Here is a 288358-nt window from a genome sequence, read left to right on the forward strand (position 1 = left end):
AGTGATCCCAAAAGTTCCACCAGAGAACTACTAAAGCTGATAAATAACTTCAGCAAAGTGGCTGGGTATAAAATTAACTCAAATAAATCAGTTGCCTTCCTCTATACAAAAGAGAAACAAGCCGAGAAAGAAATTAGGGAAACGACACCCTTCATAATAGACCCAAATAATATAAAGTACCTCGGTGTGACTTTAACCAAGCAAGTAAAAGATCTGTACAATAAGAACTTCAAGACACTGAGGAAAGAAATTGAAGAAGACCTCAGAAGATGGAAAGATCTCCCATGCTCATGGATTGGCAGGATTAATATAGTAAAAATGGCCATTTTACCAAAAGCAATCTACAGATTCAATGCAATCCCCATCAAAATACCAATCCAATTCTTCAAAGAGTTAGACAGAACAATTTGCAAATTCATCTGGAATAACAAAAAACCCAGGATAGCTAAAGCTATCCTCAACAATAAAAGGACTTCCGGGGGAATCACTATCCCTGAACTCAAGCAGTATTACAGAGCAATAGTGATAAAAACTGCATGGTATTGGTACAGAGACAGACAGATAGACCAATGGAACAGAATTGAAGACCCAGAAATGAACCCACACACCTATGGTCACTTGATTTTTGACAAAGGAGCCAAAACCATCCAATGGAAAAAAGATAGCATTTTCAGCAAATGGTGCTGGTTCAACTGGAGGTCAACATGTAGAAGAATGCAGATCGATCCATGCTTATCACCCTGTACAAAGCTTAAGTCCAAGTGGATCAAGGACCTCCACATCAAACCAGACACACTCAAACTAATAGAAGAAAAACTAGGGAAGCATCTGGAACACATGGGCACTGGAAAAAATTTCCTGAACAAAACACCAATGGCTTATGCTCTAAGATCAAGAATCGACAAATGGGATCTCATAAAACTGCAAAGCTTCTGTAAGGCAAAGGACACGGTGGTTAGGACAAAACGGCAACCAACAGATTGGGAAAAGATCTTTACCAATCCTACAACAGATAGAGGCCTTATATCCAAAATATACAAAGAACTCAAGAAGTTAGACCGCAGGGAAACAAATAACCCTATTAAAAAATGGGGTTCAGAGCTAAACAAAGAATTCACAGCTGAGGAATGCCAAATGGCTGAGAAACACCTAAAGAAATGTTCAACATCTTTAGTCATAAGGGAAATGCAAATCAAAACAACCCTGAGATTTCACCTCACACCAGTGAGAATGGCTATGATCAAAAACTCAGGTGACAGCAGATGCTGGCAAGGATGTGGAGAAAGAGGAACACTCCTCCATTGTTGGTGGGATTGCAGACTGGTACAACCATTCTGGAAATCAGTCTGGAGGTTCCTCAGAAAACTGGACATTGAACTGCCTGAGGATCCAGCTATACCTCTCTTGGGCATATACCCAAAAGATGTCTCAACATATAAAAGAGACACGTGCTCCACTATGTTCATCGCAGCCTTATTTATAATAGCCAGAAGCTGGAAAGAACCCAGATGCCCTTCAACAGAGGAATGGATACAGAAAATGTGGTACATCTACACAATGGAATATTACTCAGCTATCAAAAACAACGAGTTTATGAAATTCGTAGGCAAATGGTTGGAACTGGAAAATATCATCCTGAGTGAGCTAACCCAATCACAGAAAGACATACATGGTATGCACTCGTTGATAAGTGGCTTTTAGCCCAAATGCTTGAATTACCCTAGATCCCTAGAACAAACGAAACTCAAGACGGATGATCAAAATGTGAATGCTTCACTCCTTCTTTAAATGAGGAAAAAGAATACCCTTGGCTGGGAAGGGAGAGGCAAAGATTAAAACAGAGACTGAAGGAACACCCATTCGGAGCCTGCCCCACATGTGGCCCATACATATACAGCCACCCAATTAGACAAGATGGATGAAGCAAAGAAGTGCAGACCGACAGGAGCCGGATGTAGATCGCTCCTGAGAGACACAGCCAGAATACAGCAAATACAGAGGCGAATGCCAGCAGCAAACCAGTGAACTGAGAATAGGTCCCCCGTTGAAGGAATCAGAGAAAGAACTGGAAGAGCTTGAAGGGGCTCGAGACCCCATATGAACAACAATGCCAAGCAACCAGAGCTTCCAGGGACTAAGCCACTACCTAAAGACTATACATGGACTGACCCTGGACTCTGACCCCATAGGTAGCAATGAATATCCTAGTAAGAGCACCAGTGGAAGGGGAAGCCCTGGGTCCTGCTAAGACTGAACCCCCAGTGAACTAGACTATGGGGGGAGGGCGGCAATGTGGGGAGGGTTGGGAGGGGAACACCCATAAGGAAGGGGAGGGGGGAGGGGGATGTTTGCCCGGAAACCGGGAAAGGGAATAACACTTGAAATGTATATAAGAAATACTCAAGTTAATAAAAAAAAAAAGATGCAAAATAGCTATACACAAAGAGATCTATGCGGGCCGGAAAAGTCAGTGAGGAGCAGTAAAGACAAAGCGGAATATTTTTCTCTCATATTCATAATAAAGAATGTTATTCATGTTCAAGGCTCCTGAAAACTGAACTGAAAAGAATAAATTACATATTATATAATGATGCTTTTAAAAGGCATTTGGAGCTTTACAAAAAAAAATAAAAATGAAAACAAACTACTGTTTTGGCATGACCTTTTCTTTGTGGAGGGATGAGTGTTTGTGTGGGTACAGGTGTGGGGGTGCACGTACATGTGTAGACCAGAGCCTCAACCTTGGGCTATTCTTCAAGAGCCATCTGCCTCCCCTACACTGTACTGATTTAACTAGTTGGGGGTGGTGCTTGCAAGCCACAGTGCAAGTCTGGAGGACAGGTCAACCCACGAAGCCCATTCTCTTCTTCCAACATGTAGTTTTAGAACTTGAGCTCTGGTCACCAGGCTTGTGGGACACTATCTACCAAGCCATCTTGCAGCCCCCAACCTTGTTCCATAAGACAGTCTCTGCCTCCTCCAGTCTGGGATTGCAAACTCAGTACCTGAGTGATTTTACTTGGGTTCTAGGGATGTTTTCATGCTTGTATGACAGGCACTTTACCAAACGAACCATTTCCCCAGCCCTGCCATGACATTTTGCTTGTTTTGTTTTGTTTTGAAGATAGGGTTTCTGTTTCAAGACAGGTAGCCCTGGCTATCCTGAAACTTCCTCTGTAGGCCAGGCTGGCCTCCAACTCACAGAGCACACCTGGCTTTCTTTTTCCTTCTTGACACTGGCTTGTTAAAAACCTTACAGGCCCCCAAGGTACTGTCTTAAATGACCACCTTCTCCAAAGATGCCTGTAGTATTTCTTATCTCTACTACTTGTTTGGCACTTAATAATAATAGTTAGCACTTAGCTATTCTATGTCAAATTCCGAACTAATTCTTTAAGGACAATTACTTAAGTAAACGCAACAATTCTTAAATTAGCACTATCATGCCAAATTACATTGAAGGAAGAGGAGAAAGAGGAGGGGGGGAGAGGAGGAGGAGGAAGAAAAGGAGGAGGAGGAAGAAAAGGAGGAGGAGGAAGAGGAGGAAGATTTAAAATCAATAATGCCAGTCTCTTATCAATCACAGCTAACTTTTCAACTCCAGCTAACTAGCATCTCCTGTCCCAGTAAAACAAAGAAAGCATCACACGAACAGCCCCGATAGTTTTACTTTTCTCTAAAATTTCATAAACCAGGCTTCTATCTTTGACATTTATCTTAGCATTCTTTCAAGTTCCCACAACAGCTCCTCAAGCAATGGGCATTCAGTGGATTTTCTAGCCCAAAGCTCCAAAATCGTCTGCCTTCCTCCCATAAAACAGTTTAAAGCTTAAAAGCTACATGGTGAGGCCCATCACTGAAACATGCAACTCTCTGGTACCAATTTCTGTCCTAGTTTGCTTTCTGTTGCTGTGAGAAACACCATGACCAAAAGAAACTTGGGAAGGAAACGGTTCATTTCATTTTATACATTTTCAGTTCCTCATGAAGGGAAGACAGGGCAAGAGCTAAAGCAGAGAGAATAGAGGAATGGCACTTACTGGCTTACTTCCAGGTCACATTCAGCTACCTTTTTTATCACCCAGGACCATCTATCTGTCCAGTGGTGGCACCATTTATGGTGGGATAAATTCTCCTCTGTAGCTAGTCTTTGTTTCTTTGATGGTTTTTCTTTTCCTACCTTTTATCCCCCATTTTCACCTATCGCTAGCTGCCTCCATTAGTTAGCAATCAGGAGAATGCTGCACACAGGCCCATTGGCCAGTCTCATAGAGGCAACTCCTCAAATGACATTCCTTCTTCCCAGGTGCCTATAACTTGTGTGGAATAGGCCTGTAACCCAACACTCAGGGCATTGAGGCAGGAGGATCAGGAGTTCAGGATGATTCTTAGGTATTAGTCCTCTAGAGTAACAAAATTTATAGAATAAACCTCTCTATATAGAAAGGGGATTTATAAGAATGGCGTACAGGCTATGGTCCAGCTAGTCCAATAATGACTGTCTACTAACAAAAGGTCCAAGAATCCAGTAGTTGTTCAGTGCATGAGGGTGAGTGTGTCAGTCAGTCTTCAGTATATGTCAGAACCCTAAAGAAGTAGGCTCTGATGCCGGTGAAGGAATGGACTTGCCAGCAAGAGAGGAAGCAGGCAAAGAGCAAGCTTCCTTCTTCCATGTCCTTCCTATAGGCTGCCAGCAGAAAGCATGGCCCAGATTTAAGGTGGGTCTTCCTACCTCAAATATCATGATTAGAAGTGGATCTTCCCATCTCAAATTAAGCAAAAACCCCTCACAGGTGTGCCCCTCCATTTTCTGGGTTTTAGTTAATTACAGGTCTAGTTGAGTTGATAAACAAGAATTGCCTTCACAGGTATGTACTAAGTTCAAAGGCTAGCCTGGGAGACATGAGGCCTTGTCTTAAAACAACAGAAACAGTAACTAGAACCTTCTACGCACAACCCACTGGTAGAACAAGCACTTAGTCTGTACAAGGCTCCAGCCCCAAGACAGACAGACAGACAAATGAATTTTCTGTTATTAAGATTACCCTTGGATCAGGGGTTGGGGATTTAGCTCAGTGGTAGAGCGCTTGCCTAGGAAGCGCAAGGCCCTGGGTTCGGTCCCCAGCTCTGAAAAAAGAAAAAAAAGAACCAAAAGAAGATTACCCTTGGATCAAGGAGCAGTGGAGCCAAGTCCCAGTTGATACATCTAGCAAACACTCCTATACAGGAAACATTGAGAAAGAAGGGGCAGAAAGAGTGTAAGGGCCAGAGGGGATCACCAAGTCTGCTGTAACAGTATGTCTCCTAGTAATAGTAGAAGCTCCACTCATAATGTCTCCCCAATATGACTGCAAATGTGAGCTGAACAAAGATGACGCTAATGAATGCCCCAAACTGGATAGGGAAAAGTCCATAAGACCTCAATCCCATACATACTACAGAGTACTATAGGCATCCCAGTAAAGCTGCGGATGAGAGAGGAGGCTGTAGTCAGAGTTTGGGTTTCTTTAAAAACACAGTTATGTTCTGTGAATATGTTTTTCTTTTAATCCCAGCTGTGGGATAAGAGGCTGATTCACAGCAGATGATTAAGATTTGCCTGGTGCACTAGCAGGGCATGATTTTTGTCAGCTGCAGAGAGTTTAATTCTGGGGACTCTGGAGGGGACAGAAGTGGGAGACCACTGAGAGGGCCTGTGGTGATTGCTGCTGCTGGGTCCTGCTGCACTGCTATTTCTGGGTTGCTAGATAGCCTAACTATGAAGACTGGACTTCCCCTAGGAACCTGACAGTTCTAATCAGCAGCAAGTAGTCTAAAGAGGTCTATGCCCCCAATGCCCTCTAACCTTCTCTCTCCCATCTAGTTTTGGGGAGTTGATTAGGGTAGAATAAGGATTGGAAGGGTGGTAGTTATAAGAACTCAATAAAATACCTAAACAAATACGCCAACAGGGGCCTTTCTCTGGGGAAGAAAAAACATCAATTGGCTGTCAAGTGCCAAATGGTCAGCCCTGAAAATATAAAACAAGTAATATTATATGAGCGGAACAGGTTATAGTTAGGAATGTATGTGTATGTACATATATGCAATTAGTGAAAAAGAGGCCATGAATTTGAAGTAGAGTGTGGAGGGGTATATGGAGGGGTTTAGAGGGAGGAAAGGGAAGGGGGAAATGTTGTAGTTAATATAAGCTCAAAAAAATTAAATTTGAAATTGTTTTGGATGGCCAACTAATATTTGTCTGAAAGTCCTGCAGACAGGGCCACCACACAGGTTAGCTGCATGTGGTTTACATATACGATGTTATTTGTTTTTAATGAAGAACCCAATTTTGCTCAGTCGGTGGAGGCCTGGGTACAACTGTGTAGTGGTTAATATTCCAAGCCACACAGCTTCTAAGAGAATTAAGGCACTCTTTGGTAAGTCAATAAATGTATGCTTTTTGCCAATACTCATTCAGATGACAGACTCTAACAGGTATCCAGAAAATTCCTCTAATCAAGGTGCTTTGTGTGTCCTTCTTTCTTCTCAAATACACACTGTTCCTTCTGAGACCGTGTCTTCCTCCCTAGAGTCCGACACTATGCTGGGCACACAGTAGGTGGTGGGTTTCTGCTGTGTGCATGGAATGTTCTAAAGCTGTAACAGTCCGGCACTGCAAGGCATGGCATTGGGAAGAGGTTGGGGCCAGTTCTCTAGTTTGCACTGTTTTTGCTCTTGGAGTGTCTGTATCCTGTGTTATGGTTCTGTTCTTTGTGGGGCTGGGGTTCTGCCAAATATGATTGACAAAGTGACATTGAAAGAGGAGATGATTTGGGCTAGCAATACAGTGCAGTGGGTAAAGGTGCTTGCTGCCAAGCCTAATGACCTGAGTTTGATCTTAGAAACCCACTTGGTGTAAGGAGAGAAGCCAGCCCTGGAACTTACCTTCTGATTTCTCCATTTTCAAGTGTGTGCATGCATGTGAGTGTCCATGCTCATCAGATTTAAGATGGCTCTCATAACACTGGTAAGAGAGCAAAAAGAACTGAGGCCAAGGTGGTGGCCGCTTTCCTGTCTTCACAGAAATTCTAATAGGTGACAGTGCTCATCCCCCTGCCCCAAATGTGGCAGTACATGCCTGTAACCCTAGCACTGGGGAAGCAGAGATAGGAAGATGCAATGGCCACACAGTCTTATTGAATCAGTGAACTCCAGGTTCAGTGTGAAACTCTGTCTGAAAAACCATGATGAAGGATGGAGGAAGACACTTGATGTGCATCTAAATGTCAGTGCCATGAAAGGTTAAAAATGTTCTCTCTCTCTCTCTCTCTCTCTCTCTCTCTCTCTCTCTCTCTCTCTCTCTCTCTCTGTCTGTCTCTCTGTCTCTCTCTCTCTCTCTCTCTCATGAGTGCACTGTCACTGTCTTCAGACACACCAGAAGAGAGCATCAGATCCCATTACAGATGGTTGTGAGCCACCATGTGGTTGCTGGGAATTGACCTCAGAACCTCTGGAAAAGAAGTCAGTGCTCTTAATGGCCAAGCCATCTCTCTTACCCCCCCCCCCCCGTGCCTTTAATTCTTTTTTTTTTTTTTGGTTCTTTTTTTTTGGAGCTGGGGACCGAACCCAGGGCCTTGCGCTTCCTAGGCAAGCGCTCTACCACTGAACTAAATCCCCAACCCCCGTGCCTTTAATTCTTAAAAAGGTTGGGGAGAGTCTCTCTCACTTGAGAGAAGCCACTTTATGTCCTGGACCTTCTACACACTCACACAGGAGCACATACCTTCTCTCCACTTGTGCTCTGCCAGGCCTCCTCTTGTAGTCAGTGCTCTTAACCACTGAGCCATTTCACCAGCCCAAGTTCTTTCTTTTGAAAAGAAAGTACACGGGAGGCAGAGGCAGGCTGATCTCAGTGAGTTGGAGGCCAGCCTGGTCTACATCATGACTTCCAGGATAGGTCAGCTAGAGCTGCATAGTAAAACCTTGTCTCAAAAAAGAGAAAAGAATAGGGAAACAAAGGAAAGAAAAAAAAAGAAAAAATGGCACTTCCAAGGTTAAATGGCAGATGAGAAATTTTCTCTGAATGGTTCTGCATATAGCAGGAGTCAAGATAACAAAGATCAGACTATATTCCAAGGTTGAGAGAGAGCATCTCCAGTCAGACACGAAAGGGAAGTTTACCAGAAAAAGATAATTCACTAAGAAGCAGGGAGAGGTCCTCAACCCACTTCCCTGAGAGTACTGGAGCTGAAGGGCACAGCACCACCTAAACCTGGAGAGTGCGGATAGCCCTAAGGACACGAGTTATCAAGGACAATGCCACAAACAGCTAAGAGTAAGGTATGTTCTTTCCTGAAAATGTCTAGTGCCAAGAGAAACCCATGGCTCTCAAACCTTAAAGTAGGGATTTGCTGTAATACTTAGCAATTGAGAATCCCATCACACAGCTCCTCGTGAGCACTCTATCCAGGCACCATCCTGAGACGGAGCTTCTTTGGAGACCTGAAAACAAGGACTAGCCAGTCCCAAGTCAAGAGCCTGGGCATTCCTTGTGTGGTGACTAATACTGTCAGTTTGATAGGATCTGGAATGGCCTAGGGCTCCAGCTTCTGGGCTTGCTCTCAGGGATTATCTAGATTAGGTTAAAGGAGGAGGGAAGATCCTCTTCAAACATAGGTGGTACTGCTAGTATTCCAATACTGGATAAAAAGAAGCAAGCTAATCTGGCAGTGGTGGTGCAAGTCTATAATTCAAGCACTCTGGAGTCAGAGGTACGTAGATCTCTGAGTTTGAGACCAGTCTGGTCTATAGAGTGAGTTACGGGACAGTTAGAGCTAACCAGAGAAACTTTCTCAATAACAAAAACAATCAACAAGAACAACCATTAAAAAGGGGGGGAGGGGTTGGGGATTTAGCTCAGTGGTAGAGCGCTTGCCTAGCAAGCGCAAGGCCCTGGGTTCGGTCCTCAGCTCCGAAAAAAAAATTAAAAATAAGGGAGGGAGGGGGAGGGGGGGAAGAGGAGGAAGTCAGCTTCCACTCTCTGCTTCCTGACTGTGAATACAGTGTGACCAACTTCCTCAAGCTCCTGATGTCAGGGCTTCCCTAAGGTGGACTACAATTTACATGAACTGAAATAGAACCTTCTTCCTTTCCATTTGTAAATTAATTAAAGTGCCCTGTGATGGTGTCTGAGAGAGGCACGGGCGGGCGGGCAGTCACAGGAGAGGGAGGGTCAGACTTGGACCAGCTGAGAAGTTCCAGCACTAGGGAGATGGGGGGCAGTGATAAGAAGACTCCACATCTGTGGTGAAGACAGAGCCCCATTGTGGATGACCGGGGGAATGAGCCATGCAGCCTGTGGTTGTCTCCCTGTCGCAATGTGCGGTAGGTAAGGGCTGAGTAGCAAAACGAAGGCAGGCTGAGTTCCCAGCTTCTCCCCTTCAGGTAGAAGTCCATGCTCTGTTTGATCTCCCCACCCTGGTTTTCTGTTGCTGTCCAGGCAGGCAGCTTTCTCCTCTAAATGGTATGAGGTGTTGCATCCTCAAGAGACAGCTGCTCACAAGATCTTTGCACGAAAGGAGAGAGATCCATTCTAATAGTGGCACAACGGTCATCAGAGACACAAGAAAAAAAGCCATACGACACCTCCAAATGTTTGCAATCTTCCAGGTACTAAATCTAAAGATATCAGACTGGATGAAATGCTGGATGGGTTGTTCTGAAGGCTAGAAAGAAATGGCTTAATTCAGTCACATATGACCTACCACAGCAAACTGAGAGCCTATAAAAATACCTAGTTAGGCTGGGTGGTGGTGCCACGCATCTTTAATCCCAGCACTCTGAAGGCAGAGACAGGTGGATCTCTGAGTTAAGAGGCCAGCCTGGTCTACAGATTGAGTTCTAGGACAGCCAGGGATGATACACAGAGAAATCCTGTCTCAAGCAAAACAAAACAAAGCCAAAAAACATCAAACACAAAAAATAGCAAAAATCAACCTAGTAAGATCAATAATGAACAGAGATTGAAGCGATGATGACCAGTGACCATGATAACCGATGACCATGATGACCGATGACCGATGAGCATGATGACCGATGAGCATGATGACTGATGACCAGTGACCGATGACTGATGACCATGACGATGATGATGATGACGACGACGACGACGACGACAACGATGACCACAGCAGGCTACTGTCAAGGAAAAGCCTCATACCTGATAGATTCACTGAGTAACAGTGTTTCCAGGGGTTGGAAGTGCAGGTGAATTGCTTAGCATGCAGGATACCCTGGGTTCCATCCCCAGCACTTGGGAAGTAGAGGCAGGAGGATCAGAACTTCCAGCTCATTCACTACTACATAAATGAATTTGACAGCCTGGACTGCATGAGACCTTGTTTATAATAAGACAAGACAAAACAACAACAGAATGCTTCCAAAAGAAATAAAGGGTATGGAGTGGGAATGGAGTCAGTGAAAGGATTTCCACTTTCAAATGATGTAATCTATTGATATTGGTGTTGGTTGTAGGTATAGCCAGAGAGAGAGAGAGAGAATCTCACCAAAATGCTAGCCTCAGTTTCCAAAGGAGCAGAATGGTTCAGCCTTCGTGGGAAAGACTGACACCTAACTAAATCACTCCAACATTCAAACATTATACAAGGTTAATTGGGGCTGGGAAAGGTTCCAGATACCAAAGTTATCTTGCCATTGCTGCCAGTTAGAACAGAAAACCACACAAATCCATCCATTTTGACCATGGCTAGCCACAATCAAAAGTAAGAAAGAACTCCAGGTTTGCCAGGATTGTTTTGGGACCAAGATTAGTGCACCCGCAAGCTCTCATGTAGCACCAAGTGCAGATTCTCTAAAAGAGACATTTCTTCCAGGTTCAAACAGTCTCAAAACAATTTCTCAGCCTTGACTGATTCTCCCATACATAGCAAAGGCTTTGCTGAAACATTTCATTTAAAGCCAGATACAAAGGCTTTACTATACTTTTCACTACACTTATCGATTTTTATTATTTTATTTTTAATTATTCGTTTTCTTCATTCATTTCTTTTATGTGTATAATTGTTCTGCCTGCTAGTATGTCTCTGAACATGCCTGGTATCAGTGGAAGCCAAAAGACAGTTGTGAGCTGCCATGTGGGTGCTGTGAATTGAATCCAGGACCTCTGGAAGAGCGGCCACTGCTCTTAACCACTGAGCTATCTCTCTAGCCCCAATTTCTTTCACTTTTTATGTGTCTTTAAAAACTCCTTAACGAGCTGGAGAGGTGGCTAAGTGGTTAAGAGCACCGACTGCTCTTCTGAGGGTCCTGGCTGCTCTTCCAGAAGACCTGGGTTAAATTTCCAGCACCCACATGGCAGCTCACAGTTGTCTGTAGCTCTACTTCCAGGGGATCTGATATCCTCACACACACAGACAGGCAGGCAAAACACTAATGTACATAAAATAAGAATAAATAGGTCATTTAAATATATTAAAAATAAAAATGGAATAAAAGAAAGGGAGAAAGAAAGAAAGAAAGAAAGAAAGAAAGAAAGAAGGAAAGAAAGAAAATAATGACCAGCTAGCCATCACTGGAAGACATGTTAGAGGGAGTCCTTTGTGCAGAAAGAAATGTGAATCTATATAAAGAAAAACATAGAAATAGCCCCTAAGTATGTATGAGTGGCATAGTCTGTTAGGACTGCTATATAGTATATGTTCACCATAGGCTTATGTTTTTGGGGACTTGGCTGCCAGTGCATGGGCTTCTTCTCAGGATGGGATCGAAGGACTCTTGCCTGTCCATTGGATTCATCTATTCATAGATTCATCGAATGATGATGGCACTATTGGGAGGTACTGAAAAGTAGGAGGCGGGGTCTAATCAGAAGTAGGGAGTCGTCAGGGATGTGATATGGAAGAATTGTTGTTACTGCCAGGGATGGAACCTAGGACCTTGACCATGCCACACAAGCACTCTGCCACTGAGCTGCACCCCAGTCCCACAAAGATGATGTAACTTGTCTCTCTTGTCCCTGCCTCTTCTCTCTTTGCTTTCTGACCTGCCATGAGGCATAGTGGTTTGCCCTACTACATACTCTCTGCTATGATGTTCTGTCTAAATATTTTTTTTTAGTCTTTAAATGTCCTTAAAATACTAGCAAGATAAATATATAAAGTGTAAACAACTAGAATAACAACTATAGTCCATAGGGTGGTGGGTGGGTAGGGGTGGGAATCTCATAGGGTAGGTGTGTTGGTATATGCCTGCAATCCTAGGATGTGAGAGACTCAAGTAGGCAATGACCAGTTTAAGACCAGCCTAGACTACATAGCAAGTTCTAGGCCAGCCTGAAACAGACCAAACAGAACAGAATGGCTGGCAAGATGGCTCAGCAGGGAAGGATGCTTGCCGCCAAGTCTGACAACCTCAATTCAATTCCTAGAATCGAAATGGTTGAAAGGGAACTGACTCTACACATTGTCCTCTGACCTCCACATACATTTGGTGCTGCATGGGCATCTATTTCTAAGCCCCTCTACCCTCCCCACAAAAGTAGTAGACATCAAAAGTTTATAAAACAAGACAAAAATAACACAAAACAATAACCAGTGAGTTTTGGCAGGGGTCAACTGACTGTTGCTTTCAGGTAGTTGTTTGTTCTCCAACACTAACTACAGTGGGGATTGACGTCAAAGCATGGAATTACACAACCTGACTGAGAGAGTAATTCTTCTACACTGAGTGACACGGGGTCCCAGTGGAGATGGAAAGGGTCCAGGTAACCAGAAACACCAATAGAACCATTTGCCTGTGGGCTATGGCAGCTCTGAGCATCAGGAATCAGAATATCACCAAGTGTGTCATTGCCGTCCCCAAGGATACTCTGTGTGTGTGTGTGTGTGTGTGTGTGTGTGTGTGTGTGTGTGTGTGTGTGTGTGCTTTTAATGCAGTTGATAAGGTCAGTTCTACTACATGGTATCAGGCCAGGCTCCAGATGTACTAGAACAACAGAAAGGTTGACCGGAAGGTGGTAATTTCCCTAGCAGCCAGTTCAAGCACAAGGGCCAGCAGGAGGGAAATGCTGTGTGGTCCTCAGAGAGCTCCTTTGGGAATCAGCACTTGGGGGTCAAAAGCATCAAGAAGGGAGGTGGGACAGAAAGTACCACAGAGTACATCTTCACACAGTGCCCCAGGGGGTTTTCTGGGCCCTTCCCACGGACAATGACTTCACTCTGCTGGCAGGGTAGCATGTTCACTATTGCAGAGGCTCAGGAGTGAGGAAGCACAGTCTAATGCATCTCAAAAGAAAAACCAACCTTTCCCCCAAAAGAAAAACCCCAGATAGAGGAAGCTTGTTCCATGAAAAGTGACCTGATCTGTAGTGAATTTGTGCACATTGCTAGAGTATGATCTGAAAGGGCATTATATGTTTAAAAAAATGCTGAACTCCATGTGACCAAGGATGGTAGCTCAAGGACAAAAGAGGGGGCTGGAGAGATGGCTCAGTGGTTAGGAGCACTAACTGCTGCTCTACAGGTCCTGAGTTCAAATCCCAGCAACCACATGGTGGCTCACAAATGTCTGCAATTCCAGTTCCAGGGAATCAACTATCAATGCACATAAAATAAAAATAAATAAATTACTTAAGAAAAAAAGAGCAAGGGGCTGGGGATTTAGCTCAGTGGTAGAGCGCTTACCTAGGAAGCGCAAGGCCCTGGGTTTGGTCCCCAGCTCCGAAAAAAAGAACCAAAAAAAAAAAAAAAAAGAGCAAAATTGGGGAAAAATTCTCAAGGAAAAATTGTTTTGTTTTGTTTTTCGAGACACAATTTCTTTTTTTTTTAATTTATATATTTTTTTCTTTTTTTCAGAGCTGGGGACCGAACCCAGGGCCTTGTGCTTCCTAGGCAAGCGCTCTACCACTGAGCTAAATCCCCAACCCCGAGACACAATTTCTTTATGTATCCTCATCTGTCATGGAACTCACTCGGTAGACCAGGTTAGCTTTGAACTCACAGAGATCTACCTGTCTCTGCCCCCTGGGAGTGCCAGGATTAAAGGCATGGGCCACTTCCAGTCAACTCAAAAGATATTTTTTATAAAGTTACAATTCATACACACTCTATTATAAAAACTAGTCTGTGGTAGCATATTTAAAAACAAAAACAATCAAAATCTTCACTGATGGTGTGAATTTATTGAGCAAGTGTGAAATATGGCAGCTATAATATACTCTGAAAAGGGAGTATATTTTTTTATTAGTTTGTCTCACCAAACTGTAGCCAGGAGAATTGAAGAAATTACAAAATCTATCAAGAGAAATCTGGAAAACAGTCATTAATATTCCACCTTATGCTTTACTAACAGACGCTCCTGCTGATGAATATGTCATTGGAGAAATCACTTCCTCAAAGCTGGCATAATGGCTCAATGGGCGACCTGAGATTCATCCCCAGGATCCCCTTAGAGAAAGGAAGAACAGACTTTCACAAGTGGTCCTCTCACTCCACATACACACCCTGGCTTACCCGTGTGTGTGTGTGTGTGTGTGTGTGTGTGTGTGTGTGCGCGCGCGTGTGTGTTTCCTCCACCCTATACCATAAATAAATTATAAACGTGTTAAAAATGGTTTCTGAAAAAAAAATGGCTTCTGTGGTGCTTTGAATGAGAATGGCCCCATAGGCTCATATACTTGAATGGTTGGTCCCCAGTCCGTGGAACTGTTTGATGGATTTGGAGATGTGGGCTTGTTGAAGGAGGTGTGTCATTGGGAGGGGGGGCTTGGAGGTTTTTAAGTTATTTGCTTATGTGTGTTGACATTTTGTCTGCATGTATATTTATATGAGGGTATCGGATCCTCTGCAGCTGGAGTTACAGACAGTTGTGCATGCTGGGAATTGGATCGAGGTCCTCTGGAAGAGCAGCCACTGCTCATAGCCTTTGAGCCATCTGTCTAGCCCCAGGCCTTGAGGTTTAAAAGCATATGCAAGGCTACTCAGCCTGCCCCACCTCTCACTCTGCTGCTTGTGGATCAAGATGTAAGCTCTCAACTACAACTCTAGCACCATGTCTGCTGTCATGCTCCCTGTCACGGTATTTATGGACTATTCCTCTTAAACTGTAAGCAAGCCCCAGGTATATGCTTTCTTTAATAAGACACCTTGGTCATGGTGTTTTTCCCAGCAGTAGAAAAGTAACTAAGACGACAACTTTAACCCAGGCATGGTGCTACATACCGTGAATCCCAACACTTAGGAAGCAGAGTTAGGTCTCTGAGTCTGAGGGTAGCTTGTTCTACATAGCAAGTTCCAAGACAGGCAGGACAAGATAGAGAGAACTTGTCTCAAACACAAAACAATCAGACAGGATTTCTTTAGTGCCATTAAAAGGCATAACTAAATCAAGAGATTTATACAAGGCTATAAAGTTAAAGTGATGTTTTTTGCCCTTTGGCCACATATCTGGTACAAGGAGTGATGGTGCCCCAGTGATAAAATAGACTGTAACTGACACCAAGATCCATGTGTAATGTAGTATCAGAGTCTTTAAGAAATTTCAAAAGCATTAAAAAGTACCCTGTCTTGAAAAAAAAAGTCTGAGAACTGCAAGGATAAATGAATGCTTGTAATTCATTCTGTTTTCATTCTCTCGACTTAATTAATAGAGCAAGTTGACAGAAAATCAGCACAGCCATAGGACACTTCAACAACATAATCAATACGTTTGACCCTTAGATAATTATAAAACATTCCAGGGGTTGGGGATTTAGCTCAGTGGTAAAGCGCTTGCCTAGGAAGCGCAAGGCCCTGGGTTCGGTCCCCAGCTCCGAAAAAAAAAAAAAAAAACCATAAAACATTCCATCCAAAAATAGCAAAATAGAGAACATTTGCCAAGTTAGCCATATTATGTGTCATAAAAATCAGTTTCAATAAATACAAGCTGGACACTAAAACCTGCAAAGCATCGCTGAGATAAATGGAGGTCAATTCAGTAGCCAATGATCTTAGACACTGAGCCCCTATACACTATTTAGACATTTCAAATTACATTTATTAATTTGTTTATTTGGTGTGTACATATATGTGCATGCCTCTGTGTGTGTCAAATTGAGGTCTATGGCATATATGTGTAAGACATAGGACAAGTTTCTGGACTGGATTCTCTCTGTCCACCATATGAGATATGGGGATTAAAATCAGGTTATAAGGCTTGGTGGCAAGTGCCTTGACCTACTGACCCATTTCAACAGCCTTATATATTATTAAACATGGCACATTTGTCTTTTTTGTTGTTACTCTTTTTGTTTTTGAGGGATACATTAAAATTAAACACTTAATGTAATTGTGTGTGTGTGTGTGTGCGCGCACGCGTGCGTGTCTGTGCACACGCACACGCTAATGCATGCCATAGTGCACTGTGGGGGTCTGGAATACTTTCGGGAGTCAGTTCTCTCCTTCCATGATGTGATTCCCACGGATCAAAATCAAGTCATCAGGCTTGGCAGCAAGAACTGTTACCTACAAAGCCATTCCAACCACCTCTAATCTCTATAATAAAAAATCCCAGCAAGCTTTTCCATAGAAACAGACAAAGTCATTGTGCATCTTAAACAGAAGTGTGAAGGACTTAAAATAGCCAAAACAGCTTTGGAAAATAAAAACAAAAACGACTAAAACTACCTGATTTCAAACTCTATAAAGCTACAGTTACTAAGACGATATAAGATAGATGTCAAAATATACCATTAGATGGGTGTAATAGATTACAGGCTAGGAACAGACCTATACATATAAGAACACATGTTTTTTTTTTTTTACAAAGATACAAGATAAATGAGTGGAAAAAAGATAATCTTTCAAAAAATTGTGTTTGCAAAAACAATTATCTGGGTTCATTCCTCACACAACTAATAAAAATAGAACCAAAATCCTTTAGGCCTAAATATACTAGCTATTCACCTTCCATAAGAAAAGATGAGACAAGAATGTATGGGTTCTGAGTTAGGCACTTATTACCTAGAAATGACACCAACAGCTCTATCAAAATAGCAGAAGAAAAAAAATTAATAGGTTGTGGGTTTTTTCCTAATAGGATCGACAACTTAAATTCCATCCTACTTAAAACCTCTTCTTGGACTAGTCAAAGAGAAGCATTCCTATAATCCTAGAGGCACTCTAGAGGCAGAGGCAGGAGGATCTCTGTGAGTTCAAAACCAGCCTGATCTCCACATCGAGTTCCAGGCCAGCAGAACTACACAGTGAGACCTACCTCATCTCAAAGAAAAAAATCCTTTCAAATGACACTGTTTTCCTGGTAAAAAATGAAGATCTACAGACTTGGAACAAATACTGGCAGCTGGAGTCACAGGCAGTTGTGAGCTGCCTGACAGGTGCTGGGACTGAACTTGGCCCTTCCACAAGAACAGAAGCACTTTTAACTGCAGAACCATCTCTTTAGGCCCTTTAGGAGAATATTTTTAAAAGTCTCATAACTCAAGAATAAGAAAACAACCCAGCAAATAACATACAGAAATGAACTTAAATGGGATTCCATACCTGAACTGTTAGGAAGACGCATAGGAGAAAAAACCTGTTTCAGTGACAGACAAACAGTTCTTAGACACAATACTAACACTAGTACCCGCGATGGGCATGATGGCGTACAACTCTAATTCCTATACTTGGGAGGCAGGCACAGGTGGGTTCCTGTGAGTTGAAGGCTGGCCTGTTAGTGAGTCAGTGAGTTCCAGAACAATGACCATAGGGAAACATTTGTCTCAAAAGAAAAACAAATAGAGCACATGTGCGTGAGCGTGAGCGTGCGCGTGCGCGCGCGCGCGCACACGCGCACACACACACACACACACACACACACACATCCATAAATCAGGTGGAGTAGCACGTGACTGTAATTCCAGAGTTTGGGAGTCTGAGGCAAGAAAATTTCCAGGAGTTCAGACTAGCCTGAACTACAGAATAACCTATCATATACATAAATGTAAGTATTCTTGACTAAAAGCAGGACTTGTATCTATGGTATATAAAGAATATTCTAAACTAAAATATAAAAAGTTTTAAAAGATACTGTATGTTTCCTGTGGTCTAATGTGATGGCTAACGTGTTTTAAGTCTAAATTACTATGATTAAGAATCTATAAAACAAAAACCTCTCTAACCTATAAGCCCCGCTTGCCCAAAGACAGATAACTCTAGAATGTTGGGGGCTGTCGATGTACAAGCTTGGCTGCCCAACTGCATAGGATGTGTGGTTGATTACACAGAGTCAGGATTTACATAGGCCAGAAGGAAGTCAAAATGTATGATAGCCTCTGATTATACAGAGACTGGAAGGATTTAAGTTTTGCCTTTACAAGTCCCTGACTAATATAATTTGTCTGATGCTCTGAATAAAGTGTAAGGATGTTGTGTATTGGGGTTACAAACAGTTGTCAGTTGCTATGTGAGGGCTGGATATTGAACTCAGGTCCTCTGGAAGAGCAAATAGTGTTCTTAACCACTGAGCCATTTCTCTAGTCCCCTTATTAGCTTTTGAAACAGCAGTGTGTATATGTGTGTTCATGTACGGAGGTCAGGTCAAGACACTTGAGTGTTGACAAGCTATCTGGCTCTTACATTTCTGGGAGATCTTTTTCTGCCTTCCATCTGGACACAGATATGCTGGGACTCCAGACATGCCTCCACTGCATCCAGCTTGTATTGGGTTCTGGAGCGCGAAATTTTAGCCATTATGCTTGCACAGTAGGCTTGTGTGGCGAGCACTTTTACACACTGAGCTATCCTCTCAGCCCAAGTTCATTAACTCTTAGAGAACCTTTGTACCCAGGTATGAGGATGCATTTCCTTTGTCTACCTTGTGAGGAAATCGACTTTAAGTTCTCCCTCCTGAAAGCATATATTACAGTAACAGGTGTCGTTATCTCACGTCACCCTGAACCTCCAAGCATCTTCATCTGAAGGATTTAAATCTTTAGCTATCATAAAACCAGAGCAACAGCTCCTATCTGCCTGTTAATCTCCTTTCTCTCCCATTCCTGCATGAAATATATTCCCAGATTTTGTAATATAACTTAATTTTCATCAGCACTGTGAAGAACTGGCTGGAGAGATCGCCCAGCAATTAAAGGATAGGCTCACAAGCAGAAGTACAGAATTGTAAAGGACAAATGAGCCAGGTAAGAATTCCTTCCTTTGGGTTGGGGATTTAGCTCAGTGGTAGAGCGCTTACCTAGGAAGCGCAAGGCCCTGGGTTCGATTCCCCAGATCCGAAAAAAAGAACCAAAAAAAAAAAAAAAAAAAGAATTCCTTCCTTTTGTTTGTTCAAGCCCTGACCATTCCTAATAGCTTCTGTTGCCTGGTGCACCAATGCAGCTCAACAAAAAGGACACACACACACACACACACACACACACACACACACACACACACACAACCCTGTCATACTCCTAAGTTGAGTCAGCTGACATCTTCTCTTTGGTTTCCCATTTTAACATTCAAGTTATTCAACTGCAGCTTTCTTAGACAAGCTCCTACTCAGAGGGATTTGCATTTCCTTTAAAATGTTTATGATTTCTTTATTTACTACTTCACGTGTATGTGTGGGTTAGGAGTGTACCATGGCACATGTATGAAGGACAGCTTTTAGAAACTGGTTCTCTTCTCCCACCATGTGGATCCTCGGGCTTGGCAGCAAGCACCTTTACTCACTGTGGCATCTTCTCAACGCTGTTAGCTTTCTTTTTTTTTTTTTAAAGATTTATTTATTATTTATTATATATGAGTACACTGTAGCTGTCTTCAGATACACCAGAAGAGGGCATCGGATCTCTTTACAGATGGTTGTGAACCACCATGTGGTTGCTGGGAATTGAACTCAGGACCTCTGGAAGAGCAGTCGGGTGCTCTTAACCACTGAGCCATCTCTCCAGCCCAGCTTTCTTTTATAAATAGGATTTATCTGTACAACAAAACTAATGCTGTTTTATCCCTCTGCAGTACAAATGTAAAAGCCAGGAGTAGTGGCACATGCCTTTGAATTCCAGCACTTGGGAAGCAGAGGCAAGTGGATCTCTGTGAGTCCAAGATCAGGCTGGCCAGTCAGGGTTACACAGTGAGATTCTGTCTCAAATTTAAAAAGACAAAGAGAAGCTGGGGTGAAGCTCAGTGATAACAGTATCTGGCTAGCAAGTACAAGGTCCTAGAGGTCATCTCCAGCAAAACACACACACACACACACACACACACACACACACACCCATGTCACCCATGCCTGTGCTGGCGCTGTGACTCAGTGGGTAAAGGTGCTTTTGATGAAAGCCTGACAACCAGAGCTCAACCCCCACGATGAACATAAAAATGGAAGGAGAGAGCTGACTCCATAAAGTTGTCCTTTGACTTCCATACATGTACTATGATGCAATCCTCCTCTACCCCACAACAATAATAGGTAGAATATTTCAAAAAAAAAAAAGAACACACTCAGTGAGAGAGAGAGAGAGAGAGAGAGAGAGAGAGAGAGAGAGAGAGAGAGAGAGGCAAACATCAGGAGTTATGCTACCCACAGTGTCACTGTTGATGTAGAAAGGTACTCAGGGCAGCAGTAGCACATTGTGGACCCAGGACGACAGCAACTGCACACTGACAAAAAGCATAGAAAGCTGAATAAGAGCAGGAACCACGGTTGTAAGGACTCCAACAGGCCAGTGGTAATGTTCCATGAAGAAGCATCTTCTTGTATGGGGTCATTCAGCTAAAGCATGTTTTGGGGATAAAGGCCTACACTGAACAGAATTGTTCGCTAATCTGGACTGAATGGGACCATGACAATAGAGACAAACAGATCCAGGGTAACTAGGGTAAGGAAACAGTCTGGGCCTCTTGGAATCAAACAGAACCCTTGCTTGCTGGGCTACCAGCATCTACTAGGCATTTACTGAAACGGGCTCACAACTGAAATATGTACCTTTCATAGCTCTGAAGCCTTTTGCAAGGACATGAGAGACATCAAAAGAAGACCTAGGTCATCTGTAAGCCTGAGTGGAAGAACAGGATCCAGCTTTGATCTTTGCAAGCCAATAAACGGCTTGCCCAGTCTCCTTTGTACTCAGCAGTCTCTTCTACTTTTTATATCTGATTCTGAGTTTCCATGCTTTCTTAGTTACTTGCCTTCCGTTGTCTTTGAAAATGTTGCTGCTCATACAGCTGAGTGGTACATTATCACTTTCGTAATAGCTCGGCTGTAGATAACATCTCTGACATGTGAGTCAGGATGATAATGGTTGCCTAGGTTACTCTTTGGAGACTTGAAGGCTGGCTTTATTTTATCTTTGGTTATTGTTTTCCCCATGAAAACCTGTGGACTCTTCTTTTGGGTCTGAACAGGTGTCTGATGGGTGACCTTTTGACATCAGGAGGCTGAAACCTCCATCCTCCGTGCATGGTGTCGCGGCTATCTTCTGAGCACACATTCTATGGAGAGCCAAAGAGACTGAGTACATGTACAGGCCACTGATCCCTTCACCTCCAACCACCCTCCTTCATACCTTCAACTACCCTGCTCCTTTGCCCTGTCACTGGGAGGAAGATTTGAGGCTTGAGTCGCCCATGTTTACTTGGCAACCTCGCAGATGCGTTCTTTGTCTTTTGCAAACTCGTTGTTTCTATAACTGCACGCCTCCAACAAACAGAGCCTGATTTGGTACCAAGAAAATAAGCCACCATATTTTAGGAGAGTTCACAGCAACAGGAGACACTTTCCAGCCATGAAGTTTGAAAATTCATTCCTATGTTCTAAATCATAGACATTTTAAACTTATTTGACAATGGGAAGTACATCAGAACAAAGGACAAAAGCCACATGTCCATTTCTTGTTCCCTTTTCCCCCCTCATAAAATGGTTATTCAGAATTTACTCTGCAATACAATGGTGACAAATTAAAATCTTAAGAAGCTGCCACGCGGGGTTGGGGATTTAGCTCAGTGGTAGAGCGCTTGCCTAGCAAGCACAAGGCCCTGGGTTCGGTCCCCAGCTCTGAAAAAAAAGAAAAAAGAAAAAAAAAAAAGAAGCTGCCACGCCTTAACATTCTGTTGTGTATTATATGCAGCACTGACCCATGGAAAGGCACAGCTTTATCTCCGACTAGCAGAGTTCAAATCTCTCCATTCTCCTTCATGAGCATGGGATCAGCACTGCTCAGGCAGTCCAGAGGAATAAAGACTTGTACTTTCATATGAACACAAGACCAAGGGCGCCGGTTATATTGTCATACATTCACAGCATATAAGAAAATACACATGCAGGGAAGTGAAGGGTTAACAAGAATCTATTCATGAGTCATAGGAACACATGTACAAAACAAGGCTAAGCAAATGAAAGGGGACACAAACCAGCTTTTTCTTTGGAGCTTTTAACTGTACCCTGTGCACATATATTGAGGGGACAAAGGACCACCAACATGCACCAAGACAGGATAGAAATCCTGCATTGTATTCATTTCTTTTGTTTCTCAAGCCAAGGTTTTCCCTGTATAGCCTTGGCTGTCTCAGAACTTGCTCTGTAGGTTAGGCTGGCCTGAAACTCAAGAGATCCAGCTGCTTCTGCCTCCCAGTGCTTGAATTAAAGGTGTGGCCACCATACCCAACTGTATTCATTTTTTAGACATATTTAAGATGAGGCTTTGAGCTGGGCATCCCTTTAATCCTAGCACTTGGGAGGTAGAAGTAGGTGAGTCTCTGTGAATTTGAGACCAGTTACAAAGTGGGACCCTGTCTCAAAACAAATCATATGTTGAACAAAGAGGGGAAGCTTAGAAGTAACACATTGAGTGAGAACAAACATTAAAATGCAGTGCTAGTGAGATGGTTTGGTGGGTAAAGACACTGACCCCAAGCCTGATGACCTGAGCTCCATCCCTCTGACCCACATGATGGAAGGCAAGAAACAGCCTCTTGAAGTTGTCCTCTGGTCGTCATACGATTGCTGTAGCATGCACACCCTCAGCCCCCACACTAAATTTATGTTAAAAAATAAGGTATGATCATTTGAATGGCTCCTATAGGCTCATAGATTTGAATGCTTACTTACCAGGGAGTGGCACTGTTTGAAAGGATTAGGATGTGTGGCCTTGTTGGATGTAGTGTGTCACTGGGAATAGGCTTTGAGATTCCAAAGGCCTATGCCAGGCCCAATCTCTTGGCAGGCAGATTAGGATGCAGAACTCTCAGCTAGTAAGCCAGCTCCTATTAAATGCTTCCTCTTACAAGAGTTGCCTTGGTCATGGTGTCTCTTCATAGCAATAGAACAGTGACTAAGATATAGAGGGTTGGAGGAATTGCTCAGTTGTTAAGAGCACATTCTGCTCTTAAAGAGAGGAAAGAAATGTCAAGCCCAACCCCATGTCAAACAGGCAGATCTCTGTGAGGTTGAGGCTACCTGGTCTATATAGAGTTATAGGACAGCCAGGGCTAGTACTGAAACCCTGTCTGAAAAAAATAAAGAAAAAATTAAATCACTAGTAGCACTTGGTCATATCAATAGATAAATGAAAACATATAACACTCATGTTTATATATATATATATGTATATATATAATTTATGTGTTTATATTAATTTGTTTTTAAGGTTTTCTTTTTTTTGTTTTGAGAGAGGGTCTTTACAATTTATTTTTTTTATTTGTTTTTTTAAAACATGTGTTTACTAAGATTCTGGCAATAGCTTTATGTAACAAGATACAGCATACCAGGCCTGCCACTCAACTTGTTTGTGGTAAGTCTCAGCTTCAATATGAAGCCGTTAAAAACAAAGACCAAAAGTCCTGCTTTTTACATGCTAAATATCTTGAAAGTGTGCCATTAAACAGTTATGAACTTAAGACAGCAAGAGTTAGTTAAAAGCTAAACACTGCAGCCTAAACAAAGTTTATACAAAACATGAAGTGTCTATCACTGGCTACGTAGAAATCCCGACTGGTTAAAACTTGTGTAACACATGCGCTTTACAACTGTCAGCTGTCCAGCTCAGAAAGTACCAGTGTCTAGTAAACCATCCCTCTCCAAAGCCAAAGTGTAGTCAAAATGAATTCAAATGTCGCAACACTAAAAACATTCAGTTATTACTGATGTGGAGGCAATTCCAGAGCTTTGGGGGCTTTCTCAGGCTGCAAAGGGCCGGGTACGTCTGGTTCATTCCAAGCAGCATATGACAAAGTCTAAGGATGTCATTAACCTCAGTCAGGGCAGGACCGATGGTGCCCAGCTCTGCCCTCCCAGGAAGCATGGCTACTGTGTCAGTAGGATGTGTGAGATCAAAGGCACGCTGTTCTGGTAGCTAAAGAGATAGCAAACCACCCCCTCTTTAAAAGCTCCTTCCCCAAGCAAATCAAAGCATACGTGGGGAAAAATTAAAATATACTTATCCACAGAGTAAGGATTTTGAAATATTAATGTAATCCCTACTTTGAAAATTTTTACTAGAGTCATCTCATTATTTCTGGTTACATCTTAAAATATGGATCCAGATTCAGTTCCTGTTGAATTATTCTTAAGTACTTCTAGTAAAAAACATTAGCTTTTATTCCAAGTATCTTAGCCACTAGTATGACTGCAAAGTACTATCTCCCAGAGTCACCAAGCACTGGAAGAGGGAAAGGTGTTCAAGCAGCAGGCAACATCCATGGCCCTTCACACAGCGGAATCCAAGTGGTTACTGACTAGTCCAAGACAAGTCTAAAAACAAGGGGATTCATGCACGTTACTAAGTAAGTCATAATCTTCACAGTTGAGAGCTCCTTCGACATCGCACTCTGTGAGGACCCTGGTCTTCTGGATGCTACGGCGAGTCTGAGCTTGCACTGGCAGCCTTCTTTTTCTTCTTCTTGCTGTGTTTCTTATGCTTCCTTCTCTTTTTAGCTTTGTCTGTTGTTCTCTCTCGCTCTTCACCGCTTTTCTTCTTTTTCGCTTGCACCTCTGCACAGTCTGACTCTGACAATGAGTCAGACAATAAAGGCTTATCCTCATACATCTTTCTCTTTTTGCTGACTCGCTTTTCTCTTTCAGTTACATCCCTTGACTTCTTTTTTGAACCATCCTTGCTGTCTGAGTCTGAATCCGACGCGGAGGTCTCGCGAGACTTATGGCAATGGCTCTTCTTTTTCTTCCTTCTTTTTGTTTGCTTTTTATCCTCATCCTCAGAATCTGAAGAACTGCTGGACGAATCAGAGCTCGATGAAGAAGAAGATGAATACCTACCAGATTTCTTCTTTTCTTTTTTCTTTTTCTGTCGTTTTTTGGATGAGCTCTCATTTCCACTTAATACTTTTTCTCTATGTTTTTCTAGTTCTTTCTTCCAATTCTCATTCATTTTCTCTTCAAACTCAGCCAAAGCCTTGGAGCCCTTCTTTTTCTTTTCCAGCTGCTCCTTCACTTCCTCCCAGGTAGGCCTTGGTCGATTCAGATAATCCTGGATTGTTGGTCCTGAAGACTGGATTGGACCCCTTGACCGAGCCATTGCTATTGGATTCATGTAGGCCACGCGATTGTCTCGCTTCCTCATGGTAGCCGGCCGAAGGCGCGAAGGCGCGTGAGGCCACAGAGAGAGCAGGCCGGAGAAGGAGCCGAAGCGCCGCCGCCCCCCGCCCCCTCCCCCGCCGTAAATCCGGGTCTTTACAATTTCAAAGCCTTCCTCTTGTGACGCACTTTCTCCAATAAGGCCACACCTCCTAAACCTCCCAAACACCATCACTTGGGGACCAGGTGTTCAAACATCTGAGCCTATGGAGGATAATTCTCATTCAAACCCCACAAACCAGACAAACCCTGTATGTCTGTAAATGTATGGAACAAGTGTGCCAGTGCCCAAGGAGGAGGATGCTGGATCCCCTGGCACTAGAGTTACCCATTAATTGTGAGCTATGGGTGCTGTTGATCCCGAAAGAGTGGGAAGCATTCAGTAAACTGCTTACCTTGCAGTGCTCATGGACCTGAATACAATCCTCAGAACCCATATTTAAAAAACCCTGGGTGTGGCGAGACATGATGGGGCACACCTTTAATCCTAGCACTGAAGAGGCAGCGATCTTGAGCCAGTCTGGTCTATATAGCAAGTTCCAGGCCAGCTGGGCTAGCTACATGGTGAGACCCTATTGTAACAAAACAAAACTCTATAAAAGCAGGCCATGGTGGCTCATGCTTGTAATTCCAATGTTGGGGAGGAAGAACCAGACAAATCCCTGGGCTCATTGCCAGACACTCTCCTTATAAAGACGCAGGCTGGAGAGATGCAGCCAGGGAAAAGGTACTTGTCGCCAAGTCTGATGACCTGAGTTTAATCCCCAGGGCCTATGTGTTAGAAAGAGAAAACCAACTTCTTGAGGTTGTCTTCTGACCTCCACATATGTCCTGTGACATGAGTGATCTCCCTACCCCCTCATGCATTTTAAGTAAAAATGTTTAAAGAGCTAGCAGTCATCGGAGTAGGTGTCACCCTATTCCACTACGATTTTATCTTAACTGAATGACATCTATAAAAACCTATTTCCAACTGTGGTGGACATATTTTGAGGAGACAACATATGATTTTCTACTGCTGTACAAAAAAAATCACCACAGACTCAGCAAGTAAAACGATGATTAGGCTCCAGTTTACTAGGTCACAAGTCCAGACAGGCTCAGACGATTTCTCTGCTTCGGATTTTACAAGGCTGAAATCTATTTGCCAGTAAATGTTAGCTCTAGTCTAGTTGCTATGAGTCAGTCTCAGAGACTGTTTGGGCTAAGTGAGACATTGTCTGGGAAAAAAACAGGCTAAAAACAAATGACCAGGAAAAAAGGGCTAGAGAGATGGCTCCTCCAGAAAACCTGGGTTTAATTCCCAGCACGCACATGGCATCTCATAACTGGTTGCAACTCTAGTTATCGGGTATCCTGTTTTGAGTTACATGGGATGATCAAAGAAAGCAGGTCATTCCAAGATGAGATGTGGCCTTGAAGACAGCAGGGAGGTCCAGCCTCTGATGGACTGAACCTCAAACTATAATATAGAAACATATTTATTGATTCCTACCCAACGTTGTTTTGGAGGTAAAGCAAGTTTCTCACAGCAAAGCCCCTGACCTAATCTATATGTTTCTTGAAGGAGCACATCACAATCTCTGTCCTTATTGTGCACTGTTTGCAGTACTTGTGAGTAAAACATGCAAAAACTGGAAAGTGCCCTCAGAAAAACAACTCTGTAAATCACAGAAAAATAATCACTATTTTCTACAACCATTTCTTCAAGGTCTACGAACTTCTAGAAACAACTTCATTCTGATGTTCACCTAAGATATAATGACTCTACTAATTATTTTCCCTGTACAACATCCAATGCTCTCTTCTGGTCTCTGAGGGCCTTAGGCATGCACATGGTACACACACACACACACACACACACACACACACACACACACACACACACAGGCACACAGGCACACAGGCACACACACAAACGACCCACCTAAGAGGCACTAGGTTAAAGCAGTTTTAAAACCCAGCTGAGAAACTCCTTTAGGTATTGAGACTTGGTAATAAAGTCCCGTAGCTCCCAGTTTTGCCCTTAGGCCTTCCGGCTCATCCCTTTGAGTCATCCTTTTTTCCCCCCTGAAAAGTAGAAAAGTATTTACATCCTGAGTAATTTCATTGTGTGTGTGTGTGTGTGTGTGTGTGTGTGTGTGTGTGTGTGTTGTGTGTGTGTACCTGAGATCAACCTTAGGACGGCCACCCACGTTGTCTTATAAGATAGGATTTTTTCACTGGACTGACGTTTACCACATAGGGATCCTTCTGTCTTGGCTTTCCCAACACTGAGTTTATAAGAGTGTACCACCCATCTGGCATTTTTACATGGGATATGGAGATCAAACTCAGGTATTCATGCTCAAAGACAAGCATTTTACTGAGCTATCTCCCCAGACCTACAGTCATTTCTCCTAAATTTTCATGTAACTTGTTTGAAATCTGAATTGAAATTGTGTCCTTCAATCCTCATAACAAATGCACAGACCTTAACATACCTCCAATCCCACTTCCAATTCTACATATTAGTATTTTCATTTCATTTTTTTAAATGTGTAGCCCAGGCCAGCCTCGAACTCGTGATCCTCTTGCCCCTGCCTCCTTCAGCAAATCCTACCAGTGTGTGCCACCACGACTGGCTTCATTTCATCTTTAATGTACTCCAATTAATCATTGTTGTATTTGTCTTTTGAGAGATTCTCTCTCTACTTAGCCCAGGTTAGCCTCAAATTCAAAATCCTCCTGCCTTATCCTCCCCAGTCCTGCAATCACAGGTATGCACCATGGGAATTTGGTTCATTTCTATAGTTACAGGAAATCAAGATCATATTTAAATGTTTTTTGTTAGATTTATTTATTATAGATGAGTACACTATAGCTGTCTTCATGCACACCAGAAGTGGGCATCAGATCCCATTACAGATGGTTGTGAGCCACCGTGTGGTTGCTGGGATTTGAACTCAGGACCTCTGGAAGAACAGTCAGTACTCTTAACCACTGAGCCAGCTCTCCAGCCCCAAGTTTAAATTTTTAAATAAATAATGCCAATAGATTTATCTTCATATTTGTTGATTTTTAAGTTTATTTTATGTGGGTGGTATGTTTGTGTGCATGTACACAAGTACACACTCGTGTGTGCATGTAGAAGTCAGAGGCTATGGTGGTTTGAATAGGAAAGGTCCTGACCTCATAGATACAGATTTGAAGGCTTGGTAACCAGGGAGTGGCATTACTTGAGAGGGATGAGGTGTGGCCTCTTTGGTGTATGCATGGCCTTGTTGGAGGAAGTGCGTCACTGGGGGTGGGCTTTACAGTTTCAAATCTTAAGCCAGGCCCAGTGTCTCTCTCTTTCTACTGCCTTCAGATCTGGATGTAGAACTCTCAGCTAACATGCTTCTTTGTGTGCTACACTATTCCCTACATTGTAGACTATGGACTAAGCCTCTGAACCTGTAAACCAGCCCCAAACAAATGTTGTCCTTATAAGAGTTGCCTTGGTCAAGGTTTCTCTTCACAGCAATAGAGCACGGACTAAGAGAGCAGCCAACTTGCTGGAACGGGTTCTCTCCTTCTACCATGCAGGTTCTGGTGATCGCACTGAGTACGTCAAGCTGCTGAGGCAGCTGCTGGCCCCACACTTATCGAATTCTTTCCCAAATGTTCCCTAGCTTCTTTTCGTCCCACTGCTGCTTCCATCCTATCCTGTCCTTCTGAAAATATTTCTTTTTGAAGCAAATCCTTAAGAGGTCCTCAGGTGACACAGAAAGCCATGCTACATCTACAAAGTGTCAGTACCAGGCTGCTGGTTCAAAGCCAAAGAGATGGTTAGATGTACAAGGAAATTTATTTGACGTAGAAGACACATGAGTGATAAGCTCACTTAGCCTTTGTCTGAAAATGTCTTCATTCCTTTCTTTTCAGTACAAAATTTAGTCTCATGATGTGGCAGCTACGGAAATACGCCACTCTAATCTCTTGTTCCGAGGAACATAAGTAACAGATGGCCTCAGCCTGCTGTCTGAATCTACCACGGCATCAGTGCAGGCACACACAGTCCCTCACAAAGGCTGCCGGTAGCAAGCAGCCAGTGACTAAGTATGGCATGTACATCAATGCAGATCCATTTCTGCAGGATGTGTGTGTTCTGATGGGTATTTTGGGCCTGAGGCTGCTTCATCAGCCTGTCAAACCTTTCCCAGAACTGCACTGCAGCGTTAAGAATCTCTGGAACAGCCTACCTTCCCCAGGCACCAGAACTGCATTGTCTGAAGGCTCCTCCCTTCTCGCTCTTATAGACATCTCCCTGATCAGTAGTCAGTGGCCAACCCCATCCTGGCTTCTGCTTCTAAGAGAGGCCAGCCCAATGCACCACTTTGATAAGTGAAACCAATAGAAAATGCATACAATTAAAGTCCCAGTCCCATTCCTGTCTACATCACCCCCCCCCCACACACAGCAAATGCATTGCGTTTAATTTCATTATTTGTCTGTCATTGTGATTGGCGATGGAAATATAATAAATATGAGCACACTGTTTTTAATTTTTATTTGAGATTCAATCTTTGCTTCCAATTGTGTCACAAGTACTGGAATTTCAGGTACCCCAAAACCATACCCCACTTTCTTTTCCTTTCTTACATACAAGGGATCATACTATAAACAGTTCTCTTAACATTACTGTTATTGTTGTTGCTGCTGCTACTACTACTACTACTACTATTATTATCATTATCATTACTACTACTATTATTATTATCATTAATTTGTGAGTTTTGAGACAGGATTTCTCTGTGTAGCCCTGGCTGTCCTGAAACTTACTCTGCAGACCAGGCTGGCCTTGAACTCAGAGATCTACCTACCTCTGTCTCCTGAGTGCTGGGATTAAAGGCATGTGCCACTACAACCCGGCTTCTCTTAGGTTCGTATATTTAATCTTCTAAGCCTCAAATGTGTTTATATGTTTCAATTTTGTGTTACTCCATGTCACAGCATTCAGAGAAACTGCCTTAATCTATTTCAGTGTATTTACTTCTTTTCAGCTATATCTAATCTCCTTTGCAATATATCCACTGACTTACTTTTCAGCTCCTGCATTTTAAAACATATTTTTACATTAATTTAGTTTATGTCTATGAGTGTTTTATCTAGTTATCTGTATACCATGTGCATACAAGGTACTTGTAGAGGTCAGAAGATGGCAAAAAATTCTCCTGGAACTGCTGCTGTTGGGTATAAGCTACCATGTGGGTGTGGGAATCCAACTAAGGCCCTCTGTAAGAGCAACACACGTTCTTTTTTTTTTTTTTATTAACTTGAGTATTTCTTATATACATTTTGAGTGTTATTCCCTTTCCCGGTATCCAGGCAAACATCCCCCTCCCCCCTCCCCTTCCTTATGGGTGTTCCCCTCCCAACCCTCCCCCCATTGCCGCCCTCCCCCCACCAGTCTAGTTCACTGGGGGTTCAGTCTTAGCAGGACCCAGGGCTTCTCCTTCCCCTGGTGCTCTTACTAGGATATTCATTGCTACCTATGAGGTCAGAGTCCAGGGTCAGTCCATGTATAGTCTTTAGGTAGTGGCTTAGTCCCTGGAAGCTCTGGTTGCTTGGCATTGTTGTGCCTATGGGGTCTCGAGCCCCTTCAAGCTCTTCCAGTTCTTTCTCTGATTCCTTCAACGGGGGTCCTATTCTCAGTTCAGTGGTTTGCTGCTGGCATTCGCCTCTGTATTTGCTGTATTCTGGCTGTGTCTCTCAGGAGCGATCTACATCCGGCTCCTGTCGGTCTGCACTTCTTTGCTTCATCCATCTTGTCTAATTGGGTGGCTGTATATGTATGGGCCACATATGGGGCAGGCTCTGAATGGGTGTTCCTTCAGTCTCTGTTTTAATCTTTGCCTCTCTCTTCCCTGCCAAGGGTATTCTTGTTCCCCTTTTAAAGAAGGAGTGAAGCATTCACATTTTGATCATCCGTCTTGAGTTTCATTTGTTCTAGGTATCTAGGGTAATTCAAGCATTTGGGCTAATAGCCACTTATCAATGAGTGCATACCATGTATGTCTTTCTGTGATTGGGTTAGCTCACTCAGGATGATATTTTCCAGTTCCAACCATTTGCCTACGAATTTCATAAAGTCGTTGTTTTTGATAGCTGAGTAATATTCCATTGTGTAGATGTACCACATTTTCTGTATCCATTCCTCTGTTGAAGGGCATCTGGGTTCTTTCCATTTTCTGGCTATTATAAATAAGGCTGCAATGAACATAGTGGAGCACGTGTCTTTTTTATATGTTGGAGCATCTTTTGGGTATATGCCCAAGAGAGGTATAGCTGGATCCTCAGGCAGTTCAATGTCCAATTTTCTGAGGATCCTCCAGACTGATTTCCAGAATGGTTGTACCAGTTTGCAATCCCACCAACAATGGAGGAGTGTTCCTCTTTCTCCACATCCTCGCCAGCATCTGTTGTCCCCTGAGTTTTTGATCATAGCCATTCTCACTGGTGTGAGGTGAAATCTCAGGGTTGTTTTGATTTGCATTTCCCTTATGACTAACGATGTTGAACATTTCTTTAGGTGTTTCTCAGCCATTTGGCATTCCTCAGCTGTGAATTCTTTGTTTAGCTCTGAACCCCATTTTTTAATAGGGTTATTTGTTTCCCTGCGGTCTAACTTCTTGAGTTCTTTGTATATTTTGGATATAAGGCCTCTATCTGTTGTAGGATTGGTAAAGATCTTTTCCCAATCTGTTGGCAACACACGTTCTTAAAGGCTTAGCTGAAGTGGAAACTTAAAGGTTCTTTGCAGTCGGTTGTGTTGGATGGTGTTTTGCTGGTGCAAACAAGTAAAGGAGTGTTTTTCTGAAGTGGACACAGGTTTTTAAAAGGCTAAAGCAGACTTGTGAAGGAATGTTTGGCTGAAGCAGACACAGGTAAAAGGGATGTCCTTCTAAAGTGAGCATGTGAAAGGACTTGTGATAAGGGATTCTTTGCTAAATACACACATGTATTGGTCCCCCTTCATTGCGTAGCTGAGCTCCATTTGTCTGGACTCCATAGACAGAAATGCACCAAAACCCTTCTGGTGGTGTGCTGCACTTCCTTGCTGCTTCCACGGACTCAGGCTGATTGGCAGAGTGATGTCAGCTGCGTCAGATGAACATGCTGGGGCAAGATGGGTGCTAACACAAGATCTGTGGAGGACATGTGATGTTTGGAGAGAGTATAAATAGGACTTAATGAACAGTGATGGGGGCTGATCTTGGCTTGCTTATAGAGCTAGCTGTGCAAAACTTGTTGGTCTCGCATCTTCACTGATATTTGCTTACCTGAGAGAGGCTGGCACTCCTGCTGGTCCCTCCTGCTGAGTCCTGGCTGTCACTGCTAGGTAGCTGCGCAGCTAGCTCTATAAGCAAGCCAAGCTCAGCCGTGTGTGTCCATGGAGTCCTCTTCATACTCCCTCCAAACATCGGTGTTCTCCATGTGGCTTGCCTCGCCACTTGTCTTGCCTCAGCACGTGCATGTCTCAGCTGACATCATTCTACCTATCAGCCTGAGTCCTAGGAAGCAGCAAGAAAGAAACGGCAGCACACCACCAGAAGGGTTTTGGGGTGTTTCTCTCGATGGAGTCCTGGCAAATGCAGCTCAACTATGCAATGTAAGAAGGACCAATACATGTGTGTTGTTAGTGAAGACTCCTTCATCACGTGTCCTCTCACTTGTTTGCCTTAGCAGAACATCCTCTCTCCTGTGTCTGCTTCAGCCAAACATTCCTTCACGAGTCTGCCTTAGCCTTTTACCTGTGTCCACTTCAGGAAAACACTTCTTTCACCTCTTTGCTCCAGCAAAACACCATCTGATACAACTGACTCTGCAAAGAACCTTTAAGTTTCCACTTCACTTAGCCATCTCTCCTGCACCCATTTTTAAAACCTGTACATTTGTGGCGTTTTTCCCAATCTAGTTTTTATTTTTAAAATATTATTATTTAAAAATAACATAAATGTTTGTGGGTAAGTGCACATGTATGCTGGTGCCCATAGAGGCCAGAAGAAGGTATCTGGCCCAGTGGAGCTGAAGTTATAGGTGGTGGTGAGCAGCATGGCATGGATGCTTAGATCCCAACATGATCCTCTCTGTAATGTTTTATATTAGTGTGTGTGTACGTGTGTGTGAGTGTGTGTGTGTGAGAGAGAGTATGAGTGTGTGTGAGTGTGTGTGTGTTAGATTTTGGAAGCAAGCATCTTTATCCATGGAACTATTTCTCCAGCACATGCTTTGTGTTGGGGTAAGGGGTGTCCTTATTCTTCTTTTAGGTTTTACAGTTGTCCAAACTGAACTTATTTTACACTCTTTTGATTCTTAGCTCACTGTCTCTATTGTAGCAGTGGATGTGGGCTTATATCCTTTTTCTGCCTGTTATAGCTGCAAATTTGTGCTAGTGGTGGATTGGTTTTCTGACAGCTTTTGAAATATTTATGTTTGTCAGTGGCAGGATGTCATTTTTCAAAGGGGAATTTAATCCAACCTGGATTCTTTGCATTTAGTTTTGTCACGTGTATCAATTAGGGTGCAATAAGGAGACAGAAACCATACCAGTAATTTGAGCACAGTTCACGTAAAGAATTACGAAGTAAAGATGTTCACTGAAGGGATGGAGAGTTAGGGAGATGGCTCAGTTAGTAAGATATTTGCTTGAAAGTGTAAGGACCTGAGTTCAGATCCCAGAACCTCTGTCAAAGCCAATGGTGATGCCATTTCCTTGTAATTCCCATAAGGATGAGATAAGAGGTTGAGACAGGCTGACCCCATGCACCTACTGGCAAGGTGGCCTTGCCTACTTGGAGAAGCTCCAGTCCTATGAGAAATCTTATCTCAAAATAATTAAAATGGTAGGAGACTCCTGGCATCCAAATGTATTTTCTGACTTATTAGCATACATGAACACACCTGCGTGCAACCCCCAGACACACACACCCCCCAAAGGATGACTGACAGAAGACTGGAAAGAATGGAAGAATAGCATTTCAAGAAGCAGCTATCTCTCAGTGGTAGAGCGCTTGCCTAGCAATCGCAAGGCCCTGGGTTCGGTCCCCAGCTCCGAAAAATAGAAAAAAAAAAAAAAAAGAAGCAGCTATCTCTAGAGTTGAAGGGATGGACCCAAGGTAGGCCAACACATGGCACTGTCTTGCCCTGTAGAGACTAACATTCACACTGTTTGACAGTAGAAAAGCAGCAAGGTAAAAGTGAGCAAGGCTAGGGACAAGGGAGCTGCTTGCCATGGCGCTGTGGGTGAGCTGCTGCCACCAAATAGCCTATACATTGCTAAAAGGGTGCTACCCACCGGGATGCTGGCAATTGCTGAATGGTGGGTTCTACATCTTCTATACACCACTGTGACCATAGATGCCAGGAAAAGGAAACAAGCCAAACTAGAAAGACAAGTTCCTGATGTTCTCTGGCTTTGTACTGTTTCTCCAGCACCCTCACCTGATCAAGCTTGACATTGTGAGACCTAGTAACCACTTACAATGCCAATATTACAAACCAGGCCCCTGAAGAAATAAAGTTTCATAGTTTCATAGATATGAGAGACAAAGTTATAAAAACAAGGTTTTGAGAAATACATCTGGCATCAGGTTGCCTAATGCTATGACAATGTTTTGGCGATCAAGATATTGAGTCAGAAGACCAGGCTATTCTGACCCAGGTAAAGTTAAAACAAAACAAAAACAACTGTTCTCTGAAAGACCCCCTACCCCTCCCTGTGGAGAATCCCGAGAACAACCACAAGATGTCATCCTGATTCTGCCCACCCACCCCCCAAGGGACGTGACAACTTAGCCCTTTCCCAGTGATTCTCCAAGGCCAGGTGTAGGGCTGGATGAGGAAAGTGACCAACTGAGCCAAGAACAGCCCCTTGAGCAGGCCAGCCAATACCTGACCAGATCCTTTGTCCTGTGTACCACCAATGAGAATGGGCCAGATAACCCTGTTCCTGAAGTCTGCCCTCTGTAACGAATAAAAGTTGTGTGCTTTTTGGGTTCGGGGTTGCCTCTCCCTGCGTGGATGAGCAACCCCATGTACATGGATTAAAAACCTTACACCCTCTTGCTATTGCAGCAGTCACTTTGTCAATCTGTGCTCTGTGGGTAGCGCTCCTGATGTAGGGCCACTTTGGGGTCTCACAACACCCCACAAAGGGCATAGGGTGTAGCAACTAGGAACTGTGAGGCCAGAAACTTATAAATGGTATAACTTGTTCTAGAGTGGGAGTTACTTGGATGGGTGAACTTTTAATATGGACTTTACAGATTGGGATGATCAAATGGTATGGGTAGTATAAATTAGAAGAGGAAGTTTTGGAGATTTTGAATACTGACCAGCATGGTTTAAATATATTTGGCCCAGGGAGTGGCACTATTTGGAGGTGTGTCCCTGTTGGAATAGGAGTGTCACTGTGGTTGTGAGCTTTAATACCACCATCCTAGCTGCCTGGAAGCCAGTCTTCCACTAGCAGCCTTCAGATGACATGTAAAACTCTCAGCTCCTCCTGCACCACGCCTGTCCAGACACTGCCATGCTCCCACCTTGATGTTGTCCTTTATGGGAGTTGCCTTGGACCTTTTGGTGCTGTGTCTGCAGCCATGTGTATGCTCAGGGACAGAAGAGGCTTGCCTATAGTGTCCTTCACTGTGGTAAAAAGAAGGTCTGGTTGGACCCCAATGAGACCAAAGACATTGCCAATGACAACTTCCGTCAGCAGATCAGGAAGCTGAGCAAAGATGGGGTGATTACCCGGAGTCTATGACTGGCCATTCCTGGGCTTGCTGCTGGAAAAACACCTTGGCCCGATGGAAGGGCAGGCATATGGACACAGGGAAGAGGAAGGGCACTGCCAACGCTCAGATGCCCAAGAAGGTCACCTGGATGAGAAGGATGAGGATTCTGCACCAGCTTCTCAGGAGATACCAGGAATCTAAGAAGACTGACTGACATGTGTATCACAGCCTGGACCTGAAGGTCAAAGGGAATGTATTCAAAAACAGGCAGATTCTCATGGAGCATATCCACAAACTGAAGGCAGACAAGAATCGCAAGAAGCTACTGGCAACCAGGCTGAGGCTCGCAGGTCTAAGACCAAGGAAACATGAAAGCGCCGGGAGGAACGCCTCTAGGCCATGAAGGAAAAGATCATCAAGACTCTGTCCAAGGAGGAAGAAACCAAGAAATAAAACTTCCCTCAAGTCTCTACACAGTGGCCTGGCTGTGGCCTGGCTGTGTAGCCTCACATAGATCAGTCATTAAAATAAAACAAGCCTTTGTCCTAAAAAAAAAAAAAAAAAAAAAAAAAAGACTTGCCTTGGTCATGATGTATGTTCACAGCAATAAAACTCTATCTAAGACACTGATGTTTTAGGGCAGATTCTATTACCCTAAAGCTTACTATATAACAATGTCTGCTTGTAAAGGACTCCCCAACTTTATGTGGCACCATTACATATATATTATGGATGTAAAACAACTTACATTTTGGAGCTGGGGATATGCCTCAATTGGTACAGTGCTTGCCTAGCATGCATGAAGCTCTGGGTTCTGTTCCCAGCACTGGACATTGGTGGTACATGCCTGTAAAAGGTATAGTCACTTAAAAGGTAGTCAGGAGGACCACAATTAACAAGGTCATTCTTTTTTTTTTTTCTCTTTTCTTTTTTTCGGAGCTGGGGCCCGAACCCAGGGCCTTGCGCTTGCTAGGCAAGCACTCTACCACTGAGCTAAATCCCCAACCCCAACAAGGTCATTCTTAGCTACATAGTGAGTTGAAGAAGCCAGGAAAAAAAAAACCCTTCCATTTTGGTACTGAAATATCTATTCTGCAGATTAATTCAGCTGACAGAAACCTACCTTGAATCTCTCATTGCTAAAACACTGACTTCCTTCTGTGGAAGAAAAATTCACAGACCAAATAACAGTATTTTGGGTCGTGTTACATGGCTCAGTGGATACTGATGCTTTATGCATAAACCTAGTAACCTGAGTTCCATCCCTAAAACTCATACACAGGAAGGAGGAAAAAAAAACAATTCATAAAAGTTGTCCTCTGACCAGATCTCCACAGGCATGCCCCTGCCCCCTGACAATAATATAACATAATTTAAAAAAAAAACAGAGTATAAAACATTCTCCTGCCACCTTTATCTCCACCTTCATCAGACCTGTGAATCCTGAACCATACAGGTAAGCTTCCCTCCGCCCTGCTTGATATCCCCTCTGGGCCAAACCAAGCTGCCCTGAGCAGCCTGCTATCCCAGGGGGACCTTCATTCTCCTGCCACCTCTCTTCCCACCTTCATCAGGCCTGTGACTCCTGAACCACATAGGTTAGCTTCCCTTTCCCCAACCATCTTCACTGCTTTCTGAGTCCTCTGGGCCAAGCCAAACTGCCCTGAGCAGTCTGCTATCCCAAGGGGACCTCCATTCTCCTGCCAGCTCTCCATCTACCTTCATTGGACATGCCACTCCTGAGTCATACAGACCTGCAGATCTGGAACCATATAAGCCAAGGATACCCATCAGAGACCTGCCACACCAGGACCACCCTCCTGCCAATACCTATTACAAGAACATCGGGACCAAAACCATCCAGATGGTTAAAGGCCCTTAAAAGAACACAAGCAACAAAAAAGCCAGGGCCATATGACACCTTCAAAGCACATCTACCTCACTACGAAAAGCCCTGGATATCCTAACACAACCAAAGTACAAGAAAAATGACTGTAAATCCAATCTTATAAAAATGATAGAAGCCTTTAAAGAGGAAATGGATAAATCCTTTGAAGAAACACAGGAAAATACAAACAGACAGAGGTCTTTAAGGAGGAAACAAATGAATCCCTTAAAGATATACAGGGAAATACAGTTAAACAGATTAAGGAAATAAAACTGTGCAAGACCTGAAAGTGGAAATAGAAGCAATAAAGAAAATAAAAACTGAGGGAGTCCTGGAGATGGAAAACCTAGGGAGGAGAACAGTAACAACAGAAGCAAGCATCACCAACAGAATACAGGAGGTGGAAGAAAGAATCTCAGGCATAGAAGATACCATAGAAGAAATTGATACATCAGTCAAAGAAAATGTTAAATCTAAAAACTTCCTGACACAAAACATCCAGAAGTCTGGAATAACATGACAAGACCTAACATAAGAATAATAGGAATAGAAGAAGGTGAAGATTCCCAGATCCAAGGCTAAGAAAATATTCTCAAAAAAATCATACAAGAAACTTTCTCAACCTAAAGAAAGAGAAACCTATAAATATACATGAAGTATATAGAACACCAATCAGATTGCAACAGAAAAGAAAATCCTCCCACCATATACTAATCAAATACAAAATCTACAGAACAAAGAATATTAAAAGTGGCAAGGGAAAAAGGCCAGGTAACATACAAATTACACATGAATTCTCAACAGAGACTCTAAAAGCTAGAAAGGTCTGGACAGACAGATATCTTATAACCTCTATAAAAAACCATAGGTGCCAACCTAGACTACTGTACCTAGCAAAACTCTCAATCACCATAGATGAGAACACAAGATATTTCAAGACGAATCCAAATTCAAACAATATCCACAAATCCAGCCTTACAAAAAATACTAGAAGGAAAACTCGAACACATGGAAAATTACTACATCCATGACAACACAGGAAATAAGTAATTCTATATCAGGAAGAACAAGGAAAGTGTACTTGTGCACGCACACACACGAACACCACCAACATCAAAATAACAGGTAATAAAAATCACTGGTTGCCTTAGTTAGGGTTTTACTGCTATGAACAGACACCATGACCAAGGCAATTCTTTTTTTTTTTTCTTTTTTTTTTTTGGAGCTGGGGACCGAACCCAGGGCCTTGCGCTTGCTAGGCAAGCGCTCTACCACTGAGCTAAATCCCCAACCCCGACCAAGGCAATTCTTATAAGGACAACATTGAATTGGGGCTGGCTTACAGGTTCAGAGGTTCAGTCCATTATCATCAAGGTGGGAGCATGGCAACATCCAGGCAGGCATGGTGCAGGAGAAGCTGAGAGTTCTACATCTTCATCTGAAGGATGATAGCAGAATTCTGACTTGCAGGTAAGTAGGGTGAGGGTCTTAAAGCCCACTTCCACAGTGACATACCTACTCCAACAGGGCCATACCTCCTAAAATGCCACTCCCTGGGCCAAACATATTCAAACCACCACACTGGTCATTATATCTCTCAGCACCAATAGACTCAATTCACCAATAAAAAGACACAAGCTAACAGAAGGGATACAAAAACAGGATCCATTATTCTGCACCATATAAGAAACACACCTCAACAATAAAGATAGACATTACCTCAGAGTAAAGGGCTAGAAAAAAGTTTTCTAAGCAAACCGACCCAAGAAGCAAGCTTCAGTTAGGGGAAGGACTAAAGGAGCTGAAGGGGATGGCAACTCCATAGGAAGTACAACAATATCAAGTAACTGGACCCTTCAAAGCTCTTAAGGACTAAGCTACCAACCAAAGTGCATACATGGGCTGGTATGTGGCCCCCACTACATATGTAGCGGAGGTCTGCCTTGTCTGGCCTCAGTGGGAAGGGATGTGCTAGATTCTGTGGAAGCTTGATGTTAGAGGGAGAAGGGGGCAGGGGGAAAAGTACCCTCTTAGAGGTAGAGAGAAGGGGGATAGGGTGGGAGGGCTCATGGAAGGGGGACTGGTGGTAATGGGGATAACATTTGAAATGTAAATAAAACAATTAATAGAGAAATGAAGAAAGATAACTTCAGACCAATTTCTCATATGAACATTGATGCAAAGATATTCAATAAAATACTTGCAAACCGATATAAGATTATATCAAAAACATCATCTATCATGATCAAGTAGGCTTCATGCCAGGGATGCAGGGATGGTTCAATATACAAAAATCAATTTACATAATCCACCATATAACCAAACTCAAAGAAAGAAATCACATGCTCCTCTCAGATACCAACAAAGCTTTTGACAAAATCTAACACTCCATTATGTTAATGGTATTAAGGAAGTCAGGGATACAGGGCACATACCTAAACATAATCAAAGCAATATACGGCAAGCCAATAGCCAACATCAACCTAAATGGAGAGAAACGTGAAGCAATCCCATTAAAATCAGGGACATGACAAGGCTGCCCACTCTCTTCTGATCTATTTAATATAGTACTTGAAGTTCTAGCCAGAGCAATTAGACAACAAAAGGAGATCAAGGGGGTATGAATTTGAAAGGAAGACATCAAGATTTTGATATTTGTAGATGATATGATAGTATACATAAGCGATCTCAAAAATTCTTCCAGAGAACTCCTACAGCTGATAAACATCTTCAGCAAAGTGGCTGGATACAAAATTAACTCAAAGAAATTAGTAGCCCCTCTTTATACAAATGATAAACAGGCTGAGAATGAAACTAGGGAAACAACCTTTATAATAGCCATGAATAATATAAAATAACTTGGTGTAATTCTAAGTAAGCAAGTGAAAGATATGTACAATAAGAACTTCAAGTCTCTGAAGAAAGCAATTTTAGAAGATATCAGAAAATGGAAAGATCTTCCATGCTCATGGATCGGTAGGATTAACATAGTGAAAATTGGCCATTTTACCAATCTACAGATTCAATGCAAATCGCATCAAAATTCCAACATAATTATTTACAGAGATAGAAAGAACAATTCTCAATTTATGGAAAAACAAAAATCCCAGTATAGCAAAAACAAATCTGAAAAATAAAAGAACTTCGGGAAGAATCACCATCCCTGACCTCAAGCTGTATTACAGAAGTATAGTGATAAAAATGGCAAGGTATTGGTATAGAAACAGACAGGCTTCTCAATGGAATAGAATTGAAGACTGAGAAATAAACCCACATACCTATGGACACTTGATTTTTTTATAAAGAATACAAAAGCATACGGCTGAAAAAAGAAAGGAAGAAAGCATCTTTAACAAATGGTGCTGGTCTAACTGGATATCTACATGTAGAAGAATGCACATAGATCCATATTCATCACCCCGCAAAAAGTGCAAGTCCAAGTGGATCAAGGACCTCAACATAAAACCAGATACACTAAATGTTATAGAAGAGAATATGGGAAATACTCTTGAATGTATTGCTACAGGAGACAATTTCTTGAAGAGAACACCAATGGCTCAGGTTCTAATATCAACAATTGATAAATGGGATCTCATGAAACTGCAAAGCTTCTGTAAGGCAAAGGATACTGTCAATAAAACAAAACATCAGCCTACAGATTGAGAAAGGATCTTACCAACTCCATAGGGGGCTAATATATAAAAGTTACAAAGAACTCAAGAAGTTAGACAGTGTGGTGGTCTAAATATGCTTGACCCATGGGGTGGCAGTATTAGGAGGTGTAGCCTTGTTGAAGGAAATGCGTCATTGTGGGAGCAGGCTTCAAGACTCTTGTTCCAGCTGCCTGGAAGCGGTTCTTCTCCTAGCAGTCTTCAGATAAAGACACAGAACTCTCAGCTCCTCTTGAATCATGCCTTCCCAGACACTGCCATGCTCCCATCTCAATGACAGTGGACTGAACCTGTAAACCAGCCCCAATTAAATGTTGTCCTTATAAGAGTTGCCTTGGTCATGGTGTCTCTTCACAGCAGTAAAAGCCTAATTAAGACAGACACCAACCACACAAATAACTCAATTACAAAATGGGGTACAGAGCTCAACAGAGAATTCTCAACAGAGGAGTCTCAAATGGCTGAGAAGCACTTAAAGAAATGCTGAAAGTCCTTAGTCATCAGGGAAATATAAATCAAAACAACTTTGAGGTTCCATTTTACGCCCATCAGAATGCCTAAGGTCAAGAATTTAAGAGATAGCACATGCTTGTGAGGATGTGGAACAAGGTGAAGACTCCTTCATTGGTGGCTGGAGTATAACTTGTACAACCACTTTGGAAATCAACTTGGCAGTTTCTCAGAAAAATGGGACTAGTTAGTTCTACTTCAAGACTTAATTATACCACTCTTGGGCATATATACCCAAAAGATGCTTTAACATCCCACAAAGACACGTACTCAACTATGTTCCTAGCAGCTTTATTTGTAATAGCCAGAAACTGGAAACAAGCTAGATGCCCCTCAACTGAAGAATGGATAAAGAAAATGTGGTCCATTTACAAATGGAATATTATTCATCTATCAAAAACAAAGCCATCTTGAATTCTGCAGGCAAATGGATGGAACTTGAGAATATAACCCTGAGTGAGGTAATTCAGAGTCAGAAGTCATCAATTGTATGTACTCACATATAAGTGGGTATTAGCCATCAAATACAGGTACCAATGCTACACTCCACAGACCCAAAGAAGCTAAACAAGAAGGAAGGCCCAAGAAAGAAAGCTTGAATCTCACTTAGAAGGGGGATAAAATAGTCCTAGGAGGCAGATGGATGGAATGAACTTGGAGGGAGCAGGGATGGGAAGGGACAGGAGAGATGAGAATGAATGGAAATCTGCAACTGACTGGGATGGGGAGGTTGGGGGCATCTCTAGGAAGAAACAGAGATCTGGGATAAGGGAGGTGCCCAAGAATTAGTCAGGGTGATCTTAACCATGACTTACAACACTGGGATATAGAAGAAGAGACCATCTCCTGTAGTCAGGCAGGAACCCCAGTGGAGTGATAAGGACACCAACCGACTCACAAAACTTTTGACCCAAAATGTATCATGTCTACAAGAAATGCAGGGATGGGGGATGGAGCAGAGGCTGAGGGAATGACCAAGCAATAACAGGTCCAACTTAAGGCCCATTCCATCGGCAAGCACCAATCCCTGGCACTGTTAATGATATTCGGTTATGTTTGGAGATAGGAGACTAACATAACTGTCCTCTGAGAGGCTCCACCCAACAGCTGACTCAGACAGATGCAGACACCCACAGACAAACAGTAGATGGAGCTTGGGGGAATCTTACAGAAGAATAGGAGGAAGGATTTCAGGCTCCAAGGGGGACAGGAACTTTACAGGAAGACAAACAGAGTCAACTAACCTGGACATTTGAGGCTCTCAGACTCTGAAATACAAACCAAAGAACATACTCAGGTTGTACCTGGGCTTCCCAACACATTTATAGCAGAAGTGCAGCTTGGTCTTCATGTGGATCCTGAACTACTGAAGCTGGAGCTATCCCAAAAGCTGTTGTCTGTCTGTGGGATATGTTCTTCTATCTGAGCTGCTTTGTTTGGCCTCAGTGGGAGAGGAAGCGCATAGCCTTGCAGAGACTTGAAGTGCCAGGATTGTGGGGAACTTGGGGGGACATCCATCTGCTCAAAGGAGAAGGGAGATGGGAGAAGGATTGTGGGAGGGGTGACTGGGAGGGGGTAGTGAGTAGGATATAAAGTGAATAAAAAGTTAAAAAAGAACAGAGTATCTTAAAGAAAAAAAAACAAACAAAAACAAAACACCAAGCATACAACTAAGAGTAATTGAGAATGATCATTAGCACACAGGTTGTCAGGAGTACCAGGCCAGCCTGGGCTACATAGTGAGTTCCAGGTCAGCCTGGGGTACCGAGTAAGACATCTGAAAAGAAACTAAACAATAAAAATAAATGCATGTTGGTTGTTTTGAATACTTAGAGGTCTCTTATATCCAGGATACCCCACTGGCCAGGGGTCTCAGAGCAGCTGCATGTCCCCCAGCCACTCTAGGATCTGCTCTCCTGCTGGCACCAGCGCAGTAGAGGGTGGCACTCTGAAGCTGATGGCATAGACATCGAGGCTCTGAGAGGAGGAAAGATGTGTGAGCATCAGGAATATACCCTGTCAGTCTTCAGAGACCCCACTGATTCTCAGGGACCCTGTTGTTGTGCCTCGGCTGTGAGCTAGCCTGTACTGTTTTGTAGAGGGAGGGAGGGTATCCACAGTGGGGATGTGTCACTCTTGGCTGAGGGTCACAATTCCTGTTCTCTCTGTGTGCTGTGGTGCCAACTGTCACAGGTCAGAGGGGACAGAGGGATATTGCCAGTCTCAGAGGCTGTGGACCCTTAGTCTAAAAGTCTGAACTCTAAATTGTTCTCTGATCTCCACATGGCTGCTGTGGCAGGTACACACTGCCTTACACATGACAAACAAATAAGTTTATAAAATTAAGGAGAGGGGGTTGGGGATTTAGCTCAATGGTAGAGCGCTTGCCTAGCAAGGCCCTGGGTTCGGTCCCCAGCTCCGGAAAAAAAAAAGAAAAAGAAAAAGAAAGAAAGAAAAAAAATTAAGGAGAGAGCCAGGCATGATATCCTGGGTTTGATCCCTAGGACCTAAAATCTAATATCGCTAGGGTTGGATGCAGAATTAGAGATCTGAGTCAATACTGCTGTAGTCTCATGAAAGAGAAAGAAAGTAACAGGAAGGATGAGCTTGCCCTGTAGCAGTACTGCCTGTACTCATGGGCTGTGACAGAAGCCCAGCTGAAAACATCACTTCTAAGGACCATTTAAGATTGTTTTGGAAGGAGGGTTGGGGATTTAGCTCAGCGGTAGAGCGCTTGCCTAGCAAGCGCAAGGCCCTGGTTCAACCCCAGCTCCGAAAAAAAAAAAGATTGTTTTGGAAAAGGGTCACTGGAGAAACAAAAGTAGGCCTTTACTGAGCTGTACTAGCTACTTTTCTTGTCTGTAATCTCAGCATTCCAGAAGTAGTAGATGGACTGGCAGAAGGACCAGTCCAAAATCATCAGCTACATAGCAAATTCAAGGCCAGCCTGAGTTTCCAAGTCTGTCTCAAAAATTTAATTAAAAAATAAAGTAGTGTTTTCCTCAGGCTGGGCTTCACTTATTTTTGTTTTTGTGAAGTCAGAGCCCACGGTGTTACAGACTAAGATACAATCTGGTATTTGGCTGAGGTCAGCCTGGGACTGGGCAAGTCTATAAATGAGATGTTACAACTACATACCAGGGACAGGTGGGCTAAAGTTCAGTTCCATGACTCATCAAAACAGGATTGTGAATAGTCTCTTCAACCTATTTATTGTTTGTTCTATCTGTAAGCATGCTCTCTTGTAAAGATTTAATGCTGTGACATTAAACCATGACCTGCAGTGTCAGACTAATAGAATGCAACATCCATAAAGGCTTTGACTCACATTCAGCAGGACAGACTGGTACCTTTTGCTAAATATAAGGTAATTTTGTCTAACTTTTCTGGAGTTAAGTGGAGATTCTAAGGGCTAATTAAAGGTTGGACCCAGTGTTAGGATTCAAGGTACAGTTTCATTCTCTTGTACTTGGATATCTTGGTGGCACACTGCTTTAATAATCTTTTGACAATATTCAGAGGAAATCATTTATTTAGCCCTCATAAATAGCAAAACACAATTCAAGTATACAAGAGCAGTATGGAGTTTATATCTATAATCTCAGGCCTTGGGATGCAGATGCAGATGCAGATGCAGAAGTAAAACAAATGCAAGGCCAACTTGGGTCACACAATTAAATTTCAGTTCAATCTGGACCACGGAGTGAGAACCCTCTCAAATCCCAACCCTCAACAAAGCAACTATAAAACTCAGGTTATAATTTTGATTTTCTGGGTTTAGCCACCAGCAAGTCCCAGATGCCAGAAAAGCAAGAGGCTCCCAGGACCCAATAGGGATGAGATCAGCTGAAACTCTCAACAAAGGAGAGGGAGAAACTGTAGATTCCATATCCAGAGATTAGGCAGGGCCCCTGGTTGAGGGATGGGGCCACCCACCCTTGTCAAAATTTTTAACCCAGAATGGCTCCTGTCTAAAGGGAATATGGGAACAAAGAGTGGAGCAGAGACTGAAGGAAAGGCCACCCAGAGACTGCCACACCTAGGGATCCATACCATCTGCAGCCACCAAATTCAGTCACTATTCCTGATGCCAAGAAGTGCATGCTGACAGGAGCCTGATATAGCTGTCTCCTGAGAGGCTCTGCCAGAGTCTTACTGATACAGATGAGGATGCTTTGCAGCCAACCATCAGACTGAGCACAGGGACCCCAATGGAGGAGTTAGAGAAAGGACTGAATGAATTGAGGGGATTTACAACTCCATAGGAAGAACAACAATATCAACCAACCAGACCACTCCCCAAGAGCTCCCAGGGACTAAACCACCAACCAAAGTGTATACATGGAGGGACCTGTGGCTCCAGCTACATATGTAGTAGAGAATGGCACTGTCTGGCATCAATAGGAGGAGAAGCCCTTGGTCCTGTGGAGGCTGGATTCTCCAGGGTAGGGGAATGCCAGGGTGGTGAGACCCATTCACCACTAGGTGGGTGGAAGGGGGAGCACCCTTATAGAAGTGTGTGTGGGGGAATGGGATAGGGGATTTCCAGAGGGGAAATCAGGAAAGGGGATGACATTTGAAATGTAAATAAATAAAATAGCCAATAAAAACATAAAAATAAATATATTCATAATATTCTTCAGAAAAAATAATTTTTATCTTCTTCTGAAATAGTGCTTCTCTCTAAGCTTTATTTAGTTTGGAATTTAGTTTCTCTTTTGATTCATTCCATCTTCTTTAAAACTGTAGGAAATAAAAGAGTTTAAGTTTGGCGGTTTTAGTTGGGAGTGCCAGAATCAAGGTTTCAGGTTTGTTCTTTGTAGAGCTCAGGAAATCCATAACTGCCTTGGGCAGTTCAGACCTGACAGGAGCTCTTTGTCCTCAGCCTTGCTTTGAACCTAGCACAAAAGTGACTCATTTAACGTCACTGGCTTCCCAACTTTACCCTAAGTTTCAAAGTCATTCTTTCCTTCCCTCCATCTGGCAGCCTAAGGCATTATTCCTACTGTCCCACTGTGCTGTCTGCATTTCGGTATACCACCAGTGTGCTCATGGAGGCTAGAAAAGGATGTTGTATTCCCTGGAGCTAAAGTAACTGACAGTTGGGAGGCCCTAACCAGGGTCCCGGGGACTAAACTTCAGTGCTATGAAGGAGCAGCCAAAAGCTCTTAACCACAGTGGTTTCTTCAGAACTATTCCCACAGGCTTTCCTCTGAAAGATACCATTTCAATAGGTACTTTAGAAAAACAAGTTTCTCAATCAGCTTGGGAGCAGGAGTCACCCAAAGGTGCTGGCTCTTTCGGTACTTTCTAGCTGTAGTGATCCCTTGGGAGAGAGGTTATTTTCTGTTACCAATCAGTTGGCTTTTTCTGGGTATCATTCCAGCTTAATGAAAGGCTGGGCAAATTTGTACTTTCTCACTCTGAGCTGACTTATTTCCCTTTTGGCCAAGAGCCATGAAATTCGGCCCCCACAACATTATTTTGTGAAATCTAGAAGTGTCTTACTGAAATCCAGTCAGTGGAAGGCCATGTAGACAGTTGGAGTGAAGTCAAGCTTTCTTGTTCCTGGCCTTGTGAGAGGAACTGTTAATTTATGTAACAATGACTGAACAGTGGCATTTATGAGTTAAGATAACACACTTGAACTCTGCAACAGACAAATGTAACATGTTTTGTAAGCTTTGTAGTGAGTGCACTTTGAAAAGGAGTCAAGTGCATCTAAACTAAACTCAAACCGGCTATCTTCTCTATTCTGTTCTGAGGAGTCCAGAGGCAGACACCTTATGGGAGTAGTAGGTATATCAGCCTAGTTTTCTAAGAGATTTCCTTATTCCCTATAGAGTACTTGGTGGTGCCATCACCCAGGAAGCTACTTGGTAAACTGGCTGGCCTATCACAAAATGTCTAGACTAAAGGAGTTGGATAGACAGTGAATACAAACTCAATGGTTGCTTTTCCTTTTCTCTCCTGAGACAGAGTTTCTCTGTCTAGCCCTGGGTGTTCTGGAACTCTCTATATAGACCAGGCTACCCTCCAGCTTGCAGAGATTCACCTGCCTCTGTCTCTCAAGTACTAGGATTAAAAGTGCATTCTACCGCCACTGGGCTAAGTTGCTTTTTTACTTTTCAGACAAATCACAAACAAATTGCAGTCAGGTGTATTGTTAGACCCAAGAAGCAATTAAAGCTGCAAAGTACAATATTAAAACTATGGGCACACATATTATCGTAGTTGTTTTACATATTCTCACTGTGAGCCCTGGCTGGCCTATAATCCGCTAGGTAGCCCAAGCTATCTTAGAACTCACAAAGATCTGACTGCCTTTCTCCCTAGTGCTGGGATTAAAGGCGTGTACTACATGCCTGGTTACAGTTTTGAAGATCTCAGCAATTTAATCCTTATGTGGCAAAAAGGAATCATTTCTAGTGTTATGAGTGGATGAAATTTGGCCACATCTGGCTGTGACTCAGTCATCCTGTGCTTTAGGGACATCATATAAAGGGACACTTTGAGATACTTGGCTCTAAGGAGCAATAACATGGAATATTAGTCTTGTGTTAGGTTAACAGTACCGGCCAATGATCTTCTCCTTATACCTTGCAAGATGTTTTCCTATAATTTTTCCTCCAGAGGACAAAGTGTCTGGCTTTCAATTATAAAGAGGTTTCTTGTCCTCAGCACCACTGACCAAAAATTCTCTGCTATAGGAGGACTGTCCTAAGCACTATAGGAGCTTCCCAGTGCCCTTTGCTTCTACCAGCCCCACACCCCCACACCTGAGAATGGAAAGTGCTTCCAGGTTGTGCCCTGGTCCTCAGATAGTGGAGGAGCTGCTGCAACTGCCCCTGTTCAGAGGATGTACTGAAAAGTATCCTTGGGCCTGTGAAGAGCAGAAGTGATTTGGGCAGTCAAGAGTTGGGTTAAACGTAATCTCTTTTCTTTTCCCTTTCTTTTTAAAAATCAAGGTAAGGTCTGCCTTTGTAGGTTTGTAGGCCTGGTTGGCCCGGAACTGTATTTAGATCAGGGTAGCCTCCTCCTTGCAGGGATTTACCTATTCTGGGATTAAATGGCTGTATTACCGCCATGCCTTATTTCTTGAGACAAGGTCTCCCTTTATAGCCCAGTCTAGCCTTAAATATACACATACTGGAAGACAAACTACAACTTGTTATTCTCCCGTCTCCATTTCCCGAGGACTGAGATTACAGCTACGCATACCATGCCCGACGACTGATAGGGGCTGAAGATAGGCAAAAACTCTACCAACTGGACTCCGTGCCCAGACCAAGATGTGCAATCCTCAAAAATAGTTAGCTGCAGTTATAGCGAAGCATCACTATTATTGGGAAGAAAAGTCAACATTTTTCAAGCGAAAAGTATTAGCAGGTTTTTCTGCTACTGTTATAGTTGTATATTTATTTTTCAAGTTTTGTTGCTGCTCAGAACAAATACAGAATGGACAGACACATTTATATGTTATAGTTGGGGGCAGCTAAATAAAAATCAGAAGGGAGGTGACAGGCTTTGATTCCGGTTTCTAGTTCATTTTTACAGTTTGGACAGATTCATAATAGAGGTGGGAAGGGCATCTTTCGACTTTCCCTACCAGTGCTGGTTTTATAAATTTGTGAATTTGCTGAGTGTGGTGGTACACACACACCTTCAGTCTGGGCGTTCAGAAGGCTGAGGCAGGAAGATCTCTGTAAGCTGGAGGCAGCCTGGTTGCCATAGTGAGTTTTAGGCTTTAACAACAATGAAACAAAATAACAAAGAACAAATCAAGAAGCTATTTAATTTCTTTGGGCCTTGATGATGTGACAGACCAACTCCTGTCAGCACCAGTGGGACAGAAACAAGTGGGAGCCTCTCTTAGGGTAAAACACAATGCTTTTACAAGGACAGAAAAAGTTCTGGGGAGTACGAACATGTCACAAACAATGGGGACAGTGACAAGTTTCCAGGCTTCTTTCCTTTTACAAAACATTTACTTACCTTCATTGCCACAGCCCTCCCCACCACTGCGGGGGTGCCAAAAGAGTACAAGGGATGTCCTAGAGCTTAAGTTACTCGCAGCTGTCAGCCACTTCATGGGCACGTGCTGGGAATTGAACCCTTCTTGGTCTTTAGAAACACAGCAGGCCCTCTTAACTACTTAGTCATCTCTCCTGCCTCCAGCCCTTCTTGATTTTTATCTTTTAGCAGTCTAGCATTACCTTTCATTGACAAGGATACTGAAACCTGAAAGGGAAGCAAATTTGTAGACAACTACGTAGCAATGTATGTGCTATTAGGAGCACATTTACTTTCACTTGAAGGTCCACAATCGCTGACAAGTATTCAAGCTATTTAATTTATATACAAGTGACCTAGGAAGACTGAACTTGTTTGATTGGTTACTCTCACAAATTTTCCTCCTAGTCCCTCCCCACTAAACCTTGGGGCATACAGAATCCTTACAATAGTTTTGAGTTCAAAGATGAAAAGGCTGAAGCAAATCAAACTAGTGTTTCTATTTAAGTAGTATGCCTTCCTATTTGTTTGTTTGTTTAAGACTGTGTTTCTATGTGTAGCCCTGGTTGTTCTGGAACTTGATCTGTAGAATAGGCTGGCCTAGAACTCAGAGATCTGCCTGTCTCTGTCTCTGTGTAATCCTTGGAGGCTGAAGCAGGGGGATCATTATGAGTTCAAGGCCATCTGAGTAGAGGTGCAAGATGTTGGGTAAAGGAAGACAGTGGTTGCTACTGTCTTAGTTTGGGTTTTATTGATGTGAAGAGACAACATGACCACTGCAATTCTTATAAAGGCAAACATTTAATTGGGGCTGGCTTACAGTTTTAGAGGTTTGTCCATTATCATCATAGCAGGAAGCATGGCAGTGTGCAGGCTGCCATGGTACTGGAGAAGGAGCCAAGAGTTCTACATCTTGATCCACAGGCAGCAAAAGGAGACTGTGTGTCACACTTGAGCACAGAAGACCTCAAAGCTCATCCTCACAGTGTCACACTTCCTCAAACAAGGCCTCAAACAGTGCCACTTCCAATGGCTAAGTATTTAAACACATGAGTCTATGGGGGCCGTATCTATTCAAACTACTACACTGACTTAGAATAAAAAGACTATGTGACCTTGGAGATAGTAATAACCCAGTTACCTAAGAAAGACATATTTAGTTCCTAGCAGGTATAAGTTGGGGGTGTAGGTGCAGCATTTAATGTTTTCTTCATCTCCTAGATATAGAACTGTAGTATCACAAAACATCTTGTTTACCTGTGTTTGGTAGCACTTAACGTTATCAATGGGAGCCTGCTACTGATCCTCATCCTCTCCCATGAAAGAAGAAATGTTCACAGTGGCATGGCTGGATCCAAAATACTTTGTGATACTGGGAAGGCAGGATAGCACAGCCATTCAGCTGGGATAGTTTCCATGGGACTATGACAAAAGCAGAAGTGTGAGCAGGTGCTTCTCACCTGAGCTACTTCCTCATCTGTGCACCGAGACAGCCTCATCTCAACAAGATTGAGAAGGATTAAGGCCTGGAGTTGCTGGGGATGTAGTTCAGGTGGTAGAGTGCTTGTCTAGCAACTACAAAGCCCTGGATCCCATCCACAGCAATTCATAAAAATCAGTACTTGTATGATGGTGCAGGCCTGCACTGGGAAGTAGAAGGAGAATGATCAAATAGATGTTGAAGTTCATGTATTCTAGGCAACATATGGAGTTTGAGGCCACCCTGAGCTATTGGAGAACCTATCTTAAAACAAACAAAACAAAATAAAATTGAAACCAAACCAAAAGTGAAATTAAAGCCACCAGAACAAAGGGAACAACATAGTGGAGACCCTGGTCCTGGGGCTCTCAGTTGTGGCTCAACTCATTTTGTATAGTGGCTCTATGACAATGAGCCCATCCATGAGACTTAAGGGCACTGGAACTTGGCCATCACCTATGATGCTGATGATGGCTCTGCTGTTTACTGTGCTGAGATTTATTTGAACCCTTCCTGGAGAGAGGCCCTGTAATCTTTCCAAGCTTCCCGGGTCTGGTAAATTTCACTAGTGTCTTGTAAATCCTTAGCTTTCTGAGTCTGAGGAACCTATTACATTTCTTCAGAACTCAGAACTGAATGTTTCAATTCAGAGGAAATAAATTGAAACAGAACCACAGGTGGGCTACTCCTTAACAAAGAAACAAAGAGGCATGGGAAAAATTCATCTCCTAAGGAAGAATAATTAGATTCTGTCTTGATTCTTTTTTGTTGTTGTTTTTGTTTTTTGAGCCGGGGTTTCTTTGTGTAGGCCTGGCTATCCTGGAACTGGATAATCAACTGGCTGGCTTCTAACTCAGAGATCTGCCTGCTTCTGCCTCCTGAATACTGGGGTTAAAGGCCTGCACCACTCTACTTGGCTAATAATTAGATTCTAAATGGGGACTTCCTTTCCTTCTAAAGTGCCTTTCTTTTTCTTGTTTGCTCACTAGCAACCATTCATTTATAGGATATTAAATTTTGGATAGCTAGAAAAAATTAATGTTCTAAGCCTAGGATTTTCTTTTGAGATAAGACCTCACTGTATATCCCCAACACATAGAAATCCCTATGCAGACCAGGCTGGCCCTGAACTTACAGAGCTCTGCCTATCTACATGTCTCAGCCTGATAGTCTCCTTTACCCACAACTTGGCAAGACTCTCTCTAGGTAGAACCTTACTGCCTAATAAAATACAAAAAGACAAGGTTTGTGACTATGTTTATACAAGGAAACACAACTGAAATCCTTTCAACATCATACAGAACTACAAAGTGTTAGAGAAGGCTCATTAAATCATCTTATACAACCATCTTTGGTATGTGACAGCCAGAATGTCTTAACTGAAGTCAATAGTGTTTTCAAAAGAGAGAAAAAACTTTCAATAAGACAATGTCCAAAAGAAATGTCTGATTCTAGTTGACATGAATGTTGTCTGTTCCCCATGGAAATTAAAAAGAATATGACCTTACATCAGTGTGATGAGTATTCCAGGTTGTCAACTTGACTATATCTAGAATGAACACAGTCCAGAACCTGTGATCCAGACCTTGAGGCTGGAAGACACAGGCTTCTGAACCAGATCTTGACATGGGGCAACACATGCTTTTGATCCAGAATTTGAGGCATAGTGACCATGAAAAGTTAGGCCCAGACAAGGTAGTACATAGCTTTTATTCTAGGCAACTGAGGCAAGCAGATCTCTAAGTTCAAGGCCAGCCTTAGAGAAAGCAAGTTCTAAAACCAGGCGGGGTGGCCACACCTTCGGCTGGAGGACTACGTAAGGAAAAAGGAGGAAGGCTTTGCCTGCTTTCGCTTGCTTGCCAGCACAGCTGTTGGAACCTACGTCTTCAGGATTCCAGCTTACACAGAAGAGCAGCTGAAGCCCCTAGCCTCGTGGGACTGAGCAATTAGGAAATTCTTGAACTTCCCACTTACAGTTGCCCATTGTTGAGTTAGTTGTACTGCAGACTATAAGTCATTCCAATAAATCCTCTTTATAAAGACATTCCATAAGCTCTGTGACTCTAGAGAACCCTGACTAATACAATCTTCTACAATGGTCATGAACAAAAAGGATGCAAATGGTAAAGATGGTGAGCCAAGAGAACCATTGTCTACTGTTGATGAGAAATCAAAATTCCTACAGCCATTTTGGAAAACAGCACGAAAGACCTAAATCTACTAAAGAGATTACCAAATGACCCAATAATTTAATTTTCTGGGTATACGTTAAAAGGAAACGAAATTACTATGCCACAGAGATATTCACACTACTATCTCTGTTTTGTTTTTGGGACAGGGTTCTCTTTAAGTTGTCCTGGAACTCACTCTGTAGATCAGGCTGACCGTGAACCCAAAGAGATCTACCTGCCTTTGCCTCTTGAATGCTAGGATTAAAGGCATGTGCCTCCCCAGTTTGGGATCAAAGGAATTTGCCACACCCACCAGGCTAATACTTTTTATTTTTGAAACGGGGTCTCCTACATTGGCCTTGAACTTGTTAGTGCTTTGAGAACATCTTTAATTCCTGGTCTTCCTGGCTCTAATTCCAAAGTGTTTCAATTACAGCAGTCCACTGGACAAATACGGCATCATCCACAATAGCCAAGACACAGAAATAACCTTCGTTATCAATGGAGAGAAATCAAATGGCTAGAGAAGATGTAGCTGAGATGCAGAGGCTATCAAGGTCCTGTGGTTGGTCCCAGCATAGCCACAAAAATGTGTCTGTCTCATGCACAGTCTTCTAGCATTCAGGAGTGAGGCAGGAGGAATTTAGCTTAAAATCAGTCTGAGTTACTGTGAGACTTTGGACATGTGGACTGTATATCATACACACAATGAAATGTCACCTGCAACAACATGGATGGACCATGAGGACATTATATAGTCAAATAAGACAGGCACACAAAGCCAGTATCTCTTCTCACTTTAAGTGGAATCTTAACAAGTTTGATTCATTGAAGCAACAGTAAATAATTTTTATCAGAGGCTGAGGGCAAAGAAAAGGGAAATGTTACTCAAAAGATAAAAAATGTTTCAGTTAGGCAGCAATGTGTTATGCATTAATAATAGTTAATATTAGTTAATATTAATATTAGTTAATATCTCTGACACAGAATAACAGCTCCTATAGATAAGAGTGGATTTTAGTTCCATATAGGTTGCACACCTATAATCCCAGCCACTTGGGAGATTGAGGCAGGGGATCACAAGTTAATCAGTCTAATGTATGTAGCAAGTCCCAGGTAAGCCTGTCAGTTAAGGAAAACCCAACTCAACAAGAAATAGCCGGGGATATAATGGCAGAAAGTTTGCCTGCTATAGGCAAGGATTTGGTTGGGTTCAATACTTGGTCCTGCCAAAAGGCAGGGGTGCAGCAGGGGGTGGTGGTATATTAGCTGTCACCACAAAGAATAAAGTATGAGGGGTGATCAAAATTAATGAGTCTGATTTGTTCATTCGGGAGTGTATTCTTGTACGGTAGCCCATAAATATATGCAATTTAACACTGTATCCCATTAATACATGATTTACCAATCTGAAAAATGGATGAGGTGTAGTGCAGGAGCTTGTGATCCCAAATACTTTGAGTTCAAGAGCCAAAAAAGGCCAGCCCTGACAACACAGTGAGACCAAGAATCAACAGCACTGCAATTGTACAAGTGGAGAACAAAGAGAATTGTCTAACCTTAGGTTCAGCATGAGCATCTGCGAGAGATGAAGCTGCAAAACGATGTTTAGGTAGGGTCACAAAAATAGACGCTTTTAACAGTGAATTTCTTCGTGAGTTGTGCGTGAGAATCGCTAGGTTACTAAACAAAAAGCAAAAATAAACACACGCAGAGAACCTTTCGAAGCCCAGACATCACGAAAGACCAATTGCTCCTGAATCTATGGAAGTGGATGGAACCCGTAGATATTTTTAAAGGCTTGCAGTTGATTTCAAACAGAAGCCAAGCTTAGAAAACAGACAAATCGTGGATTTTTGGAGAAAGAGGCGGTAGGGAAAGATGAAAACCCAGGCAGGATAGGGCGGCTACTGCAAGGGCAGGGACAAAAGCCAAGAGTACCAGCAAAGGATTTAAGGACATGTGTTTCAATGATGGGTTTTGGGTGACAGCACAAGCGCGGCACACAGAAGGCGGCGTTCAAATGACGTTATTGTGCTGTTGCTCCTGTCCCAATTGACAAAAAAAAAAATATTGTAACGTTTTCTCCAAAGCGTCGCGCCAGAGTCGCCTACGGGCAGAGCGCACGTTGGACAGTAACAGCGCGCCGTCACTGCAGGCCGCGTTTTGGGGCCCCAAGAGGGGAGACAGGCGGCTTCTCTGCCAACCCTCTTCTGTTCACCTTCCCACTGCGCGGTTGCCCAGGCGGGGTAAAGGGGCACTTGGGGACTACTGACGTTACTGTGACGAGGCTGCTGGACTGGCGGCCCGGCTTCCGGTGCCGTGCGCACCCCCTTCCGCTTTCCCGCCCACGCGCCGCTCTGCCCCGCCCCGCTCCCACGCACCCTCTCAATCCCCCCTCAACCCCTCCCCCCGCGCCTCAGAACTGCACAGCGCGGGGAACCGTTGCGGGTTGCCTTAGGAAAGGGCCTCCCGCGGGTTCTCCTTCCGTTCTGTCTGGCGACTTCCGCTCTCGGCCCAGCAACATGGACGCTGTAACCTGCCGGCCCAGCGGCCGTTGAGAAGTCGCGGAAGCTTCCCTCATTGAGTGACTGCCCACCCGCCTGCCTCTCTGCCCTCCCGCCCCGCGCTCGCCTCCCTGTGGCCAGCCGGCCGGGCCCTACATGGGGGCGGGCCTCCGCAGCCTGAACTCCGCTTCCTGTTCAGAGGCGGCCTGGCACTAGGCGGCGGCCACTCTGCCTGCGCCCGCTTCTGTGCGGTCACCGAGCCCGGGAGGAGGCTCCAGGGCCGCATCTCAGGCGGCTGCCCCGAGCCGGGCTGTGCGCCGCCATGGCCCCAGTGCAGCTGGAGAACCACCAGCTGATCCCTCCTGGCGGCGGAGGTGGCAGCGGTGGCGGTGGAGGCAGCAGCAGCGGCTCTGCGTCTGTCCCGGCTCCCCCGCCTCCTGGAGCCGCTGTGGCGGCGGCAGCTGCGGCTGCTGCTAGCCCTGGATACCGGCTTAGCACGCTCATCGAATTTCTGCTGCACCGGGCCTACTCCGAGCTTATGGTGTTGACGGACTTGTAAGTACTGCGAACCCATGCCTGCTTCCCGGCGCCTCACTTGCCCTTCCCGCCTTCAATAGAGCCTTATACCTGCCTTTTACTGAGCTAGGCTGCTGAGCGTAGAATTTTGAAATTCATGGGGTTTAGGTTCTGGGGACTGGGAAGAGGTAGCTATTGGGGATCTGGCTGACGATGAAAGCGCGGAGACTGGTTAGTTTCGCGTGTTAACACTTGCGCTGAAGATCGTCTTTGGGATTTTCTGTTGGGATTGAGTTCCCAACAGAACGGTATTGATTTCTATGTGGAATCTTTTTAAAAACCTGAGAGGAAGAGTAAGCGTTGAGGACTACGTAGAATTCGAACTCAACGGGATTTTCAAAGGAGGGAACTGTTTTACAGCCTTTTGACAATATGTTTTAAATGAAGGTTGCAATCTTTGGATGCTGGAGGAAGATTCTGTGTAAAACAATTTACGTTATGAATTCTGAGTCTTTCTGCAATATTTGAAAGCGTGCTAAGTCTTTATGAATGTAGGGAAAGTAGAATACTTCTTTCTAATGAGCCTCCGAATTTCAATCATATAGTTACCTATGAAATGCCTTGGGGCGTGATTAGGGAGTTTAATGCTTACAAGCAGACTACACTGACGGTTCAGTGTGCGAATAAAAGGTATTAGGAAATTTTGGAACTCTTTTGCATCTTCTAGATGAGGTTCATAAAGTTTTCACCTTTTTACCTATTGTTAGGCTCAGTCAGGTTTCCAGGGAAATACATTAGTATGCAGACGCTAGAATCTATCTTGTGATACTTGGCTACTGGAGAATTTGTTTGTACATGACTGAAAGAATTAGAGACGGCTTCGGTTACTCTTGTAAAACACTCTTTTTCAGTTTTGATGTACTATATTTTGTGGAATGAGACAAAAGCTTAACCTTGTCAAAAGAGGTGGTATTATTATTACTATTGAGACGGGGTCTTCCTGTGTAGTCAGGCTGGCCTCAAACCTTCAGTCCTGCTCAGCCTCTTTAGTGTTGGGATTACAAGAATGGGCCACTGACACCTGGCTGAAATTTTTTTAAACGCAGAATTCCCGGATCTACTAAAATCTGGATTACAGGTTGTGTGTGTGTGTGTGTGTGTGTGTGTGTGTGTGTGTCCGTCCCCACCCCCAACAGCTTCTAAATGAGAGACATAAATTTCAGGCTTAGGAGTTCTTGTAGTATATTGCATGTGTTCATAAGAATTCACAAGAAAGTTTAATATATGTCCTGTGCATAGCTGTGATAAAAAGACTGTGATCGTGGATCATGTGATTGGTTTTCTGTAAAGAATTTGTAGAAATTTATTGTATTCTATTTTTAATTTTAGGACTTAGTTTATGGAGAGGGATCTGTTTTTATTGATGTAGAATAATATAGCTTTAGTCCCCCACCATTTGTATGACTCCTAAACATATCTCAAGCACAGACCTCAGCTGAATTCCAAATTCTGTGTCCAGATCCATTCAACTCAATATCTAACCCAGGAGCTGTGTTCAGTGAGATGGCTTCAGTGTTTGGGAAGCTAAAAGAGGATCACAAGCTTTAGGCCAGAATCAAACTACAAAGTGAGACTCTATTTCAAAAAGGATTCCACAGCCAAACATGGTGGTGCATGGCTTTAATTCCTGCAGAGGCCCCAAGTACATGCCAGTCTTAAGTTTGAGGCTAACCTGGTCTATATATAGCGAATTCTAGGACATTGAGGGCTACACAGTAAGAGCCTGTCTCACCCCAACCACCACCACCCCAGTCCAGAAAAAAAAAAAAGACCAGGCACACAAACTTACAATAAAATACACAGAAAAAAAGTTTTTAGAATCACTTCTCTATTAGAACATAAAATTTGTGGTCTAAACCAGGATACCTTTGAACATAGGAAAAAATGTTATAAATATATACCCCCGTAGTCCTAGCACTTTAGAAGTCACAGCAGGAGCCTTAGAAGTGAAAGAACAGCCTACAGCCTAAGGCCACACCAGGAAGTTTGATGTCTGCTTGGGCTGCCTTGGTATTATGTTTCAGTAGTAGTAGTAGTAGTAGTAGTAGTAGTAGTTTCAGTTGTAGTAGTAGTAGTAATAATGATAATAATAATAATTATTCTACACATTGGGTACAGAATGTAGCCTTGGTATTGTTTCAGTAGTAGTAGTAGCAGTAGCAGTAGCAGTAGCAGTAGTAGTAGTAGTAGTAGTAGTAGTAATGATAATAATAATAATAATAATACACATTGGGTACAGAATGAAGCCTAGTGGTAGAGCACTTGCTAGGGTCCTGGCTCCAGCTCTCCAGCACCCACATTTTTTTAAAAAATAGAACAAGCAGCCTACCCCTGGGTCTATGCTATATCAACCAGGACATGGCTATTTCCCTTTTACCTTTAAGGCCTTGAGAACTGTGCCTTACCTACTTTACCTCTTTAATTCATGTGCTAATAGTATCATTCTGTTCCGTCTACGTACCCTAACCTTGATAGTTCTTCACAAAATTTATAATTGGATAATGTCTTTGTTCTTTTTTCCAGAAATACATGTGGTTTTCCTTCTCTTTTCCTTTAGGTCTTAGCTCGCATATAACTTCGATCAAAGACTTTGTCCAAGTGCTCATCCTCCTTTGGTGTTTTTTCCCCCCACAATGCTTACTGCTTGAGACATCATTAATATATTGTGCCTTCCCCATGGAATAGGAAATCCAGGAGAACAAGAATTTTGATTTGTTTTGCTTTTCCACATGGCAAGATCAATGTCTGGCATAACGAATGAATTTTCAGCTATATCTTTAAGCCACTGATAATTATAGGAAAAGCAAGTGTTATTCTTGATACTTAAAACAACAAAAACAACAAAACCTTTTGTAACTCAGATTGGCATAGAACTTTGAATCCTTTTCTGCCAGCATATTTAGGTGATTTGGTTTGAGCCCCAAATTTCTAGATTTTTTTTTCTTATGCCTGTTCACCTCTGATATATACTGATACTTTTTGCCTTAATGTTTTAGGGGTTCATATTCTATTCTTTGCTTTTTAACCTCTTTTTTGTGGTTTGGTTGGTTGGTTTTATTTTTGTTATTGTTGTTGTTGTTGTTGTTTTGAGACAGGGTTTCTCTGTGTAACCCTCCCTGGCTGTCCTGGATTCATTTGTCTACCAGGCCAACCTCCCAACTCCCAGAGATCCCGTCTGCCACTGGCCCTCCAAGGGCTGGGATTAAAGGTGTGAGCCACCCCCTACCCCCTACTGCCTTTTAACCTCTTACGTTTGGAAAATTAACATAAACTTTTACTAAAATTGTGGCATAAATATGTATGCTTTGTGCCTTTTTTCTTTCATCATTTGCATCTAAGCTTTTTCTCCATGTGGTGGATTTTCATAAAGGAATTTAAAATAGAAGTGGGAGCATTGGGAGAAAAGGGAGGCAGGCAGCAAGTTTTGTCCTTTGTCTTAGAAATCAGGCTTTCTGGTGGGAGCTGATCCTTTAGTGTGTGTGTTGGGGGGGCAGGTAGGGGCTGGAAGAATAGTTTCTGTCTTCCTAATCGATCCCTAAACTCTACTGTACTCCCATCCCCCAATCCTCACTTTCTCTCTTGAGAACCAGGCTTCTCTGGGAGTACTGTGAGGTGCTTTTTTTTCATGTAGAGGAACTTTCTAGGGGCTGCTTTTATTTGCACTCTTTGAGACAGGGTCTTACTTCCCACCTTAGGCTGGCCTTGTGGCAGTCCTCTATCTCATCCTCCCAAAGTGCTTGTGATCACAGGTATATGAGGTACCATAACTGGTAGTTATTTGTAGCCTTTATAATAGGCCCTTAACTTCTGCTTGACTTCGTAATATCCTAGCCTTTCCAGCCTCTAACTTAGTTTAAACCTTCCCCTAAAGCCTACCTGTCTCCTAGGAATTGAACCCTGGAATGAGCTGTGCAGGTGCTTTACCACTGACCTAGATCCTCTGTCACTCTGATCATACCTGTAGCTTTCATCCATCCCAATGTCTTCCCTGAGAATAAGACAGCTCACTTTAGTAGTTTCCCCTTCTTGTACCCTTTCCTGTTTGCCGCACGTGGTGTGTGTGTAAGAACATGAAGCAGCTGGGTTTATTTTTTTCAGGATCTGATGATTGCTGGGCAGGTTTGACACGTATTCAGGCAATTGAGTCTTGGACTGAGAGCTAGAGGATACTGGAATGTGGGGGTTCAGGAAGCTGATTAGGACCTTTCAAGGCATTAATAGAGTAATATAATTTATCAAGGAGAAAGTTGACATAGGTTACTAGCAACCAGTACTGGAGAAGGAGCAAAAAGAAATAAACACAACTGGAGCTACTTAAAAGCAGTATAAATCCTTCATCTAACCACCATGCAAAGTCATTACTACTATAAAACCTTGATTGCACCCTTAACTTCCAGATTTACCTACAGTAACACAGCATGATGGGATTACTGCTAAGAATCCAAGTGTTCACAGGTTCACAGATGCTGACAGCGAGGTACTATTCCTACAGCTGTAGCCGTTTTGGTCTTAAAAGATACTTTCTCTGCCTCTGATATTTATTTATTGGAGACAGGGTCTCTATATAGTCCTGATTGTCTTGGGACTCACTACGTAGATCAGGCTGGCTTTAAACTGAGATAGATTGTCTTGCCTCTGACTCCTGAGTGCAGGGGTCAAAATGTATGCACTACCGTATCCCCCAGGACTTGAGCTTTTAAACTGTTTAAGGTTTACACAGTATCTTCCGAAGCATTTTGAATGGGAAGAAGTGTTGCTTTTTCAGTTTTTCTTTTCTTTTCTTTTCTTTTCTTTTTTTTTTTTTTGGTTCTTTTTTTCGGAGCTGGGGACCGAACCCAGGGCCTTGCGCCCACTTCCTAGGTAAGCGCTCTACCACTGAGCTAAATCCCCAGCCCCTTCAGTTTTTCTTTATAGCAATATTGTTAAGAACTTATCAGTGCAGAGAGTTAGCAGCCACTTGAGCCTGTGGTTACTTTTTGCTCAATTTTTCTGAAACATGAAGATAGCAAATACAGTCAGAATAAAGCCCATTATCATATTTTGAGAAGGCATGCATATATTTAAACAAGTTTTTTTCTTCTTTTTAGATTGCCAAGAAAATCGGATGTGGAAAGGTGAGTATGATAAAAGTTAAATCTGTCTCCTCATTGGTTTTTTTCCACTGGGAGCATGAGTGGTGCTATTTATTGGTGCTGTAGGAACATAGGTCCAAAGCAACTTAGGACTGTATATTTTGTTGGGAGCACCAGGGAATGCAGTTTTTGTCTTCTTGGTACTTAAACGTAGAACCTTTCTTTTTTAAACCTTTATTGATGGCTTTATTGATGGCTGACCAAGGCAAGTCCTTGGGAGGGGGAATAAGAAAATGTAATGGAGGTTGAGTTGTCTGGCTTTGGGCAGCTGGCTGTTAATATAGCAGTTGTTGTAATGATGCTGTTAGATCCTTTTAGCACTTTAGTCTCCTGCTATCGCTATTTTATAATGGAAATTTTTTTGATTCAATTTAAACTTGGGGCTTAAAATTTAACACTCTTATGTTTCCATAGGCCAAAGGAACAAAATTTAGAGAGATCATGTTATTGGGATTTAAATTGAAACTATAAGGCTAAGTTGATAATATCTTTGATCCTACCTATGGTCCTTGGTTTTGGTTTTTCATACCAGGTCACTAGGGGGAGGTTTGTAGTATTCATTAATAGTTACCTCTCCATTACCAGCACCAAATGCCATATTTGTAGACTTAGACAGGAATCAAAAAGAGCCTGGAAGACACAATTGAAACTTAACCTGGTTTGTGACTTGACTGGTCAGTTTTCAAAGAAGGAAAGAAGCTAGGTTTGTTCTGCCTGGTGTGGAGTTAGGAATGAACACTGGGTTTTTGAAGGACTGACTCATGATGCACGAGCACACTAACAGTTGAGAAAGTGTGGTGTCAGAAAACTACATTAGAGTAGTTTACAGAGAAGGGCAGCTTTCTGATAGAGGAGCATATTTAGGGAAAAACATCAGACAAGTCTTGTGCTTGTGGTAAGGGAGGGACAGCACTGGCATTCCAAGCCTTGAGGTCAGTGGTGTCTAGGTGGTTGTATATTTGTGTGTGGTGCCTTAACATTCTTGAGCTACAACCCCAGCCCTGTCAGATCTTAATGCACTTTTAACACTTGTGTCTCATTCTTGCTTGCTTTCTTAACTTGACAGAGACTGACAAAGATCCATAAGTGTGCCCTTGGCTTTTTTCCTTTTGTTTCCATGGTATAATCATAGTGTTGACTGTTCTTTTTTTTTTTTTTTTTTTTGTTCTTTTTTTTTTTTCGGAGCTGGGGACCGAACCCAGGGCCTTGTGTTGACTGTTCTTAAGGAAGCCTTTTAGGTTGTATGCGATCTTAACACACTCTCAATAGCTACTTGACTTTAATGTATTCAGTCAGCAATAGACTTCAGCAAAAACTTATGTGGGTGCATTGCATCCTGGTGGGTGCATTGCATATTGGCAAGATGGAGAGATGTTGGTTGGATGTGTAGGTCATTGAAAAGTCACATTAAATTAATACATAGCTTCGACTGCACCTAGAGGTTGGTTAGTATTCTTAGAGGTAGGTTAGTATTCTTCTGGGTCTTGTTAGTAATTAGTCCTGGAATGTTGAATTTTTTTTTCAGTGTCTTAAACCACGAGAGGTATGATTGTCAGTTGTAGTGGTCCTGAAGTAAGAGGTCTAGCTAATATATAGAAGGTAGAGAATTTTTTAATGATACTCTTAAAGCTTTATGAGATGATAAATATTGGTGATTGCTGGGTAAAAAAAGCATAGAAATGAATACAGTAGAATAATAGATATGGACAGATCTACCCAAAATCAGCATACTATTTTTAATTTGGGTAAGGTAATGGATTCAACTTTGTCATTGAAATTCATTGGAGTTTTGTTTGTTTGTAATGCTATTGTAAGTTGGGAAATAACCCTATACAAAGGACACAATTTCAAGCTTTGGTAAAAAATATATTTCAACTCCTCTAACCAAAATGGTAACTAATTACCAGTAACTTCAGGTTTATACTTTATAGCTTCTAACTTCCACTATCATATATCCATAGATTTAGTATATTTTAGGAATCATTTATTATAATAAAAAACAATTTCAAATTATAATTCATTATGGAAAAACTATTGGATTTATTGCTCTGTGGTAAAGGTATGAGGACAGAAATGAGATGAAATTAATATTTATGTAAATATTTTAGGTTAATTTTGTTATGCTTATAAACATGCTTTTTTATTCAGATAAAGCAAATTGTGAAAAATAATGTGCTGATTCAGATGAGAATTGTTTTATTTTTATAGGAAAATAGAAATTGTACAGTTTGCTAGCCGGACACGTCAACTCTTCGTTCGATTATTAGCTTTAGTAAAATGGGCCAATGATGCTGGCAAAGTAGAAAAGTGTGCGGTGAGTTAAACTTTTGGTTTTATTTTGTATAGAATAACTTCGAGAGCTGGACATGGTAACATATGCCTGTGATCTTAGCACCCAGGAGTCTATGTAGTGGTGGTCAGGAGGTCTAGGTTAGAAACAAAATGTCTGTCTCAAAAAATGCCTTTAAATGTTATATGTATAATTTAGAGATTTAACTTTGACATCCGTTGATTTCAATGTTCTTACCGATGTCAATAATCATGTTCTTTTATGATAATACATAAATGTGTATCTGTGGAAGGCTAGTATTTGTATATGGGCTCTTGACCAAAAAGAGGAGGAGATATGTGAAAGATATTATACTAGGAGACTTTAGATATAACACTGGAGAAACTAAAAGGGAGGGAAGAAATAGTTAGCTTCAAAATTGTATGATTCTTTACAGCAGTGGTTCTTGACTTGTGAGTAGAGAAAAAGTTCTATCTCCAAAATTATTTATATTATAATTCATAACAGCAAAATTACAGTTGTGAATTACAAAATTACAGTAAAATAATTTTAGGGTTGGGGATCACCACAACATGAGGAATGGTATTAAAGGGTCTCAGCATTAGGAAGGTTGAAAAGTCCTGCTTTGAGGTTAAGGAGATTCTCTTTTTTAAAAGATTTATTTATTAAATATATATGAATACACTGTAGCTGTCTTCAGATACACCAGAAGAGGGCATCAGATCCCATTACAGATGGTTGTGAGCCACCATGTAGTTGTTGGGATTTGAACTCAGGACCTCTGAGAGAGCAGTTGGTGCACTTAACTATGGAGCCATCTCTACAGCCCAGGAAGATTCTCTTGAAGTTTTTTTTTTAATTGATTTTTGATGTCCTTGTGAGAATGGCAGAGTCTGTATTTTCTGTTTTACAGATTAGATGAATAAATTTCTAGAAAATATGTGGCTTCCTCAAGGTCACAGAACTGATGACAGCATGTATCAGTTCAGTTGTTTTTCATTTACTCAAATTCCAAAAGTACTGAGCATGGGCTGTAAGGGATAGCAGGGAAAGACTTGAGTAAAGCACACTTCCTGCTTTCCAGGAGACTCAGTCTTTTGACTGTTGACTTACTCTTAATTCAGAGAAGTGACTTCATTGAGTGAAGTGTAACAAAGATTAAATCTACCCCCTAAAATGTTTTAGGGAGCTGGGGATGTAGTTCAATTGGTAGAGGGCTTGTACAGCATGTAGGAAGCCCTGGATTCCATTGATTTCCAGCACTGCATAAACCAGGCATAGTAATGTTTGCCCGGTAATTTCAGTACTTGGGAGGTGGAGGCAGGAGGATCACAAGTTTAAGATCATCCTCTGCTACTAGTCAGTTGAAGCCATCCTGGGCAACAGATTCTTTTCCACGCAACAACAGTAACACAAACCAAGTTCAACCTAAGAATGTTAAGAGGATCTCCTAGGGGCCTTGAGTGAGTTCACTGTGAGAACTTGGGGAGGATGATATGGTGTTCACAGATGAGGAACACTGGCTCTTGCTTTACTTACTTCAATCACTCCTAAAGAGGTCATTCTGGAAAGGGCATTAGTGAATGAAGTCCTGAAATGAAGACAGCACTTCTCCACTTTCATTGAGCTTCTCTTTTTAAGCACAGCTCTACAAGACCAACTATATGTCTAGCTGCTCTCAATTAAATTTGTGAATGGAAAGGAAGTACAGAGATCACTAGCTTGGCAATGATTCTCACATTCCTTTTTTGTTTTTATTCTATTATGTAATGACATGTTTAAAAGGTTTCTAGTTTTCATAGATTAAAGCAGATTAACAAATTGGACCTGGCTAGATTAAATTTGAGAGCTTCAGAAGTTCTCTGTAGTTTTTTAAGCTTCTTACAGAAAAATCAGCAGGGTGGTGATGTTGGTGCACATCTTTAATCCCAGCACTTGGGAAGCAGAGGCAGGTGGATCTCTGTGAGTTCCAGGCCAGGTTGGTCCATAGACTGAGTTCCAGGACAGTCAGTCTACACAGAAAAACCCTATCTTGAATAACCAAAGAAAAGAAAAAAAAAGAACAGCTGCCAGGCATGAGATATACATACATATACACATACATACATATACACATACATACATACACACATACATACATACATATATATACACATATACATACACACATATACATACACACTCTGGTAAACTGGTAAATTGAAACTGGAGAACTTTCTATTTGTAAGCTAGTGAGGATTCTTAGTCCACAAAAGTCCTACTCTGCAAAGAAATCTGCAGCACAGCTGTATTTTTGAATGATTTCTGACATTTCACCTCAGTTTAAGCCTGCTTTAGTCTTTGCTTAGCCTGATTTACTAGACTGCCTTATTATTATAACCAAAACTTAGGTGAAAGTTGCCAAACTGAAAGAAGGGATAAGATCATAAAGTTGGACTTTGGAAAATTCTAGAATATAGGTTTGCTTTTTGAAGCATATCCTGTTAGTTTCTATTGTAAGTTTGACACAAACTAGAGTATCCTGGGAAGAGAAAACTCACTCTCCCCAGTTGAATAACTGCCTTGATCAGCTAGGCTTCTGGTCATATATTTGGAGTATTTTCTTGGTTGCTAATTGATATGGGAAGCCCAGTCCACTGAGGGTAATCTTCCCTGCTTAGTATACAAAAGTCTTGGACGATGTAAGGGACACCCCCCCCCCCCAAAAAAAAAGGCTGGAGAGGTGGCTCAGGGGTTAAGGATACTGACTGCTCTTCTAGAGGTCCTGAGTTCAATTCCCAGCAACCACATGGTGGCTCATAACCATCTGTAATGGGATCTGATGCCCTCTTCTGGTGTGCATGAAGACAGCTACAGTGCACTCATATACATGAAATAAATGAAAAAGAAAGCCAGCTGAATATAAACTAGTGAGTGAGCCAGCAAGCATCATGTCTTTGTGTTTTCTGCTTGTGTTCCTGTCCTGACCTCCTTTAATGATGAATTAAGATATGGAAGTGTGAGTTGTACAAATCCTTTACTCTAAGTTGCTTTTGATCATAGGGTTTTGTCACAGCTGCAAAAAGCAAACTAGAACACGGGGAAATAATTTTTATTGACATTAGTGCATAGTTCTAGTTCTGGCAGCTTAGCCCATGACAGCAGTAGACCAGTTTTGTCAGATATGCTTTTCTGTCGCTGAGTAAGCCAATAAAACCTTACAGAATTATATAGAATATTGATCAGAAGCATATTTGGCCTAGGTTGGCCTTAAACTATCAGTCCTCTTGTCTTAGTTTCTTGAGTGCTGATCTTACAGAAGTGTACCATCACCATACTCAGTTTTTGAGGTAGAGTGTTTTGTATTATATGTTAAATTTTCCTTAAGGTGTGAGGTTGTGCTGGATAGATGGCCCAGTGGTTAAGAGCATTAACTGCTCTTCCGGAGGACCCAGTTTGATTCCCAGCACACACATGGCAGCTCATAGCTATCTCTAACTCCAATTCCAGGGAATCTAATGCACTCTTCTGTTTTCTGAAATTGGGCACCAGGTATATACATGCTACATAGACATACATGCAGACAAAACAGCCATGCACAAATAAATACATAATTAAGATTTTAGAAAGAAATTCCTTAAGGGAGAAAAGTGTCCATTGTCTGTGTATGTGATTTGCAAACTTTTGTATGCTAAGCAATATTCAGTGTACTAAGGTTAGCGTATTTTGAATGTGTGTTTCATTACACAGATGGAGTAGTGCAGGCTGGATAAACTGATACCTCAGTTTATCTCCCATCATCCCAGAACGAGGTCTCTGATTTTATTTTCCCTTTACTTGGTCTCAAGAATATTTTCACCTGAGTGGCAAGATTCATAAAATGGCCTAAATCAGAGTTAAAACCAGTTCAACAGTTGAGACTGTTTTAGTAGTTTCATGGCTACGAATAAGAAGTTAGAGTTGGTGACATTGATAGAACATTGTATCAGGTAACATTTCAACATATGCACTGGGTCTAAAACTAAGAGAAGAAAACCCATTTTCTGCTTCTAGCTTCTCTAATTATTAAGCCATATTGAATATGTGAATCAATTTTCTCATCTCTAGGGTGATAGTAATCATCTGGTTCTGTTTTCTAGAGTTGTAGAAATTACACAATAAAACTGGAACTATAAAAAAGATCACTGTCTATGTATGATGCCCTCTTATATTAAGTCTGGTTTGAAGGACATGAAAGAAAGGGAAGTTAGATATTGATATAAAACAGAACTAAAGGTTTGAAGGAGATGGTTTTCAGCCCTGTGATGGCTCTACTACTGAAATGACTAGAAAAATGATAGAATTTCTGTATTGGGCAGATAGTTGTCCTGGATCTCATACTGGGCAATATGTACTGTTTCCTGTGTTCTAGGCACTGTTCTTATCCTCAGAACAAATTCATTAGGTTGGGAATAATTACCTCCATTTTACTGTTGAAAACCTGAGTCATCTATGGGCAGTGGTGGCACATGCCTTTAATTCCAGCATTTGGGAGGCAGAGAGGCAGAGGCAGGCAGATCTTCTGAGGTTGAGGTCAGCCTGGTCTACCGAGTTCCAGAACAGTCAGGGCTGCACAGAGAAACTCTGTCTCAAGAAGAAAACCTTAGGCATATTTGCCCAAGTAGACAGAGCTAGTAATTACAGAGTTAAAATTTAGATCAAGGCAGTCTGGGAGTCTATGGTTTTAACCACTTCATTGCTATCCAACACTTAAAATCTGTCAGAATAATTTTTACTCTTACTATTTGATATTATGAATGTGTGATGTCAAAAGTAGAGAATGAGAGAAAACTATTTTTAATATCAAATATAAATAGATATTTCATTGAATTAATAAAAAACCACCTATATTAATTTCTTTTTAAGTTTGCTTTGGAGTTTAGAGTAAATGATATATTTACCCTTTGCTTTAAAGATGATCTCGAGCTTTTTAGACCAGCAAGCCATCTTATTTGTGGATACTGCTGACCGCTTGGCCTCCTTAGCTAGAGATGCCCTGGTCCATGCACGCCTGCCTAGTTTTGCTATCCCATATGCCATTGATGTACTGACTACTGGTTCTTATCCACGACTTCCAACCTGCATCAGAGTAAGTGCTTTCCCCCTGTACTCAGAAAAGTTAAAGGCTTTTTTGGTTTGCATTGCCAGAAACTGTTTTTTAAAAACAAGTAATTAGTTTCATGTTTTTTTTCTACAAGTAAAAGTGTGGTAGTTTGAAATAAATAAATTGTGGTAGTTTGAACTGGGAAGGCTTTTTTCCCCTCCTTTCTTTTTCCTTTTTTTCTCCCATTTCCTTCCCCTACCCTGTCCTTGTTGGGAGTGAGTAGATGTGCAAATATAATTTAGTGTGTATTTCAGCTGTGAACATGATTCCACAGCAGTGGTATTTTGGAAGTGCCTAAGATGTATTATGGTAATTGAATGAGTTGTTGCTATTGTATTCTTTTTTTTTTAAATATTTATTTATTTATTTTATGTGTAAGTACACTATAACTGTCTTCAGACACACCAGAAGAGGGCATCAGATCTCATTACAGATGGTTGTGAGCCACCATGTGGTTGCTGGGATTTGAGCTCAGGACCTTTGGAAGAGCAGTCAGTGCTCTCAACCGCTGAGCCATCTCTCCAGCCCCGTTGCTATTGTATTCTGTTCACTTGAGAAGTAGAAGTCATCTAGTGATATTAACTCCGTGTATTAATGGAGCATGATGAAGAACATGATTTTAGCAAGGTGACTGAAAAGTATTCACTCAAATGTATAGTCACTATTGGATGTAGACAACAGAAATGAGTGTTATGATTGTCTTGAGTATAGTAAGAAGTACTCAAGAAGTTCAGTCAGGTACAGGTAAACATTTACATCTTTTGTATATTTAAAAAATTTTTTTCTTTTTTTTTGTAGGACAAAATTATTCCTCCAGACCCAATTACCAAAATTGAGAAACAAGCCACACTTCATCAGCTTAATCAGATTCTTAGACATAGGCTTGTAACGACAGATCTTCCTCCACAGCTAGCAAATCTTACAGTGGGTATGTACCTGAGATTGTTTTTGGAATATTTTCTAAGTGACCGTTTGGATTTTTTTCAAAGAACAAGTAAATGAAATTTTGGTTTTTGTGGTGGTTGAACCTATGATTTGCCAGCCATAACTGTTCTCTTTTTGATACCTAAAAATAATATGTTGGTCTTTGCACTGGGGAGAAATGAGTGGGATTACCTGAAACTGGAAGAGAAAAGAGGTTCCGAAGTTGAGCCTGGAGGACATACTCTGGTGTTTATTCATAATGTGGGAAGAGTTGCCTTTGGTTTCTTAATGACCTGGGCATTGTGCTTTCTCTGACCCCCTGACTTGTTTCAACACTTAGGACCAAAGTTAAGTCTATTTAAAATGTCTTATAAATGAGACTGAAACTTGGAGATTAGCTAGAAGCTTATTGTTTTAAAGCAATATATACCTTTTCCTCTTCTAAAAGCAAATGGCCGTGTGAAGTTTCGAGTTGAAGGAGAATTTGAAGCAACCTTGACGGTGATGGGTGATGACCCAGAAGTCCCATGGCGTCTTCTCAAGCTAGAAATTCTAGTTGAGGATAAGGAAACAGGAGGTAAATCATCATAGTAATGGTTTTGACATTCTTATATTATTGAAGTATTCCTGTGGAAAAATATGTATAGCAGTTCTATAATTTGAAACAAAATTTTGATAAGCATAGGTACTAATGGAAGAATTTTCAATGTATAATCTATAGTTTTCTCAAAATAATCTGTTACTCTTTTTATAAATTTAAATTTATTTTTAGTGTACACTTGTCTCAGTTAATGCTCTAATGCTGACTTTTCTAATTAACTCCCTTCCTTTCTTCTGCCCATGGAAGATGGGCGAGCTTTGGTTCATAGCATGCAAATTGACTTTATCCATCAGCTGGTCCAGTCTAGGCTCTTTGCTGATGAGAAACCTCTTCAGGACATGTACAACTGCCTACGTATCCTTCTGCTATTTGAGACATGGACTGTAAGGATTTTATGTCTCCCTCTTTCTTCTACACTTTCTGTTTATCCTTTGTGTAGTAGTCTAGCCTCTCCTTCCCATATCCTCCCTTTTTTGGGTATAAATGGGCATAGTGAGTCAGCCATTCTGTGAACATTAATGATACATCTGTAAGATATATTTCAAATCTTACCACTGCTTTGCAGGCAACTCCTAGAAGTGATTGCTTAGAAGTAGCACTGCTTGCTCAGCAAGGTGGTAGGTGCCTGTGATCCCAGCCCCTGAGAGGAGAGGCTGCAGGGGGACTTAGAGACCATCCTTGGCCAAGTGGTTAGTTCAAAGTCAGTCTGTTTTACATAATGAGAACCTGTCTCAAGAAAAGGTGCCATTTTGATCTGAAAATGTATTATTTGCTCAATTTGTATTTTCTAAACAATAATCAGTTAAGGGGCAAACCTAGACCTTAGTTTTGTTTATTTAGGCCAAAATTATTATCCTCTTTTCTAAAATTATGCCACATATTCTACTACTACTTAGAGTCATTTGAGAATGTAATTCAGAAAACCACAAATTGTCATATTTAGGATGAGTTATTATATAAAAATGATTCTAGAAAATTTCTCCATAGCCAGCTTTTTTGGAATAGATTCCTTGTTAGATGAAGTTTACCTGTGCTTATTAGCTGCTTGAATAACGTGTTGTATTTTGCTTAACAAGATAAATCAGATTGTTTCTGCTTATCACTTCAATTAGAAGTCTTACATTCCCAGACACTAATGTTAATCCGAGAGAGGTGGGGAGACCTTGTACAGGTGGAAAGATACCATGCTGGAAAGTGCCTCTCCCTCTCAGTTTGGAAGTAAGTAATATTGGTTCTGGTAGTCATTGTAAGTAAATCCTGTCTGTTTGGTTTCTTTCCCTTGTACGACTGATATATTACACGTGAATAGCCATGTGTGCCCGTGGAAATGTGCTTTAATTTAGTAAAGTCTCAGTATCATGTAGATCACATGAGGCACTATTACCTTACTGTGGGCACATGCCATATTGAAAAACTAGGAGAAAATTAGGTTTTGGGTGATGGTGATAATCAATCTGGCCTTACTCATGCAAAGTCAGCACTCTGCCAATGGAGCTATATAGATCCCCAGTCTCCAAAGGTTAGAGCGTTGAGTGTCACCTTGTAAACCATACTTGCTTATCACAGTTTCCCATTTTAAACTGTAACTTTGAAACCTGATTGGAGAAAATTACTATGAAGCTATTTGTTGTCTTTAATTCCTGTTTGAAATAGACTATGTTCTGATTTTCTGTGGATAAGTCAGAGGCAAATACTTATAAGACAGTTTCTGTTTCCAGATTTTCTTTTTCTGTGAGTGCATGTATTTTATTTTTAAATTCAGTGTCTATTTCTAAAGTGCAATAGAGCAAATGCTGAATTGGATTATGGGAGGTCTTCTCAGTATTAATTTATTCCCTGCACAAACACTGAGGGCCTGCTATGTTCAAGGTTCTGACTCAGTAGCATAATGCATGTTTCTATTTGACTATAAACGATACAAAGCTGTGTTTATGTTATTCTCCCCCTACCCCCTTTCAGTCAACAGGTTCTAGGGAGAAAAACAGGCACAGCATCTGTTCACAAAGTTACAATTAAAATCGATGAGAATGATGTCTCCAAGCCTTTACAGATTTTTCATGATCCTCCTTTGCCAGCTTCTGATTCTAAATTAGTAGAAAGAGCCATGAAGGTAAAGGGTTCTCAGTGTATTTTAATATTGATTTGATTAAATAAATATAATCTAGCACATATAAAACTTTTAGCACAAATTCTTCAAGATATGTAATCATTTCTAAAACCCTGTGTGAAACTTGTTTTAGGTCAGTGTTATACTTCTGTATTTGTTTTTGGTCTTTTAAACATCTGATACTATCTGTATAAGATTAATTTTAATATCTTCTTTCAGTTTTAGTTTATAGGAGAATGCTATGGGTTGCATCTAAGCATACATTTTTTATGAATTATGCTGAATTATGCCCCTAGCCTAGTTTAAATTAGACTATTTTGTTTTTAAGGTCTGACATCTGAGAACTGTGACTATAACTATATGTAAACTCTAGATTTACACTTATCAAAATACTTTTTTGTTGTTTTGAGGCAGTGTCTCACAGTGTAGCCATGGCTTGCCTGGAACTTGCTGTGTAGACCAGAATGGCCTCAACTCATATAGATGGAGCTGCCAGCCTCTGCCTCCCAAGTATAAGGAAGGATCTCTCATGTCACCCAGCTGGCCTCAGTGCTGTTATGTATCTGAGAATGACCTTGAATTTCTGATCCCCCTGCATGTATCTGCGGAGGGCTGGGATGATAGTCATGGCCCCCACACACAGTTTTCAATTTGCTGGGAATCAAATCCATAGCTTCTTGCATGCTGAGCACTCAACCAACAGGACTTCTCCACTCTCCTATACTTAGCAAAAAAAAAAGATTAATTTTAGTTTGGAAGCTTCCAATATAATTAAAATAATTAAATATAGCTAAATATAATTAAAAGAATTAAAAGCTCAAAATCATTAAGTTATATTTTTACTTTACCTAAATTTGCTTATACTGGATAATCTCCAATACTGAAAGGAAGTATCTTAAGGCATAGCTGTGTCCATTCACATACTTATAGTGAAAACATGTTAATTGTATGTTGGGTTTTATTGTTGCTGTTTATGCAGATTGACCACTTATCAATAGAAAAGCTCCTGATTGACAGTGTACACGCTAGAGCCCACCAGAAGCTGCAGGAACTGAAGGCCATTCTTAGAAGCTTCAATGCCAACGAAAACTGTAGGTGTTTTCAGTTGATACTCTTTATTTTTCTTTTATTTAAGGATTTTCCTCATATGACTTTTCTCTGATGTACAGTTATGTTGAGGATGCTGGACATTTGTTGCATTTAACCTGAAATCCACCAAATTTGTCCTAATTTTCTCTTTCTCTTACTTAGCTTGTCTTCATTTTTGAACTGTTTGCATGCTGCCTTTTCCTCAAAAATTTATACTTGCTGAAATAGAAACATTTTAACGTGGCTCGTAATTTAATGCTTTTGACAAAGCAGTACTGCAGATGCTTTTATAATGTATTTATAAAATATGGCTGAGTAAAGCAGAATTCCCCCCATTTTCAGTTTTAGAAAAATGCGTAGATACATTGTATCAGTGTTAGTAAGAAATGCACATGTATAGAGTAAGTATTATAAGTCATAGAAGACATTGAGTCTTCCTGGTTTAATTACCTATCTAGTCTATTATGAGCTCTAGAAAGCAAATTCTGTTTCACCTGCTTCTCTATTTACTATTCTTACTTCCACCCCATCCACTTTTTTCCCTGGATACGGGATATCACTGTATAACCCAGGCTGGCTTCAAACTTGTAGTCTTGCTACTTCAGTTCCTCATTGGCTAAGATAACAGGCATGGGGCAAGAACTCCGGCTTCTTCAAATGGTTTTAATCATAATTACCTTGTGTTCAAAGTTCATGTGTAATGACAGTAGAAATTAGTAGTAGGGAAGGAAAGAGCCTAGATCACTCCATTACACTTAACAGAAAAGGGACTTCTTAGGTAGCTTCTAGTAATTATAGATTAAGGTCATTCTGATAGAAAGATAAAACCGCCTTTAGCAAAGATAATTTTGAGAAATGGACAGTACATATTTATCCAAGAACGTTGAATAGTAGGCATACTAACTAATAACAATGTACTATGTATTTTAAAATAGCTACAAATGAAATTTTTGGTTCTCATCACATAAATATTTAAGGAGATGAATATACTAATTACTGACTTGATTATGGCACAACTTATATTATTATAATATGACATAATCTATAAATGTATGTAATTTTATCAGGAAAAATTCATTCAATGAAAAATTAAAGAATAGATGTAAAAAGTAGGACTGATAAGCCAGAGTATTAATGGATGAATATATATTAAAATTTTTCTTTAAATTACTATGCAAAATAATAGGTCTCTTTCTTTTCATCATTACTTTTTCTTTAGACTTATTTATTTTTACTTTATGTGTATGGGTGTTTTGCTTGCATGTATGCCTGATGCCCTGAGAGCCAGAAGAGAGTGCTGAACTAGAGCCCAGAACTAGAGTTACAGACTATGGTTAACTGCTGTGTCGGTACTGGGAATTGAACGAAGGTCTGCTGGACGAATAGTCAGTGTTCTTAACAGCTGAGCCATCTTTCCAGCTCCTTCTTTCTCTTCCTTCACTAGCTTTGTAGACCAGACTGGTCGTGAACTTGCAGCAATCCTGGATCAGTGCTTCCTCTCCTCAAGTGCTATGACAACATACATTAACCCTTCAAACCAGTATGATTTCATTGGGACATTTTCAAATGTGTATGTTGTGCTTTGCTCAGATTCATCCCCACTATTACTACCTCTTGTTCTCTTTTCCCCTCTCTGATGGCTTCCGTTCTCCCCTCAAATATCCCCCATTCTGCTTTCATGTCTTCTGTATATTGTTAAATATCTCTTTTCATACATTCTCTATATTAAATTTTGGTTCTTCATATCAAAGAAAACATACTTATGTCTTTCTGAGTCTGGCTTATTATGGTTAACATGATATTCTCTAGTTGTATTGATTTTCTGAAAATGCCATAGTTTTGTTGTTTTTGTAGCTGAATGAAAATTCCATTGCATATATATTTCACATATTAAAAGACACTCATCTCATGATGGGCGTCTAGGTTGATTTTTCAGTCTTGGCTATAGTGAATAGTGCTGTAGTGAACATGCCTGTATATGTGTGTTTGTGGCAAGCTGACTTAGGCTCCTACCCAGGACTGATGTAGTTGTGTTATAAAATACTCGCAGTTTTTTAAGGAAGTTAAATTCTGCATACTGATCTCCCCAGTAAATGTACTAATTTACAGTCCTGTCATTGCCAACATGTTTTGTTTGATTTCTTTGTAGTAGCCATTCTAATTAAATTGAAATAGAATCTCAGTGTATTTGCATTTTTTTTCTTTTCAAAATTTATCATTTTTTTGGCTCTTGTTGGGAGATGTAATTTATTTATTTTATCTCCATCTTTATTAAATTGGGTACTTCTTATTGACATTTCAATTGTTATTCTCTTTCCCAGTTTCCAGGCCAACATCCCCCTAACCCCTCCCCCAGCCCTTTCTGTGTGGGTGTTCCCCTCTCCATCCTCCCCCCACTACCGCCCTCACCACAACAATCATGTTCACTTGGCAGGACCAAGGGCTTCCCCATCCACTGGTGCTCTTACTAGGCTATTCATTGCTACCTATGAGGTTGGAGCCCAAGGTCAGTCCATGTGTAGTCTTTGGGTAGTGGCTTAGTCCCTGGAAGCTCTGGTTGGTTGGCATTGTTGATCATATGGGGTCTCGAGCCCCTTCAAGCTCTTCAGTCCTTTCTCTGATTCCTTCAACGGGGGTCCTGTTCTCAGTTCAGTGGTTTGCTGCTGGCATTTGCCTCTGTATTTGCTGTATTCTGGCTGTGTCTCTCAGAGAGATCTACATCTGGTTCCTGTCAGCCTACACTTCTTTGCTTCATCCATCTTGTCTAATTGGGTCGCTGTATATGTATGGGCCACATGTGGGGCAGGCTCTGAATGGGTGTTCCTTCTGTCTCTGTTTTAATCTTTGCCTCCCTATTCCCTGCCAAGGGTATTCTTGTTCCCCTTTTAAAGAAGGAGTGAAGCATTCACATTTTGATCATCCATCTTGAGTTTCATTTGTTCTAGGCATCTAGGGCAATTCAAGCATATGGGCTAATATCCACTTATCAATGAGTGCATACCATGTGTGTTTTTCTGTGATTGGGTTACCTCACTCAGGATGATATTTTCCAGTTCCCTCCATTTGCCTATGAATTTCATAAAGTCATTGTTTCTGATGGCTGAGTAATATTCAATTGTGTAGATGGAATTCTGTATTTTCTGTATCCATTCCTCTGATGAAGGGCATCTGGGTTCTTTCCAGCTTCTGGCTATTATAAATAAGGCTGCGATGAACATAGTGGAGCACGTGTCTCTTTTATATGTTGAGACATCTTTTGGGTATATGCCCAAGAGAGGTATAGCTGGGTCCTCAGGTAGTTCAATGTCCAATTTTCTAAGGAACCTTCAGAATGATTTCCAGAATGGTTGTACCAGTCTGCAATCCCACCAACAATGGAGGAGTGTTCCTCTTTCTACACATCCTCGCCAGCATCTGCTGTCACCTGAGTTTTTGATCTTAGCCATTCTCACTGGTGTGAGGTGAAATCTCAGGGTTGTTTTGATTTGCATTTCTCTTATGACTAAAGATGTTTAACATTTCTTTAGGTGCTTCTCAGCCATTCGGCATTCCTCAGCTGTGAATTCTTTGTTTAGCTCTGAATCCCATTTTTCTATAGGGTTATTTGTCTCCCTGCAGTCTAACTTCTTGAGTTCTTTGTATATTTTGGATATGAGCCCTCTATCAGTTATAGGATTGGTAAAGATCTTTCCCCAATCTGTTGGATGCCGTTTTGTCCTAACAACAGTGTCCTTTGCCTTACAGAAGCTTTGTAGTTTTATGAGATCCCATTTGTCGATTCTTGATCTTAGAATCGGTGTTTTGTTCAGGAAGTTTTCTCCAGTGCCCATGTGTTCGAGATTCTTCCCTAGTTTTTCTTCTATTAGTTTGGGTGTATCTGGTTTGATGAGGAGGTCCTTGATCCACTTGGACTTAAGCTTTGTACAGGGTGATAAGAGTGGATCCATCTGCATTCTTCTACATGCTGACCTCCAGTTGAACAAGCACCATTTGCTGAAAATGCTATCTTTTTTCCATTGGATGGTTTTGGCTCCTTTGTCAAAAATCAAGTGCCCATAGGTGTGTGGGTTCATTTCTGGGTCTTCAATTCTGTTCCATTGGTCTATCTGTCTGTCTCTGTACCAATACCATGCAGTTTTTATCACTATTGCTCTGTAATATTGCTTGAGTTCAGGGATAGTGATTCCCCCGGAAGTCCTTTTATTGTTGAGGATAGCTTTAGCTATCCTGGGTTTTTTGTTATTCCAGATGAATTTGGATAATTGTGCTGTCTAACTCTATGAAGAATTGGATTGGAATTTTGATGGAGATTGCATAGAATCTGTAGATTGGTTTTGGTAAAATGGCCATTTTTACTATATTAATCCTGCCAATCCATGAGCATGGGAGATCTTTCCATCTTCTGAGATCTTCAATTTCTTTCTTCAGAGGCTTGAAGTTCTTACCATATAGATCTTTCACCTGCTTGGTTAAAGTCACACCGAGGCATTTTATATTATTTGGGACTATTATGAAGGGTGTCATTTCCCTAGTTTCTTTTTTTTTTTGGTTCTTTTTTTTTCGGAGCTGGGGACCGAACCCAGGGCCTTGCGCTTCCTAGGTAAGCGCTCTACCACTGAGCTAAATCCCCAGCCCCTCGATTTCCCTAGTTTCTTTCTCGGCTTGTTTCTCTTTTGTGTAGAGGTAGGCTACTGATTTATTTGAGTTAATTTTATACCCAGCCACTTTGCTGAAGGTGTTTATCAGTTTTAGTAGTTCTCTGGTGGAACTTTTGGGATCACTTAAATATACTATCATGTCATCTGCAAATAGTGATATTTTGACCTCTTCTTTTCCGATCTGTATCCCTTTGATCTCCTTTTGTTGTCTGATTGCTCTGGCTAGAACTTCAAGAACTATATTGAATAAGTAGGGAGAGAGTGGGCAGCCTTGTCTAGCCCCTGAATTTAGTGGTTTTGCTTCAAGTTTCTCTCCATTTAGTTTAATGTTAGCTACTGGTTTGCTGTATATGGCTTTTACTATGTTTAGGTATTGGCCTTGAATTCCTGTTCTTTCCAGGAGTTTTATCATGAAGGGGTGTTGAATTTTGTCAAATGCTTTCTCAGCATCTAATGAAATGATCATGTGGTTTTTATCTTTCAGTTTGTTTATATAATGGATTACGTTGATGGTTATCTGTATATTAAACCATCCCTGCATACCTGGGATGAAGCCTACTTGATCATGATGGATGATTGTTTTGATGTGCTCTTGGATTTGGTTTGCAAGAATTTTATTGAGTATCTTTGTGTCAATATTCATAAGGGAAATTGGTCTGAAGTTCTCTTTCTTTGTGTGGTTTAGGTATAAGAGTAATTGTGGCTTCATAGAAGGAATTCGGTAGTGCTCCGTCTGTTTCAATTTTGTGGAATAGTTTGGATAGTATTGGTATGAGGTCTTCTATGAAGGTCTGATAGAAGTGTATTTGCATTTATTAAGAGCTAAGGATGTTGAACATTCACATTCATTGGCCGTCGTCTCTTTTGAGCCAGTTCATTTGCTCATTTATGATTTGGATGATTTTTGTGTACTTAAAGTTTTAAGTTTTTTATGGATTCTAGACACTAATATCCTTTCCATCAATCCATCCATCCATCTATACATACATACATACATATATGTACATATGGCAATGATTTTTTTCTTTTACTTTTTTTATGGTCCACCTGTTACTCCTTCCCAGTGTCTAAGAGGATGTCCCTACCCCGCCAGGCCTCCCCAATTCTTTGGGCCTCAAGTCTCTCTAGGGTTAGGTGCATTTTTTCTCACTGAGGCCAGACCAGGCAGTCCTCTGCTGTCTGTGTTGAGGTGCTCAGAACAGTTAGTGTAGGCTGCACGGTTGGTGGCTCAGTGCCTGAAAGATTTTATTCTATAGTCTCATCTCTTTTCGCTGGTAATTGTTTACTGTGTGTAACAGCCTTTTTTTTTTTTTTTTTTTTTTTGGAGCTGGGGACCAAACACCCAGGACCTTGTGCTTCCTAGGCAAGCGCTCTACCACTGAGCTAAATCCCCAACCCGTGTAACAGCCTTTTAATCCCACATAATCCTCTTTGTCAATTCTTGCTATTATTTCCTAATCTACTGGAATCCATTGCATAATAAAATATTCTTCCTGTGTTTTATTTTAGCAGTTTCAAGTCTTTTAAATTTTAGGTTTTAAAACATTTTGAACTGAAGTCTTAGAGACCTGATAAGGAGATCTAGTTTCATTCCTCTATAGACAGATGTTAAAATTTTCTAGGGGTTGGGGATTTGGCTCAGTGGTAGAGCGCTTACCTAGGAAGCGCATGGTCCTGGGTTCGGTCCCCAGCCCCAGAAAAAAAAATTTTCTAGCACCATTGTGTTGAAGTTCCCCCCACCTACCCCCAGTGTGTGTTTTTGACACCTACATTAAAAATCAGGTGTGTGTAGTTTAATGTTTTTTTTTTCCTTGGGGTTTATATTTTATTCCATTGGTCTGCAGATCTGTTTTGTGACAGTACCATGCTATTTTTATTTTACTACAGAATTACTACAGTTTAGTTGTATAGTTTGAAATCAGGCATTATGATGCCACCACTCTTAATGTGTGTCAGCGAGTGCAGGCCATGGGACAGTATGGCTCTTATTCTTTAGGAATGATGTTTTACCATAGGGTTCGTTTCAATTTTCTGTTCATTTAGTTTGATGTTAGCTACTGGCTTGCTGTACATTGCTTTTACTATATTTAGGTATGGGCCTTGTATTCCTGATCTTTCCAAGACTTTTAACATGAAAGGGTGTTGAATTTTGTCCAATGCTTTCTCAGCATCTATTGAGATGGTCATGTGGTTGTTTTCTTTGAGTTTGTTTATATAGTGGATTACGATAATGGATTTCTGTGTATTGAATCATCCCTGCATACCTGGGATGAAGCTCACTTGGTCATGATGGATGATCATTTGGATGTGTTCTTGGATTCAGTCTGTAAGAATTTATTGAATAATTTTGTGTTGATATTCATAAGGGAAATTGGTCTGAAGTTCTCTTTCTTTGTTGGGTCTTTGTGTGGCTTAGGTATAAGAGTAATTGTGGCTTCATAGAAGGAATTTGGTACCGCTCTATCTGCTTGTATTTTGTGGAATAGTTTGGACAGTATTGGTATGAGGTCTTTTATGAAGGTCTGGTAGAATTCTGCACTAAACCCATCTTGTCAGACCCTTACCTTTTAACTGACCTCATGTGTCTTGCAAGAAGTAGCTGTATTTGGGTCAGGTCATCTCTCTTGGCTCCAACCACTGCCTGGGGTTTCACCACTGCCTGGCTTGGAATATATTCTTTTTTTGAATTAAATTTATTTACTTATTTAGTTTACAACCCCATATCAGCCCTTCTTCTCCTCCTAGTACCCTTTCATGTAAATTTCACCCCCTCAAGTCCCATGCCCCCATCACAGAACACACACACACACACACACACACACACACACACACACACACACACACACACACACACACACGGGGAGTCAAGAAAGCAAAGCACTGACATCTGTCCTGGAAGACTATGTATCTCAGTGCTTTGAGTACAGCATATGTATATATATATGTGTGTGTGTATGCGATATTTGTTTTTTATTCATGTGCACAGCATATTTGTAGAAGTCAGTTTTCTTCTACCCTGTGAGTCCTACAGATTGAACTCAAGTCCTTAAGCTTTGTCGTGAGTGCCTTTACCTGCAGTCATCTCACTAGCTCTGTGAGAACATTTCAATGTGCATTTCTTGTTTCATGTTTTTGATCATATTGGAATTCGGTATTTACAGTTGTCTTATCCTGTGAGAATGTTAGGTAAAACAAATTCTAGTGCTTTTCTCGTGTTCAGAGTAGGTTGACTTGCAACATTGACATGTATTTGGAACTGCAAAGAAAGGTATAGTACAGTAGGGATTTAAAGTTTACAAAGGAGACAGAGCCTCGAAGTGCTTTTAAAACTCAGTCATCTTTCTCCTTCATTCCATGGATTCTTAATTTGGCTTTTTGTCATGCTGGTCTGATCTATTTTCTTTGATGTCTGATAGACATCCTTGTCTTCTATCTCTGGTATTGTTTTCTGCTTGATTTAGTCTATTGTTTTATTTAATTATGTATGAATGTTTTGTGTTCATGTTTACCGTGTGTGTGTGTGTGTGTGTGTGTGTGTGTGTGTGTGTGTGTGTGTGTGTCTGCCTGATACTTGCAGATGTCAGATGAAGGCATTGGATCCTATGGAACTGGAGTTAAAGACTAGTTATAAGCCACCTTGTGGGTTTTAGCCATTGAACTGGTTCTTCTACAAGAAGCAACAAGTGCCCTTAACTACTGGATCTTCTCTAGCTTCTTAACTTTAGTGTACTGGTGAAACTTTCCACTGTGCTTTTCATTCCAAGCATTTCTGTTCCCTTCCCCCACTCTCAAAGTCTCTTTTTGGTGAACTTAACAGTGATGCTAATTTCATGTCTATATTTCAGGCCTTTGAAATCTGGATCCATAATTGACTTTCTTACTTAATTCATCTGTTTGTTATTTTCTGACAATATTTCTCCTGCAGAAATCCTTTCTCCAGTATTGGAGCTACCTTAGTATCTTTGGATTTGTTGATTGAGGAATTAGGATCTTTTGTATATGCTATGTTGCCTTGTTTATGCACCTGTCTGAATGGGATCTCTCTTCCACTTTTTTTTTTTTTTGGTTCTTTTTTTTTTCGGAGCTGGGGACCGAACCCAGGGCCTTGCGCTTCCTAGGCAAGCGCTCTACCACTGAGCTAAATCCCCAACTCTCTTCCACTTTTAATGGGGGATTTCTTACTGAGAAACTTTTTCTTGGATCAGTCTCCACTATCATTCAGAGAGGAGAAAAATGAGGTGCTATAACACTAAATCAAACCTGATATGGGAATATACTGAAAATCAGTTAATGCTAACTTGCATAACTTCTATGGCCACAGAACAGAAAATAGCTAAAAAGGGGCAGAATAAGTTGTTACCTTAAATTTTATTTAGAATAAAAGTAAAAATGATTAAATGAATAAAGTAAAGGTCAAAAGAAAGCAGAAAGAAAAAGAAAGAAAAAATAGGATTAAAGTATTGGACATTAAAGAGAAATGCATAAACACCATTAGATAAATGTAAGAAGAATGAAAAATTGAAACAAAAGTTTTACGTGGGGGGAAAAGCTACCATTATATAGCCTTTTATATCTGGACTATGGCTATATTTTTGTGATTATTTTTCTGTAATGAGAGCAACTAAAATTCACCAAATATTTACCTGTTTTTTCTGGTTTGTTTTATTAAAAAGTCTCAGTATGATAGTTCACACTTAGAATGCCAGCACTTAAGAGGATGAGGCTGGCAGATCTGGAGTTCAAGACCAGCCTGGACTACATAGTAAGCTCAAGGTCATCTGACCTAACATAGCAAAACGCCGTTCAAGCCCCTCCTCCCTGTACATAAAGTAAAAAATAATACTGAAATTATAATAAAATGACTACCGGTTGGTAGTCAAGAGGGAAAAAAAACTAAATAAGTGTCAGTATTTTTTCTGTGTACTTAGAGTCTTCCACATAGGAAGGGTACGCAATTGAAGTTGGAGTTTCTTTTTTTTCCTATTAGGAGGGCGCTGAGCCTGGACCAGTTAAGTGTCAGATGTCCAACAGAGCTGTCTTCATTTTAGGAGCTTCCCTTCTTTGCATACCAGAAACCTCTTAGATTTGCAGCCTGTGGTCTATGCAGGTTGTCCCATACTCCAGAGACTCCCCAGTTGATTGCATTGGGGAGTCAAAGCAAAGCACTGACATCTGTCCTGGAAGACTATGTATCTCAGTGCTTTGAGTACAGCATTAAACACCCTTTGGGAGGGAGGAGGCTGCAAAAATTGAGAGAACTCCACTGGACCTGAGCTTCAGAGTTCAGTCCCAGCAGCAGAGAACCGTGCAGCTGACAGGTGGCTCCAGAGGTTGGGCTGCCTGCTGATCTTGGGCTCAGGGGCTGTAAGATGAATGGGGTCTATTCTTATCATGGACCACCAGACCCTTCAACGCCCAAGCTTCCTGTTGCCTGAACTCAGCATGGCCACATCTGGCTTTCCTCCAGGGGCTCTAGCATGTTGCTTCCCCAGGTCCCTTGACTTGTGATTGTTCCAGAATAGTTTGTGCTTTATATAGTAGGCCTTTTCTCAGAGTGGCACCCAGTCACAGCCCTTCTAGACATGAGTGAGAAAACGGATCTCGTCTCCACTTCTGACTCATCAACACAGATGGAGTCATTCTCTTACCAAATCCCCAGCGGAGAATGTAGAGTCTCCAGTCATTATCAGGACTTCCTGGCCTACCTTTTGGATGAGGCTTCAGTTTTTGGGTCTTGTCCCTCCCAGACCCTCCTCACCAGGGAGTCCTAATATCTCCCAGAACTAGGAAAAGGGAAGCTTAGCAAAAAATGCAAATGCAGGCCTTAGGGAAGAAAGATGGGCAGTCAAGAACTGCGGTGCATGTATTGGTTGATTTTCTTTCTCCAAGTGTGTGTTAATTGTCAGTGTTCACTAATAGTAATTATAAGAAGCTAACCCCTTTCATCTGTCAAAATAAAAGTGGATTAGAAGGTATAATTGAAACTCATAGGAACTAGAAAGGGCAATAATCCCCCAGGTTTTTCTTAGCAATATTGTTGAAATATTCATGTACACTTAATGGGACTTTTAGTAAATTTGACAGTTCAATTTTAGAATATTTCAGTCATCCTCCAAAGAAACAGTTATACCCACTAGTGGTCATTCTCTATTTACCTCTCTCTAGCTCCTTACAGCTACTCATCTGCTATATATATATTTATCTGTATAAACATTTCATATACATGAATCATGTAATGAGTGTTCTTTTGTGTATTGTTTTTGAGGTCTATCCATGTTATAGCATGTTTTTAATAATTTTGTTATCTATACCATTCTCTGTGGTTATTTTTAATTTTCGACTATTGTGAATATAGCTGTGAACATTTGTCCACATTTTCATGTGGATGTACACTTGTATATATGCCTTTGAGCGATCTGGCCACTCTGTTTAACCTTTTTTCATACTGAGCACTGCACATCCTCACCAGCAGTGTGTAAGGGTTCTGCTGTCTCCATATTCTTAACTTGTCTGTTCTATATTGGGCATCTTTTCATTTATCTTTGGCAAAAACTGTCTGTTCAGATCCTTGGTCTATTTTATAATTTCATTTATTTTTTCTTATTAATGAATTGTAAGAGTTTCTTTTTATATTTTGTATGTAAGTCCCTTTTCATACATTATGATTTGCAAGAATTTTTTTCCACCCTTGGTAACTTTATTAATGGTATTTCTGCTACTGATTTCTTCCTGGCCTCCCTCCATTAGGGTGTCATGTGGTTTAGGTTGGCCTCAAACTTGCTATGTAGTTGAAAATGGCTCAAACTCTTGCTTCTTCTACTTCCATTTTCCAAAGTTTTCAACTGCTAGGACTAAAGGTGTATAGCACCATGCCTGACTTCTTTTTGAGATAGGCTCTCCCAATGTGCCCCGGTTGACCTGTTACTTTGTGTCCATCAGGCAGGCCTCGGACTTGAGGCAGCCCTTCTGCCTTTACCATCCCAGTTCTGAGATTATAAGTGTATACCACTATGCTCAGCTTTATTTTACTTTAAATGGCACTCAGTGTAAACTTTTATGTTTATACTTCTTGTGTTGAACTTAAGAATCCGGGCTGGAGAAATGGCTCAGTGGTTAAGAGCACTGACTGCTCTTCCAGAGGTCCTGAGTTCAAATCCCAGCAACCACATGGTGGCTCACAACCATCTGTAATGAGATCTGGTGCCCTCTTCTGGTGTGTCTGAAGACAGCTATAGTGTATTCCTTTATAATAAATAAAGAAATAAATCTTTAAAATAAAAAAAAAGGGTTGGGGATTTAGCTCAGTGGTAGAGCGCTTGCCTAGCAATCGCAAGGCCCTGGGTTCGGTCCCCAGCTCCGGGAAAAAAAAAAAAAAAAGAATCCATGTGTTAAAATCCTGAGATCCTGAAAACATACACTACTGTCTTTAAACGTTAATATTTAGCTCTGAATCATTATGAGTTAATTTTTGTGTATAGAATCAGGTGTTGAAGAAGATAGGCAAGTTGTACCAGTAATAGTTCTTCTCAAGGAAAACTCTAAGCATTCTACAATCTTTTTTCCCTCCACGGAATCAGGGGTTTGCAATGTAGCTCTGGCTGTCCTGGATTTCACTTTGTAGACCAGGTTGGCCTGGACAGAGATCTGCTTGCCTTGGCCTCGTGAGTGCTGAGATTAAAGGCCTGTGTCACTCACTACACCTGGCCAAGCATTTTGCAATCTATTTCTTATTTCTAATTTTACAAAATGGGAAGATTCTAAAATTCTGTTGTCAGAGCTGCAGAAAATGAAGATTTGTGGTGTTTTGATAGGCTTTTGTTTACTCTGGTTTATATTATCAGTAAACAAAGCTTAGTAAAAACTGTCAGAATGATTGCCCAGAGGATGTTATTTTCAAAGCGGTCTCTAGGGCCAACTATGCAGCTCAGTTGGTAAAGTGGTTGCCTAGCATCCATAAAAACTGAGTTCAACCTCATTACCACATAGCATACGTTACATTGGCCTGTAATGTTAGCACTGGTAGGTAGAGACTTAGAAGTAGAGGGTAGTGGGTTAGGAATTCAAGATTATCTTCAAGTACACTGGTTAGCTTATGTGAAACCAAATGTGAGCTCTTATATTTGAAATCAGGGTCTCCTTAAGTAGACCTGGTTGGCTTGGAAATCACTGTGTAGTAATTTATGTAGTAATTTGAGGATACCCTCAAACAGAGCTCTGTCCACCTCTGCTTCCAGTTTAAAAGTGTATACCACCACACCTGGTTAGGGGTAAAGTGTAACTGGTAGTGGTAGTTTGGTGCACCGATTTAAGTTCTCAGAATTTCTCTTACATGTATATTGTAGTCGTGTCTCTACCTGAACCAGAAGGCCTTGAATTCAGGTGCATACTCTCAAACAGATATGTGCTTTTAGCTCCACTCTCCAACTGTAATTGGAAGCCGTTGTTAGCATATGTTCTTTCTAGATCTCTAGTTCCAGTTGGAACATGTGCTACCTCAGTTGCTTTAAGCAGTTGTTCCTAATGTCCTAGGTGTTTGAAATAGTGTTATAGGGACTATGATTTGGAAATGAGGAAGGAGCTTCCTTTTGCGATTGGTCCCTCAAGTATCAGTGCTTTTCTACAAGGGAGAAGGGTCTGCTAGTCTACTTTGTTAGGGTATAAGTCGTTCTTGGTTTGGTTTGAGAAAGTCTCACTATTTAGCCATGGCTACCATGGAACTCAGAGATCATCTTGGCTCTGCCTCCAAGTCAGCACTGGGATTAAAGGTGTTATGTGCCTGGCCTATAGAACTGGAGCCCATTCTTTGAATCTGTTAGTGCTGTTGCTCTCAAGCTGTTGAATTTATCCAAATTTCTAACTGGAATGGCCTGAAGTGAGTGATTTAGAGATTAGAATATTTCAAGAAAGGCCTAGGGGATGGACGGCATAGCTGCCGGGATTTGAAGCACGTAGTTTCCCCAGAGTAGTTACCTCAAGGGCAGCCAGGTGTAGAGAAGACTAAATAGTGCAAGGTGGAGAGATGTGATATGGCCAGTTCTCAGTGGTGTCTGAGTCTGGGAGTCTCCACCCACTAGGCCTGGTTTGGCATTGTCAGGTGGAAGCAATCTACTACAAATAACCTTTTCATCATGCTTAATTTCTTATTTCTCTTCATTTTCTCAAAAAACAAAACCAACTAACCAAACAAACCTGCCAAAAGTAGATGTTGGTGGCTATAGGATATATTCAAATATATGTATAGACATTATTTTCTTTTGGATATATATCTTGTGATGCATGTTTATATGAGATCATTCAGGTTTTTTTTCTTTTTCTTTTTTTCAGAACTGGGGACCGAACCCAGAGCCTTGCGCTTGCTAGGCAAGTGCTCTACCACTGAGCTAAATCCCCAACCTCAAGAGATCATTCAGTTTTGATAATTATAATTGTTATCCCAATTGACAGTTGTACTTTATTGTTTAAAAATGATTTTGATTTAAAGAATGCATTGTTTTGTACCCCATTACAAATTATAACTGTATAGAAATGTTTTAAAAATTAGTAACCCCTATCAGGTGATGGGACTCAGTAATTGAGTATGGGCTTAGCATGTTTAAGGCTCCAAAGCCACATAAACGCAGAGTCAGCAACCCTGCTTCAAAATTGTAAATACTTTCTATTCTACTGCATAATGTACTGTTTTCAAGACACTATTAGTTTAATCTCATTTGTTGCACTGGTGTTGAATTATAAAATACTGTATCAAAAATTTTTAGTCTCGAGGTTGGGGATTTAGCTCAGTGGTAGAGCGCTTGCCTAGCAAGCACAAGGCCCTGGGTTCGGTCCCCAGCTCCAAAAAAAAAAAAAAATTTTTTTTAGTCTCCTTCAGTTTTTTACCTTAAAAATTTACATTACATTTTGTTTGCATAGATAGTACCTATGGCATTTTAAATATTGTAAATTTATAAGAGGTAATGGACCAATTCTGTGATTCACAAATGGTGACTTGTAAAAGTATCTTTTATTCACTGTCTCAATCTGCTAACTTATGGCCTAGTCCTGGAAGCTTCTAGCCTCCATACAATCTAATCCAGGCCTAGAATGTTTTCAGCCACTGAGACTCATTGCTGAATAAAGTCATCCTCTCTAGCTCTTTCTGAACTCTGGCTAGCTGGTTCAATTCAGCTGTTCTGATTCAAAACTCCTCTCCAAGCTGACTGACTCAAACTTAGCTTCTTTCTGCTTCTTACTGAATTGCTCTGCTTAGCCTAAAACTAACTCTAGCAATCTTTTCTAATCTTCTGGCTCCTTTTCATTGTTTGGCTCATTCTATCTTTAACTGTTGTTCTGCTTGCAAACCTGTGTCTGTAAAGCTTTCCACCTTTGAATTCCACAAACTGAACAGGACTGACTAGAAAGAACTAAGATCTGCATGCCTGTCTCCTGAGTATTGGGATTAAAGATGTGTACATGCCTGGACCTAAGCTTTTCTTTACCTGAAGCTTACTCTATACCATGCTGGTCTTGAACTCAGAGATGTTTGACTCTGTCTTCTCAGATTAAGACATGTCTATACTTCAGCCAGATTACACAGACAAGAAGGTTTTTGGGTGTGATCTCTTGCCAGAGCAGCCATGTTCTGAATTAAAATTAAAATTCCTCTACAGTGGTTCATGCTTCTAATACCTTCACTTGGGAAGCTGAAGCAGGAGGATTGCTGAGATGGAGGCCAGCCAGGCTTCCATAGTGAGTGGCTACACAGTTAGAGCCTGTCTTAAAACAAATGTGAATGCAATAATGTGTTTTTCCCACCATGCCATAAGCAGGCCTGGCCCTGCCCGGTCTGCAAGATGACACTGGGGCGTGTTCAAAGTTGTGTGGGCACAGATGACATTTTTTATTTGTTTGAGGCCAGAGGACTTTCCTTTTGTAGGCCTCACCACTCTGAGCCCTGGCGTGGTTTTTAGTGCTTTGAGTTTGCCTATTTGAAGTATTAAAGGACGAGTCGGTGGGGCCTGGTGCAAGTACCACCACACTCTTAGATTGATTATCAGCTTTAGAGGTTTGACTGTAGCAGTTTGCTTCGTTCTTACCTCAGCTAGGACTTAAAAATTAAAAGAAAAAGTCCCATGTAATAGTACAAAAGAGTTCTTAAGTGCTTCTTAAAAACCATGAGCTCTTGATGTCAGGAAAAAAAAAACACCTGTTGTTTTTAAAATAAAAATTGGATTGAAAATCTTTTTGGGATATAAATTTGTGTTCTAAAATATGTTTTTCCTGATATTTTTCAGCTAATTAAGAAAATCTCAGGTGGGCAGTGGGGACTCACTCCTTTCATGTTTGGGAGCAGAGTCTTGGGAAATGGAGACAGGTGGATCTGTGTGAGTTCAAGGCTTGCCAGGCTACAGAGTAAAACCCTGTCTCAAACTAAAACCAAACCAAAAAAGGGTGGTGGGTGGAAAAAATTTATAAACATTGACTTAAACCTGACCTACTGAATGGAAGGAACTCAGTTAACTCCTGGGATTGGACTTTTACTAGATAAAGTAACTCCTTTTTAATGGAATTTCAGGTTTTTTTCCTGTCTTTTTTATCCTTTCTATATATGTGTGTGTGTTTTGTGTATCAACTAGAAAATGCCATTCTTCCTTTCAGCTGCTAGTAATTGACATTGTGATCCAGTTCCAAACTTTATAAAATTCTGTCTTTTACATTCAGACTTCCTCGTGTTTCTACTATTGAAAAATAATTTTGAGCACATATTCATATAGAAAAATAATTTTTAATTCTTAACTGTTCAGCTTCCATAGAGACTGCACTTCCAGCTCTTATTGTGCCCATCTTGGAGCCCTGTGGTAATTCGGAGTGCCTACACATTTTTGTAGATTTGCATTCTGGAATGTTCCAATTGATGCTTTATGGACTTGGTAAGTTACTAAATGTCGTCATTCAATGTAAGTATTTGTGTGTGTGTGTGTGTGTGTGTGTGTGTGCGCGCGCGCGCGCACACGCACGCATACTGCTTGCATATATGCATGCACACCACATGAGTGTTTAGTGCCATTAGCACTAAGGTCAGAAGAGGACACCAGATCTCCTGGACTGGAACTGGAATTACAGATGGCTGTGACTCACCTTGTTGGTCCTGGGAATTGAACCTGTATTCTCTGCAATAGCAGCAACTGCTCTTAACCCCTAATCCATCTCTGGCCCAAGGAAAATTTTGTAAGAAAAGCAAAATAAAAATAATGTGTAGAAAGAGGTGGCGAGTGCAGCACTGAGTAAGTATGAAAGGAGTGATGAACTGTCTGACGTCTCTTTCCTCTGACCTCGTTTTTTTTAAAGTCTGATTTGAAATTTTTTTTTTTTTTGGTATCAGAAGTTAAACTTTTTTATTATGTAAAAATAACAGTAATGTCTTGTTTTTAGATTATCTGTTTAGGAGTTCAGTTTTTTCATCACTAATAAATTGACATAGAAATGACTACTAGGAATTGCTAGTATCCTTTGTGACTAGAGACCATATTTATGACAAGTCTTTATAATGACTTGAAATATGGAGCCCTAGAGGGATTTTCTCTGGACTCAACTCAGTGGAAATGAAAGTTTGATTTCTAGTCAAGTATATGAACTGAACTATATTCCCAGCCCTAAAATTGGATTTCTTTCGAGGCCAGCCTGGTCTACAGAGACATCCAAGGCTACACACAGAAACCCTATCTCAAAAAAAAGTTTGATTTCTAACTTGGTTCTTTATTGTGTGGCTATTCTCAAATGATACATATTTACTAGGAACAAAAATGTTTTCTATGACTGCTCAAAGAATATTCCTGAATATGGTTTACATAGTCTATTTGAAGTTAGTATTAAACAACAGAAACTGATTAAGGAATTTTTTATTCTATTATGCAGCTATAGAGGTAAGTTAAATTTTATTATTAAAATTGTTTTTGAGACAGGGTATGTAGCTTTGGCTGGCCTGGAACTTGCTATGTAGTCCAGGCAGGCCTTGAATTCAAAGAACTATCCCTATCTATGCTCTGGGCTGGGATTAAAGGCATATACCTACTTGGCTAGAAAGGTAGAATTTTGAAACATATTAGCAGCTCATGGAAAATAGGACTTTGAATTACATTTATGATAGGTAAATGGCATGTGACAGTGGTTTGTTTTTAAACTGCCCACATCATTTAAAATGGAAATATCACTTATTTGTTGCTCAAGTATACAACAGATAGTTCTATATAACAGCAGACAATCCCAAGGAAATACGGAAACTCCATCATCTGGTTACTACTCACCCTTTCCTCATCATTATTTGCTCTCTAGGGTAGCCATGTCTTCACAGGCTTCAGAAAACTTTCCTTTCTCCATCTCTTCCCTGATATACCAGTTGACAAGGGTAAATTTGGCATCTGTCAGGTCAGACATGATTGATCCAAGTAAGCCTGGGCCTCAGCAGTGACTGTGATTTTGTTCGGACATCCATAGCTCATTGCATGTTGGCTAGGTCCACAAGCTACCTTAGTAGCGGCTGCTAAGGATGCTAATCTTGAAGCTAGTGAATAACCCAGCCAAACTGGATAGTACAGTTTTGAGGCAGCAATGACTGCTTTAACATTTTTGGGAACCATGTCACTGTGATGTAACAAGTTAATACTGTTATAACTGTTAATGCTGTTAATACTGTGCATTTATCATGCCATGGCTGACCATCTCGTTGGCTGAAGTAGCAAGATGATGGGCATTTTGGGACAGAGGAAAGCCAATATGGGATAGGGCACCATGAAATGTCTCCCAAAGGAAGGCAGTGATTGGAGGCATGGATGGCCAGTAAGGTGGTTAAGGTTGGTTGGTATAGTACTCAATCTCAAGGTTTTTGTAATGGATGGTATAGAGGCCCTGGTTTTTCATTATGAAGGCATACAGTGCTCCAAGTCGGTATGGGCAATAACTGGAGAGCTAGGTAAGTAGACTTCTAGCTTAGACTTCTTGCTGTGATCAGTCTGGACATTCCATCAGGGCAGTGACAAATACAGCTAGCCAGTTCCACCATCAAAGCTACTGAAAATCCTCAAGTTCTGTGTATTAGTCAACATATTGGGTACAAATTCCTAGCTGTTGATGAGCTGCCAGAGTGTAAGTTCATAAATAAGCTGGGTTATTCAAACACAACTTTGGATTCATGCCTGCCACTCCCAATGCTCCTACTCGGGACCCACTGAAAAAGGATTACCATAGTGATCCTTTCTCTTGTACTTGACCACCTACCGAATACTGTATTCTGTTTAGTAGAGCAGGCAATCATAATTAATCTGGAAACTAGCCTAGCCAGTTTGGATGGATATGCTCACATGTGTATCACATGTTTAACATACATAACTTTTAGGTTTCTATTCCACAAGTCAGGAGAGAAGTGGACTACAAGGAACCTCCACTGAGATACTTCCAAAGAGTCTGAGGGAGTAGAGTGAAAGGTCAGCTGGCTCTGAGGGTTCAGTATATGGCACACATCCCCAGCTGGGAGGTTGGGCTTATGGTCCCTGCTCCAGCTCCAGCTCCTCCACCCCTGTATCCCTGTATGTCTTTTGTTTCCCAAAGCCTTTTCTTTATCTATTTTCTCTAATTCATACTACACACTCAGATAAGCACATAAAAATTGAAAAGGATCGACAGTAGGATTTTCTGCATGGAAGTCAAGATGGTCTAACAAGATGCAGTAGAAATGTATTTCCTCACTGTTATGGGGGCTGCAGAATAATAAGCTAATGTTAATGGGGTTCTTTTTTTATTCAAAGGAGCAGGCATTTAGTGTTTCCTTTTAATGAAAATGCTAGTAATGAAAGTAGAAATGTCTTCTGAATTGGAGGCTTCATGCAATCTTGTACTTCCCACTCATGACGTGTAAAATCATCCTATAATATGGAAGGACCACAGGCATTACTATGCTGGGGCATTGGGAAGCAATACCTACCTTTATTGGCTAGAATTTTCTGGCTAAAAGCATATTCCAATGCCTTGTGATCATGAAACAGATACTACACAGAAGAGAATAAAGAAATACTAATCCAACAGCTACTATTAGAGAACATTAGAGTTTTTAAAGTTACATGACGAATGGGGTTCATTTTAGTGTGGGCTTCACTCCTGAGTCCTAGGCTTTCTGCCCATGTCCTTACAAGGGGTACACACTCTCCTTTCCATTCCTGTAGAGTAGTGGTTCTCAACCTTCATGCTGTGACTCTTTAATGCATTTCCTCAGGTTGTGATTATCCCCACTTTAAATTATTTTCATTGCTACTTCATAAACTGATTTTGTTACTGTGATGAATTGTAATGTAGATATGTGATATGTAGGGTATCTGATATGCGATCCCTGTGAAGGGGTCGTTCACACCCCCCTATAGGGATCACCACTCATAGGTTGAGAACCACTGCTGTAGAGGTGCTCTTTTCTTTAGAACCCTTCTGAACTTAGCTACCTCACAAAGTCTGCCTTTGGACCGCATTGCAGTGGAGATGAGGACCTAATGTGAGTTGTGGGAGATAGAACTGCAATGGCTTTTTTTTTTTTTAGATTCTAGTTAGTTAAAAACATTTTGTGCCCTCCGTTTTTTCCCTTCTTTTCTTTTTGCTAGATTTTGATCTAGTTAGTTAAAAACATTTTGTGCCTTTCTTTTTTTCCTTAGTGTATTTCTTACTAATATTTTCTACCACCATTAAAAATTTGGACTGGCATTTAATAAGTCAGTCATTTTTGGACAACGTATCTTGTTTATGCTTGAGAATATTTGTGTGCTGTTAAAAGCAACTTTTTAATAGGCGGTGATTTTTTTTTTTACTTTAGTTAAGATTCTAAGTCTAGTAGTTTTCTGAATTTTAAGTACTTTATAAGTTGGAAATGCTATTTAATTTATCAAACACAGGCAAAGAACTATTTATGCATTTGATACTTGTTCTTGCCAGTGAAATGGAAAGGAGGAAAAGCAAGTTGATTGATGGTTCCTGTTGGATTTATTTTATTCTATCACTCACAACATGCTTTTCTGCCTAAAAAAAGTTTAAAGTTTGGCTACATAGATAAAGATTTTGTTTGTCTTTAAGCAGTGAGTGAATGAATTCTTTATTCTGTAGATCAGGCCACTCTGGAGGACATGGAAAAGTCTTTGAATGATGACATGAAGCGGATCATCCCTTGGATTCAGCAACTTAAGTAAGCTTACTTAATTTAGCTCAAGACTGGAAAGGGAAACTTAGCTTGACAGTATTTATTTTCTTCTCCATCATTAGTCTTAAGCAGTCACTGTCCTTAAAGTTTGTGACATGAAACCTGAGGACCTTTGTTGCCTTGGAACACATCCAAGATGGCTGTCCTCATATCAGATTCCCCTCTAGATCCAATGTTGGTCAAAAGGACATGACACTAAACTTTCCTTCCTCAGCATATTTTCTCCAGAACAGGCACTTCACAAACTCTTAGTGAGTATTTGTACCATGTCCTCTACTAGAATCCTATTTGTTCTAGTTCAGAAGCTTTGTGGTATTGGTCTCTCAGCAGATACTGTTCTTTTTTCCTCTAACATTGTCATTTAGTCTGTTTCAAAATTACCCTTGGAACAGGACCAGAGACAATTGTCTGGGCTTTCATTACCATTCTGGCTCCACTGAGGTAGCACTAAGGCAACTGCTGGCAAACTCTTACTCGTTTATTTCTGTTTGTGACAGGGTCTCACAACAGAAGCGAACCTCAGAATTTCTATGTAACTGAGACAAGTTTTGATCTCTTGATCCTCCTTCCTCATGGAATTATATACACGTGCTACCGTGCCCAACTCAGAATCTTTAAAGTACTTTCTAGGATTTATTAATTTGTAGGAATTTTACCACGTTTGACAGCTGTCTCAACAGTCTAGTTGTACAACATTTTTTTTAGTACCTTTCTATTGCCCATGTACAGTTAATCATCATTGCTAGCCTGAGGTAATCACAAATCTATTTCTCTAAATTTGTTTTTTTTTAATAATTTTTCATACAAACAGAAGCATAAGCTGTATGATCTGATGGGCTTCTTCCACTTGTATTTTTAAGAGTTATATTGTAGCATATATCAGTATTTTTTCCTTATGCTTTAATCATATTTTACTGAATGGATAGACCACATTTTCTTTTTTCTATAATAAATGGGTTTACAGTAAGTGGAGGTGTTACCGCTTCTTGGCTGTTGTGTGAACTTAAATTTTCATTTTCTGTGGCCAAAACTTGTCCATGGAATTGTTGACATAGAGAGTAAAAATTATGCTAGACTTTTGAAAGAAATCCCCAAACTTCTTTCCAAGGTACCTGTCACTTTGCCATTCAGTCAACATATGAGAGTTTCAGTTTTTGCATGAATGCTCAATATTGTCTTTAGTATAAGGAGGTATCTCAGGGCAATCTTGGAATACTTCGCCCTAATGGCTAATGCTATTGAGCATCTGGTTTACAGGGTATTTTTGTATTATGGAACAAAAACAGATTCTATTTAAAGAAACAGCTGGGCATGGTGGCACATGCCTCTGATTCCACTCCTTAGCAGAGGTAGGAAGATGACTGAGTTCAGCCTGGTCTCCATAGTGACTGTTAGGTCAGCCAGAGGTATATAGTTGGGGGTCCTAATCCCCAAAATTACCAAGCCAAACTAAACAAACCCCCCAAATACTCATAGATAAAATATAAACCCCAACTTCGTTAGTCAACAGACATGAAGTTATATGTACTCCAATAAAGAAAATCAGACAAACATACCCTAGGAAAATAATTATGGAAGCCGCACAGTTTTCATTCAGAATGTTTATGGGAAGTTAGTGTAAAGTACACATAGACATTTATTTTTGTCCAGAATTAAAGAGTCAAGGGTGAGATATTAAGGTGGGCATGTGGGTACAAGGCTCTTGTCCTAGCCCTCGAGTGGGTGAGATAGGGATGCAGATGGACTACAGAGTAAGACTTTGTCCCAGGGACAAAAAGAAAAGAGAAAAGGCATATTTCCACATAGACTTTAAAGTGCTACTGTATATATTGATATTTATTTGGTTTTGCAAGACAGGGTTTCTCTGCTTAGCCCTGGCTGTCTTGGAACTTGCTTTGTGGACTTGGCCGGTCTCAGATTTAGGATTTTCAATATAACGGTGAACTTGATCTTATCTTATACCTTATGTAGGTGGTCTGATTTAACTTAGGATTATGTGTATGTTAATTGTTTATGTGTTTTCTTTTAATGACATTAGTACACATAACAGTCTCAAAAAGATTTTGGTTGGTATGAACATTTATTTGCAACACTTGCCACAAATGAAGCAAAGGATACATTTTTAAAGTTTACCTTTAGTTTTTCTAGTTGATTCTTTAAAGTCATGATTAACGATAGGTTTTAATGATTAAAAAACAAAAGCTTTCTAGGACTCGAGGGAGAGATGGCTGGATTTGTGAGTTTGAGGCCAGCCTGATCTATATAGTGAGTTGCAGGCCCAATAGGCTGCATGGTTAGAGCATGTCTCATAAAAACTGAACAAACCCCAAGGACTCCCCCCACTTCCTATTTCACTTTTGGGGAAGCTGGCCCACTACTTTTAAGATGTAATATATTCTGGCACAGTTTCAATGCACATGGCTAGCATACCATTTGTAGCACATGTTGTGTGCGCTAGAGTACGGCTTTCCAAACTGACCTACAGTTTGATAAATGGAGCAAGTATCTCTCAGTATTTGGCCACTTTGGCACTGCTACATTGGCGTGAAAGTCCCTTAGCTCATTGGGCATCAGTGAGTCTGAATGGGTGCTTATCTCTTTCTCTTTAGTTACCTACATTTCATCCTAGTCACAAGGATGGTCACATATAAGCACTGGGATGAGTACTACAGCAAACTCATCAAAGTAAAATCCTGTGTCTGACCTAAAAAGGAGGGAAGAGGGCAGTTAATGCTTTATACATACTTTTTATAAAAAGTGGGGCTGCCATCTATAGTGATGACAGAAATAAAGTGTTTTGTGCTTGCTTGTTCAGTTGTATGAACACTTTAGATTATTTTTTATTTTATTTTTGAGACTATACTGTAAGTCCCTCCAAACCCTCCCATTTACCCATCCCTGCTCTTCAAATTCTGGCCTCCTTTTTCACTAATTGTTATTGTATGTACAGATGTCTATGTATATACATTCATATTCCTAAATATGGCCAGTTGAGTCCATATACTGTTCCATGTATGTATGTTTTTCAGTGCTGACCTTTCAGCACTGGACAGTTGGTGTGCTTTTCCCAGTTTACATAGTCTTTTTGTTTATTTGTTTTGCTTTTAGTTTTCATTTTAGTTTTCCTCGTGTGGTCAAAGTTACTGTGGAACTTAACTCTGTAGACTAGGCTGGCTAGAACTCATAGAGATTCCTCTGCCTCTGCCTCCTGAGTGCTGGGAGCCACCACTGTCTGGCTTTTCCAGTTATTCTTTAGTGCTCTCTAATTTATTTGTAAATCAGTGGCATATAGTTAACCAGAGAAGTTGTGATTTTACGATGTGCATTGTCTTTTAAGGTTTTGGCTGGGACAACAGCGTTGCAAACAATCTATAAAACATCTGCCTACCATAACCACTGAAACGTTGCAGCTTGCCAACTATGCAACACATCCCATTGGAAGCCTGTCTAAGAATAAGCTGTTTATTAAACTTACTCGCCTTCCACAGTACTACATTGTAAGTATGCGAAGCATGAGTGGTGGGTGTATACAGAAAGCTCTCTTGTCTAATTTCACCTGCCTATGAATTTTACTTGGTGCCTGACTTTCATAGAGGAATTTTCAACCCGGGGTGTATGATTGAAGGAATAAAAGAGGTCAAGTGAGTCTCGCTGGGGAATGTAAGGTAGCCGCCATCTCTTACCCTAGTGCCTCTGCCACAGTGAGAACTTGCTTGTTGGTGAGGATTTGTTTATATTAAGCAAGGAGGAAGGCTTAGTTTCTGATTGGAATTAATCTTATCTTTAGCTGGAAACAAAAAAATTGAGTGAAACTAACTATAACTATTATGAAGATTTGGAGATGTTTGGTATCAAGACAAACTTGCTTGGTTTTATTTGAACAAGAATTTGCAAAAAATATAGGATGACCAAAGTACCTTTATTTTCTCCTTTATTGAAGGCATACTCTATTTTGCAGATGGCATTCTTTTAGTGCACAATGACATTTTTCCTTTTCATATTTCCATTCTTCCTAGATTTTGAGATTTGACTTTTAATATCTTTATTTTTCAGTTTGGTTTTTGTTTTGAGATCTTTGAATTGGTTAGAATTAATTTTAAGAATTTAGTATAAATATATTTTCACACTTAAAGAAGTTTCTATTGACAACAAATATTTTTCGATGAACTCTATGGTGCTCATAAGTTTTAATTCAAGGTTTTTGGTTGAAAGGAATAGGAATGAACTTTTAAGATTTTCAGTTGTACCTTTTCATCATACTATCTTAAAGTAATACCAGGTACCGGGTGATCTATTGAGTTAATAGGATCCTGAGTCTATTGGTGACACGAATTTTATCGAAATTCATAAAACACCACGTGTAGAAGTAGATTTGAGTGCGGTGAAGAGCCGTGATTTCAGTTCTCAGTGAGGTGCCTGAGCTACATGTAAAGGATCAACCTGTGAGTATGCGCAGAACTCTGTGCTAAGTCACACCAAGAGTAAAACTGAAGGAAGTGCATACTGTTACGTTTCCAGCTTGATTTAGTGTCAGTGAATAGTGTCAGTGTCCTGGTAATAAAACAAAAATTTGTTTCAGTGGTTTAGTTCAAACCTGAGTGTAGGTTCTTCTCCTTCCCTTAGATTTGTCTCTACATTCATAAACAGAAAAGGAACCACAACCATAGCCATTAACAGTATAGGAGCCAGGGGGTGCAGGCATAGCCTTTAATCCCAGCACATGTAGGACAGAGGCAAGCAGGTCTCTGGGATCTCTGAAGTGGAGGCCAACCTGATCTACATAGCAAATTTCAGGATATACAGGGCTATACTCAGAAACTCTGTCTAGGAAAAAAGAAACAAAACAATACAAAAAAAGGAAAAGAAAGTATTGGTATCTAATTGATTGCCTCAGAGTTTCATTGTCCTTTATATTTTGTCACTCACCTCTGTGTTATAATTAGATACTGTGACAATCTGGGTTTTTCAGTTTCTGACATTTATTATTTGGGTGATACAAGAGATTGATTCCATGATATAACACATGCTGGGTGAGCAATTTATTACTGGGCCCTTGTTTTTTATGTTTTAAGACAAGGTTTCATTAACTTGCTGAGTTAGCTTGGGACAGAGCTCTCTAGCAAGGCAGGCATTGAACTTTTGTGTTTGTTTTAGTGTTGGTGGTTTCTTTCATGTATGTTTGTGCTCCATGTGTGTATCGAAGCCCAAAGAGAAGATCTGATTCCCTGGAATTGGAGTTAATGTATAGTTGCGAGCTGCCTGTGGGTGCTGTGAATTTAACTGAGGTCATCTGGAAGAGCAACCAGTGCTCTTAACCTCTTGAGTCCTTTTAGCATTCCCCAGACCTTAAACTTGTAATGTTCGTGCCCTGTCCTAAATACCTGGGATTAGAGGCCTGACCCACCAGGCGTACATCAAACATTTTTATTTTTGTACAGTATACATTTTGGTAAGTGAATACTGTTATAACTTCTATCTCTGTAAGGATATAGATTTATCATGACACTAAGTGTGCTCACGTTCTGGTTTCTGACTACATGTTGACATTTGTGAGATGCCATAGTGAATAACAGCAGCTTAGCCTCTTGGAAAAAAAAAAGAAAGAAACTGACACAGGGCACTAAACTAAAGACAAATTGTGGCCCCTTGATGGCACTCTCAGCAGGCACGAGCAGCCCTGGTGTCCTCAGCTCTGTTTCAGTGCTGCTGCTTTCTTGTGTTGTGCTCACAGCGACTCAGGGTTCAGCTGCATGTGTTGGCACCAGAGGTTTATTCCCAGTCCATGGGTGGTAGAGGCAGGAGGAAATGTCTGTTCCCTTGTTTCCCAGTGACAGTCACGTCAGTACTCTAATCCCACTTGTTTTTTCCTTAGTTACAATAATTGAGGTTTTAGGGTGTATTCACAGGAAAGGGAGGTAAAAGGGCAATTTAAAATTAAAGGATAATAAAAATTAAAATATATAACTATAGAAGACCTGGTTGGCTTAAAACAGGAACTATCAATATCAAGATAAGGAATGGCAATAATTTAATTATCTCATTTCTTGTGTTTACTGTGTATAAACTGCACTTGATGTAAGATGTACAATGGTTCTTATTCTTCTGGGTCTCACCTCTTTCTGATTTGGGTCATTTTAGGTTGTGGAAATGCTTGAGGTTCCTAATAAGCCCACACAGCTATCGTACAAGTATTACTTTATGTCTGTGAGTACTGCAGATCGTGACGACAGCCCTGCCATGGCACTGCTGCTGCAGCAATTCAAGGACAACATCCAGGACTTGATGTCCTGTACAAACACTGGGAAACAGACAAGAACTGGTACCAAGCACAAGGTATGCTCACATAGAAATCAGCACAGAATTGATCAGTGTTGATGTTTTTGCAAACCCCTTCCCATTTATTATGACTATTTTGGCTTTTCTTTTTTTAAAAGATTTATTCATTTATTATATATAGGTACACTGTAGCTGTCTTCAGACACACCAGAAGAGGGCATCAGGTCTCATTACAGATGGTTGTGAGCCACCATGTGGTTGCTGGGATTTGAACTCAGGACCTCTGGAAGAGCAGTCAGTGCTCTTAACCGCTGAGCCATCTCTCCAGCCTTATTTTGGCTTTTCAAGACAGGGTTTTTCTATTTAGCTCCAGCTGTCCTAGAGAACTGGCTCTATGACCAGGCCGGCCTTAAACTCATAGATCCTTCTGCCTCTGCCTCCCAAGTGCTGGTTTTACAGGTATACGTTAACCATGCCTGGTTTCATTCTTTTTAAATGGAAAAGAGGTAACTGGTTTTTAAGGTACACAGCAATGAAACAGTTCTGCACATTTTCCTTAAAAGACTTCTTCCTCTTTTGAGAGTAAGGAGTGTTGATAGAAGTGGAACCCAGGGCCTTGTGCTTCTGTAGGCGAGCATGCTACCATGAGTAATTCCCAGCCCTTTTGTATGTTTTTGAGAGAGATTTCGAACCTTTGTTTGTCATGTTACCTTTTCTTTGTAGTCCTGGCTAGCCTGGAGCATATAACATCCTTTTGTTTTTTACTCCCTGTGTGCTAGAATTGCAGATGTGTACTTTCACATTTGACCAAATGCTTTTGTTTTAATTAATAATAATATATCATTTGCCACAAAGGAACTTGCTAAACACAAAGTATTTGCTACTTAGTTAATTGTGTCTGTGTTTTTTTTTTTTAACACATTTAAAAAAAAATTATTTTCTAGTTGTCTGATGACTCGTGCCCGGTAGAATGTAAGAAAGCCAAACGATCAGGAGAAACGTGTGCCTTCAATAAAGTTCTAGCTCACTTTGTCGCTATGTGTGATACCAACATGCCATTTGTAGGACTTCGATTGGAGGTGAGTTAGGACTTTTCAGATGCTAACTGAAATATCATGGCTCCAGCATGAGAAGCAGTCTCTTGGCCACACAAGCTCTTTTGTCTCTGATACCATCACCTCATAATCTTCTCCTTAGATTAATGGAAATTAAATTCTTACCAGTTAAAGAAAGTAGACAACTTTTAAGAATTAATGTCTTCTACCTCATACATTGTTTAGGTCTTATTAGAGATGACTCTTGGGGAAGTAATGTGTGTTGTTTGAGCACTATTTAATACTGGGCTCCTGAGAAGTAAATCAGAAAAATCTTAAATAAATGTTACTTTGATATTGTGGAAGAACATCAGGTTGCTGATGCAGAATCCGTGTCTTTCATGAATATGGTGTTGTAGGGCTGAAAAGATGACTCCGACATCAGGGGCATTGGCTGGTCTTTCAGAGAACCCAGGTTCAGTACCCAGCACCAACTTGGCAGCTCAACACTGTCTATAACTCCAGCCCCAGAGGATCTGACATCTTCATATAGACATACATGCAGACAAAATAACAATGCATATAAAATAAAAATATGTCATTAAAAGAATATTGTGTTATGTCTACCACGGTCATTAACTATGAACGCAAAGTGAAGTGACAGTTCTGTTGGATTTTGTTTTTTGGAAAAGGGTCTTAATGTTTAAGACCTAGGCTGGCCTTGAACTTGCTATGTAGCTAAGTTTAACTTAAATTATTATGTTTTTGTTTCTACTTTCCTACCCTAAGATTATAGTAATATGCCATCATGCCTGCTGCAACTTTCCATTTTTCCTCATCATTATTAGTCTTTTTTATGTGCATTGGTGTTTTACCTACAGGTATGTCTGTGTGAGGGTCCCTAATCCACACTCTTTCTCTCTTGGATCTTATTTCAATTGATTATAGGAGTGTCACTGACTTATTGCTTTGGTGGTGGGAAGAGAATAAGTACATGATTTGGGAGCGGTACAATGCATTCCTATCCTCCTCACTGTGCACTGGGGAGAATTGAAAGAAATGTATGGTTTTACAGGTGCCACATGGCTTTGAAACCTGTACACGATGTCTTTGTCTTTTTCTTCTGTGATCCATGCATGCTGTGCACATGGGAACTTCATGACAGTACTTTCTTGAATCTGTTCAAGCTCTTAAAAACTTAATTACAGTCTCTCTTTGAATTGATAGATAATGTTAAAACACCAGCTCATTTTCTGCTTATAATGAATGATGTACCCTGAGTTGTGAATAACTACATTTAATCTTAATGGCAGTGTTTTTTCTCTTTATGATAACAAGTCATTTTTTGAACTATTCTAGACTTACTTCTTTTGAGTGTGAACTTGTATTGTCTATTTGGTCATCAGCTAGCTTTCTAAACTTCTTTTCTTCCTGACCCTCCAAGTCAGGCTAGACAAATTTGTGGAAGAGGGTGTGTAAGAATTCAGTCATAGAAGATCTGTCATTGGTTACTGAGGGCAAGCCTTGCTTCACTCCATCAGAGGATCTTCTAGCATGCATGACTTTCAGCCCGCCCTACATTTGCTTGACTTGGAGTTTCATTTTGATCGAACAGTAGAATCACACATAAAACCACTCTTCATTTTTAGTTGCTTCATTTGGAACCGCTGGAACTGATTCTGGATTACTTTTAGCTTGTAGCAAAAAATGGGTTTGTTTCCTGAATTTTGAAGATTCCTGTACTGTGGAGATTTTCTTTTTAAGCTAAGGGATGAGTACCTTCGACTTGCCCTTGCTTTACTATAGTTTCCAAGGAAGTCTAATAACAGGAAGACTGCTCACACTGATAGAGTGTCACTTTGACAAAGACTGCCTGTAGAAGAGATTGTGTCAAAAATAGATAGCATGCAGAGAGAAGCTGATTTCCTGTGTGAACTCAACAGTTTAACCCCCGTGCCTTTTCTCGTTTCAGTTGTCCAATTTGGAGATACCACATCAGGGAGTGCAAGTGGAAGGTGATGGCTTCAGCCATGCAATTCGCTTATTAAAGTAAGCGTGTGTTCTGGGTCTTACTTGGCACCACACGTTACAGTCACTCTGGAGAACAGTTTCTCTACTATGAAACAGCATAAAGCAGCTCTCACAGTCTGTGTATGTCATGGATTTCTGTGTAGAATTGCAGAAGTCCAAGGGAGGTTCTTCTTTGCTTATTTGGTGGCAATCCAGCACCATCTGGCATTTTAGAGTATCATTTGTTAAACATATTATCTAGTTACTGTAACTGTTTCAGGCTTGATATTTTTAAGGCCCTCCAGGATGCTTTGGCTTTACATAGCAGGAAAATGTGGACTAGTTCAAAGTCAAGGTGGGAATTCCCAAGAAAGTGTCCTTTGTACTCAGACTGAAAGAGTCATGAGAATTAGCCGGAGGAAAGCCAGATGGAGTTAGAGTAAAAGCTTCTAACCAGAAGAGGTAATCGCTAATATGAAGGGCTGCAGGTAAGAGAATGCTCAGCATGCTGGACTTGATAGTTGAGCAAGGCAGGAGATAAAAGATGCACACAAATGTGTAAGCCTCACAGTTACCTTCACAATTATTCAGGAGCCTGACGCCAGAGGACTAAAACCAGTGTAGACATTACAGTGAGATTCCCATTTTAAGGAACAAAAACAACACAAAAGGAAGCCAGTAGGTGATTTAAAGTACAAGCTGCCATTACTAGACAAGTTTTCTGGAAATTGAACCTTAGCTCAATATGCAGAGTAAAGGAGAGTAGGATTGAAGCAGCAACACTGTTGCTGAAGTGCTTCATGTTACAGTTGCTGTTGGTTCCTATAAGGACTTAGGAGACAAAATAGTCAAGGGTTGGGGGCTGCATAGATTTCAGACGTACAGGGATGACAGCAAGGGCACATATTAATTTTTCTAAGTTTTCTACAAATCTATTGAGCAGACATAACTGTCTCAAGCTCAGGGCAACAGATTTGGATAGGTGACAAAGTCACCATCCCAGTTGTTAGTAACTGAGCTGAGGTAGCAAATTAAATGAATAGGAATGTGCAAACAAATGGAGTTGGGTGCTGGTGCTACACATCGTATTTCTAGCACTTAGGATCTGGAGGCAGGAGGATTGTCATGAGTTCACTTTCAGTCCAAGCTTGGTAGTGAGATCCTATGTTAACCACCCGATCTGCACACATACACAGAAGGGGAAATCAAAGATGGGCACAGGGCCTAGTTTTAAACGGACAGAGGCTAACGACCCAAAGAATCCTGGGAAGGATAGGTAGTTGGGAACGGTGAGTATGAGAAACAGATAAAGATAGGGAAATGTCACATGAACCTTCGTATTTTGCACATAAAAAATTGATACTTGGAAAAGGGGAGCTGCTGATCTATTTCACTTGATAGCATATTTTCTTGATATACAGGAGGCCCTGTATTGATCTTCAGCAACTCATAAACCAGATTTAATCCATGCCTATAATCTCAGTACTCAGAAGGTAGAAAAGAGAAGATCAGTTCAAGGTTTGAATTGCTTTGCATAAAATATAGATACAAAATCAGGGCTGGGGATTTAGCTCAGTGGTAGAGCGCTTACCTAGGAAGCGCGAGGCCCTGGGTTCGGTCCCCAGCTCCGAAAAAAAAAAAAAAAAAAAGAACCAAAAAAAAAATATAGATACAAAATCAACAAGTTTTATTTGGCCATCACAGATAAGTAGATGAAAATAGCATTAGTGTTTTATTCTTTTTAGTTTTCCCAATCTTTAGAAGCATCTTGTCAACATTTTTCCGAGTGCTTTCACATTTTGTCTCTGATGGAGCCCCAGGGCTTCGGACGTGTCAGATGAGCTACATCCTAGTACCCATTCTACTTGAACTCAAGCAAACTCAGAAGTGTCCTGCCTAGAACACATGCATTTTTCTTTTCTTTTTTAACTTCCTTTCGTAACATTTAAGGAAAAGTTTTTAATTCTTCCTTTCCCCTCTATATTTACAATGTCAAGGGAAAATAAAAAAAAAAGATAGATTTAAAGATATCGTTTTTCAGTAAATTCCATTATCATGGTAGGGTGTTTAAAGGGAAGAAGGCAAAAATAAATAATTAAATTTATGATTTATTAAATTAAAATTTTATACTGGTTATTATAAGTAAAATGCATTTGATTTTAAGAAACTCTTCTTTTAAACATTTAGTCCTAGATGAATTAATAGCAAAAAAGAGAATGAGTCAAACTTTTTAAGCTCTAAGTTTGGGCGCCTTTTCTTCTCTTTGCTGAAAATATGTTCTGTTCTTATTCCAACTTATTTATTTCAAAGCATTAAGCTTTGAAAGCCTGTTGAATGGGCATCTGAAATGAAAGTATCAGTTATGACACAGTAACTTTCTTCAGATGCTCTGGTTCACTCACCTGGTACCTTTGCTAACTCAGAACCTTGATCCTTTAGCACAGATGACATGGGACTCATCTGAGAGAGTTCGCTCATGCTGCTTATCTTTTGAGCCCCAAGGTAAACTTCAGTTTTCACCTGAACTCAACACGGTCTCAGCCATGGCTAGTTTTTCTTTGCTTTTTGTAGTCAAGGCCTGGCAGATAGGGATGATTCTTCTTTCCAAGTCCTCAGACCTCTATTCTGAGTGTATGTGCATGCATAACCTTCCTCCTTTATTTTCCTGCCACATTTGGATATTGATTTTACTCTTCACTCCTTCAGTAACCTTTCTGCTTGTCACCATAAGGCTATAATATATAGTTTGTGATGTTTGTGAACCTTGCTCAGGACAGAGCTGACATACATTACATGTCCCCTATAGGAGTTTAGTTTAATTTCTCAGGTTGTTCAGTGCTACAGAAACATCACCCAGGAGTACTATTTAAGTTAAACTTTTTAAAGTTTTTTTTGAAGTTTTCAAATCATGTTAACCCTCTTTGTTCATGAAATAGTTTCCATAGTTCTTATTTTTTTGTGTTGATTTTTTTTGCATATGGTTATTTCATCTGCATGAATGTCTGTGCACTCTGTGTGTGTGTGTGTGTGTGTGTGTGTGTGTGTGTGTGTGTGTGTGTGTGTGTGTGTACATGAAAGGCGTGCGCAGTACCCTTGAAGGTCAAGGAAAAGCAGTCAACTGGAATTATAGGCAATTGTGAATTGCCCTGTGGGTACTGGGAATTGAACTCAAGCTCTCTGGGAGAGGAACCAGTGCTCTTCACTGCTGAGCCGTGTCTCTTGATCTCTCAGTTCTTCATTCTTGTGTATTTTACAGTAATAGTTTTTATCACATTCCTTTAGAGGGATTTGGTTTTATTTTCTCTACTAGTATAATCATACTAGAATTATCAAAGTTAATCCTGTTTCAAAAGCTTAACACTAGCAACAAAAACTAAAAATGCCAAGGGTGCCCTTTCAGAGGTCTACTGTAATTGAGAACTTGAATGGAGTCTTTATTTCCTTTAGTCCTCACTTCGGATATATGTAGGTTCTGTGCTTTCATTTTTTTGTTCAGATGGATGTGATGAAAATCTTCCCAAGGTGAACCGAGTACATGTCTGCATTTATATTCTCAAACACAAGGTGAAATGTCCAACTGAATTAGCTGCTATAGAGCTTTCCCAAGAATGACTGTGTTGTGAGGTCTAAGGGTAAGCAAGTTGAAAATCACTTATCCAACATAGGCGTGGTAGTTTGAAAATGGTTAGCTCATAGAGAGTGGCATGTTGGGTTCCCTTCAGATGAAGATGTAGAACTCTCAGCTCCTCTAGCACCATGCCTGCCTGGATGCTGTCATTTTTCTTGCCGTGATGATAATGGACTGGACCTCTGAACCAGAAAGCCAGCCCCAATTAAATGCTGTCCTTTGGTCATGGTATCTCTTCACAGCAATGGAAACCCTAAATAAGAGTTGCGCTGTCAGTTAACTTATACATTGAAGCAACATAAAGTTGAGTGGATTAAGTGGAAGTCAGCTTTTAGAGTTACCTTTAAACAACCAGCTCTATCTAGTTCCCTTACTCTGTGCCAGGCAAACGCTATAGCTAATGTTTCAAAATAATCAATAAAGGGGGACAAAGCACTTATATTCAAAATATTTTTGGAGAGTTCCAAGAAAACTGGTTAATACAAATAGAGATTGAGCTATCTATAACATGGCATATTCAATTTCAGTCTCAGGTTTTGCTATGCAGTCGTTATTAGTATTAATGCCAACACAAAGCACAGTTTGTTAAATGAATCACACTGTTGTCCTTCTCCCTTGGTGTGCATGTGCACCTGTTTGTGTGTGTGTGTGTGTGTGTGTGTGTGTGTGTGTGTGTGTGTGTGAGTGTGTGTGTATGTGTGTGTGAGTGTGTGTGTGAGTGTGTATGTGAGTGTGTGTGAGTGTATGTGAGTGTGTGTGTGTGAGAGTGTGTGTATGTGTGTGTGAGTGTGTATGTGTATCCCCCTATCCACCTTTGCATATCAAAATGTAAATATACATCTACATAGAAAGAGAGGCTTTTCTAGGAGTAATTTACGGAAGTAGTCTGGGATATGCCAGATGGTATAAATCTCTCCACAACAAGTTGCTAAACCAAACTTAAGAGATGGCTTGTTGGATAAAGGTATTTGCTGCCAATCTTGTCTCTCTTAATTTAATCCCTAGGGTCCCTATCATGGAAGGAGAGAACTGAGTTGTGCAAGTTGTCCTCCGACACACCAAGGCACATTATATATACTTTTACTTCCAAAATAAATGAATTTTTAAAAAGAAAATATTTTAAAGTGTCATCTAATTCTATGATAGTTACCTGTTCTTACAACAATACAGTAATTGGGCAAAAACAATAACTGCATTCTGATTTGGCACCCACATTACCCTCTATTTAAGCAGTCGGGCATGAGAAACCAGTGCTAGAGTAAAGATTTTTCGAAATGGCTTGTTTAAATACTGCATGGTGAAATCCCCCATGTACTATGATTGTCTGGCTCTGACTGACCAATTGATTATATCTGCTCTTCACGTGGCTCCTACACCATCCCTGACTTTTAATATGGATGGAGAGACCACTGTGGAACATAATATTTGTCTGTCTACCAAAGCTGTGGGTGAAAGACACATTTCCAAACATTGCGATCTCGGTATGTTTTTGGACTTTGATCATAAAAGCCACACATATCTGAGTCATTTGTCTGTTTTACAAGTGCCTTTCAATATTGCCATGCATTCTGGGATTTTTGCCCATTTTTTTGAGACTGTTTTATGTAGCTTAGTCTAGTCTTGACTGAAATAGCAAGTTGATCTTGCTTCTGGTCCCTAGTGTAGGAATCGAATTGCCTTCCTAGTGGAGGCGGTATCAGCATGTTATTGAGCCCTACTTTTGTAATGCATTTTGGATGGAACTGTTTCCTTTCGATGTATTTTCCGTACAACTGTGCTATATCCGCAGGGTCTATGTGAGTTCTAGTTGCTCAAGATGGGCTTGAGTTAGAGATCCCTCTGCCTTCATCTTAAGTAGCTGGGATTACATACACACTTGGGCTACCATATGCACTTATTAGAGGAGTCATGTTCTTTAGGGAATAATTGCCTGTCTACACTAGTGCCTATCAATAGCTAGATATCTTGAATACTTTCATTTCTTTTTTCGCCAAATTCTAGAGTTTTATAAGATATGGAATTGGCCCTATACATCTCCACAGATTCTAGAAAGATTATGCACATTTGATTATTGTATTCTAAACTCCTGGCCTTTTCATAATCTGTGTACTAGGTAGTGTTTCGGCATTCACCATCTTTCTGCTGCATGGCCCATGCGTTTTTCTTGGTAGTTAAGCAGTTTTTTTTATGACAGTGTTTATTGCTCTTTCTGGGTGTTTTTTACTGGTCCTGGAGGCCTCATTCCTTCTTCAGGCCTGTGACCTTCTACTTCTTTCCACCTACTTTCTCACCTGCCCTCCTCTCTTGAAGCTACCTATCTCTGTCCCTGCCCTCAGCTAAAAACTACCAGTGGGAGCTCAAGGAGTCTGGTGCCTGGTCCAAACCCTTCCACTGCTGGCAGTCCACTTCTGAGGCTGCCCTGGAGGCCCCAGTGGGCACCTGACCAGTGTTGCCCAAACTCTGCCTTTGGAAGCCAGTAAAGATGTCCGCCAAGGGCCACATGCTCACATTTCCTGTGTACCCTCTGGTTCATGCTGCCTGCCAGCCCCATGGGCCTCACCAGTGCACTCATCTTTCTGACATTTTTCTATTGGGCTAACTTTATCTGGTGATGATTTGGTTTCTGTCAATAATTTCAAAACTCAGTCAGCTTAGGCATGAGGATTGCTGCAAGTTTCAGGCCTGCCTGGACTCTAGAAAAATAAAACAACAAAGCAAAAATCTGCATGTTGAAGAGAAGATGTTTTGAAAGCTTCAATTGAGAACATTGCGGTACTATATTTTAATGCAGTATATTTCACTCGCTCTACCGCTCTACCTATATATTTATTTTTTTGCCATATGCAAAAACAATAAAAACCCAAATCTGTCTCTTACTGTTTTTCAATTCCAGGTCAGTGTTTTCAACTTGGAGGTGGGCCATTTTTACCCTTCAAGGAACATTAAGGGCAATGTCTAAAAATAATTATCATTACTTGAGAAATAGGGGTCAAGTGCTATTGGCATGTAGTAGATTGAGGCCATGAAGGCCCAACACACCCCCCTCTCCCCCTCAATAAAGAATTGTCCAGTCAAAATTAGTAATATTGCCAAGACCGAGGAGTCCTATCCTGGGTATTCTGAAGAAGAAAACTAAAACAAGTTTCTGTATTTCTTGTTACATACATTTTAGTGTTTTTGCCTTCATAGGAGTAACTATAAAATCTGAGTTCCAATCTATGAGTTGAGAGATACTATATAACACCTATTATTTCATCACTACTGAAATGCCAGCTAAAATATATTGTCTCATAGCATTGTATGATGTAATTATATAGTCTTCAGTGCCATAGAAGGAAACTAGAAACCCTGTCTCTGATGGGGGGGTAGTTGAGGAGGAGTTAAGATGAAAATTCTAATATAGGTTGATGTGAACTGATGTGGCTTAAATATTACCAATTGCTGGAAACTGTTGCTTTGTAGAGGGGATCCAGAAACCATGTTGAACCTAAAGCTCTGTCGTTATACCCTGTGTGCCATGTTTACTCTGTGCATAACATACATTTCATATGCTGTCTTTCATCACCAGAATTCCTCCCTGTAAAGGAATCAGTGAGGAAACACAAAAGGCCCTGGACCGTTCTCTTCTTGATTGCACTTTCCGATTACAAGGTAGAAATAACCGCACATGGGTGGCAGAGTTAGTGTTTGCAAATTGTCCGCTTAATGGCACTTCTACCAGGGAGCAAGGTGAGATCTTTACACACTGTTTTTGCTTATGTGTGTAGTTTTAAAGCATTGATTACTATTAGTCTTCTCTTTTGAATCCTTTAGGACCATCCCGACATGTTTACCTGACATATGAAAATCTGTTGTCTGAACCTGTTGGCGGTAGAAAAGTAGTTGAAATGTTTCTTAATGACTGGAGTAGCATTGCCCGATTATATGAGTGTGTGTTGGAATTTGCACGTTCTCTACCAGGTACATGTAATAGTCTTCCTTTTAAATTAAAAGTACCTTCTTCATGTAAGAGAAAAGGTAAAACCTATATATTGTTTAAAAAAGAATATAGTCCAAAGTGTATCTGAGGAAAATTATCTCCTTTACCTCGGTGTGCCTGCTGTCTTTTCTCCAATGAAAATAGCTGGTTTCTTTTATTTCTAGAAATTTGGGCACATAGACTTATGAGTAATACACTTTTGCGTTATAATACGGTACTCATCTACTGTGCACGTGCAGTCTAATAAACATTGTGCTGTGTCAGCTTGACACCACTCTAGAGGACCTGAGAGGATGGAGGCAGTAAATGAGGCAGACGAAAGTCTCATGCGTTAGCCAACTTCATTCAGGACATCATGTAATTTATGCTGCGAGGGTCAGCACTCCTATGTGCTACACCTAGGAAGGGAACAAAAGCACTTTCCAAGAATGATTCTGTGTTTTTGAAGAAATTGAGGCCATAGGATACTTGTCTTGTTTTGGGGGGTGTTTTCTCATAAATGCTCAAAATTATCCCACGGCTCAATTCTTGGGCTGGGACTAGCACCAGCATATTTAAATTGAACAGCTTCTTAGGAAATAGGTAATCCCCTGTGTTACAGATGACAAAAACGTTATAGAGACTTAAAAGCTTGGCCGAAAGTCGTAGAGCTGGTATGTGTAAGAGCATAAATCGGTAGCAGAGGAGGCAGAGAAAGTGCTTTGCTGTATTAGCCACTGCACTAGACATTTTCCGTGTCTCTCCTCCTCTGTCCTGCCTTTCCATGCTTCTTTTACTACTGTCTTTTTAAAACAACGAACAGCAAACAAACAAACAGGCATGGCAGTGTGGGCCTGTACAGGCCCTTGACAGGTAAAGTCAGCAATATCCAGGAGTATATCCATCATCCTTAGTACAGAGAGACTCTAAGGGAAAATCTGGGGTTCAAGGAGATCTTATCACACCAAATTAGGCATTGAATTTGCCAAAATGCCCTCCTTTTCATACCTGCTTTTTAAAAATGTGCATGTCCTATCAATTCATTTTATTTGTTTCTGCTTAGAAATACCTGCTCATCTGAATATTTTCTCAGAAGTTCGTGTTTATAATTATCGCAAACTTATCTTGTGTTATGGAACCACCAAAGGAAGTTCAGTAAGTATATGAATTAAAACAGGGAAGCTCTGGGGAGGCTTGAGAGATGGCTTAGTAGTTATGAGCAAGCACTGTCAGTATTTCCAGAGGACCCGATTCAGTTCCCAGCCCTCACACAGAAGCTCACAAGACATACATGCAAGCAAAACACCAATGCATGTGAAATAAAATAAATATAATAAAAATGGAAGTTCCTTTCTTATGTATCTTTTTTTTAGTAGAGAATAGAGTTTATTCAGGGCATGGGGAGGGGAGTTAAGAGGGTATTAGGGGCAGAGAGAGAGAATAGAGAGAGAGAAGTAGAAGATTATGGAGAGAAGGGGGAAGGTAATGGGGAGAGAGGGGACAAAGGGGTAAGATGGTGAGAGCAAGAGAGGAGCAAGAGTTCTTATGTACCTTTTAAAAATAAAAACCTTAAATGACAGTTGCCAGGCATTGTGGCTTGGAAAAGAAACAAAGAAAAGAAAATTGCCTTAAATAAAGGCTCAAGTAACATCATAAATTCTAAATGCTTTGCTGAAATAAAAGTATGATATATGCTTAATTCTTTAAAACTGTAAAATAAATTATAGTGTCTTTAGAGCATATGATCTTGATTATAAAACAAGCACTTTGACTTTTTTTTCCTTCACTGACTTCAAATCAATTGAGATTCATGTCTGTCTGTATATGAATGGCTGTGAGAAATACAATTTATCTTTGGTTTGAATTATATGAATATATTCATTCTTTGTTCATGTCTTAATCCTAAATAATACTCCCTGTAATCTATACTTATTTACTTCTTTTCCTTAAAAATCTAATCAGTTGGGAACTAAAGAGAGGACTCAGTGATTGAGATGTTGTACTTGTCTCATAGAGGATCCTGCTCTGGGTTCCCAGCAGCCATCTGTAAATCCACTCCCAAGGTTCCTTGCACACCAGCTATGTACATGGTGCACAGAGACTTATAGAAAACGTATACTCTTTCTCTTTAGACATTCCTAACTAGTGATGTCTGAAGGCACTAGTCATTGAATGAGCATGCATCTAAAGTAGCTTCCTCTTCCATTGTAACAGTGCTTCTTAGCTGGTGGCATTGAGAATATGACTCTGCAGTTGAATAGAAAAGGGAGGCCTGAGAATTAAAGATATTTTTTTCTAGTTTATATAGAAAAGGGGAGCTGATATACATGCTCATAGGCTCTGTTCATCTATTTGAATATCATATTTGGAGTTTGGGACCAAATTTTGCATTACTCATTTTTACAAAAAGATCTCATGTCAGTGTTTGCTTACTTGTCTTTTATCATGTTTTCATTTCAAATCTGTAACTTTGCAATTTGTTCAGCAAGTGCTCTCTTTGATCTAGATTAGTATCCAGTGGAATTCCATTCATCAGAAATTTCACATTTCTTTGGGAACAGTTGGCCCAAACTCAGGTTGCAGTAACTGTCACAATACCATTCTCCATCAGCTTCAAGAAATGTTCAACAAAACACCAAATGTGGTTCAGTTATTACAGGTAATTACATTCACTTCTCTGTCTTAAGATCTATTAGTGTGTTATTACAAAAGAACTCAAAAATTATCTGCATTTGTCTTTAATGACTAAGATGAATGTCTTTGTCTTTCATGTTTGAAGCACTTCCTTGAAGAACTTAATTAAAGTGATCTAGTCTACGTCAAGAGAAAGTTTTTTAGAATGTCCCAGAATGCTCATTTGGGACAGTGAGACATCAGAAGTTTTCTGCAGTTGTCAGGCAACTGAGTGATCTCTCCTGTTTCTTCTAGGTTTTGTTCGATACTCAAGCACCATTAAATGCCATCAACAAACTCCCTACTGTCCCAATGTTGGGCTTGACTCAGAGAACTAACACCGCCTACCAGTGTTTCTCCATATTACCACAATCATCCACCCACATCAGACTGGCCTTCAGGAACATGTACTGCATTGACATATACTGCCGTAGTCGAGGTGTCGTGGCGATACGGGACGGTGCCTATAGTCTTTTTGATAACAGCAAGTTAGTTGAAGGCTTCTATCCTGCACCAGGATTAAAGGTACACACTTCCTTGTTAGAGAATAAATGAACATATCCTTGAAAACAGTCCTCTGAGGGAGAAACGTGGTCCCATTAGGATGTAGTAAGCAGTAAAGTTGGTGTATCTCTCTGCAACCTCATTTTGGAGGAGCTAGGCTTTGCATGAAGTTCTGTGTCTTTGTACATGAAATGCTTGGAGCCCCTTGTTTCCTATTCTCTGGTAAGTAAGATGGAGCCGTGCATTTGCTAATTGGGACCTTAAAGGAAGACTTTATTGCTGGAGATCCTCATGAAAGGTATTTGTGGGGTCAAATAGTTCTAAAGGCTGGTTTTGAAAACTTCCTCCCTTACCCCACTTCTGCTGTGTTCCTGCTCCTTGGATAAACCTGTTTTCACTTGTCAGGTAGCTCTTTATGTTTATATAGCCATGTCTCTGAGTACCAAGGAACACTGTCCTTTGTTGAGTAATTTTCATCCTGAAAAAGGAGGATTCACACCTTTGAAAACTTGGTTTTATATCCTCTTTCCTCCTTCCAGTACATAAATAAATACATTGGCCTTTCTCCTGATTTTACAATAAGATTAAGTAGCAATTGTGATTCCATAGTCTTTTTCTTTTTAATATTCTTGTTGTTCTTGAAGATACATGATGTCCTTTTGGGCCTCCATATTCAACTACACACAATGCGCTCCCACAGGTCTACATGCAAAGGAACAAAAATCCCTAGTCAAAACAAGGTTGCGGGGATAGGTGTGGCTCATGGTATGGCATGGCGGCAGGAGCTTGAGCTGTGTTGCTCTGTTGTGCTCCTGGTCAGGAAGCAAGAGCAGGTTGCTTTCTCCTTTATTTAGTTCAGTACCCCAGACCCTGAGCCTAGGAAAGATGTTACCCACGTTCAGGATGTGTCATCTCAAGTCTCTTAAACCTCTCTGGAACCACTGTAGGACCTATGAAGGATTAGCTTACCCTGTCTTGGCAGAGCTTATTTAACAGTTGATGATCCTGTGTCTGTTCATTTTTTTGGACAGCATTTTGTCTGCATATGGAGTCAGGGCATTTCTTGCCCAGTGAGTGGCTAGCCTGCCACAACTGAAGCAATGCCACATGGAGGCATTGATGCTCAACATTTTCTTTGAAGTGGAATGGGGAGACCGTCAGGAACAGACATGTCTCGTAGTAAAACGATCTTTTAAAAATGAAATAATATTGAATGTCAGATTCTGTGGTTCTCTGACGCTTTTGAAGACCATCTATCTATATATAGCATAACTGAATTGTTAAACATTATTTTTAGCTATTTACTCTTTGATTGAAAATGAGAACATTTTATTGTAATTAACTAAATTAGAATCTAATACAACCATGAGTTTACTATCTGACCCTTAACTTGTATTAATCACCCTAAACAGTTTGTAATAGCAGCTTTTAAAAGGACTGAGTCTAAGCCTTGTATTCTCAAATCAGTTGCATAGGCGCAATTCCTGTCTAAGAGTAACAATAGCAATTTTAGATTTTGTATCTTCAAAGCTTTATACTAATGAAAACCTTAAATCTGTATTGATAATGAAATTCTCTATCAATGTAATGACAAAATATAGCCTCAATTTTGCAACAAAACATGAAGATCTCTACCATTGTAAGATTATGGCTATAAAATGCTTTTATTTAAGAGTAGATATAATAATCTATCCTTAGTCACCTAATTTCTTAGGACATTTCTATATGCCCCTATTTCTTACCAATCTTCTTCCCTTTACCTGAAAAAGAAAGGATAGAGAAGGAAAGCTAGAAATTCCTAAGTGTAAGCCCCCTATCTTATTTCTTCTGTGTCCATGACCATAATTATTTGTAAATTATCCCTTAAAGTAACAACGTTTATAATTCATAAAAACCAAAACCATCTACTCCAACTTAAGGTACTAGGACGACAGTATTCTTTTAATTGCTTCCTTCTGAATTGGGGAAAGGAAGTTGAAAAAGAGGTTAAGTCAAAATAAAGCTAGCTAACATTTGTTGTCTAGTCTTCATGTGTTGAGAAAGTTCAGAGCTTTTACTGAAGTTCTGACTGGAACTGTCTGAAAGGCTGGATGAACTGAGATCATTGTGGATTAGCAGCCTTTCCTCAAGCTGTTCTGGAAACAAGTCTCTGGAAACAGCATCAGTTGAAGCAGGATCAGGCAGGGAGCCCGAGCAACAGATCATTTCAGCATCCCAAGGGTGAATCTTGTCAGGCCTGCCCTCTTGGTGGTTCATTCTGTAATATATGAATCTTATAAACAATATTTAGTTCTATAAAAATATTTGTATGGAATATGCAAGGTACACAGATCAGTTAAGGATACATTTTTGCTCCTTGTTTGAGCAGGTGAAAGACAATAGTCTTTTTTATGAATTAGTTTGGTCAATAATCAATTGTAATAAATGTTCATTCATGCCACATGAAAAGATGGCATGATGAATTTTGAAAATTCTGTATCCAACAAGATTCATAAGCTATGTATAGCTGAAGCTGTGGCTAGACCATTTTTATGTCTCAGCCAGTTTCAGGGTTGTTCCTATATAGCGGGATCAACAAATCACGTTACCTGTCCTGTTTAGTCTTCTTGATTTCTTTTTCCTTCCTGTCTGCAATGAAGGTCTTCAGGGGGTCTTCCTCCATCAAATCTGACCCTTATTACTTTGAGCCTTTTTTTCTTTCCTATTAACACAGATATAGAGCCCCCTCTCCCCAAATAGCATGTCCTTAGTCTAGCAACCCAAAGTCATAAAAATATAGATTAATTCAGTTTATCAGCCTTAAGAGTTTGGTCTACATATATGTCTGTGCACCATTTATGTGTCTGCTTCCCCAGAACTAGAGTTACAGACGTTTGTGAGCTGTCATGTGGGTGCGTAGAATTGAACTGGTGTCCCTCTGGAAGAGCAGCCAGAGCTCTTAACTGCCAAGGTAACTGGCATTGCTACTTCCAAAGTGTCTCGAGAATCTGGATGGAAATAGCTTTGCTTCTTGGCTTTCCCGGTGGCTTGCCTTAGATTATGAGTCTTCTCATTGTGTAGTTCAGCCATCCGCTCTAGCAGCTTCCAACAGCTTCAAGAGTTATCACTATTTTTTCCTTCTCTCATTTGAAAGACCATGTTCCTTTAATAATGCTCTATGATTTTAAGGAAATAATGACATGCTTATTTGAAGATGGTAAGGGGGTATTAAGTGGAGAATCAGGGACTAGAAAGGAGGCTCGTGGGATAAGAGCACTTGCTCTGAAAGAAAGAGAATCTGAGTTCAAATTCCTAGTACCCATATATAAAAAGGACAGGCCACGCCTGGCTGTGTGTAACTATACATCCATTGTTGAATGAAGACAGCTGGTTTCCTGGAATTTACTGGCCAGCAAGCTTAACCTAAATGGAGAGCTTCGGGTTCTTTGAGATACTATGTCTCAAAAAAATAAGAATATGACACCCAGTGTCCTCCACTGACCTATACCTGAACATGGAATCTATGCACATACTGAGAGACACACACAGAAGGCATTGCTTGGGACATAAACTCTAGTAGTTTTGCTTAAGTTTTTGATAACATGTCGTATTTGAAAAGACTGTCTCACTCCAGATGGTTCAGGATTAAAATTATGAAATCTAAAGCACCAATAGTTAACTTTGTGTGTGCAAGTGTATGAGTGGGGTACATGCTTGTATTGTAGGAATGCGTGTGTAGGTGTGGAAGCCAGAGGTTGATGTTCAACTATTTTGATTCTTTATTTTACTTTTTGAGATGGAGCCTTTCCGTGGTCTTGGAGTTCACTGATTCACATGACTAGTTAGCTTACAAATCCCAGAGATCCTTCTAGCTGCAGCTTCCCAGTGCTGGGATTATACCTGTGCAGTGCCACACCTGGCGTTGTATCAGAAACCCTCTTATGTAGAAACACTTTACCAACGGAACCATCTCCCTTGTGTAGATCATATCTTTTTAAAAATAGAGTTTTGTTTTTTTGTTCAGCCTGGGCTCTGTTCCAACAGTCCTCTTACTCTTGCCTTCTACATGTCATGGTTATTGGCATGTGTTACCGTGCTAAGATCATTCACTTAATTCTTACTCATTTTTCTAAATTTTATTGTCTAGATTAAGGTGTGAGACCTTGTGCCTGTCATTGTGGCAAATGCTTCTAATTGTAGCAAATCAAGGTAGATAGATGTCTGTATTCAATGCCAGTCTGGTCTTTATATATAGTGAGTCCCCAGGTCAGCCAGGACTAGATAGTGAGATCCTGCCTCAACATCCCCCCCCCAAAACAAACAAACAAAGGAAAAAGGAACCTTTTACTGATGAGTAATTCCATGCTTATGTAGACGGCCTTCATTTCTGCGTCAGAGAATGCCATGTGGTTAGTGCTCTTAGGGTATTCTTAGTCTACTTAACTATTTTTCATTGCTTATAGTTTACCTCAATTGGCTATCTCCCTCCAGAACTCATAGTGTCTCATAAGGTTGTCACAATATCATTTTCAGGGATATACGTAATATATGTATTATACGTATACGTAATACGCTTGTGTTATAGTATTCTCATAGATTATACATTTTTTTACTTAGCTTGTGAGATGTCTCAGCAGGTAAAGGCACTTGTCGTCATGCCTGACAACCCAAGACTTGGCCATGGAAGCCACTTGGTAGTAGGAGAGAACTTACTCTTGCAAGAGGTTTTTTGGCCTCAACCAATATGCCATTGCAGATACATACACATGCACACACAAGCATACACACATATACAAACAAATGGGTACATGGGGAAAAACTTGGAAGATATTTTGCTACCGTAAATGTGTGTTTCTATCTGTAGACTTTCCTGAACATGTTTGTGGATAGCAATCAAGATGCTCGGAGAAGATCTGTCAATGAGGATGATAACCCTCCTTCTCCTATAGGAGGTGACATGATGGACTCTTTAATATCACAGCTCCAGCCACCTCAGCAACAGGTAAATGTCTCCCTGAAATTCTCCTTTCCCATCTGTGGAATAGCTTCTATAGGTGTTAGCATTTCTTTGTTAAAAGACAGGATGTCTTTGGAAGGCCTAAGAAGCCCAGGAAACCCCTATCTGTCAGAGACAGAGACAACAAGGAGACCTCTATCAGTAGGGAATGAGCACCTCCGGTCAAAGCCTTTTCCATTACTACACAATTCATTTTCTTTTTTTCTTTAAATATTTATTTTTATGTATGTGAGTACACTGTAGCTGTCTTCAGACACACCAGAAGAGGGCGCCAGATCTCGTTTCAGATGGTTGTCACCATGTGGATGCTGGGATTTGAACTCAGGACCTCTGGAAGAGTAGTCAGTGCTCTTAACCACTGAGCCATCTCTCCAGCTCTAGTATTCATTTCCAATTGGGAAAAAAGTCACCTGCTGGATGCAGGGCAACCTTTTATACAGCAGCCTTGCTCTGTCTTTCAAAGGCAGTTGTTGTAAGTTTGCTGTTGTTCACTAAGGAATCTGCAGAGCCAGCTAGACCATAGTTTCAAGGGTTCAGTAAGCCAGCCGATCACAGCTCCAAAGCTTTCAGCTCAGCTCTCTTCTGACTCCTTCCCATGTCTAGTTGGAACAGTCCTCAAGCCAGCCTTTGTTTCCACCTTGTCTCTCATGAAATAGAAAGTAGTCTGTCGTTAACCTTGTACTCCTCACCCAGTGCCTTTTGACTCCCGAGCATGGAAGAAGACTCTTGTGTGTCATAGCACATACTGCCTCTTGGCTGGAGCCTTTAGCAGTTGATGTTAGTTGTATGTGAATATACAACCTGTTGGCAAGGTTCCAAGGAACAGCCTTCAGAGGCACTTTATGAAGTAACTGACTGCTCCTCATCCAGAATCTTTTTCAACTAGCACAGTACTATAAATGCCCTTGGGCTGCCTTGCTTCTGGCCTGGTTACTTAGTAAGTCCAATTTACTGGTGCTTGTGTCTTTAATAGAGTACTAGCCTCTTAACAGCAGGAGAGTTTGTATATTATTCCTGACAGCTATTTAGTTTTCTTTCCTCCCCTGTATTTGGTTTTCTAACTGACATTCATAAACAGGGCAGCCCAGTAAGACCCAATATGAATGCCTCTGTAGCCAGAGTGGGGCTGTGACTGATTTTGAATTAGATGAAGATGGTAGACCATCATAATGGAGGAGGACTTTGTCCAGCAGTGCCAGAGGAGGGCTATTGCTGCTGCTGCTGCTGCTGCTGCTGCTGCTGCTGCTGCTGCTGCTGCTCCTCCTCCTCTTCCTCTTCTTCTTCCTCCTCCTCCTCCTCTTCTCCTCCTCCTCTTCCTTTACTCAGTAGCTTTTGAAACAGTCTGTGTTTGCTAAGAGTTTTATGTACCAGTAACTTTCATACTGGATATGAGATTTCCAAGTGGGAGGATACTGAGGCTCTGGCAGAAGGATTAGCGGTGGGTAGGTTAAGGAAGTTAGCGTGTTCTGCTGATATTCGGAAGATTCACCACTTTGTTACAACTCCAGAGATTCTTTGTTTCAGTTTTCTTTTTCTTGTTTCTTTGTTTATTTCTAAATCAAATGTCTGACAATGACACTCACAATACTTTGGGGTAAAAAAAAAAAACAGCAGGGGAAAAAAAAACATTACCACCAACAACAAAAATTGTGTTTTCAGACATAGTCTCACTAAGTAGTCTTGGCTCTCTTGGGAACTCCCTGTGTAGACCAGGCTGGCCTCAATTTCACAGAGATCTGACTGCCTAGTCTTCCAAGGTCTGGATTAGAGGTGTGCACCACCACACCTGCTACTTAACTTTTTGAAACATTCATCAAATGATGCATTGAAGATTTCTTTATTTTTGCCTTCTCTTTTTCTTCTTGTGGGGCTGGTACTTAGAGGTACCCAGAATGGTCCAATGATAAATATACTGTTGTGGGCTTTCCTACGATGCAGCCTCTGACAAAACTGGGCTGTCTCGAACCTCTGGCAGTACAGTCGTTTGTTCATACCGAGAATGCTGCTAAGGCACCAAAATCTGCATGTTGTGCATGCTCAGGCTGACTTCAAGAGGTTCGTTTGTGCTGCGAGGTTAAAGTTCTTATGAGATTATCTAACACAAAGAAGCTCATCAACAGGGCCTTTGCTGGTTCCATGTGGGCAGTGTCTGTGAGAGGATACAACATGCTTTTCTCATTGATGACTGAAAATCATGAAAGGGTTGAAGGCACAAACACAGAGTCAAGCAACATGAAGTAATTGAAGTGCTTTTAAGTAATTGAAATGCTGTTCTATATTTTACTATATGTGATCAGTACCTTAACTTTAAAAAACATGCTTGGAGGGGAAATGTAAAATATGCCATTCACGTGTGTACACTTGTACACATGTGTGAGTAACAGTATCACTGGAAAATGGATCAGGAGAAAGTGCACTGCTATGGAACTATGCTTACCACTTTTTATTTACTGCAAAAAAAGGTCCTAGTTAAAGGAATGGGCATTAAAAGATTCACCCTGATTTTACAGAGGTTAACATCAAGGATAGAAAATAAAACTGGCAGGAAAATGGGAGGCAGAAATGGTTATATTGAAGCAGGTAAGAAATGAGGGGTTTGGTGGTTTTCAAACAGCTGCAAGCCACCATTCTTCCAGACTTCATAGTTTGCATGGTCAACGCGTATTAGGAATAGATCTGTATCTAAATGGTTTCCTATATGCCAACCAGTGAAGCAGCAAATCCTGATATTGGTCTATGAGGAAAAACTACACATTAATTCTCTGGTTGACCAGCATGCCAACATTAATTTATCTCTTTTTTCCCCCAGCCATTTCCAAAGCAGCCAGGGACATCAGGCGCTTACCCTCTTACTTCACCCCCTGCATCCTATCACAGCACAGTTAATCAGTCCCCCTCTATGATGCACACACAGTCTCCAGGTAAGAAATGTGTTATTCTCTCTTCCTGTCCACCTTGAGAGGGAGCACTGCACAGGTGACCTCAAGTGTCACACAGGCTTTTCCCTGTTCTCTGTCCCAATAATTGCCTGCATTCATTGGAGTAGTGCTGCGACATCCACATTCGCAGTGCTTTAGGAGCATTTCAAGATGGTTTTACATGCCTAGAGCCAGACGTGTGGCACTCTTTCCAAGATTGCTAGTAATTTCATGGTCTGCATTAGAGGTTGACAGTCTTAGGCCTAGGGCCAAATCTTGACTACTCTGTTCTTAAGTAAACAAAGAAATGGAACAAAGCCATGTGAGCTTATATGTTATCCATGCCTGCTCCTTTTCTCTCTCTCCATACATATACATACATATACATATACATATACATATATATATATATATATATATATATATATATATATATATATATATATATATATATATATATATATGTTGAGACTGGGTCTAATATTGCCTAGGCTGGCCTTAAACTCAATATGTAGTCAAAGTCACAAGGTGATGAGGACGCTTCTCTGCCTTTTCCTCCCTAGTACTGGGATTAGAAGAGTACACCACCATGCCTGACTCCTTCGGGAACGTCTTTCTACTCCTGCTCCATTTGTGCAGCTTTGGGAGATAGAGTGATTTGTTCTCCAGCTCCCAGAGTCGGGCACATCACATATTATTTCTCCTGACAAAATGGCTTTGCTCAGCAGTCCTATGCACTGTCAGATGGGGGTGGCATGGGAAATTTTTACTTTTGATGAAATAGTTCTGTGGAATCTCTTCAGCCTGAGGTTCAATAGGAAGCTGGGTCCCAGCCCTGGGCTCTCATTTACCATCTAACAATGACAGGCATCAGATTGCTTAAGGAAAATAACCTCTCACCTTGCAGTTCCCATATTCGAATTAATATGATAAAAAGTTAAAACTGTTTTATCACAGAAGATGTATTAGTTAAAATTACATGTAAAATAGAAGACATTAAATAAATTTTCCAGGCATGGTGATGTAAATCTGTAATCCCAGGTACTTGGGAGGTTGGGGCAACAGTTTAAGGATCAAAAGTTTAATATCACAAAAAAAAACAGAAAAAAACAGAAAAGTCTGGGGTACAATTCAGTGGTTGAGTGGTTGCTTAGCATACATACATGAGGCCCTGTGTTCAATTTTTAGTAGTAAAAGAAGAAAAAAATTTAAAAATTACATAGTATCAATGAACTAATGGATGTTTTTATCATTTGAAGATGCTCAGCTTATTAGCTAGGGGTGTGTGTGTGTGTGTGTGTGTGTGTGTGTGTGTGTGTGTGTGTGACTAAGGATGGGACTCAAGGTCTCACATATGCTAAACAGATGCTTTACCAGTGACATTTCCAAACCCTAAGAGTTTTCATATTATAAAGCACAATTGCTATTAATATATTTTTCTTTTTTCTTTATACTTTTCTTTTTACTTTTCCAAAATTCCTTAATACAGATATGTATGTATATGTGTACATACATATAAGAAATGTGCATGTACCTGCAGAATATGCTAATCTGAAAGATAAAGAGGTCTGGCTTGTTTAACCCACTCACTCTGTTATTATAAATAAGACTAGCATAAAGCACTGGCTATTCCAGCTACCACTTTTCCTCCGGTTTCATGGCAGCTTCCTATTCTGCTGCATGCTTCTCACAGCCACTCAGATTGCTCAAGGTATTAAAGGTTTTTGTTGTTGATTTTTAACGTCAGGTCCTGGGGGAAGTAAACAAGCAGCCAGATCTTTATTTTTTAGAAAAGTCTTTAAATTTCTTACTTTTCGGAGGCTCTATGTATATGTATGGTTCCTTCGTGTAGACACGTGTTACACCTTGCTAAGGAGCCATTCAGACTTTTGAAAGACTTGTTTGGTAGAGGACTGACCATTTCTGCCCTGGAGATGCTTCTTTGCTTGCCTCCTTCACCTTGACACAGCTCAAGATGAGACCTAATGGATGCCTTGGAGAAGGCCAGATGCAAGGACATAGACTAGGTGGGTGGGTATCCTAGACACACCCATACCGTGTGTGGGGGGCCTGTGCTCCCAGAGTACACTGTCTTGAATGGCCAGAATATGGGTATGCTGGACTCTTTTGAAGAGTTCGGTCTTTACTGGATCACCCTTCCATATTTAGACTTTACTAGAATAACAAAGGGGTTCTTTATTATTATACGAGAGAGGAGCTGATTTCAGAGCTACAGAGTTCTCTCAAAGTTCTCCTGGAGATTTTCAAGTGTAAGTGTGCTGTAGACATGTGGCTCTATGGAGGCCTGTGGCTTATCAGAGCTTCTTGGACCATAGGTTGAACATTTGGAACTTGTCACCCCCAGGGTCATTAAAGGCTGAGTGGGTGGGAGAGCTTAGCCCTTGTGAATACTAGAGGTGATCACAGCCGGGGAGGATGGAGGCAGAGAGGTGCTCCGAAGTCCCGGGGTGTGTCTAGGAATAGCAGAGACTACTGTTTAGGAGGAAGGGGAGACTGCATTTTAAGAGATTATAATAGGAGACAGTTATGCTTGCTATGAATATGCCAAGCCTGATTCTAAGCGCTTTACTCATTTAATCCTCACAGCAAACTTATGGCATAGGTCCCATTATTATTTCCATTTTATGGAGAAAAACCGAGGCATGGAGAAGTTAAGTCACTTGTCAGATCATACAGCTAAATAGGTAAATATAACGCATGAAGGTTAATCAACATGGTTGACATATTTATTGAGTACACGATATCGCCTAAGTACTTTAGACCATAAAAGTGAAATTATCCTAGATTATAGTGAAGAGTTTGAAACCTGCTAGTACTGAATAAATAAATAATAAAGCAAGAATTTATATGTTGAGTTTATTTTTTAAGTTTTGATAGTCATAGTTCCCCTTTTGAAATCCTTTAAAGTTAAAAATCACTCACATGGCTTTAAGTGCCATCTCTAGGTGCCTATCTCCCAGCTTTTGTATGTATTTTAGATCTCACTTTGCAACTCCAGCCTCTTGTTTTCTAATTATCTATTCAGTACTTCCACTTAATGGCTTGCCAAAACTCACCAGGGCTGAAACTAAATTTCTGATTTCCCAGTCCTGTGTCCTGATTCTTGCATAGACATACAAATTTAGAAAGGGGCAGTTCCTTCTTTAATAGTCCCTGAGCACATTCTGCTTGTATCAGAGATATGTAGAATATGTTTTGCTTTTATACCCATGTTGAGTTATTTTCCAAATACTTTTGACCCTGTCTTTTATGTTTAAACCCAAATCGAAGCCCTTTGCAATACCCCAGCCAGCCTTCAGTCACCCTAACATCTTGTACTGGCTACTAGAGTGATCCTTTCTAGACCAATATTTGTTAATGCCTTCCATCCCAGACTCTAATGGCCACCCAACACGTGGTCTCACCTCTAAACTCTGTTATCTCCTCTCAGGCCACCCTTATTCACTCTTTTCCAGCACTCTGGCCCCCTTCCTATCACACAAACTGTATCTTTCAGGCCTTTGAATTGACTCTCCTGTCTGCCTGGATTATCGCTCCCTGTGTTGTGCCCTGCAGTTTTCTGCCTGTCTGGTTCACTTGTCAATTTAGAGTCCTTACCTCTGCCACCAAAAGAAATTGTTCTTTTCCTTTGCACTGGTTTTTTCCCCAGCACTTGCTCATTTTACTAGACTACATGCTCCGAGAGGGCAGAAATGGTCTCTGATGTTAACTATGTCCTCTGTGCCTAGAACAGTGCTTGGCAAGAAGATGGAACTCTCACCTACTAATGAAGTACATAACTAAAGTTCACTGGGTATATTTCTTTGCAGTTAGTATAAGAGTTACAATGTGGATCCATGGATTTGAACTTCTGGCCAATAGAGAGGTCTTTCCAATTTTCCTTCCTACTATTTATGGGACCTATTCAGTCTCTTTAGTTTCTAGGGAGTTTTTCTTTTTAACTTGTGCTCCTTGGTCAGGACATACTGTGTCCTGCGAGATCATCTGTCATTATTTTCCTTTATTAGGAAATCTGCATGCTGCCAGCTCCCCCAGTGGGGCTTTGAGAGCCCCATCACCAGCGTCATTTGTTCCAACTCCTCCCCCGTCCTCGCATGGAATCTCAATAGGACCAGGGGCCAGTTTTGCTAGTCCACATGGTGAGTCCATACATGGAAATCGCTATAGTATTTAGAGCTTAATGGGAATTCATTTTTACTAAATAAAATTTCTTATTGAAATATTAGTATTTATTTATTGAGAAGTAACAAAAATATGACTTGAGCAAAAAGACAAGACATTTTTTCATAGTTTTCTCACACAGAGGCTCTGACTGGTTGGTCTGTGGCTGTCTTCCTCTGCTTCTCCTTTTTTGTTGCCTGCTCCTTGCTCGTTGGCCTGCCTGTATCTCTGTGTTTGCTTTCAGCTATTGGCCTATCTCCTCCTCAGGTACCTCCACCTAACCTGGGCAGGTACCTTCCCAAATGAATTGATTTGAAACTTGAATTTTCTATCTAAAAAAGATTCTGAGTGGATTCAAATAAACATTAGGAGGAGGTGGTCAGTGAGATGTCCCTTTGTTTTGTCTTTATTGAGATAAGATCTCAGTGAATAGCCAGGCTGGCCTCTAAGTTGAAACAGTCCTTTGCCCCATGTGCTGAAATTATAAGCAGGACACAGGACACCTGGCTCAGATGTTTCCTTTCATGTCACGAGCCAGGCACCTTACTTCTCTGTTGTTGTACTGGTTTCTGATAGCTTCTTTTTTAGTTTATGTGTGTGAGTGTTTTGTCATGTGTGTATGTGGATCATGTGCATTCCTGCGGCCCCTGCCTGGAGATCAGAAAAGGGCATCAGAATCCCTGCAGTTGGAATTACAAGTGGTTGTGAGCCACCCTGTGCGTGTTGGAAATCAAACCCTGGTAGATCCATTGTACAAGTGATCTTAATCACTGAGCCATTTCCCCCTCCCCAGGTTGCTGATACATTCTTGCAGATCTGTTACACACACACACACACACACACACACGCACGCACGCACGCACGCACGCATATACATACCCCTACCTCTCTCCTCCCCACCCCACATGGCAGCATATGAACTTCCTCAGTGTTTCAGCTGTGTCCAGCTATGACTTTACTGTTTATTAATACTGTTGTTTTTTATATTTGTTAGTGAACACTCTTCGCTGCCATTCTGCAGAGCTTTATAATTATATAGCATTTTGAATGTTTCCCTTTTTCACAATTAAAAATGCTGCCATATGGGGCTGGGGATTTAGCTCAGTGGTAGAGCGCTTACCTAGGAAGCGCAAGGCCCTGGGTTCGGTCCCCAGCTCCGAAAAAAAGAACCAAAAAAAAAAAAAAAGGTTGCCATATGTACTCATATCCATGATGATATCCTTACATAAGTTCCTAGAAATGTCATTGAGGTCACACAACGTTTGAGAAATTTGCAACATTGGGCACATTTCTTACCTGAAGGGCTGTACCAATTTCTTGTAGCATTTGGGGAGAATGTCTGTTGTCCTGCAACGTAGCCAACATAGGATATTAAGGAGCTTCTAAAAGTAACCAGGCCACTTTTCTAGGTTAAAAAAAATGACATTTTAATATTGTATATCTTTCTCTTTATTAGTAGTGAAATTTTACTTACTAAATTCAAACTTTTTTTTTTCAAATGCCCATTTGTTTCTAGTATCTCTTTAATTTCCACCAATTCACCTTGCCTACTTTCCCGGGCTGTCTTTTCCTTACTTATTTGTAAGACTTTTTTTTAAAAATAAGACCATTTATTCACTAAAACAGTAGAAATACTTTGTCAGTGTTTCATTTGGTGGTAAAGGGATGTAAACAATATATCAAAGGTGTCTTTGTGGTGAAATTTAAAATATCAAGTTATTTACAAAGCCAGTGCTTTCAAAACTTGATTCTCAGTTCTATTTCTTGGTCAGTGTGGCCTTCAGTAAGTAAAGAAAAAACAGTCTCCCTCCCTCGTCCTTCCCTCAGAAGAATGGAAACATCATTTGTCAGAGCTGGTTTTCCTTTCAGCAGAGCTTGGTGTTTTCTTTAAATGTGTGGAACTTTGTCTGAAGGTGAATTCATCCTTCCTCAGTCTTTTCACTTCTCTTAACTCTGTGACCCTGCTTGAAAGTACAGAAACCCTAGTAGGCCATGGTGGTGCACACCTTTCATTCCAGCACTATGGAAGCAGAGGCAGGTGGATTTCTATGAGTTCAAGGCCAGCCTGGTCTACATGGTAAGTTCTAGGATAGCCAGGGTTATGCAAAAAGACCCTTTGTTAAAAAACAACCAAACAGAAAGTCCACAAAGTCCATGAAATAGAGACTTAGACGTAATGTGGAAGAGAAAACGAAATGGCTCCCTCTCTACGGCTATGGATGTCTGCACAGACACGAGGATGCTTTGAGGATCATCTGTTTTATTTTTTTTTCTAGGAGCCCTTGACCCTAGTTCTCCATACACTATGGTGTCACCAAGTGGACGAGCAGGAAACTGGCCTGGGTCTCCTCAAGTGTCGGGACCCTCACCAGCAACCCGTTTGCCCGGAATGTCACCAGCTAACCCATCTCTGCATTCTCCTGTTCCAGATGTTTCTCATTCCCCTCGAGCAGGCACAAGTGAGTGTGGTCGGCACTGTTTCTCCAGACCATCACTGGTGCATGATTCCACCTTCACATTGGAAAGCCAGTGTATTTTTCAAGGGAGACTTTCCAAACCTTAAACTTTTTTCCTTTGTAAATCAGTTTGGAACATTAATTAGCAATGTCATGGAAAATATAGTAAGAAAAGGGTTGTATTTTTTAGACATCTTAAGCAACTAAGTGTCTCACCTCTGTCAATGACCGCTAACTTATGTCTGCAATATTGAACCATAAAAGATACCTTAAGTTAGCCACCAAAGGCATAGAAGTAATATAACAGATTTGTACAAGTGTATCTGTTTGCTTTTGCTTCATAACTTTTAGTTCAGTGCTATGTTAGTTCATAATTCTGTGCTTTGACAGACTCTATTGAGCTAGCTCACTCGTGTGTCTTCGGTAGATGGCCTAACCACAGCCTCAGCTGGCATGGGTTCTCTCTGCTCTGTGTGGTCTCTCACTCCATCGTGACTTGTTTGCACAGTGGGTAGGTAGAGCACGTGAAAGAGCACATGGAAGTCTTGTAAACTCTCTCAGTGTCCCTTCCAAAAGCAGGTCACAGGACCAAGCCGACTTTAGGTTGAGAAGCAGAACTGACTCCTTTGAAGGAGTCCCTACAGGATCACATTGTAGGATACCTGGATACAATCAGAAGATTCAGGGTAGCTGATTTTGCTATCTGACAACTGACATAAGATTCCTTGGTAACAAGGAATAATTGCAAGTATACAGTTAGCTGACAACCCTTTGAAGACAAAGCAGGCAGTATTGAGATAGTATGCATTTACATTTGAAGTTACCTGTTTTCCTTCCCAAAAGGTTCCCAGACAATGCCAACCAACATGCCTCCACCTCGAAAACTACCTCAGCGCTCCTGGGCAGCATCCATACCCACCATTCTCACTCATAGTGCCTTGAACATCTTACTGCTACCCTCTCCAACGCCAGGCCTTGTGCCTGGCCTGGCAGGTAGTTACCTTTGTTCCCCACTCGAGAGATTCCTTGGCTCTGTCATCATGAGACGACACCTTCAAAGAATTATCCAACAGGAAACGGTATGAGTATTCTGCGACTTTCTAAGTGCTCATTGTCAAAGGCAGAAGAATTTTGTGAGGGATACTCTGTCACCTTAATCATCTTGTTAGAATTAGGCTTCAAGTCTTTACCTAGCATTAAAGATGGACCCCATTGTTTTCTGTCCTTAGATTAGAGGGGTTGTACAGTTTACTGTGCTAGATAATGTGATTAACCAGGACCTAGGAATGGATTACCACACAACACAGTAACAGTGAACATAGGGTTCACTGTTTGCACATACAAGTGAATATTTGCTCTCTGATATGCTTTTGTAGACAGACAGACTTTGAAGTTGAGTCTTCATCAAAATCAAAATGTTGGTCATAGGCATTCTGGCTTGCTTTTTAAAAAAATCGTGAGTAATTAGATTTGCTTAAAATGTTGTAGGAAAAGGCATCTCGCCAATCTTAACGGTGGTAACCTGCTTTATTCCTACTTACCACCATTACCAGTAGCTGTACGTGTCAGTGAAGTTGCCAAACTGTTTATTGTTTGTTACATACACTGTACACTTGCCTGAAAGTTAATTCACAGTCTTTATAATCAGATATTTTAAAAAGAATGTAAAAAGTATTTTAATTTGGATTGTATAAAACTGGGTTTTCTTTTCTTTTCTTTAATGTTAATTGTATTAATTCATTAATCATTAATTACTGGTTAATTAATGAAATTGCTTAATAAGTTTTAATTGTTTATTAATAAATGAGAGTGTTGCCTTCATTTCTGTGGACAACTTGCACACAGTGCACATGGGGGCCAGAAAAAGCCATCAAATCTTGGAATTGGAATTAGAGTCATGAGTCACCATGTGGGTGCTGGGTGTCGAACCTAGGTCCTCTGGAAGAGCAGCTCCTACTTCAGGGTTTTTCATATGTGGACATAAGATACTTTTTCATACTCTCTCCAATTGCCTTCTCTTCATTCTACCTCTACCCAGCATTAAGATATGTTAAGTAAGTTATCATTCAGATAGGAGCTCTGTTAGCCTTAGTTCTGCTACTCATGACCAGCCCCTGTAGAACTATGCTTTGGGACTCTCATCAGCCTTACCTGGATCAACATGTTTTCTATTGAGACAATTCTGCCAGCATTGTTTGTGTCTTTCCCCGTTTATTTGCTGCATCCTTGTTTTGTAGTTGCAGCTGATCAATTCCAATGAACCTGGTGTAATCATGTTCAAGACAGATGCCCTGAAGTGCAGAGTAGCCCTTAGTCCCAAAACCAACCAGACCCTTCAGCTAAAAGTGACACCTGAAAATGCAGGACAATGGAAACCTGATGAGCTTCAAGTTTTGGAGAAATTCTTCGAAACAAGAGTATGTGTCTCCCAATGCATGCTTGTGCTTTATTCAGTGACTCAGAGAAGTCAAAGTAGAACAAAGAGTAAGGTGATCTCTCTCCCCCGACTCCTATAGGTTGCAGGACCACCGTTTAAAGCCAACACACTTATAGCCTTCACCAAGCTGTTGGGAGCACCGACACACATTCTCCGGGACTGTGTACATATCATGAAGTTGGAGCTGGTGAGTGAGGAACAAAAGCTTTTCTGCTGAGGTCTGTCAGAGGAGGCTGTACCCAGAGCTAACGGTCCAGCGCACTTACTTTGTCTCTTGCTCCATCTCTCCTAAATCTCTTTTCAACTATAACTAGTCACAATTGATTTAGTTTGAAAACATTAATAGGAACTTACTGTGTAGCCCTGGCTATCCTCCAATTTATGTGTGCGCCTCTAGTCCCTAAGCGTGGAGTTAAAGGCTTCAATTTAAGAGGTATATTCTTAATTTTGACCTAAAATGTGTCCTTGACCTAAAAGATGTAACCTCTCTCCAGCCATTCTCTGTTAGCAGAGTTCCTAGCAGCTAACTTCTCTTTGCAGAGATGGTCTGATGGGAAGAGCAAAGATCTCTCTTTTACTGGTATCTATTTTCATTATAAAACACTATTTCTTTCTTTATTTATTTATTTATGTATTTATTTATGTATTTATTTATTTATGTATTTACTTATTTATTTATTTCTAATCTGACTCCCCGCCTTTGTTGGTCATAGACTTTGTGTCCCCTTAATAGCCGTGAAGTCTCAAGTGTTGAGTCACACAGAGCAGATGCCAAAAGGGCAGCAGCCATCTTTAGTGCTCTAGGTATCTGTTGTTGCTTTTCTTTGAGCCTTCTCAGGATTGCTGCTGTTTTCTGTACAGCTTGGTTTTCACTTGTATTGGGTTTCTAGAGCCAGTAAAAGAATTGGCTACTGGCAGAGTGGTTTAAAACAATAGCTCTGGAGAGAAGTCCTAAACCAAGGTATCATGAAGGACATGCTCTGTAAAGGCTCCCCAGGAGGAATATGTTTCTTGTCTCTCCCCTAGTAAGACAGCCTTTGCTTATCCACCCACCGCTCTGGCCTATGCATCCCAGTGTGTGCTTCTACCTATCTTTTTCCCTCTTATGAAGGATAGCAACCATGAGGGCTCAACCTGGTGACCTCTTCTTAACTGGGTTATGCCTGCAAAGACCTCATTTTCAAGTGAGGTCATACTGAACTGGTGGTCCTGAGAATAAGGACTTATCTTCTTCTAGCACTCAATTCAACCAATAACAACCCCCAGTATTTGCTAGTGCTTGTGAGAGAGACCATCTTTAGGACGTCCAGCTTGAGCTCTTGCCAGAAATGGAAGTACATCACATTTGTCCAGAGTAAATTTTGGAGTACTTTCCTCATTTTAGAGCATAAAATGTTTCCCATTTTCAACAAAGCTATTGTTCTTTTAAATAAATGAAGTAAGGTGGCTAAATAACTGCTCCTCCCTAACCTTCATTCCTATCCTGGAATCGAACCCAGGACCTCATGTGCTCCATCATTTTGCTACATCCCCTGCCCCACAGTGTTCTCCGATGATTATTTTGTTGGATTCTCACACATCAGCATTACAAAAGGACACAACAAAGTACTTCTCAAATAGAGGTGTTGGTTTATCTGTAGTGTCATTTTCTAGGAAGAATTGATGAATCAAAGGATATGGAGATGTCATTAGGCAAATTATTCTCTGTTGAGATTACCCCAGTTTCTGTTCCCACCCCCAGCTCAGTTACCAATCTTTTTTTTTTTTTCATTTTATTCCGTTGGTAGTTTTAGCTATTATAAAACCATTGGTATAAATAGCTATTTTTATTATTATTATTTTTTTATTAACTTGAGTATTATATACATTTCAAGTGTTATTCCCTTTCCCGGTTTCCGGGCAAACATCCCCCTCCCCCCTCCCCTTCCTTATGGGTGTCCCCCTCCCAACCCTCCCCCCATTGCCGCCCTCCCCCCATAGACTAGTTCACTGGGGGTTCAGTCTTAGCAGGACCCAGGGCTTCCCCTTCCACTGGTGCTCTTACTAGGATATTCATTGCTACCTATGAGGTCAGAGTCCAGGGTCAGTCCATGTATAGTCTTTAGGTAGTGGCTTAGTCCCTGGAAGCTCTGGTTGCTTGACATTGTTGTACTTTTGGGGTCTCGAGCCCCTTCAAGCTCTTCCAGTTCTTTCTCTGATTCCTTCAACGGGGGACCTATTCTCAGTTCAGTGGTTTGCTGCTGGCATTCGCCTCTGTATTTGCTGTATTCTGGCTGTGTCTCTCAGGAGCGATCTACATCCGGCTCCTGTCGGTCTGCACTTCTTTGCTTCATCCATCTTGTCTAATTGGGTGGCTGTATATGTATGGGCCACATGTGGGGCAGGCTCTGAATGGGTGTTCCTTCAGTCTCTGTTTTAATCTTTGCCTCTCCCTTCCCAGCCAAGGGTATTCTTTTTCCTCATTTAAAGAAGGAGTGAAGCATTCACATTTTGATCATGCGTCTTGAGTTTCGTTTGTTCTAGGGATCTAGGGTAATTCAAGCATTTGGGCTAATAGCCACTTATCAATGAGTGCATACCATGTATGTCTTTCTGTGATTGGGTTAGCTCACTCAGGATGATATTTTCCAGTTCCAACCATTTGCCTACGAATTTCATAAACTCGTTGTTTTTGATAGCTGAGTAATATTCCATTGTGTAGATGTACCACATTTTCTGTATCCATTCCTCTGTTGAAGGGCATCTGGGTTCTTTCCATTTTCTGGCTATTATAAATAAGGCTGCGATGAACATAGTGGAGCACGTGTCTCTTTTATATGTTGAGGCATCTTTTGGGTATATGCCCAAGAGAGGTATAGCTGGATCCTCAGGCAGTTCAATGTCCAATTTTCTGAGGAACCTCCAGACTGATTTCCAAAATGGTTTTACCAGTCTGCAATCCCACCAACAATGGAGGAGTGTTCCTCTTTCTCCACATCCTCGCCAGCATCTGCTGTCACCTGAGTTTTTGATCTTAGCCATTCTCACTGGTGTGAGGTGAAATCTCAGGGTTGTTTTGATTTGCATTTCCCTTATGACTAAAGATGTTGAACATTTCTTTAGGTGTTTCTCAGCCATTCGGCATTCCTCAGCTGTGAATTCTTTGTTTAGCTCTGAACCCCATTTTTTAATAGGGTTATTTGTTTCCCTGCGGTCTAACTTCTTGAGTTCTTTGTATATTTTGGATATAAGGCCTCTATCTGTTGTAGGATTGGTAAAGATCTTTTCCCAATCTGTTGGTTGCCGTTTTGTCCTAACCACAGTGTCCTTTGCCTTGCAGAAGCTTTGCAGTTTTATGAGATCCCATTTGTCGATTCTTGATCTTAGAGCATAAGCCATTGGTGTTTTGTTCAGGAAATTTTTTCCAGTGCCCATGTGTTCCAGATGCTTCCCTAGTTTTTCTTCTATTAGTTTGAGTGTGTCTGGTTTGATGTGGAGGTCCTTGATCCACTTGGACTTAAGCTTTGTACAGGGTGATAAGGATGGATCGATCTGCATTCTTCTACATGTTGCCCTCCAGTTGAACCAGCACCATTTGCTGAAAATGCTATCTTTTTTCCATTGGATGGTTTTGGCTCCTTTGTCAAAAATCAAGTGCCCATAGGTGTGTGGGTTCATTTCTGGGACTTCAATTCTATTCCATTGGTCTATCTGTCTGTCTCTGTACCAATACCATGCAGTTTTTATCACTATTGTTCTGTAATACTGCTTGAGTTCAGGGATAGTGATTCCCCCTGAAGTCCTTTTATTGTTGAGGATAGCTTTAGCTATCCTGGGTTTTTTGTTATTCCAGATGAATTTGCAAATTGTTCTGTCTAACTCTTTGAAGAATTGGATTGGTATTTTGATGGGGATTGCATTGAATCTGTAGATTGCTTTTGGTAAAATGGCCATTTTTACTAAATTAATCCTGCCAATCCATGAGCATGGGAGATCTTTCCATCTTCTGAGGTCTTCTTCAATTTCTTTCCTCAGTGTCTTGAAGTTCTTATTGTACAGATCTTTTACTTGCTTGGTTAAAGTCACACCGAGGTACTTTATATTATTTGGGTCTATTATGAAGGGTGTCGTTTCCCTAATTTCTTTCTCGGCTTGTTTCTCTTTTGTATAGAGGAAGGCAACTGATCTATTTGAGTTAATTTTATACCCAGCCACTTTGCTGAAGTTGTTTATCAGCTTTAGTAGTTCTCTGGTGGAACTTTTGGGATCACTTAAATATACTATCATATCATCTGCAAATAGTGATATTTTGACCTCTTCTTTTCCGATCTGTATCCCCTTGATCTCCTTTTGTTGTCTGATTGCTCTGGCTAGAACTTCAAGAACTATATTGAATAAGTAGGGAGAGAGTGGGCAGCCTTGTCTAGTCCCTGATTTTAGTGGGATTGCTTCAAGTTTCTCTCCATTTAGTTTAATGTTAGCAACTGGTTTGCTGTATATGGCTTTTACTATGTTTAGGTATGGGCCTTGAATTCCTATTCTTTCCAGGACTTTTATCATGAAGGGGTGTTGAATTTTGTCAAATGCTTTCTCAGCATCTAATGAAATGATCACGTGGTTCTGTTCTTTCAGTTTGTTTATATAATGGATCACGTTGATGGTTTTCCGTATATTAAACCATCCCTGCATGCCTGGGATGAAGCCTACTTGATCATGGTGGATGATTGTTTTGATGTGCTCTTGAATTCGGTTTGCCAGAATTTTATTGAGTATTTTTGCATCGATATTCATAAGGGAAATTGGTCTGAAGTTCTCTTTCTTTGTTGTGTCTTTGTGTGGTTTAGGTATAAGAGTAATTGTGGCTTCGTAGAAGTAATTCGGTAGTGCTCCATCTGTTTCAATTTTGTGGAATAGTTTGGATAATATTGGTATGAGGTCTTCTATGAAGGTTTGATAGAATTCTGCACTAAACCCGTCTGGACCTGGGCTCTTTTTGGTTGGGAGACCTTTAATGACTGCTTCTATTTCCTTAGGAGTTATGGGGTTGTTTAACTGGTTTATCTGTTCCTGATTTAACTTCGATACCTGGTATCTGTCTAGGAAATTGTCCATTTCCTGAAGATTTTCAAGTTTTGTTGAATATAGGTTTTTATAGTAAGATCTGATGATTTTTTGAATTTCCTCTGAATCTGTAGTTATGTCTCCCTTTTCATTTCTGATTTTATTAATTTGGACGCATTCTCTGTGTCCTCTCCTTAGTCTGGCTAAGGGTTTATCTATCTTGTTGATTTTCTCAAAGAACCAACTTTTGGTTCTGTTGATTCTTTCTATGGTCCTTTTTGTTTCTACTTGGTTGATTTCAGCTCTGAGTTTGATTATTTCCTGCCTTCTACTCCTCCTGGGTGTATTTGCTTCTTTTTGTTCTAGAGCTTTTAGGTGTGCTGTCAAGCTGCTGACATATGCTCTTTCCTGTTTCTTTCTGCAAGCAGTCAGCGCTATGAGTTTTGCTCTTAGCACAGCTTTCATTGTGTCCCATAAGTTTGGGTATGTTGTATCTTCATTTTCATTAAATTCTAAAAAGTTTTTAATTTCTTTCTTTATTTCTTCCTTGACCAGGTTATCATTGAGTAGAGCATTGTTCAATTTCCACGTATATGTGGGCATTCTTCCCTTATTGTTATTGAAGACCAGTTTTAGGCCGTGGTGGTCCGATAGAACACATGGGATTATTTCTATCTTTCTGTACCTGTTGAGGCCCGTTTTTTGACCAATTATATGGTCAATTTTGGAGAAAGTACCATGAGGAGCTGAGAAGAAGGTATATCCTTTTGCTTTAGGATAGAATGTTCTATAAATATCCGTTAAGTCCATTTGGCTCATGACTTCTCTTAGTCTGTCGACATCACTGTTTAATTTCTGTTTCCATGATCTGTCCATTGATGAGAGTGGTGTGTTGAAATCTCCCACTATTATTGTGTGAGGTGCAATGTGTGCTTTGAGCTTTAGTAAGATTTCTTTTACGTATGTAGGTGCCCTTGTATTTGGGGCATAGATAGTTAGGATTGAGAGTTCATCTTGGTGGATTTTTCCTTTGATGAATATGAAGTGTCCTTCCTTATCTTTTTTGATGACTTTTAGTTGGAAATTGATTTTATTTGATATTAGAATGGCTACTCCAGCTTGCTTCTTCTGACCATTTGCTTGGAAAGTTGTTTTCCAGCCTTTCACTCTGAGGTAGTATCTGTCTTTGTCTGTGAGGTGTGTTTCCTGTAGGCAGCAGAATGCAGGGTCCTCATTGCGTATCCAGTTTGTTAATCTATGTCTTTTTATTGGGGAGTTGAGGCCATTGATATTGAGAGATATTAAGGAATAGTGATTATTGCTTCCCGTTATATTCATATTTGGATGTGAGGTTATGTTTGTGTGCTTTCATTCTCTTTGTTTTGTTGCCAAGACGATTAGTTTCTTGCTTCTTCTAGGGTATAGCTTGCCTCCTTATGTTGGGCTTTACCATTTATTATCCTTTGTAGTGCTGGATTTGTGGAAAGATATTGTGTAAATTTGGTTTTGTCATGGAATATCTTGGTTTCTCCATCAATGTTAATTGAGAGTTTTGCTGGATACAGTAACCTGGGCTGGCATTTGTGTTCTCTTAGGGTCTGTATAACATCAGTCCAGGATCTTCTGGCCTTCATAGTTTCTGGCGAGAAGTCTGGTGTGATTCTGATAGGTCTCCCTTTATATGTTACTTGACCTTTTTCCCTTACTGCTTTTAATATTCTTTCTTTATTTTGTGCGTTTGGTGTTTTGACAATTATGTGACGGGAGGTGTTTCTTTTCTGGTCCAATCTATTTGGAGTTCTGTAGGCTTCTTGTATGTCTATGGGTATCTCTTTTTTTAGGTTAGGGAAGTTTTCTTCTATGATTTTGTTGAAGATATTTACTGGTCCTTTGAGTTGGGAGTCTTCACTCTCTTCTATACCTATTATCCTTAGGTTTGATCTTCTCATTGAGTCCTGGATTTCCTGTATGTTTTGGACCAGTAGCTTTTTCCGCTTTACATTATCTTTGACAGTTGAGTCAATGATTTCTATGGAATCTTCTGCTCCTGAGATTCTCTCTTCCATCTCTTGTATTCTGTTGGTGAAACTTGTATCTACAGCTCCTTGTCTCTTCTTTTGGTTTTCTATATCCAGGGTTGTTTCCATGTGTTCTTTCTTGATTGCTTCTATTTCCATTTTTAATTCCTTCAACTGTTTGATTGTGTTTTCCTGGAATTCTTTCAGGGATTTTTGTGTCTCCTCTCTATGGGCTTCTACTTGTTTATTTATGTTTTCCTGGAATTCTTTCAGGGATTTTTGCGATTCTTTCAGGCATTTTTGCGATTCCTCTCTGTAGGCTTCTACTTGTTCTCTAAGGGAGTTCTTCACGTCTTTCTTGAAGTCCTCCAGCATCATGATCAAAAATGATTTTGAAACTAGATCTTGCTTTTCTGGTGTGTTTGGATATTCCATGTTTGTTTTGGTGGGAGAATTGGGCTCCGATGGTGCCATGTAGTCTTGGTTTCTGTTGCTTGGGTTCCTGCGCTTGCCTCTCGCCATCAGATTATCTGTAGTGTTACTTTGTTCTGCTATTTCTGACAGTGGCTAGACTGTCCTATAAGCCTGTGTGTCAGGAGTGCTGTAGACCTGTTTTCCTCTCTTTCAGTCAGTTATGGGGACAGAGTGTTCTGCTTTCGGGCGTGTGGTTTTTCTTCTCTACAGGTCTTCAGCTGTTCCTGTGCGCCTGTGTCTTGAGTTCACCAGGCAGCTTTCTTGCAGCAGAAAAGTTGGTCTTACCTGTGGTCCCAAGGCTCAAGTTCGCTCGTGGGGTGCTACCCACGGGCTCTCTGCAGCGGCAGCAACCAGGAAGACCTGTGCCGCCGTTTCCGGGAGCTTCAGTGCACCAGGGTTCCAGATGGTCTTTGGCTTTTTCCTCTGGCGTCCGAGATGTGTGTGCAGAGAGCAGTCTCTTCTGGTTTCCCAGGCTTGTCTGCCTCTCTGATGGTTCAGCTCTCCCTCCCACGGGATTTGGGTGCAGAGAACTGTTTATCCGGTCTGTTTCTTTCAGGTTCCGGCGGTGTCTCAGGCAGGTGTCCTGCTGCTCCTGGGCCCTCCCCCACGGGAGCCCAGAGGCCTTATACAGTTTCCTCTTGGGCCAGGGATGTGGGCAGGGGTGAGCAGTGTTGGTGGTCTCTTCTGCTCTGCAGCCTCAGGAGTGCCCACCTGACCAGGCGGTTGGGTCTCTCTCTCACAGGGTCTCTAAATAGCTATTTTAAACTTTTGGTAAGTTTAGCTATTTCTTTCTTTTCATTATTATTTACTTTCTCTTGTTCTTTCAAAATTACTTATTATTATGGAATATTTGCCTGTACCTTTGTCTGTGCACTGTATGTGTGCCCGGTACCATAGGAGGACAGAGAGCTGTCAGATTCTCTTGGACTAGTGTTATAGATAGATGATTGTGAGCCAAAGCCGGATCCTCTGAAAGAGGAGTCAGTGCTTTGAATCAGTGAGTCATCTTCAAGTCCTCTGTGTGTTTGTGTGTGTATCCTTTGGAATTGGTTATGAGTTGTGACATGGGTTCTGGGAAACAAACCCAGGTCCTCTGTAAGAGTAACAAGCTCCCTTAACCTCTCAGCCATCTCTCCAGCCCAAGATTTATGTTCATTTTACTTTGCGCGCACGCGGGCACGCACACACACACACACACACACACACACACACACACACGTATCTGTGTATATGCCATATGTGACTGAGCACACTGGCATAGGCCAAAAGAGTGGGCACCAGACGCCTTTCAGCTGGACTAAAAGTTAGTTGTGAGCTACCCCACATAGGTGTTAGGAACCAAACCTGCTGACCCATCTGTCCAGCCCCATGTTTTAGGTATTTCTTAAAACTATATAGTTTGAGTCTTGGTGATAGCAGATTGCATTTAATCTTCTAGTCTTTTGATTTTAATATTTACTTCTGGTGTCGATTTGATTAACCTAATCATAACCCCCTCCTTCATTTTGCTTCCATTTTAGTATCAGGTTTGGGGAGGCAAGGGGGTTTTTTTCTCCTTTTTCTTTTTGGTTTAATTGTTTGGATTTCCATCTGATAGGCTATATCAGACATTATATGTCAGAAAGATCTGCGAGATTTGGAAGGAGTGACTGTCTTATCTATAAAACTCCTGTGATTTACTCTTCTACACTATCACCATGGCTTCCCTAGTTTATTTAGGGAAGCAGTTAGAAGCAGGAATTAGAAACCAAAATTGACCTCAGTCAGCAAGAACCTTAAGTGACATGTGTTGGTCCTTATCGTAGGAGGGAACAGCATATGTCAGAGTGTGACACTGAGCGTTCGTGAGCATGAATAAAGCCTCACTTAAGATGTGGCTCTAAGAATAGGTGTAAGTGTGTACCTGTAGTGGAAGAAGGCACTGGTTGGGGTGCGGGAGGAAGCAGTGAAGCCCTGAGCTTTGTCGGTCCAGGAAAACAGTGAGGCAAGAGTCGTTGTTAGAGACACTGCAGCTGCTGGCCTTTGGCCGAATGAATGAGAACATAGTTTTTAGTTATTTTGTGGATTTTTTTTTGAAGTAAAAGTGCATGGTGTGTGAATGAACAAATGTAAGATGAAGTTTTAACTCCTCAGACTCCGTAGCAGATGTGATTCTTCAATGTTTACAGGCTTTTGTTATTATTTTTCTCCCTTTAAAACAGTTCCCAGACCAAGCAACGCAGCTAAAGTGGAATGTTCAATTTTGCCTCACCATCCCTCCCAGCGCGCCACCCATTGCACCTCCTGGGACACCAGCTGTGGTCCTGAAATCCAAAATGCTCTTTTTTGTAAGTATCACCTGGCATCATCTGAGCGTGCTGAGTTTCTGAGGAAAAAGTCACGTGAGCATTAGAGAGTATCTTTTGAGTGAGCTCTTCCTACTGACTATGTGCCTAGAGTTCTCCACTGTTGACTGTCGGGTTCTTAGCTCCCTTAGTAACAACAGAGATTTAGCCAACGTAGCAACTGGGAGAGAGTCATGACACTCGGGTGGGTCTCACTTTTTTTTATCATATTTAATTTTCTTGTACTTGCTGTGTCTTAATCGGAAAGTAAATGATAGTACCTCTCACAAATCGAGACAAATATTTGATTTTCTGTTTTTATTCTCTTTGTGTATCTACAGCTTCAACTAACTCAGAAAACATCAGTCCCTCCCCAAGAACCTGTTAGTATAATAGTTCCAATTATTTATGATATGGCTTCAGGTACCACTCAGCAGGCAGACATTCCCAGACAGCAGAACTCTTCTGTTGCTGCGCCAATGATGGTCAGCAACATTCTGAAGAGGTTTGCAGAGATGAACCCTCCACGACAAGGTACATGAGCACTAGACGGTATTTTGTTGCATATATGTTATAACACTTCCTTTGAGAGAGACCTCCCCCGTTCCCTCTCTTATCCCCCCTTCCCCACTCTGCATCCCAATTCTAGTACTAGTACTCTGTTGCCATGGCCCTCTTAGTGTCTGCCTGTCGCTTTCTTTCTTTCTCACTGGTTCTTCAGTTTTGTCCATTTCTCTGCTGCCTGGACTTCATTTTTGTTAGCAAATTACTATTGGGACTGAGCCAGTTGCCAATGCCAGAAACTTGTATTTATAGCACACATTGCCACAAAGCCCTAGGTTAGGATGATAGAATTTTCCATGGCTGTGAATCCCTGCCTTGCCATCAGTTCCTGCCACTCTGTACATCACAAAGTTGGAATGCATGTTGGGTTTTCATACTCCATGGTTCAATCATGAATAGAATACTATTATCAAAAGTTGTGTATCTTCTAAATGTTTTGTGAAGAATAAAAGCTGATACAAATGGCATCACTGCTTTTTGGGCTTCTTATGTAAGTGTCAGGCGGGTGCAAGTGAGCCTTTTTCCTGAGTGCACAGTGAAGCTCTGAGACTGGACATTTCCGAGGAAAGCAAACAGCCCACGCTTAACATGTATGTGACTCCTGGCAATGCCAAATTTGGGGTTCGAAAACATGAAGCTCAGCAAAGAGAACTTTTCAATTTTGCTCATTTCTAATATTTAGAAAATTTAAGCGAATGTTCACTCGTGCCTGATGCTCAGGAAGTCCTCTTTATATCCTTAGAATGGCTCGCAAATACAATTACGGTAAATGAGGAAAAAGTTGTTGTCTGAAACATTTTAAAATATCACAGTGTCAAAAATTTTAGAAATTCTGAGGAAAGGGGGAGTCTTTAAAATCTGTTTCCCCATCCCTTACCTAGGTAAGTTCTTGCTTCAGTTTCTAAGGACTACACTGGACAGTAGAGACCAGTACACTTCATTTGTTAGAGTACTTCTGATCTTATTTCATTCTTTAACCTTTCTCTTCAGCTGAGGATAGGACCTCAGGAATCAAACTCTCAAGCTACCACAATTCTCAAGTTAGCAGTTCAGTAGAACTAAGATGGTAAACGTAATTCCTTCATATAGATAACTTTTTAAATTAAAAGGGCAATTGTTTGATCGTACTACGATCAAGCAAATTTTCTACCTATGACTAAAAGTGTCAAAGAAGTGTGTATGTGTATCCCTGTGTGCACAGGTGTGCATGCATACACTTGTGCGCGCAGGCACGCACGCACGCACGCACGCACGCACACCTCAGTTCCTTAAGAAATTAGTAAGGTATTGTGGCGGTGCTTTGTTGTTTTCCTTTGTTCCTCCTTTGCCTGGACAAACCTTTGGATTTCCTTTGTCCTTTTGTTCTGTACCTTCATTTTCCAGTGCTTGGTGCCAAGGCTGGCAGTGACTTGCACTGGAACACAGTGTCCTGCAAGACAGAAGGCCATAATTCATATGAGGGCTTCAGTTCACCCCCTATCAGCCATAAGGAGTGTCAAAACATGTTCTTGCAGCAAGGATCCAGTTTTGCTTTATACTTGAGGGGGAATTGTAAGGGAGAGGTGTGAGTCGTACCTCCACAAATCACGTTTTTAGATCCTTGCTATGATATACTTCAGCTTCCTCACCCTTTTCCCACATTGCAAAAGTTTTGAAGGAAAATACTAGTTTGGTTCAGTGATGTTATATGGTAATCTCCACCCATGGAAGCTGTGGCAGGAAAATTGTGAGTTCTAAGCCAGTCTGGGTTACATAGTGAGACCATCCATTGTCTCATAACAACTAAAACGAAAGAAAGGGGGTAAAAATAACTTTAAGCTTAAATAAACCTTTTCTCCTTTAAAAACAAAACCCCCTTTATTTTTGTATTTAAGTGACCTCAGTCTTAATGTTCAAGTTGAGATGTCAAATATTTCCTTGAAGCCAACAATCTCCAAAAGCTGTCATAGACCTTCATTGTCCAATAAATATAACTGTCACTAGCTAAATTAAAAATTTTACATAAATACAATATAAAATAAAAATGTTGAATTTTTTTAGCGAAAGTAGTGCTTTGTAGAGCACTCACATTTCCTTCGCAGCCAAACATTCTGTCGGACAGTAGTATTCCAATAATGTAGTGGAAGCATTCTTATCTGGCCTTAAAAGCAGCATTAACAGAAAGGATGTCACTGAAGTCATGACCAATGCACAAATATAAATGAGAACTAGCCTTAGATCTAAAACGCATTAAGTATTCTACAGTGTTCAGTTCTTAAGCCAGACTGTTAAATGCGGCACTGAAAAGCATCTCTCTCCTTCTCTGCTTAAACTTGACATGCTCTCCAGGTTTCTTCCTGAGATAAAAACAAAGCCCAACCCAAATATAATAAGTTATAGCACACCAGTTTCCAGTGCCTAAAAATCTGAATAGTTTAAAATACTTAAGTCTTTTATTTCAAATTCTTGGCTAATTTTAATCATCCCTTCCCTCACTGGTGTGTTAACGTCTCTCCTGTACTACGAATAGCTAATGACCATTTTTCTCTGTTGCAGGTGAATGCACAATATTTGCAGCTGTTCGTGATTTAATGGCTAATCTTACACTGCCCCCTGGTGGGCGTCCATAGACACTATTGTTTTTAAACCAGGAAGGCTGACAAATGAAACAAAACAACACACACACACAAAAAGGCTGAATTCAGCCATCAGTTTTAAAAAGGAAAAGGACTTTTTTTTAACCTTAAGAGCTAAATATTCTAAACTGGCAACATTTTCAGGGTGCACTTCATCAAAAAGACCATCAATTTTTTTTTTTTTGTATAGTGATCTTGTATAGTGTGTTTAAATGCGACACATTTCAAACTAGGTAACAGATCAGTGTCCACGTGCCAGTAATAGATTTAATATTCTGTTTTAACCTATAAAGTAATGAAAATGCCAAACATGTTTATTTAATTGTTTTCTTATGTTTTGGGTGTAATGGTCCTTTTTGATTTTTGTTTTGTTTTTTTAAGGCAGGTCTGTCAGTTTTAAATACTGTAAAACTGTGACAAACTTTATATTGAAGCTGTATTTTAATATGACCGTTTTGAATCCTGACTCAGAAATGGTTTTGGGAGCTGTTAGACATATCCCAGAAAAGCAATATTTAATAAAACAAGGATATAAAAGAAACACTCACTTGTGTGTGTGTATAAGCTCTTTAGAGTTGTTAGGGCCTCCCTTCATCGTTAACCTAGTGGGGCCAGTCAGTTTTTAATTATGTATGTCTGAAATTTGACCAAAAACACTTTGTTTTAATGTTAGTTTCTTCAGACATTCCTAACATGACTGGTGATAACACTTAGCTCCTCATTGTTTCTCAATCTAGGATTTGGATTAAATTGGAAGAGCTTTGTCTTTGAAAAGAGACAGTGATTTATAATGATCAAGGGTCCCAAATAATGCAATTCTCCTGTGTGAGAAAATGGGAACCATTTTACTAGGAAAATGTCATTTTTAAGGTATACTTCTGCATACAGCATTAACTAGGAAGCAAAGAACGTGAATGCTCAAGTTTGGATGAAGTTTTGGTGACATTTCTTTATTTTATTTAACTTTTTACCTTCCCCATCTGGGGTTGTTCTAAACAATCTGAATTTAATCCGTTGTCAGCAAAACAATAGGACGTCAACCTAGTCCAGTCATTTGGAAAGTCCACAGTGCAGGGCGTGTCCCGTGTCCAGTGGGGTTTCTGGCACTGGCACATGTCAATAGTTCTTTTTAGAGTACCGTACTGTCTCTTGCAGCCAGTCAGAGACTTTTTAAACTTTGATAAATATGGTCTAATCAAAATGTCTTGATGTTATTCGGATCAGATTTTCTTTTTGTTTTGTGTGTTTTTTTTTAATGATAATATGCTGAGTTATCTAGACAATGTATTATGATCCTTGGTGAAATTTTAGATGTTTGTCTGATTATATTTTAAGATGATTGAGCTTCTACAACGATAACCATGGGATTCTAGTTTGTTTTTTTTTTTTAAGTATCCTACTGCAACTGTATCATGTATGTTCTCAACTTCGCTTGAGTCTCCCTTTGCAGTCAGAGTTGAGGCCTTCTTTGTCTTCTCTGTCTCTTTTCTGCCCTCATCTCCTGCTTTTCACCCAACTCTGCCACTGTTCCAGAGTAGGTGACTAAACTTTTATTCTTCCTTTAGCTTAACCTTTTTCTCCTTCTGTTTTCAGTTCTCTTCGCAGTACTAATCACGTGGGTTTGGCAATCTAAGATGTCTTGATCAGGAGTCAATCCTTTTCTATCTGGAGCTGAATCCTATCTTTCATGTAGAAATCTACATGTATATACAAGAAATGTATTTTTATCTGCAGGATGATATTGTTTCAAATAATTTTATTAATAGAATTAACTTTTCAGGTATTTTCTCTTTTAAGTGTGGTTTTGAAATGTTAAATGCGTTTTTATACATGATGCAGTCAATGGCTACTTTTTCCTAATTGAAACTCACCTTTGAGTGCATCATGTAAATCAAGTGAGATAGGATTCAATGAACAGAATTTGATTTGGATGCTTATTAAGAGTAAACCAATGAATTTGAATTTTGATATCATGCTTGGTACTTGGAATTGGTATATACTTTATTAAAGCTTGGAAATACTTAGCATTTGAATCGTACCTTTCATCACGAACCATGTCTTCTGCCTCTTTTGTTAACCAGATTCAATCAAAGAAACTGGATACCATAGTGACTTTTCTCTAGTAGGTGGTTTGGAACTTGATTTTGAGGTGTTTTCAATGTGATTTTAGTATTTGCGGTAATAAATAAAATTTATACAAGTTTCAGAGAACTACCAACTCTCTTTGGTGAAGATGTTTTGGGTTGTAATCTTGGCTTAGTATCAGTTTAACCCTGGAAAAGACATCAGTCCTGAATCACTCTTTTCCCTTTTACATCTGCAGAAATTTCATTTCCAAATGTATAAAAGGACTTTTAGAGTTAAGAGAAAAGGGAGAACATCATCAAAAGTATGGCCACTTAATAATTACAGGAACTGAACATTGTTTGAAAATTAACTGACTTAAGGGTAGCCATACATGGCTTTCTTGCCATGCCTTTTCCCTCCAAAATAAATACCAATTAAGTTTCCTTTTCTTTCTTTTTAAAAACAAGACAGGGTCTTTCCCTGTTGGCCCAGACTGGCCTTGAACCCAAGTATCAGGAAGCAGGAATGCCCCCTCTCCTGGCCCCCACTCTCAGTTGTTCTTGATACAAAATTCATACTTACAGAAAAGTTTTCAGAGAACTTATGATGGCAAATAAAAAGGAAGATCCTAATGTAGATTTCATTGGTTTTTTCTTATTTTTTTTTTATTTGGTTCGATGGGAATAGGGTATTTGGATTTGCTTTGAATGGGTCTAATGTTGAGGTTACTAAGACAAACTTAAGAGCCTGCCTGCAGTGTAATTTAAGTCTCCAGATTGTCGCATCTGGTCTTATTTTTTATAAATTGTCCCCACTTCTGACTGGCCAGTGGTTTGATAAAATGTCCAATGATGTAAATGGTGGATGAAAGGGCATATGTGGGTCTTTCATTCTAAGTGTTCCCATGTGTATAAATGCTCCTCACCATACTGTGAGGTAAGTATTAATAACCTCCTCTTACAAATGATAAACAGGTGCAAAGAAGTAAATAATGTCTTAGATTAAAATTAGGATCAGCCAAAATCAAACCACAGACACTTGACAGTTTGAACCCAGAGCTAGTAATCCTTAACATTGCCTGTGCTGTGTGAACCATACAGTCTTGGCAAGGTTTCTCTGTTTACAGTGTTCCTTCAGGGTCGTTCGATTACATACCACTTCGACATGTTTTTCAAGTTCAAAAAACTCACAAAAGGCATATAAAACATGCCGTTTTCTCCCTTGACGTTGACAATCAAATTCATTCTGATCTCTGTAGCATATGACTGCCCTGTGCTGCTGAAATAACTTTTCTGAAGGCTTCAGCTTCTGGCTGTACAGTCCTCCCTCCAAATCCAGGAAATACGTTCTCCTTGCTTCTGCCAGGTGGTCCAATTCCAGTGTTTCTGGCCCTACTGTCACTTTAGCATATGTAGCTGGCACACAACACAATGAACCCACGCTGCAGGTGGAGGGCACGCATGTTATTGATGTCCTGAATTTGCTATTCTATATTCCTAAACTTTGTTTAGGAACGAGTTGATTTTGTAGAATTGGCACAATGCAAGGAACATAAATAATTAAAGAAACATGCCTTGAGTATTCCTCCATCTTTACAATAAAAAAGGTCAACACATTAGGAGGGAATCAGGTTGGTTAGACGGTTGACAGGGTATTTGGGGAATGAAAATGAAAGCTTAAAGGACTAGTCTCCATGGCCACAAACCAAGATGGTTCCTTTAAGCGAGGGTGGAGTTGTGGCTTCCTGGAGCGGAAACCAATGCTAACCTCTTGCTTCTGAAGTGTACGCCGCCGCCCCAGTGATGCTAAACGCTGGACGTTTGCTGGGTTGGGCTACGCCTGCGCTGTACAGGAGCATCCCAGGGTGCTATGCGCCCTTACCACAGGCCCCGCCTTCAGGAGTAAGACATGGTGCTGTCGGAGCTAGCAGCGCGCCTCAATTGCGCCGAATACAAAAACTGGGTGAAGGCAGGACAGTGCCTTCTGTTGCTACGCAGCTGTCTGCAGGGTTTTGTAAACCGCGAAGTGCTCTCCTTTCATCGTGGACTGCTGATCGCAGTCCCTGGCCTTGGTCCCCAGGCCACCTGCCGCGGCGGTTCACGGTGCAGCCCGCGCGCTCGCCAGGTGAGCTGCTTGCCCTTGACTTGAGCACACATCCACAGCTTGGCTCCGTGTGCTTGCTGTGTTTTTCCTTTGCGGGGGGCTGCTTACCACTCCCAGGAGGGTGTTCCTTTTTGCTGCCCTGCCCATCCCGGCCCCTCCTCACCTCTGCCCCCTGTAGTTTCAGCCTCATTGTCAGGTATGCACAGATTGGAAACGCGAGATCTTGCGGCATCACATCAACAGAAATGGAGACGTGCACTGGGGAAATTGCAGGCCTGGCCTCTGGCCAGTGGACCCTTGGGAGGTAGCCAAGGTAAGCACTTGTAGCCTGGAGGAAAGCAGATGAAGTTTTTTTCTGGTGTCCCAGGGAGGAGGGTGGGTTTTGAGTGCAAGCTGGGACTTCAGAAAGTACAGGTATGAGAGGGTTGGTTCTCTGGGGTCTAGTGTCATAGTGGTTAGGGGATATTAGAGTGGACCCATCAAAGCTCAGAAAAATAGAAGTCAATGTTTTTTCGCTTTCTGCAGGCACTTGAGCTTTGCTTCTTCTCAGAAATTATACTAAAGATTCCAATAAGAGATGCTGGGGGAAATGTAGCATGAAGCCAAGTGCAGTGACTCGTGTATTTAAATAATACCACCACTGGAGAGACTGAGGCAGGTTCGCTGCGTGTTTGGGGAAATCCTGGGCTATAAATTGTAGCACCCTGTATTAAAGTAAGGGGAAAAACAATACAGACCTAGGGACAAGGGAGAACAGTTAAGGTGTGCTTTACAGCGAGCTTACTAAAAGGCTTATTTTTGCTGTGAAGTACCAAGAGGATGCCTAGCTAAGGTACAATTTTTTAGAAAGCGGAAATACAAGTTATGAGGTAGGGGTCATTAGGCCTGTGTTTAGATTTTGTTACTGTAACTTAATGCCTAGTCTGATCGGGAATTTGTTTTGATTTCTTCTTGATGTTTCCTGGAAGCCATTTAGTGAGTGGAGGGAGGGGTCGGAAGTAGCTTCCTAATCCAAATTGCCTTTGGAGTTACTTTATGGGCAAGCCCAACGATTGGGAGGTAGAGGGAGCACTTCTTGGACTCTATGTTCCGTCTACCTCTGCCCGCCTCCTCTTCCTCCTCTTCATTTTTGTTTTTTAGATTAAAAAGTGTCAGGCTTAGCTTGGTGATGGCTTCCTGTCATCCAAGCACTTGTGTTAATGTGTGACTGTATGCCACCTGTATTCTGGTGCACACAAAGGCCAGAAGAGGAAGGTGAATGCACTGGAGCTACAGTGACAGGTGCTTGTGGGTCTCCCAGCATGAGAAACTGAACTCGGAAGAACAGGAAATCCTCTTAACCTGTGAAGCCACATCTTCAGCCTCGTCCACTCCCACCACTAATACTGGTTTTTACTGCCACTATTGTGCTGCCAATTTCTTTTACCTAGAGCATATGGGGGAAGACACCCGGAAGAAACAAAACTCCCCTTTTGTGGCTGTCTCTGCTACAGCATTCATAGCTTTGGAGCCCTTCTGAGGCCTGTGCCACCTACTCTTGCCAGCCTTTCACTTTGTTGCTGACCACCTGCAGACCACTTGGTTGAACCTTGTGTATGTATTTTGGCTCTAACTCCATTGTCTCAGTTCCTGGCCTCCCTGGCTTAGCATCCTTGGTGTATTCTACCTCTGCATAGTGATGTGTGCCCAAACCCTGTCTCTGTCCACACACTCTTCCCCAAACACTTGACCCTGCTCCCTGCTTTCACTGCTTCTCAATCCTGGTTAGTCTCCTCCCTTCTGCTTGGCTTTGCAATCATCTTCACTGTTTTCTTTCTCTGAACCTGCTTGGCCCAACTCAGGCACACACAACACCATATGCTTCTACTTGAGCAAAGTAGCTCAGAAGGGAACTCACTGGTTTCACTTCGTTCTTGTTGCTGAGCCCTAATACCTCTCTGTGGGTTTCCGTTCCTGGAGTTTATCTGTTCCTGCCTTGCTTCCCCAAGCTCTTCTTCCCATTTCCCCTCCTTCATCCCAGCTGCTAGCATTACTCATGCTTCATGGAGTTGATGGATGCCCCAAACACAGACTTCCATGTCTTTGTGTTGAACCTATAATTCAACATGTGTGTGTATTACTTCTTTCTGCTACAAACTACCTTCCCACTTGCCCTGTCCTTCCACTTATGTATTGGCTCTCATCCTTTAAATCGTTGTCTGCTTCCTGGATTAATCTCATCACCATACAAATAGCTTTACTATTGTCTTACTTTGTGCTAGCTAGTTGGATGTCAACTTGACATAAGTAAAACCATCTGGAGAGGAGGGAACCCAAATAAAGTAGATGCCTCCACAAGGTCAGACTGGAGGCAAGCCAGTAGGGCATTTCCTTAGTGACTGATATGAGAGGGCCCAGCCTACTGTGGGTGGTGCTGTCCCTGGGCTGGTGGTCCTGAGTTCTATAAGAAGGCAGACTGAGCAAGCCATGAGGAGCAAGCCAGTAAGTAACATCCCTCCATGGCCTCTGCATCAGCTCCTTCCTCTAGGTTCCTGCCCACAGTGATAGTCACTTAAAACTATCTGACTCAAAACCTCTGACTTACATACTTCCAGGGTATATCATAGCTCAGTAGAGCTATATTTATAATCTCTTGAAAAATACTTAGAAAATAAAATTGGGGGGAGAGGTTTTCTCTAAATCCATTCCTTCCTACTGTCTCACCATTTATCTATTAGCCGTCTGTACAGCTACTTAACAGAACTTCAAGAAGACTGGATGCCTGTTAGTCCTTAGTTTCCATGTGTTGTTCTTCAACTCATGCAACCCTGGCTTCTGCCCCTGCATCTGTGACCTCTGTTCTCCAGCCTTCTTCCTTCCAAGGCTGGCAGTGTAACCCAAGACCTTACACATGCTAGGAAAGCACTCTAACACTGAGCTATACCCCCAACCCTGGGTTTATTGAGTCTCTATGTAGCCCAGGTTGGGGGCTCGCGCTCACTCGCGCTCTCTGCCCCCCCCTACTTCTCAACCATTAGGTTTGCAAGTGTGCACTGTAGCTTCACTGTTCTTACCTATCAGGCACGCACCACTCACCACTGGCCACTTGGGTTCAGACACTCCCTGCCTTTGTGGCATCTCCTCCTCCTCCTCTAGCCTTTCTAGCAATGACCTTAGCCTTGCCCTTGTAATTCAGAGCTACTGATGTGCATGGCCAGGTGTTTCCATGCCCCCTTTGCTGCATCTCCTCAGCACTTGGCATTTGTTCTACAGTGGGATTTAGCCACCTGATTCCCAATCAAAGAATATTCTCCTTTTCATGTGCCTGTGTGTGGTTTTGCCACACTGAGGAAGAGAATCCATGATGTTATGTGTGCAGTATAAGTACTCTACCATAGGGGTACATCTCCAGCCTCTCCCTAGAATCATTCTAGTTTCATCTTGCTGCCCTCCGGAATCCTGCCCAGGATTTTTGGGGTGCTTCTCCTATCGACCACTGCAACACATCTTTTCATCTTCTGCCTAGATTCTGGCTGCAGCCACCCATCTGGCCTGCTGCACTGTTTGTGGCTCCTCTGGATAACTATACACACTGAGATGGGTAGACTTTCACATAGGACTTTGATGGCTTTGTTTCCCTGGAGAATATTTGGGGGCTGTTTCTTGGTGTCCGTCTAGTAAACCCTATACTTACTGCAGAGCCAGTGAGGCCCAGCCTGGCCTGCCTGGGTTCAATGCTCCAGCTCCTCAGTGAGGAGATAGTGGGAGGCAAGGGGCTTTCCTAGGTGTTTCTCTGTTATGGTCACTGAGTCAAACATGTTGGTGTGCAGTACTATGAGGAGGCAGCAGAGGCTTCCTGTTAGCTTCTGCTTCTGAAGGAAAGGGAATAATTACAAAAATAGAACTAATATGGCAAAGACAAGTTGTTTGTATTAGCAAGAAGATGTTGGATAGAATCTACTATACACCGGGAAAGTAAAGCTAGGCCAATTCAGAGGCATTGATGGACCGGCTGAGTTTTCCCTTCAACAGCAGCTGAATTGGACTGCTGGTTTTCTTTAATCTCCTTATATCACTTAGCTTCTGTGGCATTCGTAATAGACAAAGGAAGATTGTGACAAACCTGTGTTAGGCTGAGTACACAAAATTCTTTTGACTTATGGGAGGCTCAAGCATGGTGTTCTCCTGCTAAGAGAGCTCAGTCACCTTGACAGTGTCTCCCTGTGCTTACTGCCAGCCTTCGGAGTATCATTATGAGCAGTCCTGGAGAAAGTGTCGGAGCTACTTCTGACTGGCCTGTGTTTGCTTTCAAATAGACCTTTAAGTTAGAGTTTAGGGAGTTTGGAGCCATGTGGGCCTACATATTGAGCTCCAGGATAGCCGGGACAGTAGAGAGAGAGCATGCCTCAAAAAAAAATCAAAACAAAAGGGCAAGAAGGACAGTTTATCAACCCTGTGTAATATTGCAGAGGGATAGTGCCGCCCTGCTTAGCTGTGATAGGACTTTCCTCACTTACACTTCAGAGAATAAGAGAACATTAGTCATCAGTTAGGAAATGGGGAAAGAATTTACCTCTGCAGCACTCAGAGTCTGGGGACACTCAGGTGACCTAGTATCTCCCTTTACTGTAGGCCTTCATGCCCCGAGGACTGGCAGACAAACGAGGGCCTGAGGAATGTGATGCGGTTGCTCTTTTAAGTCTCATCAATTCCTGTGATCACTTTGTGGTTGACCGGAAGAAGGTCACAGAGGTAAGAGCTGTCAGATTCAGAGCTGGCCACACACGCAGTCTGTCTGATCAACACTAGGAAGACTATAACAACCTCCTCTGATAATAAGCCAGCCACGCAGGTAGAGCTTAGCAGCAATCAAACACTCGATCCCAAAGTCGGCATCACTAAGCAGCTCATGGACCTCATTTCATGTGTACCCTGTATGTCCAAGAATCTGAATGTGACTTTGATCAAGCAATAACCCTACACTTCTAGAATTACTTTCCTGACAGTGTGTTACTATGCTGTCTTATTCACTATTCATTGCTGTGAAGAGACACCATGACCAAGGCAACTCTTAGAAAGGACAACATTTAACTGGGGCTGGCTTACAGTTCTGAGGATTAGTCCATTATCATCATGGCAGGAAGGAAGCATGGCAGGGTGCAGGCAGGCATGGTGATGCAGAAGGAACTGTGAGTTCTGCATCTGGATTGGCAGGCAGCAAGAAGAGAGAAACTTTGGGCTTAGAATGGACTTTTAGAAACATCAAAGCCCACTCCAGTGACCCACTTCCTCCAAGACCATACCTAACACCACACCCTATGAGCCTATAGGGAGGGGGCATTCTTATTCCAAACTGTTGGCCATTCGAGTAGATGGAACTCAGATTTATCTTTTCTGCCATAAACAAAAGTAAAGAAATTTTCTGGATAAAATAGGTCTGAGGTCTTAGGGAGATGGATTAGGCAGTAAAGTGGTTGCTAAGCAAGCATGAAGATCTAATTTCAGTTCCCGAGTACCCATGTAAATGCTGGGTGTGGAAATGTATGTCTAACCCCAGTACTGGGCCAGGAACAGAGGCAATAGTATCTTGGGGCCTTCCCGGGCAGCTAGTCCTTAAAATTAGAACACTCCCAAGTTCACTGAGAGACCCTGTCTCAGAGTAAAGGTGAAAAGGTATGGGGTGTGTGTGTGTGTGTGTGTGTGTGTGTGCGTGCGCGCGCGCGCGCGTGCATGCATGTGTGCGTGTTTTAAAAGGACCTGGAGAGGAAAGGCTCTATTCAGCTTACATTTTTTCCAGCATGGTCCATTGTTAAACAAAGTCAGGGCAGGAACGTAGGAGCACTGTTTCTCATGCCTTGCTCACCCTGCTGTTTATACAGTGCAGGATGATAGAGCTTTTCCTCATTGAACCACCTCACCAGGTCTTGCCTACTTACTTCAAAACAATTTCCAAATTTCTAGTCATTTAATCTGAATTTCCATCTTCTTTGGGAAAAAACGAAGAAGACCTGGCGGCACTGGGTTCATAAAGCTCCTACAGCAAAAGCAATGAGCTGCTGCTTTAGATGGGACACACATTCTCCAGTTCATGCCGGTCCCTTCTGCCTTCATCTTTCTACCTGCATAGAAACCAGATTCACGAGGGCTATCATCCGAGCCTTTCAGTTTGGGATCCACAGGGACTTCATGGCGTGGCAGGTGCGCTCTGAGCAGGCAGAAAATAAGTCACGGTCTGACGTACAGGCTAGCCAGTTTCATTTTCCTCTATGCTGTTTTAAGTACAAGCCAGGTCATGCAGTGGTCTCATGAAAGATCTGGATACCAGACCACACTGGTCACTTTTGTAATTTAGTAAAGTATTTCTGTCCAGAAATACATGGTCCTAGTTTACCCTATTCACTTACAAGGCTTTTAAAAAATGTTGATTATGTCCAGTTTGTTATTACTTTTTCTTACATTATACACCCGTGGAGGTCAGAGAACAAGTTGAAGGAGTTGGTTTTCTTCTTCTGTATGGGTTACTTTTCTATTGCTATAGTCAAGGCAACATATGAAGGGAAGGTGTAATTGGGCTTCCAGTTTCAGAGGGAAAGTCTGCCGTGGTAGAGCAAAGGCTTGGCAGCAGGACAGCTGAGTGAGTACATGTGCTGCACGCAGGAGGAAGAGAGCACACTCGGGATGGCATGGGTCCTTTGAAAAACTAAGGCCTGACCCCTGTGAAGCACCTCCTCCAACAATGCCGCACGCTCCTATTTTTTCCAAACAAGTCTGGATTCGGAAGGCTCTTGTCTTTGTTTTTTCTGTAGGTAATTAAATGTCGAAACGAGATAATGCACTCTTCAGAGATGAAAGTTTCATCTACTTGGCTTCGAGATTTTCAGATAAAGATCCAAAATTTTCTCTACGAATTCAAGAATATTCCAGAGATTGTTGCAGTATATTCCAGAATAGAACAGGTAAAAACTTCATAGATTTATTTGGGTTTTCTTGAGACAAGATCTTACTGTTAGCCCTGCCTTCCCTGTAACTCTGTATGTAGACCACACTGTCCACAAATGTGTCTGCAGCAGTCCGCCTCTATGTAACTAACGAGTACTGGGGTCATAGGCATACACCATCCTGCCCATCCGAAACTGTAGTTAACAGTTCTAGTATACAAAACTTGATTCAAAAACGTCCATAGTCATTCATTTAGAATTTGATGTTAGTGGTACATGTAAATCCCAGCACTTGGGAGGTTGGGGCAGCCTATATTATGTACTGAATTCAAAGCCAGCCTCTACGGTATATTAAATTCCTAGGAAGCCTGGGCTACATCCTGAGACCCTTTCTCAAACAGAAGAAACCCAAATTTGATGCTTATTTTAACCAAAATGCATTTCTGTATTAACTGATGTGATGCCGATGATAGCACACACACTGGTCCTCTTGAATGATAGGCAAGTGCTCTACACTCCTAGTCTATTCTATTACGAGTCGGAGGGCCTTCTTGGGGAAGAACCTAGGGCTGGGCCTCACTGAACTATAGCCCCAGCTCCAAGCTAAGTTTTATAATGCGAACAAAGGGAAAAAAACTGATAGACAATCAGAAAGTAAAAACTTTCTAATGGTATTTTGCTATAAATTCTTTGAGTAATGCAGTAGAATTTCTTTTCTGCTAAAGTAGTTCATTTATGTTATGTGTATGTAGGTATGCCCATGTGGGCACCAGTACACGCGCACACACACACACACACACACACACACACACACACACACACAGAGAGAGAGAGAGAGAGAGCGCGAGAGAGCGCGCGAGAGAGCGCGCGCGCGCGAGAGAGATATGTGTGCATTTCACAGTGTACATGTGGAGACTAGAGGACAACTCTTCAGAGTCTGTTCTTTTACCTTATGAGATCTTATGAGATGCAGGAGTGGAACGCGGGTCCTCAGGCCTGCACTCAAATCCAAGCCTTCTGCTAATAGAGTGCAAGTGGCTGGGGGTGTTGCTGGGTTGTACATTAGTTATCATAATTTAGTGTCTGAGTTCCGTTACCAACACTGCAAACAGTGACATATCTAGGGAATGACGTTTTAATGTACAGGTGACTCCAGAAGAAGTCATGAGGAGTAAAGTGACTATAACCAAAGTACATTGTGTGTATATGAAACTCTCAAGGAATTGATTAAAAAAATAGTTTAAAACATGAACTTTAAAACGTAGTTTGTTGATGGATTTGTGTGGTTACCCCACAGCTGTTGACATCTGACTGGGCTGTTCACATCCCTGAGGAAGATGAACGAGATGGGTGTGAATTTGAAACAGAAAGTTACTTGAGTGTGAGCCAAATCCATGAAATCGAAATAGAACTGCTGAAGGAAAAACTGCAAGAGATGTATCTTCAAGCAGCAGCAGAAGAGGTGTTGTCAGAAGAGGTACGAGAATGAAGTGTGGGAAGGAAAGAGGTGGTGGTGGCAGCTTGATGTGACACTTTCTATAGCTGTGATAAACACAACTTGGGGAGGCAAGGGTTGACTTCAGCTTACAACATAGGTTACTCCATCTCTGAGGGAAATCAAGGAAGGAACTTGGAGGCAAGGACTGATACAGAAGCCATAGAAGGGTGCTGTACTGCCTTGCTCCTCATAGCTTGTTCCGCATGCTTTCTAATACAACTCGGGCCCACATGGAGTTCCCCCATCCATCCTTAGTTAAGAAAATGCCCCACAGGCTCGCCCACTGACCAATCTGGTGAGAACATTTTCTTAATTGTGTTTCTGTCTTCCAAAATGACTCTAGCGTGGGTTGACATAAAATTCTAGCCTGGACAGACACCAAGAGCAAGGTTTCTGATTAAATCAAGTGTTGTCTAGAAGTATGTATTATTTTAATACTTAACTGGTCATACATTTTAATGAGTATGTTCACTTAGCAAATAAATGCTTGAGGACCTAATAGGTGCTGGCATAAGAGCTCCAGCAGAATTTGGATCTGGAATTTGTATCATCTGCCATAAGGGGAACCCTCCCCACAAAAACAGAAAAGAAGCTATAACTCAAGGATTTAGTGAGAACTCAGTGGTTGGCCTGGATCGAAGGATGCTCTCAACAAAGGTGTAAAGTGCTAGTTAGTTTGTGCTCACCAGTGACCGGCAATGAAGATGTTCTGGGATAAGACCAGTGCAGATACTCTCATACTTACCACTCTGAGTTTCCTCGTACTGGCTAAAATATTGAAAAGGATGTTGTTGGGAGACTTAAATCAGTAGAACTGCTGTACATAGCATTTCTGGCTAACTACTAAAATTAAGACAGATTTCACTCAATCAGAGTTAAAGTTGCTTTCTATTCTATAAACAGAAATGTCATTCATATGGGCCGTGTGTGTGTGTGTGTGTGTGTGTGTGTGTGTGTGTGTGTGTGTGTGTGTGTGTGTGTGTGTGTGTGTTGGGACATGGTTACTTGTCCCAACAAAAGGTTCAGAATGTATTGAAAATGGACTTCCGTAATTGGAGTATTATTCAGCCATTTAAAATCAAGCTTATGGGACTAGAAAGGTGACTTGATACTGGCTGCTGTTGAGAGAACCCAGGTTTGGTTCCCAGCACTCACATGATGGCTTATGGCCATTTACATCTCCAGTTTCAGGGGGATCTGATGTCCTCTTCTGGTCTCTGCAGGCGTCTCACTCACTTTCTCTCTCACACACACACATAAGATAATGAGACTTGAGGCAAGAGAATCCTATGTTAAAGGCACGTCTGAAGGAAATAACAGGAGCTTCACTTTCTTTTTTTAACTGGTTGGTGGTGGTACAAGCCTTTAATCCCAGCACTCAGGAGGCAGAGACAGGTAATATCTGAGTTCAAGGCCAGGTGGTCTACAGAGTGAGTTCCAGGATAGCAAAGACTACACAGAGAAACCCTGTATTGAATATACATGTGTAAAAGGTCTTGACCTCTTTGCTAGTAGTAAATTCAGAGGGGCGGGGAGGAAAGGGAGAGGAAGTGGGTGCCTGTAGTTAATGTAACCCCTGGTGATCTTAGTAAGCTCCTGTGGATAGCCCCAATCAGGCAGTCATACAGATGGCCCTGATTAAACTCAGTGGGTTCCAGAATAAAGCCAGAAGTCCTGAATCTAGGAAAGGGACAGTTAGGGAGGAGTGAGAGGACAAGAGGGGTAAAGACTGGTAGGGAGAAAGCAGAACACTTTGTACATACACTCTGTGATTTAAAAAATGTGTACACACAAACACATGGCATATTTTTAGAAGAAATTGGATCATTTGTTATGCTCACATTTAAAGGAGAGAATGGAATAACTAGGGTCAGATCTAAAAGACTTTTTAACCTCATACCCTGTTGACTTGGAATTTTGGTATATGTACTGTTTTATAGATTTATCTTCTATCAGTAATATTTATATAGTCACAAACTCTCAAAAATACAAGATGAACACTTCCCATATAAATTCTAGTTTTGAAGCAAACAAACAACCCCTTATGTGGCTGCTGTTTCTGTGATCATATTTGGTTTGAGGGAGAGTGCTTTTTTATTTTGTCTTATTTATTTTTTGGTGCAGGCTTACAATTTGTGGACGTCTTCATCCCTCAGCTTTCCAAGTGCTGTCTTTAACAGGCATGAAAACCATGCCTGACTAAGTGTACTTTTTGTGTGTATGTGTGTGTGCAGTAGGTTTTGTTTGTTTGTTTTGAAACAAGATTTCTGGCTGGCCTGCAGCTCACTATGGGGATGAAGATGGACAGAAAATTTCAGAGATTCACCTGCCTCTGCATTCCCAGTGCTGGGACAAGGGTTTGGGCCACACACACATGGGATGAGTGTGCCTTGTTTTAAAGAATTTGTTTGCTTTTTTTTTAAAGGACTGTTTTATGTATGTGAGTACACTGTTCCCTGTCTTCAGACACACCAGGAAAGGGCATCGGATCCCATTACAGATGGTTGTGAGCCACCATGTAGTTGCTGGGAATTGAACTCAAGACCTCTGAAGAGCAGCCAGTGCTCTTAACCACTGAGCCATCTCTCCAGTCTGAATTTGTTTGCTTTTAATTTGCAAACCTAACCTATGTGTTACTGGATACTTGGGTGTAGTCAGGGTTTCTGTCTTGTGGTAAATGTATAGATGGAGCAGGTGTTTTAGGGGATGAGCGAAGCTGGACGCCAATACCTTGCACGTGCCAAGTGTGCTCCTACTGCTGAGCTATACCTGCAGTCCTGGAACCAACCTTGAAATTACTGTTTCATTTGAACTGAATTTTGTTCTGATAATTATCCTAAGCAGCATTTTGTACACTTTGTTCTTACAGATCTCAAATCAACTGGATGTAGTGAAAGGGTTTCTGCAAAGCAACACAGATCTTAGAAATGCCCTTACAGAAGTCTTGCAGAAACTAGACAGCCTCCATCTACAGCATCAAAAACAAATTTCAAAGGATGCAGGGAGTCAGACACCTGAAAGGAAGACTTGAGGTGAGTGAAGGTCCTGAATGTTAAAGAGGGACACAGTACCTCATCCCTTTGATGTCTGACTTCTAAGATGAACCAGCAGTCTCATCTGCTCTTCCCCAAGCCCTTACTATTAGAAAAGAGGGTTAGGTATGGAGGTACATACCTTTAATCTTGGCATCTGGGATGCAGAGACAGGTTGATCTCTGTGAATTCAAGGCCAGTCTGGTCTACAAAGTGAGATCCAGGCTAGCCAAGACTATACATAAACAAACATACAGACCTTTTCAAAAGAAGGCCAGGTGCCCGTTCTGTCATTAATGGCTCACAGACCTGTGAAACCTCAATATTCTATAGCAAGGTCAGCCACATATCCCTGAAATCAGGGTCTGGTATTAGGTGGTCAAAAAGATTCCATTTTCAAACGATGCCAGGGATGCCCAGATTTTACTGTAGCATTAATTGTGCTTGGCTAGTATTAATTAGAAAGCTGATTAACATAGATCTATTTTGTTTTTCTCCCAAATAATAAAAATGAAAATATTCTCTTTTATTTTACATTGTCCTTCGACAACATTCAGGCATGTTTTGTGAAAGTTGTTCTGGCTTCCAGATCAGGCATCCATCCTTCTCTGTGCAAAAATGAAACATTTCCAAAGCACAGGAGGTTGTCCTGGCCTTTCAGTAATGTAGCAGAGATACTTTTTCATATTCATCAACTTGGAATTATGTATTCAGTCAAAAATACTAGTCTTGTGCCGGATTTTGTTATCACCCAGGGACTTTTTGCTATTTCTAAGGAGAGTCTTTTTCTGGTTCTAAACTACAGCTGTTTACATGGTGAGGACTAGATCTGTGAGGGAGTATTCTGCCCCTGGCAGAGGTGTACTGTACCCCCTGCCTCTGCCTGGAAATTTTACTTTGATTGTGCCAAAGAATAGTCTGGGATGTAAGTGTCCAAATAAAAGTTTTAAAATTTGATTTTGCTTGTGAGGCAAAAGGAAAGTGATTGTTTTTTTACCATTTCCTCTGAGTGTGGAACTATTACTATGGGCTAACGTAGCCAGAAACCGTAGGGAAGGAATTACCAGGCTGCTTAGTGGCAGACTAGAAAACAGCTTGACTGAGCTTTGCAGGGGAGGGCTCAGGCCACTGTCCCAGAAGGAGTGTCTGTAAAGGTCAGTTGTTCCTTTGCTGTGGACAAGGCATGAATGAGAAGTAAACCCCAGCAAGGTGAGAAGGCTTGTGCCTGTAACCTCAAGTACTTATAAGACTGAGTAGGAGGAGCCCAAGTTCTAGGCCAGCCAGGGCAACTTGGGCAACTCCTATTTCAAAAATCATAAAGAGGTGGAGGTGTGGCACGGTTGTAGAACATTTTCTTCCTACATCAGGTCCTGGAGTCAGTCCTCAGCTCCCTATCCCCAAAGACCAAGTAAACTGTGAATGCTTCCATCATTCTTAGCAGTAGTCAAACAGCGTACTCTTTCAACGTACTCATAGATTCATTCCCAACTCCTCTTTCTTTTCTGTATTCCTGAACTGTATGGAAGCCTTGTACTGTTGGATGCAGTGTTCTATGGGAGTCAGATTCACTTCCACCTCTCCGTCCATCTGCTCATTCCCAAGGTCTGTGACATCAGACTGCCTCATGTCACCTCTGGACAGAATGTTGCTGTGTTCCCAGAACTACCCAGAAGAAACGCTTCATACCAAGGCTCAGGAAAGATGAATTCACTGTCTCAGCTGACTAGCTGACTGCCCAGCAGGGACCGTCCAGAGAGTGGGTAGCAGTAGAGACTAGATTGGCATGTATTCTGACTTTCTAATCCACATGGATGCAAATGTGCTTACAGCTTGCTGTGTAGTTTTCAGTCTTCCGTTTTCTTTTTTTTTTTTTTTAAGATTTATTTATTTTATTCTATATGTACACTGTAGCTGTCTTCAGACACACCAGCAGAGGCCATCAGATCTCTTTACAGATGGTCGTGAGCCACCATGTGGTTGCTGGGAATTGAACTCAGGACCTCTGGAAGAGCAGTCAGTGCTCTTAACCGCTGAGCCATCTCTCCAGCCCCAGTCTTCCGTTTTCTTCCTCCCTTCATTTGTGAAGGTCCTCGAGAAGACGTCAAGAGTAAAGCAAGATTTTGCATTTTTTTTTGCAAGTTTGTCAAAGAAAATCAATTCCCTTCCCTACAAAGACCTGTTTTCTAACTGTAGGAAGTTTAAGATCTAGACCTTTCCTTTTACACCTGTGTCTAGTTAGTTTGTCCTTATCAATTCAGCACATACCAAGTCTCAGCCCTGTGCCAGACACTGATTAGATACCAGTGTAAGGAGTAGATGTGGTGTATACAGAGGTCTCAGCCTGTCAGCATCTCTGCCGCGGAACTGTGCATCTAGGTGAGGGCATGTCCGGATGGATGATTACCACAGCATTGACACCCAGCCACCAGTAGAGGACCTACTAAGTAAGGGCAAACCATCTGTACTCTGCCCCATAATTATGATCCCATACTGAAATGCAGTCATGTGAACTACCTATAAAGCATCTAAAGTAAAGAAATGGTTTGAGAGGGTGGAGTGAAGCTCAGTGGTGGGGTACTTGCTTGCCCAGCGTGTACAGTGCCACTGCCAAAGCAAGTAAATAGAAAAGCAAAGTGTTTAATAATACCTAGCACGCTGTAGTGGTGTTTGTGGTCTATAATAACCGAGGTCTGCAAAGGTATGGTTTGTTTTCCAAGTCATTCTTCTGTGTTATATCTCTGAGAAGAATTGTGGCTATGGGGAGTAGTCAGAAGGAATTTAGCTTTTCTGTTTTGTATAGTCTCTTTTAAAATAAGCATGCATCCATGTATATTGAAAATGTATTACTGTTTTTAATTTCAAAACAAAATACATGAGCAATATATACCAAATTGTATGCCTTTTGTGTCAAATTTCATGGATTTTGCTGTGGCCTCCATTTTGTAGCTCCACCTTGAGGGCTCCTTTTGAATCCTAGCACCAGGGGAGGAAACCCTTCTACTAAGGCTGCCTTCATCTCCCTGTGGAGTGCTTTCTCTTCATCCAGAAGTGTGGTTTATACTCAGTCTCTCCCTGGGACACAGGCTTGATAATTTGAAAGAATTTATAGAGAAGAATGGCTAAATCCTAGTTGCAAAGATAAGGAAATTATCAGAGATGCCCTCCTTTTCCTTTAGTAGGTTACTTAGAAACTTACCTGCTCTGGGAAGCATTCACTCAGCAGTGGCCTTTATTAAAATATATTCAAATTATAAAATAACTTTGAGACAGCCTAAATATTAATTTATACTCATGTGATACTCAGTGAAGTGAAAAAACCCTTTAATGTTTTAATAAAAATCTTAATATAGTTCACTTGGCTGAGCACTTTATGCTAGCTCTTTGCAAGGTGAGTCTCTCTTACTTTATTCTGGCTGTCAGAGAAGCAGGGCGGTTTATATTTCAGAGCCTTGTGGGGCAGGCCAGCCTCCACAGGTGATCCCTAGTGATCCTTGCCTTCTGGCATTCCACCGTCATCCAGCATCAGGATTACTGTGTGAACACTGCAAAAATAATGACACATCACTTTATGATTAAGCTTCAGCACAGTAAGACGTTCATCTTCCATCCAGTGCAATCACCATGATGGGGGGGAGCCATGCTGTCTCTTTTGGAGACTGCTACAGGAAAACATGGGGCTGAAGCCTCCCAGAAACACCCATGAACCTGGAAATAGATCTTCCAGCCAGAGACCACACAAACTATGAAAGTGTTTGTTGTTCTAAGCTGTTAAGTTATGGGGCGGCTGGTTATATTGTGGCAGGCAGCTAATATACTGTCCTATAATTTGTGCCCTGCTCTCCACCCTCTTATTCAGAATGTGAAAGGGACTTCCCACAAATAAAACTAATGCCTGGATGCTGCAGAAGGTGAGCCAAGAGCAGACAGCTTCAGAACCTTTCAGAAGGGATTTTAAGACCTTTGCATTCATAAACTTGATCAGAAGCAGGTTCAGCACTTCTAAATATGTGTATTGGGTCCCCAAGAAACCGCATGGGCTTTCAGCAGAATTCTAGGCAAGGCACCCCCAGATGTCAACTTGTCCTAGCTATAATCTTACCTCATAATTTCAGTCTTCCCTTCTTACAAGTTCTCTGGTTTATTACATCATTGGCACCCAGAGAATTCCTAGAGGATACTCTGAGCCACTGCTGCTGACCGGTGACCCTCACCCCCCCACCCCATCCCTAGCTAGTTATCACCCCTGGGGCAGGGCTTAGCAACTGCACAAACTCCTGTAATTTTCCACTTTAAAGAGTAAAGGGAAAGCATTATAATTTGGGCATGTTTACCTAGAACTTTCTGAATTGACAGCAACCATTCTGAGCCCAGAAACCATTTTGAGTCCTTTATCCCATCTCCGTGGCAACTTCCATTATTGTTCTAGGTAACCAAGAGACAGTAAACTCTTATTGTAAACTGGAATTTCACTACATTTATTTAAACCCACTTCTACACATTTCCCTCTACAGAAACAGTCCCCAACCCGACCCTCTTTGATGTAGGGATTTGTCACTACCAAATTTTAAGTCACCTGTGACACCAAACACCCTGGGCACCCAAAAGCCTATTCCCTAGAGAGGTTTTTTGGTTGGTTGGGTTTTGTTTTTGTTTTTTAAGCAAAGCTATGAGTAAATAGTTTGATTTTCCTCCTGTTTTCCTCCCACATCTAACCCTGAAGTCTTTTGAAGAGGGAGACCCACCAATCTGCCCTCTCTCTTACCTAGGAAACCTTTCCCCTCCCAGTTCACAAAACAGGCAACACTCAGTATCAATTTGATGCCTTTTTTTTTTTTAATTAACCAAACTGCAGGTTTAAATCGGGTTTGCAAACCAAAGTTTTCCTTGGCTTTTCTTTAGGAGGAGCAGAGTCCAGTGCTTGCAGGCTGCCAAGTCTGGTTCAGGCTCCCCCTCTCACCCCCAAGTCATGAAGCTTATTTGGCTGGAGGTTTGGTGGCTTTGGCCGTGGCTCCGCCACCATAGCGGTGGTTCAGGTAACGGCTCGCCTGGATGCTCTGCGCCAGCACGTTGGTGAAATGGCACGCCATCAGCAGGTAGTTTCGAGGCTGGACTCGGTAGGCAAAGCGCATGAAAGCCATGGAGTAGAAGATGAGGGCGGTCGTCATGCGGCCGCTGATGATGTCCGGAGGCGCCTTCATATCCTTAAAGGCGGCCAGCGGAAGGCCCCAGTTGGCCACAGGGCCCCAGAAGTGGGTGCTGGTTATATAATCCCGAAACTCCTTGGTCTTAATATAATCTCGTGTTTTCCGCATTAGCGCTACTACTGCCGCCATGGTTGCCTCAGTCGGAGAAGTGCCAATGGCCAAGCCACCAACCAACAGTGGAGCGCGGAATGATGACCTCACAGAAGTTCCTGACGCAACAATGGCCAGCAGCTTTATGCTTTTGCGCCTCTGCCATAAAGCACACCAGTTCACGTGCTATTGACGTGAGGCTTTTGGCAAGGAAAGAAGTGGCTTACGGCTGTAGCACATAGGGCTTGTGCACCTGCGCCCCTCTGTATTATCCCTGTGGGAGGAGGGCCTGTATGGAGCCTGTTCCTCTTCCTATACCCAGACCCATGCGCAGTAATGACGCAGCCTGCTGCTTCTCTTCAGTTAATTTATTTCATCCAGCCTTTAGCTCCATTTCTCAGATTATTAATTTGAAGTCAGTGTGCCACTTTACCCCTAAATATTTTAGTATCTGTTTCTTAGGAACAATAGCCACAATACCTTCAGACACACATAAATATTCAGGTCTATTACAGCACTGTTAGCTGATATCCAATATATAGTTGAATGTTAGATGACTATCTTTGTGTTTTCTTCTATCTCATTCTTATAGGACAGACTCACAATCCAGTCGAAACTCATATTTGATTTATTCCTGGAGTTAATCTTTAATCTAGGATAGTTTCCCAGACCCCTCTTTCTGTTGTTTTTCTGTTTGTTTGGTTTGGTTTCTGTTTGTATTTTCTGGCTTGGTGGGGTTGTTTTGGGTTTGTTTATTTGTCTTCTGTATCAATATTATTGAAGAGTCCAGCCCTTAATTTAGATTTGTGGATTTTTTAATAACTCAGTTAGGAAAAAAATATATTTGTAAAACAAGAGAAGCAATACCAAGTTATAGTGTGTCTTTAATGCATCACCAGGGAGATGCTTGGTGTCGCTTTGTTCCATTATTGGTGGTAAGCCGGATACTTGGTTAAGGAGTTGTCTGACAATTTCTCCATTGTAAAGGTTTTTTTTCCTCTTCGTGAATTGAATAATCTCAGACATTTTGATAGTATATGGGCACCCTATTCTCCAACAGCTTTCTATAACAATTTTTTTCTGACATAGTATTTTTATTGATTATTAGGGAATTTCACACAATGCACCTCATGACACTTGTTTCCCATTCCTCCCAGATCCACCTTCCCACCTTTGTGCCTTCTGCCCAAAAATGAAAAAAAAATATGCCTGCCACCCAAAAATAAAAAAAAAATTCACCAAGTCCAATTTGTGTTACCCATATATACTCACTGGAGCATGGTCAAACTCCCAGGGCCCAGCTCCTTCTCTACCCCTAACCCTATCTCCAGCCACCAGAAACTATCACAATTTTTAAGGATCCTCTTCAGTGGCTTCCTTCTAGACTTTTTTTTTGTGAGGGGAGGGTGGAGAGGTGTCACAGAATAGTTTTATGCCTCTCATTCTCAACTATGAGTCTACAGTTATTGTTACCACTGCAAAAGAAGCTTCCTTGTCCTAGGTTAGGGTTAGGGTTAGGGTTAGGGTTAGGGTTAGGGTTAGGGTTAGGACAGCCAGCAGCAACAGGGACCATGGACACCAACATGGCCTCCAGTGACAGTATGGACCACAGACTCTAGCTTGGCTCCTGGCTGTAGCGTGGACCACATACACCAACATGGCGTTCAGCAGCAGCACAGACCATGCATGTCTTTCTAGGAGATCACCACCCTGTCAGCCCTACTTGCAACAATGTGTTCTTGTGTTGCTGCTGCTGCTGCTGCTGCTGCTGCTGCTGCTGCTGCTGCTGCTGCTGCTCTCCCAGATCCATATCTCTTGACTATACACATCTCAGCCATCTTTTCTTCCAATTTCATGAGTGCAGTTTGTAAAAGCATCTTCCCACAAGACCCATCTTTTTTAGTTGTTCCAGTTATACTGTGGGCTCTTCAGACTCCACCTCAGCCTCCAGTCACCCTAGGAGCTTCTGTGGGTCTCTCTGGTTCCCCAGAGCTGTTCTGCAGTCCCTCCAGTACCAGTGGCCATCACCACGTTGAATCAAATCTCCATTACAATTTTTTGATATCTGTTAATGAAAATTCTTTTCTCCGAAGACTTATTTCATGCATGTGTGTGTATATGTGTACACGTGTGCCTGTTGTGTACTGGATCTACAGAGACCAGAGAAGGGTGTCTGATCACCTGGAGTTTGATTTATGGGTTATTGTCAACCAATAGACATGGGTATTTGGGAATTAAACTCAGGACCTCTGGAAGAGTGACAAGCACTTTTAACCACTGAGCCACCTCTCCAGTCCCACTGAAAATGACAAACTTAGAGCTTATTTTCCCAGTGATTTTACTTTAATAAAAATAGCAGTTGCAGGGCTAGAGAGATGCTCAGGGTTCAGGAGCCCTTGCTGTTGCAGAGACTAGGGTTTAATTCCTCACATCTCATAGCTGCTTACAACCATCTGTCACTTTAGTCCCAAGGAATCTGAAGCCCTCTCGTGACCTTCAATGACAAGGCGTAAATATTTTACACACACACACACACACACACACACACACACACACACACACACATATGCAAGAAAAACCAGGAATATTAGGCACCCAGGATTGTCCTTTCAAAGGGAAGGAAATATAAGTTGTTTTCCAGAAGGCTGGGAATCAGAGATGATTACTAGTCTGATGATCTGCATTATCTGTTGGGCCAGGACATACCAAATTCCTACAGTCAGGACCAGAGGTCGCTAATAATCTAAATGGCCCTTCCATATTACCTGTATAATCAAGGGACACCCCAAACTCACAGCCAGGACCAGAGGTTGCGAATAGTCCAGATGACCTCTATGCTATCTTTATGACAGAGACCTGGCCAGATCTTGCCTTCAGCTAGTACAAGTAGCCTATTTCTAGAACCCATCTTGGAAAAAATGGCATGTATTTTGAGTTGAGTTTCAATGTAATTATGCTCCTTTATACACTGCAGATTGTATTACACCAGGAAATCCCAAATTATATTGTGTTCAAATATGCTGGCAATAAACTGTCTGGCATCAAACTCTCTAGGAGTCTCACAAGTCAGCCTGAACCGAGCTTTGCTCCTCCCATTCTCTTTGTGGTTCATTTGCCTGCCTACCGTGACACTGGAAGGGACCCCCTCAGTGTAGCTCTCAGCTGGTTCGTAGATGCAGCTTAAATACATAGCACAGCTAACAGTGAGACGTCCCTGCGCTTGAAAAGCTTCAGTGTACTAGGGTTCTAAACAAACAGAATTGATATGAATATGTAAAAAGGGGACTTATTAGGCTGGCTTACAAGGTGTGATCCAAGTAGTCCCAATATTGGTTATCGCATGATCTGTTGAGAATCTGGTAGTTCTTCGGTCCACAGGGCCGAGTATCTCCTCCTGGAGGATTCCTAAAGAACTGTTGCTCTTTACTCTACATTGGAATCCTCAAGAAATTGGACTTAAACCTGCAGCAACAGGATAGACAAGAATGCCGGTGAGAGTGAGGGCAAACAACATGTTTCCTTCTTCTGTGTCCTTTTCTGTCGGCTCCCACCAGAAGGTGGCCTGTCATGTGACTCAACCAAGCACCAACATGCACGTGACATGTAAGCTCACTATCACCCTTCAAGAGACAAGCAAACACAAAGACCCCTAGCTTAGGTCTGAGGAATGTACCATCATATTCTCAAGTTCTTGCTTACACAGCCTGTAGACTTTTACTTGACATGAATGACCACAAGCCAACACAATTTTCTGGTGAGTCGCAGTACATTCAACTGTTTTTTTTTTTTTCTTACAGGAAACCTGGACTACTCTTGCAGGAAACCTGGACTATTCCTTACATTCTCAAGAAAGCAAACGACACCCCCCTATTTCCCACATATACCCTTTACTTAGATTCACACCAACCTCCATCCCCGCAGAACACACTATGTGACTGAGGATGACCTTGAACTGCTGATCCTTCTGCTTGCACCTCTTGAGAGGTGATATTACATGCCTGGCTCTAAGAGTATTTCTTTTAAACTTTTTGTAGATTCCTTATGAATTTCACATCATGTACCCCAATCCTACTTATCTTCCCTTCCCTTTGTATCTACCATGCACCCTTGCGACCTCTGCCCAACAAAATAAAAAACTAAAATTAAAAAAAAAAAAACATTAAGAAAACCTTGTCATGGAAGCTTTCGTGTGCCACAGTGTGCTCCACAGTTCACTCTTGTCCACATGTGACTTTACTCACAAATGTTCATTGCAGTGAGTCACTGGTCTGGTTTAAGGCCTCTGGCTTCTGCTCTACTATCCATATTGGATCCTCACAGGGCCTCCTCCCATATACCCTGTTGTTGCCCTGTGTCATGGAGATCCTGCAGCTTTGGATCAGCAAGACCTGACCTTTCATGCACTCTAGCAGTTCATCTATAGGGTAGATGTTGTGGTGGGCCAACTCAAGGTCCCGGATCTGGGCCTGGCTGGTAGCTGAATTGGTCTATTAATTGTGATCTTGAAAGTTCAATTGAAGCCTGCGGTTTAATGGAATGTCCCTCTGCTTTCTCGATGCCTACCTCTATGATATGAAAATGTTCATATTGAAAAGTCCGTGCCTGGAGTTGGACATGGTGGCACACATCGTTAATCCCAGCACTTGAGAGGTAGTGACAGATGAAGCTGTGTGAGTTGAGACCTTGGGAGACTGTCTCTAAACTTCATACCTTGGAACTTAACTCCCAAGGTGACAGTTACACGTTGGGCCACTAGGCCTGGTGGTATAATCTAGCCCTTGGGAGGTAGAGGTGGGAAGATGGGGGTATTTAAAGATCATCCTCAGATATTACATTAATCAGGCTTCCCTGAAGCAGTCCCATTCCAGGTCTGGAGGTTATCTGGAGAGTTGCTGGTCTTCATGTTAGAAGGCTGAAATAGCTGGCTTCTGCTATCACTGACAGATGGTGGCAGTGTGACAGTGGTGTCAGCAGCAGCCCTCAAAAAAAAAAAAAAGCATGCAGGCAAAAAGCCAAAGATTTTCTCTCAGAGCTCTTTATGTCTGGGCCACTGGAAGGTGCTGCCCGCATTCAGGGTGGGTCTTTTCCACTTCAGTTAACCTAATCAAAATCACTCCCAGGCCTGCCAGAGGCATGTCTCATGGGTGATTCTTAGAAGCAAAGAAACCCATCCAATGCTGAATTGCCCAAATGCTGAAATTTTGGACCTCCCAGCTTCCAGAACTACGTGGACTATATTTCTGTTATTTATAAGTTACTCAGTCCAAGTCATGCAGTATAGATCTCGAACTGACAGCTATCTTGAAGGCACTCGTTTTGGACAAGCACAATGGAAGAGATGTTGTACCTCTCCAGTATTGTATTAGGAAGCACGTGGTCTCTGTGTGGCTCTTTATGATGCTACAGTTGCTCCCTCCCCTCTAAAGTCAGGGTTCCATCCTTTGCAGTTAACAAGTAATTTGTGGGACGATACTTTGAGACCATGTAAATGTCTCCTCATTAAGTATTTGAACCTTGACTGTTAACATCCACTGATGATTCTTACCAAGAATTAATGATAACAACATTTTACTTTTTAAGAGTTTCTGTCTCCTAATTTAAAACACTAAACACCAAAAAATGTGTTTCATTACATTTGCCCTGGAATACTGGCCAGTGTTGTTGCTGTGTTTGTTTTTAATGTAGCTGGGGCATTTAGGAGTTGAGTAATTTAGGAAGCATTTCTTTTTTGCTATCTCTGGTGCTGATTTCCTTGGACTATTTGCTCATCATTTCTACCAAAGGGAATAAATAACGCTGGGCCTCATGAGGCTGGATGAATAAAACAATAGGCCGTTATATTGGCTCTGCTATTTTCAGTCACTGCTGAAAGCAATTTTCGAGCCATCTGTGGCCCTGATGCTAATCTCTCTCATTCTTTACTGGTTCTCTCATGTGTGTGCAGTGACCGAAGGTCAGGTGCCACTCTCAAATATACCAGGAGCTACAGAGACGATGTTAGTTTGACATGCTGTGCCTCAGTTTACCCAGTGGCCCACTGTATGCTCATTTAGTCAGGGTCTCTCAGTGCAATGAAATGGCAGAAGGGAGTCAGTTGGGCTTGGCCCCTGTGGAGCCCAATATTTCCCACATACAGCAACTTGGCCCTTCTGTCAACCATGAGCCCAGCAGAAGGTGCAGTTTTCCTCCACACACCCTCTCTGCTTAGGGCCCACTTTGGAGGATCCTATTGCAGGGATGGCAGAATTTTCTACTCACCAAATAGGGTCCCAGCTGGACCTGAGACTAAAGTTGACATGAGAGATTAGCAGGAGAAAGGCATACAAATTTAATAAGTGAGTTCCATGACCTACAAGGAGTTGGCAGGACCATTATGCTTTTGTATTAGGTTGAACAAAGACAGGTAATTGTAGAAAAGTCAATCAGCGGGAAGACAAAGGAAGGTGATAGTTATTTTAACAAGGTTGTGTGCACAGGGTTCTCTCCACTAAAAATTGTTTCTCTTGCTACACAAACGGCATCTTTATGTGGGAGAGTTCACCTGTATTCTGAAAAAATTAATCTGCTGTGTGTCAGGTACCTTTAAGCGAAAATAATCCCTTGGCCTAAGTGGCACATTTTGGGATGGCATGTTGACTGCCACAGCAGTTGGTTAGTGCTTGCTCCTACTGCCCACTCTTTGCACCAGAAATAAACACTTAACCTTTCGGCGAGACAATCAACTACTATTTTACATCTCAGAAAGATGTATGTATAAATCAGGATTTGGGGACTGGAGAGATGGCTCAGCGGTTAAAACACTAGCTGCTCTTCCAGAGGTCCTGAGTTCAATTCCCAGCAACCACATGATTGATGGCTCCCAACCATCTGTAATGAGATCCGATGCCCTCTTCTGGTGTGTCTGAAGACAGCGACAGTGTGCTCATAAATAAATATATCTTAAAAATTTTTTTGACTTTAAAAAACTTTGTGTGGGTATTGAGGATGGAACCAAAGCCTAAACAAACACTCTTAGCACTAAAAACTTTTTATCTAAAAAAGATTCTGTGCTTATTGGCTGGGAAAATAGCCCAGTTAATGAAGTATTTGGCTTGCAAACAAGGAAACCAGAGTTACAGTCCCAGAACCCACATTAAAAAGTCACGTGTGCCCGGAAACCGGGAAAGGGAATAACACTCGAAATGTAAATAAGAAATACTCAAGTTAATAAAAACAAAAAGTCACGTGTGGCAGTGCACTCCCAGTGTTCTCCAGCTGGTATGGTGGTGCACACCCCCAATCCCAGCACTCAGGAAGGAGAAGCAGGTGGATCTCTGTAAGTTCAAGGCCAGCCTGATCAGCATAGTGAGTACAGCAAGGGCTATGTAGGAATACATTTTCTCAAAAGAAAGAAAAATAAGAAATCATACTACTCTTGAAAAGTACCAGAGTTCAATTATTGCCAGCCATATCAAACACATTAAAATGGCCTTGACTCCAGCTCCTGGGTGCCCCAATGCCTGTGGATTCTACGGGCATCAGCAGTCGGGTGCACACAGACACCCATACACATAACATATTTGTAATTCTGTTGGGGAGGGAAGCAAAAAGCAGCAGTTAGCTGGTACATCTTGACTTACCAGTTTCTGGAACAGGTTTGGGCAATTTTTAGGGGACTTTCCCTAGGGAAGTCTTGAGAGTTGTCAGCTCTGGATCAGACATAAGAGCTATGACAAAGACAACATGGAGGAAACTTGGCCCTGTCACATACTCTGGACTCTGAGACAGGAGGATTCTGACTTTAAAGCCAACCTGGGCTATATAGTGATACGCTATCTCAAAAGAGTACAGAGGAGTTCTGATATACTCTTGGTTCAGACACCAGTGTCAGCTTGTATCAGGGAATAAATGACCAAGGACTCAAGTCCTGGCACAGATTATATGGGACAGAGTTGAAGGAGCTAGAGAAGAGATTATGTCTGAAAGGCAGTTTGGAAGATTACAGGAAGCACCAGACAGCCTGAGAAGTCAAAGCAGAACCTAAGGAAGAAAGCTTAATCACTGTTTTAATATGATGAGACACCAGGATCATGGCAACTCTTATAAAGTATTGGGGGGGGGCTTTAATGAGTATTTAATTAGTTCATTATCATAGCAGGCATGGAACCCGAGAAGTAACTTGAAAAGTATATCCTGATCTGTAGTCCAAGAGAGAGACTGGGTCTGCCATGGGCTTTTAAATCTTTTTTTATTGGATATTTTTTCTTTAAATTTCAAATGTTATTCCCTTTCCCGGTTTCCCATCTATAAACCTCCTATCCCCTCCCCCTCCCCCTTCTTCTATGAGGGTGTTCCCCCACCCACCCACCCCTTCCTACCTCCGTGCCCTGACATTCCCCTACACTGGAGGGTTCAGTCTTGGCAGGACCAAGGGCTTCTCCCATTGGTGCCCAAAAAGGCCATCCTCTGCTACACATGCAGCTGGAGCCATGAGTCTGTCCATGAGTACTCTTTGGATGGTGGTTTAGTCCCTGGGAGCTCTGGTTGGTTGGTATTGTTGATCTTATGGGGATGCAAGCTCCTTCAGCTCCTTCAGTCCTTTCGCTAATTCCTCCAATGGGGACCCCATTCTCAGCTCAATGGTTGACTGCTAGCATCCACCTCTGTATTTGTCATGCTCTGGCAGAGCCTCTCAGGAGACAGCTATATCAGGCTCCTGTCAGCATGTACTGCTTGGCATCAGCAATATTGTCTAGGTTTGGTGGCTGTATGTGTATGGGCTGGATCCCCAGGTGGGGCAGGCTCTGAATGGCCATTCCTTCAGTCTCTTCTCTACACATTGTCTCTGTATTTTCTCCTATAAATATTTCTGTTCCCCCTTCTAAGAAGGACTGAAGCAATGAATTTCATAAACTCGTTGTTTTTGATAGCTGACTAATATTCCACTGTGTAGATGTACCACATTTTCTGTATCCATTCCTCTGTTGAAGGGCATCTGGGTTCTTTCCAGCTTCTGGCTATTATAAATAAGGCTGCGATGAACATAGTAGAGCACGTGTCTCTTTTATATGTTGAGGCATCTTTTGGGTATATGCCCAAGAGGGATATAGCTGAGTCCTCAGGTAGTTCAATGTCCAATTTTCTGAGGAACCTCCAGACTGATTTCCAGAATGGTTGTACCAGTCTGCAATCCCAACAACAATGGAGGAATGTTCCTCTTTCTCCGCATCCTCACCAGCATCTGCTGTCACCTGAGTTTTTGATCTTAGCCATTCTCACTGGTGTGAGGTGGAATCTCAGGGTTGTTTTGATTTGCATTTCCCTTATGACTAAAGATGTTGAACATTTCTTTAGGTGTTTCTCAGCCATTCGGCATTCCTCAGCTGTGAATCCTTTGTTTAGCTCTGAATCCCATTTTTTAATAGGGTTGTTTAATTCTCTGGAGTTGAACTTCTTGAATTTGTTGTATATATTTTATGTTAGCCCTCTATCTGTTGTAGGATTGGTAAAGATCTTTTCCCAATCTGTTGGTTGCCCTTTTGTCCTAACCACAGTGTCCTTTGCCTTACAGAAGCTTTGCAGTTTTATGAGATCCCATTTGTCGATTCTTGATCTTAGAGCATAAGCCATTGGTGTTTTGTTCAGGAAATTTTTTCCAGTGCCCATGTGTTCGAGACTCTTCTCCACTTTTTCTTCTATTAGTTTGAGTGTGTCTGGTTTGATGTGGAGGTCCTTGATCCACTTGGACTTAAGCTTTGTACAGGGTGATAAGCATGGATCGATCTGGATTCTTCTACATGGTGACCTCCAGTTGAACCAGCACCATTTGTTGAAAATGCAGAGTTTCCCACTGGGTTGTTTTAGCTCCTTTATCAAAGATCAGGTGACCATAGGTGTGTGGGTTCATTTCTGGGCCTTCAATTCTGTTCCATTGGTCTATCTGTCTGTCTCTGGACCAATACCATGCAGTTTTTATCACTATTGCTCTGTAATACTGCTTGAGGTCAGGGATAGTGATTCCCCCTGAAGTCCTTTTATTGTTGAGGATAGTTTTAGCTAGCCTGGGTTTTTTTTGTTATTCCAGATGAATTTGCAAATTGTTCTGTCTAACTCTTTGAAGAAGTGGATTGGTATTTTGATGGGGATTGCAGTAGATTGCTTTTGGCAAGATGGCCATTTTTACAATATTAAGCCTGACAATACAGGAGCATGGAAGATCGTTCCATCTTCTGAGATCTTCTTCAATTTCTTTCTTCAGAGACTTGAAGATTTTGCCATACAGATCTTTCACTTGCTTGGTTAGAGTCACACCAAGGTATTTTATATTATTTGTGACTATTGTGAAGGGTGTCATTTCCCTAATTTCTTTCTCAGCCTGTTTATCCTTTGAGTAGAGGAAGGCTACTGATTTGTTTGAGTTAATTTTATACCCAGTCACTTCGTTGAAGTTGATTATCAGGTTTAGTAGTTCTCTGGTGGAACTTTTGGGATCACTTAAATATACTATCATGTCACCTGCATTTAGTGATATTTTGACTTCTTCCTTTCCAATCTGTATCGCTTTGATCTCCTTTTGTTGTCTGATTGCTCTGGCTAGGACTTCGAGAACTATATTGAATAAGTAGGGAGAGAGTGGGCAGCCTTGTCTAGTCCCTGATTTTAGTGGGATTGCTTCAAGTTTCTCTCCATTTAGTTTAATGTTAGCTACTGGTTTTCTGTATATGCTTTTACTATGTTTAGGTATTGGCCTTGAATTCCTGATCTTTCCAAGACTTTTAACATGAAAGGGTGTTGAATTTTGTCAAATGTGTTCTCAGCATCTAATGAAATGATCATGTGGTGTTTTTCTTTGAGTTTGTTTATATAGTGGATTACACTGATGGTTTTCCATATATTAAACCATCCCTGCATCCCTGGGATGAAGGCTACTTGATCATGATGGATGATGGTTTTGATGTGTTCTTGGATTCGGTTTGCAAGAATTTTACTGAATAATTTTGCGTCAATATTCATAAGGGAAATTGGTCTGAAGTTCTCTGTCTTTATAGGGTCTTTGTGTGGTTTAGGTATAAGCATAATTGTGGCTTCATAGAAGGAATGGGTAGTGCTCCGTCTGTTTCAATTTTTGTGGAATAGTTTGGATAGTACTGGTATGAGGTCTTCTATGAAGGTTTGATAGAATTCTGCACTAAACCCGTCTGGACCTGGGCTCTTTTTGTTTGGGAGACCTTTAATGACTGCTTCTATTTCTTTAGTAGTTATGGGGTTGTTTAACTGTTTTATCTGTTTCTGATTTAACTTTGGTACCTGGTATCTGTCTAGGAAATTGTCCATTTCCTCTAGATTTTGCAGTCTTGTTGTAGAAGGATCTGATGATCTTTTGAATTTCCCCTGATTCTGTTATTCTGTTGTCGTCTCCCTTTTCATTTCTGATTTTGTTCATTTAGATTCTCTCTCTCTCTCTCTCTCTCTCTCTCTCTCTCTCTCTCTCCCTCCCTCCCTCCCTCCCTCCCTCCCCCCCCCCCTCTCTCTGTCTTCTCCCCTTCTCTCTCTCTGTCCTCTGGTTAGTCTGGCTAAGGGTTTATTTGTCTTGTTGATTTTCTCAAAGAACCAGCCTGGCTTTGGTGATTCTTTATATAGTTCTTTTTATTTCTACTTGGTTAATTTCAGCCGTGAGTTTGACTATTTCCTGCTGTCTACTCCTCTTGCGTGAATTTACTTCTTTTGTTCTAGATCTTTTAGGTGTGCTATCAAGCTGTTGATGTATGCTCTTTCCGATTTCTTTTTTGAGGTACTCAGAGCTATGAATTTTCCTCTTAGCACAGCTTTCATTGTGTCCCATAAGTTTCGGCATGTTGTGCCTTCATTTTCATTAAATTCTAAAAAGTCTTTAATTTCTTTCTTTATTTTTTCCTTGACCAAGTTTTCATTGATTAAAACGTTGTTCAACTTGCATGTATATGTGGGCTTTCTGTCATTTTTGTTGTTATTGGAGACCAGTCTTAGTCCATGGTGATCTGATACTCTAATAGTTTCTCTGTGTCTCTGTTTATTTTCTGTTTCTATGATCTGTCCATTGATGAGAGTGCAGTGTTGAAGTCTCCCACTATTATTGTGTGAGGTGCAATGTGTGCTTTGAGCTTTAGTAAAGTTTCTTTTATGAATATTAGAATGGCTACTCCAGCTTGTTTCTTGGGGCCATTTGCTTGGAAAATTGTTTTCCAGCCTTTTACTCTGAGGTAATGTCTGTCTTTGTCACTGAGGTGTGTTTCCTATGTGCAGCAAAATGCTGGGTCCTATTTACGTATCCAGTTTCTTAGTCTATGTATTTTTATTGGGGAATTGAGTCCATTGATGTTGCGAGATATTAGGGAACTGTCATTTTTGTTGTTATAGGTGGAATTATGTTTGTGTGGCTATCTTTTTGGGGGGTTAGTTGAAATTAGATTACTTTCTTGCTTTCTTGGGTGTAGTTTCCCTCCTTGTGTTGGAGTTTTCCATCTATTATCCTTAGTAGGGCTGTATTTGTGGAAAGATATTGTGTAATTTTAGTTTTATCATGGAATATCTTGGTTTCTCCATCTATATTCATTGAGAGTTTTGCTAGATATAGTAGCCTAAACTGACATTTGTTTTCTCTTAGGGTCTGTATGACATCTGCCCAGGATCCTCTTGTATGTTTATGGGTATCTCTTTCTTTAAGTTAGGGAAGTTTTCTTCTATAATTTTGTGGAAGATATTTACTGGGCCTTTATGTTGGGAATCTTTGTTCTCTTCTATTATCTTCTATTATCCTTAGGTTTGATCTTATTGTGTCTTTGATTTCATGGATGTTTTGGGTTAGGGGCTTTTTGTGTTTTGCATTTTCTTTGACAGTTGTGTCAATGTTTTCTATGGTATCCTCTGCCCCTAGATTTCCTCTTCTATCTCTTGTATTCTGTTGGTGAAGTTTGCATCTAGGACTCCTGATCTCTTTCCTAGTTTTCCTATCTCCAGGGTTGTCTCCCTTTGGGATTTCTTCATTGTTCCTATTTCCATTTTTAGATCCTGGATAGTTTTGTTTTTCCTCTTTAAGGGCTGTTACCTGTTTACCTGTGTTGTCCTGTGTTTCTTTAAGGAAGTTATTTATTTCCTTTTTTAAAAAAAAAAGATTGATTGATTGATTGATTGATTTATTATAAGTATAGACACACAAGAAGGCATTAGATCCCATTATGGATGGATGGTTGTGAGCCACCATGTGGTTGCTGGGATTTGAACTCAGGACCTCTGGAACAGTGCTCTTAGCCAATAAGCAATCTTTCCAGCCCTTATTTATGTCCTTCTTAAAGAACTCTAAAATCATGAATTGTGATTTTAAATCAAAATCTTGCTTTTCTGGTGTGTTGGGGTATCCAGGGCTTGTTGTGGTCGGGGAACTGGGCTCTGATGATACCAAGTAGTCTTGGTTTCTTTTGTTTAGGTTCTTGCCTTTGCCTCTTGCTATCTGGTTATCTCTGGTGTTAGCTGGTCTTCCTCTCTCTGACAGTGGATTGACCCTCCTGTAAGCCTGTGTGTCAGTACTACTTGGGAGACCAACTCTCTCCCAGGGGAATCTGGGTACAGAGAACTGTGGCACGGGGTCAGCTCCAGGGCTCAGGCAGAAGCAAGAAGGATCCTGTCCCAGAGTGCTAATCAATTCCTGTGTCCTGAGGGTTCCAGGCGGGTTCCTCTTGGGCCAGAATTGTGAGCAGAAATGGTGGTCTTACCTGTGCTCTCGGATGTGTCAGTACTTCTGAGAATCCAGCTCTCTCCCAGTGGGATCTGGATACATAGCGCTGTGGTACAGGGTCAGCTCCAGGGGCAGGCAGAAACCGGAAGTGAGCTTTTAAATCTTAAAACTAACCCTCAGTGACACACTTTCTTCAACAAGGCCACACCTCCTAATTCTAATCCTTCTCAAGTATTACCACTCCCTAATGACTAAGCACTCAAATATATGAGCCTATGACGGCCATTCTTATTCAAACCACCAGAGAGGGCATGGAAGACTAGGACAGTGTTGGCTAGAAAGAGTCACAATCAGGAAGAAGTGCTGGACATGGGGTGAAGAATGCAAACAAACCAGAACCTGCCTCACCCTTGCCTGTATCTTCTGTTGTCTATATGGCTACTGTAACTGACCTGGCAGAAAGAACTATAAAGGGACACTTTGGCTTTCAGACTATTAAAACACTGGGACCCAAGAAATTGGAATTTCCACCAGGAGTCTCACAATCAGGTAAGAATTGTCTGGGCTAGCCATGTCGCGCCCACCTCGACCGGCAAGGAAGACGCAACACCGTTGGATCCTTCTCAATCAGCCTTTATTGCAGGAACACCTAGTTGATGATACGGGGACCCCAAGGAACAAAGGCACTTGCCTTATATACAAGACAGGCTGTGGCTGTAAATTTGTCCACTGGGGATTGGTGGAGCATGAAATACCTATTTAGCATGAATATCACCCTGGCCTTGTAGGTGCTGGGGGTCTGCCAACACATGCGCTGTAGGTGTTTACCACAAAAGACCACCGGATGTCGGCGCCATCTTTAGCCGCTCCCTACATAGCCAGAGAGATGTGACTCCCTGGTAGAGAGATTTGGAGCCTCGCAGAGACAATGATGGGTCAGTGGTGGCTAGTACCTCATCTTGACTAGTAATGGCTGTATATGTGTATCCAGACCCTGGCTCTCTATTAAATTTTAATCTCACTTTGAGACCCCCCAAAATGGACTGGAGAGGATCAGCAGATCTCTTGGTTCTCTTCACATCATAGCCATGTTGAATAAATTTCCCTTCTCTGCCTTTTCCTATTAATTTGACTTCTTGAGGATGAGGGGCCAAACCTGGCTTATCAAGGTTCAGACTGTATGTGACTAATTGGTTCACTAAAGATGGGTAGCCAAACTTGCCTTCTTAAGCTCAGAGTGTGCTCCCAAGTTTGTTAGACCTACTTTCTTCCAGCGTTACAAATCTTTCACAGTGATCTCTACAAACATGAGATTCTAAGAAACATCTTGAGGTTACCTAAATCAGTCTAGATCAAACCATTGCAATTCATTTCAGCAGATTGCTTTACTCTCTTCATGATGCCTGTGTGTACATGTAACTATATATACACAATATACACATGCATCAGTGTGTGTGTGTGTGTGTGTGTGTGTGTGTGTGTGTGTGTGTGTTCCATGACTACATTATTATTCTCTCTGAGTCTTTGGAAGTAGGGTCCTTCTGCTTGCCTTCTTAGGTCTTCCATCTAGTATAGCCATTATCCCATTATCCTCTTTAGGAAGTATAACATGGATACGATCTCTAGCATTGGCCAGCTGCCCCAGTAATATCCTTTAAGGCATTTATTTCTTCAGTACACAATCTAGTCGTGTGTCAGGCAGAGAGTTTAGCCTCCTGAATGGAGAACAGTTCCTTGGCTTTGTTTTGTAATTTCATGCCATTAAGTATTTTGTGTTTTTCTTTTGTTTGTTTTTGAGATGCCATTTCTCTGGGTAACAGAGCCTTGGCTGTCATGGAACTTAGTTTGTAGGCCAGGATGGCTTCAAACTCACAAAGATTCATCTGACTCTGCCTCCAGCGTGTGGGATTAAAGGCAGCAACACCCCCAGCAGTCATTGGTGCTTTTGAAGAATACAGTTGCCTCACAAAATGTTTCTTGGTTGGGTGTTATCTGTTGTTTCATCAATATTACATTAACATTGTATGGTTCCATTCAAAACACTGTTCCCAGAGCACTGGGTCCCCCGTGTCCCCAGAGCACCACATATAGAAAGAAGCACAGCTTGTCTCTCCTCCAGGATGTACCTTTTCAAAACTATAGTTACTTATTTCATGGAGGAGCGCAGGCCACAGTCAGATGACAACTTACAAAGGAGTCAGTTCATTCTTTCTACAGCATGGTTCCGGGGATCAAATTGCAACAAGTGCCTTCACCCACCAAACCATCTCAGCACCCCCAGAAGGCGCCTTTTGATCACCCAGTCAGGAACTGTCCAGAAGGTAGATACTGTCAACCTGGAAGCATTCTGCTCCTTACCATAGGATTAGCATTTGTCAGTGACTTTGTCCAATCAATGCTCTCATGAACTACTTTTCAACTCGTCCAGCACCACCATGTACAAAGCAGCCAGCATTTATTTAGCTGTAAGAGAGACTCTGCCTTCTCTCCCTATTTGGTTACCTATCTATCATCAATATAGAATCAGAGAGTCTCACTTTACCCACTGGGTTATGATCTTGGACTAGTCTCCTAATATTAATGCACAAACTGGTCCAGTGTTGGACAGTATGTCCCCCTGAGGTCATCTACTCTCAAAGTGAAATTCGTCCCCTTATTTACTCTATTCTGTCCGATTTCACACCTTGTAGGAACTAACTCAGGCATTTGAGTTAGTTCTGTTTTCTGCTTTTTACTTCCTGGTTTGTTTGGGGTTTTTTGCTCTTTTACACCCCTTTCCCCAACACACACACCTTTTTTTGTACTAAACCTCATAGGGCATGCCTTTAATCCCAGCACCAGGGAAACAGAGCTATGTGGAGCTCTGTGAATTAGAGGCTAGGCTAGTCTACATTGCGAGTTCTAGACCAGTCAGGGCTGCAGACTAAAATTCTGTTTCAAGGGGTTGGGGATTTAGCTCAGTGGTAGAGTGCTTGCCTAGGAAGCGCAAGGCCCTGGGTTCGGTCCCCAGCTCCGAAAAAAAGAACCAAAAAAAAATTCTGTTTCAAAAGAAGAAGAGGAGGGGGAGAGGGATGGGGAGTAGAGGAGGAGGAAGAGGAAGAGGAGGAGGAGGAAGAAGAGGAGGAAGAGGAAGAGGAGGAGGAGGAAGAGGAGGAGGAAGAGGAGGAGGTGGAGGAGGAGGAGGAAGAAGAAGAGGAGGAAGAGGAAGAGGAGGAGGAGGAAGAGGAAGAGGAAGAGGAGGAGGAGGAGGAAAGGTGGTGCATCTTTAATCCCAGCACTTGAGAGGCAGAAGCAGGTACATCTCTGAGTTTGAGGGCAGCCTGATCTATGGAGCGAGTGACCTCTAGGACAGCTAGGGCTATATAGGAAAAACAATTTCTCAGAACAAACAAACAAACAAGAGAGTGGGGATTGGACCTGGCATGTCTTTTGAAACCTTAGAGCCCACTCCTAGTAACCCACCATCTCCAACAATGGCAAACCTACTCCAGCTGGGCCACGCCTCCTAATCATTTCAGTTTATCAACTAGAGACTAAGCCTATGCGGGCCATTCTCCTTGAAACTGCCACAGAGACAGTCATATGTAGCCCAAACTGACCTCAAACTCTTTGAATTAGTTTCTTTTCTGATGCTGTTATAAACACAATGACCAAAGTGACTTATAGAAGGAAACGTGTATTTGGGCTCATAGTTTCAAATGGATAAGAGTCCATCATTGTGGGAAGGTATGGCAGCAGGTAGGCGTGGCAGCCAGAGCAAGAAACCAAGAAATTGCATCCTCGACTCAAAGCATGAAGCAGAGTTAGTGACCTAGATGTGGGGTGAGGCCATGTAAATCTCAAAGTCTGCCCAAAGGAATGTACTTCCTCTAGCAAGGCCATACCACCCAAACCTCCCCCAAACAGTGCCACTAACTGAGGACCAAGTATTAAAATGCCTGAGCCTATGCAGTATCTCATTCAAACATGACATTGTACTCCTTGGAGCATATAGGTTTGCCACATAATGAGGTAAAATGCACTTAGTCTAACTTCAAAAGTCCCCATAGTCTTTCACAGTCTCAATACTGTTTAAAAGTCCAAGGTCTCTTTGGGACCTCAAGGTATCTCTTAACTATAGCAAATTACATACTTCTAACATAAATGGTGGAGAAGATATTGTTCCAAAAGAGAGGAACTGGTGGATGGCATTGTGAGGAAATACTGGACCAAAATAAGACTGGAACCCAGCAAGGCAAACACCAAATCCTGTAGCCCCATGTCAAGTAGAAAGGGCTTAGATGACGTGACCCCTCCTGCTTTGTTGCCTACAGAATACATTTCTCTATTGAGCTGGTCCCATTCCCTATATGCAGCTTTCCTTGGTAGAGGTTTCATGGCTCTGGCTTCTCCAGCATCTTAGGTCTCTATTACAACCTAGTAGTAGGCATAATTTTTTACAGCCTACTTTAATAAGGGTTCAACCTCCCTCTAGCCCACCACCCACCAGAGGTAGTGGAAAAGAAAGGTTATTAGGATATAAGGGGATCTGTTATTAGGATATAAGGGGATCTGTTATTAGGATATAAGGGGATCTGTTATTAGGATATAAGGGGATCTGTTATTAGGATATAAGGGGATCTGTTATTAGGATATAAGGGGATCTGTTATTAGGATATAAGGGGATCTGTTATTAGGATATAAGGGGATCTGTTATTAGGATATAAGGGGATCTGTTTAGAAATGGTTCTTTGGGGTGACTCCAATCTTTGTTCTTCTCAGTCCCGTCCAGAAGCAAACATGAAACACAAATCAGCAGTGGCATCCCGGTGTACTCAGCAGACACCAGATGCGAACGAGCAAGGGTAGTCAATGTAGAAGAAACCAAGAGGCTTATCAACTGGCACATCTGGGGAAGCACAAGAAGCCACAGGAACACAGGAGAAGGTCTTTGGCAAGTGTCTAGAAGTCAGCAGAAGTGCAGCTCAGCAGTGTAATGTAAAGCAAAGCAATACATGAACGTCATCGGCGAAGACTAGCGAGGGGAAGCAAGCAAACCAATGCTTGAGCCACCACTGTCTGTGGGGTCATATTTATATTCTTCATAAATATCATACATCTTTTACATATTTGCTATCGCAAACACCCTTTCACCTGTGTCTGCTTCAGGAAAACATCCTTTCATGTGTCAGCTTTGGCAAAACGTCATCTGACATAACTGACTTTCCAAAGAAACCAGCTTTCCTCTTCACCCATATTTCACTTTCATAGCTTCATACAGTGCTCTCTCAGGGCCTCCCCACCAATGGTGTCAATGACCTCTGAAACCAAAGAGGAAGAACACACAGTTCCTACACTCTTGCATTCTTCATGACTCCAAAGACAATAGTTTAGGATGGACTCCGATCTCCCGGAATCACATTAGCAGCACCCCTCTCCTTTTTCTTTTTTCTTTTCTTTTTTCTTTTTTTTCGGAGCTGGGGACCGAACCCAGGGCCTTGCGCTTGCTAGGCAAGCGCTCTACCACTGAGCTAAATCCCCAACTCCCATTTTTTTTTATTCTGTTGGCTTTCACAAGGTGGATGCTTAGCTGGGTGAGGTATTGCCCTGAGGGCACTCTACCCTCCCCCTTTCCAGTGTGAAGCTGGCACATCTCTTTTACTGTGCCGATCCCCTTAACATTTACAGCCCTTTCTTCCAGCACTTGCTTTGGTTCTAACATTAAGTTTCCTAGTGTTTTTCTCTCTCCAATGTATACATTTTGCATTTCTTTCTGCCCTACTTGTTCTTTCTCATTGTAGACCAGCATAAGTGTTATCAATAAGAACCGCACCACAGATTCAATGTTACGATGTCTTGAAATTTTCTCCACCAAAGAAATGAGTCCATTAGCCTTAGGCAGGTTTTAAAGATAAGGGCAGAGGTAGCTAGATTATGTGCTGAAGTATCTCTAGCCTAGTAGCCGTTAAAGTACTTACTTGGACTGACTTCCAGGTTCTCAGCTGTATGCATAGTGATTATTTTTCTGAAAATATCTCTTGTCTTTTGAGATTGAACTTTTTCAGACCTTGCAGCTAAGTTAATAATATGCCTTGAGATCATTTAAAACTACGTACTCAACCTGCTATCCTTCTGTGTACTTAGCCTGTTTAAGTGTAGCCTGCCTTTAAGAACGATGTGACCAACCTGACTATGCCTTGGATTTCCAATGCAATCAGCTTTTACAACCTAAGTCAAATGCATAGCTTTCATCTTAAATGATGTATTTTTATACACTGTTTCTGTGTGCTTGTATGTTGTAGCAATTGTTTGCTGAAAGCAACCTTAAACAAAAACAATATTCTCTATAAATTTTGGAAGCAATGTATGGAAATAGGTTAATTACATGTATGTGTTTTGGCATGTTATTCTGGGTCAGAGGCAGTCAGTAAAGTGATACCTTCCATTGTAAAGCCGTTACAGATATCTGCACAGAATCCCTCATTCCTTTCCCAAATCGTGTTTTTCCACACTGTCAAAAATACAGAGCAAAACCCTATGTGAAAGACACACACAGGGCTGGAGAGATGGCTCAGCGGTTAAGAGCACTGACTGCTCTCCCAGAGGTCCTGAGTTCAATTCCCAGCAACCACATGGTGGCTCACAACCATCTGTAGTGGGATCCGATGCCCTCTTCTGGTGTGTCTGAAGACAGAAACAGTACGCACATAAAAAAAAGTTGAAAGACACACACAGGCTCAACAGACATGTAGACACAACACCTAGATCAGACAGGCAACAGGGACAGACAGATCAAGACATACACAATAGACAGACTACAGACAGGCCAGTTACCACCTACTACAGACAGACAAAAGACACAGAGAGAAATAGAAGATTCAAATTTGGGGTCACTCTAGGTTTAAGCAGATGAAGAGGAAGTTACCCTTTTAAAAAAATTCTTTAATGTGACATTGACACATTTTGATGTCCCTTCTGGGACTTCTTTAATACATTAACAAAAGCAAGGATGGCCCTTTAAGTTCTGCTTATAGCCTTCAACTGTTTTTAGAGACCAGAGTTCCAAAGTCTTCCATGTAAAAGCATCCTGAAGAAAACAGACATATTTTCATGCATTTGTGGGTCTCGTGTCCCTCGGAAAGGTATGTCCAGTGTAACTTCTATTGGCATCGGGTCACTATGGTGTAATTCACCAAGATAAAGTCATTCTGAAGTAGGATAAAACTGAAATTCAATGGCAGTTGTTCTCTTACAGAAGTCTGCTCTAAGCACATAATATAGAAATGCTGCCCGACTCTCCAGCATTCTTCCCTGTTTTGGTAATCCATGCAAGAACTATAAAGTCTTCAAAAATGTGTGAGCATGGAGAATTTTGAGTTTTAGAGACTTTTTTCCATATTCTCAAGACTGTACTATGTATGTATGTATGTATGTATGTATGTATGTATGTATGTATTTTTATTTTATTTGCAGGGCTGTGGCTCAGACCCATAGTCTTTAACATACTTTAACTCTACCACCAAGCCACATCTCTTCATTTTAAGAATGTTCAGTTCAGGGGTTTAGAATACTTGCTGCTCTTGATTACCAGCATCCAGGTAGCAGTTCATAATCATTTCCAAGGGGGAATTAGTAATAATAATAATAATAATAATAATAATAATAATAATAATAATAAACCTCAAGAACGAACATTTCCATTGAAATCATTTTCATACACAATAGCTAGGCTAGTTAGAAAATTCTTGGCTTGCCTTTTTCCTTGTGTCTCTTGATAATACTGTTCCACTCTTCCAATCTTCCAGGGATTGAACTGAAGTCACAAGGTTTCCCCACTGAGCCATCTTGTCAGCCCTACTGCTTTTCTTCCTGAAGTAGCATAACAACAAATGGGTTTCACCTCCCTGATTCGCTTCCCTTCTGTGAACAGCTTCTAGTTCAGTACACTGTGCTTTCTTCTCCTCGGGGAGATAGACTTCATATGAGATGAGGTGACTGGAGAACAGGACAGGCTAGGGATCAACTGGGACAATCTCTGGGAAAGGACCAGGATTTTTTAATTAAAATTGTGTTTTTTGTATATGGGTGATTTGCCTGCATATATGTCTGTAGATCACATGTGTGCCCAGTGCCGATGGAGGTCAGAAGAGCCATCTCTCCTAACTGCTGAGCCATCTCTCTGGCCTCAAAGACCAAAGTTATATTTTTTAACTTCAAATCTAAGGTGCACCAATATTTTAGTAAAATACAATAAAATTGATTACTTTGCTGAAATCTTTAAAATGGCATCAAACATAAGGTCAGTTATGTTCTTAAACTTAAAGAGATACCATTGTATTGTAACTAAATGTAGTTAGGAGAAACAAAAACTCGTAGCTTTGAAAGGGAATAAAGGTGATTGAAAGATGACCAGTGGGGCTGGGGAGACAGCATGAGGGTCTGAGTTGGAGCCACAGAACCCACATAAAGCCAGACGTCACACTCAGAGACAGGTGGATCTCTGGAGCTTGTTAGTCGGCTAGCCTAGCTCAGTTGCGAGCTCCACACCAAGGAGAGACCCTGTCTCAAAAAACCAAGATGGAGGACACTAGATTTCAGGACCTCACACACAGGTGTACACACACACACACACACACACACACACACACACACACACACACACACTATCCATAACTTTTTTACCCTACACATACAACTAAATAGGAATCAAAGTAGTTTCACCATATTAAATGCCTGTATGCTTTTTACTTATTTATTGTATGTAAGTACACTCTAGCTTATATATAAGACACACCAGAAGAGGACATCAGATCTTATTACAGATGGTTGTGAACCACCATGAGGTTGATGGGATTTGAACTCAGGACCTCAGTGCTCTTAACTGCTGAGCCATCTCTCCAGCCCAGGACTAAACTTTTTATAGTGTCAATTATTAAATTTGTTGATCTTTAAAGAGTTGAATTGTTAACAGTTGTACATGTAGATGGTGATGCGTATCATAAATATTCTATGTTTTGTCTCAATTATTTACTTTTTCAGACAGGCCTTGCTATGTGTTCCTGGTTGACTTGCTACCCACTGTATATTCCAGGCTGGTCTCAAACTCCCAGTACTCCTGCCTTACCCTCCCAAGTGCTGGGATTACATATGAGCACAACCACTCCCAGCTGTAACTAGTTTTACAGCTACCAGCAATGAAAAAAAGATATTTATGTAATCCATCTTGCTGAGTATACTCATTTGAAATATACATAATACAATTTCTTTCCTGCGTCTTCTAATATATACCCACCAATTTATGATGTTGATGTTGGAGTTAAAAAACAAATTGGGATATAGCTCATCTCCAATGTCTTAAGATTGCTGTGAAGAGACACCATGACCAAGGCAGCTTTCATAAAGGACAACATTTAATTGGGGCTGGCCTAGAGAGGTTCAGTCCATTATCATCATGGCAGGAAACATGGCAGCATCCAGGCAGGCATGGTGCAGGAGGAGGAAGAGTTCTACATTTTCATTTGAAGGCAGCAGGAGATTTTTTTGCATATTGGGTGGAACTTGAGCACTTTGGAGTCCTTAAAGTCCACCTACACAGTGACTCACTTCCTCCAACAAGGCCATGCCTATTCCAACAAGGCCACACCTCCTAATAGTGCCACTTCCATGGGCCAAGCATATGGAAACACATGAGTCTATGGGGGTCAAACCTATTCAAACTACCCCACCCCATAAAACACATAGTCATATGTTCTTGAACGTATATAAGCATTCTTTATCTCTTTCTCTCTCTGTCCCCGTGTTGCTGTAGCATACAAATATAATCCTAGCATTCAGAAGATGATGGTGGAAGGGTCATAGATTTGATACTAGCCTGGGCTATAAGGTGAATTTCAGGACAGCCTAGACTATATACAGACCCTAACTCCAAGGGTGTAAATGGTACACGCCTTTAATCCCAGCACTCAGGAGGCAGAGGTAGAAGGAACAATCTCTGAGTCCAAGGCCAGCCTGATCTACAAAGCAAGTTCCATAACAGCAAGGACCACATAGAGAGACCCAGTCTGAAAACAAAACAAAAGTTAGAGTTAAATAGAGATGTCATGTAACTGTGGTAATAGTTGGCAAACCGCCTTTAACTTAACTCACTTGCCTTTATGACATGGTTTCCTTGTGTGTGACTTAGGTTATATAAGGTCAATGTGTATATGAATCACTGTGCAAGCTTTATGACAACCAAACTCGTTCAACAAGTTTTATGATCACTTGGCAATCATAGAATGTCAAAATGCCAAACTCTCACAGCACATGCCCGAAATCCTGGCATGACACAGGAAACCAAACAGTTTGAAGACAGCCTAGATTACATAGCAAGTTTCAGACCAGCATGGGCTACATCATGAGGCCCCATCTCAAACAAACGCCTCCCATCTGAGTACTCACTAGGCTCAACCCTGCTTAGCTTCACAGAGCAGAGATCAGGGATATTCAGGTTAGTATGTCAGTACACGACTTCTCAACACTAATTCCATTGTTGTTTTGAACTTACCCGCTGTGCCGGTCCATTTTGAGTAGGCTCCTAGTCTAGAAGTTGCTTTCTGTCTTCAGGGATAGAAAAGTGTCAGTGATAAGAGAACTAGCTGAAGTGCCAGTTGAGTTTAAAAAGACATGGAGTTGTGGACAAAAAAAAAAAAAAGCCGTAAAATGGAAATATGACCTTGTCTCTTTAAGATTTATTTATTTATTTATTTATTATATATAAGTACACTGTAGCTATCTTCAGATACACCAGAAGAGGGCATCAGATCTCATTACAGATGGTTGTGAGCCACCCTGTGGTTGCTGGGAGTTGAACTCAGGACCTTGGGAAGAGCAGTCAGTTCTCTTAACCACTGAGCCACCTCTCCAGTCCCCATGATCTTGTCTCTTAAAGCAACAAACACAAATATGCCTCCCTCCCATTTTGTGTGTAAGGTTCATTTTCAACTTTTGCTTTTTTTAGCCCCTTCATGCCCCCCCCCAAGTCTTTCTCCCCAACATGTGCCTATGGTCAACTTGAAAATCCAGTCCATACCCTTCCCCTGCAGCCAAAAACTCACACTGGGAAGAAGACAGCATCTTCAACAAATGCTGCTTCCAACTGGATGTCTGCATGAAGAAGAATGCAAATAGATCCATACTTATCTCCCTGCGCAAAGCTCAAGTACAAATGGATCAAAGGCCTTAACATACATCCAGGTACACTGAACCTGCTAGAAGAGAAACGGGGACTGGCCTTGAACTCACTGGTACAGGAGTCAGCTTCCTGAACAGAACACTGATAGTGCAGGCCCTGAGACCAACAACTAACAAACGGGTCCTCATGAAACTGAAAAGCTTCTGTATGGTAAAGAATACCATCATCAGACAAGCTGGGAGGATACAGAATGGGAAAAGATCTCTACTAATTATACAGTCCGTAGAGGGTTGGTGTCAAAAACATAGAAACAAACTGGACATCAAGAACACAGTAACCCAGTTAAATAGTGGGGTACAGACTTAAGCAATGGGTTTTCAAAAGAGGCAACTCAACTGGCTGAGAAACAAAGAAATATTTAGCATCCTTAGCCATCAGGGAACTGCAAATCAATACAGCTTTGAGATTCTATCGTATACCTGTCAGAATGGCCACAGCTCATGCTTGGGAATATGGAGTAAGGGGACACTCATCCACTGCTGGTAGGAACGCAGACTTGTACAGCCTCTAGAAGATGGTGGTTCCTCACGAAGATGGGAGTTGATCTACCTCAATATCTAGTTATACCACAGTTGGGCATATGCCGAGACTCTAGATCCTACTAGAGCGAGCCACTTGCTTATCCGTGTTCATCGCTGCCCTACTCCTAATAGCCACAAACTGGAAACATCCTAGATGTCCATGAATAATATAGAAAAATGGCCATTTTTATAAATGGATAATGAAAATGTGGTGCATTTACACAATGGAATACTAATCAGCTATTTTAAAAAATATTGAAAATCTCAGGTAAATCTCAGGTCTTAGGGTTTTGTTTTTTGTTTTTTTGTTTTTTTTTTCAGAGCTGGGGACCGAACCCAGGGCCTTGCGCTCGCTAGGCAAGCGCTCTACCACTGAGCTAAATCCCCAACCCCAGGTCTTAGGGTTTTTATTCCTGCATAAACATCATGACCAAGAAGCAAGTTGGGGAGGAAAGGGTTCATTCAGCTTACACTTCCACATTGCTGTTCATTACCAAAGGAAGTCAGGACTGGAACTCACGCGGGTCAGGAAGCAGGAGCTGATGCAGAGGCCATGGAGGGATGTTTCTTACTGGCTTGCTTCCCCTGGCTTGCTCAGCTTGCTCTCTTATAGAACCCAGAACCACCAGCCCAGGGACGGCACCACCCACTATGGGCTGGGCTCTCCCCCACTGATCACTAATTGAGAAAATGCTTTACAGCTGAGTCTAGTGGAGGCATTTCCTCAAGGGAGGCTCCCTTCTCTGTGAAAACTCTAGCTTGTGTCAAGTTGAAACACAAAACCAGCCAGTACGTAGGTAGAACTAGAAAAACCTGTCTTGAGTAAGGTAACCTAGACCCAAAAGAGACAATTACTATGTTTTCCTTTATATGTGGATGTTAGCTCTTACACTTTCAGAAGGCATGCTACAATCCATGTAACCACTGAGGTTAGATACAGAGCAAGGGACTGGGAGAGTAAGGGACTGGGGGAGTAAGGGACTGGGGGAGGTGGGATCTCCCAGAGTGGGAAAGAGAATATATAGTTATTCAGAGATGGGGGAGACTAGCATGGGAGATATGAGACAAAAAGTCTACACAAATACCATTGTTTGTGTTGTGTTGACCATCTACTGATAAGCATGGGGCCTACCCTTAAGTGTGGTTAATATATCCAGTATTTTATGATGTTATGGTTTTTTTTTATTTTATTTATTATATATATAAGTACACTGTAGCTGTCTTCAGATACACCAGAAGGGGGCATCAGATCTCTTTACAGATGGTTGTGAGCCACCATGTGGTTGCTGGGAATTGAACTCATGACCTCTGGAAGAGCAGTCGGGTGCTCTTAACCACTGAGCCATCTCTCCAGCCCCGATGTTATGGTTTTTATGGGCTTTGCTTTCGGGTATGTGTGTATGTGCTATGTTGTGTGTGGTGTTAGGTATGGTGTGGTGCGTGTGTGTATATATGTGTGTGTGTTGGTTTTAAATTCTGAGGTTTTTTTGCCTGTTTCTTTTCCAAAGAGGGGAAACTATGATTAGAATACAGTATATGAAAAAAATTTCTTTCAATAAAATTTCAGTCCACAAAATATGTAGTACCAGAAAGTAAAATGCTTAAAATATGATGGGCAGAAGGACACATGAACCATAGGAGGGGCCCTGCTGGTCTATAATCTTAGACAAATAACAAAATAAGTGTCGGTAATGAGTCCAATGAAGAGACCAAAACAGGTTTCCTGAGACCATACCAATATGAAGACTGAAATTAGCTAATGGAGAAGGGAAAGTTCTTTTTTATACAATTAAAATTAATATATGGAAACTTGGCAAACATCATAGAAGTGTTAGGCAAAAATCAGTGATGGATACTGATGTCCCAGTGAGTAGCCGAAGGTATGGTTTTTAAAACCAGATCCTGCACAGCACTGTCCTCTGAGCCAAACAGCCACCACCTTCATAAGACCAACTATGTCTGCCTGCAAAGGACCCTCACACCTGGGGTGCTGGCTGCTGATACTCACTCATAGAAAGAGATGGAGCAGTTCATGTCACTGTCACTTGAGTATCCAGCCACCTTAAACCCCTACCCCACCTGTCAGTTATATGCAATTCTTTCTAATTGCATGTGGGCTTGGGGATTCACCAGGGTTCATAGACTGAGGAAGACTAGGTGAAGGGGGGCTCCATGTAAGCAGCTTTGGGGAAGCCATCTTCCACCTCCATGCTGGCTGAAGACTTTTCCAATGGGACTACTTTGGGGTCAACCATGCTCTTGGAGGTAATCCCTGGACGGTTGTTTTTTTTTTTTTTTAATAAATCCAATAGACTCGTTGATTCTCAAGGGTGAACTTTGGTGGAATCAAACTTGGCTTTGTTATTGGGACCTCATGACAGGGATGTACACTGTTCACACCACCCCCAAACAGGGAGAAAATTCTTGAACTGGGAAAGGAAGCTAAATATTAGTCTTTTTTTTTTCTTACACTGAATAAAAAGCAGTTTCAATCGGCCTTTGGAGCCCTGTACCTGTAGCTAGGAGCCTAGGTCAGCTGGAGAAGCTGCCTGGGGGCGGAGCGTCTACAGGAGCTGATCTTTTCTTTTTTTTTTTTCCAGGAGCTGGGGACCGAACCCAGGGCCTTGTGCTTGCTAGGCAAGTGCTCTACCACTGAGCTAAATCCCCAACCCCTTTTGTTTTTGTTTTTGTTTTTTTTTTGTTTTGTTTTGTTTTTTGTTTTTTTTTTGTTTTTTTTTGTTTTTTTTTTTTACAGGAGCTGATCTTAAAGGCGCCAGCAGCTCCTCAGCTTCTGTGGTGCGGGAGCTGATGGTTGTTTCTCTTAGAAAAATCCCTGACTTATTATTAGACTTAGCAGGTGACAAGGTGCTTCTCTTAAAATCATAGCTAGAAAAGTAAAAATGGTGTTTGGTCTAAATATTAAAGAATAAAGCTACAGGAGTCTCTCTCTTCCTCTCCCGGCTTGACACGAATAACCTGTGTGTGAGTGTTTCTTTAATCCCGCAGGCTTTCGCCCGATTCTCGGTACTGTGTCGGTGCCGGCGCCTACATTACATTCTTTAAAATTTGTGTATAGATGAGGGAGGGTATGCAAGCCATGGCACATGACTGGCAGTCAGATGTTGAGGTTTGGTTTTGCTGTCTATTGTAATGCTATGTATGGGCCCCCAAGACTTGGAATCTGCACATAGCCCTGTGACCCTGCCCCCAAGTTATTTCTGAATGTAAAGATGCCAACAGCCAAAAGCTTGGCAGAAGAGACATAGTTGGGGTGTAGGTTTCCTGGGCTTTGGGGTCAGAGGAGAACCCCAAGGAGAAGAAGGTGAAAGAGGAGGAAGAGAAGCCGCCATGGGTTAGGTGAGCCATAAAAACGTAGCCCTGAGGGCTGGTCAATTGCAGTTAAGAGCAGCCCAGATGAAACATAATCATAACTTGGGATTATCAATAAAAACATGGATTCTAATAGCATAGAGGGTAGGTATCTGCCCAGCTCTTGTGCTGTTTAAGGCTTATTGTAAACATAAAACTTGTGTGTATCTTTTATCCAGGAACTAAATGGTCAAAAGCAGGGTAGAAACCCCCCAGGGTTGAGATTAAGTAATTTCTACAACAGTTAGAGGACAACCTATAGGAGTCAGTTCTCACCTATCACAATATGGATCGCATGGACTCTCAGGGGACAGGCTTGGCAGCAAGCACCTTTCCCATTTCTCCAGCCCCATGACTTCCAATTAACCATGAGCAAACATCAAACCCAAACTGAAAGCACTCTATAAAATAACTTGCCAGTTTTCAAAAGCAGTCATGTGTCCCAGATTAAAGATGACTAAGTAAACATGACAACTAAATAGGACATGTGCTCCTGGACTGGACCCCAATTTAGTAGGAGGATATTAGGACAAGCAACAAAGCCGAAGGGTAGTTTGTACCTCTGCTTACAAGCACGACATCATCAGTGGCCCAGTGGGGAGCCAGAGTTCCTGGGACTCACTGCTGTTAGTTTGTTTATATTTATTAAGCACTCACACATCTTATAATGTGCTCCCTGCCTACTGCCAGTTCCCACAAACCTGGGGTCTAGCTAGATTAAAAACTGATTCTGAGACTCTGGGATTTGCTCCAAATTGGTCAGCTAGTAAGTGAAGCCACAAATTACATCTATGTGACTGCAATACGTTTCACCATGGTACTGCCAACAGCCTACCCGAATTACAGTTCTCAAAAGAAACCAACCCAGGTCCCATTCTGTCAATAAAGGGCTGGACAAATAACTTAGCAAACTGTAAGGCTAGAGAAGGCCTGTTGCCAGAACATAGGCATTTGGCAGCGGGAATTGCAGGGGGTTTTGTTGTTGTTTTGTTTCTGGCTTTTTGACAGCGATACTTGCTATGTAACCCTGCCGGATTCAAACCTGTGATTCTCATGCCACAGCTCCCTGAGCATTGGGTGTAGGTGAGTGGGGGAAAAAACAGGAAACAGCCACCCAGGCTGGTCAGCATCTTAAGTGAGGGCAATGTTACCACACATCTCCTGTAACTCTTTCCTCCCACCCCGCCTTCATCATTCTAGCCCCTTTAGCCTTGCTCCCCAGTATTTTAAAATGCCCAGTCAGAATGTAGGCTATTCTATATGAGAGACAAAGAATTCAACATTATATAAAAACTCTACTCCACTGTATTGGGGTGGTCTTTAAGGGGGGGCACCCAGGAGTCTGAGCTAACATATAATAAACTGCTTTCTGCAAAAGAGCCTTTTTCTTTTTTCTTTTTTATTTTTTTTATTAACTTGAGTATTTCTTATATACATTTCGAGTGTTATTCCCTTTCCCGGTTTCCGGGCAAACATCCCCCTCCCCCCCTTCTTTATGGGTGTTCCCCTCCCAACCCTCCCCCCATTGCCGCCCTCCCCCCAACAATCTAGTTCACTGGGGGTTCAGTCTTAGCAGGACCTAGGGCTTCCCCTTCCACTGGTGCTCTTACTAGAATATTCATTGCTACCTATGAGGTCAGAGTCCAGGGTCAGTCCATGTATAGTCTTTAGGTAGTGGCTTAGTCCCTGGAAGCTCTGGTTGCTTGGCATTGTTGTACATATGGGGTCTCGAGCCCCTTCAAGCTCTTCCAGTTCTTTCTCTGATTCCTTCAACGGGCCTTTTTCTTATACCACTACCACTAGACATAGTCCATGAAATTGCTCATTTAATAACCCATTAGAAAGTTTATAGACTGGAGATAAAGCATGTCAGACCCTCACACAATAATAGTGGGAGACTTCAACACCCCACGCTCGCCAATGGACAGATCATTGAAACACAAACTAAACAGAGATAGTGAAAGCAACAGAAGTTATGAACCAAATGGATTTAACAGATATTTATAGAACATTTCACCCTAAAACAAAAGAATATACCTTCTTCTCAGCACCTCATGGTACCGTCTCCAAAATTGACCATATAATCCGTCACAAAACAGGCCTCAACAGATACAGGAAGACAGAAATCAGAGCACCATGGAGTAAGACTAGACTTCAATAACAACAAAAACAACAGAAAGCCCACATATACATGGAAACTAAATAACTCTCTCCTCAATGATAACTTGGTCAAGGAAGAAATAAAGAAAGAAATTAAAGACTTCCTGGAATTCAATGAAAATGTTGACACATCATACCCAAACTTATGGGACACAATGAAAGCTGTGCTAAGATGAAAACTCATAGCACTAAGTGCCCTTGTAAAGAAATTGGAGAGATCCTACATTAGCAACTTAACAGCACACCTCAAAGTCAAACTAACTAGAGGGCACAGAGACAGTATCTGAATTTAAAAAATTAGGAATGAGGGGTTGGGGATTTAGCTCAGTGGTAGAGCGCTTGCCTAGGAAGCGCAAGGCCCTGGGTTCGGTCCCCAGCTCCGAAAAAAAGAACCAAAAAAAAAAAAAAAAATTAGGAATGAAATGGAAGACATAACAGAAACTGAGGAAATTCTTAAAATCATCAGATCCTACTACAAAAACCTATATTCTACAAAACTGGAAAATCTAGATGAAACTAGACAGATAACATGTACCGGAGTTAAATCAGGAGCAGGTACACTATCTAAACAGGCCCATATCCCCTAAGGACAAATAGAAGTCATAAAAAACCTCCCAACCAAATAAAAGCCCAGAGCCATGGCTTCCGTGAGGAATTCTATCAAGCATTCAAAGAAGAGCTAATACCGATACTCCTCAAACTGTTCCATAAAACAGAAACAAAGAATACTGCTAATTCATTCTATGAAGCCACAATTACTCTAACATCTAAACCACACAGGACCCAACCAAAAAAAAAAAAAAAAAACAAAACAAACTTCAGACCTATTTCCCTTATGAATATTGATGCAAAAGTACTCAATAAAGTTCTAGCAAACCAATTGAATCCAAGAACACATCAAAACCATCATTTACCACAATCAAGTAGGCTTCATTCCAGGGACTCAGGGTTGGGTCAATATATATAAACAAACTCAGAGAAAAATCACATGATCATCTCATTAAATGCTGAAAAAGCATTTGCCAAAATACAACCACCCCTTCATGTTAAAAATATTGGAGAGATCAGGAATTCAAGGCCCATTTCGAAACATAATAAAAAGAATATACAGCAAACCAACAGCCAATATCAAATTCAATGGAGAGAAACTTGAAGCAATCCCACTAAAATCAGGGACTAGACAAGGCTGCCCACTCTCGTATCTATTCAACATAGTACTCAAAGTCCTAGCCAGAGCAGTAAGACAACAAAAGGAGATCAAGGGGATTCAAATTGGCAAAGAAGTCAAGATATCACTATTTGTAGATGACATGACAGTCAGTATAAAAGCAACCCCCAAAATTCTACCAGAGAACTTCTACAGCTGATAACAACTTCAGCAAAGTGGCTGAATATAAAATTAACTCAAGCAAATCAGTACCCTTCCTTTATATAAGTGATAAAAGAGCTGAGAGAGGGGGTTGGGGATTTGGCTCAGTGGTAGAGCGCTTACCTAGGAAGCGCAAGGTCATGGGTTCGGTCCCCAGCCCCATAAAAAAAAAAAAGGAGCTGAGAGAGAAACTAGGGAAACAACACCCTTCACAATAGTCACGAATAATATAAAATATCTTGGGGGTAACTAATCAAACAAGTGAAAGATCTGTATGGTAAGAACTTAGGGGCTGCAGAGATGGCTCAGTGGTTAAGAGCATTGACTGCTCTTCCAGAGGTCCTGAGTTCAATTCCCAGCAACCACATGGTGGCTCACAACCATCTGTAATGGGATCTGATGCCCTCTTCTGGTGTGTCTGAAGACAGCTACAGTGTACTCATATACTTTAAGTAAATAAATCTTAAAAAAAAAAAGAACTTAGTCTCTCAAGAAGAAATTGAAGGAGAGCTCAAAAAATGGAGAGATCTCCCATGCTTATGGATTGGTAGGATTTATATAGTAAAAAGGCCATCCTATCAAAAGCAATGTACAGGGGCTGGGGATTTAGCTCAGTGGTAGAGCGCTTGCCTAGCAAGCGCAAGGCCCTGGGTTCGGTCCCCAGCTCCGAAAAAAAAAAAAAAGAAAAAAGAAAAAAAAGAAAAAAGCAATGTACAGATTCAATGCAATCTCTATCAGAATCCCAACTCAATTCTTCATAGAGTTAGAAAGAGCAACTTGCAAATTCAAATGGTAAAACAAAAAAATCCAGGATAGCAAAAACAATTCTTTTTTATTTTATTATATATACTGCATGTATGCCTGCAGGCCAGAAAAGGGAATCAGATCCCATTACAGATGGTTATAAGTCACCATGTGGTTGCTGGGAATTGAACTCAGGACCTCTTGAAGAGCAGCCAGTGCTCTTAACCTCTGAGACATGTCTCCAGCCCCTTGAAAACAGCTCTTAACAATAAAAGAACTTCTCTGGGGGGAATCAACATCCCTGACATCAAGCTATATCCAAAAGATGCCCCTCCATACCAAAGGGGCACGTGCTCCACTATGTTCAGAGTAGCCTTATCTATAATAGCCAGAAGCTGGAAAGAACCAAGATGTACCACAGCAGAAGAATGGATACAGAAAATGTGGCACATCTACACAATGGAGTACTGCTAAGCTAAAAAGAACCAAGACATCATGAGTTTTGTAGACAAATGGATGGAACTAGAAAATGTCATCCTGAATGAGGTAACTCAGACCCAAAAAGACATGCCTGGTATGTACTCACTAATAAGTGGGTATTGGTCAAAAAAAGTACAGAATGCAGAAATCAAGAAGGTTAACTAGCAGGAGGGTCCAAGTGAGGATGCCTCAATACTACTTGGGAGGGAGAAGAAAGCAATTATGGGAGAAGGGAGGGAGGTATCTGAGTGGGAGAAGGGAGTGGGAAAAGGGGAACATGATCAGGTATTGGGGTGGGGGAACTGTAGAAGTCTTGATGCCCAGCAGAATGAATGGAAATATGCAACCTCAGGGAGTGGGAGGTGGGGGACCCTCTTGAATGTAACAGACCTGGGAGGTGAGAGACTCTCAGACTCAAAGGGAGGGACCTTAGACGAAATGCACAACAGTGGGGAGAAGGAACTTATAAAATCCACCACCAGCAGAAAAGACAAGGCATCAAGAGGAGGGATGGGGTTGCCGTCCCAGTCAAAAATACTGACCCAGAATTGTTCCTGTCTAAAAGAACTGGAGGGACAAAAATGGAGAAGAGACTGAGGGAAAGGAGGTCCAGTGCCTGGACCAACTTTGGATCCAGCTCAAGAGGAGGCTCCAAGGCCTGACACTATTACTGATGCTATGGTATGCTTACAGACAGGCGCCTAGTATGGTTGTCCTCTGAGAGGCCCAACAGGCAGCTGACTGAGACAGATGCAGATACTTACACCAAACAATGGAAGTCGGGGACCCCTGTAGTTGAATTAGGGAAAAGCTGGAAGAAGCTGAGGAGGAGGGCAACCCCATAGAAAGACCAGCAGTCTCAACTAAGCTGGACCCCCAAGATCTCTCAGACACTGATCCACCAACCAGGCAACCACACCAGCTGATAAGAGGCTCCCACATACAGCAGAGACTGCTGGGTCTGGCCTCAGTGAGAGAAGATGCACCTAACCCTCCAGAGACTTGAGACCCCAGGGATTGGGGAGGCCTGGCGGGGTTTGGGGGTGGGAGTGTTGGGGACATTTTCTTGGGGACAGAGGGAGGAGGAAAGGGATGAGGAACTATGGGAGGGTGTACTGGGAGGGGGAAATGACTGGACTATAAAAAAATAAAAATAAAAAAATGCCAGCACTTGAGAGCTAGAGGCAGGAACATGAGTTCAAGGTTAACCCCTCTATGAACTGGCCATGGTGGTAGCACTCACCTGTAACCCCAGCACTCAGGAGGCTAAGGCAGGAGGAGCAACCTGGATCACATAACCTAGCCGATATTACATAATGAGAACATGTCTCGGAAAAGCAGTTTATGGCTTCTGGTCAACTGAGGGGGATGTGAAAGGAAAAGACATGACCAGAAAAAATAAAAATAGATTCTGTTAGTCCTTGGGGTTGGGCCAACAATATTAACCCACATAGAAGCTCAAACATTTTATGAAGGTGGGGTACTTCATCAACTGTAGAAGTGACCCAACAGCCCGCCACAAGTCCGCCTTGGCTCTCACACAATCTCCACACTGTGACTTATGTTCCTGAACAAATTAGACTTCATCTCGGAGCAAATGGACAGCAACAGGTATAATAATCCTGGCAGAACATTTATTTTAATTAATTGCTCTCTGCCTAGTATAGACCGAGGGATGCCAGCACCATTTACCCTATACAGGATAGTGTTGTCTTGGGGCTCATTCTGCTTCCCTAGAACTTACTTCCCTCAGTTTGCAATTCCAAAGATCCTGGTTGACTTTGTATTTAATCATAACAGTCTAAGTTCCATGGCAAAGGTTGTGTCAGATACTTGTGAGGAAAAATGAACTCTAAACTTGGTGAGGGGTAAGCGTGTAGGACACTTGTGTGGTTTTAGGACAGTGTTCACTTTCTCTCCAGGAAGCCATTGCCTTTACTCTGGCTTAACTCCAATAAGAGGCAAAAAGAAAGATTTCCTCCACTGAGTAGAGATTTAACATCTGTCAAAAGCAAACGACTGCCCCCTTTCAAAGCTGCCATGCTCCATGTTGTCTCGAAGCGAGCTGATGAGTGTTTCTGAAGAGGTAGACACAGCTACAAGTAAACTGAGGACCATTCTGAGGAGGGTGCTGTGCCATATAAGAAGGGAAATGGAAATTTCAAATACGTGTGTTTTAAGAAATAAAATTGTAACCATAATTCCTTACCTTACAAAGCCCTTTATTTTCTAACCAAGTGTTTGTTCATCTTTTAAAGGGCTATGGGAAAATTTAAACCTCTCCTACATAGGAGAAAATTTATCATGTATGCTGCACAAGTTCAGTCAGGAATGGCAATTAAAATACCTTCTTTACATTGATACAAAATCTCAGGAGGCAATGGGAAAAAGCGAATGTAGAAAACAGTATGAAGTCACCCTTTGTATAATGAAACAGCCAGTCCTGGTGAAATAACAGCCTGTTTAATTAGGTTTTTATAATACAAATTCAGAATTGCAGTGACACAGATTTTGAATCATTAACTTTATTTGTCACTCTATACAGATATTGGTCCATTTCCACATGAACAGTAGCAATCATCCACTTCCACTTAATAGTCTACAGATTGAAGCCATATCGCACACAAACCAGAGTAACTTCACAGGGGGAAAGTTACGGAAATAAAAATACTTTATATTCATGCTTCAAGATATCCCCCCACAGATTTGATTTTATATATCTAATTACAAGCATTTATTCCACAAAGCTAGTCTCTTCTGAAATCAACATAGTATTCTTAATATTTTTAATATCTCTACTAAACCACACGGATCACCAAACTTGCAGAACAGATTAAAAACAGCTAGCTTGCCAGTCATAGACACTTCCAGAGCTAAGCGATTGTATAAGCATATGCAGTATTTTTGGGCTGCTCTTAGTTAACATATTTCCTCCTGTCTCAGAGATATTTACATCAGTTCAAGACATTTACAAATGGTTCCTAGTGAGTAAGAGCTGGACTAGGTAGCCTGTGCAAGGAACTCAAGCATTTGAAAGCTTCTTTAAGAAACCCAGTGCATTCTCTGACACAAATAACACAACTATTCTAAGTGGTTTACATATCTTTCAGTGCATATTTCCACATGTATTAAATGGAATGAAATTACATTATTAAATGGCTATGTCAATGATATTTGAGCATATTATGGAATCTATATCACAAGTCAACTTATCGACACTATAAAATCACTCTAAAGAAACAATAGGGCACACACAAAATAGAGAACAAAATCTATGGTTTCATTTTAATAAATTTAAGGTATACTGTCTACTTTAAACAACACTAAAAGATACATTTTATCAAAACAGCCAATTAACAAACCTGTTGTCTAAGTAAGTCTAGCATAAGGAAAATCAATCCATTCGAATCTTCTGGTTTGTCATCCTATAAATGATGCTATCATATCCAGGATCCATATTCCAAATGTTGTAAGAGGTGATTATCACAGCCAAGGCCAAGCCAGTCATAATCCACAGTACCAAGTTGAAAACCACCGAATACTCCAAATTATACTTATACGCAAGGTTGTAGGGACTTTGGGTGTTCTACAATGAAGAAAGGAAAACACATCGATAGGAAAGAACTTAAAGCTTTGAAGATCACTCAGATTAAATGCCTATGATTTTAAGTGTCTACGATTTGCTACCTAACAGACACTCGGGATTTCCTGAGTGGAGTAATAGCTGCCTATCTACTTGCGGAGGAGCTAGGAACAGGCAGCTTCCTGGAGAAGACACTGGTACTGGTACTAAAAGAAGAAAGTCCAACTTGGTGAGAATTTTCTGTGGTAACCAATGCAACTGAAGGTTTGCAGATCCCGTGATCCATAAGCCCAGCCTGAACAGAACCATCTCTATGTGAACCAAAAGACACCCACGAAAATATCTCTAACAATGGACAACTGGGGCCTGTTCAGACAGTAGAGCACCGAGCAGGAAGATGACTCAGCACCACTGTTACTTGTGTGTTTGGGGTTTTGAGACAGGGTTTCTCTATTTGTCCCCTGGCTGTGCCGGAACTCGCTCTGTAGACCAGGCTGTAGATCAGGCCTGCCTCTGCCTCAAGTGGTGGATTAAAGATGTGCACCACAACTGCCTGGCTTCCAGTGATGAGTTTTAAAAACAACATTGAACAAAGAACATCTAAGCATACATGCAGTGTGGTTCCATTTGTACCGAATTCAAACCTGGGAAACACGAACCACTGCTTAAGACTTTATAGGCCCAGCATGGTAGTATACATCTTTAACCCAAGCCCTCAGGAGGCAGAGGCAGGAGGATCTCTATGAGTTTGAGGCCAGCCTGGTCTATAATAGTGAGTTCCAGGACAGCCAGAGCTACATAGAGGGGGGGGGGATGAGAATATATATAAATACACACATGATTCAATTATAAAGGAAGGAAGGAAGGAAGGAAGGAAGGAAGGAAGGAAGGAAGGAAGGAAGGAAGGAAGGAAGGCAGGCAGGCAGGAAGGCAGGAAGGCAGGAAGGAAGGAAAGGAGGAAGGAAGGAAGGAAGGAAGGAAAGAAGGAAGGAAGGAAGGAAGGGAGGAAGGAAGGGAGGAAGGAAGGAAATGCTTCACAGGTAGATATCGGGGACAGCGGGGTAAGGGGTAGCTCAGTGCTAGACGGTTGCCTGCAAGGCCAGAATGTCTGGTTTCATCGCCAGCATCATTTTTTTAAAAAGGGTCAAACACAAGAGAAAAAAAATCCCCTCTATACAAGAGAGGGCAGAGGGCTAAGGGGACATGCCAAGGACAAGCATTCTCTCGATACAGTATTATATTTACCCTTCAATTAGATTAAAGATTAGCTACTTAGAGTGGAAAATGTGATGTTGTAGCTGTCTTTTGCTAAAGTGGTACACATCAGGGCCAGTTGGAACACAGAGGGACAAGGTGGGAGACACGAGGACAAGGGCTGTCTGGCAGTTCCTACTGTACACCAGCACCTGCACTCTGCATACCCAGCAGTCAGGCCTGTAATTGTAAGATGCTGCTGCTGCTGTCTTAATCTTCCTGTGCTAAGCAACAAAGCAGAGAAATCCAGAACCCATGTACACTTGGCAGGTGTTCCACAGATCTAAAGTCTTTTTTTTTATTTTTTGACTTATTGAGATGGTTGACTTGCTATTTAGGCCTGCCAGCCTGGATTTAACAATCCTCCTGCCTCCACCTCCAGAATTATGGATTGCAGATGTGTGTTCTCACGCATAGCTTAATTCCTTAAACTCTCACCACAGCTTAAAGTAACAGAAGAGAGAAGAAACAATGGGCCCACCAATATGTGCACTTCCCTGTGGGGAGCTCACAGCTGACACAAAGGACTTCACATCATTACACTCCTCTTTCTTGGATTTATGTACATCTGCTGAGTCAATTCCACTTCATGTGCATTTCGACTGTATATGTATTTATTGCACACTACAATCTAATCCAAGACCATCACGTACTTAAAGCTCACACGGGAGCCTCTTGTTCTGTGAAGCAGAATGCACTAGTAGAGTGACAGTGCTGAAAGCGGGTGCCCAATCACACTGAAATGATGTTCCAGGGAATGTTTCAGACCCAAGTATATACAGTCTTGCTAATCAATTCTGTCTAATCTGTTATGTCCATATGTTATTTGATGTTCTGGGGACCTAATTTTGATGTTTTTGGTCAATTAGCCCTGCCAATGTTTTATACTTTTTGAGTCTGTACTTGGAGGACTAGCTGTAGGAGGCTCACTGCACTGTGCACTGACGGCAAGGACTAGCAGGGGTTTGACATTTACTCTAGCTCGGCACCAGAGAGCTGCCATTGATCTGGGAGCAGATTTTCTGTTAACTTCTCAATTGGAGGCTTCCTAGGAAATATAAATTTAACCCTCAAATCCATATTAAGAAAGCTCTGTGATTAACAAGGCCCCAGGGAATAAGCCCTGCTCCTAGTGCATACATAGGCAGACCACTGAATGTCTTTCTGTTTCCTTTTCCTGCTAGGCAAACAATTCGTGGTAGTTTGCATGTGCTGGGCCCATAGGAAGTGATACAGTTGGATGTGGCCTTGTAGAACACCTGTACCAAGGGTGGGCTTTGAAGCTCCGCCCGATGTGCAAGAGTCACTTTGCTCCTGGCTGCAGTCAGCTCAACATTTAGAACTCTCAGCTCCTCCTACACCACAACTGCCTGGACACTGCCATGTCCCTGCCTTGATGACAATGGACTGAACCTCTGAACTGTAAGCCAGCTCCAATTAAATGTTGTCCTCATGGGGTTGGGGATTTAGCTCAGTGGTAGAGCACTTGCCTAGCAAGCACAAGGCCCTGGGTTCGGTCCCCAGCTCCGGAAAAAAGAAGAAAGAAAAAAAAATGTTGTCCTCATAAGAGCTGCCTTGGTCATGGTGTCTCTTCACAGAAGTAAAACCTTAAACAGGACACTATCACTATCCCCCTTACTGCAGGTGCAGCTGTTTCTGCCACCCTAGCTTTATAAGGAAGCGTTAGTTCAATCTCACAGAGAGCTGATCCATGTCTTGGCACACCCAACTGGCAGAGTGCGAACTACAGGTTCTTTCTCTTTACTTTGTAGGGATGCCTTATTTGAGAGCTGCGCTATGCATTTGAAACTTTATTTTTTTTATCTAGAATTTCTAGAAATTTAGTAGTGGGAATTGAGGTGGAGGAGGACGAGGAGGAAGAGGAGGAGGAGGAAGAAAGAGCTCCAGGTCTTAGCTGTGGTTTTATTTTTTGGTGGTGGAGGGGTAACACAGTCTTGCTATGTAGCCAAACCTGGCCTTCAATTGACACCAAATATTCTGGTGGTTTGAATATGCTTACCCCAGGGAGTAGTACTATTATTTGGTATAGCCTTGTTGAAGGACGTGTGTCCCTCCTCCTAACCACATGGGAGCCAGTCTTCTCCTGTCTGCCTTTGGGTGAAATCATAGAACCCTCAGCTCCTCCAGCCTTATATCTGCCTGGATGCTGCCATGTTCCTGCCTTGATGATAATGGACTGACGCTCTGAACCTGTAAGCCAGCCCCAATTAAATGTTGTCCTTTTTTTATTATTCTTTTTTCGGAGCTGGGGACCGAACCCAGGGGCTTGCGCTTGCTAGGCAAGTGCTCTACCACTGAGCTAAATCCCCAACCCCTAAATGTTGTCCTTGGGGGCTGGAGAGATGGCTCAGCGGTTAAGAGCACTGACTGCTCTTTCAGAGGTCCTGAGTTCAATTCCCAGCAACCACATGGTGGCTCACAACCATCTGTAATGAGATCTGATGCCCTCTTCTGGTGTGTCTGAAGACAGCTACAGTGTACTTATATATAATAAATAAATAAATCTTTAAAAAAAAAATAAGAATTGCCTTGGTCATGGTGTCTGTTCACAGCAGTGGAACCTAAGACAGGAGTTGGTACCAGGGACTGGGGTATTGCGGTGATAGGTCTGATCATGTACTCATTAGAGGAATGTGGATTTTGGGACTTTGGATTTGGAAAGCAGTGGAATGCTTTAAGTGGGCTTAATGGACTATTCTAACAGAATATGAAAAACTTTGTTGCTGATGGTGATTTGAACTGTAGAATCCATGCTCGAGCTGTTTCAGAGGAAAGGAATTTTAATATGTGGCCAAGACACTATTCTTGTGATATTTTGCCAAAGACTGTGGCTGCTTTTTGCCCTTATCTGAAAAGTCTAACTGAGGCTAATTTAAAGAGATTTATAGTAATTGCATTGACAAAGGAAGTCTCAAAAAAGCCCATCAGAGACTTTGTTCTCTGGGTAAGTCTCCTGAAGAGCACTTGGAACAAGCGTAGCAAGCTTAGAAAGGAAACATAAAATTTACGGTTCAAGTAATAATGAGGCACCAGGAAGTGAAATGGAACTGAATCCTTTGTTCCAGGAGAGAAACAGATTGAGGGAGTGGTGACTGTGGCAAGATCACACCCAGAGAGCAGGAGAAGTGACTGAAGCCCTTTGGAGGAGCCCAGATCATGTGTGGATCCTAGACACTGGAACAAAAAGCACTGAAATTGAAGGAGACCCCAAAATGTTCAAGATGCCAGAGCCGTGGGACCCTGTCAAGGAAAGCTGCTAACAGGGAGTGGAAGCAGCCAATGCATGGTAAGGGAGCTTGTTCCACTCAACAAAGATGAAAACCGGGTTAGAGGTCAGCTTTGACATCAGCCATGGAGATGCAGAGTTTGGAGTTTGCCCAGCTGCTTTCCTGTCTTGCTTTGGGGATTACAGTTAAGTGATTGGGTGAATCTCAGAAGAGACTTTGAACATTGTTGAGACTGCTATAGATTATGGGGACTTTGGAAGTTGGACTAAATGTATATTTTATCATGCTATGGCTAGGCATGGCTAATCCTGGGCTGTCAATTGCAACTGAAGCTCCCCTGTCACCAATGGCCTTCCCTGGTCTCAGTGCCCAGTCTCAGCTGCTGTCCACCACCCTTTTATGCCTTCAAAACCAGTACCACCTGGGAGACTCTTACACATTACCAAGTCCAGCTGCAGCCCAGGTACAGCCTTGGCTCTCTGGAGCACGGCTTCTTTGTGCTTTCAGAAAACACTTCCCAGGAGATTTCACCTCACTGATGCTGGTCTCTTAATTACCACTAATTTCTTAGCTCCTGCTAACCAGCATCAATTTTCCCAGTAGTCCCTTCTATTCTGGACTCTAAAGACTGAGCCACATGGCTGAAGCTGTTGAGTTCTGCTGCTTGCTGGGGCTGGAACATGGCCCCCTTGTTCTATTACATTATCACCAGCTTTCTGTTTTCCAACTCCTTTACTGCCTAAGTTTGGCTGTCCTAGAACTTGTTCTGTACACTCAGAGATCTGCCTGCCTGTCTGTCTCCTAAGCACTGGGATTAAAGGTGTGGTCCACCAAGCCTGGATTTAAGGTCTTCTTCACCTAGAACTTGCTCTGTTCTAGGCTGGCCTTGAACTCAGAGTTTTGCTTGTCTTTCCCTGGGATTAAAGATTTTTACTAAATTGCCTGGAGCTAAACTTAGCTGGGTGGGATCTTGCCCCAAGGTTATTATTCTCTTAACTCATAGAATTCAGCTCCATTTCACTTCCTGATGCCCCTTTAATACTGGAATCATTTATTCTGTAGTTTTCCTTTTTCAACTTGCTCCTTTTCATTAAAACACTCTTCATAAGAGTGAACTTTAGAGTGCTTGCCTAGCAAGCGCAAGGCAAGGCCAGGTTCAGTCCTCTGCTCTTGGGGGTGGGGGTTTGGGGGAAGGGGGAGTGAACTTTAGTAACCACACAATAGAATTTACACCAGGCTGTTTTGAAACTTCCTTTTTTAAAGCAATTACTCTAAATCACATCACCTTAGTCTTAGGCAGACTCTTAAGCATGGACAGGCCTATTGCAGCAATACCCCAGTCCCTGGTACCAACTTCTGTCTTAGGGTTTTACTCCTGTGAACAGACACCATGACCAAGGCAACTCTTATAAGGACAACATTTAACTGGGACTGGCTTACAGGTTCAGAGGTTCAGTCCATTGTCATCAAGGCGGGAGCATGGCAGTGTCCAGGCAGGAGGGGCTGAGTGAAGGCTGATCTGAAGGCTGCTAGTGGAAGACTGACTTCTAGACAGCTAGGGTGAGGGTCTTATAGCCCATACTCACAGTGACACACCTACCCTAACAAGGCCACACCTTCTAATAGTGCCACTCTGTAGGCCAAGCATTTAAAACCATCACACATCTGGAAGGCAACAATCGCCACCCGGTCATCTCTAGACTGTCTTAAACCGGTACTGGCTATATATACTCCAACTCTCACACTAATCCTTAAGACTGAGCATGGAGGACCCTGGAAATGGGCCCAAAGGAGCTGGCATACAAACTACTATGATCTGATGACAGCAAGTGATGTGACCAACCAGAAGTAATGTTTGTTTTTCTTAGACAAAGTCTCATGTAGCCCGGCCCAGGTTAGCTACTAACCTATCCTGTAGGTGAGGACGGCCTAGTCCTTGATCTTCCTGCTTCGACCTCACAAATGTTGGGATTACAGGTGTGAACTGTCAGGCCAGTCTAGTAACATCGGTAGTAGTTTCTTTCCCATTACCGTCAAGTGTGCCGAGGCTTTGTGTGAGACCATGTACCTGACACACATTTTACCATGGGCAGCAAGCTTCTTTCTGACCCTCTATATGAATGGATCTCAAACCTCCCTAATGCTAGAACCCTTTCATACCATTCCTTGTGTTATGGAGGTACTGTACTGTGCTCCTGTTGTGAAGTATAATGCAGATACCTGCGTTTTTCCATGGTCTTAGGCCCCTGTGAAAGAGTCATTCAACAGCCAAAGGGGTCGTGACCCACAGGTTGAGAACTACTGACTGGCTGCTCATTCGACCTTCAAGCAAAGCAAGATGAATCCTGAAATACTGATAAACTCAATTAAAATTATACAGAGGTGTATGCAGAGGGTCCCAGAAACTGAGGAACTAGGTCACAAAATGTGTTTCTAGAAAAGCAGAATCCACAGACTGAGAGAGACGTACCACACACTACCACTAACTTCTGATGGTTCCTTAACATTAACTATCTGAAACAGCACTGAGAGATGTACTTTCCCTCCCAGCTGAACATTTTCTGGGTTTCTTCTGTGTGGGGGCGGGGTTATTGAGACAGGGTCTCATACAGGCCAGGATGACCTCAAGGTCATTATGCAGTCAATTCCTGGGCCTCCTGTCTTTACCTCCTACACCAATCATCCTGAGCTTCAAGATTTCTAATTTCTTAATTCCATTCTATTTATTTTGTGTGTATGTATGTGTGTGGGTCTGGAGGTCTAAGGACAACTTTCAAGAGTCCTTTTGTCTCCTTCTACCACGCAAGTCCTGAGAATCCAACTGAGATTGCCAGGTCTATGGCCCAGATATTTACTCCCTGAGCCATTTTGCTAGAAGCACCAGCTTTTACCCTTTAAAGTAAGCCAATTTCATGCTTTAAAGCAGGATCACCTCTTTAAAGCTTGCTCACCTCTTGTTTCGTCTCAAGGATGGTCCTTGACTTCCTCACCAGGGATGTGTCGAATGATTTGACAGTCACCAACTCTACCACTGCATTCCCACCATAGAGACTGTACATGTCATCTGCAAACTGAAAGTCACTTATTAACATTATGACCAGTGGTGAAATACATACTTTTTTTTACATGTGTATCTTTGGTTAACAAAAATTTTATAAAACTGTCCCTTGGGGAACTGGTTCTAGAACTTTCTACAGACTCTGAACTATATACTCTTTCATGAAATGGCATAGTATTTGCATAGAATCTATGTGCAGCATCCTGTATATCCTAAATCATCTCTAGAATATATATATCACTTAACATTACTGAAATGCTATGTGGCTAGTTGTTATACTATATTGATTAGGGAATCAAAGATAAGAATTATAGATATAAATGTCATATACATGGTATTATTAGCAAATTAACACATAAACTATCTTACATACTGATCATTTTTGTGTCTGGACAAATACATACTTGTTAAAATTATTTGTAGCTTTACAAGAAATTACATATTATGCAATATTAATACACATTAGTATCAATATGTTTAAGCTTTAATATACATTATCTTAGATAGGAAAAAGCCTTACAGGCTTGCTTATGTTAAAGTATTCAGTACAATGTTAAGCCCTAACAGACATTCACACATTTAAGTAGAATTAGGGAGTGAACTTGATGCTGGGGTGATGGCTTTGCACAAAGTATAAATATACTTAACACCTCTGAGGCAGATTTAAAAATGGCTCAAATAGGGTTGGGGATTTGGCTCAGTGGTAGAGCGCTTGCCTAGCAAGCGCAAGGCCCTGGGTTCGGTCCCCAGCTTGTGAAAAAAAAAATGGCTCAAATAGTATGTTTTAGGTTCTACACATTGTCAGACTCTACAATGTGCAGTGCCACCACTGCCAGCACTGGAAAAAAGATTCAAACACACTTGTTTTAAAATTGAGGGCTAGTTGATGTTGGTCTTTTGAGGTGTAGCTCTTACCATGTAGCCCAGATATGTCTCAAACTTGTGATCCTTCTGCCTTCACCTCCAAGTGCTGGGATTAGAGACATATGTCGCCATACCTCCCCACATCCACCTCTGACCCTACACATTCTTTACTTGTTATGGTGGTGTTACTGGGATTTGAACTTAGGAGGGCCTCACGCATGCTAGGTAAGCACTTGGACACTGAGCTGTATTCCCACCCCCGCCCCCACCCTGTTCTTAGACATCAGAGTTAGTGAACGTTCAAAGAATCGAGTAATCTTTCAGTTGGACTGAGGGTGAGGCTCAGTGGTGGAGTGGCTGCTTGATTAGATGTGAGAGACCTAGACTTCCATGTTTGCACAGAGGAAAAGAGAAAACAACCAGCAGCATTCCTCAGAAGACCTCTCCATCAAGAAACTACAACGGGAGGTTGGGGATTTAGCTCAGTGGTAGAGCGCTTGCCTAGCAAGTGCAAGGCCCTGGGTTCGGTCCCCAGCTCCAAAAAAAAAAAAAAAAAAAAAAAAAAAGAAAAGAAAAGAAACAATGGTTACCCTCTCTTACCAGCAGCGCTGGCATTTACCTTTTGGAGAGCATCAACAAGGATCCGAGAAGCATCCCGGAATTGTTCAGAGTCTTCTCCATAACGCTTCCCAAGCTCATCCAAACCTGCCAGCTCCAGTGAATACAAGTCGGGAGAATGATCCTTGGCGAGATGCTTATGACGAGACAACTTCGAACAAATGAACAAATGAACAAATGAGATGTCAAATGAGATGTCAACTACAACTAAGTGAAGTATTACACCTGAATATGTTATGCAGCCACAGAACCACCCCAGTGTACTGCAAGGAATTCCTGAACCATCTGTCTTCCTCCTGCAGCCCCTCCCAGACCACCGCACTGGTCCCCAGCACTAAGCTCCTTCAACCAGGCCCTGACATAAAGGTTTGGCAAAGAACTTCAGAAGCCAGCAAACAAGTAAGAAGATCGATTTCAGTCGTGAGAATGGTTTTAAAAACCACTTACTTGCAGATAATTTTTTTTTCCTTTTTAACTTGGTTAATGCTATGAGTCACCCATAGCAATCTTCCTATTTTTGATGCTCAGCTATGGATAATGGAATTAAGTCCTAATGTCTGACAAGAAATACATGGCCAAATTGCAACTACAGCCAGGGTAGTTTCATTCCCAGGCCTACCTTCTCTGAGGATTTACAGCCTCTCCCAAGGGAAGAAATGCAGAAGAAACAGCTACTAACACTAGACAGACGTCAGTGTTCCCCCACCACCAATAGTTTCTCAGTGTTCGTGCGATCATGAGGCCGGGGCATACTTAAGCTTTTCGACTGGCCTCATTTTCACTTAAAGATTTTTCTAGGAACCAAAACAGACAGGACTTGAAAGTCTGAGAAGTCTACTTACCAAACTTGAAATATCATGCAGCACTTGCAGTTCAGAAAGAAATAGCAGGTCAACCTTCAGAGACCAAAGAATGGACATTGCTTTAAATACACATCAGAGACCTGTTCTTCCATTTGGTGAGTACAACATAGTACCAATACTACTCAAGTAACGTATACTATTTCCCTCCTCTGTAGGCTCACTGTAATTGAAGTGAGGACAGTCACGGGTAGAGAAATGCCTACTGTGTGTAAGGCCCTGGGCTCAAGGCCCAGTATCAGGGAAGCATACACACAGAACAGTATTTCCTACCAAAAAAGGTGGTGGTCACTCTCTAGCATTAGTCTAGTGACCACCACTTGATAACTCTACTTCGAACGAAACCATGACTGAGCATGGAGCCCACTGTGGTTTTCCCTCGGGGGACCGAGGGATCCACATATACTCTTAAGATCCTACCAGTGGACCAGATTACTCACTTGCCTTGAACACTTTCCAAAGCAGAGAATTAAGAATAGTGGTTCTTATAACCTCAATAGCTATAAAGGATAAGAGACAAATGCAGGGATGGCTGGCAGGCATGGTGGTCCATGTCTTTAACCCCAGTACCCAAGGAGAGGCAGGCACATCTTTGTGAATCTGACGTCAGCCCCATCTACACAGTTAGTTCCAGGCCAGCTGGTGCTAAATAGTTAAGTACAAAGAAAAACCCAAACAAACAAAGCGGGAGTATCTCTCTAGTGCAGCATCCTGCATACACACAAAAACTGGGAGCCCATATTAGCAACAGCTGTGAACAATGACATCGAGTCACCAGGTCTTCACAGCTCAACCAAACTCCAAGAAGATTGGTTTGGGGCCTGTCTGGATCAACTGGCAACTCTGGTAGGAGAATGTAAGAGTATTTACTGAATGGCAATTCAGAAAAGGTGTGTTTACTCATGAACACAGTGCCAACAAAAGGAAGAATGTACTCCAGCAGTAATGAGCCCAGTTCTTCATTCTCTACAACTCTGTCTTGCTAAGGTTTCAAGTAGCATATGGAACTGGAACTCAAAAATGACATTTATTTCACTCACTCGACAACTGAACCACTTACTTCATTATTCCTACTCAGAGAATTGAGGGGGAGCGAGTTGAGAACAGAGTTTTCTTGAAACAGGCGATTACGGAGCTGACGCAATGTGACTGAAAGGTCTTCAAATACAGAGTTTGCTTTCCCCACCATATACACTCTCTACAAGAAAAATCCAGAATGCTAGGTTAGCTAGCTGCCTTCTATGGCTTCATTCCAACACACAAACACAGAACATAGCATTTTCATACAATCACTTTTAAAATGTCAATAAATAACACTTCTCTATAAGGATCTTAAAGAAAAACTTAGTTACTTACTTCCTCACTGGGGGCCAACTGCAAAACTACAGGAGTCTCCTCCGAAAATAAGGAGTGAATGGAATTGGCCACACTGTCAAGACTAAAGGGAACTGCCTGAAAAACAAGAGTAAAACTGCAATTATTTTCTGAAACAAAGTGGAAAGAGAAATGATCCAGCTAGTATAAGCAAGCAGCCTCAGGAAGGCTCGCTCACAGGAGGAACAGAGTTTTCTATTATTAGTCTTGATATGTGTGAATTGTGCACATTAAAGGGTTCACCGTGATGTCCAGGCTCCCATGTGTGCTCTGAACACGAGGGTCTTGTCCCCCATCCTTCACTCTCCTGTCGCCCCTCCTTCCCAGGCTCTTTCTTCCCTACTCCCTCTATTATTTTTCAGTTGTCTTTTTTCTTTTTGAATTCTGGTTTCTACAGGAGAGAAAAATGTGTCATACTGACTTTCAGATTCTGGGTTTTTTTTCGCCTAACATTACTGCTTCTTGATCCATTCATTTTTTTCCCCTGCAAATGACATGATTTTTCATGTCTTTATGGTTCCACATAACATTGACCAGGATTTTTTGTGGTAGTTTTTTCATACAATATCCTACCCAACTTTATCTGTTTTGTTTCTCTTTCACAAAAGAACAAAAACAAAAAAACAAAAAACAGAAAAACTCCACACAAACCAAAAATCACACCAGCACTTTGGATGAAAACTTTGAAGGCTCAAATCTTTTCCAAACACAAGAATCTCTTTGAAGGCACAGGAAATTCAAGAGCCTTAGTGGCCTAAGTCTATCTCCCAGTACTTAAATGAAAAATAATTTGCAAATATAAAAGATAGGACACTATTAAACACAAACTAGTTTGGTGATACACACACACACACACACACACACACACACACATATTTTTTTTTATTTTTATTTTTTGCTTTGTTGAGACATGGCCTCCTATAGCCTGAATTGATCTTGAACTCAGTTCGTAGCTGAGACTGATCTTGAACTTCTGATCCTCTTACCTCCCGCTGCAAGTGCTGGGATCACAAGTATGTACCAGTATGCTCAGCTTTGTGTATTTTACAGAACAATATATTTGGGTTGTAAATTTATCTGTCTGCATTGAAAGAGATAGTTTGAGGAAACCTGAGATACTGAATTTCACCAAAAGAGAAGCAGGCCTCATATAATCTTCTAACAATATTTACTGGTCATCTTTAGACAGAGGTAAGTCCCTTAGATAAGGTATGACGTATACTCCATCTCTGTGTGTCTGTATACCATTTGTGTGCCTGGTTCTGGAGGCCAGGAGAGGGTGTTGGGTCTAGATTACAGAATGGTTGTGAGCTGGCTACCATGTAGGTACTAGGAATCAAAGCCAGGTCCTTTGCAGAAGCAGTCAATGCTTTTAATTACCGAGCCATTTCTCTAGCCCCTTGAATTTATTAAACTGTGACCTGCGTACAACACAGTACACAAACCCTGCAGTTAGGAAATTCAACTGTATTTACAAATGGGTGCCCTTTCCTAACACAACTAGATTAAGACAAGAACACCAGCAGTGCCCTCAAAGCTGTCCACTTCTACCCTCAGTGGTGACAAACTTTGGACTTCTATGCTATGCTGGGTTGTTTTGTTCTACATTATTTTAAAAATAATAGATTACAAAAAATTTTGCTCTCAAAAAATATTATAGTTCTGATATTACAGTATTAAAATAACAAGAGGCTAGAACAAAAGCCCTGTCTGCTCTTTCATTTTTTTCCGGAGCTGGGGACCGAACCCAGGGCCTTGCGCTTCCTAGGCAAGCGCTCTACCGCTGAGCTAAATCCCCAGCCCCTCTGTCTACTCTTTCAAACAGAAGACTCAGGTTTGGTTCCCAGAATCCACATGATGGCTTAAAACCTTCTATAATTCAAGTTCTAGAGGATCTGATGCCCTCCTTTGGCCTCCACAGGCCCCAGGCATGCACATACTTGCAGACGATATGCTCAAACACAAAGGGTTTTGTTTGTGTGTTTTTGTTTTTCGAGACAGTTTCTCTGTGTAACAATTGGGGCTGTCCTGAAACTCACTCTGTAGACTGGGTTGTCCCTGAACCACAGGATCTGCTGGCCTCTGCCTCCTGAGTGCTGGGATTAAAGGGTGCATTACCATCGCCTAGTTACAAAAGATTTTTTTTTTGGTTCTTTTTTTTCCAGAGCTGGGGACCGAACCCAGGGCCTTGCGCTTCCTAGGCAAGCACTCTGCCACTGAGCTAAATCCCCAACCCCTACAAAAGATTTTTTTAAGCAGTAGTTTGGTTGTTTATTTTTTTCAAATAAGCAGTAGCTCAAACTGGCATCAAACTTTTTATGCAGCTTCATTACATAGCCTCAAACTTGTGAACCCCCTGCCTCCACTTCACAAGTGTCTGAATTACACTGTACCCGGTGTGTTTCTGCTTTACTGGAGAAACTCTCCAGTACTTCCATTGCTACGTAAAGGCTACTGTGTACAAGCAGCAAATGAATGCCGATGTGGTACAGGCAGAAGTGAATTAAGCAGAGAAACTCTACTGACAAAATACCAGTGTCCAAATGAAGCTGACCGACTTCAGAATTTTATGACTGGAACAGACATGATGCTTTTCTCTTACTCAAGATGCATATTAAATCTTCCCAAACGTCTAAAATGAGGTCACAAGAATGAGAGGGGGAAGAGTAACCAAGCTTGCAAAAACATGTCACCAGCCTGTGCAAGTGCCTGCCTTCTGTGAACACCTCCTCAGGCTTGGGTGGAAACACCTACGACACTAACTTGCCTGCCTCATTCACCCATGGAGCAGCACCTGGGTTAGGAAAGTTAAAGGCTGAAGGGTACAGACCAGTAATCAACCTGGAGAAGCCAATGAGGTAAATACCAGATTTGAGAGGAAAAGAAATAATTATATAGTCTATATAGTAATTATATAGACTCCTAAGCTGAAAGGGTAAAAAAGCCATGGTGATTAGAACATAGTAACTTTTCCCACACTCTTTTACAGAGCTTTGCCTGTTTGTCCGAGAATTTCTTCATCAGGATCACTTGAAACTATAACAGCTGACAAAAGGAAGCCTCACCAAGTAGAATTCAAAGTTCATTTCCCCCTTTAGATTGTGCGTGTATTGTTGCCTAGGCCTTCTATCTCTTTCCCCATTTTCTTCCAAGATAATCAGAAATAGCTAATCAAGTTCAATCAATAAAGTGAGCTCTCGTCATAGCTTCTTCCCATGTGAAGTGAGGCTATTCTACTTCAAAATGTTTAGTTTGGATAGGGCTCAGAGTGCTTGTTACACATGAATCCCTGGGTTCAACTCCTAGCACCACATATACTGGTGCTGCATGCCTTGGTAACACAGAGTTCAAGGCCAACATGGGCTACATGAGACTCTGTCTCAAAAATCAAATTTGGGGTTCTATGCTAATAAACTTTAAATGGTGCTCTGGAATTTATATATTTGTGCATAAGTGAAACAGATATGCATTAATAAAATACATGGTGATTTTCACAGTAATCACATAATACATTACAGAAATTGTCCTGGCGAATCTGCCTTTTCATCGCCATCTTTCTGAATAAAGCATTGTCAGGATTATGTCTTGATTTTCTGGTGTAGGCACCATCCATTACCAATATGAAGAGTTAGCTTCCCTGTATCACGGAGCACAGCCTGCTCTCTGCCCCATCCACCCACCCGCTCCAGAGAATGCTGGAGTCTGCATTAAAGCAGGGAGCATTCACTCATTCTGAGGACCGTGGGATTCCATTATTCTGCTGCCTAGCTTTATACTAGATGTCATACTCTATACTTCTGGTCTTGCTCTTCTGGTTTACAAGAGAAATGATGAGATTTCTATTTTGGGTGGCAAAAATACTTAAAATCTAACAGACAATTTTAAAATGTACAATATATTTATGCTGGTTGTGTTCTGTCAATTTGATACAATCTAGTGTCATCTGGGAAGAGAGAACTTCAATTGAGAAAAATGCCACCATCAGATTGGCCTATAGGCATGTCTGTGGGGGCATTTTCTTGATTAATGCTTCATAGGAGAGGGCCCAAGTCCAGCGCACTGTAGTAGCACCCTTGGGCAGGTGAGCTTGGGTTGAGAAAAAACAAGCTGAGCAGCCATGGAAAGCCAGCTAGGAAGCAGTGCTCCTCCATGGCCTCTGCTTCAGTTCCTGCCTTGAGGTTCCTTCCCTGAGTTCTTGCCCTGATCTCACTCCATGATGGATTGTGAGCTACAAGCTGACACAAACCCGCTCCTTTCCAAGTTGCTTTTGCTCGTGGTGTTTATCACAGCGAGAGGAAAGAAACCAAGGCAGTAGTTTGTTTATTACAATCCCCGTCATTCTGTGTATCACCCCACTGACACATGCTCCAGTAGTGCTGCTTCTTGGGATATACCTAAAGGTTCACTATTTTATTAAAATTTTATGCAGATGTGTGGGCCTACGTGTATGTACATGTAATGTGTAGCCTGACAAAGCCAGAAGAGGGTATAGGATGATCTGGAACTGGAGTCAGAGGCTGTTGTGAGTGGCTTGATATGAGAGCTGGGAGAGTCCAGCTGTTGGCAGGAGCAGCAAATGCTCTTAAGCCCTGAGCCATCGCTCTTGCCCATTAGGCACTTATAGAAAGGTAGGAGAGACCACGATGCTGAGGAATCCTACTATGCTCCCAGGTTCACTGCAGCACTAGATAAGAAAGCAAACAACGTGTCCTTTTTTAAAAAGGTTGGATAAAGAAAATGCCCTGGGCTGGCTGTAGGTCAAAGGTATGTACAGTCTTGCCTGGTGTACAAGCCATCCTAGGCTCTACCCCATGATGGGGGTAGGGAAGAAGAAAATGGAACATATACACACAACAGAGATACCATTTACCCTTCAAAGGGCCACAGGGCAGGATGGGGGCGGGCTGTGGAGACTTATCTTTTTGACAAGATGGGTGAGAATATTATGCCAACTGAACTAATCCTGGTGTTGAGCAAATACCATGATCTCACTGATGTGTAGGATCTAAAGAAGTTGATTTCATAGAACTCAGGAGTAGGATGTGTGGTCAGGACTGGGTGGGAAGTGGACAGGGAAAGGGTATGACCCAAATTCATGGATTTTGGATGTCTTTGAGACAGGGTCTTATGCCACCCACGCTGCCTCAAACTCACTACATAGCCCAGAGCGGCCTCAAATTGTAGTACTCCTCCTGCCTTAGCTTCCCAAGAGTTATGATCACACAGACATCAGTTCTTTATTGTGTTCAGATTTGCCTTGTGGTCTAGATCATGGCTGTGTGTGTGTGTGTGTGTGTGTGTGTGTGTGTGTGTGTGTGTGTGTGGGTGGCTGGGAATTGGACCTAGCGCTTCATGCACACTAGGTAAGTTCTCCACACCTGCGCTATGAATAGATTTGCAGCCCACATAGTGTGTTTCTGTAAGCATGCCGCATGTACTTGTAAATACAATCACAGCAGAGTCTGAAAAGGAATTTTCCCAAAGTGAGCATCAACACAGATCAGTCTTACAACGTAATGTAATTAGAAATTAAAACAGTAATTATTGAAAAAGAGCTCATACATTTGTCAATAAAAATATTTGTAACAAATGAGTTAAGGAATCACAATCTACAGTAAAATTAAAATATAAACAAAAATACCACCCGTCACAAATGTCTTGCCCTTGCTTTATAGTACATTCTGCCCTCTAAGTTGCAGCCTTGATGCCTGTGTCTTGTTGCTGGCATCTTTGCAGTGCTTGGAATGGGACCTAGGACCTTGCTTATACTTGGCTACACATCCCACTACATCTTCAATCTTAATGCATTTACAAGTTTCTTTGGGATTGACCTGTTAACTGTTGGTCTAGGGGAGCAAACAGCTTACTACACCTGTTTTCTGATTCAAGTTGTAAATTCAACTCACCTTCATTTTTCTTTTCTTTTTTTTGAACCAGGGTTTCCCTGTGTAACAGAGCCCTGGCTGTCTTGGAACTCACTCTGTAGACCAGGCTGGACTTGAACTCTGCCTGCCTCTGTCTCCCAAGTGCTGGGATTAAAAATGTGTGTCTCCATGTTCAGTTCACCTTCAATTTTCAATCACAGGAGCCCTGATTGTAGAAATGCCCCCGAAGTGTAGATTATCTGAATTTGGAAGGAAGCTCTCTATAACTATAATTCTGATGTTTTTCACGTGATTCTTGGGGCCTCGCAACCCAGAATAGCAAGCCAGACCTTCTGAGGCAGCTGGAGTTTTACTAGTCTTCTTCCCAAGAACAAATGGGATCATTTTATTGTCCCTAGCCTTCTGCAGGAAAGACAATTTCAGTGTCAACTGCTGTTCATGGTACCTTCCTCTTCGGCACCCTGTCGGAAGTGCCACTGGAGTGACCTTGCAGAGCATCAATTTTGTGCCCTTCTGAGCTTGCTCCCGCTGCGTTTGCTTTAAAGATATAAGCTCTCGGCTTCCTGCTCAGTCACCATACCTCCACCCCACCATCATAACTATTATCCCTCTCGAACCGTAAGCCCCAAAGCCCTTCGATAAGTTGCCTTGGTCACAGCAGTCTATAACAGCAGTGGAAAAGGAACAGGAGGCGGTACCTCTTAACTCAGACCTCTCCCCCATAGAGCATGACCACGTTCTAGTAAATTTACAACCGCCATGTAATTTTTTTGTCAAAAGGAACTACTTTCAAAAGAATTTCAAAAGTAGTTGTGTTTTTAAAGAGGTATGTGTTTAGACTATAATTCACTTTTTAAATAAGAAAACAAGCAAGCTGATAAAGGCAGTTCAAAGAAAGATACAGAGATTGAAATTACATATGCACACACAAACAGGCAAATTCAATGGAGATACTGCAACGAGCCTGCATAGGTAATACTGAGGTAATATTTAACAGAGTAAGACTAATCTTGGGGGCTATTTACAGAGATCATTTGCATTCATGTCAATTGACAGAGAAAGTCCCCAGCGCACCAAGTTTATGTAAGAAATACTCACATTCTCCAAAGGGTAAGAGATGACGCTGCCTGTGGGGAGAGCCAGTTTATCTACCCCCTTCACTGTCACCATAATGGTAGCCCGGGGCCGGTGGAATAGGTTGCCCACAGCAAGCCCTGGCCAAGACAGGTCCTAAAAATTGAAATGCACAAAACAGTTCTTAATTCTCAAATATGGAAACTATCTCCCCAGTAACACCTAATAACCAGAGTGAAGGGGTCCTGGGATGGCACTGGCTAGGGACACTAGGCTCAAAGGTGACATAGGCATCTTATTGAAGCAACAGCTACAGTCTCCTAAGGAGGGCCATGGATACCTGCCTTCTTTATGTTCTTAAAATTGTACTTATCAGAAAGTTCCCTCACAACTTTTGTGTAAAAAGCTAAACAAAACTCACGTGCTTTGCATGTTTCTAGCCGGTGAACTGTTATTTTCTTCCCCTGAAACATTTTTCCTTTATGCACAGCATTGCTTTTACCTTGTAGAAACAGCAAGAACTGTCAAAATGTTCTCTCTCCACTAAGCACTTTATACACAAAATGCCTTTAACAGTGACTCATGTTGCTTTAGTAATAATTACTTCTGAGGCTTACTGGACAGCCATTTATAGTCAAATTTAAGCTTGCAGAGAACTAGGTACAAATCTCATCCTTCAGTGTAAACAACCGATCCTGCTCACGCAGGCTGTCCAAAGAAACCAGAGCTTGTGGGCTGTACCCTAGCCCAACTGCCAAGTAGTGCCCAAGCAGAGCTGGGAGTTGACTGATGATGTCAGCAGCCAACTTATAAAGTAGCAAGAGGCTATAAAAGCAAGACAGAGCAAGTGGATCCCCTCCTCCTAAGTTCTGAGTTTCAGGCCTCTTGGACCGAATGGGTCCAGGCCCCTCTACTATAGTTCTATTAGTGGCCAGGGACTGCCACAGGTCACAGCTTCATTTTAGGAAAACACAGCCCTGGCTACATTCTCTAACTTCAGATGAGGTGTGTAGGCATTTTAGCATTTGTAGCAAATTGACTGTACTGCAAAACAAAAGACACAGCCTATTAATAGCAACACACCTGTAATATGTAAATTACATGTAATTCAACATAAAAATACACTTAAATTGCTAGATGGATACATCTACACATATAAAGGTTGTCACACTGATGAACACAGGTTTATTGACAATGATGCATAAAGACTTGGTTTTAGAAGCACTTACTTAATATCACCCCAAATACTGATGGCCCTTTAAGGTTTTGTAATAGCAAATGTACCTGTGTTTGTTCTCCTTGACTATAGGAAGAAATTAATAAAAAATGTTTTAAAAGCAGTTACTACTTATTTTTAAGTGCACATACTTCCTTCACAGAGAAGCCCATGGACAGTGCAGCTACATCTGGGATTCGATCTCCTGGTATAGGCCAATTTCCATTTCGGAAAACAACAGACCCTGGCGATCTTAATATGCTAAATTCATTCGCTAAAGCACCTAAGGAGAAAAGAGATTGGTAAATGAATGATCATCATTATATATCTTTTGCATCTACCTTGAAGTTTATTAACATGATACGTTTCCCCATTCTTCACTGGCTGAACATGCTAAATTATATTTGGACAAAATACTGAATCATAAATCTGGAGAAATCTAGGGTGGGATTGCAGAGCTAGCACGCAAGTCTTCACAGTGTAGGCACACGAGCTACTGCAGATTTCAAAACAGCCCAGTCCCAGATTAGAGCTATGCTCCAAGACCCATCAGCAATTTATCCCCCAAAGCATCAGCTAAGAAGTACATATACTGTGCTGTAACAGGGTACCTAAGGAACTATGCCAGGGAATATTCTTTCAAAATTGAAATCAGCAAATATCAACTATGCATAACGAGTTTCGTTATGGTATATTTATAATGCTGTAATGAATTCTGATCATATTCGCCCATTATTCTCTCTTGCCACCTCCTTTCCCATGGACCCCCTTCCTTCCTCGTCCTAACTAACCCTCTATTTTCATGTCTTTTGGTGGGAGGGGGGTAGTGAACCAGAGTTTGATAAGGCCCAAACACAGTATCACACAGTATCACGGGTAAAGTATTATTTACAAGTGTATGGGTTCCTTATCAGTGGCTACACCAAGAAAACACACCTCCCCCACAAACATTCACTGCCTATAGCTCTTCAGGGATGAGTAGGGGCTTCACAAGACTCCCTCCCCCAGCTACTGCTAACGGCCTATAAATCCTCAGGGAAGGGTGAGGCTTCAGGAGCCCTTCATAGTATATGCAGGGTGTTGATGCGCCCAATCTTGTGCATCTAATTACAGCTGCTGTGGCTTTAAGAGTGCCACGGCACGCTTGGAAGACAGTGTTCTACCGCAGCCTCTCTTCAGGCTCTTACATTATTTTTATGTATTTATTTTACATGTAAGAGCATTTGCCTGCGTGTACCTCTATGTACCATGTGTACCATGTGTGGGGGCCTGGTGCCCCCAAAGACCAATAGAGGGTACTGGATACCCTAGAACTGGAGTTTCAGATGGCTGTGAACCACCATGTAGGTGCAGGGAACTGAACACAGGTCCTCTGGAAGAGCAGTGAGTGCTCTTAACTGCCGAGTTCCTCTCCAGCCCCAGGCTCTTACATGCTTTCTGCCTTTGCCATAATGTTCCCTGAGCCTTGGAAGACTGAAAGAGGTTCCTTCTAATGCTATAGATACCCGCCTACAGATGGCCCTTAACAGGGGAGCGTGGCAGTTTAGCAAAAATTAGACATCAGTGGCAGTTCTCTGGACTTTAAAAAACCAAAAGGGTCTTTGTTGTTGTTGTTCTTTCTGGTACAAAAGGGAAGAAAACCTGAGGTCTATGCCACCAGACCTCCTCTCTAGAACATGCAACATCACGATGTTCCTATTTTACTACTAGTCTGGTGGGCCAGTGCATCCTCACGGGTTAGTACACATCTTCAGATACAGGGTGTTTCCTTATGCTGCCACGTAGGCAACTGAGGGGAATGAGGACTGTCAAGGATGCGTGTCCATGTGTGCACAGGTGTTACTTCAGCCTTCAGAAGTCAAAGTCCATGAATAGTGTTTTCAGTTGACACACCAGGATGGTGAGAAAACGTACCCCGCAATCACTAATCAAAGTGTACAGTGTCTACAGCTAAAAAGTGAAGGACGACAAGCAGAGGGACTGATTTAAAGCCCCCCTCTAAGGATGGACTATGGGACCCGTTCACCCATGTTCAGGGGCTTTGTGTGTTCACTATACTGGAGATGGTCTCCAAGGCTTGAAGCATGCTATAGCTAGCACCCTACCCCTGAACTACAACCCCAGAATACAAGTAGCTAATAGAGACTTTTGGGTTCCTGTGAAAAGAATGAGTTCCAAGTCTAAAGCCAATCTTGGCCAGGCCTTCTATGGGAAAATAAGGCTTTGGTAAGGTATCAATGTTATCCCCTTGACCTCAAGAAAGAAATGCTTAAGCCCATGCTATGTGAATGACGCAGGAAGCAACAACAGCCAATGTTTTAGTTTTGCAGTATTGACAGTAAATACAAGGCCTCAGGCTGGTACAAATACAGTAGGGCCAGTTAGGAGTTTCAGTTCAGCCCAGGGTCAGAGCAACAATTTCTAAACTTTTAGCTGAAGGCAAATTTAAAAAAAATTACCAGAATGGAATGGTCATCTGTAGGCAACAGAAATCTTGGTTTATTACCCAGTAGAACTGTACAGCGCCTCCAGGGCAAAACTCACAATGTAATCCCTCAGGCATAGTTTGTGAAGGCTGGGGAAAACAGGCAAGGAACCTATACTTTCCAAGCACAGACACATTTCAGGAACGTCTCTGGACACGGAGCTAGCTTTACTCTGAGATGTGGCCCCATACCCTCAAACCCCATGAGACGGCATGATGAAACTGCCTCACCTCTGTGGTTCCCTTCAACCACAGCTGCACAACACTCCTTTAGCAGCCCACTGCTCAGAAACCCTTTGTCAGGGTCCTAAGAAGGGTGACATCGTCTAAGCTTCTGCACATTACAGGCATCACACCTCAGGGATACCTGGCAGAAAGCCAGCTGTCCCTTACCCAAATGTTACCAGTGGCAGGGGGAGTACCACCTCAACTTACAAACACTGTTTGCCAGGTCAGCTCCACTGCCCCGGCATTCTAGTTCTTTGGGAACCTTTTCCTTGTCCTGAACTGAAGTAGGCTTCCACCCCTCCAGTCAGTCTCCAGATAACCTGTGCCCAGCTTCATGGAGAAAGCGTACAGACTCTAGGCCACCCACTTGCTCTCCTCACCTAAAGTCCCTAGCCACAGCCCTTCACCCTCTAGTCACGAGAATACCTTGTCTAACACAATCTTCTCTTTGGCTTTCTTACAGACTTCCATTCTGTCTGAGGAATTATTCACTTGGCATTTACTGACCCACTTTTGAGACATATGACAGAGCAAGAGAAAAGTGACTACATGGAAGCAGGCAGGGATTTCAGTGTGTCCTGTTCATACAGTCCCAGAGCTGAGAACAGCAGCTGACACACACTGCCGCAGATGTTTGCTGGGTTGATGAACAAATGAAGTCACACCCGGAACTACCAAATTTCCCCTCTCATCAGCACAAAGCCAAGTCCTATGTGCTGCCTAAACTTAGAACCACTAAAACCCCCTACAAGTGTCTTGTCAAAACAAAAGCTGTCTCAAAATGCTTCCCTTCGGGGGAAGAACCCTGGGACTGACTGTATAGTCCAGTCCTTTGCTTTCCTACTTTATCTTGTGCTGCCTGCCTTGTCCCCCCAGTCTCTGCCTACACCCTGAAACAGTACACCGAACCCTGAAACCCCATTCTCCGCCCTTAATTGCCTCACTTCCCCACACCCGACACTGAGTCCCTCTTTGAAACCCCACCTAGGCCTTCATGAAGACGAGGCCCCCTGTTTTCTTTCCAATTCCTCTGACTGTTGCGTTTTCCTGCTCCACCCTTTAAAGCTATGGTGCTGGGCTTTCAATATCAGTTCTGTCTGCCTGTTTTTGTAATACATATGATACGTGTATGTCCAATCATTGATTACAAATCTATACCGTATTATAAAGCACACTCAAAACATTTTGACCTCCAGTGTTCTTCCCAATGTAATCATGATATAAACCCAAGTTTTAAAAATCTGACCATTCTTATTTAAAATAAAAGGATTAAAAATCCCCACATACATGGAAATTCTAGTACGTACTCCCAGCACTCAACTGAATCATGAGGCATACTCTCTTATTTGAAAGAGCCGAGGTCTACATCACACTCCCTGACTGAGCACACCTATCCCTAAGGGGTAAAACACCCAACAATAGCCAGCTCCTAGGTTTTTATTCCCGGTTTAGCTTTTCCCCAGCCTTAGGCCTACACACAATACTGACATTTCTTTGTAAGTCTTACTACCCCCTCAAACTCAACAGTTGGTTTGAATCTGGACTCACTAGCTTTCCAAAGACTTCTGTAGGCTCTCCTCCATTTAGTTGCTCGAATACTTCCTCTTTAAGCCTTTCTGCCATACCACAGCCAATCACCCAGTGCTTTCAGCTACTCTCTTTCTTATTATTTCCTGACCCCCCCCCACACACACACACTACTACCACCATGCCCATCCCATACCAGGTTTGCTGCAGCTGGCTGCCTATGACCTTGTCAGCCTGCCCTCAGCTCCATATTTCCAAAATACAAATCCATTTATTCACCCCTCAGCTTAAATGCCTGTGCTCACTACCTAGAGTCTTGTTGGGGGAAAACCAAAATATCCCCTGGCTATCTCACTGACCTGACTTCTGAGATTCCAGCAACGCCGCTCCTCAGCTCTCACTACCCTGTGCTTACATGCACATACTGTTCTGCTTGGATTCCCCCACCTCAGCCTTCCACACCTGGGGAACATTCCTTGGGCCTCCGCCAGGCTGTGTCTAAGAGGAGCTAGCGTCTCTTCCTCAGAGACTCCACTGTCTTGTGCAGCAAGCTTCTAAGAATGACGGAATGGAACCAATCAACTTTAAGAAGGACTAGGGGCTGCTTCTGTCCTTTCAGATATCAGAGACCAAAATGAACTCCTTCCTCCTTTACAGAGTCTCTACAGATACCATGGGTTAACTCTTGGTCCTTTTCCTCCAGGCTAAATATCAGAAGTTTTTCAAATATGCCTCAGAACATGGTATTCATAGCCCAGGTTCCCTAGTTCTTTCTAGTTCCCTAACACTGTTTCAAAGTAAACAGTGAAATCTGAGCTCTTAAAGATGTTTTCCACCAAATCACACTTAGTCATTGTGGAAAATAACACTGTACCCTCACCTGACAAGAGCCAGCAGCTCAGAAGCTCAGGCTGTTGTATGAACTAAACCATTTTAGCAAGGATAGCATTTCCAAACCACATAGAGAAATAATTATTTTACCTTAGACAAAAAAACAAACCTCACGGACTCAAAATGTCATAGAGCTGAACACAGTGGTGCTCAGAAGGCAGAGACAGGCGGGTCTCTCTGAGGTCAGAGCCAGCTAGGACTTAATAAGATGTCAGATAGGATATTAAAACAGGGAATTCAACAGATGTCCAGCTAAACTACAGTGTCAATGGAAAGGTTTTGTTTTTAACTTTTAAACCCAGTTAAAACAAAAGAATTATCCCAAAGTGTGTGTGTGTGTGTGTGTGTGTGTGTGTGTGTTACGTACATACACATGGATGTACATGCAAGCATGTGGAGTCGGAGGTCAACCTCCAGTGTCTTTCCTCAGGAACTGTCCACCCTATCTCTCATTGGGAAACGAAGCTCATCTATTAGACTACAATGGCCAGCAAAGAACTTGTACAGATGCACCCGTCTCTACCTCCCCAGCCCAGAGTCTAAGCCTGCACGGCTATACCTAGTTATTTATATGGGTGCTGGGGTTCAAAGTCGTGTCATCATGCTTTTGTGACCAGCACTTACCAAGTACCTTGAAAAATCCCCAAAGTATCTTGATTAAATCAGAATGGCCTTTCCAGAGCCAACAACAACAATGAAAAAGACCCTAACACTTTGGAGGCCTGAATTTATATTATATGTAACTATTAACACAGAGGGCTGGGCACCTCCAGGGCAGAGAAGAGCTTTGGTGTTCAAAACCATCACTAGGTCTTTTTCACTTCAACTGCTATCCCAAAAGTAGGGCCTCTCAGCATCTCAGGCAGCATGGGCACTAGGTATCCCCTTGACACAAAGCACCCATTCCTCCAAGTTTTTCTCCACTTGAAGTTTTTCTTGAGACAGAGTTTCTCTGTGTAGTCCTGGCTGTCCTGGGACTCACTCTGTAGACCAGGCTAGCCTTAAACTCAGAAATCCACGTGCCTCTGCCTCCAGGGTGCTGGGATTAAAAGTATGCGCCGCCATGCCTGGCTTCACTTGACTTCTTGTATCCTATTGTCTGCAACCCCAGTCTCTGTCCCACTATTTTCATGTTGCCACAGAGCATTCCCTGTGCCATACACGTATAGTGGAAAGACATCCTCTACTTGGAAGTCATCTGATCTGCCTTCAAATCCAGCTTTGATACATATTAACCTTGTCATGCCGCCCTTGATTTATATTCTGCAAAATGAGGAGACTTTCTTCAAAGGATTACTGTAAAACGAAATGCATTACTACATGATACTCAAGCCACAGGCCAAATATAAGCTCATTACCACTCTTCTTATTCCACGTTGGAGAACATAGGTTCCACTCAGAAAGCTACCATTTATTTGACATGTGACTCTAAAAGCATGACTCATACCCTACCCTCCCTTTAAATTGGGAACTGAAATCAATATTAAGAAACTGTCTGCGTTAATCTTAAGACATAATCATTATATATATATTAAAAAAAAAAAAACACGAAGACTCAACTCCGCATCCTGATCTGTATATACACGAGGGAGGTAAGGTTTCATCCGCTGTTAATAACAACCATTAGAAATGAAGGTGGAAAAAAGACGGCAGCAGGCGGCAGCTAAATCGTTAGTTAACCTTCCCTTCTTGGTAGTGGATCGTGGCTGAACGCTGTATTGAGAAATGCAAACCCTTCCTCCAAAGGGCCTCGAACAGGGAAGGAGTGATCCGGCAAATTGGGAGACAGGGTTCCAACCAGCGACGCGCATTTCCCCGAAAGGCTGATGCCAGCTCCAGAGTCCCCAAGGTGGCCCTGCCCGGCTCCAGAGACCACAAGGCCGCTCCGCCCGAGCCAGATCAAGGTCCAGAACCCCAAAGAGGGCGCCAAACCCAGACCGCCCCCACTGCGGCCCCCGCCAGCAGCCGCTCCCGCCCAGGGTCCCCGCGCCCCCTAGCCTCTCGCAGTGCTTCCTGGCTACTCACTCGACACCAGAGAAGAGAGGAGAACGACAAGCACAGCCATGGTGCCACGGCTGCTAAAGCGGAGATGAGCCACACGAAAAGGGACGCCGGGACTCGAGCGAGCACCGCAGTCAGACCGAGTGACGCGCTCCCGAAGGTTCCGATCCCCAAGTCCCTCCCCTTTAGACTCTCCAAGACAAGGTCTCGGCCAATCGCCAACTACGCCGCTACAGGAGAGAGACGTAGCCTGGGTGACGTTCGCAATTGGGGCGGGGACTAACGTGATGAGTGGCATGCTCTGCCAATAGGAGTCAAAGGTTTTAAGAGCAGGGCGGTTCTGTGCTGCCGGCCCACAATGACCGGTCACGAGATGAAGGGTAGGGCCGGCGGTTAGAGCAGGTACCCCCCTTCGGTTGCAGGTTCTCGAAAGCCCACAGTGAAGCTTACTCCCAGGTGTGGATCCTTTTTCCAACCTTCGGTGACGATTTTCAACATGGGCATCAGTCTTTCCCGATCTTGCACCTCCCTCCCGCTGCGACTGACAGCTGTGGAAAGCGCTGGGCTAGCTCAGGTTTTGCTCTCCGGAGTACACAGACATTGAGTACCTGCGGAAAGGAAGCCTGGCGCCTGGGGGAACCCCTGCCCGCCTAGTAGACGTGCTACTTAAAATATAGGGCTCCCGCTTGAATCTGAGTTGTAAAGAGTAATTTTTAGTGTCTGAAATATTTATTTTATTTATTTTTATATATACGAAGTATCCATTGTCTGAGGGTCAAATATAACTGGGTATCCTGTTTTTCGATTTACTGTATTGAACAACCCTGCTTCCAAATACTACATACGCAAGGAGTGATCCGATAGAATATTATTTCATTCGATCCTCCCTTGGTTTCTAATCCGATTCAGGGAGGCTATGTGATGGCTAGACACACTAATTAGACCAAAATCACCCCTTGGCTCATAGGCTCTTACCTATGATGTGAGGCAAAAAGTGGGCACATAATCTGTGGTTAGAAAACAACTCCCCAGCTGATGACCTTGAAAGATGAATATGATTTTAATATGTAAGTGGAGGATGTGAAAAGATCCAGGTAAGGAAAAAGGGTAGCGTATATGGTAGGGAAAATACCTTCTTTGGTGAACGTTTAACTATTTACTTTGACAAAAGAGATTTTATAGAGTAGGAGGACAGAACTAAAATTTTAGTTTGTTCCTTCCTTTCTTTCTTTTTTGGGGATGGAACCCCAGAGCTATGCATAACCTAGGCAAGGGCTCTCCCACTGAGCCATACCTCAACTAGGAAAATGTTTTTATTTTTTATGATCGTGACTTGTATGCAGAACTACAATTCATTGAATACAAGTGGAGGAGGTGGTTGAATGTTGTTCAGTGCACAGATGTAAGATAGATTCGGTTGAGTGGAAATGGCTCACTGACCCTCAGTTTAGCGGCTCTGTTTTATCCTTGGAATCGACTGAGGGAGAACAAAGGGGCTGCAGCAGCTCCAGGAGTTGGGTGAAACTTAGCCAGCCCAAGAGCTGGAACCAAAAGCCCCCCACCCCTACCCCCACTATTTAGAATGCAGTTTCTAGAAACTACTATGTTTACCAAAGCCACTCTCAATTTATAATGCAGTCTGGACTTCCAAACTTAACTTCAGAATGCTCTTAACTCTCAATTTTGAGTTTTTGTTCAACAGAGAATTTGCACACATGTGTCTTTAAAGGACTATGAAGGGGGTTTGTCTTTCTATTTGGAATGTAAAATTATTATATTAGAACCAAAAAGTCTAAAGCAGATAATTTCAAAAGCACAGCTGTGCTGTGAACATTAAAAAAATAATTTAAAAATCATTTTTCAAGGGCCAAGGAGTTGGCTCAACTGGTGAAGGCACGAGCTGTGTAAAACTAAATTAGATTCCTAAACCAATCTGGATTTGGTGATGTGCATCCCAGTATTCCTGTGTTGAAATGGGAGGCAGAGATGAGAGAATGATTTGGAAGTTCCAGGGCCAGTTAGCCTGGAGTATACAACATAGCATCAGAAACAAGAGAGACCCTGCCCCAACAACCCCTGAAACTTGTCATCTCTGTCTCTGTCTCTGTCTCTGTCTCTCTCTCTCACACACACACACACACACACAGGGAGAGAGAGAGAGAGAGAGAGAGAGAGAGAGAGAGAGAGAACACAAAATAAGTAGATAAAAGAGAATTTAACATAAAGTCCCTTCTGTGCACAGCAGCTAAAATTCATTCTGGTCCATCTTGCTGCATGTTGGAGAACAGGTTAGAGCCAGCAGCCCTGCAAGAGTGTGTCTAAATGATCTCATTTAGGGATGGCCGAGCTCCCACAAATTCAACCAAAAGAAACATACAGCCTTTTCTGCTCTTAAAAGAATCCTAGGACATCCTGATTTATTTTAATTTGAGAAATAGCAAAAAAAAAAAACCACTATAAGCAGGTTAGAATACAAAATAACACTCTCATATGTCAAATTCACGAATTCTCTGTCCTGAGAAATACCTTTTTTGGTTTTTTTTGACTTGTGAGTCTTTTACATCAAAGGCTTCTTTTCAGCTGAGGTATCAAAGAGGCATTAGCATTCAGCGGGATAAACACTGTTCTAGCAAGCCTTCTCTTTGTGGCATAGATGGAGATGCTGAAACCTAGGGAGAGCAAAGGTCCTGGAGGGCACATAGACTCATCAGCAGTTCTGCTTTCTGAACACAGCCCTCAGGTTCAATCTTTAGTGAAGAGCATACGGGTAACTTTTCCATGGACGCAGTTAGAGGTGGAAATGTGGCAGGACAATGTGCAGTGCTGACCAAAGTGATATCTTATAAGAAACCTCCCACCTTATAAAGAGCAACAGGAGCCCTCAGCTAAAGCCAGAGAGAGTAAAGACTCCAGCCCCCCAATGCCCTAAGGGGAGACAGGAGACAAAGGTGCCTTTCACACTGGGGTTGGCAGTGGGCGCTAGAGCTAGAGAGGTGGCTTAGCAGTTAAGAGAACTTGCCGTCCTCAGCTCCAGGGCGGGCGGGGGGGGGGGGGGGGACAAAAAGAGAACTTGCCAAGGACCAAAGATAAGTTTGGTTCCTAATAGCCCCATCAGATTCCACAGTTTCCGATGCCCTATTTTAGCCTTCAAGGACATACATGCGAATACCTGTGAACACGTGAATACGCACGCACACATGAATACTGTGGCACATGTGAATACTGCATACGTAAAGGTGAACCTTTAAAAGCAACGATCCATGCCCAGTTTAGATCCATGGACTCTGCCTCGGTCAGCAGTGCCTTCCTTGCCACAATGGCCTGAGAGAGCTCAGAAACCAGGATCCCAAAGCAAGTTTTACTCCTGTAGGTTGTTTCTATTAGGTATTTGGTGAGTGTTATACAAATGTGACTGACATACTCAGCCCAATCCACAGGGAAAACATGGAGCACAGTCTAAGAGATGGGCTCTAAAATGCTAGCCCACTCCTCCTTGAAAATGTCAAGACACCCAAAAATAAGTTACTCAAATGAGTAACTGTCACAGCCAAAAGGAGCCTAAGGAGACACGATAACTAAATGTACTGAGGTGTCCTGGACGGGATCATGCAGCAGAGAGGACAATCCGAATAAAGCAGGAACTTTAGAGAACGATAATGAATCCATACTAGATCATTACTGTGACAAATGGGCCATATTAATGCAAATAATAGAAAAGGCTGGCTGTGAGGAATAGAAGCGATCTCTGTCCTGTCCTCTCAAATTTCCTGTAAATGACAAACTGTTCTTTAGCAAAGAAAAGGGACACTGTAAAGTTAGTAAAAATACAAGCCAAAAAAAATGGGAAAAGACAAGCAGTTTCTAGATTCCATGTATTACTCAATCAGCAAAGCTGTTAGAAAACTGAGTAGCGGGCTTGCAGGAAGAAGCACTGTATAGAAGAGGAAATCCAAAGGCCAGTTAACATCAACAAGCTGCTCAACCTTGCTATTAGTTAGGGAAAAGCAAGTCTGAAGCCCTCAGATGCCACATCACATTAGATTGGCAAAAATTAGTGGGTCTGACCACACCCTATATAGGCAATATCCTCTGTCTCTGTCTCTTTCTTGTCTCTGTCTTTGTCTGTTTGTCTCTGTCTCTCTCCCTCTCTCCCTCTCTCCCTCTCTCTCTCTCTCTCTCTCTCTCTCTCTCTCTCTCTGTGTCTGTGTTGTGTCTACAAGGGTGTGCTCACGCATGCATGCATGTGTGGAGGTTTATGTCTAGTGTCTTCTTCACATGCTTACCTTATCCAGAATATTGCCTAACCTGAAGTTTGCCATATTGACTAGCTGTCTAGTGAACTTCGGGAGACCCTCTTGTCTCTGCTTTCTCAGTGCTGGGATTACAGTATGCACTCCTATGCCCAGCTTTTATGTGGCTGCTGGGGATGTAATCAGGTCTTTATATAAGTACTTTTTTACTCCACTGAGTCCATCTCTCCATCGGTACTTGTATCTAACAACAGCAAAAGCCACTTGATGTCTCTGAAATGCATGTGTAGCTGCTGACTTATCTAAGACAGGTCATGCACATAAATTAGAACTTACAGGGTGTTCCAGAAACTCAGAATCCATTCTACTCCCCACCTATTTTTCTTCTCATATTTCAGCTGGAAAGCTAAAAACTACACTACCCAGACTCCTTTTTACTGAAAGTTTCCAGGAATGGTTTGGATTTCAGTGTCGAGATGTGTTTTTTGTGATACTTTGGAAAGCCATGCTCCTGCTGTTGTAGTACTGGCTAGGAGGATGAGGCAAAGGCTCCAGCCACCATTCTCGGGTCCCAAAGAAACCTGGGACAAGGCTTACTCAGTACTTGTGGCTCTTCCCAGCACATCTCATCCTGCTGCTCCCTATTCTAAACCTCTCCAGCCCAAGGGCTGAGCTTCCCTTACTCCAGCTTCTCTTTCCTATATAAACCAGTCATTTTGGCTATGCATTCTCTTGCTCACTCTTGGCCTCTTGGTTCCCATGTGCATGCTCGCTTGCTCCTTTTGGCCCTCTGTTCATTCTCTCTCTCTCTCTCTCTCTCTCTCTCTCTCTCTCTCTCTCTCTCATGGCCCAGTGTATTCTGCTGATCGTGTTCAGTCTGGACTCTTCCAGATGTCTCTGGCTGTGCTCTCCCTCATATCCACAATAAAACTTCCTCCACTATACCCAGGATCGGTCATGTCCTCATTTTCATTCAACCATATCCCCAGCTTCTTGGTATAACTAACAATCAGGGGAGCAAAATGGTGGCCTCATAATCTCTAGGCTGCAGCTGAGGCCCTAGGATTTTGAAACTGGGACAGTCTCTTAGCTTTTGCTCCTCTAGCCCTTATAGTGATTGCTTCAGCAACTGCAATTCTCAGCCTGCAATCTTTCTGCTTGAAATATTTTGTCTCTTAATTATCTATACCCTGACTAAAATAGAGGGTGATCTCATACAAGTTTTCAGGGTGTTTTATCGAACTGAGTCATGGGATATTGATTCTCATGGATTTGGAATAGTCCTACACACACACACACACACACACACACACACACACACACACACGCACACACACACATGACGAAGCAATCCAATTATCATAATAGCATATCCACTGTTTTTGAGGATACGGAAAACTTGGAAGGGGCACAAGGAACTTGCTGGGGTACTGGGAATTTTTTGTATTTTCCTATGGTGTTCACATAGGGGGATACAGAGGCATGAGTCGTTTTGCTTAAGATCTGTGTGCACTGTGGCTGAGGATAGAACTCAATGGAAAAGCACTCACCGGGCACATGCAGGGCCCTGGATTCCAACCTTAGCACAGAAAGAAAAGAGCATTATACATTTTACCATGTATAAATCACACATATGATTTTTTTTCTGTAGTGCTGTGGATTGAACCCAGAGTCTTGTGCATATAACATGGTGCATTCTAGCCCTGAGCTCCACCTTAGTCCTTAGCCCCCTCCATTAAAAAAAATTGAATGAGTATTCTTAGATTTTTGTCCGATGGATGAGCATATTTAAATTTATATGAATAGAAAGCATGAACACTCATTGTACAATGTTATGTGTTTGCAGTGTGCTCTGAATCCTGGTTCTGATAACTCAGGGCAGAATCTTTGGGCAATAAGCTTAAATTATGGTCTATTTGAAAATCTATATTCTATCTGAAGTAGAGTACCGAAAAAACAAAACCTAATGAATGTGAGTGTTTCTATTAGTATGTAAAATACAAAGAGGAGGATCAGTCTGATGGTCAAGTACGGTTGCTTTCTGTTCCTCTGACAAGATGCTTGAGGTTGAGTACGAAGAAAAGAGGTTTACTATAGTTTACAGTTCTAGAAGCTAGACATCCAAGATCGGAGATCCTGTCAGCTCAGCCTCTGGTGCAAGCTTTACCAGAATGGCATCAAAGGGGTGAGAGAATGTGCCACACAGTGAGAAGGAAAACCAGAGAGAGTCACAGGCCAGGCTTTTGTTTGTTGGCTTGTTTGCTTTGTTTGATGCACGGTCCAGTGTAGCCCAGGCTGGTGTCTTAACTAGATGGGTAGTGCAGAATGATCCTTGATCATCTTGTCTTCATTCTGAAGTGCTAAGATTACATATGTGTGCCACAGTGCCTGGCTATACTATAAAATCTCTCTCTCTCTCTCTCTCTCTCTCTCTCTCTCTCTCTCTCTCTCTCTCTCTCTCTCTCTCATTTGGAGGTCTCGATGACTGAACCCAGGGCCTCCCCAATCCTAAGCAAGTATGCTACCACTGAACTATATCTCCCTAGCTCTGGGACCAGGCTTGCTCCTGCAGGAACTCATGGGAGTCCTGAGAGGACCATCCCTGTTTTTGTCAGGAGTTCATTACCTATCGCCTAACTACTTGAACTTTGTCATTTCTCTCCCCCTTGAGCAGTCTGATTTCCTTTCCTTCCCAGTCTTCTGGAAGCACGGGGATGTCTGCCAGCCTTCTTACAGCCGGCTGCTGATTAGCAGTGTGGAACTGCTGCTGTCCCTGGGCTCAGCTCTCAGCTGTGCTAATCACCCTGCTCACAACCTCCTCCATTTCTCCCCAATTTCTGCGGTTATTTAAAGCTTCTAGCAAATGTCTTTCAGCTCCTATTTTCCCTTCTTTAATGAATGAATTAACAAATTGAGACAGGCTCTCACTCTGTACTTGCTGTAACAGCCCAGGCTAGCCTTAAACTTGTAAGCAATCTTCCTGTCTCAACTTCCTGATTGCTCAATAGCAGGAGCCACCATGCCTACCCTTCTTGTCTTGGGAGAGCGCACTGCTACAGCTAGCGCTGTTGGCCAAAAGGGAAAAGCCCCTGCCGGGCACGTGCAGTCTATGGCCCATAAGCCCCAAGACAACTGAATTCAGCCCAACACAAAATTGTTTACTTACCCAAAATGAAATTTTTGGGGGTATAATTTCTTTTCCAATAATGATTGGGTGACTCTGGAGCATGTCATCTACACATCTGTAAATGACAATCTACTTATTAATGTTAGAAGGTCGGACACACTCGAGGGACTCGGGAATGTGGATTGTTCATTACCAATCCATCCAAAGCATCAAGAAACCTATGATCCCTTCTTGCTCGTAACCTCTATGATCATGATAATAAAACAAAATAAAACCTCTCTGACCTCCACACCATCCCCTTATCGTCTCAGGAGGGCCACACCAGGAACCCTGCACCTCAATGTGGGAATACCTTACAGAAGCTACTCTCAGATATTGAGGAGGGCAGGGAATGGAGCTTGTCCTGTTATTCAAATTCTCGTTCCCTCTGCATAGCCACTGGGATTCGGGGAGAACTAGGAGTGGTGCCAGAAGATGGGACAGGATGTGTGTGTGTGTGTGTGTGTGTGTGTGTGTGTGTGTGTGTGTGTGTGTGAGAGAGAGAGAGAGAGAGAGAGAGAGAGAGATGCATGCAGGGCTCCATAGAGGCCAGAGAAGGGCACCAGATCTGCATGCCTCTGCCTTCTGAGTGCTGGGACTAAAGGTGTGTGTGAATTTTTACATATCATCACCAAAGTGCTATTTTTCTTCTCTCTCTCTCTCTCTCTCTCTCTCTCTCTCCTTTTTCAAAACAGGGTGTGGAACCTAGGGCCTTGTGCATACTTAGTAAGTACTCTACCAGCGAATCCCTAGACCTCCAAGTGTTGATTTTAAAATTCTATATGACCCACCCCCAGGCAGTGGTGGCACACTCCTTTAATCCCAGCACTCAGGAGGCAGAAGCAGGTGGATCTCTGAATTTGAGGCCAGTCTACAGAGTGAGTTCCTGGACAGCCAGGACTACACAGAGAAACCCTGTCTCAAAAAAACAACAACAGGGCTGGAGAGATGGCTCAGCGGTTAAGAGCACTGACTGCTCTTCTGGAGGTCCTGAGTTCAAATCCCAGCAACCACATGGTGGCTCATAACCATCTATAATGGAATCTGATACCCTTTTCTGGTGTGTCTGAAGACAGCTACAGTGTACTCATATAAATAAAATAAATATGTCTTTAAAAAAACAACAACAACAAAAATCTGTATGACCAAAGTAAGTCACAAGGATAAAAACAGGGTTTTCCTTTCTCCCATCTGATAACACTCTCTAGACATGACACTAAGTTTTTAATCTCTCTAGACTTCTTCCTATACTTGTTCGACCATATATATTCTGCTTTTAGTAAAATTAAAATATATTATATATTCCTGTTTATTTTACTTTAAAATCAGTTATTGTGCCACAACAAGAAGCAGAAATATATTTTAGTCTTTCTTTTCCTTTTATTGTTGTAAAACAATTTTTGCATGTGTGTCTTGCCTGTATGTATGTTGATGCCTGGTGCCCAAGGAGTTCAGAACAGGGTATTGGATCCCTGGAACTGGTATTGCAGATGGTGCCACCATGTCAGTGCTGGGAACTGAACCCACATTTTCGTCAAGAGCATCAAGCACTCTTAACGACTGAGCCAGCTCTCCAGCTTATTCTTTTTATAAATAATTGCATAGTATCCCACTGTCTGAGTCTAGGTGGTGCCTGTAATTTGTTATTTTCAAGCTAACCAATTTTAACAGGCCCAAATGATCACATGGTGAAGTCTTATATACATACCCATGTGTGCGAGCATGAACATACATTCTTGGCGACCTTACTGGCCTTACAGAAGGCAAAAGCTGAGCATATCCTTCTGCAGAGCTTCTGCAGCTGCAACGATAACTAAAGAGGTTAGTCGTTCTGTTTTGTGACTTGCACTGTTTTGTTTTTAATGACAGCATCACTCTTCTGCTGTAGAGGAAGCTTCTCTGAGCCATTACTTTCTTTGGATTACCTGGTTTGCCATCCTTCAGCATCTGGACACCGCATTAAGATGCAGATGTGGGCTAAACCTTGTTTTTCATGCTTCTCTTATTTTCTGTCTAAGTCTCAAGGAAGTCTTTTTGGTTTGCCTTGGTCCATTTCACTATGCTCCTTCTCTTTGCTAGCCACAGTTCCATTAACCACTGGATAAGTGTTATCTTGCGGTGTCCTCCCACAGCTGAATGAGCAGACACTTCATTGATGTGCTTGAGCTCCCAGGCAGCGCCACATCTTTTGTCAACAACCAGGGGCTTGCCATCCACCTGTGATTTCTCAGAGCAGCTGTAGCTCCTCCTTTCCTTCTTGGCCTGGCAGTCTGGTCCTCATTCCCACTCTTAGGCCCAGCGTCTGTATCTGTGATGCTCTGGTTGCTGGTATCTCTCTGGGTCCTTGTAATGAGGTATCTTGGTGGTAGAAGGTACATGTTTCCTACTATATTCTAGAATTCCCATGTTGACTTTCGGGGATCTCTTTTCTCCTAGGTTCTCTGTAGCTTTCCTGCTTAGGTCTCTCTGTCTTACACATGATAAGACCTGTATGAGCTTGCCAATGACAAGGTCATTTTGAGTCAGTGCGTCTGGATCTTCAATTCTCAGACAGTCACTCTTGCTATGGATAATATTGATGGGGATATTGGTGTGAATGTTCTCATTAAGGTTTACCACAGGTCATTTGGCTGTGTTTTCTCCTCAAAAAAGTACTTGGTAAATGTTGTAGCCTAGACATGTTTTAAATTTATTATTTCCAGAAATCCCATCCTTCTGGGTTTCCTTCTTGGTCCGTTTCATCATCAGCCCCTCCTCTTGTTCTTTGATGACAATTTCATCTCATGCTTTTTGAAGGAAAGCAAAATCAGAGCCTTTTACCCTTTGGCTGCGTTGGATATTTACATCCAATTTGGACTCAGAGACTAATTGGTTTCTTTGCTCTGCAAGAAATCGTGTGGTCCTGGCAGCCCCATAGATAGCTCCAAATAGCTTGGCTTCCTGGTCTTTCTGCCTCAGGCCCTCTCTCCATTTGTTGGCCTGGTATTGATACTTTCTACTTCTCAGCATATCTTTTCCTCTCTCAACTATATCTTGAGAGAGCTTGACCTAATAACTTTTCTTTTCCTCTTTTACTTGGTTGCGTCTTTCTTCTTAGTATCTCCCCTTGATGCCTCAGGCTGAGGACACTTAGATGGTAGAGACTGGGTTTTCAGAAGTCTCCTGAAGTCTTCATTCATGATTTTGGCTGGTGGAAGAAACGAGGAACAACTGCCTTGCCACAAGGAAGATGACTTACAAGCTCATTCAGACATTTCCCCTATGGCCCTCCTGACACCCCAAGGAAAGGATCAAGCATCCTTACTGAGCCATCTCAGCCTTTCCTAATACCACAAATTTTCTCCCAACAACATTAGATGTTTTGAAAATGATCAATCTTAAGAATGACTACTAGAAATGATCCCTTTTTAGGCTGGGTGTCTTCCTGATGGTAGAGTGCTTTCCTAGCTGTTCATTGCCCTTAGCTGTATCTTCAACACCATAAACAGGCAGCTTTTTGTTAAATCGAAAACCATGCTGCACCCTTTCAGATATGCAGCTACTTTTTGCACAGGCCAGGTAACTAAATCTAGACCAGCAGGTAGTCTTGTGCTCAGTGGCGTCTAAGACTGGATATGGGACAGGAATCCAGGTTTGGTAGCTCTTGCAGTAGCCGAGGCCAAAGGATGAGGGCAGCTTGAGCTATGTAATGAGACTCTGTCTCAGAAGAAGACAAATATAAAACAAAATATCGAATTGCTTCTTTGTATAGCTCTAAATTTGGACTTTCTGCTTTTTCCAAATGAAACCTAAAAGGCTAAAAGTTTCCTGTTTGTACAACACTGCAGCCACTGCCTTAGGTACAACACTGCAGTCACCGCCTTAGGTACAGCACTGCAGCCACTGCCTTAGTCACAACACTGTAGCCATTGCCTTAGTCACAACACTGCAGTCACAACACTGCAGTCACGCCTTAGGTACAACACTGTAGCCACTGCCCTAGTCACAACACTGTAGCCACTGCCTTAGTCACAACACTGTAGCCACTGCCTTAGTCACAACACTGTAGCCACAGTCTCAATTATAACACTGTAGCCACTGCCTTAGTCACAACACTGTAGCCACTGCCTTAGTCACAACACTGTAGCCACAGTCTCAATTATAACAATGTAGCCATGGCCTCAGTTATAATTCTGTAGCCACTGTCTATTTATAACACTGTAGCCAGTGCCTCAATTATTACTTCTAACACTGAGTCACTACTCCATTTATAACTTGGTTGCCTCTGCTTTATAGTCCTCTGAGACTAGGAAGAGCTTGTATAGTTTCTGTATCTGTGAACTATTTGGATCAGGTACTTGCTTTCACTAGAACTGAGGGGCAAGATAAGGAATAAGTAGGCCCTACCTAACTCAGACTTATGGTGGTGGCAAGAGTGGCTCATGTATGCCAGACAGAAATGGCTTCAGTTGGTTCACAGTATAATACTTATTAAGTCAATTTTCCCAAGCCCTTTCCCACAGACATTTAAAATGCTTCCAATATTTTGCACTTACATGAAATGCTGAAGCACAATCTATTTAAAAATACTTGTAAAACTTTTTAATAAGTGCAAATATTTTTGCATCTTACAATTTTTTTTTACCAGAATCTAGACTTTAACCTAGTCCTGGCTGATGCTAAGGCCCATGTGTTTCCTAATACAAGTCGAACAAAGTTTCTGGAAGACTGAACTGGGAAAAGAATCAGAAGTTAGTCATAAATGGTGCTGTCTCCCCAGTTCCTATTTAGGGTACTATGTCTAAATCCAATTAGCTTTTAACCTCCCTGGGTGAGTTTTAAAATCATTTGTCATCTTTGTTATAGGTATGCTGTTTCCCCAAAACAAATACAGAAGAAATCCCATCCTTACAATTTAATTTTTAAACCTGGGGAAGGTCCAAAGCTCAAACTGTCAGTATAGGAAATTAAATACAATCTCTCACACTGGGAAATATATTCGATGCCCACTTAATAATTTAGGGCATCTAGTACAATCTGGAAGGATGTTAGACAGGCATTTCCTGTTCATGGGAGAAACTTGTTCTCTTTGTTGCATTCTACATTGCTCTACCAATGAAGAAGACACTCGGCAACAGTCCCCAAGTGATGGCAAATACATCCGAGTGGCAAAGGCTAGAGCCGTCATTATTCTAATTTACCAGAGATAGGTCCACCAAATAGAAAGGAATGTCTTTAAATCCAGCCTTTGGAGGCAAGAGATTTGATGTGGATTTTTTTTTCCTTGCTTCCATTGCAGTGTTTTATAGTTGGCCTTTCTAAAAACTGATTTTGCAGTATGACTAACTTATTTTCAAGTGTCTGATAACTTTACATTGCTAGTTAAGCAGTCTATATTCTATATAAGGTCATTTTAACACAAGAACCTTTAAGTCATAGAACATTTAATTGAAGTAGTAACTCACCTCCCTGAGTCATATATTGGATATATAGTTCAGTGTAACTTAACGTCTTTTTTTCTATGCTGAGAATCTAACCCAGGGTCTGGAACAATCAAGGCAAATATTCTCTTGCCAAACTGCATTCAAGTCTAAAATGTAACTTAATTTTTCCTAAATGAATCCTTCTGTGATTTTTCCTCCTACACATCCCATTTCAGATACTCAACTCAGCTCTTCTTCCCTGCCCCCCAGCCAACTGAAAGTGAATTCTGTCTTTTCTGGTCCTTCAGAATAATTTATCTTTATCTTAAATTTATGTATATAGGGTCTTGATACACACACACACACACACACACACACACACACACACACACACATCTCCCAGGATGGTTTCAAACTCTCTATCATCTTGGGATGGTGAGATGACTCAGTTGGTAAAGTATTTGTCACATAAGTGTAATGACCTCAATTTGATCCTCAGAACCCAATGAAAAAGCCAGATGCGATGGCACGTACTTGTAATTGTCACACTGCAAAGACAATCACTGGTGGCTCACTGAGACTCATTAGCCAGGGAGCTGAGTTGAATCGGTGAGCCCCAAGCCAGTAAGACACCCTGTCTCAAAAAGTAAAGTGGATGGCACCTGAGGAATGCCATCTGAGGTTGACCTCAGGCTTTCATGCACACACACACACACACACACACACACACACACACACACACACACACACCTCCATTCTTCTGCCTCAGGCCTCTGAATGCTGGGATTTTGGATGTGTAACACTACTTTATCATTCCTTCCTTAGACAGCAGAATACCTTTTCTCTTTGGAACTTAAATAGGTGTCTGAGCAAAAGCAGTTGCTTGTCCAGAGTTGCCTGGGTTCTGTTTCTAAGCGTATTCACCACAACATCATTAGTAGATGGACTGCACATTCCCTGAAAGTACACCGATAAAGGACTTCCAGTTAAATAACTTAGTGATTGTACCCTTGCTCTTCGTGGGAGTTTGGTTTCAGAACCTACTTGAATAGACAAATGTCCTTGGGTGCTCAAGCCTCTTATAGAGAATAATGGCTTATATAGCTTGTTTGCATAGACCCTACGACATCCTCCTGTAAACTGAAAATAACCTGTACATCAGTTACCATTTCTAAGACAACATAAATGCTAAGTAGCTGTACTATGTTGTTTACGGGAAAGAAGCTAACAAAAAGAGTCGGGACGTGTTCAGGAAAGGTTTTGTTTTTTTTTTTTTTTCTGTAAAAGTTTAGACCTGGGGTTGGTTAAATCTTTATACGTGGAGCCTAAGCCTACAGAGGGCTGTGCCAACTTTGCATTCTCACTTTGGAATGTTCTACAGTTGTAGTAAAACCAGAAAGATTTAGGATTGATTGTTAAGATACAGTGTTGAATGAAAAAAAATTAAAAACTGCACGCCACTATGTATATAAAAGGAGCAGATGGGGGCTGGGGATTTAGCTCAGTGGTAGAGGACTTACCTAGGAAGCGCAAGGCCCTGGGTTCGGTCCCCAGCTCCGAAAAAAAGAACCAAAAAAATAATAATAATAATAATAATAATAATAAAAATAAATAAAAGGAGCAGATGGATGATGATGGATAGATAGAAATGCATGTTTTCTTATACAAAACATCTCTGAATAAAGCACAAGCAACTTAGAAAATTGCTTACTTTTGAGGGGGAGGAGCAAGGTGGCTGAGGGGAGGGGTGGGAGAAGCACTGTTCATTCAGTTGTCCTGTCACCAGGATTGAGAAACACAACTCAGTGTAGCCAGCTAAGCAGCCTCAAGAATTCTCTTCGCAACCTTAGGGACATCTGCCCAAGCATGGTCTAGAGTTTGACTTCCATCATGAGAAAGAATTTTAGGATGAATCACTGAGAAGCACAGTTAGAAAATGTACTAACCAGAAAGGCAAGATGCACTTGAAGAGAGCTGAGTAACACTGCCTTTATGCCTTAGTGGCAGCTATGTGAGTGATTTGTGGCTCTGAGGTTACTAAATCTTCAACCAAGTTTAGGTCTTAGCCACAGAATCTGTCCTTGAGGGGAGACTTTACAGTACATGGTGTGAGCTTGCAGGTGGAGAAGGGAGTCCCAGCAGAGAGAAGGCCATTGATCAAAGGGACTCTTTTTTGTCCATAGGTCATGAGGAGGTTGGATGTAAGGCATGCTTTGTTAGCTATCTTAACAGTGTCATTTGGGATTTTTCCCAGAGTGCTCTTGTGCAGGTGGTCTAGGCAATGATGTCAAAATTCCTGAGTACCATCTAGAATGAAACATAAATCTGAACTGGGAGAATAGAGGGAAAACGTTCTTTCCTTTATCATGTCCCCTTTATTTCCTAGCCAACTCCCCTGTCTCAGGACCTTAGTATCCTTCAGGGATTGGAGTCAACTCTCTCACCTCTGAAGATACCAGAATCTGTAGTATCTTTAAACCATCTTTAAGTTACTTGTAGTGCCTAGTGTGGTGTAAATGCCCTGTAAATGGCCAGTATACTGTTGCTTAGTAAATAATAAAGAAAAAAGTCTGGAGATATTCAATAAAGGCACAATTTGGACTGTATTTTTTCTATGACAGGTTGAATCTATAGACGTTATACCCCTAGATGTGAAGAGTCAGCTATATATCTTTTGTTATCTTATATTTTTAAAGGTTTTTTTTTAAATGTGTTTGTGCCTGTTATATGTGCACCACATGCATGGGTGCGTCTGTGGGTCCAGAAGGGTTACTAGAGCTCCAGGTGAGCCACCCAGTGTGGCTGCTGAGAACCAAATTTAGATGCTCTGCCAGAGAGCAAGTGCTCTAACCACTGAGCCATCTCCCCCGCCTCTGTCATCGTGAAATTTGAACAGCACTAATACAAGACTTGCACACAGACACAAATAAATAGAATAACAATGAAACAACCAAAATCAGAAGGGGAACGACTAAGAGGAATGTGTTAGTTAATCCTCTTGTTGCTGCAACAAAATATGTGGCGAAAGCGAGCCAAGGCCGGAAGGGTTCATTTTGTTCCCAGTTGAAGAGCTTAGGTTGCTTCATGGAGGAGGAGGCATGGGGGCAGTATGCAGCTGGAGGCAGAGGGAAAACAGATCCTCATTTCACTTTCACTTTCCCTGTTTTATTTGGTCTGGGACCTCAATCCGTGGAATGCTGCCAGCCACTTTCAGAGCAGAGTAGCTCTCCCTCCCTCAGTGAACCTGTTCACTCACAGACATATCCAAAAAATTATGTCTCCTGGTAAGTGTCTTCTGGTTTGCCTGGATCCCGTGAAGGTGACAATCTAGGTTAACTGTCACAAAGTGGAAGCAGGTTACTTTGGGGAGCTCTTCGGCCCCCCTGTCTTTCATCTACAAACCTTATGAGTGACTATTGCTGGAGAAGGGGCAAGGCTTTGCTCATGGCAGGAGTGGACTGCCTTTCCCAGGAGTGGCAGAACTCTTGGTGCTAGTTGACCATCCCAGAGCAAATAGGTGGAAAAATCAGAGAAGTCCCTGGGAATTGAGGGGTCAGAGACTCAGATTTTGTGTTTGCAAAATCAGTCTTCTTCTCTGGTGGCTTGAGACAGTCAGTTGCCATAGAAGGGACATGGGAACCTTTGGGAAAGTCAACAAATAGGAATAAGCTGAATTAAGTAATGTCATCATGGTGACGTAGACAGGGAGGGCAACGGGCTTTTCTGTGATGGGCCTGGGCTTGCATTACCATGCCCACTTCCTTACCCTTTTATCCCCAGAGCGTTTACCAAGTGCTAGGAAAAGGTAAATGAATGAGTCTAGTGTACTGGATTGCCATGAGTGGTCCGTAATGAGCCTTATAGGTCTCTAGCACTCATACCCTATGAGTCCTCCCATCCTGACTCTGAGCCAGGTAGTGACATGTCAGTTTAGCTCACGACGTAGCAGGCAGAATCAGTCACATGGCCCTGCATAATGGCAAGATGGGGGAGGAGTGGGACAGAAAGGTGTGATACAAGTTCTCTAAAACAGAATTGGCTAAAATACTGACACCTTCTCACTGGTTTGCCTGTTCCTAGACTTTTGTCTTTCTAATAATGACAAGTATTCAGCATAGGATTCTCTTCATACAAAATGTTCTTTGATCTGTGAAGGAATTCTTGGAGTGGTAAGTGGAAGCTGGGGGTGGGCAGATACCTGTAATCCCAGCACTTGGGAGGTAGAGACAGGAAGATCAGAAGTTGAAAGCCAGCCTTAGCTACATAGTACATTGGACATTAACCTTAGCTACATGAGACCTTACTTTTATCTAAGAGGCAAACTGAGATTAAAACATAAACCTAAAGGGTTTAGCTATTGTCTTAGTTAAGGTTTGTTTTGCTATGATGAAACACTGTAACTAAAAAGGGGGTTGTGAGGAAGAAAGGGTTTATTCAGCTTACACTTCTGCATCAAAGTCCTTTAGGAAGAAAGTCAGGACAGGAACTCAAGCAGGGCAGAAACATGGAGGCAGGAGCTGAGGCAGAGGCCATGAAGGCGTGCTGCTTACTGGTTTGCTCTTTGTGGCTTGCTCAGCTTGCTTTCTTATAGAACCCAGGACCACCAGCCCAAGGGTGGCACCACCCACAATATGCCACCCCCTCCCATCCATCACTAAGAAAACGCCTTACAAGTCTGCCTGCAATTGGATCTGATGGAGGCATTTTCTTAATTAAGGCTCCTTCCTCTCAGATGACTTTAGTCTGTGTCAAGTTGATATAAAACTAGCAGCATAGTTATGCAAATAGAGGTTCATGAATTGGGTGGTTCCCACCAGGAGTCACTCAGGAGCTCCACCTGGAGACGTAGAGGGATGGCTCTCACAGCCTGGACAGGGACAGAGAACAAAGGAAACTGACCACAATGACACAGCTACCTTCTTTGATCTATCCCATCTGAAAGAACATTATGGAAGTCTATGTCTGGTGACTTGAGCCTGAGAGGCCAAACCTACTCCATCTTGGGACCAGCCTCCATCTTAAAGAAAAAAAGTCTGAGAACTCGACCTGCAACAGAACCCACGCTTATTCAAGTACCAGGGAGGACCCCATAGCTTGTCCTTGGCCACAGTTACTCCCTAGCTACTTCCTAGCAACAGTTAATTACAGCTTAGTCTGTTTCAGATGCACTTCCCGACATTTGTGATTGTATATGGTCTTGCTTCAGAGCCCCCACCTGTCAGCTTACAATAGTCATTCAGTTAGATGTTTGCCAGACTGGACACCCCCGTCCCTCTCCCCCTCATTTGCTCCTATTTTCCTATAAAATCTTGTCCTGCTGAGGGTTTGAGGCTCCTCTGCCTTCCCTTCCTGTCCTGCTGTGTCAGAGTTGGGTTAGAGGAAAGCCCAAGCCCGAGCTTGTAATAAAGAGGCCCTAATGCTATTACATCAGAAACGGCTCCTTGGTGGTCTTCAGGGGTTCATAAACCCTTCCTGACACAACAAGCCTACATCATGTGTTTTCTCTACTATGAAGAATTACAAAAACCATGTGGCTGGAGAGATGGCTCAGTGAGGAAAGTGTTTGCTGCACAAAGATGATGACCTCAGTCTGGACTCCCAGCACCCAGGTAAAAACTGACTGCAGTGGTACATGGCTATAATCCCAGCACCAGGGAAGCAGAGGCTGGTGGGTTTCTGACATTGACTTCTATTCTCCTCCATACACATGTGTGCACTCACCTGTACACACACACACACACACACACACACACACACACACACACACACACAAAAGAGTTGGTAGAAATTATAATGTGCCTCTAAAGTTGATATGCTGGAAATTTAATGTTCAGTGCATCTACGAATGAAGGAGTGCTAAAGATTGCTGAAAACTACCAGAAGCCAGGAGACCTTCTAGAGAGTCCTTCTGAATGTCTTCAGGCAGTGGGACCTGGACAACAGTGATGAGTTTGGACCCTTCGTCTCTTTCTTTGCCATGTCACTGAGTCGAGCAAAAGAAACTCTCCAGAGGTGGCTCCTCAGTCAGGCCTGTCATGCCTTCAGAAGGTTCAAGTGTTTTGTTATATCATGGGAGATACACTAAGGCACAATTCTGTCTGCATATGGAGGTGAGGTCATTTGTGAGACTTAACTGACTGCTCATGGATGATTCTTCAGGCCCTGGCTCCATTTGAATTGAATTTAACAAGCTGAGAACAATGGTATTTGTCTGTCAGATCAGCATTCAGGATGCTGAGGTAGGTGAATAAAGCAAGTGAGGCCAGTTTGGTTTGTGCAGTGAGACCATGTCTAAAAAATTTTTTTAAATTACTCACATATGTTCATAGACCACCCATAATTTCAGTGTTTGGAAAGCAGAGAAAGGAGCAGGAGTTCAAGGCCAACTTTGGCTACATTCTAAGTTCAAGGTCAGCCTGGACTGTAAGAAAACCTTTCTCAAAATAGAACTAATTTATTTTTAGCAAAGGGCCCTGAGTTAAATGCCATTGTTACCATCATATTTTATCTACAGGAAAATGAAGACACAAGCTCGACATGATGACTTGTGTCCACACTCCTAGCATTGTGGAGACTGGGGCAGAATTGCTGTGGGTACCTACTACGAACAGACAGGCCTAGTCAGGAGTGACCTCAGTACCTGCGGCTCCCCAATCCATGTTTTTAAAGTATTTCAATATTATAAAATGTAGAGAAAGACAGGGAGACTGACCAGGCAGCTTGGGTTACATGTCTATACCTATATAGCAAGACTGTAAAAGTAACTTTCATTTCCTCGGGTGGAATTGTCATCTTGCAGACTCACTGCTGAAGAAGCTCTCCCTTTTTAGCTCTTTCCAAACTCTACCTGGCTGGTTCAACTCAGTTGTTCCGACTCAAACTCCTCTCCGAACTGACTGATTCAATCTGGCTTCTCAGCTTCTTACTGAATTGCTCTGCTTGGTACATGAACTCATGAAGGAAATCCACTGCACTGTGCTCACTGCACTGAAACTCTCTCTCTCTCTCTCTCTCTCTCTCTCTCTCTCTCTCTCTCTCTCTCTCTCTCTCTCTCTCTCTCTCTCTCTCCTCTCCTCTCCTCTCCTCCCCTCCCCTCCCCTCCCCTCCCCTCCCTGTGCTGTTCTTAAGTAGCTTTTCTCCTGAGAGTTGGCCCATATCCTATCTTTTACTTTTCTGTCAAATCTTTCTCTGCTTTGTCACATCTGCTCCCTGATTAGACGTTATTGTTTGGAATAAAGGTGTGTTCTAAAGGATTCCAGCCAGAGGGGTTAAAGGTGTGTACTAAGGGCGTGTCAGCATTCCAGCCAGATCACACAGACCTAGCAGGTCTTTGGCTGTGATCAGAGCAGCCATGTTGTTGGATTAAAATTTCTCTACACAAGAGAATGGGTTATGCTGTGGTAGCCATATTAAAAGGAGGACCCAGTCTCAAGGAAGAGGGATTATTGGACCAGAAGACAGCCAAGCATGCTGAGCTGGCAAAAGCCAGAATGCCCACTAAGTTTAAAATAAGAAGTGCTATGAAACTTCTACAAACATCTACAAACAAGGAATCCCAAAGATGGCCAGCATACCATCAGGAGCTTGGGGACAAGCGTGGAGGAGCTGCCCCCTTACAAGTCTCAAGAACAGTCAAACCTTCTTACACCTTGCTCTTGGCTCTTAGCTTCCAGAGAAATGAGCTCATATCTGTTGTTTATGTCACCAAGTGTGTGGTTTGTCCTGATAGGCTGAAACATTTGGCTGAACAGTGTGGGATTCTGACAAAGGACTGCTATTAATTCCTGTCACTGACTCACTTCTATTTCCTTTGTCCTTCAATTCCTACACCACTGTTGGTTTTCAACCCACTCATGGCTGTCCAGCCAGAAATGCTACTCTCAGAACCAAATAAAAGAATGGCGTTTTCTCCTGAGGAGGGAGAAAGTGTGATTGTGTCTGGGCTTTACCTGTGTGGCTTGTCATCTGTATCAGTTACTCCAGACAGGGTGCAGAACTGGGTGGCTCACGAGGTTTTGAAGAGCACGAAGCTTACAGACTTGAGGACAATCTCCAAGATTCTGACTCAGCATAGCTGGTGGGTTAACCTGTAGTGAGAACTCTCCTTTATAAGTGTACAGAGTGTCACCGCGTGCTTCCACTGTTCTTTTTTTTTTTTTTTTTTGGTTCTTTTTTTCGGAGCTGAGGACCGAACCCAGGGCCTCGAGCTTCCTAGGCAAGTACTCTACCACTGAGCTAAATCCCCAACCCCACTTCCAGTGGTTTTTGCTTCTCCACTGAAGATTTCTTTTAGGGTTCAGTAAAGTTCCTTTAACTCAATGCATGCTGTTTTTATTCATTTATTTTAAGAACATCTTTCAATGATTTGCTACATTTAGTGTGTGTGTTTGTGTGTGTGTGTGTGTGTGTGTGTGTGTGTGTGTGTGAGAGAGAGAGAGAGAGAGAGAGAGAGAGAGACATACAGCATGCATAACAGTGCACATATCAAGGTCCGAGAACAACTTTCAGGAGCAGTTCTCCTTCCTAGCATGTGAGTTCTGGGAACAGAACTTAGGTCATTAGATTTGGCAGCAAGTACCTTTAATTTGTTGTTGCTGTGACCAAACTCCATGACCAATGCAACTAATTTTTTTTTCGCTTATGGTTCCAGAGGGAGAGTCCAACATGGTGAGGAGGCTTGGCAGTATATGGTAGGCACAACCAAAGGAACGGGATGCTGAGAGCCTACATCCTCTACTTCAAGCACAAAGGAGAGACAGAGAAACTAGAAATGATGAGAGGATTTTTAATCTCAAAGCCCATCCCCAATGACATACTTCCTTCTGCAGTGCAGCAAGACCTACACTTCCCCCCAAAAGTGCCACGGACTGGGAACCAAGTGTTCAAAAATCCAAGACATCCAAAGCACTATACCTGCTGAGTCATCTTGCCAGCCCCATTTACTATTTTAAAACACTAAAGAATGTGGTAAAATAGGTGGAAGGACCAAAACTGCTGGGCAAAAATGAAGCCTATGGGAGGCAGTCAAACTGTTGTAGATCAGAAACAACGAATGGCTTGCTCTCAAACTAGAGCCTATGCTACTTATTAGCTGGGTGGTCTAGGTGTGATGGGCACAGTGGTCTCCCTCAAGGGAGGGTATGTTCCTTTGTCTTCTATTAGCAGAGCTGTTGGCAGATAGCCTTCAGCTGAGGGTACCTTTGAGGTCTGCCTCAGCTTCAGAGAGACTTTGCCTAGTAGGTATGTTGTAAAATTATATTAAAGGGCGTTCTTTTACCCCCGCTAGATCTGGCACTGCAGTGCCCCAAGATATCTGGTAGATATCTTGCCAGAAACACACATCTCAATTCTGTGGCGACCCAGTGTCTCCAGCCGCCACACACTCTCTTACACTTAAATCGCTACATGAAAGAACACACAACACAATAACTTTTGATCCAATTGATAAGATGTAATTGTCCACCTAAACATACAAAGCCGTGTACACATCCATCCCTTAAGAACATCCATAACAACCTGTAAAGGTACAGCGTGGAATCCTAACGTCAGCTGCCATGTTCTCTCAGTGGCTTCTCTTCCAGTCTCCTCCAGTCTCCCCCTCCTTCCTGTTCCAGTCTCCTCCTCTTCCCTCAAACTTTTCTCCCGCCCATCCTTCCTTCTCATCCAATGACAGGCCTTGTTCTTATCTTGTACCTGCCTCACCTGTATGACATCATACCACAGAAACCCTTCTCAAAACAGAACAAAACAAAACAATACCAACTGCTATTGAGAATGTGGAGTGGGAGAGTTGTGATGCCAAGAATGCAGCTAGCACTCAGGACACCTTGGCTTCCAACCTCAAGACAGAAAAAGAAAACAAACAGAGCAATTGGAGACTCAGGCTGAACCCTCTTGCTCTTTCTCAGGGGCACCCCTGCTGTACTGCTTTGCCACCACATAATCGCCATAACTGTGTGGAAAAGAGGTAGCCCAGACCCTAGTGTCATTAGCAAGAATGGAGATACAGTTGAATTGATAGTAATTGCAGACATGGAAACTCTGGCTGCCATCTTGGCACTCATGGACAGAATGAACTGCACTGTTCAGACACTTTTGCTAACTTTCCAGAGTGGATTCAGTTCAACTGACATTTTAGCCATGTGCATGAATGACATAAGCACACTTCCTATTGATGGTAAATTTACAACGGATAAAGTATTTGGGGCACCCACCCCCAAATATTTTGCCTTTATCTTTACAAGTGCACATAACCATATAGACATTCTTTTTTTCCTTTTCATGAATATACATTTATATGTATTCTACGTATTCCCAACGGTAGCTTGAAAGTGAATTTTCTTTAAGTTGTGGTGTGGGGGTGAAAAACGGCTCAGCAGTTAGGAACCTTTTCTGGTCACACAGAAGACCTAAGTTGGATTCTCAGCACCCATGTCTGCCTGCTCACAATCACCTGCAAGTCCAGCTCCAGGGCTCCAGTGCTCTCTGCTGGACCCTGTGGGCACCTGCACACATACGTACATAAAATTTTGAGAAAAAAAAATCATGTTTTTTGAAAGACCCCAGCTTAGCAGCAGTAACGCCATTTTGCAAGGCTGTACTTAAGATGACTGGTTCAGGGAAAGGTTAGAACACTGAGTACACAGCGGCTGCCAAACAAGATGTGTTTGGTTGAAGGCCTGGCAACAGGAGGACTGCCGTTGAGCACCTGACAATGAGAAAAGCCCCGGGAGAGGTCCCACACCCTGGTGGGGGGCCGAGTCAGCCGTTATGTTCCAAGAAGGTAGCTAAGAAACTTGCCCCCGGGCTGAACCCTTGGGGGGCCGAGTCAGTCCTTATGTTTCAGGAAGGTAGCTAGGAAACTTGCCCCGGGCTAAACCCTTGCCATATTAGAATCCACCAATTATATCCCTGTAACCATGCATCTGCTTCTGTATGCTTGCTTCTGCTCCCCAAAATCCTATAAAAGCCCATCCTTGGTTCCGTGGGGTGCGCCAGTCCCCCGAGTGACTGAAGCGCCCGCAGGTGCCTGTGCCTGTGTATCCCATCAATAAACCAAATCCTCTTGCTGATTGCATCCTGTGGTGTCTCGGTCTGGTCTTTGGAGTTGGAGGGTCTCCATCCCGAGGGAAAGTTCTCCATGAGAGCTTTTCATTTGGTGCGTTGGCCGGGAAAGGAGATCCTCCACCCAGGGACCACCGACCACCCACTGGGAGGTAAGCCGGCCGGCGTCTGTCTGTCTGTCTGATTTTGTCTCGTTCTGCCTTATTCTGTCTGTTCTGTGAGCGCTCAGCCAGATCTGTTCTGTGAGCGCTCAGCCAGGTCTGTTCTGTGAGCGCTCAGCCAGGTTGTTTGGAATTTGGGCGGGACGAAGAAGGAGCTGACGAGCTCGGACTTCTCGCCCCACAGCCCTGGAAGACGTTCCAAGGGTGTTGGGGCCCGACTTTTCGAGGCCCAATCTGGGAGAGGAGAAAGATCCGGACTAACGGCACCTCTGTCTGTATTTTTGGCTTTCAGAGGGCCCCGGACCTTTGCCACCTCCATCTGACTTTTTGCTTTCAGTTTGGTACCAAAGCCGTGCAGCACGCCTGTCTGTTGTTTGTTTGACTGTTGGTGTTGTTTGTTTTCTCTGTGTTCTAATCTTCCTTAGAACTAACATGGGACAGTCCCTAACAACGCCCCTAAGTCTCACTCTTGATCATTAGAAAGACGTCCACGACCGGGCACACAACCAGTCCGTCGAGGTTAAAAAAAAAAAAAAAAATGACAGACTCTCTACACATCCGAGTGGCCCACTTTCGGAGCGGGATGGCCAGTAAATGGCACATTTAATAAGATCATTATTTTACAGGTTAAAGATCGGGTCGTCCACGGACATCCTGACCAGGTTTCTTATATTATCACTTGAGAGAGTCTCGCCTTAACCCCCCCCCCGGGCGGAACCCTTCGTGGACCCAAATTGGCCTCCCCTCAACCCCCAGTCTGTCCCCTCTGCCCCGCCCGGTCCGCCGGCCACGTCTTCCTCTCTCTACCTTTGTGAAATCAGAGCCTTCTAAGAAACCTCTCCTCCCAGCAGACCCAAACTCCCCTCTCATAGATCTTCTCTCTGACAGGCCCGGCTGAAACGGAGGAGGCAGAGCCGCCGGCCAGATCAGTTGCCGGGCCACAGTCTGATAAGGGTTTCTCCCCTGTCACAGGGAGGTTGCGCAATAAGTGCGAGGTGATGCCAGATTCAACCTCCCAGGCTTTCCCACTTAGACAGGGAACCGGTGGCCAGACCCAATACTGGCCGTTTTCAGCAGCTGACATTTACAATTGGAAACAACACAACCCTTCTTTCTCCAAAGATCCGGTGACACTCACTGACCTAATAGAATCTGTTTTACTTACCCACCAGCCTACTTGGGATGACTGCCAACAGCTCTTACAGGCCCTCTTAACCTCAGAAAAAAAAAACAAAGAGTGTTCCTAGAGGCCAGAAAGCATGTTCTGGGAGATGATGGGCGTCCCACCCAGCTGCCTAAAAAAATTGATGCTGCATTCCCACTTAAGAGACCAAACTGGGATTTTAATACAGCTGAAGGTAAGGGACACCTACGCCTTTATCGCCAGTTGCTTCTAGCGGGTCTCCGAGGGGCTATACGACGCCCTACTAATTTGGCTCAGGTAAAACAGGTATTACAGAAAGCAGGGGAAACTCCCTCCGCCTTTCTAGAGAGACTTAAGGAGGCCTACCATATGTACACTCCCTATGATCCAGATGACCCAGGACAAATGACGAGTGTCTCTATGTCCTTCATCTGGCAGGCTGCTCCAGATATCAAGACTAAGTTACAGAGGTTAAAAAATTTACAGGGCTATACATTACAGGATTTACTTAAAGAAGCTAAAAAGATTTTTAATAAGAGAGAGAATTGAGTCGAATCTTGGCCGCCGTAGTTCAGGGCCAAGAAAGGAAGGGAGATAGGGGGGAGCTCGAAAGGGGCTGAAGCTGGATAAAGATCAATGTGCCTATTACAAAGAGAAAGGGCACTGGGCCAGAGAGTGCCCCAAGAAGCCTGGCGGACCCCGAAAGCCTCGACCACGAACCTCCCTCTTGGCTCTAGATAAAGATTAGGGAGGTCATGGCCAGGAGCCCCCCCCCTGAGCCCAGGGTAACGCTTAAAGTTGGGGGGCAGCCGGTTACTTTCCTGGTAGACACAGGAGCCCAGCATTCAGTCCTCACCCAAGCTTCAGGACAACTCAGCGACCGGACGGCCTGGGTACAAAGAGCTACTGGTGAGAAACAATACCGATGGACTACGGACCGCCGGGTTCAGCTGGCTACCGGTAAGGTGACCCATTCCTTCTTACATGTTCCGGACTGCCCGTACCCTCTGCTGGGCCGTGACCTGCTCACCAAACTAAAAGCACAAATTCATTTTGAGGAAGGAGGGGCCCAAATAACTGGCCCCCACGAAACTCCCCTTCAAGTTCTATGAATATAGACTATATAAACTGGGACAGGACAAGCCACAATCCCTAGAAATAGACACTTGGGTCACGAATTTTCCACTGGCTTGGGCAGAGACTGGTGGGATGGGGTTGGCGCTCCAACAGCCCCCCTTAATTATACAGTTAAAGGCCACTACAACTCCAGTCTCCATAAAACAATACCCCCTGTCACGTAAAGCTTATCAAGGTATAAGGCTTCACATTACGAGGCTTCTAGATCAAGGCATCCTAGTCCCCTGCCGGTCGCCTTGGAATACGCCTCTTCTGCCTGTTAAAAAACCCGGCACTGGAGCTTATAGGCCAATACAAGACTTGAGAGAGGTCAACAAGAGGATAGAAGATATTCATCTGACTGTTCCAAACCCTTACAATTTGCTCAGTAACTGTTCATCGATGAGAAACAGGGGTATGCTAAAGGGGTCCTAACACAAAGGTTGGGACCCTGGAAACGCCCTGTGGCCTACCTGTCTAAGAAATTGGACCCTGTGGCCTCCGGCTGGCCACCGTGCCTAAGGATGGTGGCTGCTATTGCTGTCCTGATCAAGGACACTGGAAAATTGACTTTGGGACAGCCACTCACCATCCTAGCACCCCACACAGTGGAGGCCTTGGTAAAACAGCCCCCAGACCGCTGGCTCTCTAATTCTCACACCAAGCCTTGTTACTAGATGCAGAACGGGTTCAGTTTGGGCCCGTAGTCGCCCTCAATCCTGCCACCTTGCTTCCTCTACCAGAGGAGACAAAACAGCATGACTGACTACAAATCCTCGCAGAAGTACATAGAACCAGGCCGGACCTATCGGACCAGCCTCTTCAGAATGCTGACCACACATGGTACACGGATGACAACAGCTTCTTGACAGAGGGAGAGCGAAAGGCTGGAGCTGCGGTCACTACGGAGGACAAAGTAATTTGGGCAAAAGCCCTGCCTGCTGGTACCTCCGCACAACGGGCTGAACTCATCGCCTTGACTCAGGCGCTCAAGATGACAAAAGGTAAGAGGCTAAATGTATATACAGACAGCCGCTATGCCTTTGCCACGGCACACATCCACGGGGAGATCTACCGGAGGCGGGGGCTGCTCACATCTGAGGGTAAAGATATTAAAAATAAGGCTAAAATTCTGGCCCTCTTAGAAGCCCTATTCTTGCCCAAAAGACTGAGTATTATATATTGTCCAGGACACCAGAAGGGGCACAACCCAGAGGCACGAAGAAACCGGCTGGCCGATGCCACGGCGCGAGAAGTGGCCATGAGCAAACAAATCTTACCCTTAAATAGCCCAGACCAACCCACGCCCCCACCAGTGGGACAAACCAGTTGGGTTTATGCCCATGAGGACATAGAGCTCCTAAAAAAAATGGGGGCCATCTACCACCCTCAACTAAAACAGTGGGTCTACAAAGGAAAGACAGTTATGCCAATAAAAATGACTTTTGAATTGATCTCTTTTTTACACAAATTAACCCATTTGGGGTTTAAGAAGATGAAAACCTTACTAGATCGGGAAGAGATAAATCTGTGGTTTTTAAATCGAGACAAAGCGATACAAAAGGTGACTGAGAGTTACAAAGCGTGCGCTCAGGTTAACCCGGGAAGGACCATGATTGGACAAGGAGTTCGTCCTAGGGGACACCGTCCCGACATCCATTGGGAAATTGATTTTACTAAAATTAAACCAGGTATATATGGATACAAGTATCTCCTAGTGTTTGTAGACACCTTCTCAGGATGGGTCGAAGCCTTCCCCACAAAACACGAGACTACAAAAATGGTCACCAAGAAGCTCCTCGAGGAAATCTTTCCCAGGTATGACATGCCTCAAGCGTTGGGGTCGGACAACGGGCCCGCTTTCGTCTCCCAAGTAAGTCAGTTGGTGGCCAAATTGCTGGGGATTGATTGAAAATTACATTGTGCCTATAGACCCCAGAGTTCAGGTCAGGTAGAACACATAAATAGAACAATTAAGGAGACTTTATCCAAACTTACGCTTACAACTGGCTCAAAGGATTGGGTGGCCCTCCTTCCCCTAGTTCTATATCGGGCCCGGAATACCCCGGGCCCCCATGGTCTAACTCCTTTTAAAATAATGTATAAAACACCACCCCCATTTGTCCATTTTTTTGATTCAAACATTGCTGATTTTGCTGACAGCCCTTCTCTGTGGGCCCATTTACAGGCCCTACAGATTGTGCAGAGAGACGTCTAGAGACCTTTGGCCGCTGCTTACCAGGACAAGCTTGAGCATCCGGTGGTGCCACACCCGTTCCAGATTAGAGACACCGTGTGGGTGCACAGACACCAGACCAAGAATCTCGAGCCACGGTGAAAAGGACCCTACACCGTCCTCCTGACTACCCCGACCGCCCTAAAGGTAGACGGAGTCTCGGCTTAGATCCACACACCACACGTCAAGACAGTCCGGTCTGAGGAATTGACTAATAACAACACTACACCCCAGACATAGAGAGTTCAGCGCACTCCAAACCCCTTAAAGTTAAAACTCCTACGTGGCTCCTCCTAGCCCTTTTGTGGCCTAGAGTCAGTGAGGGAATAAGCCCCCACCAGACAAAAATTTCTTGACCAAGTCGAGTGAAAGATTTCACTCAAAGTTAACAAAAAAAAAATGGGGGAATGAAAGACCCCAGCTTAGCAGCAGTAACGCCATTTTGCAAGGCTGTACTTAAGATGACTGGTTCAGGGAAAGGTTAGAACACTGAGTACACAGCGGCTGCCAAACAAGATGTGTTTGGTTGAAGGCCTGGCAACAGGAGGACTGCCGTTGAGCACCTGACAATGAGAAAAGCCCCGGGAGAGGTCCCACACCCTGGTGGGGGGCCGAGTCAGCCGTTATGTTCCAAGAAGGTAGCTAAGAAACTTGCCCCCGGGCTGAACCCTTGGGGGGCCGAGTCAGTCCTTATGTTTCAGGAAGGTAGCTAGGAAACTTGCCCCGGGCTAAACCCTTGCCATATTAGAATCCACCAATTATATCCCTGTAACCATGCATCTGCTTCTGTATGCTTGCTTCTGCTCCCCAAAATCCTATAAAAGCCCATCCTTGGTTCCGTGGGGTGCGCCAGTCCCCCGAGTGACTGAAGCGCCCGCAGGTGCCTGTGCCTGTGTATCCCATCAATAAACCAAATCCTCTTGCTGATTGCATCCTGTGGTGTCTCGGTCTGGTCTTTGGAGTTGGAGGGTCTCCATCCCGAGGGAAAGTTCTCCATGAGAGCTTTTCATTTTTAAAGTTTTTTTCAGATCAGTCTAGACTAGCCTCCAATTTGCCTTCCTCCTGCCTGAACTCTGCCTCCCGAGTGCTGAGCTTACTGGCATACGGCAACATGCCCAGTTTGAAAAGTATTACCTCTGTCACAGGAAAATAACTGTTCATCCATCCTGAGGTGACTTGCCAAAGCCAGAGAAGTGACAGGACCCTCTGACCCCCTTTGGGCCTCCTAAAAAGAGGAAATAGGGTTCTCTGCTTCAGGCTCAGATGCATTCTGGTTATACCACATGCCCTTGGAGACAGTAGGGATGGTGCTGGCTCTTATAAAAGCCAGGGTTCTGCTATGCCTGCCCAGAAGACAACAGTTCCCCTGTCACTACCTTCTGTGGCTCAAACAATTAAAAGTGCCCTCTGCAGAGGCGCTTTCTTGCCACCATGGACTTAAGTCTGTCCCTCCCTGCATTCAAGGCTACGGCTTACTGTCCCATGTAACTGGTCTAGTTGAACTAGCAGCAGGAGTGACTCTGGTACACACCAAATGCCTTTATAAATGTATTCATAGCCTGAGAACACTCAGTGAGGTGTGGTGTTTCCAGCTATTGAGCCCTAACATCTAGGCATGTTGGTGAGCCCTGCCTCAGTATTGGCCAGGTAACGGGAACTATGCCTATATGATGTCTCAGTTAAAGCACAGAGGAAGCCCTCAGGAAGACACTGCTTCTCTTAACCTCTCAGACTAAGGAAGCTAGGGATTGGTAGACAGCTTGGAGAGAGGGTCCTGAGGGAGGGGGTGTTTGGGAACAGCAAAAGGACTCAAAGTCAATCATGGATATAAGCTGGCAGCCTTGTGTTCTGCTGGAGACAACTCTCCAGAGATCTCTAGACAGCTCTTGCAGACCAAAGCTCAGTCTTTTATTTGCATATCAATCATATCCACCACCCTAGGTTCCCTTTTAACTATCCCATAAAATCCATATTTTATGGCCTTAGCCCCTTGAGTCTAAGAAAATGACAGTAAGCACATTTAAAAAAAAACAAGGCAAATGAATTCAGAAATTGTCTGCCTTTATAAGCACAGACAATAAGTTAGTTGGGTAGGATCTTGCCACGAGATCACCACTCCCCAAATCTCTTTATCTCCTTCCTTAATATCTTTCTGACAAGCTGGCTCATAGAGCAGCTGCCTCTGTTTTTTCAGGTCCATAAAACCCCTCAGATAATTCATATTGCATTTTTATATTTTGCATCATTGAGAAATCCTGTTTACATACTTTTGAACTCATGTTTTTAGACTTCTTCCCCACAGTCTTTTTTTTTTTTTTTCCGGAGCTGGGGACCGAACTCAGGGCCTTGTGCTCCCTAGGCAAGCGCTCTACCGCTGAGCTAAATCCTCAACCCCTTCTTCCCCACAGTCTTAAGGGCTGTTCTGAAAGTCACAGCATTTACCATTTTGCTAAGGACATTATACATGCCCTCACCTCTTAGACTTGTGTTTTTCTAATTATCATGGAGTCATTAACCTTGGCAGAGATAACATCTCCCAAAGGAGGAACATAAAGAAAATTATGTGTATTATTATACAAACAAGGCTCACACCTAGCAACTGTCAGTACTCATGGAAGCCCATGCCCTACTGGCTCTGTTCCAGGGAACCATGACAACATTGTTCCTTGCTCAGCCATGCAGAACCCAGCAGCTTCCATCTACTTGGATTCCATTCCCTGAGAAGAAAACCCTGGGACAGAGATTAGTATGTATGTCTTAGTCCATTTTCAGTTACTATAATAAAAACCCAGAGGCTGTGGAATTTAAAAAGAATAAAGACTAATGTGGTTCACAGTTCTGGAAGGTGGTAAGTCTGAGAGGATAATCCTGGCATCTGATGAAGGGCATCATGGTGCTTTAGAGCATAACACAGAACATCACCTAGAACAGACCTTGTAGGATTGTCATACAGGTGAGGCAGGTACAAGATAAGAACAAGGCCTGTCATTGGATGAGAAGGAAGGATGGGCGGGAGAAAAGTTTGAGGGAAGAGGAGGAGACTGGAACAGGAAGGAGGGGGAGACTGGAGGAGACTGGAAGAGAAGCCACTGAGAGAACATGGAGGCTGGTGTTAAGATTCCACGCTGTACCTTTACAGGTTGTTATGGATGTTCTTAAGGGATGGATGTGTACAGGGCTTTGTATGTTTAGGTGGGCAATTATATCTTATCAATTGGGTCAGAGGTTATTGTATGTTCTTTCCTGTGGCGATTTGACTTTGGGAGAGAGTGTGGCGGCAGAGATACTGGACTGCCAGGGAGTTGAGATGTGTGTTTCTGGCAAGATATCTACCAGATATCTTGGGGCACTGCAGTGCCAGATCTAGTGGGGGTAAAAGAAAACCATTTTTTATAATTTTACAACAACAGGTTTCTCTGTGTAGCCCTGGCTGTCCTGGAGCTTGTTCTGTAGATCAGGCTGGCTTTTGATTATTGATGATTTCCTTTAATTGCTAGTCTTTAGAAGCCACGCCCTCCAGAGGGTGCAGTTTAACTGCCCATCTGTTTGCCAGGCTTCTGGTGATTTCAGTACTTCAGGAAGAACTCTGTACAGAGCTGAGGTGGATATTCTAAACCACAACATACCATATGCATTCTGTCAAGGCCTTTCTCCATTACTGGAGTGGTGTGGATCCCCCCAGTGGCAGCAGCCTGAGGTCTCATTAGCAGTACAAAACTGAGTATGGCCACTCAGAACTAATCTGGGTGTTTTGGTTTGGTTTTGGTTTTTTGAGACACTGTTTTGTGTAACCCAGGCTAGCTTTGAACTCACTATATATAACAGAGGATGACCTTGAACTTCTGATCCTTCTGCCTTTATCTTTTTTTTTTGGGGGGGTTCTTTTTTTCGGAGCTGGGGACCGAACCCAGGGCCTTGCGCTTCCTAGGCAAGCGCTCTACCACTGAGCTAAATCCCCAACCCCCTGCCTTTATCTTCTGTGGGCTTACTTAAAGTCAGGCACCATTGTTGTGGTTTGCCCTGTATTTTGATGCTAATTCCACTGCCCCAAGGACAGCTGCCTAGTCACATACTCAGGAATCAGGTGACTTCACCAGAACCACCTCACCATTGAATTTGTAAAGTACAGGTGAGGGGCAGGTACAGGATAGAAGGAGGCCTGTCATTGGAGAAGGAAGGATGGGCGGGAGAGAAGTTTGAAGGAAGAGGAGGAGACGGAGAGAGGGTGAGAAGCCAGGGCAGGTGATGTTAAGATTCTGCTCTGTGTATTTACAGATTGTTATTAATGTTCTCAAGGGATGGATGGTACTGGGCTTTATATGTTTAAATGGATAATTATATCTTACCAATTGGGTCAAAGATTATTGTGTTGTGTGTTCATTTATGTGAGGGTTTGAGTGTAGGAAGGTGTGTGGCTGGGATGTGTTTCCGCCAAGATATCTAGCAGATATCTTGGGGCACCATGGTGTGGACCAACGGGGTAAAAGACACCGGTTCTTTTTATTTTATATTTTTAAAACAACACACCATCATGACTAGTTTTGTCTGTACAGGGACTTGAACCCAGAGCTTTGTGTATACCAGGCAAGCACTTTAGATCCTCAGCCCAGGGTGCTTTTTTTTCCTCATTATTAATTTCTTTTGTTTGCTTGTTTTAATACACAATTGATTCTGTTGCTGGTTTTGTTTGTTTTTAATCACATCTGGCCACAAATTAGAATCACCTGAGTGAGGAGCCACACCTAAAGACTTCACCATTGCCTGATTGCCTGAGAAGACCCACCCCTTCCTTACTGGGAGTAGCACCTTCTGATAGCATCCCAGATGAAAAGGGGATTTCAGAAAGAAGCTCATCTCAGCTTTTGCTGCCTTGGTTTGGCCTGCCCAACACTTGATTTGCCTGGTTGTTGCTGGTTAAAAGGACGATGTCCTCTGTAGAGGTAGCCTCTGTTAAATGGCTATGGTTTTCTTTCCTGAGAACTACGAGCATGTGGCTACTGAGCCCTTGAAACTGGGGCTGTTCTGACCTGCAGTGTAAAATACATGCCAGATTTCAAAGAGCGCAAACCCCTCATACAGACTGTCTCGTGGGTCACATGGGTCACAGGTTGAAATGATAATATTTTGGATCTATTGGGTTAAGTACACCTTAGTTTCACTTGGTTTTGAATTTTGACAAAATATAGTTATTTTGTCATTTTGAGTCATGGCAGTGGGCTGTGTGGCAGCTGTACTGACCAGAGTGGTTGCACTGCCCTGTCGCCGTCATTTATTTAAATCCTGACATCCGAGACACAGAGCAGCCGTGCCATTTGCATATTGCTGGGTGCTGCTGGGAAGCCTTGCTGCTCAAACCTGAACCTCTGCGCACTGGGCCTTAGCCAGGTATCAGTGGCCTCAGGGCCTGCCTTCAGGCTCTCTGTAACATTTAGCTGCCTTGAATCAGACCTCTTACTGTGTGTATTTATTTCATTTCTGTCATCTCTATACATGTATACTACACATTGTGAGCGTATTCTCCAAGCACCATGAGAGCCTTTAAAAACAGACACTTTTTAGGAAGTGGGCCTGACAGGTCTCTCTCTCTCTCTCTCTCTCTCTCTCTCTCTCTCTCTCTCTGTGTGTGTGTGTGTGTGTGTGTGTGTGTGTGTGTGTGTGTGTGTGTGTGTGTAAGCAGGCAGGTTTTGTCATAGTACATATGTGGAGATCAGAGGACAACTTTCTGGAGTGGGCCGTCTCCTTCCATAATGTGGATTCCGGACACGGAACTCAGGCCAACAGGCTCTGTGGCAAGTACCTTTACCTATTGAGTCATCTTGTCAGCCTAAGGAGAGAGAAGCTTTTTGTTGGTTTTCTTTTTCTCTTTGTTTTAATACCAAGAAAAAAAAAGAAAAGAAAGAAATGAAAAAGAAGAGAGTAAAGGCTGTCTGGTTACTGGGGTAAGGATACCAGACAGCAGGGCAAGTGAGGATTCCATCAGCCGCTGCCACCGTGCTTCTCTAGAGCATCGTTACGGGGAAGGCCAGCAAGGAAAAAGACTTTGAAACCATCTGTTTCTGTAAGAGGGCCAGGTGCCACCCTGACAGATGGGCACCAGCCCTCGCTTGGCACAGAGCCAGCTAGTTCTTGACCCAGTGGCAGAAGGAAGTGTCTCTTTGTATTTTGTGACCACCACTCAAGCCTGGCCAAGGTGTGTCCACAGGGGCACGTGACTTATGTTGTTGGCATTCTGCTTTCTGAGGCAGAGTTCCGGGGTTGGGGAGGCTATGCCTTCCATGAAGGTGACTGTTAGGAAGTAGGCCCACCCTTTGCTGTTTAGAAACAGGGGGACACTTTCTTCAAACTCTTGAAATCTGCCTGTTACAGCAAAGTTAAAATTTTCCCATAACAGTTCTCTATAGCTTAGACTAATGTAAAGTTAACCCTCTAAACAACAGGATTACCAGGAACTCCTAAAGCAGAGGCTCTCGGCCTTCCTAATGCTACAACTTCATGTTGTGGTGACCCCAACCATAACATTATTTTTAATGCTTATTGGTAACTGTAGTTTTGCTGCTGTGAATTGTAATGTAAATATCTGTTTCTTCCACTGGTCTTAGGGGACCCCTGTGAAAGGGTTGTTCCACCTGCAAAGGTGTCTCAACCCACAGGTCGAGAACTATTACACTAATGGATTTTCCAAACTGCAGAGAGTACCCAATCTAATCTGCATGGCATGTTTCCCTGTACTGATGGATAACAACAGATCTATGATAAAGTTTAACCAATTAACCTTTGTCACCACGGATGACCCAAAGTGTTCTGATCCTCCTGTGTTTAACTTCGGAGCTCTGGGATTCTAGGCATTGCCTACCGCACTTGGTTTATACAGGAAGTGAAGTCAGGGCTCAGTGAAGGCTAGGCAAGCATGCTAGCATGTGAGCTGCCTCTCCAGCCAGCTGATGGATCTCCTCAGGCTGTGTTTTAGGGTGGGGGCAGTACTGGAGATTGCATTCAGTATCTTGGCCATGTTAAGCTCTTCCTCCAGCCTCCCATGCATCTTATAATAACTTGATTTCCTTTAATGTTAAACTTTCTTTATGGGGGAGGGGGGGCTGGAGAGGTGGCTCAGTGGTTAAGAGCACTGACTGCTCTTCCAGAGGTCCTGAGTTCAAGTCCCAGCAACCACATGGTGGCTCACAGCCATCTGTAATGGGATCTGATGCCCTCTTCTGGTGTCTGAAGAATTGTACTCACATACATAAAATAAATAAATAAGTCTTAAAAAAAACCAACAACTTTATCAGGCTGCGAAATCCATCACATACAATTTACGGTTACTTTTCTATGTCATGGGATGATTTTACCAGTATAGATAAACAAATGTATATGTATATTATTTTGAACCCTCCGAGATATTATTTCAAATGCTTCCTGACTGTTTTAGCATAAGTCTAAGGAAGGCTTTTTCTGTGGCCAATGTTGGCATTTTCATGAATATAAAGTATAATCTACATGACAATCTGTTGACCCCAAAGTCTTCCTTTGAACTCTATTGTCACCTCAATTTTAGGTGGCTTTGGGCAAGCCAGAACTTTGGATGTACATTCATAAGGTGATGTCACTCCCACCTTTCCTGAGTTCTGTGTTCTTGTACAAGACTATAAGGTTCACCCATATAACATCCCTCTGAGGACTTGGAAGTCCTGTGAAATGACAGTTACTGGGAAGTCAGTGAAGTGAGCTGCCTTTTTTTTTTTTTTATTTATTAACTTGAGTATTTCTTATATACATTTCGAGTGTTATTCCCTTTCCCAGTTTCTGGGCAAACATCCCCCTCCCCCCTCCCCTTTCTTATCGGTGTTCCCCTCCCCACCCTTCCCCCATTGTCCCCCTCCCCCCAACAGTCTAGTTCACTGGGGGTTCAATCTTAGCAGGACCCAGGGCTTCCCCTTCCACTGGTGCTCTTACTAGGATATTCATTGCTACCTATGAGGTCAGAGTCCAGGGTCAGTCCATGTATAGTCTTTAGGTAGTGGCTTAGTCCCTGGAAGCTCTGGTTGCTTGGTATTGTTGTACATATGGGGTCTCGAGCCCCTTCAAGCTCTTCCAGTTCTTTCTCTGAGCTGCCTTTAAAACAGCCTGTATGCCTGGCATAAGAAACCTTTGACTGAAGCAGGTTAATATAAAGTGGCCAATAATGAAGCAAATAAAGACCGAATAACACACTCTATGTTCTAGCCTATTCTACTTCAGTCTTTGGAAAGAATTCTTTTTAAGGAGACATTCTAGGTCTGAGGCAATGTATTTGTTAGTGTCTAAATAAACATGATGCAACTACTAATTTAAAAGTAGGAGAATCTTGCCCCTCTCCAGAGTGCATTTGTGTGTTCATGCATGTCGGGGCTGTATTTGAACCTAGGACCTTACACATGTAAGGCAAATACTTTGCCATTGAGCCGTTTCCCCAATAAGAGTATAGTTTGTATATATGTGTGTGTGTGTGTGTGTGTGTGTGTGTTTGTATGTATGCCTATGTTTGAGCCTGAATGTACTTCCCTATGTGTGTGCATGTGGAGGCCAGCAATTGACTTCTTCATTTTATTTTTTAGAGCTTGTGGCTTTGGCTACCCTGAGTATCCAGAAACCCCCTGCAGTGGCCTGTCTCTGGGTTCCTCTACTCCTAGCCCCGAGGTTACAGGTGTTCACTGGCACACCCAGATTTTAAGTGGGTGTCAGGATCTGAACTCAGGTCCTCATGATGGCACGGAAAGCCCACTGAAACATCTTCCAAACTATAAAAGTGCCTTCTTTAATCTAAGCGTATTTGGGTAAGACTTTTATATAGATATATAGAGAACATATACCTTGGCACAGGTAAGTGAGGACTATTTTACTTTACATACAAAGTCCAGATAATTCAAATACATCTAGCTCGAACATTTTGTTAGGAGGAGCATACCTGTTTCCAGAGGTGTCTGTAAGGTAGTGTTTGTTATACAGGAACTGAGCTATGGAGTTGCATTTAAAAAAAAGTACTTTTTAAAAACACATTTTAGTGGGGGCTGGAGAGATGGCTGAGCGGTTAGGAGCACTGACCTAGGCTAGGACTTGCAGAGGTCCTGAGTTCAATTCCCAACCATCTGTAATGAGATCTGATGCCCTCTTCTGGTGTCTCTGAAGACAACCATAGTGTACTCATATAATAAATAAATCATTAAAGAAAACCAACCATGCTTTAGTTTGTGTGTACAAGCTTGTGTGTGGGTGCATGTGTGTCTGTGAGTCTGCATGTGGGCGCATATGTGTGTGTGGGTACGTGTGCAAGTGTGCATGTGTATGTGTAGGTTTATATGTGCGTGTGGATGGGTGCATGTGTGTCTGTGTGTGGGTGCATGTGCATGTTCATGTGTGCATGTTCATATGTGCATATGAGTGTGTGCGTACACATGTGTGTATGGTGCATATGTGGAAGTAGATGCAGTAGGTATGTGTGTATGTGTTAATGTGTGTGGGTGCATACATGTGGGTTTGTGCCTGTGTGTACTGGTGTCTGTGCAGGTGGATGCCTGTCTTAGAGTTTTATTGCACCATGACCAAGGCAACTCATAAGAAGGAAAACATTTAACTGGGGCTGGCTTACAGTTTCATAGGTTCAGTCCATTATCATCATGGTGGGAAGAAGCATGACAGCATGCAGGCAGACATGGTGTTCTAGAAGGAGCTGAGAGGGCTACATCTTGATCCAGAGAGACTGTCTTCTACAGGCAACCAGGAGGAGGGTCTCTTCTGCCCTGGGTGGAGCTTAAGCATAGGACCTCAAAGCCCACCCCCTACAGTGACTCACTTCCTCCAACAAAGCCACACCATTCCAACAAGGCCATTCCTAATTGTGTCACTTTCCATGGGCCATGTATATTCAAACCACAACAGTGCAGGTGTATGTGTGCAAGTGAATGAGTGGGTGCACATACATGTGTGTATGTGTGTGTGCATGTGTGTATGTGTACATGTCTATGTGTGTGAGTGCATGTGTGTGGGTATGCCTGGTCAAAGGTGCATATATGAAGGCCAAATAAACAACTAGTAGAAGTTGCTTCTCTATGATGTAGTTTCCAGGGATTGAACTCAAGACATCAAACTTGGAGGCAAGCACCTTAGCCACTGATCCATCTCACCTGCTCCTGTCTACTTTTGAATCTCTCAAGGCTTTACTCCCAGAGAGGTGACACAGGTCTGTTGCTAAGGTCATCATGGCTAGGTTATTTTGTTTTTGCTTTTTGTCCATTACTACAAAAATGGCTTTGGCTCTTACTCTTTGTCCTCTATTGTGAAGTTTACTTGGGTTGGGAAATGCTAACGTAGTCCCAGTCACAACTGCCAGCTCAGTGACATCTGTCCTCTTAAGTCCCAACTTGGAACTGAAAGCTTCCACGTGTTGCCAAAGCTACATGAAATCTAATAGTAGGAATGTTAGCAATGACTTCTCCAACTGTAATCTATAAAACACTGGGAGTTTTCCAGCATCGTCTAATCCTTGAATTAAAACCTCCATTTCCTGGCTTCCAATTTGGGAAAAAGTACTTTTAGGAAAAAAACAAAAATAATAACAACAGCAACAACAACAACCCCTCTCCCCAACCTTTCACCCTGAGGAAGCACTTGTCCATCCTCAGCCATTCTCAGAGATAGGTCCATGGCTAGTTGACAGTGACTCCTTTTGGAGCTGTGGCACTACAACTTCCAGCAATTTTCCATGTCATACTTCTGGGGGTGGAGTGGGCCACTGTGGCTGCACATTTTTTTTTTTTTCCGGAGCTGGGGACCGAACCCAGGGCCTTGTGTTTCCTAGGTAAGCGCTCTACCACTGAGCTAAATCCCCAGCCCCGTGGCTGCACATTTTAATTAGTGGTATTAGTGTGTGTGTGCATGTGTGTGGTGTGGAGAGATGCTTCAGTGATTAAGAGCATCTACTGCTCTTGCAAAGGACCTTATACATAAGGCAATTCACAATAGCCTGTAACTTCAGCTCCAAGGAATCCAACGCCTTCTACTGGCCTCTGTGGGTATTAGTACTCATGTGCGCAAACCCACACAGAGATACATAACCAAACAGATAAAAAGAAAAGAAAAACATGATGAGTGTAGCCGTATATTTTTCACAGCCCCCTTTAATAAGGGTTCAAGCTTCCCTCTAGTCCACCACTCACTGGAGGTGAGAAAGAAAAGTTATTAAAATACAGGGGGAGTGGACCTGTTTAGAAATAGTTCTTTGGGTCAATTCCAATCTTCCTTCTTCTCAGTCCAGTTCACTAACAAACACCAAATATGAATCAGCAACTGCATTCCAGTCCACTTGGCAGATAGCACACAGGAATCAGCAAGGGCAGTTCATTCTGGAAGAAACCACAAGGTTCAACAGTTGGCCCAAGTCCACAGAAGCTGCAGGAAACCACGGGAACCTCATGAGAAGGTCTTTGGCAAGTTTCTCTCTGTGAACTCACCACAAGCAAGGTCAGCAATGCAATGTAAGGTGAGCCAATCCATGGATGTCATCAGTGAAGACTATCAAAGCAGAGCAAGGCAAACCAATGCTGGAGCCACCCCTGTCTGTGGGGTCATATTTATATTCTTTGTAAACATCACATATCCTCACACGTACATGTTTGCTATAGCAAAACATCTTATCACCTGTGTCTGCTTTAGGAAAACATTCTTTCACCTGTGTGCTCCAGCAAAACATTATTTGACCTAACTAACTTTCCAAAGAGATTAGAAGTTTCCGCTTCAGATGGGATTTTATGCAGTATATGAAATTTGCCAGGAATATTGTAATAAATGACCTAGTATACACAAGAAGGAGCTGTGTGAGATGACAGATAGGGATGTATGCCTATGTTGTGGTACTATATTGTGGTGCTATGTTGTGATTTGAATGTGCTTGGCTCAGGGAATAGCACTATTAGGTAAGGCCTTCTTGGAGTAGGTGTGACTTTGTTGGAGGAAGTGTGTCTGTCACTGTGGGTGTGGGCTTTGAGACTTTTCTCCTAGCTGCCTGGAAGCCAGTCTTCTGTTTGACTTCAGATGAAGATGTAGAACTCTCAGCTTCTCCTGCACCATGTCTGCCTGGACACTGCCATGCTCCTGCCTTGATGATAATGGACTGAACCTCTGAACCTGTAATTCAATGTTGTCCTTATAAGAGTTGCCTTGGTCATGGTGTCTCTTCACAGCAGTGAAAACCCTAAGACAGGAGTTGGTACCAGGGACTGGGGTATTGCCATGATAGGTCTGATCATGATTTTTTGTTGGAAGAATGTGGATTGTGGGACTTTGGAATTGAAAAGCAGTGCAATGCTTTAAGTGGGGCTTAATAGGCTATCCTAACAGAATATGGAAAACTTTGTTGCTGAGGGTGATTTGAACTGTGGAATCCTGGCTCTAGAGGTTTCAGAGGAGAAGAATTTCAATATGTGGCTGAGGGACTGTTCTTGTGGTATTTTGGTGAAGAATGTGGCTGCTTTTTGCTCTTGTCCAAAGAGTCTGCCTGAGGCTAAGGTGAAGACAGTCTAGTTAATTGCATTGACAAAGGACGTCTCAAAACAATCTAGTTTAGACTCTTGTTTATCCTCAACATTGTTTTGACAAAGCATAGCAAGCGTAGTAAGAAAAAAGAACGAAATGTATGTTTCAAAGGATAAAAGGACACCAGGAAGTAGAATGGAGCTAAATCCTATGTACAAGGAGATAAACAGGGAGGTAAAGAGATTAAGGGAGTGGTGACCTCAGGGCAAGACCACATCCAGCTATACTTATTTTTTGTGCTTTTGCAGTTGAACAAAGGACTTGGTTATTGTTTTCATTTGAACTTTTAATCTGGAATGAACTACACTCCAGAAATGGAGAGCACAACTGTGTTCCAGATCTTGAGGCTGGAAGACACTGGCTTTTGATGTGGATCTGAGGATTAGGGCCATGAAAAGCTTAGGTCCAGACCTGGTAGACCACACCTTTAATCCCAGAACTCATGAGACAGCCATGCAGATCTCTTCAAGGTCAATCTACAGAGGAAGTTCCATGACAACCAAGCTTGGGCAGTGAAGGAGTTAGAAAACAGAAAGCTGGTGCCAATGTAATAAACAAGGGGGCCATGTTTCAGCAGAACTCAGCAGCTTCAGTCATGTGGCTCTGGCTTTAGTGTCAAGAATAGAAGGGACTATTGGGACAATTGATGCTGGTCAGCTGGAGTTAAGAAATTACAGTGGTTAAGAAGACACCATCATCACTGAGGTGAAATCTTCTAGGAAGTATTCTCTGGGAAAAAAAAAAAAACAAACTTGCGTTCCAGAGATAGTCAAGGATGGATTTGGTAAGGTGTAAGAGTTACCCAGGTGGTACTGGTTTTGAAGACATGAAGGGGTCATGAAGAGAGCAGCTGAAATTTGGCATTGTGGGAGAACTATGGAAGGCCACTGGTGAAGGTGCACCCTTAGTTGGAGTTGATGGTCCAGGACTGAAGGGGTCATGCAAAGGAGTTGAGGCTCAGCACCATGAAGAGAGCCTGAGAGGCTATTGGTGAAGCCTAGTTGCAGCAGAAGACCCCAGTATATTGGAGATGCCAGTGCCATGGGATGATCACCAAGAACAGCAGCAGCAGTGGGGTGGATCAATCTGAGTTTAGCGGGCTACAGAGGGCAGAGGTAGAGAAGTGACCCAAGCCCTTAAGGGGAGCCCAAAAGATCATGTGTGGATCCCAGATATTGGAACAAGAAGCTATAACATTGAAGTTGCCTAGGAGACCCCAAGATGTTCAAGATGCCAGAATTATGGAAAAGCTACTAACAGGGAGTGGAACCAGCTCAGGAGAAAGAATTGCGTTGCAGTCAACCAAGATGAAAGGAGTTGGAGATCTGAAGAGGCTTTGACATCAGACATGGAGATGCTGAGTTTAGAATTTTCTCATCTGGGTTTTGGTCTGGCTTTGTTCCAGTATTCCCTCACTATGACATTTTGGAGTAGTAATGTACATCCTGCATGATGTGGAAGTATGTGATCTTCTTGATTTTGATTTCTTAAGGGAATACAGTTAAGGGAGTGCATGCATCTCAGAAGAGGCTTTGAGCTTTGGAGTATTAATGTTGTTGAGACTGTTATAGACTGGGATTTTTGAAGTTGACTAAAAGTATTTTGCATTATGTTATATGTATGTATGAGACCCATAGACTCATGTCTTTGAATAAATCTATGGGGGCCAGGGAGTGATTTGAATATGCTTAACCAAGTGGTACTATTACGAGGTGTGGCCTTGTTGGAGGAAGTGTGGGCTTTGAGAACCTTCTAGCTTCCTGGGAGTCAGTCTTCTCCTGTTCGACTTTGGAACAAGATGTACAACTCTCAGCTCCTCCAGCTGAACTCCAGCACCATGCTTGCGTGGGTGCTGCCATGTTCCTGCCATGATGATAATGGACTGAATGTCTGAACCTGTAAACCATTCCCAATTAAATGTTGACCTTATAAGAGTTGCCTTGGTTGTGGTGTCTGTTCACAGCAATGGAAACCCTAACTAAGACACATGTCAAAGCTTCATGTGTCACATCTTAAATATACACAGTATTTCTCTGTCAATCATATTTCAGTAAAGTTGGGGAACATTTCTCCATGGGTTTTGGTCTCAGAACTATTCTAAGAGGCAAGGGTTGGCTGGCCTTACTCAACTTCATGTCACGTATAATTTAATAATATGATCTTAGGAGACCTTTTGGAAAAATACTCAGATGTCACTTGTAGGTCAAAAGCTCCAAATATTCAACTAGAGAAAGCTAGTACTTGTTCTGGAAACTTTCTTATTTCCTTTCCTGTTTTCTCAAGCAAAATGAATGCATGCATTGATAACATTTGGTTTTGCTTTTCTTTCTTTTCAAGAAAATCCATTCATGCCTGTGGTAGCTTATAGTCTCGGCCCCACCCCTTTCACCCATGCAGTTGTCATGGGATGTTAGCTTAGTCACATGACTTGCTTTAGCTACTGGACTGCTAATAGATGTGACACAGAAGCTCAAATTGGCTCATATACTATGGCTTCTCACATCTTTATGACTGTATGTCCTGGCTAACTTACTGGATAATGGGGGACATAGGCAAAGCTGAATTGAGATTAGCCTCCATCAGCCATCAAACAGATAGCCCCAAATAGCTGAGTCCACTTGAATGTATAAGCATTCGTTGTTGCATGTTTCTGGCTTCAAATATGCTAGGCAGCCTGATAATAGGAGCTACCTGATACCTCCAAAGACCTACGGTCCCACACTTGCCTTTGATACACATGAGAAGGACAAACGTGTTTTTCAAATGTCTCCACTGGTAATATTGGTGAAGAAATTGGCGCCCCATTTGGGTCCAACTATAGCAGGCCTGCCAGAATCTTAAGACATCTACAAATTGAGCCATATTGCAAGTCTGTATGACTTAATAATATGATCATCCATTAGACCTTCAAAGCCCCTTTAGAAAAATCTTCAAAGTCATGTGAGGGCCAAAAGCATGACATGTGTAACTAGGGCTAGCTAATGCTCACCCTGGAGACTTGCTTGTTTCCTGACTGCAGAAGGTCCTCCTTGCAGACCCAGCAAGGTCACATCGTTGGTGCTGACAGTCACGGCCTAGGTCTCTAACTAGCATCTCCTGCATCCACTTGAAGGGCATTTCATAGGTTCTCACAGCTGGGCCATAATTCTTAAATAGTTAAATATTATGCATGCCGTCTCTCCTGATGAATGAAATCCCTTCTCATCTCACCGTTAACAAACTTAGATCCTTTCAAGTGACTGGAGAGCATGCTGTAAGCCTGATGTTCTATAAAAACCTCTAAGTAATAGCAACAATAAAAACTTATTAGCCATTTCGGGCCCTGAATCAAGACTTTCCATCCTTGGTATCTAATTAAATGGTTCGCATTCCTCAGGACCACGCAGCAGTACATCTTTCTTCCCTTCCCAGTTGGGAATAGAGGAGTGGTCAAGACTGTAAGAGACACACAAATGTACATCTAATAACAATTGCTCTGGGATTGCTTTCCAACGCCGCCATCGTTGCTTCCCCTGGGTGGGTGTTGTAGGTAATGTTAGTAAGAAAGTCTTTATAGGTAACTCACATATGCCAGTTGTTTTAGGAATATTCTCTTTTTAAAATTAAATTTATTATTATTGTATATGTGTGTGTGTGGTATAGTGGTGTGTGTGTGTGTGTGTGTGTGTGTGTGTGTGTGTGTGAGTGGAGGCCAGAGAACAACTTTGTGCAGTCAGTTTTCTCCTTCCACATTTCTGTGAGTTTGGGGGGTTGAATTCAGGTCACTAGGATTACAGGGCAAGAATCTTTACCGGCAGAACCATATTGCCAGCTCCTAGAGATATTTTCCTTCTGCCCACTGGTACTATAAGGCTGCTACAAAATTACCCCTAAATGGGACTTGTGGTCCACTGAAAAGCTGACTTCAGCTTAACACCGAAATGCTTAGCTTCAAGACCCGACTCTCATACATCCTGTTCTGCCACCCTCATGGCTGATTAATCTATGTCTGTTTGGTCCAATAGGGTGGTATATGTGACCAGTCCAAGCCGAGCTGTGCTCCATATAGACTTAAGAAGACAAAGAGAATGGAAAGGTCTCTGTCTTCATATTGATAGCCAGTTGAAGCGATGCTGTTTGGGATATATTGAATTAAATACAGGCCAGCTTGCCAATCAATGTCAACTGCTTCTTTTCACCATTAAAAACATTTTTTGGTCTCCTGTGTAACCTTGTCAAATGTGCGTGTAGACCAGGCTGGTCCTGGCCTTGAAGTCTTAGGGATTTGTCTCTCTGCCTTCTGAGCCTTGGGATTAATGGAGGATGAGCTAGCGGTTTGTTTCCAGGGTGGAAGGAGTGAGTGAGGAATTAGGACTGGAGAGATGGTTTAGCAGCAGGACTATGCAAGCATGAAGAACTGGGTTAGAGTCCCAGCAGCCATAGAAAAAGCTGGGTTCCTATTGCTGCTAGTGAGGGGCAGAGACAGGCAGTTCTCAGGAGGGTGTGGCCTCAAGGTTCAATGAAAGATACTGTCTTAGAAAAGAGAGTGGCTGAAGAAGACACCAGATGATGGGGACCTCTGGCACCCCTGCACCATGCCTTGTCCCCACTAATTGACAAGCTGGCTTAGAAGCACAGTACAGCCATGTAGTGCATAGTGGAATTTTGATGAGCAGTAGGCTGCATAGATGGTGGTGGTTCTATAAAATTATATGAACGGAAAAACTCCCACTGCCTATTGACATCATAGCTATCTTGGTCTGTGAAAATGCATGCCACGATGTTAGCATGAATGACAAAATCAGCTAACGATGATTAGGTCTCAAAACTTGTCCCTGTCATTCAGTGACACCAGCTATATAGCAGCACTCTGGTTTGAGACAGGGTTGCTGTGTAGCTCAGGCCTGAATTTGCAATCTGTTCTGCAGCCTCGCTGGGTTCACAGGCACAAAGTACTATGATCAGCTCAGCAACCCACTTTGAACCAAATTAGAGAGCTAAAGTCTTCCCAACACTGTCCCCTAGCCTGCCACAGCAAGCAGTCACTTCACTATGGATATGTCATTGTGACTTCATTTGGGATGGCTGGGTTTAGATCATTTGGTGGGCCTTGTTGAGAGCTGGTATATTCTGTAGTAGACAGCTATGAGAATGGGTCCCAAAGGGCACCTAGGGGTGGCATCAATTTTTGGATGACCACTGTAATGGCTGGATTTGTGTGTCAACTTGATACAAACTAGAGTTATCACAGAGAAAGGAGTCTCCCTTGAGGAAATGCCTCAGTGACACCCAGCTGTAAGGCATTTTCTCAATTAGTGATCAAGGGTGGCAGGGCCCATTTCTGGGTGGTGCCATCCCTGGGCTGGTGCTCCTGGGATCTATAAGCAAGCTGAGCAAGCCAGTAAGTAACATCTCTCCATGGCCTCTGCATCAGCTCCTGCTTCCTGACCTGCGTGAGTTCCTGTCCTGACTTCCTTTGGTGATGAACAGCAATGTGGAAGTGTGAGCTGAATAAACCCTTTCCTCCACAACTTGCTTCTTGGTCATGATGTTTGTGCAGGAATAGAAACCCTGACTAAGACAAATGTGTGTGTGTGTGTGTGTGTGTGTGTGTGTGTGTGTGTGTGTGTGTGTGTAAGGTCTGTGGGCTAGGGATCTTTTATCTGTCAACTGTACCTCAGCCAATAGCATCATGACCTCAGAACACCTTAAATACCAGCATGGGCACTTTGTCTGCATGAGAGGCCACTTTGTCTGCATGAGAGGCCAGAGCTCCTGTCTTTGTACACTTGAGAAATCACCATGGCAGTTCACGGGGCTTGCCTTTTGCCTTTTGATCCTTCCTGTGGTTTACCACCAAGAGTGTCCCTGCCCAATCCATTTACCAAGTTCATGTCCCATGCCTCATGCATGACAAAACTCTCCAAAGAGGTCAAGAAGTTGGTAAGTTCTGTGTGACGTGTTCTGAGCCAGTGATGTTGGCCAAAGTGCTCAGGAGAGCGATGGAAGTGAGGTTGGGGAGAAGGTAGTATCCAATGCCCTCCTGGGAAATGGATGATTGGATCTGGAAGGCAGACTCTTCTCTTTCTACAACTGTCTTTCTTAGGCAAGTTGATCTTAAACACACACACACACACACACACACACACACACACACACACACAATTAACATGTCTTACTTTACTACTATTGCTATGATAAAATACTGTCCAAAATCATCGTGGGAAGAAAAGGATTTGTTTGGCTTATCCAGGTCTACCACAGGCCATCATGAAAGAGATCAGAGCAGAAACCTGGAGGCAGGAGCTGAGACAGGGGCCATATGGAGTGCTGCTTCCTGGCTTGCTCCCTGTCTCTTACCATGCCAGCTTTCTCCCCACCACCCCATCTTTATTAAATTAGGTATTTCTTATTTACATTTCGAATGTTATTCCCTTTTTCGGTTTCCAGGACAACATCCCCCTAACCCCCCCTCCCCTTCTATATGGGTGTTCCCCTCCCCATCCTCCCCCCATTGCCGCCCTCCCTCCATCAATCTAGTTCACTGGGGGTTCAGTCTTAGCAGGACCCAGGGCTTCCCCTTCCACTGGTGCTCTTACTAGGATATTCATTGCTACCTATGAGGTTGGAGTCCAGGGTCAGTCCATGTATAGTCTTTAGGTAGTGGCTTAGTCCCTGGAAGCTCTGGTTGCTTGGCATTGTTGTATATATGGGGTCTCGAGCCCCTTCAAGATCTTCCAGTTCTTTCTCTGATTCCTTCAACAGGGGTCCTATTCTGAGTTCAGTGGTTTGCTGCTGGCATTTGCCTATGTATTTGCCATATTCTGGCTGTGTCTCTCAGGAGAGATCTACATCCGGCTCCTGTCAGCCTGCACTTTTTTGCTTCATCAATCTTATCTAGTTTGGTGGCTGTATATGTATGGGCCACATGTGGGGCAGGCTCTGAATGGGCCACGCCAGCTTTCTTAACCATCCAGAACCATCTGCCTATGGGTGTCACTGCCCTCCCACATCAATCATTAATGGAGAAAACGCCCCATAGACTTTCCCACTGATCTGATGAGGGCATTTTCTCAGTTGAGGCTCCTCTTCTAAGATGACTCTAGCTTCTGTTAGTTAACAAAACCTCAACAACACATTACATTTATGCATTGTGGTGGGGGGAAGAGGAGTGCCACAGCCCACAGACGTGGAGGTCAGAGAACAACTTGTGAAAGTTTGTTCTCTCTGTGTACCATAAGGATTTGGTGATAGTAAGTGCTGCTATCCATTGAGCCATCTTACTGGTCTAAGTTGCTCTGTGTGTGTGTGTGTGTGTGTGTGTGTGCCGCCGCACCCCCCCCCCCCCGTATTTCATGGTTTGTTTTCTCTTGCTTTAATATAGGAATAATTTGGTCTTCACTAGGGCCCCAGTAAAATCAGATGGGACCATATCTCTCTTGAACAGATGCTTTCTCCCCACCACCCCATCTTTATTAAATTAGGTATTTCTTATTTACATTTCGAATGTTATTCCCTTTTTCGGTTTCCAGGACAACATCCCCCTAACCCCCCCTCCCCTTCTATATGGGTGTTCCCCTCCCCATCCTCCCCCCATTGCCGTCCTTTTTTTTTTTAAGATAAAGCTCTATATAGAACCTTGACTGAGAGCACGGAGAAATATACATGAAACACAAGCTGAGAGCAAATAATCAAACGAATAAGAAACTAAGACTATGACTTTAAGTCCTGAAAGCTCCGAGTCAGAAAACTTTTAATGTTAATAAGAACATAATCCTTAACTACAGGGAACAGGGAAGTTGTCCAGAAGACTAACTGTGGGCCACAGTTGACTTAGCAAACAAAGACGGTTTGCGACGACTTTAGTTGAAAGAGAATGGAACAATAGTAGGGGCACTGAGGCTTGGCAAGGGGGGAAAAGGCAGGGGGTGGGAACATGAAAAACCAGCTTTGCTTTTGATTAGCTCTTAATGAGTTTTTGTCTGAAGTGACCGACCACTCTTTCAGCGCCATCGTGTGGCTAAATAGAAAACTGCAGTTTGCTGAGGTGGGTCCGCTCCACTTTTTCTTTCTCCTTTGCCAACCACTTCCTAAAGTGGGAGCCAGCTGATTGAATTAGCCCGGTTGTTTCACCACCATGGATTCCAAGCACTAATTTTCTTACATGAGAGAATGATAGCCTTTTAGACTTGGCTCTTTCTTCCATCTCTCAAGACATAGACCTCCAAGCATGACCCGCTCGGAAAATGGTGGGAACTGTATGATAGGCAGATAATATGCACCATGAGGGGTCATGTGACAACAGCAGAGGCTAATACAGGCTTTGTGCGGGAAAGAGGATATAAAATTTGGGGGTTTAAAAGTAAGTGAGTAGAAGATTCTAGGGACTGACTAAAGTATTTGAAACAGTGCAAGTAATTTTGAAAAAGACTAGACAAATTCTGGGCCAGGTGAGATTGCTCAGTGAGTAACAGTGCTTGCCACACAAGCTTGGAGAGCTGTGTTCAATCTCCAGGAAACACATAAAAACAGTCAGGAGAGCACCAACTCCACAAAGTTGTCCCCTGGCCTTCACATGTGCTGTGGCCCATGCACAACACATATTATACACACAACAGTAACACTTTAATAACAATTTTAAAAGAATTTCCAAATCTTCTGATTCTCACACTGGAATATGATACTTTTATCACTTCCTCTAACACCTCTAAGATACTTTCTGTCATATCATTTGGCCTGCAGATTGGTTGGTTAATTTTTAGTTGAGTCTATAATTCTGTGAAAAATAAAAAGTTAATCTGTGATGAGAGAACAACTCAAATGCCTTCTGAAATCACTTCTACATTGTGCAGAGGTACAGAATTATATGACTAAATTACCCCTGTGGAATGACAATGGTCATTGCTAAATATATACCTTTTTGACTGTGTTGGTGGCAATTTTGCCTGTCATTTTATCCGGGATAACCAGATTCCATTAGGACAGCAGGTATCAGGTACTCAAAGACATGGTCTAAGTCACTGTATAGACAAAATGTGTAGTGTACAGACTCGTTCACTGTTTCCCCCTGCAAACCAGGAATTCTGATTGATTCTATTTCCCCAGAATCCTATCAGGAAAAAAAGTGGGGCCAAGGAGATGGCTCAACATGTGAAGGCCCCTGCCTGCCACCAATGCCACCTGATGAGTTGTGTTCCGTCTCCAAAACTCACAGGATGAATGGAGAGAACCAGACCCTTCAAGTTAGCTCTGACCTCCACGTAAGGTCTGTGGCATGTGTGTGCCCCCATAAATAAACAAACATGTTGAAAAGAAGAAACATATGGTACATTCATAATTATCTATGCTGTGTCGTCGAATAGATTTACTTTGAGACAGGCAAGGTATCATGTAGCCTGGAATGGCTTTAAACTCGGCAGGCAAGGATGGCCTTGAACTTTTAAAGATTTAAAGATTTTAAAGATTTAAAGATTTATTTTATATGAGTACACTGTATCTATCTTCAGACACACCAGAAGAGGACATCAGATCCCATGACAGATGGTTGCAAGCCACCATGTGGATGCTGGGAATTGAACTCAGGACCTCTGGAAGAGCAGTCAGTGCTCTTAACCACTGAGCCATCTCTCCAGCCTGGCCTTAAACTTTTGATCCTCTTCCCTCCTCTGCTTCCCAAGGGTTAGTATTATGGGTGTGGGCCAATCCCAAATATATTTACAACAGGAGAGAATTCCTGTTTGGTGTAGGCATAGATGAGAATGGATTCATGTTTGCAAATTTTCATGTCTGGTGAGTAGGTGAGTGAAAATCGATTGTGTCTTTCAGACTGGATTCTCCTCTGTCACCCAAATACTTCCCATTCTTGGCACTGTGGGGCAAGCTTACACTGAAAAATACCTCTGAGCCTGTGTCTTCATGTTCTATTACTGAGAGAGTCTACCCAAGTGGGTAATTGGGTAATTGTGAGAATTCCCTGAAAACTGCTCCCAGCTGAGATAGCTAGGGATATCTTAAGAGGACACACAAAATATCCCACTAAGTCCAAATTAAATACTGCTGCAACTCAGCTTCTCCTTTGTTGAATGTCAAAATTTCCTGTAAAGAACTCTCTCTCTCTCTCTCTCTCTCTCTCTCTCTCTCTCTCTCACACACACACACACACACACACACACACAGAGAGAGAGACAGACAGACAGAGAACATGCAAAGAAGGAATATTTCTGAGAAATAAATGTTTTTCTTTAAATTTTTAATTTAAAATATTTATTAAAAAAATAATTGTGGGGCTGGAGAGATGGCTCAGTGATTAAGAGCACTGACTGCTCTTCCAAAGGTCCTGAATTCAAATCCCAGCAACCACATGGTGGCTCACAACCATCTGTAATGAGATCTGATGCCCTCTTCTGGTGTGTCTGAAGACAGCTACAGTGTACTTATATAGAATAAATAAATAAATCTTTTTTTTTGGTTCTTTTTTTCGGAGATAAATAAATCTTTTAAAAAATAATTGTGGGGGTTGGGGATTTAGCTCAGTGGTAGAGCGCTTGCCTAGGAAGCGCAAGGCCCTGGGTTTGGTCCCCAGCTCCGAAAAAAAAATAATTGTGCATTTACCTGAATGTGTATGTACCATGTGTGTGCAGTGCCCACAGAGGCCAGAAGAGAACATCATATTCGTTGGAACTGGAGTTACAGACAGTTGTGAGTTTCTGGGTAGTAAAGGTGAAGACACCATCAGGGTCTGACTCTGGTTTCAAGATGGTACCTGGTTGCTGTGTCTTCCAGAGAGGAGGCATGTTGTGACTTTATATAGGGCTATAGGGAAGGGATGAGCTCTGTGTCCCCATGTAACAGGTGAATGAGAGAGAAAAAAAATCCCACTCTCAGGAACCTTTTTAAAAATGGCATTAATCTCTGGGTGAAGACCAATGTCCTCTACAAAGGTGCCACCTCCCAGCACTTTGGTATTGAGCTTGAAGTTTCCAATACACAACTCATAGCATGTGACATTCGATGACAGTTAACTCTCTCTATATTAATTGGTTTTGTCATTTCTCGTGACTCTCTCTGTATGTGTATGTGTGTGTGTTTGTATGTGCATGTATACACACATGTATACTGCTGCATGGAATGATCAGAGATCAACCTTGGGTATCATTCTTCTGAAGCTGTCCATTTTTTAAATTTCAAGACAAGGTTTCTCATTGGCAGGAAACTCACCATGTAAGGTAGACTGGTTATTTAGCAAGCTTCAGGATTCTGCCTGTCTCTGCTTCCCAGTACTGGAATTAACAGTGCACAGTACCACAAAGTGCTTTAAAACCACCACCACTACCACCACCATGGGTCTGGGGATCCAGTTCAGGTCCTTATGCTTTCCTGGCAAGCTCTTTACTGATTTCCCAGGCCCCTCCCTCTCTCGACCCTTTATTTTATTTTATTATTTTATTTTATTTTATTTTATTTTATTTTATTTTTAGACAGGATCTCTCACTTAGCCTTGGATGTTCTGGAACTCACTTTGTAAACCAGGCTGACCTCGAATTCAGGGAGATACACCTGCCTTTGCCTCCTGAGTTCCTGGCTTCTCTCTTGACCGTTCTTATAGGCACTTTCTTTCATCTCGTACTGCAGCTGTGCTCACATCATCTTTAGAAGCCAAGCAGCCCTGCGAGATCCCTGAAGGTAGGAGGTTACCTGCTCATCTGTTTGTCCACGGCCACTGTCTCCATTTTCTTCAAGGTAGACACACTTTCTCAGAGAGTGGGTAAGATTGGGATAGCTAGGGGAAAATGTCTTATTTTTCTTGTTTTTGAGAGCCACTGTGTGGCACTGGAAACTGAGCATGGGTCCTTTGCAAGAGCAGTAAATGTTCTTCCTTTTTTCTTTTTTCTTTTTTTTCTTTTTTTCTTTTCTTTTTCAGAGCTGGGGACCGAACCCAGGGCCTTGTGCTTGCTAGGCAAGCGCTCTACCACTGAGCTAAATCCCCAACCCCATGCAGTAAATGTTCTTAACCACTGAATTGTTTCTCCAGGCCCGTGGATTCTGGTCTAGCAGTACAAAATGGACTGAGACTCTTCATCTGAGTATTTGATACCTGAAACCTTTAGCTTGTTTTCAAGACAGGATTTCATATAGACCTTGACCTTGAACTACTGATCCTCCTACCTTTATCTCCTGGGTGCTGGGATTATAGATATATACCACTATGCCTGGTTTATGTGATGCCAGGGTTTGAACTCAGCGTTTAGTGCATGCTAGGCAAGGATTCTAGTGCAAAGCCACATCCCTAGAAGTGGGTATTGCTATTATCAGCCCATTTTACAGATGCAGAGAAGAGATGAGTTTGAGTGGCCGCCAGAAAGCAAATCTCGGGAGAGGGAATACTGATTGGGAATGGGAGGGTCTATTAGCTGCTTTCTGTTGCTGTGATAAAGGACCCCAACAAAAGCAACTTTACGTTGGCTTACAGTTCAAGGGTATAGTTCATCGTGGTGGGGGAAGTCCTGTGGCCACATTGCATCTGCAGTCAGGAAGCCAAGAGCAATGAATGCTAGTGCTCAGCTTACTTTCTGTTTTGTTTCAGTTTCCATGCAGTCCAGGACCCAAGGCAAGGAAATGACACCACCTACCTTTAGGGAACTATGTCTTCTCACCCAATCAAGAAAATCTCGCATAAGCATGGCCAGAGACTAACCTAATCAAAACGGTCCCTTGGGGGTGTTCCTGGAAGCTTGTCTCCTAGGTAACTGCAGATCCTGTCAAGTTGACAGTCACCACTCATCATCACAGGTAGGTTTGCATTGGGACAGATAATTGAATGCAGGAAGAGCATCAAGGAGACCTGCTGGATGCTGCCTGACTTCTAGACACCTGGCTTTGGAGGCAACAATTTAGCGCGATTTGCTGAGGTGGGGGAATGCAGGAGAGCATGCAGAAAAGGAGCTGGGAGGAGAAGCTGGCACAGACAGAGGCAGCCAGGTTGCCATGATTATTTCAACTACCTATGGGACACCCGAGCAGAGATGCCAGGAGCTAGTCAGCTATACCAAGTAGCCCAGAGCTCAGGAGAGTCCATCTGAAATATGTCTCTCATGCTTCCTGTCTTCCATGCCTCTCGGAGACTCGTGTGCTAAAGGCACTATTGGAAGGCAATAGGACCTTTAAGAGGCGGTACCTAATGGGGAGGTTTAGGTTATTGGGACTATGCCCTCAAAGAAGATTGGGGGAATCCCAACTGCTACCTCTTTCTCTCTTCATGTCCTGTTTATGAGGTAAATGCTTCTGCACACTGACCTCGCTGTAATGGATGTTCTGTCACAGGCCCAAAGCAACAGGGACAGTTGGTCAGAAACTAAAACCTCCAAAGGCTTTGAGCCAAAATGTGCATTTTCCCCTTTTGTTAGTGTTTATTTTTGTTTTGTTATCGAGATAGGACTTTATATAAACTAGGTGAACCTTGAACTTGAAATCCTCCTAATCCTTCCGTCTCAAAGTGCTGAGATTATAGACATGCAGGAACATTTCTTCTTTACAAGTTGATTATCTTAGGTATTGATAAGTCAGGGTTCTCTGGAATGACAGAATTTATGGAACGAATCTATATTTACATCTATCTATCTATCTATCTATCTATCTATCTATCTATCTATCAGCAATTTATTGGAATGACATACAGTCTGCAGTTAGTACGACTAATTCAACAATGGGCAGCTGTGAATGGGAAATCCAAGAATCTAATAGTTGCTCAGTCCCACGAGGATAGATGTCTCTGTTGGTCTTCTGTATAAGGTGGAATCCAGAAGAAGTAGGCTCCAGTGCCAGTGAAGGAATGGACATGCTGACAAAGTGAGGGCAAGCAGAATGAACCCTCCCTTCTTCCATTGTTCTTTTTCTTTTTCTTTTTTTTTTTTTTTTTTTTTTTTTGGAGCTGGGGACCAAACCCAGGGCCTTGCACTTACTAGGCAAGCGCTCTACCACTGAGCTAAATCTCCAACCCCTCTTCCATTGTTCTTATATAGACCTCCAGCAGAAAGTGTGGCCCACATTAAAGATGTGCCTCAGGATCTAGATCAAAAGCCTGTGTCATCCCACCTCAAAATCCAGATCACAGGTGTGCCCTCCATTTCTGGATTGTAGTTCATTCTAGATGTACTCAACTTGACAACCAAGAAGAGACATCATGGGGATTTTGGGGAGAATTTTTCTTGTGTGTGGTGTATGCACATGTATACATGAGTGTTTAAGTGTGTGTGTGTGTGTGTGTGTGTGTGTAAGTGTGTGTGTGAGTGTGTATTTCCTGTGTATGAAGATGTAAAGACCAGAGGTTGACAGCAGGTGTTTCCTCTACTGCTTACTTTTTAAGGCAGGATCTCTCACTCACTGGATCTGGAGCTGTTTCAGGACTGGTTGGCCTGTAAGTCTTTGGGATCCACCTGTTTCCCCCAACACTGGGGATACAGACAAACCTCACCATACCTGGCTTTTCTGTGGGCTCAGGGATCTGAACTTGGGTTCTCATGCTTGTGTAGCAAGCACTTTACCCACTGAGATCCCCCAGCCCTGTGTAGGTACTTGGTTATTGTGACAAAAGCTGATTTATACTATGAACCATCCAGGGGAAGATGCCTGGGCCAATCAGAACCTGAAATTCTCCAACTGGAACAACACAAATTAGGATGAATCTTCTTAAAGGCAGCAGCTGCTCATAGAAGTTTCTGGAACAGTACAAAATCACCAGTGGCAAGAAGGACTTCACATCAAAGAGAGAAGAGGAAAATGTAGGGATGCAATTTTAGGTTCCTCCCCTGTGAGTCTCCCCCTCCTTTCTTACCGTAGCCCCAAAAGCTCCCAGCCTCCTGTCCATCATGAAGATCAGTGTGCTGGGAGAGGTAAGGATCCATGGGATGGAGACAAAACTAAGCAAGCTGGTGACTTCTGGAGAGCATGGTGGGAAGAGCTCCCAGCCACCAGATAGGAATGCAACATTGAGTAAGGGTTTGTATTTTATGTTATTTTCTTAAGATGGGGAAAACTTAAGCATGTTTATGTGCTGAGGGTAAAGAGCCAGTAAAAAGCAGCATCAATCATAACAAGGGTGCACTAAAATGAGGTTGAAAAGCTGAGCCATAAAGCCTTAAAGACCAAGAAAATAAGAAGCAGGAAGAAAGTAACCCTTTGCAGGGAGACCAGTTGCCAAATGCCTGCTAGAGGGGCAGAGGCCAGGCCAAGCCCCATACTCTTCTTGCTTTGTTCCACTCTGGGATGCTGATCCAGGCCACTGGGAGGGAAACTATTAGAACCATTTATTTATTGGTGAGTTAGAGGCTAGCCTGGGCTACATATAAGAACTTGTTTCAAGAGACTAAGGGCTTGAGTATGCGAAGCTCACTGGTAGAATGCTTACCTAGCTGGTGCAAGGCCCTGGGTTCAGTCTCCAGCACTGTCAACAAATCCAAAATAAGCAGAGGGACAGTCACAGCAAAAAACTGTGACAAGCACATTGGGAGGGCTTGAGCCAGAAGATGCCAGACAGAAAGGTGCTAGTTGCAGGGCTGTGTGTGCAGAGCACAGGGCAGAGGTTAGCTTCAGATCGGATAAGAGGCCTTGACAGTGCGGCAGAGAGGGAGAAGGAGGAATAAGCTTGTGTGTCAATGTGGTGGGCGGAAAGAAGAGTTCACTTTTCCTGCCAAGTCAACAGCCAGGCAAGAGTCATCAGGAGTATGCTGGATGCAATCGCTAGGGGAGGATTCATGACTTCATGTAGCCAAAACCCCAATAAATAGTGCTTTAAACCTTAAGAGCCTCTACTTAGTCAGCAAGAAGGCAGGAGATAGGTAGCTCTGAACTTGTCCCCTTGTTTGTTGAGACCTTTAAAGACTCAACTCTGAGCCACTCTACTGTGTGATCCCTGGCTATTTATACTTTCTCTTTGTGCTTACCTCCTCTCAGGGTCACGATGGCTGCTGCTGCCCCAGACATCAAGTGCTTTTTAAGAAGACGAAGTTGTGGACAATAGCAGTGTGCTAATCCTGGGGTTTGGAGTTAGAACAGAGGGAAAAAGATTTCAAGCATCTGTGGACATGGGCTGGGCTGTAGCTCGGTTGGTAGACGTTTGACTAGCACACACGCAGAGCAATGAGTTCCATTCCCAGCATCCTATGACTAGGTGAGGTGGTGCACCCCTGGAATATCAGCACTTGGGAGGCAGACACAGGGGGGGATCAATGGAACCTGGGTTCCTCTTGGAAAGAGAACATTGACCAACAGCAAGAGGACCTTCAGGCAGGGGACAGGCATACCCTGAGAAAAATCAGTCTCTGCTGGATGCCACCAGAACCACATGAGGTCCATTGAACTCCAAGCAGGTGTTTTTTGGCTTAGTCGTCATTTAAATCAACACTCAGGGGCCAGTGTTTTATTTTATTTTGATTCTGTGCATATGGGTGTTTCACCTGCATGTTTTTAATGTATGTCATAATGCTTATAGTGTCTATGGAGGCCAGACGAAGGTGTCAGCTACCCTGAGACTGGAGGGGTTACAAATGGTTGTACGCTGTCATGTGATTGCTGGAAATTGAGCCCAGGTCCTCTGGAAGAGCAGCCAGAGCTTTTAACCACTGAGCCATCCCTCCAGCCCCCTGTCCATTCAGACTGCTGTAAGAAAATGCCATAAACAAGATAGCCTGGTTTGGCTGAGCAGTGATGGTATAGCCCTATAATCTCAGCACTTGGGAGGCAGAGTTCGAGACCACCCTGGTTTACAGAGTGAGTCCTGGTACAGCCGTGGCTACACAGAGAAACCATGTCTCAAAAAACCACCAATCAAAACCAAACAAGAACAAGCAATCGAGCAAGCAAACAAAAACCTCCACCAAAACAAAACCCCAAACAGGTTTGTTCTTCTCGGTGCCAAAGCCTAGGGCATTGAAGACAAAGGTTCTGGAAGATTTGGTGACTGGCGAGAGGGGGCTTCCTGATTCACAGAAAGCATTGTCCGCTCACTGTCTTTGAACGTTACAAAGGAGAGGCATATTTGAATTAGCTACTTTAACTTACCAATGAGACAAACTTCCTGATAAAGGCACTTTATGGGGGAAAGGGTTTCTTTTGCCCTACTTGAGGGACACAGTCTGGCATGGCAGCGGAGCTTGAAGAAGCTGCTAACCCTGTAACTCAGGAAGCAGAGACCTGTGAATGCCTGCAGTCATCTTGCTTGTTTTATTGTATTCAACCCACAGACTGGTGCCACATCCATTTACAGTGGATCTCCCCACTTCCGTTA

General features: G+C 42.3%; 5 protein-coding genes, 1 long non-coding RNA gene and 1 pseudogene across 15 annotated transcripts; 3 read left to right on the top strand and 4 right to left on the bottom strand.

Moving 5' to 3' along the window:
• Positions 1 to 24546: 24546 nt before the first annotated feature.
• Fam133bl1 (family with sequence similarity 133, member B like 1) lies at positions 24547 to 25598 on the bottom strand. Its single transcript, XM_087600940.1, has one exon. It carries the CDS (start codon positions 25547 to 25549, stop codon positions 24827 to 24829), a length of 723 nt encoding a protein of 240 aa, XP_087457066.1. The 5' UTR covers positions 25550 to 25598; the 3' UTR covers positions 24547 to 24826.
• Positions 25599 to 34692: 9094 nt separating this feature from the next.
• LOC134484119 (large ribosomal subunit protein eL19-like) lies at positions 34693 to 36773 on the top strand (annotated as a pseudogene).
• Positions 36774 to 56469: 19696 nt separating this feature from the next.
• On the top strand, positions 56470 to 147584 carry Med14 (mediator complex subunit 14). Of its 2 annotated transcripts, NM_001191727.2 has the most exon segments (31): positions 56731 to 57115; positions 62224 to 62250; positions 64477 to 64582; positions 69492 to 69665; positions 70479 to 70608; positions 71053 to 71181; positions 71452 to 71559; positions 72291 to 72423; positions 73165 to 73315; positions 74292 to 74403; positions 90840 to 90965; positions 95173 to 95251; positions 98604 to 98763; positions 101405 to 101599; positions 102487 to 102621; positions 104549 to 104625; positions 111783 to 111943; positions 112028 to 112174; positions 113236 to 113327; positions 114679 to 114831; positions 115101 to 115370; positions 120193 to 120330; positions 123155 to 123266; positions 127292 to 127423; positions 129722 to 129904; positions 130745 to 130980; positions 132139 to 132318; positions 132418 to 132525; positions 142072 to 142197; positions 142536 to 142728; positions 145294 to 145914. In NM_001191727.2, coding segments are annotated over 31 exon segments (4380 nt in total). In that variant the 5' UTR covers positions 56731 to 56882; the 3' UTR covers positions 145368 to 145914.
• A 1740-nt stretch (positions 147585 to 149324) lies between these two features.
• Positions 149325 to 170452, top strand: Cxhxorf38 (similar to human chromosome X open reading frame 38). Of its 9 annotated transcripts, none has more exons than XR_015646291.1 (8): positions 149325 to 149564; positions 149722 to 149856; positions 154155 to 154274; positions 156329 to 156478; positions 157758 to 157937; positions 160828 to 160990; positions 162517 to 162746; positions 170082 to 170452. XR_015646291.1 is itself a non-coding variant. In NM_001126286.2 (7 exon segments), coding segments are annotated over 6 exon segments (963 nt in total). In that variant the 5' UTR covers positions 149337 to 149348; the 3' UTR covers position 160990; positions 170082 to 170452.
• Mpc1l (mitochondrial pyruvate carrier 1-like) lies at positions 165808 to 166678 on the bottom strand. Its single transcript, NM_001109365.1, is given in 1 exon segment — positions 165808 to 166678. A coding segment is annotated over 1 exon segment (360 nt). The 5' UTR covers positions 166324 to 166678; the 3' UTR covers positions 165808 to 165963.
• A 32739-nt stretch (positions 170453 to 203191) lies between the features above and the next one.
• On the bottom strand, positions 203192 to 230144 carry Atp6ap2 (ATPase H+ transporting accessory protein 2). The gene is made up of 9 exons (NM_001007091.1): positions 230020 to 230144; positions 223016 to 223146; positions 221672 to 221803; positions 214671 to 214766; positions 214375 to 214512; positions 213297 to 213350; positions 212456 to 212605; positions 210866 to 210985; positions 203192 to 203415 (listed from the first exon to the last, which is right to left on the bottom strand). Exons 1-9 carry the CDS (start codon positions 230057 to 230059, stop codon positions 203224 to 203226), a joined length of 1053 nt encoding a protein of 350 aa, NP_001007092.1. The 5' UTR covers positions 230060 to 230144; the 3' UTR covers positions 203192 to 203223.
• A 7921-nt stretch (positions 230145 to 238065) lies between these two features.
• LOC120099278 (uncharacterized) lies at positions 238066 to 252444 on the bottom strand. Its single transcript, XR_015646902.1, has 3 exons — positions 252330 to 252444; positions 250763 to 250900; positions 238066 to 240598 (listed from the first exon to the last, which is right to left on the bottom strand). It is a non-coding gene; the product is annotated as an uncharacterized LOC120099278 (long non-coding RNA).
• Between the last annotated feature and the right edge of the window lie 35914 nt (positions 252445 to 288358).

This window comes from Rattus norvegicus, chromosome X (genome assembly GCF_021556685.1).
Source record: "Rattus norvegicus strain SHRSP/BbbUtx chromosome X, alternate assembly SHRSP_T2T, whole genome shotgun sequence".
Taxonomy (NCBI): domain Eukaryota; kingdom Metazoa; phylum Chordata; class Mammalia; order Rodentia; family Muridae; genus Rattus; species Rattus norvegicus.

What these genes read in the sequence shown, in the direction of transcription:
- Med14 (XM_087600013.1), top strand. Translation starts at nt 56,883, where the DNA reads ATGGCCCCAGTGCAGCTGGAGAACCACCAGCTGATCCCTCCTGGCGGC. An exon ending in GCCTTCCACAGTACTACATT is followed by an intron (nt 98,764 to 101,404) that starts GTAAGTATGCGA and finishes GGGTCATTTTAG; the next exon opens with GTTGTGGAAATGCTTGAGGT. An exon ending in GAACCACCAAAGGAAGTTCA is followed by an intron (nt 113,328 to 114,678) that starts GTAAGTATATGA and finishes TCTTTGATCTAG; the next exon opens with ATTAGTATCCAGTGGAATTC.
- Cxhxorf38 (XM_087600014.1), top strand. Translation starts at nt 149,349, where the DNA reads ATGGTGCTGTCGGAGCTAGCAGCGCGCCTCAATTGCGCCGAATACAAA. An exon ending in ACCCTTGGGAGGTAGCCAAG is followed by an intron (nt 149,857 to 156,328) that starts GTAAGCACTTGT and finishes TTTTTTCTGTAG; the next exon opens with GTAATTAAATGTCGAAACGA. An exon ending in AAGAGGTGTTGTCAGAAGAG is followed by an intron (nt 157,938 to 160,827) that starts GTACGAGAATGA and finishes TTGTTCTTACAG; the next exon opens with ATCTCAAATCAACTGGATGT.
- Fam133bl1 (XM_087600940.1), bottom strand. Translation starts at nt 25,549, where the DNA reads ATGAGGAAGCGAGACAATCGCGTGGCCTACATGAATCCAATAGCAATG.
- Atp6ap2 (NM_001007091.1), bottom strand. Translation starts at nt 230,059, where the DNA reads ATGGCTGTGCTTGTCGTTCTCCTCTCTTCTCTGGTGTCGA. An exon ending in TCTCTTACCCTTTGGAGAAT is followed by an intron (nt 214,767 to 221,671) that starts GTGAGTATTTCT and finishes CTTGTTTTTCAG; the next exon opens with GCAGTTCCCTTTAGTCTTGA. An exon ending in CTCTGAGTAGGAATAATGAA is followed by an intron (nt 213,351 to 214,374) that starts GTAAGTGGTTCA and finishes TGGTCTCTGAAG; the next exon opens with GTTGACCTGCTATTTCTTTC.